At 40.6% G+C, this 234,143-nt stretch overlaps 15 protein-coding genes across 25 annotated transcripts; 8 read left to right on the forward strand and 7 right to left on the reverse strand.

The window, feature by feature from the left end:
• The first annotated feature begins 13,274 nt into the window (after positions 1 to 13,274).
• ppp1r12b (protein phosphatase 1, regulatory subunit 12B) lies at positions 13,275 to 26,659 on the forward strand. Of its 2 annotated transcripts, XM_071894633.2 has the most exons (8): positions 13,275 to 13,848; positions 18,183 to 18,199; positions 18,347 to 18,479; positions 21,208 to 21,312; positions 21,536 to 21,586; positions 21,915 to 21,965; positions 22,850 to 22,920; positions 25,769 to 26,659. In XM_071894633.2, the coding sequence occupies exons 1-7, from the start codon at positions 13,747 to 13,749 to the stop codon at positions 22,889 to 22,891; spliced, it is 501 nt and encodes a 166-aa protein (XP_071750734.1). In that variant the 5' UTR covers positions 13,275 to 13,746; the 3' UTR covers positions 22,892 to 22,920; positions 25,769 to 26,659. The 2 variants fall into 2 exon arrangements, with proteins under 2 accessions (XP_071750734.1, XP_071750733.1); XM_071894632.2 differs by lacking the exon at positions 22,850 to 22,920.
• Positions 26,660 to 33,974: 7,315 nt separating this feature from the next.
• LOC139908060 (synaptotagmin-2-like) lies at positions 33,975 to 42,230 on the reverse strand. Its single transcript, XM_071894638.1, has 8 exons — positions 42,032 to 42,230; positions 41,540 to 41,700; positions 37,780 to 37,917; positions 37,121 to 37,288; positions 35,872 to 36,039; positions 34,973 to 35,090; positions 34,332 to 34,465; positions 33,975 to 34,190 (listed from the first exon to the last, which is right to left on the reverse strand). Exons 1-8 carry the CDS (start codon positions 42,228 to 42,230, stop codon positions 33,975 to 33,977), a joined length of 1,302 nt encoding a protein of 433 aa, XP_071750739.1.
• A 41,970-nt stretch (positions 42,231 to 84,200) lies between these two features.
• oard1 (O-acyl-ADP-ribose deacylase 1) lies at positions 84,201 to 85,735 on the reverse strand. Of its 3 annotated transcripts, none has more exons than XM_071894628.2 (5): positions 85,631 to 85,735; positions 85,125 to 85,370; positions 84,894 to 84,952; positions 84,675 to 84,787; positions 84,201 to 84,498 (listed from the first exon to the last, which is right to left on the reverse strand). In XM_071894628.2, the coding sequence occupies exons 2-5, from the start codon at positions 85,324 to 85,326 to the stop codon at positions 84,351 to 84,353; spliced, it is 522 nt and encodes a 173-aa protein (XP_071750729.1). In that variant the 5' UTR covers positions 85,327 to 85,370; positions 85,631 to 85,735; the 3' UTR covers positions 84,201 to 84,350. The 3 variants fall into 3 exon arrangements, with proteins under 3 accessions (XP_071750729.1, XP_071750730.1, XP_078144498.1); XM_071894629.2 differs by having other exon boundaries at positions 85,548 to 85,711; XM_078288372.1 differs by having other exon boundaries at positions 85,648 to 85,701.
• A 1,165-nt stretch (positions 85,736 to 86,900) lies between these two features.
• Positions 86,901 to 88,461, reverse strand: guca1b (guanylate cyclase activator 1B). Its single transcript, XM_071894589.2, has 4 exons — positions 88,055 to 88,461; positions 87,597 to 87,746; positions 87,350 to 87,464; positions 86,901 to 87,077 (listed from the first exon to the last, which is right to left on the reverse strand). The coding sequence occupies exons 1-4, from the start codon at positions 88,256 to 88,258 to the stop codon at positions 86,953 to 86,955; spliced, it is 594 nt and encodes a 197-aa protein (XP_071750690.1). The 5' UTR covers positions 88,259 to 88,461; the 3' UTR covers positions 86,901 to 86,952.
• Positions 88,462 to 90,184: 1,723 nt separating this feature from the next.
• LOC139908030 (serine/threonine-protein phosphatase 4 regulatory subunit 2-A-like) lies at positions 90,185 to 97,339 on the reverse strand. 3 transcript variants are annotated; one of them, XM_071894601.2, is made up of 9 exons: positions 97,174 to 97,339; positions 96,359 to 96,440; positions 95,987 to 96,157; positions 94,049 to 94,142; positions 93,829 to 93,866; positions 93,583 to 93,657; positions 93,195 to 93,347; positions 92,626 to 92,891; positions 90,185 to 91,518 (listed from the first exon to the last, which is right to left on the reverse strand). In XM_071894601.2, exons 1-9 carry the CDS (start codon positions 97,205 to 97,207, stop codon positions 91,190 to 91,192), a joined length of 1,242 nt encoding a protein of 413 aa, XP_071750702.2. In that variant the 5' UTR covers positions 97,208 to 97,339; the 3' UTR covers positions 90,185 to 91,189. The 3 variants fall into 3 exon arrangements, with proteins under 3 accessions (XP_071750702.2, XP_071750701.2, XP_071750703.2); XM_071894600.2 differs by having other exon boundaries at positions 95,987 to 96,175; XM_071894602.2 differs by lacking the exon at positions 93,583 to 93,657 and having other exon boundaries at positions 95,987 to 96,175.
• A 245-nt stretch (positions 97,340 to 97,584) lies between these two features.
• Positions 97,585 to 103,003, forward strand: LOC139908032 (eukaryotic translation initiation factor 4E type 3-like). Its single transcript, XM_071894603.2, has 7 exons — positions 97,585 to 97,886; positions 98,822 to 98,894; positions 99,927 to 100,021; positions 100,114 to 100,174; positions 100,262 to 100,328; positions 100,522 to 100,677; positions 100,794 to 103,003. Exons 1-7 carry the CDS (start codon positions 97,717 to 97,719, stop codon positions 100,838 to 100,840), a joined length of 669 nt encoding a protein of 222 aa, XP_071750704.1. The 5' UTR covers positions 97,585 to 97,716; the 3' UTR covers positions 100,841 to 103,003.
• Positions 103,004 to 104,734: 1,731 nt separating this feature from the next.
• Positions 104,735 to 117,328, forward strand: LOC139908019 (forkhead box protein P1-B-like). 2 transcript variants are annotated; one of them, XM_071894587.2, is made up of 16 exons: positions 104,735 to 104,830; positions 108,193 to 108,333; positions 111,942 to 112,079; positions 112,183 to 112,272; positions 112,702 to 112,822; positions 113,120 to 113,225; positions 113,327 to 113,434; positions 113,857 to 113,944; positions 114,280 to 114,354; positions 114,456 to 114,651; positions 114,806 to 114,882; positions 115,026 to 115,127; positions 115,343 to 115,470; positions 115,695 to 115,758; positions 116,067 to 116,233; positions 116,595 to 117,328. In XM_071894587.2, the coding sequence occupies exons 2-16, from the start codon at positions 108,208 to 108,210 to the stop codon at positions 116,755 to 116,757; spliced, it is 1,749 nt and encodes a 582-aa protein (XP_071750688.1). In that variant the 5' UTR covers positions 104,735 to 104,830; positions 108,193 to 108,207; the 3' UTR covers positions 116,758 to 117,328. The 2 variants fall into 2 exon arrangements, with proteins under 2 accessions (XP_071750688.1, XP_078144609.1); XM_078288483.1 differs by lacking the exons at positions 104,735 to 104,830; positions 108,193 to 108,333 and adding an exon at positions 110,318 to 110,421.
• Positions 117,329 to 120,945: 3,617 nt separating this feature from the next.
• LOC139908061 (2-epi-5-epi-valiolone synthase-like) lies at positions 120,946 to 124,315 on the forward strand. Its single transcript, XM_071894639.2, has 5 exons — positions 120,946 to 121,067; positions 121,599 to 122,229; positions 123,011 to 123,250; positions 123,782 to 124,034; positions 124,230 to 124,315. Exons 1-5 carry the CDS (start codon positions 120,946 to 120,948, stop codon positions 124,313 to 124,315), a joined length of 1,332 nt encoding a protein of 443 aa, XP_071750740.2.
• Positions 124,316 to 128,152: 3,837 nt separating this feature from the next.
• On the reverse strand, positions 128,153 to 151,278 carry LOC139908066 (microphthalmia-associated transcription factor-like). 4 transcript variants are annotated; one of them, XM_071894646.1, is made up of 9 exons: positions 151,175 to 151,278; positions 140,705 to 140,945; positions 132,085 to 132,300; positions 131,792 to 131,893; positions 131,164 to 131,275; positions 130,489 to 130,545; positions 129,705 to 129,780; positions 129,376 to 129,523; positions 128,153 to 128,569 (listed from the first exon to the last, which is right to left on the reverse strand). In XM_071894646.1, exons 1-9 carry the CDS (start codon positions 151,276 to 151,278, stop codon positions 128,153 to 128,155), a joined length of 1,473 nt encoding a protein of 490 aa, XP_071750747.1. The 4 variants fall into 4 exon arrangements, with proteins under 4 accessions (XP_071750747.1, XP_071750749.1, XP_071750748.1 ...); XM_071894648.1 differs by lacking the exons at positions 140,705 to 140,945; positions 151,175 to 151,278 and adding exons at positions 130,649 to 130,741; positions 133,386 to 133,418; XM_071894647.1 differs by lacking the exon at positions 151,175 to 151,278 and having other exon boundaries at positions 131,792 to 131,895; positions 132,078 to 132,300; positions 140,705 to 140,893.
• Positions 151,279 to 157,306: 6,028 nt separating this feature from the next.
• Positions 157,307 to 179,182, forward strand: frmd4bb (FERM domain containing 4Bb). Its single transcript, XM_071894546.2, has 23 exons — positions 157,307 to 157,367; positions 165,484 to 165,549; positions 165,817 to 165,911; positions 166,014 to 166,106; positions 166,504 to 166,588; positions 166,970 to 167,026; positions 167,123 to 167,145; positions 168,043 to 168,126; positions 168,319 to 168,384; positions 168,756 to 168,813; positions 168,900 to 168,986; positions 170,906 to 170,982; positions 171,189 to 171,327; positions 171,425 to 171,566; positions 171,853 to 171,986; positions 172,178 to 172,294; positions 172,686 to 172,914; positions 173,028 to 173,081; positions 173,232 to 173,379; positions 173,608 to 173,775; positions 174,454 to 175,238; positions 176,970 to 177,108; positions 178,240 to 179,182. Exons 2-23 carry the CDS (start codon positions 165,484 to 165,486, stop codon positions 178,274 to 178,276), a joined length of 2,883 nt encoding a protein of 960 aa, XP_071750647.1. The 5' UTR covers positions 157,307 to 157,367; the 3' UTR covers positions 178,277 to 179,182.
• Positions 179,183 to 179,755: 573 nt separating this feature from the next.
• lmod3 (leiomodin 3 (fetal)) lies at positions 179,756 to 182,661 on the forward strand. The gene is made up of 3 exons (XM_071894621.2): positions 179,756 to 180,168; positions 180,360 to 182,015; positions 182,213 to 182,661. Exons 1-3 carry the CDS (start codon positions 179,881 to 179,883, stop codon positions 182,258 to 182,260), a joined length of 1,992 nt encoding a protein of 663 aa, XP_071750722.2. The 5' UTR covers positions 179,756 to 179,880; the 3' UTR covers positions 182,261 to 182,661.
• Positions 182,662 to 183,253: 592 nt separating this feature from the next.
• On the reverse strand, positions 183,254 to 187,630 carry LOC139908024 (PRA1 family protein 3-like). Its single transcript, XM_071894591.2, has 3 exons — positions 187,446 to 187,630; positions 186,487 to 186,704; positions 183,254 to 184,861 (listed from the first exon to the last, which is right to left on the reverse strand). The coding sequence occupies exons 1-3, from the start codon at positions 187,622 to 187,624 to the stop codon at positions 184,686 to 184,688; spliced, it is 573 nt and encodes a 190-aa protein (XP_071750692.2). The 5' UTR covers positions 187,625 to 187,630; the 3' UTR covers positions 183,254 to 184,685.
• A 239-nt stretch (positions 187,631 to 187,869) lies between these two features.
• On the forward strand, positions 187,870 to 193,310 carry LOC139908013 (NEDD8-activating enzyme E1 catalytic subunit-like). Of its 2 annotated transcripts, none has more exons than XM_071894572.2 (18): positions 187,870 to 187,907; positions 188,010 to 188,048; positions 188,788 to 188,911; positions 189,077 to 189,157; positions 189,320 to 189,402; positions 189,715 to 189,795; positions 189,921 to 189,964; positions 190,053 to 190,117; positions 190,268 to 190,423; positions 190,913 to 191,015; positions 191,185 to 191,295; positions 191,760 to 191,813; positions 191,975 to 192,011; positions 192,108 to 192,189; positions 192,366 to 192,466; positions 192,581 to 192,644; positions 192,734 to 192,788; positions 192,895 to 193,310. In XM_071894572.2, exons 1-18 carry the CDS (start codon positions 187,888 to 187,890, stop codon positions 192,981 to 192,983), a joined length of 1,389 nt encoding a protein of 462 aa, XP_071750673.1. In that variant the 5' UTR covers positions 187,870 to 187,887; the 3' UTR covers positions 192,984 to 193,310. The 2 variants fall into 2 exon arrangements, with proteins under 2 accessions (XP_071750673.1, XP_078144396.1); XM_078288270.1 differs by having other exon boundaries at positions 187,871 to 187,907; positions 188,010 to 188,071.
• A 2,490-nt stretch (positions 193,311 to 195,800) lies between these two features.
• On the forward strand, positions 195,801 to 197,447 carry LOC139908062 (chemokine-like protein TAFA-2). The gene is made up of 3 exons (XM_071894641.2): positions 195,801 to 195,918; positions 196,904 to 197,059; positions 197,296 to 197,447. The coding sequence occupies exons 1-3, from the start codon at positions 195,801 to 195,803 to the stop codon at positions 197,445 to 197,447; spliced, it is 426 nt and encodes a 141-aa protein (XP_071750742.1).
• A 9,506-nt stretch (positions 197,448 to 206,953) lies between these two features.
• LOC139908040 (chemokine-like protein TAFA-1) lies at positions 206,954 to 221,099 on the reverse strand. Its single transcript, XM_071894612.2, has 4 exons — positions 220,958 to 221,099; positions 208,550 to 208,690; positions 207,213 to 207,337; positions 206,954 to 207,022 (listed from the first exon to the last, which is right to left on the reverse strand). The coding sequence occupies exons 1-4, from the start codon at positions 221,097 to 221,099 to the stop codon at positions 206,990 to 206,992; spliced, it is 441 nt and encodes a 146-aa protein (XP_071750713.1). The 3' UTR covers positions 206,954 to 206,989.
• Positions 221,100 to 234,143: the final 13,044 nt, after the last annotated feature.

Below are 234,143 nucleotides of genomic sequence, written 5' to 3' on the forward strand. Positions count from 1 at the left end.
CCTTTTTGTGAAACCTCCTGGAGATCTGTCCTGTCTGTCTGAGGAGCCCAGACCTGGACCGAAGCCCCCAGTCTGAGCAGAGCAGAGTGCTGGGAGCTCCTGTTCTTGTCCAGCAGAACCTGATGGAGCAGGTAGGAAGAGGGACCAGAGCCCTGTAGGCTTTGAGGAACCGATTAATTCAACATTGATTTGTTAGGCTAGCTCTAGTCAGGATTTTCATAGTAATCCTCGGTTTTTTCAGTGTGACCATGACATCCCCCTCTGTGAAGTTCTCAAGACTATTCTTGATGAAACTACCTGCTTAAGCCTTCGTTTGACATTTAGTCAACTGAGACTTGCCTGTCTGTTTTATCTTGCATCTCAAACCAATGGATGGAAATCACAATCAAAACAAAACGTTTAATTCATGCATTGACTTACATGCTATGTAAAATCACTGATCTCCTGGTAAGTGAATGTCCACTGGCTGCAGCAAGATTCCTGTCCATGTGTGTGACTTCTAGCCTACTGCCTGGTGTACAAGCCAATCATGGGACATTTGGCATCTGTCAAATTCAGCTGAAACCACCTAGGTTTAGGCTAGTTGCTGTGGGTTGCTGAGTCTCGAAACATTTTGAAGCAGTTTACCTGATAGCTAGTTTGTTTACCTGGCCTCTGTCAAAAGTTAGCTAGTTTCAACTTTTTTAACAGACTGATATTTTGACGCACTGATCTCTATCAATCCATGCCATGCAGCAACGCACAGGTCTCACCGAAGTACATTCATAACTAGTAATTTTTATGTAGTACATATGTGAACGCCACCATATTGCGGCGTAAAGAGCGCGTACCGTAATTAGGCACCACAGTGCGCACTGGGGGACTGGGTACAAACAGCCCGGCTGCCTCTGTCTCTGAGTCCACTTGGATCCATGGAGCTAGTGGATTTTCTAATAAACCATCTTCCATATTAAACTCTTAACTATCTGTGCTATATGTGCTGCCTTGGAATGAGAGGATGTTAAAGTTTACTGTTACTTTAGTGTGCCACCTTTGGCTTAGGATCTTTTTAGAACTGCCTGGGGGATGAAACCTTTCTTAGCTTTTATGTGCGGACTGGGAGAAGAGCTTAATTTTTGTAGTAAAACACTGGAATCAGGTTACTGGTAATTAACACATTAAAGACTACATGACTTTTTGGGAGCCAATATATGAAAATCATCTCTGTGTCTCTGGTGCATAAATTTACCTTGTGCGCTTGCTAACGCTTTAGCATACAGTATGTTAGGACAACTCCAGCGTGATTTGAGTTTTTGCTAATTTTTGACATTTTACATAATTTTAATGTTGACTGTTTTTACATGCATGTGCCACAATTAAAGATATTTTAAAATCACAGACTCATTCACTCCCATTCAATTCCAAACGGCATAGAAAACAACTCCGGAGACTTAATTCAGTCAGTAAAGGTAATCCATCACTGTGAACGAGAGGCTGCCAATCGCGTTTTGCAAAATTGCTTCAGAACGATAATATCAGGCTATAAACTTTTACATTTTTAAAGAAGTTCCGTTCTCGGTTTCATATTAGTGTTCAGGAACACTGCAAGAGCTAACACAAGACACACTTACCACCGTTTTCTACTTGTAAACAAATATACCACTTCCGGGTCATTACATGTCCGATTTCTGCATTTTCCACTATAACAACTTAAATCAAGTCAGTCAATTTAAGTTTTGGTCGGTCGGTCAGTTGGTTGGTCGGTCGCATGCAACACAATACGTTCTTCAAACACAAAATATTTTATGCTTTAGTACAATAGCCTCTTACTGTAATGTCTGACAAGGTTGGAGAACACTTTGGGAGGGACCGTGCCTCCATGCAGAACATTTCAAGATCCTTGATATTCTTAGGTTTATGCTTGTGGACTGCCCCCTTCAATTCAGACCGCAGATTTTCAATAGGGTTCTGGAGACAAGATGGCCATTGCAAAACATTGATTTTGTGTTCCCGCAACCATTTCTGTGATAATTTTGATGTGTGTTTGGGGTCATTGTCTGGTTGAAAGGTCCTTCCATGGCCAAGTCTCTCCTGGCAGAGGCAACCAGGTTTTGGGCTAAAATATCCTGATACTTAGTGGAATTCATTATGCCATCGATCTTAACAAGATCTGGACCACTAGCAGTAAAACAGCCCCAAAGCATCAAAGATCCTCCACCATATTTCACCGTGGGCATCCAGTACTTTTCCTTGTATGCAGTCATCTTTTGTCACCAAACATGCCGATGGTGTGCATGGCCAAAAAGTTCCATTTTGGTCTCATCTGACCACAACACACAATTTCAATTGTAGTTCCAGGGATGCTTGGCAAAGTTCAGGCGCTTCAGTTTATGGGTTGCACTCAGTAAGGGCTTCTTTCCTGCAACCTTTCCAAAGAGCCTGTTGACATGGAGGAGGCGTCTAACTGTTGATTTTGACACTTGATAACCTCAGCATTCCACTCAACTGTGCAGTTGTGAAACTCTTTGCATCCCTCACCATCTTCCTCCCTGTTCATGGGGAAAATATGTGCATGCGTCCTCTTCCTGGTGATTTTGTAACTTCCAGATTTCTAAAACTTTTTGATTATTATAATAAAATTATTATGAAATCAAATGGATTTTACATGTGTGCAACCTCATATTTTGACCCCAATGAAACAGGAAATGATGAAAGCAATACAGTTTCTGGATTCTGAGATCAATAAAAAAAAAAAATAGAATTTGATTTATTATATACAATAAATTTTCCTCATTTTCATGAAGGGTGGCAACAATTCTGGAGTTGACTATATGTATCATGCAATTCCTGTATGATAATTTCTGAATTTTACAATACATCAGTTCACAGTAAATGGAAAAAAAAAAAAGACTGACATGGACGGATTGCAATGCAACACTGAATTTATTTTTTGCAGTGGGATTTCAGTCCCTCTCTGTTTCCTCTGACGGAAGAAGCGTCAGAGGAGGAACCACAGGGGCTTCAGTAGCGTGGCGCAGAGGAACCACAGGAGCTTCAGTAGGGAGGCTCATGGGAACCAGAGGAGCTTCAGTAGGGAGGCTCATGGGAACCAGAGGAGCTTCAGTAGGGAGGCTCATGGGAACCAGAGGAGCTTCAGTAGGGAGGCTCACAGGAACCAGAGGAGCTTCAGTAGGGAGGCTCACAGGAACCACAGGAGCTTCAGTAGGGAGGCTCAGAGGAACCACAGGAGCTTCAGAAGGGAGGCTCAGAGGAACCAGAGGAGCTTCAGTAGCGAGGCACAGAGGAACCACAGGAGCTTCAGTAGGGAGGCTCAGAGGAACCAGAGGAGCTTCAGTAGCGAGGCGCAGAGGAACCACAGGAGCTTCAGTAGGGAGGCTCAGAGGAACCAGAGGAACTTCAGTAGCGAGGCGCAGAGGAACCACAGGAGCTTTAGTAGGGAGGCTCACAGGAACCACAGGAGCTTCAGTAGGGAGGCTCACGGGAACCAGAGGAGCTTCAGTAGGGAGGCTCACGGGAACCAGAGGAGCTTCAGTAGGGAGGCTCACAGGAACCACAGGAGCTTCAGTAGGGAGGCTCAGAGGAACCACAGGAGCTTCAGTAGGGAGGATCAGAGGAACCACAGGAGCTTCAGTAGGGAGGGTCAGAGGAACCACAGGAGCTTCAGTAGGGAGGCTCAGAGGAACCACATGAGTTTCAGTAGGGAGGATCAGAGGAACCACAGGAGCATCAGTAGGGAGAGTCAGAGGAACCAGAGCAGCTGAACCAACAGCAGAGTCCATTTCTGGGCTTGGTGTTGTGTCCTCTCCCAGGCCGGGCTCTTCACTCAAATCTCCATCAAGGGTGGTGGAGTTCATGGCTCCATCCACTACAGCTGGCTGGGTGGAATCATCTAGTTCCACCTAAAGAGGGAGAAAAGCCATTTGAATTTTAGACACATTTTTTTTTTTCTTTTTTACTATACAGTATCTTATCCAGCTACTCGATCATAGATCTGCGCAGGTCTTCTTACCTCTTTGGTGGTCAGCACTTAAGACATTTCCATATGTTTCTGTGGCTCGAACATCACACAGATTTCCCCCACTGTGACGTCAACGATCCTAGCCAGCAGCTCTGGCCCAAAGCGCTTCAGCTTCTCCAGCAGGACGTCTGGAGTGTACTTCTCTCTGACCTTGTTCTGGATAGGAAGGACCTTCTCATCCCAGATGGAGCAGGAGAAGGTGTCCTGACAGTTCGTGGAGGTCAGAGAGGCGGAGAGCCTATCCTCAACGGCCTTCGTGAGTCCGACAGCCAGGTCGCTGAGCTGCAGCGGGTGTACAGACAAGACGATCGCCGGATTAATCCAGAAGCCCTGCAGCACTTTGGGCACAACCAGCATCACCACCTCCTGGGGGCCGAGGAGGAGCTGGGCTGCTGCTTCTCCATCAGGCTCCTGATGGCTTTGTCAGCCAGACGGATGATCCGAGGGTCTCTGTCGATGAGAGTCGCTCAAAATGAGTGGAAATACACATTTTCTGAAAAGACACAATTTCCCCACAAGTTTCATCTTATCTCATAAATGTGACTTACTGAAAACAAGGATTGTTGGCTTCAGGTGAGTTGAGCATGATTCGGGCTAAAAACTCAATAACCATCATTTTCATGCTGATGTTCACCTCCCACATCTGAAACAAGAAAGATTTGACATATTTACAGGATCAATCTAGTGTTATGTGATAATTTACTCCAAACTGAGTTTTTTCATAATCTCGGTCTTACCAGCGTGAGGAGAGGCTGGACACTTTTATCAAAACTCTCGAGATCAAACCTCCACAATCTTCAAATGGAAAGAAAACAGAAGGTTCATCTTAACTGTTGCTCTATTTTCTTCTCATTAGTAACAGACTAGCTTAAAGGAATAGTTCACCCAAAAATGAAAATTAATTATCTACTCACCCCCATGCCGGTAGAAAATCAGGTAAAGTTTGTTAGTCCATACAACAGATGGACAGACAGAGTTAAAAAATAACGGAAAATAACCATAAAATGCCTCCATGCAGCTCTTACAGCATAATCCAAGTCTCTCGAAGCCAAAAGATCCCAAAGTGACTTGAAAAGACCGACATTTACACCATTATTTAGCTGAAATCGCCACTCTAGCTGTTGATTTAAAAAAACGTCACGTTTACGCGCACCCTGGCCTCGATAGGTAAGACTAGCTTGAATTACCAGAAACAAGACTTATGGTTTGGCCGTTTAGCCTTCCAAATAAAAGCGCAAGATTTTAAAATAGAAATACTGTTTTAAAGCAATTACTTTGTATTTAATTGTCAAATTCAATAAGTGAGCACCCATATTAATGTTTGATGTCATAATAATAATGAAAAATGCCATAAAATGTGCCATTTTTAACTATAAACGCTTGCATGTATTACACTGTGCAGAATACATACAGAACAGAGACTAAAGTGGACATAAAACATTAAACCAATTTTCTACTGGCATGGTGGTGAGTAGATAATGACTGAATTTTCATTTTTGGGACTGTCTGTATGTGTCTCAGTAAGTCTCACCGCTCCCTGAGAGATTTCTTGCCCTGCTCCACCAGCCAGTCAGTCATGTCCTCAGCTGTCAGCTCAGATGGGACCTGCTTTTGTTGCTGACGCCTCAAAAACTGCACCATCATTTGTTTCTACAACACAATAGAAAACATCAGATGTTCTCATGTATAATCATAGGAGACACTTTACCAGAATTTGTCAGGTGTTTTATTTTGTGCGGGTCTGAAACAAAAGTGGTTCTTACTTGTACTTCATAGTACTTCCACTCCCAGCAGAGCTGTACAGTCTCTCTGTACACCGGTACATTAAACAGTACCTTTGAAGGAAATGAGATAATGTCACTCAAAAGCCTCTTATGCTACATACATACATCACCTCAAAAGCTTTACAATTTAACTGCAATAAACAATGCTCACATACCTTGATGGGTCTATAGATGACCCTTTCTCCTTCAATCCTGTCCATGGATGTTTTGTTACTGGATGACAAATCAGCAGTGCAGAAACAATGACACAATAAAACCAACTACCAAACTCACAACTACAGAATAGATGTAAAAACACTCAAACAGTTGATATGGGTGGCTGAAATGAACTGAGGGTGTTCAGGGAGAGATGACCAGGGAAAATAAATGTCTGGGCAAATATGATGATCAAGATCATCATATTCACACTTGAATAGATGTTAATCCTGTGTTTTGACTTGGTTAGTTGGTTGGTATTGGGAGTGTAGCCTACATTGCCCTAAAAAAACTGCCAGGTGTATCAGCACTTTTATATCCTTGATACGCACACTGTGTAACATTTTGGTCAACATTGCAGGATTATACAGCCCAAGTAGATGGATAAACACTCTCACATTGTCTACATGGCGACTTCTAATGCTTTGGTATTATGCTGCAAGTCTGACTTCAATTCCTGTTGACCGACATGTTGCCTTGTCATCTTCTCCAAAATGTTGTTGTAGAATTTTAGGCCTATTTTACCAATCCCCTAAACAAGCCTGGCAGGTTTACATGTGTGCCATTAAAATTAGCCAGCGTTAGAGCTGACACAGGTTCTCATTTCCTCACTTTTATGATAATGCTAGTCACCTATAATTACTTAACATACTGTATGCTAAAGCATTAGCATGTGCACCAGACAGAGCTATCTACCGGAGGCACAGACATGATTTTGGTGCTAATAGGCTACTCTCGTCATTTGCATGTTGCAAGGGCACCAACTCACCTGAGAACTGCTGGTCAGGGATTATGGCTGAAACTAGTGCCTCTAGATATACATAGACACTCAAATCATGCATGTGTTCCTGGTAGATTGGCACTTTAGCATACACTAGTGATAGAGTGATAGTAGGCTCCCATTAACAGTACCAAGGCCAAGCCACCGTCAATTAACTCCTGTTTCGAGTTTTAAAACTAAAATCTCTCAGCTTTCTAAATGTGTTGGTAGACTTTCAAAATCATGTAAGGAAATAGTGGTTATGCTTTACTTCCTTCAGTTGACAGGTAGTTTGCTAACCCTAACCCTATGAAAACAATAATTATGAAATATTTTTAATTTTTTTTTTTTTTTTAAATCAATCAATTATTAATTTATTTACTGATGATTATTATATATTTCTGTATTTATTTATGTAATTGTTTATTTTACTGACACATATTTATTTCATTATGACTAATATGGTCTTCCATACAGTGCTACCTAACTATCACATGAAAAAAAGGTACTATCCTTAAAATTCCAATTTGGCTCAATAGCTTATGGGTCCTGGCAAAGGCACTATGCAGGGAAAATGAAAATTTGTCACCAAACTACTGCAGCTTTTAGGTGGCAGCTTTTTACGCCAAATGTATGCTGGGACAGGCTTCAGCCCTCCTTGACTCTGACAGGGGAATAAGCGGGTAAAGACAATGAATGAACGAATGAATAATTGTGCTTTCTAAAGTTCTAAAAAAACACTGCTTTCTTCCCAGTTCCTTGGCAAGTCTACTACTTAGATACTTCATACTTCATATTCATTGGAATTTGGCCATGGTTATGTTCATTTATGGCTGTGGAGAAGGCAAATTGCACCACGTGATCATATCATTTATTATTTTGCTTCTGATGCAGCCAAATAAACCCTTGGTTCCTATTAGCTTTTAGCGGTAATGTGTTTGCTGCCTAAATGCTCCACTGAATGGAAGTGTGTAGAATTGCTTGCATCAGACGCTGGTAGACAGAATGCCTAAATTGACTGCGCGTGCATCAGCCAGATAGGAAGTCTCTCTCTCTCTCTCTCTCTCTCTCTCTCTCTCTCTCTCTCTCTCTCTCTCTCTCTCTGCACTCTACCCTCTTACAGAGTCATGTTATCCAGCCTCTCCCACTCATCACTGCTGCAGTCTCTCAGTGCCTCAGTCTCTGACCTTCCATAGGGACCATGCAAGCATTCTTTCCCAGGTAGGTTACAGGGCCCGAATCTCTCCGTGTATCTGTACTATTGTATTTTTTTAGTCTGCAAAGCCACTGTTTTGACTAAGTTCTAGGACCTCATGTTTGCCATCTTAAGGGTACCTATGTTCTACCCAGGTGCAGTGGGCCTTTTGAATTTTGAAGCGATGTAATGTGATCTTGGAAGTTGTCACTTTGGGGATTGAAGATTAGTTCCTTGCTTGATAAGGCCTTTTTTATGTAGCCTATGTCATGATATTCATTATGTTTCTTGACAGGATTAGCATTTCATATGCAGGGTAATTGTTATTGAACTGTAGACAGATAATGTTGAAAATGTGGATGTACAGTACCTCATTGTAATTGCTGCAGTTTTCTTTTATGGATCTGCCTGTATGGGTCTGCCGATTGGATGGCTGTTAGTTGTATTGTGCCAAGGCTTGCTTGATTACTTTGCTTTATCACTTCTGGTATCATCTGTGAAATTGTGCACAGTCATGGAGATCATATCATAAGCTTTTTAAATGATACAGTAGTGTGTGTTGCTGACTTTCTGTCGGGATTCAGGGTGACTTCATAAGAGAGGGATCAATACACAGTAAAAGCGTGGCAGAGGAGGGGAGGGCAGCTCTGGGTAAAACATGAGCCTCTCCACTGGATGCTTACTCAGCCCTCTCTGTGTGTCTGTGGAGCCACTGGCGGAAATCACGCTCGAGTCTTAAAGGCCATTGATTTCCTACTGTCCACACCCTTGGATATGACACATGGCTTTAAAAGCAGTTTCACGCAATTCTGCACCGTTCATTGAAATGACCTCTTTAAATGGCAACAGTTCAAGTAGAACCTCTACATTTTATACCATTTGTTTTCCCCAATATTTGTGCAGTCACAGCTGATGCATTTGTTGTTGTATGTCTAAAAGAATCAATAGTCATCACCTTGATAAATCATCAAGTGACAGTGAGAACCTGCAAGTCAAAAGACAAGACACAAAAAAGGTTTTTAAAAAGTAATCCTGGCTGTTTGACACACTTAAACCATTTTTATACAAATAAAACCAATATAATTTGCTGCTTTACACCTTTTGCTCCTTTTATCTGTTTTTAATGATAAAGTACATTTGAGGTAATAGATATATATTTCAGTCTGCTGTAGAGTAATTCCCCTGACACTGTTTCTGTGGACTTGGGCATTTCTGTGACTGTTCACCCCTCATAGCCTAATTACTTAAAATCTACATTTTACAGTTTTCTGTACATGCTTTTTAATGACCCAGGTTGTATCTGACTCCGGTCAGAGATGAAGAAGCGGAGTCTCAGAGAAAGGCCAAGTCTCGTCAAGCCAGACAGACCCGCAGATCAACGCAGGTAAAGAAAAAATGGCTGACTGAAGTTTAGGTTTTGGTTTCTATTTGACTGTAGCCAGATATCAATCTGACGGGCGTTCTGTATGTTTCCCCTGCAGGGTGTGACACTGACAGACCTGAAAGAGGCTCAGAAGACCTACAGCCTGTCTCCTCAAGACAGACAGACGGAGGATGGAGGCAGTCTGGCTGACAGGTCCTGTCAGAGGAGAGGCCTGACAGAGGACAGAGGAGTCAGCGTCAGCCTGGCAGAGTCCGTGGAACCAAAGGAGATTAGCCCAGCGTGGAGCAACATGGATGAGGTTAGCAGGAGAGAGTTTGTTCAGATCTATTTGGAATTACTGCTACAGAATTTTTTGTTTTGTTATAACTTAGGTGGTTGCTTGTGACTTATACCTATGTTTTTATTCTGAATGATTCTGTTATCCATGCACAGCAGGGGAACATTGAACCCAGTTTAGAAACCCATGCTGAGTCTGCAACAGCCGTCCTTTCATATCTCTCTGCTAGTGGATCCTGTATCCTGCCTTACCCCTCCAACACGAGCAACGCCTCCTTCAGAGGTCAGAAAAAGCACTGAGTTGTGTCTAGTTTGCCAGTGGAAATCAAAAAGCACATTGACTGTTTTGACATTGTTCAGTTTCAGCACAGAGCAATAGACGAATATAATGGAAATATCGAAATTACAGTACTTTATCTGTGCAGCTGGTGAGAGATGGTGGAGAGATGAAAATGAGAACCCTATTGAAGATGAAGCCCAGCTGACCGCTGCCACGAAACAACAGAGTCATCGCTGCTATGATGAAGAGGGTTCAGACTACAAGTCTACAGAGGTATGTAAAAACTATTTGTGTTGTTAGTTGATTGACAACAACAGAAAATGGTGATTTGAACTACTTGGCAAGTAGTAATGAGGACAATATTTCTCCTGTCATTTCCTTTAAGCGTCACTAGATGGAGCCAAGAGATTTTCCAATTTATGATTTCTCTATGCTTCGTTGGGCAAAGAGGACTACAGCATTTACTGGACATTTGCAGTTCACCTAATGCAAGCTGCTATCTTATCTATTCAAATGCCTTTGGATATTGAAAATAGATGTTCAGGTTTAAATGTGGTCATGAGGTACTTTGAGTATCATCAACAATTTAAAGTGATTTCTTTATGTGAAATAATTTGGATTCAAATAATTTGTGACAACTGATGCCCTTATTGCATATTTATTATTAATCTATATTCATTAGCGTCACAGTTTCATATTCACATCCTGGTGTTTGTCCTTCACCCAAAAGCTTTGTAAGTGTGCTTCAAAGGGAGCAAAGCTATGATGCAATATTTTCAGATGCACTGCAACCATTTACCGTAGATGTGAAGCATGTGGTTAAAGATTCTTTTAACTAGAGCTGCTGGCTGATATTTCATTGAAAGACAGTTCAGGAGGACCTAACCCCCGCTTTGTCTCCTTATTTCTCCTTCCACATCACATGGCTGAGGTGTCTCAACATTCCATACCATATTGGGCAAAACGGAGAGGCTCTCTGCTTAGTCTTAGCCTTGAATTCTAGGGGAGGCTTGATTTCCTTCTCCCGTGAACCCTTTTAACCTATACTGTGCTCCCTCCACCTGTGTGTTGGCCGTGCATGTGCAAAGCCTGTCCCTGACCCCAGCCCTCATCACAAATTCCTCCTGGCTACAAACTGGTCTGTGAACTGGAGGGCTCAACCCAAGCAATTTGCTTGAGCTTCAGTGAAAACATTTGCAAAGTTCTGTTCTATTCATTTCCGCTTATCAGAAGAAGATGAGCACAAATAGATGTCACAAAGAGGGGGCAGAGAGTGATAATAGGTAGGTGACGGGTGAGTGGAGCAGTAAATGTGTTGAAGCGTAGATTATAGCACTCCTATGGAGGGATACAGTAGATTGATGCTGCAGGCGGTGTGAATGGAAAGTGATTTCCCTTGCAGCTCACTGGTTCAGCTGTCCCCCATGGTGGAATCTGAAACACAGATCTGCAAGTAACATGAGAGTCTCTCAGCATTACTGAGGACTAAATCTGTCTGTGATAATCATACTGAGCAGCGTGGCTTCATCAGAAGGGTGACGGGCTGCACCGACCTCTGCATGACTCCATAATGATCTGAACAGACTCTCCACATTGCTTTTCAAGAACAGAGAGGGGGACAGGTGCAGAGAAACTTGGCTAAGAGATTTTGCTACTTTAAAAATGGATGATGATGATGATGATGATGATGATGATGGGAGAATAGACAGAAGAAGGGCAAGCGAGACTGCTTTTGCTGCCAGTATTTCTCCTTCCTTCCGAGATTAAGATATTAGAGAGTGCGCCCTGCTCCCTCTTCCTCATTTACTGAGAAACTCAAGACAGCTCTGGAAGCCACTGCTGTGCGCTCATTACCACTATCCAAGAAATGCATGAGAATAATATCCCATATGGTAAGTCATAAATGAGAGAGCTGGCTCACTCAAGCGAAGGCGAAGGATCAGTGTGGGGGAACTCCAGCTGGAATCCACCCTTTGTAAAGGTCTCTGTCTCCAACACCAGTGCCAGTGCAGCTCGCCGCCACACAGCCAGTGAACTTCCTGATAAGGTTTATGCAGCTCAGATTCTCTGCTGATGGTCTCTGAGGGTGAATATGCATTAGAAATATATACGCAGGCCGACTGCAACTGCCTATTTCAGTGTTTGAAACGTACGTGTGGCTTATTTTAAACCAGCCCGGACAGTGTATCGCTGATATTATATAGTACAAGTCAAAAGAGTTCAAGAAGTAAATCTATCAACATCGTGCACATTAATCTGAGCAAGAGATTGTGTGCAAGGTCTATTAGAAGAAGAATGTGGTCAATTGGGGGGAGTTTAGCAGCTCTAAATTACTATTTTCTTACTTCTTTTATGTTCTATGTTTTGATGAATAAAAAGTAATTTATAGACACTTTACATTTGTGGACAACTGTCCAATAGTAATACATTTTCTGGATAAAACTGAAAGCCTATTTTTTCTTCATCACGGCCATTTTGTTCAATAATTGGCTAGAGTAGCGATCACAGTTTCCTTTTTTAAGAGGGGGGACTAGAGAGCCAGACTTCTTTCTTTCTTTCTTTCTTTCTTTTTCTCTTCCTATTTTTTTCTGTGTGTCTGCCTATCTATCTTTCCTCTTTTCTCTCTCTCAGAAGATGAGCAGGGATAAGGGAGTTTAGGAACCGCTGCAGCGCTGCGAACCTCACTATAAAAGGAAGATAGCAATGAGCTGGCTTGTGCAGACTATGAGCAGACAGTAAGGGAGGGGGGGGGGGGGGGGGGCATGGTTGTGTAAGATGGTGACTTTGGAGAGAGAGATGAAAAAACAACTTAATATTTTTATAAAGCAGAGCCCCAGAAGGCCACGGATTGAGTCACTTACAACAAGCCATTTTGTCTGAGCCAACAGAACTGGACAGAACGGGACAAAATAACCACTGCTGTCTTATAATGAGCTGCTCCTCATTGTCAGTAGTCTGCAGGGTTAAAATGTGAAGTGGATGACACCGATTTTGTGAAGGAGAGAGATGTGGCACAGAAGCCCTGTGTTTACACCATGTTAACACTCACACTAAAAGCACTTCTTCCTGACAGGCCGTCGTTGTTGATGGCTCTTGGGGTGAAACTCCCGACCTTCCAGGACACAAGCTGCAGCCCCCCGACTCTGGCTTTGTGCTCCACCTCCTCTTATCCCCATCCACATCAGTGGACAATTTTAGCCCTCAGTGCCGAGCCCGTCCATAGCAGAGCCTCTGGCAGGCTGCCAGAGAAAGCTGCCAGAGCTGAAGAGAGCAGGGAAAGAGGAGGGAGAGGGGGAGGGGAGGGGGGGGGGGGGGTGAACTGGGAGGGTGACCAAGCAGTGAAAGGAGAGGGAGAGAGAGAGAGAGGGAGGGAGATGGAGAGTGTGTGTGTGTATATCTTGAGGAAACATAGGAAGAGAGAGCATAGGGAACAAACTTTTCTCTCTCGACTGCTTTCTTTGGACGTTAGCACTTTTTCACATTTCATCCAAAACCTCGGTGTTGACAGGGCGGAGACGAGGGCTAACAATTTGTTTGCGCGATCCACAAAGCTTGTTTTGTTTTGTTTTCATTTTTGATCTGATTACTGTTTCACTGTCTGAGCTCTGAAGAAGGCGTGAGCGCAAATCGGCAGTCCTTCCAAACTTAGCCGCAGTTCTCCCCGGCTCATGGGACTGTGAAGCCGGACTCGTACACGCAGACACCTGTTGTGTGAGGATTCCCCAGGAGCACGGTCATGGGCATCTGCGTCACTGTTGCTTGAGGGAATCTGTGGATCTGTGCAGCTGCTATCTGGTTGCTTCAGTGAATGTTACAGTAGAGGTTGACTTGCTTGTCCGGGGTAGACAAAGGAGATGTCATCCTACTACCCACGCACCAAGGATCTGGCTCGCACCAGGAAGTCACTGTCAGATTCCCCACCGTCCTCACCTTCCCCTACAGCCAAAAACTTCAGAGTAAGACCACAACTTTTTCTTTCAGTGTTCAAGCTCCACTTGAGCTGCACCCATTTGATTTCAATCTAATGATTAACCAGGTTTACCAGGATATATGACTGACTAACCCTGGTTGAGTATTTGTTCATGTCAATAGCAATAGGAAAGGAATGTGTTCAAGTTCACATCCAGGTATGGATAATTCATTTTCAAATTGAATCACTCAGATACTGCACTGTTTAGTGTGTTTTCTCACCACTATTAAGTGATTGCTCCCTCTGCAATGTGATAATCCAGTCTAACTCCTCGTTAAACCTAAACAAAGCATCTTATGTGGGTGTTAGTGATTGATTTATTAGCCAGATTAATTTGTGTGGGGATTTGTAATGTGCATTAAGACTAAAGCTTCCAAGGCTTCTAAACACATGACTGGACATGCACTGTGTTGCCATGTAAAGTTTGTTTGTTGTTTTGGAGATCGGCTGTTTTTAGTGTGTTCAGTTAAACGAGCAAGTTAATTAAGTAATGAATGAAAATGAACCAATAATTAGTGAATCACACATCACAAGACTTTTTGATGACCCTTGAAAGGAGAGTATTTGTTCTGAAGCACTAAGAGTCTGACCACACGTTTGGATTGAAACATTCCCTCTGTAATTTCCTGTTATTTTTTCTTTCTAAGTGGCTTATTCTCATGGGCGTTGTTGGACTGTTCTACTCTAACTTGTTTATGTCAGTGAATCAGACTGAGTTGGACTGGTGCAATGTGTGATAGTCACATTTAAAACAACTAAAGGGACTGAAAGAAAAGAACAAAATGACGCAACGTGATCCTGTCTATTTAGAGACACGCACACACAGGTGCTTACGTAATGTTATGTAATATTACAGTCTCATGATAGCACTGTTACTTGCAGTGAATGCTACCAGTGAACACTGTCATACTTCTGCCCTCTCCTCATGAACTGTCATTTTCTATTCTTACTGTACTGTACCCATGGTGGAAGTCAGGCATGAATTTTCCATGATGTCAGCCCCACTCTGAATTGGCAATGCTTTCCTGGGAGAGAAAATCCAGAGGAGGGGGGAAATGAAAGAGAATCAGGTTGATGCGATATTTTTAGCACTTGCCTCATTGTTTATGATGAGAATGTGGTCCACTTTGGCAAAAATAAGATGCGTGTTGCACAGCTGTGAGAAACAAGGCAAAACTATAAACAGAACCACATCTGCTTTCTGGGATGCCATACTTGGTAAGATGCCCTGGTTGTGCAGCATTTTTGCGATGTGGCCTGTCCATGCTCTTGCAATAGAAAAGGAAATAAGTCATTCTCAGTGGGCAGAAGAGGTCAGTCAGAAAGAGTTAACAGAGAGGGAGGAGGAGGAGAGGCGGGAGTGAGAGAAGGTGAGTGAATGTGGAAGAAACGTCTTTTATGGTTGTGTGTGCTGTGTCAATTCCAGGGGTGGGGGATGGAGGGGGTTGCTCAAATTTTCCTACAGTGGACCCAGTCAGCTCTGAAGGGGTGATGGTGCGAAAAAAAATAGGAGAAGAAGTTAAAGGGTGAGTAGGGGAATGAAGAGTCTCCTACTCCTGGAGACTTGATGGTTTCATTGGCTCTTGGAGGCTGCTGTTGCCAGTATTGTTTATCTACTGCAGCGCTGTGGGGCGGCCTGCATGTGTGCAGCCGACCCCCCGGTGTGTGTGGTGTCGGTCCTGGCAAGCTATAAAACTGGAGGCAGTATTGTTTACAGGCGGCCCGTGGTTGAAGCATGCACCCGTTCAGAGGCTGTTTCCATCAGTCTGGGGCCCACGTTCTTTTCTCCCCTGGTAGATCGTCTCTCCCTGCATCTGCTGCGCCTCACATACTTTACTGAGCCGCACATGCCAGTTTCGACTCGCTCTATTTTTCCTAACAAGGGAACACGGACCGGGGCATCTGCATAGCAGGTGCCGAAATATATATGGCTTTGTAAACTGACTACTGTGGCTTTTGTGTAGTTTATAGTTTACTTTGTAGTAGAAGTAAAATGTCATTGCAGTGATACAAGTATCATGTACAACGATTCAGGTTCTATTTCCATAGCAACCTTAACACAAGGGCTAGGCTGACATTGTGAGGCTTTGGTCAAATCTAACAAAAGGTTTCCTGATGAAGACATAAAAGCGTAAAAGTACGGATTCACCCTTTTTTCTCAAGATTCATATCTGGTCTAATTAATCCCCGCTACTCACTCACGATTTCCTTGAAATTAAGTGTTTAAGAAACTCATTTCACCAATTTACTAATCCTTTGGTGTGAAATAGGTCTCACATGTCTGCTTACAGGGACTAATAACCTAGAAAGAGTTTCATGAATAGGCAGAGTTTGATGCTTTCAGTGGGCCTGTTAAGTGCACGGTTACAGCTCCTATATCAAGAGGCAGACTTCATGAAGACTTATTCATAAAAACATCACATCTATCTTTTCAAACCAATCATCACTGAACAATGAATGGGCCCCGAACCTGATCAAGGGGATTACCTCAATATTGCATGAGGAGATCTTCAGTGAGAGCTCATCCTGGCTCCGTCCTCGGCCCTGCTTCATCTGAGGTCACGGGGTCTGTTTGTCCCTGGATAGAAGTTCTGCTAAAGCACATGACCACATAAGGACAGGCAGCGCTGGCTCAGTTGGGTAAACACTCGCTGAGGAATTGCTCTTTTGGTGCAGCGTGAAATATCCCCCTACCAGCCAAATGTGAACGTAGAAATAATTGTGCAGTCGGTTCCTTTTGACATAAATTGTTCTCCTAAAGCATATGCTATTAATGTGATCTACATCTGCTTCTTGTCTTACCAGTCTGTGCCACCGCACAAGAAGACTGGGGTGTAATTCAAAGTGTTTCTAAACAAAACCCAATCCCCCTGGCCCGGGAATAAGCTGTTAGCATGGAGTGTTTAAGTCTTCTTTCCTACACAAGAGAGCAGCTTCTAATCTTTGAATTTAGGGGTAAACAGTATAAGATCGGAGCAGATATTACAATTACAACCATCAGGCTGGCTTCAGACTGGCCTCATATCTTAAAATGTGTTTTTTTCTTGTTTTGTCTGTACTTTGCACTTTGTAATGTACTTTGCACTTTGTAATGAACCTGTTTTGTTCTTAAATGACTTGATTAGACAGCCTCTTTCTCTCTCGCTGTACTTATTAAAACAAGATGTACGGCAAGCTGTTAGATGGATGCGTCTGCTGTGCTCTCTCTCTCTCTCTCTCTCTCTCTCTCTCTCTCTCTCTCTCTCTCCCCCCTTCACTGACTGATAGTTAGCCCACACATCAAGGTATCATCCTCTTATGTGTCATGTTTATCAGCTGTTGGCAGTCGGTTATCTGTCTGCTCAGTACAGACAACAGGTCTGGCTGGCAGGTCTGGAGATAGATATAATAATTGTAATACTTTAGTTTTGGCAGTCACAATCGATCTACACAGTGTGTGGCATGTACGATACACAGCCAGGCAGTAGAGGCACATAAACTACGCCTGGCTGTTCTGTGAAAATTGCATAATGTAGGCAAATCCTAGTTGTCCTATACAACTCTACATGTAGCACAATACCTTGACTCCTTGGTGAAGTGAATACATTTGTTATCACAAATCATTGAGCAAATCATTGATTGTGAGCAGCCATATCAATCCCGAGAAGTAATAGAAAGCTGAATATGTACTGAATTTGTATGAAATTATGTCTAGACATGAGAATAAACTTGTGTAAATTGAACAACAAGCAGAAATCTGTCCACAGTCCCTCTGTCTGAATGGCAGTAAATATCTGATGTCAGCCATGCAGACTGGACTAGTCACAGCAAAATCCTGCCAAGGCGGTGTGCTATCAGCAATCTGTTCCCTGAGGTCATACCTTTGAACACTGTCGCGCAGAATACAGAGACTCATAGGAGAAACTCAGCTTCTCCGCGACATGAAGTCATCTTTATGCTGCAGCCATTTGCGTGGCAAACACCCACTAAAAGATTAACCGAGCTTACCGGAGAGGTTTGACCCAGGTGAACCCTGTCAATGCAGTGTTGGGGTGAATTATATCAGCTCACTTCCGCGAGCATGTCTTTCCTCTGGGACCTAAGGCATCTGAACACGCTGTGATAAGTCACTTGGAAGTTTTGCTTTGTTTTTGTTCTCTGCTGTCTCAATATGGAAAATATTTCACTGTCGAGCCTCTGTTTGATCCTATCAAACAAATAAATCTGGATCTAGCCAGAACAGAACGGTTTTTTTTTTACAAAATGTTGTTCCCATGCTCAAGCTGGTAGTGATTTATTTGTGATCTCACTCACTAACATGGCTTACTGTTTGTTTTTCAGCATGACAGAGTGGCAAGGTAAGTATTTGGCATTGTTTTTTCTCCTACTTTGCAGTACTGTTTTTCCCATAGCAGTCAAAAATAAACAGCCTAAATAGAGAACTAAACTGGCATTGTGGAATAAACAGGTTTGTACTGAATATGAGATGTGCTCCCTCCTCCCAGATTGGACTCCAGTGGAGGAGACAGCACAACAGACAAACCGTTAGGCCGCACCAGCTCCTACACCCGGAGGGAGACCAGACTGGCCGCACTCAATAAGCAGGAGGAAGACTCCGGTACCAAGGACTATAGGAAGGTAGTAACTCTCACCACACCTCAATTTATCTTAACTGCTGGTGAAGCAAGGAGCCTCGAGGGAAATCAGGAGGTAATTGTTATTTTTCACATGAAGAAAACTTTTGGTTTTTTTTCCAGTCCAGATTCAACCTTCTCTGCAAGAAAACAAACATTTTCAAGAATAGATTATATATTAATTTCCTCTGGAATGCTTCATTCGGTGCAGAAAGCTGAATTTCTGTATATGCCTGTCAGATCACCATGCAAATTAGCAGTTTCTTCATCTCTAATGTTCCAAAAAGGGCCAGTAGATAGAGATTTAATTTGACTTACAGAACAAACAGTATTGTGATCTGTGTGAGCCTATATACTTCTGAATTGGAGAAAGAAAAGAATTTACCGAAACTCAAAGCTGATGAGATTAATTTACTAGATTCTCACTCTACAGGAATTGTAAGAATGCTCTGAAGGAAATGAATCATGGGAAATCTCCAGGATGGGATGGGATCCCTCCTGAATTTTAGTTTTAGTTTTGGTCTGATCTTGGTCCAACATTATTAGAAATGATTAATACAGCCATCGAAGTGTAAACACTGCCATCATTTCACATAAAAAGGGGAAAGACCCTAAATTATGTTCAGGTCATAGATCCATATCCCTTATAACCACAGATGATAATCTGTATGCTACTCTGTTCTGCCCATATTGGTACATCCTGACCAAACAGGTTTTGCGAGACAGAGGTTATGATCTGATAATGTCTGTCGTCTCCTTTATATTATTATTCATGGAGCGTCCAGTTTTGCAACACCATGTGCCGAAATGCCAGCAGATGCTGAGAAAGCTTTTGACAGGCTGGAATGGCCTTACCTCTGGGGCACGATGCACAATATGGGCTTTGGTGATAAATTTATGAATATGTTTCAAAACATTATATCACAATCAAGCAGCAATGGAAACAGGAGACCAGTGGGTCTCTGTAGCATGTGGCACAATGCAAGGTTGTCCGACCTTGCTGTTATTGTTTGTGATTTCCCTGGAACCACTAACACAGAAGATTATAATATCTGAAGGAGTTAAGAAAATAACAATACACTTCATAAGATATCTTTATATGCTGATGATTAGTCACTGTATATTGATCACTGTATATTACATTGCTGCCAGTTGTTGATTTACTTGAGAAATTCAACTCAATATCTTGTTACAAGTCTTCATTATTACCTCTTAATAAAGTGATGATAGACCTACAATTTTAGATACTTGGGAATAGATATTTATCATTCATTAGATAAAACCATAATACAGAATTACAACAGAATGTAACAGAAGATACAGATAAGTGGGTCAACTTAACAATATCCTTAGCAGGTTGTAGTTTAATAGTGAAAATTTATATTTTACACAGAGTTAATTTCATTGCTACTACTCGTCCTCTACCTCCCCCATCTGGTTTTTGGGACAAGCTTCAAGGTCGAGTCTCAAAATACATTTGGAAGGGACAGTTCCCTAGAAATAGAACAGCCATATTACAGCATGACAAAAGGTCTGGGGGGTTAAATGTGCCTAATTTTGAAGTCTGTCGTTATGCTTTCATGATTTGCCCTTTTGAAAAACTGGTTTGATCGCTCAATGTGCCTTGGGTAGAGGTAGAAAGGCAAATAGTGTCATCTCTCTCCCTCAAAGATGTATTGTTTAATGCTTTGTCTGACCACTGCTGTTCTGAACATTTTGGACCAATTCCCTCTCATTACATATAGAAACAATTATTAATGAAAAATGATGTAAATAGGAGACAAATTGGCATCTTGATACTGGGGTGGGAAACCCCGATTCTTTTTTCCACAATGACAAAAATCAAGGGATTCATACTATATCACACATAATGAATGATGAAGGTTATGATCATTCCAAGATTTGAAACATGGTTTTATTTGCCTGGAACAGCTTTCTTTTTCTATTTACTGTACTGCTAAGCACACAAAATGACACAAAATGGCAAAAATGGAATGATGGAAACGACCACATGTTTTAAATCTAGATCAGTGGATGGCTCTGTCATGGTGTTGAGATAGTTTTAGAATCATCAATAGCACATGTAAAGGGTGCAAACAGGCAAATTGTAGAAGCACTTGCAGATGCAGCTGAATTAGTCAGTATGTTCAGGTTTTTGAGAGTGAGTTAGGTTTATTCTGGTATGTGCTACTGTACGATATGAATGACTATACAAACAGATTATCTTTGTATTACTATATTATTAAAAGATAGTAATAATATTGTGTTGAACTGATATAAAAAAAACAACACAATGCCATAAGGCCAAATGGTAACATATGAGATTTACAGTAATTTTTTTTTCAGACAATACATTATACGATATTCAATTATATAAACTATGTTCAATAGTTAAATTCATGTATTATGTAGTATATCCAATTAGACAGTGCTCTGATATAAATAGATAGCCATATAGTTAAGCAAAGGTAAAGAAGGGGGAGGGGCTGCCCTTGAAAAATAATATATGAGAGAGGGGGTGGGATAGTGATGGGGATAAGCAGCTGGGGTTGCATAGAGGTTGGATGAAAAATTTGAAATTGTTGTTTTATTTTATTTATTTATTTAGCTTCTATGTACCATTCTGTATTATGTAATTTCACGCTTGATTTTTTTTTAACTTACCAAAAAGCCATTCAAAGACCAAGGGTCCCTTGACTAAGGCGTCTGATTCTTCTTTATCTTTATTTCAGATGTATCAGGATGCCTTGCGTGAGAATGAGAAGCTCAAGTCCAGGTTGCAGGACAGCAAACAAGAGCTGGCCAGGATACGTTCACAGCTGGAGAAAGTCACTCAGGTACAGAAACAGAGCCAATGTGATCTTCATATTGCTGCATAACCAGTATCCTTCTTCCATCTTAAAAGCAGTATTAAACACAGGTTGGGGTCAACTGAAGGAAGATCACATTAGGGACGATCAACTAATTACAGACAGAAATAACTTTCAAAAATACACAAGCATATTTTTAAGTATTTTCTCCCAATACTTTTGCAATAACAGCACCATTTTTAACTTTTAGAAACAAGACAGAATATCTGAGAGATCCTCTGTACTTGAATCAGAGAAAAGGGTATGTATCTATCTTGACAGCTGTTCTTCATTATTGCAAGACAACTTCTCCATATTTTAGTTGATCAGGCTGTTCTACTGTATCAAGATGGATGAATGTCCATATCTTTTCTTGGTCTTTTTCTCTCTAATTTTCCTGTCTTGTTTCAAATCACTCTCTAATGGCCTTTCACTCTTAGAGCATGGAACTAATCATTTCAATAATATCAATAATATGAGAGCTGAGTCGACTAATCATGACTAATCATTTTAAATGTGAAAACTCAAATGAAATCTACATGTTTTTTTCTAACTGGAAAAATGTCAACATCTTTTTTCTTTATTCTCAGGAAAAACAGGCTCTTGAGAAAAGAGTGTCAGACATGGAGGACGAGTTAAAGGTCAGTCAAAAATAAATTGCACATAGTCAGCCTGGCTCTGCCGGTCTACAGCTCACCTAGGTCAAGATGGCATCTATTTTCTCTCAGATACTGAAGTTATGCTTCATTTATCTCGCTGGTGTTTTTTCTAACATAACACTAACAGTCACAAAAATACATTACATTACGTCATTTAGCAGACGTTTTTGTCCAAAGTGACTTACAGCATACACACCTCCTCGCAGCCAAGCCCCTCCCACCCATGTTAAATCAAGCACGCCTAAAGCCTTTTAGAGAGAAAACACGCGTAGAGTGCACTCCGGGGTTGTGGTTAGCCAGGTGGGTTGGGAGTCAAGGAGAGGGAAGGTCGATGCTAAAGGCTCATTACCTACAGTGTTCTGCCGGGACAGTTCCTGCCAGGCTGAGGAGGAGCCTGTTCCGCTGCTCCCCTGCTCCACTTATCCCACTGTTGGGGTGAACACTGTGACCTAGTTCCAGCTGAATACCAAACCCCGTCCAAGAGCAAAAGACCTGCTTTTGTGAGACATTCCTGCACTGATTGTGTGTATTCCGCTTCACAAAGAAACACGGGGCAGAGAAATTTCAGGCTTGAGTAAATGCGGGCTGTGCTGCAGTTTGTGCATTGCGACTTTTCCGACAGTTACAGAAGCATTCACCAGACACAGAGTGAGAATATAATGTGACGGCGGCGGCGGCAAATTCCAGTGAAATCATTCTATTCCTACTGAAAATTAAAGTCATGGCCCTGGTCTGAGGGAATGTAAGATGCAGACAGCGGTTACAGACAGTGACAAGGACATTTTAACTGACACAGGGCAGCAGTGTGATATACTAGCAGATGCCAGCAGTGAATGTTTGACCCCATGTTGTCGTGGTTCCCTCAGCAGGAAGCCCCAATGCGGTTCCGCTGTGGGTACCAGCCCTGAGAGCAGGCTGTCTCAGGGGAGGGGGGATGGTGAGTGGTTGATAACGATGCAGAGGAGTGATTGACACCTGCCTGTCACCTCACATTATCCTGTTCTTTCAGAGACTGGGGCATGCGTACACGTGTGGACGCACATACACACACACACATCACATTATACCCTCAAGCATACATACAATATGTACTGTAGACGCTGCAGGGGCACACAATCTTTTTTTCCCTTTCAAATGCTATATGTGTGTTCTTGTCCAATGTGTCAGATTCCCTTTAGCTCCCTATACTGTAGGTCTCTTTATCTAGGCTCCTACATTGGAATGGTAGAGTTGAATTATTCCTGGCAGCTACTGAAACTTGAGCAATAGCAACTGTGGGGGAATTATCTGCAGGATTTGAAGTGAAGTCAGATCTGGTTTAGTATCAAAGAGTTTGAGATTAATGACAGATAATTATGCGTTCTTCTGTCAGTCTCTCCCTTTCCTTCCCTCTGTCTTTGCACGGGCACATTTTCATGGCACCTCTTTAGAAACTGTACTGTTGTAGACTTCATATACATGGGCTGTTCAGTCATAAGCACAGGCTCCCATAAATGTGCTTTGGGGTTGTAAGAAGCAGCTGGATGTCCTTCTTACCTCGTCCTTGGCCATACTCTCCTCCACAAACTAGTCCTTGGTTAGCCTGGAACACAACGTGTGTGAGTGTGTGCACTGTGGTTTACCCTCAGGAATGGCGTCAAACCACAGACGTCTCGTAGATCCACACTGAGGTTTACCTCAAAGCCAGGCCAAGAAGAGGGGGGAATGAATCATTTCCATTCCTTTGACTTCTAACTTATTGAGCTCTTGTGCAAAGTCTGAAACTGTAGAACTGCAGGTTATATGAAGGTGTGTGAATGAATATTCCCTCTCCTTTGCTCCTCTTCCAAGCATAACTGAAAAGCTATGCATAATCACACCTCGGCACCCCGCCACTCTCCACAGCCCAGGTTTGATGAGCACAAACCCAAGAATAGCTGGCTTCATAATTTGCTTTGCTTTTCACAGCTTTTGCCGTTTCTTTTCAAATTTCCCGGTAGTAAAATGTTTCTTTGTACAGGTTTTGTTGATTAGCCCCTCAGGTGGTCCTCGTCTGTTTTTTCTCTATTTCTGTGAAGGTGTGTGGGTGGTTGCATGTGTACGTGCGTGCATGCCTGTGTGTTTGTATCTGTACTGTATACACTGTCTATATCTGTCTTTCTCTTTGCACATGGCCTGCCTCCCTGCATGCTCTCTCTCTGTCTTTCTCTCTCTATCTCTCTCCTCCTTTGTGCAGGCTTTCCCTGCTCTGGCTCAGATCCAGGCCCTGCGGCGGGGGAACGAGCGTCTCCTGGCTGAGAATAGAGCCATGCTGCGTGTCCTCGCCCGCCTCTCTGAGATGGCCTCCCTGCCTGAGACAGAGGACCTCTGATCCTCTGACATCATCTCTCCTGCTTTCCCTTCCTCTCCCCTTCCTCAGCCACATCACTTCTGCACTCCTCTGTCCTTCCGGTTCCTCTCCAGCTCCCTCCTCCTCTGCTGTAATCCTCTCAGGCAGGTCCTGCACCCACCCACTGCTCACTCGCCTACACCGCAATGCATCTCCCCCTGCCCTCCTCTAACCCATTCTCCCATGAGGCCATCGGAGGGCGACCCCGCTGACCCCTCCCCCCCTAAACTTCTCTCGCGAGCCTCCTTTTCAGTCTATTTTTAGCTACATTCATGCTGCATGGATGAAAAGCTTCACATGACTACACTGAACACTGCAGTAGGATGTTGTTGTTTTTTCTTTGGTGATCATCTAGGTAAATTAAACATTCTGGAGCATAGAACAGTTAGAACAGTTATTGATCTGTGCAGAGTCAAATACGTGCAGCTCCTTCGTAATGTGTTGTGCAATCAATGCAAAATTGTTTGCCGAGGAAACAGCCATTCCACTCAATCCTCCGAGGGAAGTGGAACGTGTGAGTTCATTAGCCTTTAAAATGAGCAGTAAATCCTGTGCCACTGGGTCAAACATGGGCACCGCTGTGTGCCTGATTGCGTGTCTGTGCATGTGTGTGTGTGTGTCTTTTTGTGTTCGTGCAGCCTGTCAGAGCAGGGACAAATGTATATAATCATGTTACTTTAATTGCATTAAGAGCAGGGCAGTGTATGGGCAGTACCATCATCATGGGATTTCTTTAATGGAATTTGGGATTGTTGTGCAGTATACCAGGGAGAGTGATGGGGAAAATGAGAGAAAAGGGCCGTGGATTTCATGTGATCTACTGCAGGTCATGAGCAGAACTCAACGCTCATTCATGTTGATGCCAGGTGCTTCTGCCCACTCATCAGTGGCGATAATAACAATGTTAATAGGAATGCCAAAGCTAGCAGAGGGTTATTGTTTGTGTAGTGTCTTATATTTTGACTAAGATTGTGGTTATTTTTAGTCATTACTCCTCTTGAGAGAGACATAACCTAGATTTGAGAAATTGACCCCCTCTCTGTTTCTCTTTTTCTTTCATATTCTTTCTTACTTTTCACAAGCAGAGCATTCTGCTAAATTCACTCCCCTCCTTGCATGATCCAGCACTGTGAAGCATGTCCTCATTACTTGACCTCTAATTTTATTGAAAGACAACTTTTGGTCCATTTATTATCAGCGGTGATGGAAGATATTTCAACATTGCAATGGTTAAGTAGGATGGTGCTGTTGATATTGGAATATTATGGTACAAATAATAGTAGTGTCCTTACACCACCTGAAGCTTTCATTTGCACATTTCACGCTATCTATCAACCACTTCAGTTTCACTGAGTGCACAACAGCGGTGTTTATAATACAATGTACTAATACAGTTTCTCTCCCTCTGCTGCCCTAGATCTTAACAGAGCTCAAGTCAGACAACCAGAGGCTAAAGGATGAGAATGGGGCTCTCATTCGCGTCATCAGCAAACTGTCCAAATGAAAGATGTCTGAGTCACAACCTGAAGCTCCTGTTGTGTGTCAATGGATGTTCCAACCCTGATATGACAGTGTAATTATCAGTGATGTCCTAACTTGTAACTACTTCCAGAGTAATGGTGATGAGGCACTTTGCCCACTCCAGAAACAGATCCTCTTAATCCCTGTTGGGACTTGTGAAGATCCAAAGAGAGGTGTTAAATTTTTTTGTCAAATTCCACCAAGGGTGTGATAGAGTTACAACTATATTGTTTGTACTTGATTAGTTATTTTCTAGATTTTTCACATGTACAGAATAGGGACCACAAGTGCTGTTTGAATGGGACTTCATTGCCCAGTTCATGCAGATCCAGGGTTTCACATTAAGATACTGTATCCAATATTGTAGCTACACATCACATCATGACATCACATGTATTTATTTGTTGCTACATTGAGCACTGCAGAAAAGCATCTTCCTATTGTCTTAATTATGGAGAAGAGAGGTGGAAATGATGTCAGTAAAATAGGTTATTTTTCAAACTACTGAAATAGTCATGCACTCAACAGAAATATTACTTTCAAAATGGACACATGACACATTTTGATAATTGCCAGATTGATTCTGTTCCTCTGCTTTTGGTGATGTGGCAGTGTGCTTATTTTTTGTTCAAGAGTGTCCTTCATAGAGTGTTTTCTTTACCCAGTAGCTCACCACCCTCTCCTTCCAAACCTTAGGATGGCTAAACAGAGGAGACAGTGTGTGTGTGAAAGAGAATGTCCAATGTTATGTTTTGTTATAGAAATATATTTTTTATTTATTTATGCATTTCGTAGTTTTAATCTCTACACTTTGTTTACTCAATTTTATTTTAAAGGAATACACCGGGGTTTTTTGGGGGGAAAGTGGCCTGTTGCTCAACTTACCTGTTAAGTGATGAGAACACAGACACCAAAATCATCCACTGCTCCGTAGATCGTTTGCTCCGGTGCTCAATGCTAACACTTTAGATACACTATGTTGACAGATTGCAGACGACTTGCATTATCCACAGTATGAAGGCTGACCTTTTAGTGATTAAATGTTGTTAGTGATTTTTGTTTTATTATATGGTCTGATTCATGAATTAAAAAAAAAAAAATGAAATATCATAAACTAAATATAACTGATATAGCCATAGATTATTTTTGGAACTACCTCAGGTGAGCAATCACGCATTCATCCTCTGTGCAGAGATTTTTAGCTGTGCAGTGTTTCCCATCGCCCAGCAACAAGGGACTGTTTCTTCCCTAAGAAACAGTCCCTGCAAAGATTTGCAAAGATTTGCAAATCTTGTAATTTGTTTTATGTTAGTGAATTAATTGTGTTGTAAAGATTATATCGATTGACTGTTATCTAAAAACGCGGCATAGTTAGCTGCTAGCTGTTGGCTATGTAGTGGCTAATGGATGACTAGCTTGCTGGACAGCTAAGTGTTTGTTAGTTAGCATAGTTCACATGATAAATAAAAATATAGCCTTGGAAGAGGTCGCTGCCTTCCAGTCGTTCCTCAGGGAACTAACTCCATATAAACAAAACAGGTCAGTCTAGCAGGAAGAGTGACCTTTCCACAGGGAAAGTAGTCCCTGGTATTTCAAAACAGAACATTATTTTTGTATCATATTCCATGCAAATGTTACCAATCTCCTACAAAAAACTGCCAGGTGCATATCATTTATGATACTTATCATTTAAGTTATTTTCTCACTTTTGAGATAATGCAAATCACCTCGGATCACTCAACATACTGTAGTGTATGCTGAAGCGTTTAATGATCCACTGAAGACACATGGGTGATTCTGGTGTCTATCCTGTCATCACTTAACGGGTTACATTGACCAATCTCCCAAAAACTCTGTGTATTCCTTTCACAATGCAATGGAGTCCAACCAGGGCTGCATGTTACGACACAGATGTAATCTTTTGATCACATCCAGTAAAACAGCTTTACTTGTTTTGATTGAATATAATACTAGGGCTCTGACTACAAATTGGATATGTGCCTTCCTAAAATACTATCTCTACATGTGCTGTAAATATATTGAAATATGCAGTATATTATATTGAAACAAGTTTGAATTATGTATTGAAGAACAGCTTGATGTACACACCACGGTTTAATCACTTTGCTTAATAAACTGTAAAGGGGTGAAAATGTGTGATTTAAATATAATGTGTAAGAGTGGCAGAGAGATTGTGAGTCAAGTCAGTTGAACACATTGCATAACAAACGAGTCATGGTAATTAAAAGGCCTTTATTTCCTATTTGTTTCTTACAGAACTGGTAACACATATGATAAATTTGTATTAAGTTATTTGGTTCCCTTGATAAGTTTATAAGGATCCCCAACGTTTGTCCACATAAGGGTCAAGAGGAGTTTGTGAGCAACGTTTGTGTCCAGTCAAGGGCTAAAGCATGCGATCCACAGTAGGCACAAGTACTGACATGAACACGCGCACCACGACACTAGACACGAAGAAACACAGCTAGAGGACACAACCTCATTGTCCTCTGATGCTTAAAAAGATGATGAAGAGAAAGAGGAGAAAAAGGAAAAGAGAAGAGTCTGTAGAATACAATTGCATGGAAGATGAGAGGTGGAGGACTAAGAGCTCAAGAGGGAAGTTTGGTACGGTCCTGCATGTTTGGCAGTATACAGTATGTCCATGTTGTAAACATGAAGGCCGGCATTCTTTACACTCAGGAAAAAAGCAGATTCAATGGAGAACTCAGTGAGCCTGCTTCCTATTCAGCATATTGATACTGATGGTACATAACTTGCACAGAAATGGGACAAAGACAGAAACAGAAAGTGAGTGTGAAAGGGTATAGCTCAGATATCTCTGCCATTGACTCTAATGCAGTCCTACATTCTATGTTAGAAGTATACAGCACAAAAAAAGGACTGAAGGAGTGATTACACATATGCACAAGAATACAAAGAAGAAGTACAGTGAGTAATAGAGGAGACAAGACAGCATGTTTCAAAGAGGTGTCCTTACCCGCTGAGAGGCTTTCAACACATTTAGACAGGATGGCGAATGATCTACTGAACTTTGGATGGTTTCCCTTTTTAAATCCCAGCATTAGTTAAAAAACTAAATACACAATAACTATACTTTGCTGTGTGAATGGTGCTCTAAAACTGTCTCTGCACAGCCGAAATAGTCTAGAGGTTCAGATACAGTTGTGCATAAAATACATCTACATAGCTATCAAAAAAAAAGTAATCCTATTACAGTATAGATATAATCCCCACTTTTTAAAAAGATAATTAAGATTGTTTGATTATTACACTCATACCCACATAGATGTACATTTAAGAATGTGTTAATGTGTCCCATGCATGCAGACCTGTACGGTACACTGTAGTTATATAATATGTTCTAGTGCTGTGTTCTTGCACCATGTCTGCTAAAGGGCCTACGCTTTTATCTATATAACACACAAACACACACACACACACACCTACACACACACACACACACACACATACACAAGCACACACAGTTCTCAGTCTCTGTCCCCCATAGAACTCAACTGTCCAGTGGTCATGTATGATTGTGGCGACCTGGGCAGTGAAAAAGCATTGAAAAATAAATAAATAAATTAAAAAATCAACCTCTTAAATGTGCTATAAATTTACTTGTAATTACATTTGTCTCATCATCGTATCTGTCCTGTTTGCCTCTGCATCAATTGTGTTATTTTGGCTTTTGTAGATTCAAACAGAATATTGATGATTACAGGCAATTGTAATTAAGCGTGGGTACTGGCAGTATTTTTGAAAACACACTGAAATCTTCAAGTAGAATTATTCTCAGTGCATCAGTTGGTCACAGTCAATAGGATTAATGGGACACTGAATAAGAGCGATTCAATTCTAATATTGCATCAGACAGGTTGCCTGTTGACTGGCACCAGACAACACATCAGTTCCCATTTGAATATTGTTGCCAGCAGTGACATGGCAGTTTACTTCAAAGAGAATTCCCCAGTGACTGAGGTAAACTTAATTTCATATCATGTGCAAAACATAATATGTAATTAATATAATATTCAACAATAACTGTGGCAGAAGTCAGTAATTGTTACTTTTGTCACAACTTTGTGAAAATCATAACTCTATGCATAGTTCTATGGGAGGGATTCAGGCCTGAAACTTGGGTAGCACTGTTAAGTTTCTCTAAGCTCCTATGATATTGTTAGAGCTCTAACAATATTGTTTTGTTGCTCGAGTTATTTCGCTAAAAACACAAGAACCAACAAAAGCCATCACTATAAGATGTAGATCACTAACAATATGTTATATGCTGATTGTATATGTAGTCACTAGTACATTCTACTGCTATAGCGGTACAAGAGAAACTTAAAGAGTGACCCAGTTTGGTTCATAAATTGCACTCAGCCCAAGAATAGAACACACTCTCATATAGTTTTAGTAGTAGTTTCGAGAACCTCTTGTGATATTATATCTATAATTCATACTATCAAAACAAGGCATATACAATACTAATCACAACACTGTAAAATCAGCTACCTCTATGAAACAAGGACATCAACAGCTTTGAAAGTAGAAAAAGACACATTCACTCTACTAAACTCACAACTGTTCTCAATGCTCACATATACAGTAGAATGCATTTTGCCCTCTTGATGAACGAAGACCTCTGAACGGAATGTAGAAGAGAAACACTGGCCGAGGAAAATGAAGACGTGTGTTGTTGTTGTTTTTTTTTTATATATCATAGATCAACTCTAGCTACTCAGCTGAGCTCTAAAGAGTTAGTGCTTGAGTTTTATGGCTTTAGTTTTATCTTATTCATCTATCTGTATACACATACACATATCGTATAATAAACACAGTAAAAGACACACAGCCGTGAAAAGGGTTTCAGGTCATTTAAATAGAACTCAGAATAAAAGTCCAAGTAAAGAAACGGGAGAAGAAGGGATTCCAAGCCATTTGTGTACAGTGGAATGGGATAATTCATATCTGGGCTGTTCTGCACCTATGGAAATGCGTTTCATATAAAGGTAAGGTCCAATAGTCTTCATACTGGGTCCCCATGTCAGTATTGGCACATACTACACCTACAATCCACCTATAGATCATAGAATTATTCAGTCATCTTCTGATGAGACATTTAAGAATAAAAGTATACCGAATTTGCTATTAGAAAGTTGTCATCTTATAGACTTGGAGACCCCCTCATCCCAAATATTGAAAATTTAAAAAAATACATTAAAAAAACAATAATAATAAAAGGCAGGTATTTGGAAAGAAGTCAAACATTGGCCTTCAGATAAATAATGAAACAAAATGTATAATAGATAAATGGTATTTACCAAATTAAATTTCGGATCACAAGGAGTTAGATAGCAAGCATGCGGCTACATTTTCATCCTACATGAACTCACACACAGTACTGGACGACACACTTGCTTAAGAATTTCAGGCGTGGAAAGGTTGTTATTAGTAATAGTACTCTAATATAGTATGACATTCTCTCCAATGACCCTCATGGAAAATAAATACACATTTGTTTCATTTAGAAAATATACAGTGCATCTTTTTTCCTTCGTTGTGTTATTAAAATGACAAATGACACCCATTTACGTACACAAGATATTTTTGCTTCGTCTCTAAAACATGCTCTTATGTACAGTATTTTGTATAAACATGCAGTATCAACATGTATGAACTATGTATATAGGCAAAACTACACACCAATGGGCTGCTTGATTGCTTGCATGTTGTCTTTTCTTTAGTGTTGCTTTATCAACAGAAGAAAATAGATTACGTGAGATGAAGAACACAAGTTTGAACATGACTTCTGTTGGACATAAAAAAAAATAAAGAAATCAAATTTCCAACAGAGAAAAGGATACATCAGCCAACATTCATTAAATTCCAAAAGCTTCCATATGTTGTGAAACTGTAAATGTTTGACTGCACTTTGATGTACGTTGACTTTGCACTTTCTTGCACACGATCAAGCAGTAGTGCTGTTGTTATTCTGTGACGCTGCACCATGATGCCTTTGGGACAAGTTGGCGCTCACAGGCGGTGCTAATTTGAATTACCAATTAATCGTCCTACATGAGCTGAAACATAACCAATTGATTCAAGGTCGATGAATTTGGCCGCAAGAGCAAACTCTAGTTGTGATTTAGTCATGAGACAAAGTTCATCCTCAAATTTGATCTCCAGCAGAATATTAATTCACAAACGTACTCTGAACCAATTACATTCTGTGAAGGAGCTGGGGAGCGGCATTAGATTGAAATGCGTCTCCTCTCCTATCAGAAGAGTCCATTATGAGGCGACTTGTCCGGCGTGCCGCATGTGCCACAAAAAATTCAATCTCACAACATTTCATCACAAAAACTACATAGATCAGAGAACCACAGACCACAGAACAGAATGATACCCAGTAGTGCAATTAAATTCAGCTGTTTGGTAATCTGTGTATAAAATACACATGGATCAGTGCCTTCTTCCAGACCATATCCTTGCAATCAAGTGAGAAACGTAATATCCAACCAATCAAAATACATACACAAAAACTCGAAGCTAAACAGATGAACAAAAAAAAAAAAAAAAAAATCAACAACAAAAATGCTTTCATATATAATGCACTCTCTTGCTCTTTTTTTTCACCAGCAATTATTCCTAAAATAAATAATTAAAGCTCTGGTTTCTGAGAGTAGTTAAACATAACAGTTGGATTTAAAGTGCTTGAGGAATAAAAGAGTTTGAAGCTAAATAAAATAAAATAAAGACAGAGAGAAAGAGAGAGAGAATTTTAAAGAAACAAAGAAAGAGGAAGAGAAATAAAGAAAGAAAGAAATGAAGAGAAGAGAACAACACCGCTAATTGGAAGGCGTCCCTGGTAGTTGAAAATTGCTTATTTTGTTACTTGGAAGGCTTGTCTCCTTTATGACTGTAAGACGGTTATAGGGATTCCTTTGAAGTAATACCCTTGTTGTGAGTCCATGACTAATGGCAGTAGCACTGAACAAGTGAGATATAGATTCAGAGGCATTGGAGGGGGAGGTGGTAGATTGCAGGCAGTACACGACACCTTGTAAATATCATGTCATTGGTGGCTGGAACCAGTCTCTATCGTACCCGCTGTGATATTACCTTGCTTTCTGTTAAGAGCATGGGCCATGATGACAGACACAGCCTTTTGCACGGTAAAAAATACAACTCCGTTCTCTGACAACACATCACCAATTCCTCCTGGTTTACCATTTCATGGATAAACTAATACTAGTCATGAGCCTTATGTCATTGAAAACAAGCGGTCGAGATTTCGAATCCAACATTTCTGGAGTATTTGAATAATAATAACAACCCGTTTAGAAAAAAAGGCATGGAGTTTCAGTTTTCTCTCAGTTTTCCTGAGATTATGGATGGAAGATTAACTAATTAAAAAGGCAGTGTGTTTGTGGGTAACTGGATATGTGCCTATCCCTACTTGCTACCCAACTCTAGGAATGTACTTCAAACTAACAGAATCATCTAGTATGATAATTGGCAGGTGTGGAACATGGTGCACAATACACCTAAGGAATGGACCTGCTTGTGTTATTCCTCTATCATATGGCAGTATAAAGCATTTTATTATTAAGCATTATTCTAAGCAAACTGTGTCACTAAAGGGAAGGGGTGAGAAGTACAATATGAGTGAATGTATGTTTTATCCCCTCTATCACCGGATGCCCACACAGCACTCCTAGTATTCGTCATAGTCTACTCTGTATTCTTATTAATGTAACCACAACCCCAATACAAAAATATATCTAAAGGAAATCAACGGAGTATCTGTCCATCCTGTAGCTTGTCTTCTTTTTTCAATGACATGATTTAATATAACATGATGCTTTTTTTTTTTTAAACACTATTTTCCATCATGTCAAATGGTATCTATGTATCTTTTGCATGGTGGTGGTGGGAGGAGGAGAAGGGGGGGTGGGAGGTGAGGGGGGGTTGATAGATCTGTTGGCGCGTTCTTTTGGAATATACACTGATATGTGGGACCCAGGGGGAATGAGGGGAAAATGCATGGGGGGGGAATGCGTGCTAGTGGAAGTTTACTTCTTGGCATTCAGGGCTGCCAGGGCGGCATCCACCTCCTCCTCCGGCTGCAGTGGATGCCACTGGGCGATGGGGCGACGGGGGTTGGCCAGCATGTCGGACCAATGCTTCAGCCCGGCCCCCGTGGACTTGCTTCCCACCCAGATCTTCCCGATGGCATCGTTCTTGCCGATCTTGTCGTAATCCAGCACTGTGATCACGGCTTGGATTTTCTAGGAGAATGAGAGAGAGAGAGAGAGAGAGAGAGAGAGAGAGAGAGAGAGAGAGAGAGAGCGTTTGCAACAAGGCTCAAACTCCCATGAAGATCATCGGCAGATCATAGCAGATTTGCATGAATTAGTCGATGTCTTTACCTGCATTTGCTCGAGAGGAATCTCAAAGCTGAACGACTCGTTGTAGTAAGGATTCAAAGTGTTCTTCTTCACTGTGGTCTTCTTCTTCTTCAGCCTCTTGCCGTTCTGCAGCAGGTTAATTTTCACGTAGGGATCTGAAAACAGAATCAAAGCAAAATCATTCAAGAGGGTGAAGCGTCGCGGCTCATCGTTTGCACATGCATGTTCATGTCGGTTGTAATGCCGCAGTACACCGACAGATGGGGCTGACGCTGAAGCCAGAGGGGGTGAAGCTGCTGCATGGTGAGTACTGCAGCGTCAGCACGTGAGCAGAGCAGGTCAGACCAAATGGCTGTGCTCACAGGCACGCTGCTTTATACACTGCAGCGTCCTTTTATGCATCCAAATCTCACGTTACCATCAGCAAAGTGATTAATCATTTTTTCCCCCCAAAAACTGAACACTGAAATAGTGCATAATTCCATACATACAATGAAAATAGCTTGACAGTTTTCCAGTGATTTTGCGCTATGAGTTGGTGCCACGTGAATCAATGCATAGGAATCCTTGTGGCAGCTGTGTCACATTCAGTTAGCTGATGCTGTCTGATGCTTCACTCAGTCAGTGTATATGCTGTGCTTCACTCAGTGTACAGTATATACCTGACAGTCCACCCACGTCCATTTTCTTCAGGTTCTTGGCCTCCAGAATACAGATGGTGAGTTTGCCAGCAGTGGGCACGTAACGCAGAGAGATGCAAATGTCACCCAGCTTCTCCGGCTGTGTGAGGGACGGCAGTGCAGAGAAAGTTAAAGCAGGTCTGAAGCAGAACTTGTGTCCTTTTTCTGATGTGTCCAAGACAAGGCCACGCAAACACAAGCTGTATCTTGTTGCATGAAATTATAAATACACCCTCAACATATACAACAGCAGAACATGTTTTCAAGTACATCTATTTTGTCTTTTCAGAATAAAAAAAAAAAGGTGAGACCAGGAGCTAAATAAACTGTAGAGTGTGTCTTAATTCTTAAGCTGGGTCTCCCATATACTGTAGGGACCAGGTTGTTTCATGGTTTAAAACCTGTTTTTCATGCTCTGGTACTGCATAATCCTGATAGCACTGTATTACAGGCTGCATGGCTAAAGAAAACGTCCTGCAATTGGCTAGAGGACAGGAGGTACGTCCGTTCGCCCTTTGAGTCTCATCAGTTAATAGCCACAGTCGTCACCTTGTACTTGTCTGATCTGGGTATTTTATCATTGCTCTATGTCATCAGCACACTATGTCATCTGAGTAAATTGTTGAAGTTGCTCTACATGGAAGAAGAGTATTTTTAATATACTTTGTCAGTTTGCTCTCTGATGAAAGGTATTTCAGTATTTTAAAACACAGAAATACTGTCTTCATTTTGTTACACATTACATTATGACTAATATTTGCAAAGGTAATTAATGTACTTCAAAATATAGAACACACATCCACAGCAGGTTTTGAGGAATCACCTCTGCAACATGGTAAAAACAGTATAATACACCATAAGATTCACTGTATGACTCTTACCTCTTCTTGATCTGCACTGTCCAGGTCTCGCCACTCCTCAATTGGCTTTGCCAGATCAAGGGTGTTCATGGGAAATTTAATCTCCCCGATGACATCATGTTTGGAGAAGCGATCAAAGTCATAGACTGACATTACCAGAGTCTTCCCACCCATCTCTTGGAAAGGAATCTGGAAAACAGCAACCAATCTCGATAACAACATTTGCTCTTAGCAAACAGTATTTTTAGCTTTTAGGTCAGACTCTGTTGAGGCTGTTCAAATTGTGACACGCTACACACTTAGGGCACACCTCAGACATTGTTTTTAATAGGTTATGGGAGTAAAATTAACTATACAGCAATATTGGTTGTGGCTTTGGCCTGCAGCTCAGAGGCATGAGTCTATCGCCTGCCTTAATAACATGCTGTTTCAGCAAAACTGTCCCTTTGAAATGGTAAAGCCGTTTGATTCCTTTCTCATAGAGCTGTGTCAGCAGGCAGGGTGGCCTTCTCCTTTGACTAGATTCCCTATCACTTTCTCCTTGGCGGACACCTTCAATGTGTCTGCCGCTTCTTATCATTGGTGGCCAGAAGTGTTATTATTGATTTTAGAAAAAAACATTTCAACAACTGTAACAATGCAAACACAGTTGTACTATAGTTGAAGAAAAACAGAAATTAAGACCTTAATCCATGAAAAGTTGTGCTCATAGAAAGGAAATAGTTGTGCAGGTTGTTGTGCATTACACCATATTTGAGGAGGTGGTAATAAAAAGCAAAGGAGTGATGAAATACAGTTGTAGGCAAGTAGATACAGGAGCAGTGAGAATTTTGAAATTCGCCCACAGTCCAGTACCTTGTCTTGCTAGATGCCAGTCAAGACGTTACTACCCCAAGTGCAGGGCAATGCATCAAAATCTCATAGTACATTTTTAGCAAGACAGAAAAAATATTTTGGGGTTTATCTTTGTATTTATAGTGTTCATTATTTGCTTTTCAGTTCATAATGCATTTAATGCATTAATACATGAGCATGCTATATACAGTATAAACCACACAATGTACATATTGCTGAGCTTTCACACTACCCACAAAAAATAAAAGACTGCAAGTGGTATTGGGTGGAGATAGAGCGAGTCTACCGAGTACTGGGGTACTTTCCATTATGCTGAGAGAGAGAGAGAGAGAGAGAGAGAGAGAGAGAGAGAGAGAGACATCTTGTTTTAATAAGTGCAGGGTGACTGTACTGACTATACAGAGTTCCAGTTTACCTTGAAGACAAAAGTCTCATTGAAGACAGGATTGAGCGTTTTCTTGTGAACCTTCGTGTCAAACTTCTTCTTCTTGTCAGGGAGAACGAAGACCTTGACGTAGGGGTCAGAGGTGCCGCCGCTGTCCATGGAGAGCAGGTCTGCTGCTTGCAGGATTCCCACAGTCAGCTAGGGAGGGCAAGAGGTTAAACACAAAGTCAGTCCGTGAGCAGCTCAGTACACCTTTTTTTCTTTTCACCATCTCACACCACAAAAAAAGAGAAGCCACTATTCCTGAGGTCATAATCGATAAAAAGTTTTGGTTATATAACACCTCAGCATTAGAGGAGGAAAACAGAGTAAAGGTGTTTGAAATCCTTCAGTGTGTCCCTGATTCGTGAGCAAAATGATGCTCAACAAAGCAAAACCAGGCCATTATGTGATGCTTATATAAGTGACAAAGTACTGAAAGTCTTTGCTTCAACTTTGATAGGATTTATTTTGAAAAAAAAAGTAACAGCAAGATGATGTCCTTGGCATTTGGCTCAACTAAAGTAATACAAGAAATGAGTATTCGCTCAAAGTTGAATTTGTTTTGGTGCAATTCGGGGCACAATCCTTTTAATCTGACAAAAAATAGGATTGGATAGGATTCAATGTTGGCTACACAACAAGCTTACCTTGTTTTCCTGGAAGTCGTAATCAATGGAGTACTGAAGCTTCCCAAGCTTTTCCTTCTCCTTCACTTCTTCCTCTTTCTCATCTCCAGTGAGCCCCATCTCAGCGTCATCTTCATCATCATCATCATCCTGTTGTTTCTGGAATGACAGAAGGGGGCGGGCAGCAGAAGAAGGAGTGAGAGGACGCTTCTGAGATGTGGGTGTGCTGCACACCAAGCCTCCGGTCATCAGCAGTCAGGTTAGTCACAGCACCTACCTGCCACTTACCCCCGCTTACCCAGGTGTTACTAGTGCAATCTGTTCATCGATGACCACTGTTGCAACCTGACTTGATTTCACTATTTCTTGGGTGACACCATTTGCTGTTTCCCATGAGCGTTATGTTAAATTCTGCTAACACCAGACAGGGAATTTCCCTCGGACTTCAATATGTTCTAGAAATGTCATTTCAATAAACCCCTTACATTTTTTAATGCAATGACTGGAGAGAGAGAAAGAGAAAGGAAAAACAGAACAGAATGAAAACAGTTAACAGAGTATTTTCAACACAAGTCAGCTCAAGAAGCAGTGCCCTTCATTCGCTAGAGCTCTTCTGCTAAGAGGACTGAGGGGACAGAGCTGTACGAAATACATGCTGATATGATCAGACCTCTGACACAGTGATTCCTGACACTTTCCTTGAATGGCTCTGAAACTTGCTAATACTCCGGGCCAGTATCCTCCGATAACACATGCTGTGCCAACTGATAATGTAAGCTTTGTGACAAGCTAGACAATATTACTGTTTGCTCTTTATCTCCTCCTGACAAGAATCATAATGTCAAATTCTCATTAATCTGTTTACACTGTTATCGTTGATAGGCTGTTGTTGTAACTAGCTGAATTACTGGAGGATTCCACAGTTCCCCAAGTCGTTGGATGAATTAACATTCCCTACCAAATACAATATCAAAAGGCTATTTTAATGTGGATTATTGTGACTCTTGATGCTACGCTAGAGCAAAATTCAGCCATTTGCTGAAACTATCTATGAGGTTGTTAGGACTTGATGAAGAAGATGAATCAAGTTCCATACCATAATCAGTCTTGCCTTGCCTTTACATCACACCCAATAACTTTTTCAGCCTTTCATCTCTTTAGAGACAGTCATGACTAATTGAGTGAGAGCAATTTGCTCAGATACGGATATCAAGTAAACTTTCAATCAGTTATGATGCTGGATAATATCTCAGTATGGCCTACTTTCCTATGGCTGTCTTCTTGAAATAACATTGATGTCTTCGTAAGATTGGAGCGGCCAGCTACTCACTGTTGAGCTGGAAGAGGAATAGGGCATACATACACACACAAATAATACACACGCAATCACACATTCACACACACACGCGTGCGCGCGCACACACTCCTGCCCACACACACGCGATTGCTTACATGCAGGCTCTCATGCATGCTTAAAAACCCACTCTCTCTCTCACACTAACATTCTCACACATTCGCAGCGCACACCATATCCTTATTTGTGGCATTCTCTATCTTTGTTGTGGTAAATGCTTTTCATTCAAGCATGCCAGGCCACACAATGCAGGATTCAAGAAAACACTTCTTTCTGATAGCAAAATGTGCATGAATTACCTTATAATTTCTGAAGATAGATAGTTATGCTTTGATGTTTCTAAAAAGTTGGCAACAAAATTTGGCTTTTTGTCAGGCCTAAAAAGACTGTACATGAAATGTGTGCTGTAAGTGAAATGTACACATCCATGAGAGATCATGCTATATTGGAAATTTCCAGTTTTCCTCAAACTTCCAGTGGGGTTCAAAGACAAAGACATGGTATGTCTGAATGTATGCCCTTTGGTCAACCCCATGGATCAATTTGTGAGCTCATGAGGTGTTACTAAATTAAATCTGTTGTAAAACAGCCAATTGGTTGTAACATAAAGTTTAGATTTACTGAAATTAGGCCTCTGAAGATCAACTGCAGTTGACTGCACCTGTGGGCAAACATTCTGGCCCACCATTTCTCTTCAGTGACACCCAAGTGCTTTAGGGAGAGAGGGAGTCATTGGCTATCACCTAAAATGTCAGCAGCATGGGTCATCCAGGAAAGTTACTCTCAAGTCAAGTTGTGGCCATTCAATGGTACCTACTGCAAGGGCATGTTGGTCTTTGTCAAGAGATACAAACAGCTTTATCTGTCATGGAACTCTGAGCATGTTTGCACAAGTGGAGCATAGCTTTAAGTGTGTGAATTTCAGACCAAAGTCAATGCATCTTTTGAGAGTAAATGTAATTGTCACTTACATTATGAATTTGACTTATATGAATTTGACTTTTTAATTGTGTTGCACGATTACTGTAAAGGCCTATTGTGGTGGAAACATGCTCAAAGCTCTCAATTAGGTAAAGTCTCACCTATTATTTGACAAATATCCAACCTCACCCCTTGCACATGCATGTTAGTGATCTCTAGTGAGTTGCTGAGTGCACTCGTCATTCAAAGGCTCAACCGTAGGATGAGTTTCATGTTCATTTCAAACCATAGACATTTGCACTTTTACAGGTCTTTGCTCTGTTGTTTGGCCAAAATTGCAACCTCTGGATACTCAAGACATGGCAGTTGGTGCGGCATATCAGTTCAGTGGATTTGCGAAGCAGCTTAATCGCTCCCATAGATCCTCAAGCACCCGCAGCACCTAAGCTTGCAAGACTAAGGAAGCCATAGCACTCATTGTCATCATTGCAATCCAATCCCTCCAAGCCCAGCCCACCCCCACCTCTCCCCCCTGCCCTGGTCTGCGCTTACACAGAGCGGCCAGAGAGGGGCGCCGCGTGCTATCAGACCTACCGTAGGCAGAGAAGTCCACCACAGTCAAGATACACGGAGCACACATAAGACACAAAGCAGGAAGGAGGAGAGCAGAGAGAAAGGAAGAGATTGAACTCACAGCAGACACCAAAGAAGGGTAATCACAGCAAATGCAGTCAGCTACACTGTAGGGCGCGGGGAAAATGACACATAGAAAATCCTCCTCATTAGCACAATCATATCTCGGTGCAAGAAGGGCGTTGTATTTTAATGAACTCCACTTTTAGAAACGTTATTGTGGGAAGTCAAATTGCCCCAGATGTACTTCATCAAATCATCAAATATGTATGTAAAGAGTAACCCCCCACTGTCATTACACTGTGAGGAATTATAGGCAAAAAACAAAGCCACTGTACAAATTACTAATTTTCATAATTACCCTTAATGACTGGATAAACAATAGTTGGTTTGAATAAATAAGAGTCATGTCATTTTCCACCCAATTCCCAAAGCACAAGAGAGAGAGAGAGCAACACTAACATTCATGACAAATACATTAAATAACAACAGAAAACATAGTGGGAACCCTTTGAAAATTCACTGACAGGGTTAGGTAGCCACTAATGATCTGTAATCTAACAAATTTCAAACAATGAGCTTTCTTTTCATCTTGTTTAGCAGTGTGATGCATTTCATATACTGAACTAGAATAAGTAAGTTGAGGACTACTGGTCCAAATTATCGTATGTGTTTCTCCTGATTCAGAATAATGTACCATTAGCATTAGCATTCTATCCAGTTTTGGTATACAAGTAGAAGGTTATAGGCATCGTTGCTGTTATATAATAAGGTTGAATTACAGATTAAACTTGACTCACTAAAGTTAATGTGTAAGGTCAAGTGTGAATCAGGTCCCTCGGCCATGACGCCGCCCCCCATGATGGAACATACCTCTCCCCCTTTCAGGTTCTTCATTCCCATGTCACCCTTCCCCTTCTTGCCCTTCTTGTTCTTCTTCTTCTTGCAGCAGCATTTCTTGATGATGCAGAAGCAGCATGTCAGAATGAGTAAAGCAGCTACCACAGCAATGGCAATGATGGCCCAGGACGGCACTGAGGAAAATATATAGATACATGTACACACTCAAAAGAACAAAGAGACAAATGGTTTGACATTTGACCAACCAATCATTTACCCTAGTGGATGTCATGTCCTGGGCCAAATATATTTAGTAAGAGGTGCTAGGTTAGCAATTAGATTGGATGAAAATTAGATTTCTCGGCCATTAGGAAGGGCAGCCCCTGATCAATACTGAATAAAGACATTATGAGGCTGTCAATGCCTGCAGGGAAAGAGAAGATCTAATTCCAAAATCATTGTTTAGAGTCACATCAATGAAACGTTGGTTGATCCGGACAGGTTTGGGTTCTGTCTGGTACTCACGTGGGATCTTGTCAATTTCGTTCAGGAACTTGTTTTTGATCTCATCGAAGGCATCGTTCTTGTTGACCGGTTCAGTGGAGTTGTCAGAAGAGATTGACGCAACAGGGGCTGGAGTCACAGTCAAGGCACTGGCCCCTGTTGGCTCTGGAGCTACCATGGCCTCTGGTTTCTTCTTGAACAAATTCCACTTCCCTGACATTTAGGCTGCACACAGTCCCTGAAAACACAACACAGTGTGGTTATCAAGACGGGATAGGTATCAGATAATGTCTCCACCCACCTGTGAGTATCAATCCATCAGTAACTTATTTTACAGTTGTACATTATATACTCCACAATGTCAAAATTCACAAATAGCAGAGATAGATAGACTCAATACAGGACTGACTCATTCAGTATTAGCCAATTTTCTTGTATTGAGAGGAATTTTGGGATAAAAATCATTACAGAGGATAAAAGTATGCCATCTGGTACAAATACCCGAAAACATTTTATAAACATTTTATAAGAAGTGCCCTGAAATAATTCAAACAAGGAGTGAATTATTGCAACTATTCAAAATGGCTGCGTAAGTGACAATTAATTAATGCCATAACACTAATAATACACTTGTGCCTTGGGATATCCTAAAACTAAAATATCCTTAATGTTGTATAAATATATATTTTGCAGAATAGGATGTCCACAAAAAAAATCTCATAAATGTCATAACATTAAAATGAAATGTATAAGTCAAGTTCCGAGGTCTGTACTAACTCACTTTACCCAAAACAATCAAAAAAGGGAGACACTTTTGGAGAATTTCCAAAAAGCCACCTGTTACGGTTTGTTAAACTTAATTACCCGAATGGATGGATAAGATTTGGTGCGTTGCATTTTAATAGAGCTACTCTAAGATTAGCACCCAAATCAAACAGGGAACACCGGCATTCAACCCCTGGTCATCTACAGTGAACATTAACTACACTCTCTAAACAATAATAAATGAGGAAATTGGGAATGCTGGCATAACATACAATTCAAGGGCTGTTGCCTTTCATATTGTAGTGGAAACAGATTATTAAGAATGTTTTATATGGATAAGAATCCATAAACAACCTGTGATTGAAGTATGGCACACCAGCTGAAACACTGTTGAATCACTGATTTTGTTGTCACTCTTTTTTATGCTCGCCAGAAGGCTAAGCATCTACATCTGCTGATGTCGCTAAAAGACTGTCATATTTTCAGGGGTCCTTGTCTGTGCTAGTAACCCAATTTTTTTCTGTTGCGATTTAAAGCAAAAAACACAGGAAATCACAGATCTGCAGCCAGATGGCCGTTTGGTTATGTTTACAAGAAAATCTAATATGTTTTCGCGGTATACAAATATAGTTAATTTAGACACTGGTTTGTCTTCAGTTCCACGGATTTAAACTAGAAAAGATGGTAAAAGTAATGACCGGAGTGACAGAGTGAGATTTGACTCACAGAAAGGCAGGCAGCAAACAAGTTAAAGTCTCTGGCAACAGATGATGTAAGTTCAATCTTAACGTTTCAACTAACCAAAATGTAGTCAGGACTTTTTCCTCTCAGAGTTGCCACTTTGATTCTATTGTGTTAAGTGATCTATCTGGACTCTATTGTCTCTCACAGTCAGCTGAGGTGAAGTCCTGGCTCTGTAGTAGAAGACATTCATCTTTAGTGATTGGTAATGATGTGGTCTAAATCATTTTTTAGTACCAACCTTATTAGACTAAGCATTATGTAAGCTATAGGACATTACTTTTGTTTTTACTTATAATGAGGTTCATTTTTTGTATCAACTCTGAAGTTTGACTTTATTTCTCATATTTGTTCATTGGTTTTCAGAGAGAATATTAGTTTGTCCCTCTGTGTATTATTGAAATACGGCTTGAAAAGCTGAAAAGAATGATATATTGGCATGAGTACTAGCAATGAATACTTAAGTAGATACTCCTTGATGACTGCAGTGTGGCGTTACACTGTAGAATGAAAATGACCAGCTTTTTGATTACAGGCAGCAGTGGAATTAATAATGGAATTAACTTTGCTAAGATATAATCATTCATATCTTTTGAATTATAAATGATAGAAACATGGGTTTGGATTGTTGTTTTTCAAATTAAATCCTCTATCATTAAAGTCACAATGATTGTGATTACCTCATGGTGTACCAGCAGGCCCACATTCAACCAACAATACCATCACATATTTTTGATCAACCCCGCCCCTCCACCCTTTCCATTAAATAAAATTGCCTTTCTCTCCCTAAAGGATATTTCATTGATTGACACTTTTGAATGATCCTTCCCGGTGTTTTGTCCCGCCCAATATCCTGCTTCAACAAGAAACACATCGAATTAAGGAAGCAAGATGCTCTGAAAATGTCATTTCATTTTAACTAAATGTGTTTTATTGACCCTTGAATGAAATAAGCGATATGTAGAAACATATTGTTTGTTGGAAATCCTCACTAAGCTTTGTTGAGAATATAACGTTACTGTAGTAGGCCTTGTTAGCAGTAACTTGTTAAGTTGTAGTAGTGAACTATTATCTGTGATTTGATTTGATTTATTTTTCATTGTTATATTTTCATTTGCCAAGATGTTCACAGCTGGCAAGCATGTGACTAGCGCTAAGCTAGTTTTTACTTGTTGGTATGAACTTGTGATATGAGGACTAAGAGTGTATATGAGTGTAACATGAGTTCACATATTTTAAGGTGGAAAAGGTTTGATTACATTTGTAATGCTTGTAAATCATGGAGTAAATCAGACCTGATGTGTTAACCAGGTTTCTTTCCATCCACAAGTCAAAATCCTCAAGAAAGTAGAAGACAGTTAGAGAGCGCAAATCCCCACCAATGCTTAACAGCTGTCCAACTTGCTATGACACCACCAAAATTGAATCATTTGTTCCTTGGCCCAAAGCCTATCTGTCCACCAAATTTCATGGACATCCGTTCATGAGTTTTTGAGATATCCTGCTGACAGACAGACAAATAAACTATAAATAAACTTACAGTGGCAAAAACATAACCCCTTAGGAATATACCAAAAGTGTAGACATGGTCAGATAAATTCCAGATTGTATTTTAAAAGCACATTCAAATCACTTAATTTAAACATATAATGAAGTTGTACTTTTGTGTTGGCAAATGCTTAAACATTATAAAAAGGTTTTCCTACCCTAGTGAAGGTTGCAGTGGTGTGCAGTAGTGCTAAACCTATGACCCATTTCTATGGGGGGAGGCAAAGTAACTTGATGCTTTAGTCCAATCACACTGTGGACAGAATGTTATATTACAGGGGTTTTGCTTGCTTGTCCCATTCTTAATGCTGACTGACAATGCAGGAAATGCATAAAAATGCAAAACAGCTTTGGAAACTCCAAATTAAAGCTCTTTTGTTATGACTCAGCTGAGGGATGAATCCTCTGCCTCCTAACATTCAACCCAATTCCACTGAGCAGGCGTTCAAGAATTTATTAGCAAAATGATTGATTTAGACGTCTACATCTGACTGAATCTGCCCTTTACAGTGATTCCAACACATTCCATATGTTTGAGAAGTAGTTTTGATGATTTTAAGATAAGTTAACTAACAATTTGTATGGGCAATAACCACCTATCACCATGTATCACAAGTTTTGTTGTGTTTGGAAACGGTCCTGTAGTTGAGCCAGCAGTGTCTGACCAGGATAAGAGTGTGCAACCATAGTAAAACAGAATGAAAGACCACTGCCATTCTCTAGTGGTGTTTCCACAGGCCAAACAATTGTTCAATCAGAGCTCTTATCGGTTCCAGAAATCACACTGTGACAACTGCAGCTGAGAGCAGCCTGGCGACGGAGTGATGAGTGATTGGGTGAGAGCTTGATTCGGAAAGCAGAGAAAGATGACAAACATAACAAGAGGAGACTTCTCTTGTTGATTGTATTAAAGCCATTGTGATATGGGCAAACAAAAAGAATTTCTCATTTCTCAAGTGCCAATTCGCAACGTCAGTGCCAGAGATCCTTGTCTCTATTTATTGCCACATATAAATTATTCAAATTGAGGCTGACAGCAGGAAGGATAAGCTTATATTATTCAGGGGCCAGGACCAGTTATGCCTCTCAGATAACTTGTGTTGCTGCTATGTAGGCCGACATCGCAAACGACCAGTTTCTTGCGATAATATACTCAGATGGTCATGGCATTGCATTGCTTTGTCTGTGTTATTGACGAAATGACATTGCATCACTTTCTTTTACCATCACACATTTACAGTGTGTTGCTCACCAAAACAGCAAATTGATGAAAACAGGCTCATGGCATAACTTTCTCTACTCTGTAGCTTCATTAATCATATATTACTGTAGATATTGGGACAACCTTCATCACAGAATATGAAGCACTCGGCAGTCACGACATCCTAGTTTTATAGGCATTTTCCCCTGTTTGTCCCTCACATCAGGCCAAGTCAGGCAAAATTAAATTAACATTCATGGATATGTGGTCGAGCATTTTATCTCTCGCGCTCCGAGGCGACAGCGAGGAGGGACTGAGAGGACAGGGAGTTACACTCTTGTTTTATGATAGCCATTAGTCCTGCTTCATAGCCAGCTCTTACCACTCACTCTTGGCAAATAAATTGTATAAGCTTTTTCCTTTGAAGGAGGCAGCCTTAAACCTTCAGAAATTGCCTCCTAAAATGTGTGTGTGTGTGTGTGTGTGTGTGTGTGTGTATAAATCTATGATGTGCTCATAGATAGATAGATAGATAGATAGATAGATAGATAGATAGATAGCACTTGCATAGAGCTCTTGTTCTGTATGCAATACATATAATACTCCATTACTGAGAACTAGTGGGAGTAATCAGTTTCAGTCTTTGAGCCCCGGCTCCCAGTGTGCATCTCATTTCATTAGTGTTTGAGTCATCAGTATAAGTTAAAACAAAATGGCTCTGCTCCATGGCCCGCAGCAGCCTGGCTATGGGCATGATCTGGCCCTTATCACTAAACACACTGCTCCGAGTTGGATGGGGATCAAGCACTTGCACAAACAAACTGGGTATAGCACCCCCACGTATTAACACTGCAGTCGCACTGAAATCAACTGTGGTAAATAAAGGTTAAATGTGTCACTTAAACTCTACCAGCTGAGGCCTGTGAAGATGAGGGCAGATGGCTTGCGGAGGAGTAGTGCTCCCTTTAGATTTTTAAACATATACACTGGAATAGTCGATTTGAGAAGAAAATGAATACAAACTAGGAGAGGTTGTATCTTCTGAAGGAATGTTGTGTGCTTATTTCATTTTGAAAGGTTTAAAGCTGAATTCACTACAAACATATTCAGCCTTTTCAAATATATTATACAGCTTTGCTTTTGTAGTGGGAATAAAGCTGAAACCAAATTCTGTGTTTACATTTTGTTGAGATATCTCAGAGCGCCATTCACTATTTTTAAAGTGCATAAAGAAATACACTGAATGTACAAAATATCAGGGTATCTTCCTGATTTTGTGTTGCAGCCCCCTTTTGCATTTTTGCAAGATATATTCTTGCATAAACAAGCACACCGATTGATTACTACGTCAGATGTTGTCTTCATCATGATTATCTACTCTAGAGACATATACCGGTCATTTAGAAATGCCCAAATATGCCTAGAGGCTAAGCAGTCTTAATTAATTACCCTGATCCTGTCAAACAGAAAAAAAAGAGTGCACTCTATCTGATCACTCTCTCTCAGATTAAACACACACATTGCGATATCACAGGCCATGTATGTGATGACCCACTGACCATATAGAGTGACATCCTCCCTGACGACGGGATAGCCCAGCCTGCAGGTAAGCAACTCCATATACAGGCTTTGCTGGGTTTAATAAGGGCTTATTAGCACCCAAGACAATTCCAACAGAAAACAACCTTAGGAGAGTGAGCTAAAGTCATGCAGCTGTTTCATTACACAACAACAAGTACCCCGAACAAGAATTAATTAACAAACTGCAGCCAGACGGCCAAGTCCTTTGTTTTCCCCTGGCCCTGACAACATGCCTCAGTACCAATTCACACAGCTGTCTGCCAGTGGCCAATCTATATTAGTGTGTGTTTATTTGTGCGTGTGTGCATGCATGTGTGTGTGTTTGAATATAAATGTACATGATTCATTCTGATTCATACGTAGAAATAAATCCATGGCCAAAACCCTAGAAAAACCTTACTACTCACTTTCAAAATGGCCACTTATATGAACAGAGAATTGGTCATGGGAGCATGTGGCTGTAGCTTGGGGCAATTGTCAGGAGCACTGGGGCGGCAAATTAAGTATTGAATATTAGGCATTGTGAAAAGGTTGCTGTATTCAAAGACATAGCAGGGTGAGCTATAGCAGTGGCTGCTTGGTTGTCGCAGGGTCTCTGACAACTAAACATTAACTAGGGTCCTGAGAGATGCACAATAACTGAATAATGTGACCCCAATGTAAGCATTCAACCCCCACTGAGGCCCTTTGCCATCTGTGACATTATGTTATGTGTTGTGGTTATGTGTGAGTGGGCGGTGTGCTTGGCCTCCAGCTGAACTAGCGTGCATCCTGCGCAGCTCCGTTTCCTCTAAATCTCACTAATGTGATTGCTACAGTGAGCTGTGTTGGATTATTTCAAAAAAGTACCCAATTTAAGAAGTTAGTTAGTAGCAAGGATCTTCTTACAAGACAGAATATCATTTGAGATTTAGGCCACTGCAACCTTTATGCAAAATGGCATTCTTTCACAGCAGGGTGGATTTTCTTTCTGTGAAAACGGTGTGTATTTGCTCTGATTTTTGTATTTGTATTTGTACTTTCGTGCTGAGCAACTGTATTCATCCAAATTGTGCTGAGCTATTTTAGGTATGAGTCAAGTCGCATAAGCTATCGAGGATATTAATTAAAGGCTAATGGTTCAAAGATAGGACACTGCACTTACATTTATGATAAATGCACTTGAAGGGATTGTTCACAGAAACAGAAATAGAATTTTGGCTCAACTAGCATTGAGTCACAGCTGACCAGTGACCTTTCTGGAGTCCATTTCAGCTCAAAATGTGTATTTAAACATTAAGAGACAACAAGGGGCAGTGTTTGTTTATTAGACACCGATTGAAGGCAGCGCATTAGATAGGTTTGATCATGTTTATTGGTGCTTGACTCGTGCTGAGATTACAGTATGAGCAGGTTCAGTCCCTCCCTGCTCTTTTAAAGTCAGTCTTATACAGCATGGGATAATTTGTAATGATGTGTTATTGAATTATAATGGGTAACTTGAGTCTCCATGTGTTCTGTACTCAGACAGCTGAGCTGAGATGGTGGTGTTGTTTCAATTAGAGATAATGGGCAGCTTTGTTCCTGAACTCTTGGTACTCTATGGTAATTCACTCCTGCTGAAATGGACTTGGGGCTCCCACAGTCATAACGGTCTCATTTTGGCCATGTTTTAATAGGATTACAGTGGGGATACTGTGATGGGTGCATTGCTCGTTATTTACCACCGAAGGATGATACTGTGTGGAGCTTGACCTGAGCTGAATCTAAGAGGGATTTAGATGTGAAGGCTGTAATATGTATTATAATACTAGTTAGAATTGCAGCAATTGTCATTTCCCCTATCATTTATTAAATGATCTCATGATCGATAAAGCCTTTGGAAAATGCTCTAAATTCCCAACCTCAACCTGAATAGTTGCAAAGGTCTATTTACTGAGTTTGTGAGAGTGATTTGGAAAAACATGAGGTGGCTTTGACTCTACAGCATTAATCCTTTAACATTTTCAACAGTTCATTTAGTTGCATCTTTCTTCTTTCCTTCTATTTTAGCTTTGAACCTAGTAGCATAAAGATACACTGTGAAGCCCTTTATCTCTCCTTTATCACTTGTACGCATAAAGTCTACGTAAAACCCTGAAGTTCAATTGATTTAAACTGGAATCGACAAAAAGAGAAGTGCTGAGTGTGTGATAGAGACACATTTCTACAAGGTAGCCCGTAGTTGCAAAACAGACCCAGTTTTGTCATTTCATGATAGAGAGCCAAGAGACTGGAAAAAGCTCTGGCAAATCCATTTAAACACAGCACAGAGCAATACTGGGAGGCAAACAGTGTGACAGAGCCAGATTCTGAAACTACTCCTGACCAAGAGCCTTCTAGTCTTTTGCCGCACAACAAACATGGAAAGATGCCAAGGATTTCAGTCAGGGTGCTGTAATTTGCCTTACACTAATTAAAGATTTAAATTCAACTAATAAGGCACTGAATTTCTGCATTCAGAAAATTCTGTTCAACCCTCTCTACTTTTCACCTATTCAAAACGCAGATAAGTCCCCTTACTTAAGTCAGGCTGGGAGTTAAACCCCCAAGTAGCTGCAGTTAATGGCAGCATCACTGTTCGATAACATATTAATAAAGCCAACAATGTTAAATGCTTATTTGACTGATGCCCATCTTACATTTTGTCCCCAAAACAAATCTTCATGCCTTTTTGCTTATGTGAACTGACAAAATCATTTATCATTTTTCGCAGTTAGGTGTACACCTTTTCCTGCATAGTGATTTCCAGGTCAACATACAACATGGTGGATGACATTTACACATTCACTCAGCGACTGATCTTCAACGCTGTCAGCAGAACTGATTAAGCAGCCCTCCAGGACAGGACATTTACTGAGGAGTCAAACCCTTGAGTACAGCCTCCGAATGCTCAAAATGCAAACACACACACACACACACGCACACACACACACACACACACACACACACACACCCCCACACACACACACACACACGACAAGCATCCACAAGAGAAGACTATGACCAGTAAACACATCACTCAGAGATGTCAGCAGAGCAATAATTCCCATATGTCAAAAAAATGCGAGAGCATCAGGAAATCAGAAAAGTGCAAGTATGACTGTGGAGCTGAGGGCGCGGACCGAGATAAGGATGTCAAAAGGAGGGCTTCACAGATTATCTCATTGAAGAGAATTAGAGAAAAGCCTCTCGACCATACATCCCATTGTGCGCTGACCCAAAGGGCCGTCCCAAGAGGCTCATTTACAAACCTGCGTGTGTAGATAAAACAATGGTTATTTTCACCTGCAGCTGAATGTGACTCAGCTATTATCTGGAGGGATCCTTGAAAAGGAGGTGGGAGGTGCTACTGTTTGAATGCTGAGCGAGGAGCTGCAGGGATCATTTACAGCCAGTTGCTATACATCCTCCCTCTCCCCCTCAGCACAACCCCTTTCCCTGTCCCCTGATAGGTCGATTAATCATTCTGTCACAGAGATAGTGACCCAATCTGCATGTAAGCCTGTGGAAAAAAATGTGAAAGAGGAGAGGGCGTCTGCGGCAATGCAGATAGGCCACATATACTGAGATGCTATAGCCTCTTGTTTTAAAATGGAAAACTGACAAAAATATGTAGCTGCTATGTAGGGACTGTGAGACGGAGATTGTAAAAGAATACAAAATCTGATCTCAAGTTAGGAAATTATCTGTTTTGATTGCCTCAGTCTAACTGGATATGTGTAACTTTCTGCAAGTCAAATCTTAGAGTACAACCACACAAAATGAAAAGACTGTCATGTAACATTGTAACTGTTACACACAACATCTGCAGTATGATGAAACAAACTGAAAATCCTTTCGCAGACTCTCAACAGCAGTCCTTCCCTGCTGCACATTTTGCTCTCTCTGACCATCCCCAAATCCTCTCCTCCAAGATGAGACTGAGGGAAGGAAAAAAAAAGCAGCCAGTAGCAAGGCTCACAACAAAAACTGGCATGTTTTTTCTCCCTCCTCTAAAGATTAAAGAGTGGTGAAAATGCCCCGTCAGCACAGCAGGAAGCCGTGACTGGTGACAGCGTCTACTCGTTTAACACTGCCACTCTCTGCCACTGTCTGCCAACAACACACCAACACATGGGCTGGGGCCAGGACTGGGCAGGCTCCGCTCTCTCACCTGGAGTGAGAAGCTGACAGCAGCTGAGCAATCACAATGTTAGCGCGTTGTGCTAATGTGTCAAGAGGGAAAGACTCATTCTCAGAGGCCAACATAGCTGGTTTCGTGATCTTTACAATGATTTCACCCATGGAACACTTTCAAATATAAGCGGAGATAAAAACTCGAAATACCTCAGCATGAGAGACACAAAATTTCTGACTATGAAAGAGCGCTCCAGTGGCTCATCAGGAAGTAGGAACAGATGGGTGATGTGGGTGCAAGGGGCACACCCACTCAAGCAATACACTGTAGTGGATATTCTAGGACAGGATACAGGCTGTACAGTTAGAATGAGCCTCTTTTCTTTCTCTTTTTCTTTGAACAGTTCCAGCATTCGGTCACCAGCTGCCGTCTTGGGGAGGGAGCTGACGGAAAAAATAAGATTGGTGAACTTCAAAGCATCCTCTCATTTCTCTGGTTCTGTGTGAGAGACTGAGAGAATATTTCTCTGTGTGAGAGCCACTGGGAGCGGCAGCCTGAGGTATGGACTTAATGAGCCTGCCCGAATGTTTTAGAGCCTGCCGATAAAGAACCTTTGGAGCGTTCTCAGTATCAAATAGTATTCTGCACTGCATATATGTGAAGTAAACATGGAGAATCTCACCAGGAAGCAAATGAATGAAAGTGGTATGTGCTGTTGGCACACTCTGTAATCACATGAAATATACAATCTAGCTGTATGCATCAACCGTAAACATCCAGCTGTACTATATGATTCCTTACATCCTCCACACTGTATTTGTTTATATTGTAGCCTAGTCTGAAACCGGAACAGTCATGTGACCGCTCCAAATACACGCCAGTGACTGTCTCTGATAATTACAACACCAGAGACTGTCTCTGGGGACAGAATAAACCTGGTTTATATTTCAGGATGTCACTTCAGGACACAGAGTCCTATGAAGGAAGTCAGAGGAATAAATGATTCTCCTCGGGCATAATGGGAAAATCGCATTATATTGGGATTTGTTTTGAAATAGTATGAGGGTCCAAACAGGGGCCAAAAACTTTAGGCTCTCAATAACATCTCAAAGATTATTACCTAGATTGGCTGATAGGAATATTCCTCTACTGAGTTGGGTGGTGTAAAGAATTTGAAATTTGATTGCTTCTTTGATCTAGTGAAAAATGATGTTATCCTATTCTAAGTCTCTGTTAGTGCAGAGCCCAGAGAGTCAGCACTAAGAGGTACAAGCAGCCCAAGATAGGTTTTGTCCTTGGTACTGCCCCCTCACAGTGCTGCCTGTGCTATATGTCCCATGGGAGACAGCATAAAAAAGAGCATCCTGCAGCACTTTATAAAATCCCCACCCCTATCTATACTCCTCAGCATAACTGTCAGCCCCTTTTTATGTCTGCCTACTCTGTCTCAGAAGATAAGGTGCGCCGTGGCTTGTGTCTCTTCGCCTACATTCCGGATGATACAGTAGACCTGGGGTATTTTGGTGTATAGTGTGCTGTTTTCCTGGCTCCACTTTGGTTGTTTCTCAGTGTTCAGGGAGGTTGTGAGAGACGCCAGCGTAGCTACAGGGGAAAGCAGAGCAGCTGTCAGCAGGGCAGCCTCCTGGACACTCTCCAGGAAAGAGGTACTACACCCACCAGGCAGAGCTAAATGAGGCATGATCAATGAGAATAATCGAGATCCAGAGCTACGCCACCTTACAAAGCCCCATGCAACAATCCCTGATGTGGAATCATTACATAGACCGCATGCAAACTGTGTTAAGACAAGGCCCTAGGACAGATCCCGAGGCAGATCAGGACCTGGCACAAGACATTCTCTCTGCACTTCAGCTTAAGCTTTAGCTTTCAGAAAAGTTTGGACCACATGCACCAGGAAGTAAAATGCACGACTGACCAACAAAAAAAACCCAACAAAACAGACAACCCAAGTCAGAATGCAGCCCATAAAAATCTTCACCTAAATGTGCAATAATGCCCAGTCTTGCTGTAACTTCAACACAAGACAGCATCATTTGCCCCTCCAGCCCTACAGTATTCCACATTCCTCCCATGAAGTGTTCAAGCAATGCTGAGAAGAGAGTTGGAATACACCCTTACCAGTACTACAGTCTTTCCTTAATCCTATTCTCCACGACAGGCTAGCCCATTCACCAAAGAGGCACTTAGGGTTAATGTTACAATGCCTTAATAGCGTCCCTCGACCGCTCTCCCATCAGCACCAGAAACTGCAGTCCTCCTCGCGCTGTTTCCACTGCAGCACTACTCGCTCTCCCGTACACACACATACACACACATACACACTCACTCACTCTCTCTGTGACTACCCCCACCTCTCTTTCTCTCAATCCCCTCCTCCTCTCCCTCTTTCTACTCTCTGTCTCCGTCACTCCCCCCGCTGAATGGATCCCCCTCCCCATTCCCTGCTCCCTTTCCCCTTGCTCTTTCTCTATCTTCTTCCCCCACCCACTCTCCCTCCACTCCAGTGCTCACTACTCAGCCCACTGATTTGTGATACTGCTCACAAGGTGCTGTATGCAGCACTCTGTGCCCCAGTCCAACACGTAAGGGCAATCCAAAAGAATCCATATACTATCCTGTCCAACCAACACCCAGACCGCCGGGGACTCCACAGAGCACAGCCAGCCCTAAATATGGCCCAGAGCATACAAGGCAGGCACTGCATGAAAAGACAGTAGATGAAAATAAGACTGCTGCCGAGTCTCTCTCTCTCTCTCTCTCTCTCTCTCTCTCTCACTCTCTCTCTCTCTCTCCCTCTCTCTCTCGCCATCTCTATATCCATTTATCTGAATTATGTCTTTGGACTTTGAGTTACACCACTCCCGTTGTCATCGAGGAAGATTTTAACCTTATGACAATGGCAGGACAGTGTTCAGTGTTATTATCTGGGTATATATCAAAGTAGAATATGTCAGCGTGGTTATAAGGGTTGTTGGTATGGTTCAAAAACCTTTTGGTGACCAACTAATCTTTTTCCAACGCTGTTTTATAAAGTAAAAATGAAGCTTCTGAAGCTTGGTAAAGATGGTCATCAGTACGGTCCAGTGATATGAAATCACGCAAAAGGCTATAAAAAATTGCAATAATATAAAAATTCACAATAGAAATACTAAATGCAAATACTATGCAATGGTCTGATGATTACAGTGACGTCTCAGATCCCTTAGCTCATTTTAGTAGACTTCTTTTCTTGCTTTGCTATTTTTGTCCAATATTGCTTTTTTTTCCCAGACAGTAGGCATATTACTGTTTAAATCTTCTTGTTCAATGACTAGGTGAGACACACTTTGTCTCTTAACACCAATGCTGAACCAGACAATTTGGAGCCCTTTGGGCATTATTGTGTGTCACAGAGAATTATCATCTTCCCTTAAGTGAATCAGCCTCCTTATTGGCCAGCAATGAGCACTCAAAACGGAAATCAATAAGGTCTCAATCACTGAAAATGGAAGGGAGAGAGATGGCTTTTTGCAATTTCAAAACACGAATGGAGAGAGGGGAATGTAATTTGTTCACTGTTTCTGGCAATACCATTTCTTAGCATTGGTTCCAAGTAGTAATAAATGATTCCTGGCTTTGGATTAGAGATGATCTAGTATTTATAGGAGTTGATCCAGTGAAGCTATCCCAATAATCCTCGTACAAAGAAAAATAGAAAAAGCTCAGCTCTACACATGCAGGGAATGGTGTTATCTTCACCTAGCATCTGTTTCATCATAAAGAAGTCCTCATAACTCTTTCTCCCGTCTCAAGTTATTTTGTGCCACACTGCAAACTTTTCACTAAAAACTCTGCTGGTCACAAAGCAGCCACTTAAAGCCCTCCAACTGTACCGGTCTACCAAGCAGAGGGAACTTGAAGATTACAGAAGCAGACCCACACCTGGAAAGCTGCTTCAACTCATCCGGCAGAAGCACACAGTCTTCCTGCAGCTCTCAGTCTTCATATTAGTGTGTGTTGTTGCGTGGACTGACAGTGAAATGGCAGCCTTCCACTGTAAATTGGACCAAATAAAGCTCTGTGTTTTCTATTCTATTCATATCAAGAATGTAGCATGGTGTCTACACAAGAGGTTTTTGCCATTACAACTGTAAAAGCTAGTCAACCCTGTATTCCTTTGTGCACCCTTTTACGCATTGTAAGTGATATCTTACAGCCCAGTGCCTTGAAACCTATATGCAGGTCTGATTCAGTGTCTCTGTAGGAACAAAGTATTGATCCAGACAAGATTCATAGCACACTGGGTAAACCCATGGTGAGTAAAACTGGCACCTGGCCTAAGAGACATGAAACAGAGGAAAAGGATAATGATTTGTAATGAGAGATGGCCATTATGAACACTCTCACCATAGTTTCATTCAATGCATTTCTATACTGCTGACTATCACTGCCACTGCAAACACCAGATACACTAGTAATCAGTCATAATTTCATTCAGTAAGATGTAAAAAAAAAAAAAAAAATAGAAATCTCCATCAGACTGAACCTTACTTTCAACTAAACAGGCCAAGTCTCCAGAGAGATTCAGAACAACTTAGGATGCATATTTAATAAGGCATGTGTGTTGTGGAGACTAACTGCATGGAGTGAGCTTACAGCAATGTATTAAAGCCGTGCCGTCAATGACTGTGGGAAGCCATTAAAATGCATTATGCTCACCAGCCTTTTCTACAAAATCACATGTATTGCCATGTGTTTTGCCGTGCAATGATCAAAGTCACATGGCTATGTTTTAACAAAGTGACTGCATTTCTGAAAGGCGTAGTGTCACACACAGCAGAGCTATTCAACAGAGCTTTGAAAATAGGAGAAGACAGAAAACACTGTCAAAAGAAAAGAAAAAAAACAATCCTTTTAGCTCTATGCAGGTGACAAATGAATAAAGAAATGCAGCATGTGCATCAAATCATTTACAATGAAACACATGAAGATACAGCTGATATATACTGCATATACGGCACACATGAGCACACACACACACACACAGACAAAGACAGCATCCAGCATGCCCATTTATCAAGTGAATCTCACAGGATCCATGTCTATGATGGTTCTAAACACATCGCTGAAGCATTGTTGCACCTCCCCAATCTCCACCAAATCTTTTTAGGGAATGCCTCCTACATGTAAATGTGGAAAATGTGCAACGCTGGGGCTGGCAGTAGGGGATTAGATCTGGGTGTACGTCTGTGCTGGGATGTGGAGGTGGCAGAAGTGAGGAGACGCCACGAGGCAGTGACTTGAGAGTCTATTTCTCTGCATATCCCGCTGCCAAAGCACAATACCTTTCATTTGTGTTTGGCCCACTTTAGATCTGGCAGGGTGAGAAGGAAATCTTTCTGCTAGAGCCATGTTTCTCTAATCTGTCTGCACACTGCTGTTCGATCTATCTGAATTTAATAGGTACAACATCACTGTTGTCACTGAATTCCCCTAAGACTGAACCTTGAGATAAGGCTGAATTTATGAGTTGCCCTGGAAAAAATATCATCAAGAGAGAAAAAACTGCCTAAGACATGTCTGACCCCCAGAATAACAATGTCAAAATTCATGCTAATAATATAGACTACGGTATATCAACTGTGCAGAATGCCAAATGACAGAGAACTGTGTTTCTCTTCAGATCATGTTTCTTATACTAATGGCATTGCATGTTCAAAGAACAAACTCTGCACCAACAGTGCCCCAGGGAATAAATTCTCATTCAATAGATGTTGTGCTGATCAATGTTAATATTGATGAGGCTGCACACACGGCTGTGTTGCCTGAATAATGGCAGATGGCTGTAGCAATAGTTCCAGTATAAAAGCAGTGGCCAATATCTGTCTTCCCAGGCGCGGCTGTTGTCCGCTGGGGGTTATTCGCTCGCTCCAGCCCCTAAGGCTCTCCAGCTTCCATCACTCAAGGAAATGACTCTGATTAATCAGCTGAGTGTTGAAGAGTGCAGGGCACGCTGGAGACTAGCGCATAAAGGCCCTATCCTACAGTAAATCATGCTTGTTCACAGTGGGCTGCACCTTCATCCTCACCACGCCTGTCCTCCCTATTACACTGCAGTGGGCTCCCTGCTCCCTGGCAGACACAGACCTTTTCTCAGAGCAGATGGAAGAGCGGGGAAAACCCACCGCTCAGGGTTTCATGCTGACATCTAGTGGAGTCCAAAACATGTGATTATGCAAGGTTCAAATCCACGTACACACACAGTAATCTACTGTACAGTTAATTTTTTGGATTGAATGTGTAAACAAAACTATTCCTCTAAAATAAATAGTCATTTAGTTTGAAACGATGTGAGCAACGTAATAATTAAAACTAATCATGCTAGACAAAGAATTAATTTCTAGTCTACCAAACAATTAATGAATCAACAGAATTTCGTCATTCAGGTCAATTAAGTGCCTCTCTCCAGGGCTCATCAGAGTGATATATTGCTGGACAGTTTCGGAGAGCATCCAGCCATAGACAGTTCACCATCTGGGCCATGCCTGCAGTGGACAGTAGGGGCACGGCGGCAAATGGCTTTCTGAAACGACTAGGAATGGATGATATTTCTGAGAGGGAAGCTGCAGAGGATGGCAGCATGTAACAATGTGCAGTGAGCTGTCTCCAGTTAAAGAGGCCAGGGCCAATCACAGCAATGACACTGGCTGCTCTTATGATGTGGAGAATCCCCTCCCCCCCTTTCCCCATCACTTCGGTCTCTCTCTCTCCCTATCTCCCTCTCTCTCTCCCTCTCTCCCTCTCTCAAAGTTCACATAGTATTGGCCCAGAGCGCGAGTCATATTTACTCATGCACAAAATATCTTCGCTGGTGGGATACTTACAGCCAAATCTTGAATCTTGATAGGTGTCTGGAGATAATCACAGTGAGAATGTTGTCAGTCAGAAACAGGAAAACCTGAAAGAGAAACAAAGATGTTGTGAATTGAGAGGCGCATAGCTCGAAACTGTGAATCAGACAAGCATCTGTACAAAACCAATTGTCTATTTCAGCTCTGGAAAGCTTTGTTTGTTATCATGTGGTAATGGGAAAAATGAGCTCATCCATGTACAGTTAATTAATGATTTAAATAGGTTATCTGAGTTGAAATCTCTGAAAGAAATTTGTAAGACTGTTTAGGGAAATACAGGTAATATGCAGTTCATTCCAGACTTTTGAGGCTGCTCAAGCTCAATCTCCTCTGGTCCTGTAAAAGTATATAAGTGTGTGACTGATAAGGAGGCAGGTCAGCTGGTGTGTCTATCAGTTCAAGATGATCCATGGCCTTAAGTCAGAGGGTTATCGTCACTCACACCGTGCTCCGATGAACCAGTATGGTTAGCAACCCAAACGGAACTAATTTAAAGCTAAAAACAAATGAAACTTTCCATTTGCACACTATTTTTACAGAGCAGTGGTATAATAAAAACCAATTTGAACCAAGGGAAGAAGCATGTACCAAGAGGTTCTGACAGCTGTCTCCCTCTCGCATAAACAAGCTGATATGTGCCTGAAGCCAAAACTTTTGGTTCACAAAGCTGGAGGACTAATGAATCGTAACTGTAAGCCATCCCTTGCACGGATTATGGCTCACCACATTTATTGAATTTTATTCATTGCCATTATCCTAGCGCCACCCTAATGACTGTCTAACTGGCAAAAGGCTAAGAATCTGTATGCTACCTAAGTCATCTTCCCCATTCCCAAACCTACACACAGTTCAAACCTGAGCCAATAGAGAGCCACTGGTCTCTCACTTTGCACCTCCTTATTAGACAAATGTTTCCACACTTACGTTCTCAGGGTTTACTTGTATAATTTAATTCATCAGTCCTGTATAAATATTTTAGCATATTGAGCTGCTTTATTGACAGCTACAACATGAAAGTGTCGACAAATGAAAACCCCCATACTAACGACATTGGAAAGAGGTAAATCAGAATCTGACCCAAGCAACAAGCTTCCTCTTTCTAGATTACAGAGTTTTAGGTGAACCAAATGACCCGACTAAAGGTTTCTTCAAGACCCCCTCCATAGCAAGATGTTGTACTCGATATTCTCCATTGACTAACTTCAATTAGAAAACGAATCATGCTGCACCCCAGTATTCCCCACACAGACAACATTTATCTTGACTAACGGCAACGATGGAACACTGAGCATGAGACTGTTTTTTTTCTAGGAAAATAAAGTCAAACCTGTCACACATGGAAATGGAAAGCGCTTCTATCATCCATGGTAAACCTTCTCCAAATAACAATCAGAATCCATGTCACTTTTCATGAGGCTATAACATGGCCAAGGACTATCTACTGCATCTACTTTTTGAATGGCTGCAAATCACAATGCACTGACATGAGAAATAGTAAAGACTGAGAGAACTTTTACAATCAGTCAAATTCTGTCAGTGCTCTTCAGCAGACCTCTGAGGATATTCTATTTGTGGCCCAATTTCCTCCCCCTATTTTGGCAAAACAATCAATTTCATGATTCACTGGACTTAATTGCTTTATTGTAAGTGTATCATGAAAGACATCCACAGGGACAGATAACCAACTCCAATTTGTGCACTTCAGTGAAGGAAAACAGTTCACACAAGAGCAAGAAGCTGGCATTTCCTCTTTTGTGAATCTGCCTATCACCAGAACGGCATTTTTTTTTCTGTGAGTCGTGCGCACATGGCATTTGCTTTTCTACACAGTCAAACCAGTTGATTTTCCCCATAGAAATGTCCATAAGAAAATAATATCCTTGAGATCGATTGAAATAATCCAGTTTTCTGATACCTTTTGATGCTGTAAAATCTAAACTGACAACAAATACTGGTAAAATACTGAAAGGTAACATTTTTTAATACCTAGTGTTAGTCATCGGTTAATTCTAATGCGCCCACTCAAAACATTTCTACACAAAAATGAAGAAAAATCAGCACTAGAATGAAGGAGCAATTTCACAGTACTTGGAGGAGGATATAGTCTCCATCTGACAGTCGTCACGGACTCCAGACTCTTTAGGTTCCAGCACAGTGAAATAAGAACCGCAATCCTGCTGCAGTCCTCATAGAGACACTATGAAACTGTCAAGCCGAGTTGTTTGCAGCTGGCTGAGGGGACGCGGTGACAGGGAGGAGAAAAGCAATGCCCACCACTGCTTCGCAGCCCAGCCCTCCTCTGGTACAAGAGACACGCTCTTTATTTCAGATAAAAAGCTGACCTGCAGGAAAACAATTCAAACACTGAGGACTGCTGAATCTTCTTTCACATAAATACAAACTCACAAATGCAAATAAAAAGTCACACAAGGCCAAACCTAATTTATATCCTTACATTCTTCATCCTTAAATCTCAGTGTAAGAGTTATCTTGTCTGTTATAATCATACAATAGGAAGAACATAAATTATATACCATCTGGATTCGGGACATATAAAATTCCACTTGGCTAGTTGGTTCAGTCAGTTGTAGGGTAGACAGATCCTAATGTACAGATTCTGAGATACAATCACTTTAAAAGGGAATTGCCTCTTGGTGAAGATAATTGGATCTTTCCCCTACCTATTTGTTTCCCCAAGAGACCGAAATAAGCAGCAGAAAAATGAAGCAGAATCGGTTAAAGAGTCTCTCTGTCGGTGTCCATTACAAATTCACATTTCATTGGTTCTTGCTGCCAATCCACTGAAGTTTCCAAATGAAATGAACATATATAAGCCAATTTAGTAAAGGTGGTTTGGTCCAGTTACATAAAAAATGTGGGTCAATAAATAGTTGCATGCAATGTCTGAATTCTCCTTTGTTTTACAGCAGGAAAGGACAATGAGGTCCTCTGTCCTTTTACAGTATTTTCTACACTTATTATGAAATATATTGGATAATTTCACTGTGTATCGAACAGTTTCTAAATTATGTCGCCTCCTATTCCCCAAATCAACCCTGGCTGATGAAGAGGACCATGTAGTCCCAACAACTGGAAAAGTCACTTGGCACTAAACTACACAGCCTTTCTATTCTTTAACAAGATTACTGTGCAGCTAGTGAGGCAGCACTTGAATTGCCGAGCCCCTGAGGATCCCGTGTTTTCTCTTTCTCTCTCTCTGTTTCTCTTTCTTTCCGTGTCTGTGTCTCCTGTCTCTGTCTCCAAGACACGTGGCTCTCCATGATTGCTGCTCCCACACAGACAGGGGAGGGGAATTCATGTGGGGCAAGGGGAGCTTACAGAAGACTTTTGGGGCTCTCTGCTGCCCCACGCTCTCTGGAGCGTAGCGTATGAACATTGGAAGATGCGCATGTGTGAGTGTGGAGCTTTCCACGCAGGGGGGATCTGGCCCAAATTTAATCCCTCTATTGTGAGGATGGAGGGTTGGAGAAAAAAAGGGCTGTGCCTCGTGAAATCCCACTGGCAGTGCTGCAATGCAGGGGTTTAACATAGAGCCAGAAGGCAAATGAACACATTAGAAGAAACTTGGCCTTCTGATAACACACAAAATATACATTTTCACACAAACAGATGTGAGTACACATTTATGGATAGATGCGTGCATGCACAGAGAGGCGCACACACACACACACACACACTCTCTCTCTCTCTCTCTGCTTGTAGGAAGTCCATTTCATCTGAGATCCATGTATATACAACCAATGTGAGAGCGTTTGACAGGCTTTACATTCACAGAGTGATTTCAACGTCATACCCTGATGTAAAGCCTACAGAGTTGTATAAAGCAGTCTTTTCTAAAATAGCCATGTGTAACATCTCAGTGTAAAAGCCCAGGCAGACCGGGGAATTGAAGCTGTGTGCAGCAGTGTGAAGGAGAGTCAACCCCACTTAGATGCCAACTGACAAAAGAGTGAAGAGAAACATAAGGGTGAGGAAGAGCTGAGTAAATATAAATCTTATCACATATGGCAGCTGGGTCAAAAACTTTCACATTGCACTCTACCTGGAAATGGAATTGGTGTCAATTAATTTGCATAGTTTGGCAGGTTATTCAAATCATTTTTGTATAGGTAGCTTTAGGCACTGTGTCTGAATATATATAGAGGTGGAGGTTGCCCTGGGCTATACTGTTAATCCATGGAGCGTGAGGGAGAAGGGCATGATGGGTGGTTGTCTATATGACAGATTGCTGACTGTGGGTGTCTTACACAGTCAGCAGAAACAAGCCATCGCAATGACACTTTGGCTTCTTTACGCTGCTGATACAGCCAGTACTGAGGGAGGAGAGAGAGCACAGTATTGTCCATCAAAACTAATCCTTACTTCTTTTGAATTTGAATTGTGCCTCCTTTGATGGTAAAAGTGTGACTAAAAACAGGGTTCCCGCATTCACTTGGACACCAAATTCAAGGACTTTTCAATGACTTTGGTCTTAGTTCCCTGAAATTCAGGGTCTCTAAATTGTCATGTTTTGGGGCAGACATGATGTTGGTCAAAATTAGACATCATAGAGGCCTGATATTTTACTCCTGATCTTGTAGAGTCAAGAAATACTGGTGAAATCATCCATTTTAAAACTGCTGCTATATTAATGCAAATCTGCAGGTTTTTCCTTAGGATGTGAAGTATTGATGCTAAGGCAGGGAGAGGTCCAGAGAGAAAACCAAAAAACCTTTAAGGCCTTTTTTTATTTTTCTCAAATTCACAAACATTCAAGGATTTTAAGGCTCATGGGAACCCTGTGAAAATCACCATCAGTGTATGTGGAGTTAGGGAGTACACTCAGTAATATTTTGTGAATGGGCACGAAGACACCATGGTGTTGTTGTTGCTGTTATTGTAGAGTATTTTGCCTCTGAATTGGTCATGGCTGACACTGTTCATTCTTGTTTATGATGCTTCATAAAAAGCGACCCTCCTGAGAAGAATCACTTCAGCCTTGGGCAAAGCCTCTGCTCTCCGCTGCCCTGATACACTGTGCATGCTGCTGGTTTATCTATAAGCCCAGCGAGATCACACTGTCATTATGTTGACCCGCGAAAAAAATGTAAGTGATTGAAAATGGCTTCCATAACAAGAGGCTGTGATATAAAACGCCCTTTAGCAGAGATCTTCTTCAATCAGCGGTGCAGGTTACAAACAACTGTGTTGGGCTACAGACCAATCTCAGCTAAATTTGAAATGGCTGCATCAAATCAATTTCAATGTCCTGCCCGGCGGCAATTAAAAGGTAATTGCACCACCAGTTTCATGACACAGCGTGCAAAGACCAACAAGAGAGATTCGGTTTTGTGCCGCTTTTGTCAGTGTTCAAAGCCTTTAGGAAAACGATGATCCTAGTTCACTTCTGTGAACCAAGTGCTATTTCTCACAAAAGCTGCTGTTCATAAATCCTGGTGGAGGGCGCCCACTTCCCTCCAGCTACCTGTTTCACTGCGAGACAAGACCTGTGTTTATGTGCAGAAATAAGGCTATCCGTCATCCAGTCCCAGAGAAATGGTCAACAACTGGGACAAAACGGCACACAACTTTAGATTAATTGCTCCTCTCCTTGGTTGCCCAGTGAATGTGACGTTACACTGAAAAGCCACACTGGATAGACAAAAGTAAATTTGTGAAGGAAATAAGAAAATGTCTGTTTACCTTTTGATATTGTGCATTGTTGCATAAATTCTAATGCTGATGAATCTAATTGTTCTGAATCTAATTGTGTTGAGATTGCATTCTTTATCATAATGGAAATAATTGGTTGACTATAATGGGAAAGAAGACAAACTGTGCAAAGACAAAAGAAAAGGGAAAAACACTCATCTGAAAAGCCCCCAGACTTCATGCTTCCTGAGAGCACTATAGTGCTAGAAAAACAACAAACTCCCCAGGGGAACTATAAACCCTTATAAATGTCAAGTAAGTTTTAGTAATGTTGTGCTCTGCAAGCAGCTATTTCGTTTAGACAGTGCCTCTCAACATTAAAAACCACATTACCTACCGAGGTCTATCTGTAGCTAGAGGAGGGTGGGGCTCACTGAAGACCCTGGTTAACCTTGAAATTCAGGCGACAGACCTTTGATTTTCAACTCTGTTTTTATATCATTTGGTGTGTGCTACACATCTGTACTAAACCAATACTAGAGTACCTCTTAAAACAATACTCTCTTTCTTTTCTAACAGTATGCTATGATTTGGAGGTCAGAAATGGGCGAGAATGAAAACTGCCCGGCCTCTTCATGGACTGCAGAAGTGAGAAACTATTCAGCAGAGGCTGGATGTTTTTGTACTTGTGATGCGGTCAAAGGTATTGTAGGACAAATGATAGACAAGCCGCAAGTGGCGAACAGAGTGGCTGCTCATGGGGATCATTCACCTTCAAATCGTCAGTGAACTCCATTACAAGCAGGCCCAAATCTTGGAAACCACTGCGCCATTAGTCAAACACAGACTGAGTCTGACAGCTAACCTCTCATGACGATCCACTTGCACCACATAAAAACTGACTTTCATTACCGCATAATCACGCTGCATCATGGAAATCACAGTCTCGCTGCACAGTTATAGGTAGACCTAGCACAAAACAGAGACACTCTTTTTTTGTTATCACATTGTCTTTTTTATATGTGATAACAAGCTTTTTGACAAATCTGTGAAATAGAATAACTTGAAGAAACCGTAAAATATAAGAGAATGTGGCTTGAAGTTAGAGTAACGAAGGAATTTTAAAGCAATGTGATGAAGGTAAGAAAATGCTGAATTCATAATGACATTTGAAATGGCTAATAAGGCTCAACCTTCTGCTTTTCTATTTTCTAAATGTTTGATGCTGTTATATGGCACCGAATAATACAACTAATGTGCATATTATTGACAATTTCATGTCTGTCTTGCGAGACTGATTCTTATTGTCACTGAGGAACTGGCCTTATATTGCTGTGCATAGAATCTGTACTGATGCATACAGCTGAGCCACAACATTATGAATTGAACAATGCAGTGTACAAATACCTGGGCTTTCACAGGCTTCCTTTGGGTTGTTGATTCCCACCATAATAATGATCTCTCATTTAAAGCCTGTACTGTTGACATCTAACACCTTTGTGGGTGAAAATTGCTGGAGTGTCAACAGGACAATATGTTCTTCCCCTATTCTGAGGACTCATTCAAATGTATTGTATATAAAAGAGTGGTGAAGTCACTTTTTGAAAATGATGCTATTCATTTTCAACACATCTCTCCTGTGTCTTCCTGGAGTCAATGTCTCTAGCCGAGCGATGCAGAGATTTGACCTAAGCACATTGTAATAATTAACTATGAGATCAATTGTAAAGTAGAGGAAGAGTCTTTTTCAATTAAGCATTCATTAAAAACTAAATTAAGTGCTGACCTTCGAAACATACTAGCACAGGGAAGACTACAGAAAGGCAAAGACATGTGCTTTAACACATCTCTTTCTAATTAAAATGAGTGTTATCTTTCAAGGGTTTCTCCTACCATTACGCCTCCATACAACATCACCAGTCTGAATTCCAAAAACATTATCTGTAGTATCAATACTTTCTCAGAGACAAATTTGATTGGCACCACCTGTATATATCAAAATATCTAAACAATGTGAATTTGTCGAATTTGTATTTGTCAGGTACAGAGAGCAAATGTTATAGCAGAGAGATTGCATAGATGTCTTATGTGGTCTATAAACCTAAAAGGTAAGTTAACCCATGTCATGGATGAATACCCTGAATCGTCCTGAGGCATGTGGCTCCTCTGTGTTGAGGTCCAACAATAAGTCCCATCATTGAAATTCTCTATGCAATGTGTAGAATAGAAATAAATTATTCAAAACCATCATAACGGAATACCTCACAGTGATCAACTCCACAGTAGGTCATATTTATTTATGCGAAAAGATGTGCCAACAAAATAATGTTTGACTTTCACTCATACGGACACAATGTGAGAGACGAGAGGACGCACGCAGCCAGACGCTGAAGTATTATCACCTGCCCTCACATAGCCTTGTAATCTGAGAGCTGCATCAACAATCAATGGAGGGAGGGGAAGAGAAGACAAGACCAATCGATGCCCGTTAGGAACACTACGGTAATTGTGCACTTATCAGTTTCCAGCAGCAAACAGCTATGAACTTTAAGGTGCCTAAATTGGATGACTATCCAAAGATAGCATTAAAGTTCATGTTCAAAATAACCATTATGAGATTTCACATTTCTGTAGAGTCAAAGTGAGTGCTTTGTCCCTTTTTGCTCATCTATTTTATATTCTGCTGGTATTGATGCTAAACCTGCTTTATTTTCAGGCTGACAGTGACATTCAGTATCATCATCATGATCAACGGCCATTTTTCATTACACTTACTGTAATAATATCCATTTAATCTTCTTGTGTACAACAAGGTGTAGCCTTTAGTGTAATATGAGCAGTCAATGGAATACGACCATTAATTGCAAGAGTCACTTGAATCAATATCAACACAAATCCATATAAAGACAGTTAACCTCTTACCCAGTCCCACTGTACACCCACATGTGGACACTAAATTCAGCTAATCACAGCAGTGCTAGTTGTATCACCAGGTGCAGGTGATGAGAACGTAGCACCTGCATAGAAATGTGTCAGTTCAATCTGGCGCTCCCTTTAAAAAGATAGAGCACTTTGTTTCCAGTGGAACAGATAAAAGATCTGATATTTTGTTTTTAAAAAACAGATACCTGCCTGCAGCCTATGTACTGTACCACACTGGAGCCACCAGACTTTGTTGGCAGCCAATGTCAGTTGGCTAGAAAGCACAAACAGTTTAGGGGCTTGGCTAGTAAATATTCCAACACCTTGCAGCATGTGACTTCTCAGCCAAAGTGCATTGTGAATTCTCCAGAAGAGTGACACTCACTAGAGGTCCAATTTATGAGCCCATCCACTCACCCCAGCAGGACGGTGCACGAGTAACATGGGAGGCAAAGTTCTTTGGGAAGGGCATAATAAACATCACGGACATGGCCATAAAGTGTCCCGATTTGTTGCTTTTCTGTTTAAGTCATTAAATCACAGTTTTGGAACTTTGCTCAACTGCAGCCCCACATGATGTAATTACTCCAGCCAGAGGGGCTCAGGAGACAAGACCTAAACATTATAAATCACTGTTCCACTGTTTCTCTGCCTCTTGAAGTCAAAATTGCAACACCTTTATTTGCCTTGCTGACAATAGCAAGCCATGGTTTTAAGACCATGTTAACCATTATGTAATGTAGTGTAATGAATGCAAGTAATTCATAAAACATCCAATTCTCTCCAAAACAATCATTGCTACTAAATTCCTGTCTTTGTCCATCCCCTGGTTTATAACTATGACCATAACATTACTACATTACTTTAAATCTGTTTTCATCATCAAAGTAACCGTAATTTCTACCTCATACTGCATCATAACAGATGTGAGCTAATGCACAATTAAAAATCAGAATGCCATGAAGAAAACACAAAATATACGGCAAATCTTTCCACTCCATTGACAATATGTGGAATACTATACACACAACTGACAGTATTCTATTAATTATTCAGGAGGAGAAAGGCTTGCAAAAAATACTGCACCCCCGGCTATGCAGCAGTAAATCAGTGTACAGCACACCATCTGCTGCTTGTCAAAGCCAACGGTTGCTGTGTGCACAGGAGTACAGAGAAACACTGATCCTAAAGCTTGGCTCGATTTCCACTGTGAATCATAGATTAGAAAGTGTAGGTAAAGTGATGTGCGGGTCAGAATGAAGAAAATGAAGAAAACACATGGTATCTAAAGATATTTATATTGGCCCTGTTACATTCTGTCTCTCACGTCGGCCACAGTGGTGCTACAGAGAAAACATTGCTCTGGATGCTACTCTGAAAAAGACAGTATAAAAAAGCATCATTAAATATTGAGCCTCCACATGAAGGGAGGAAAGGGTGATTTTGCTTCTGGTCTATGGGTCCTTCTCCCTGGTTGGTGTTTATAAGCTTAGCCTACAGCTCCTGCAGAAACTAAATGTCCTGTATTTAGACTTTAATACTCGCCTTGGCTCTGAGGGCTAAAGGCTCATTTCGCTGACATCTGACTAATCGCTGACAAAGCCTTGGATTCAGTTTGCACACGCACTTTGTGCTGACTCTTTCTGTGCTATTTTGAAATAAGCAACGGCATTCACTTGCAATAATTCACTCATTACACGCAACATTAATTAAAACAACCGGCATGCATTTTAAAACAGTAGATGTGAATATAAATAAGGACTCGACGTTAAGTACAAATTGAACCTTCCAAAATGAACTTGGCTTTTCTGGGGTCTTGTACTTTGTGATAGCTTTGATTAATTCACTGTCTTCATAGCACATTCGATATAATTAATATTACTTCCCTTTGGTATCTGTCAAAGGAGTAATGGCTTCATCCAATATTAACTCAGCCGTTCCAAGAACTCATCGAGCTATTTAAGGAGTGTGTTGGACCAGCGCAAAACACAACAGCCACTGTACGGTGCTGAGGAGACTGCATTATGTCCCAAAATGGCTGATATGTCACAAGAACCAAGTCACTGTGGGTTCTCATTATGTTGTTGATGATCAGTTATTCTGCATGTCAAACTCCATATCGTGTCTTGTCGTTCACTCTGTCGAAGAATGACCGCTCTAATTATTTGCTATGTTGACAACGTGGAAACTTGTGTTGCATTTCATCCCCTCTCTCTCTCTCTCTCTCTCTCTCTCTCCAGGCATTACAGTCATTGCTGTCTCTTCCTGGTGTGAAATGTCCAATAAAGCAGACAGATATTAAGATAGATATTAGATATTTTAACAAGTTTTGAAACTGAGAGGTTTGTCAGAGTGCTCAGTTTAGTAGTTTAGTAGTTTTTCAAAGTGCTTAATCCATTGGTTTAACAAAATATGTTGTCCCTGATTCAGTTTGATTGTCCTTGTCTGGTCAAATAAATTGATTCTTTACTCTTCAGTTGCTCAAGCCAATAGCCCAGTTTCCATCTTATTCACTAAGAACGTTTTTGCAAATCATTGTGCTGTAAATGTTCCTCAAGAGTCCTCTGCACCCAAACAGCACCACTTCATCATTAGTTGCAGGCACATTCTGCACACTGCATCTTTAAGACTAGCACCCTAGGGGCTGGTAGGGTTTAATGTCACTCAACATTTCCATTAAATAAATATTGACATATCTCCAAATGATTTCAGTTTCAGAAAGTTGGAAGAGAAATAATCCTGGGTGGTATACCATCGCTCATGCTTGCCCGCCTGACTTGTGTGAGATGATGCCTGTGTATGGAAGCAATGATGGCAGCCATTTTAAAAAGCTCAATTGCAAAAGATGTTATTTGTGCTACTTCAGGGTGCCGTGTGCAAAAAAACATGTTTTACATCTGCATGACTAGCATAGGCAAAATGTGGCTGTATTTGTCTGCTAGTGCTACTAGGCATGCTCTTCACTCATTGCACATTCCGACTGAATAGCATTGCATTCTGATTTTGTCATTTTGGAGATTATGCAAACTCTACACAAAGTGCAAATGCTTCATGAATCTGGGGCTGTGTGGAGCATCTACTAAATGCTCCAATATTATGTTGTGTTTTCAGTGACAGCTCAGCTGCCAGCACAAGCTGCATTTCCAAATATTTATGTTTAATAGTGTACAAATAGATAATGCACAGCTACTGTAACTTCCACAGTGAGTTGCTGTTTAGCTTTTCCATTTTGGGTTCATTTCCTTCCATTTTGTAATATGAAAATGGAGAGGCTGCAAAATGAAAAGAATGTTTAAGAGATTCTTAAACATTCCAGCAGTGTGCTGGGAAACTAGATAAGGAGGAAATGTCAATTTCAATGTGTGTAAGTTAAGTACTATACTCTATAATGGCACTGTGCAGTTTAGAGTCTTACCGTGCATTCAGACTGTGAATGAAAAACTAGCCAAAAGTCTATTTATTTCCTATAGAGCTGAGCGACCAGGAACCCGGCCAATGTGAGGTCGGTCAACAAGCTTGTTGGCCCCAGCTGAACTTTTTACGGTCATCAGATTTCCGCGCTTCCTTGTTTCTCTAGTGATGTGATTTCATTCTCTGAACAATAGTTCTGCCTGGCAAGTGCAAAATGGGCAAGAAGTCGATTCCAGCCATGCAAAGCTTCCCAGTTCTCAACAACTTTCATTTGAAAGACTACAGGAATAAATATCTCTAAAACGATGCTTGGAGCATGGTTGTATCCATCATTGGGGTCGATGGTAAGCTTGAAAGAAATTTTATTGACTTTTTTCCTGGTTATTTTTTTATTAAAGCTGCCTAATTAGCGTTTGCCCGCTAGCAATGTTAACACGTTAAAACAATGTAGCATTATGACAGGCAGTACCAGAGCAACAAAAAATACATGATCTGCATGTTCAAAAGTACATAGATGCAATCAGAGACTCTTGCACCGCCCACAGTCAGAATAGAGCGACCCATCAACAACGTTGCTCGTAGTGTGACTGTTATTCCTAACGGGTTTCACATATTTGAGTTCACCAGGTCAATATCTGCGGAGAGCGGCACAGTGTTTACAAATGAATATGTAAGCCTACACGTCCGTGAAGATGGAAGGTGGTATCACCGTATCACTATCTGCAGCACAGAACATTTCTGTTTCTGAGACATACTAAGTGGATTTTAACAACGAAACTGAACATTTGAGTGTCTGTTTTTCACTTACATCTGTTTTGTATACTGTATGCTCACAGAGGAAGCCATTAGAAAGAAAAGTGATGATGCTAATTAGTGTTTTGGTGTTCCATTTTAACTTCTACATTCTCATGAATTGCAACGCATTCTAGTTCTTTTAAATCATGATCTGTGTTGGTCTGCCATTTCAAGAAATTCTCAATTATCGTGGGAAGAAGATAACTTGAACAAATTGTTAAATGTATTCCCTGTGTTCACTCGCATAGATTTTAAGGAAAATTCATAGACTCTACTTGCCATGCCCACTGTTAAAAACTGTCCACTGATGTCCACTGCCACATTGTTGCATCATATACTCAAAATGATCTCATTGGTCAATCCTTATGAGATTCATACTCCAAACTAATGCATGCACAGTGATCAAAGGACATGACAAATCAACAGAGATGAAAGGCTTGATGTAAGAAAGGCATGATATCAGTAAGAACGGGGGAAGTTTCAGCACACTACTTTATAGTCGGCCTTCAGGCAAATGTCATTAGGACCACGGTGCTTCCCTCAGAGTCACATCTCTCTCAGCACATACACACACAAATCAAACATGATGGCATGTAGGAAATAACAACTATCAACATCATCGACATGCATAATGTGCACTTATCATACTACTAATGTTAATAGACAAAAACATGTATTTCTGAGAGTGGAATGGCCAAATTAATTATTCAGATTTCTTTCTTAAATAATGTCCACTAAGCCAAGGAGGATTTCCTCAAAAACAAAAAGACTAAGAGAGAAAAAAAAACAAAAGATCAAACTCAAATTCAAAGGCCCCTTGAAGCATTTTCAAGAAGGGGGCATGAAACCCAGCCATGTCCTGGACAAATGGCGGCCCACACAGCCATTGGAAGACCATTTCAGGCAGTCAGGATTGCATAATTAGCAACCAGGAAACAATAGATGGGGGTGCATATCACTTTCATGGCCCCATATAAGGGTTTCAATCCAAAATGCGACCAAAATGCTAAATCCATCAGTATATATTTCAGAAAACACAGATGATTTTCTCCTCCAAAACACAGGTCTCAAGATGACTCATAATGTTATTAGTAACTCATAACATGCTTTAACGTGCCGGCAATGATTTTGTAAGAGTAGGCGTCAATTTGTTTTGTTTTGGTTTATTTTTGTTGTTTTTCTTAAATGGTAGATATCTCATTTTGGAATATGGCTCTCCATATATTCATCCAAATGCTACTCTATGTAGACTGTGAAACTGTGTGGAGACTAACCGGTCTAGAGCAAAGCTTTAAACACTGACACAAAAATACTGTTGAGGAATACCTTTGATAGAGTTTCTAATTATACAATCATGTAGTAATTAATTTCTGAATTGCACTGTCCCTTAGTTTTCCTCTCCAGGAAGGGATCAGGTAAGATACAGACTTGAATCATTTGGACAAGGCAATGCATGGGAGAAAATGCAAAGAGTTCCTGCTTTTATGATTCACTAAACCAAGTGTGGAGAAAGATGTGGTTATGCAAGACTAATGATTCACTAATGCCTCAAATTGGTGCATGGTTCCCTCCAGCATAGAATATGATACAAGGGCACTAGAGAGGCATCTTGATTTTTGTCCCCTCTTGTTTATCTATTTTTGCCTCCTGAGCTGTCAGACATTATACAACTGCTCTCAGTTGCAAGCTCTTGACAATTTAAACAGCCACACTGCAATAAACAAAGCGCTCTTCTTTAACCATACAACAATTTGGCACACAGTAGGTAAAACCAAGAAATGATATCCAGCTTAAATCAAAGTGGAAAATGGACACGCTTCAAGATATTCAGGATGAAGATTATAAAAATGTATTCAGGAAGGCGAGTCAGCAAATGCTTGGGAAGGCTCTCCAGATGAACATGCTCTGAGAGGGTTTATAGAACATGACAATGGGATGGGAGCGATTATTTTGATCAATATAGTAGAATGAATATCGTGTCCCTCTTGCAAGGCCCAACTATTACCAGCTCTAGCATGGGAGGAAATAGATTCCCCCCTCCATGCTCTTGGAGACCAAGACCCTGACCAATTTGTCGTCAGGTCGATACAAGTGTTAATCTGTCTGGGAGAGATCGAATTTGCAAGATTTCTCCAAGTTGGCCGGAGTAAAACGCAGGCACACACACGTCCAAAAAGAACGAACTGACAAAAGCATAAGACGTATTCAAACATCATACTGTGCGCTTTTTAAAATCCAAGAGAAGTTAGATTATTAGATCATTATTTCTGGTTGTAACAAAGTACTCTTAACACACTACAGCCTGAAACAAAATACTTTTGCTGGGTACAAATGAACACCAGGAATCTATTATTCTAGGACTGGCAGTAGCACAATGACCAGAGACAGAGTGAATGGAGAAGATAGCTCAACACTCAGTGAAGCACCTTCAGCTTCACAAAACACCATAAGTGACCTGTCACTCACACAAGTTGAGTTGTTCATTTAAGACACCAAACTCCTGTCCCGCATTGGAGGTCAAACCCTTCTGCGAAGAATGCACCCTCCAGGGAACCGTGCTATTAACCTTGTGTATGCTGCATTACATCTTTAGTACTGATGAGTCAATTTGGTGTTTCTTTTGCCATTTCTCCATACAGTATACCGCACAATCTTACCCTGATCTCTTTGACATCACAAGCCCAAACAACATGTTCCACAACAAGTAAAATATGTCTTGAGGAAATGCGCCCATACCTCACAGTGCAATACAATTCATTCCTGCATGAGTGAAATATTTTATCTTTACCATCTTATGTTTTTTTTTTCATTCTACCTTTGATATCTCTCAGTTCTACCACAGGCAATGTGACAGCGGTCTTGTTGGCGCCCCCAGGATTTTCTCTGTATGCTACGTCCTTCGCCTGCTCGCTAACCTCCAAAACTGAGGTAAATGAAGCAACCTTCAAGTTTAGCACCTACTCACAGTTCTTAGAAGAGCTATTCTCTTTCCTCTCCCCTCCTCGCACCCCTCTCCTTCTTTCTCTCTCGGGCAAAAATTGCATTACACAGTGTTCCTTTTGTCCATTCCTTACCAATGTGTTTCTCTGATAAAACATGAGTCCCTGAATACTTCTGATTTATATAACAGAGTCACACGTTGCACAAGTTCTCAAGTTGCATGAAACAACCAGATTCTGAATTCCTCACAACTGCAGCACATGAGAGCAGACTGCAGTGGAACTAATTTCCGGATATTTCATAATATGACACCTACTCAAAAAAATTTCAAAGCCTGAGTTTATTTTAAAGGAGAAAAAAAAACATTTGTCAAGATTTTCTGTTGATGTTAGCACCGCTCCTAGCATTCTGAATGTCAGATGGGCGGATCCTCACTTGGCAATGCTGAGAAATGGCAACTCTGTTCACATACTGCAAAGCCCCTTGGGAATGGAGAGGGAAAAAAAATGTCTCTTCATTTCTTAGATTTCAGGGGACAGAAAAAATACATTTAATGAGCATCTGTGTTGTTTTGTGAGCATAGAAACTTTGGATTAAAAATGTACTGTCAGATGCCTTTTAGTGTAGGCTAGGCAGAAGGAAAAATATAGAGGAAAAATAGATATAAAACCCTTGAACTACATTTAAAATACATTGAGACCCTGCAGGCATATTTTGTCAGACAACAGGCATTATTGGCTGGCTGCCATGAACTCCACCATCATGGTTCAGACAGATGAAATCACAGCATCCCCACAAGCTTTATACTGCAGATACGATACACCTTGCACCTTCCTGAGCACTCCACCTGTGAGGTTCAATTGTATCAGGATTTACTTGTACTTGATAATGTTGGGGTTGTAATTTAAGTCTGATTTCGTGGCTCTCGGGAGACTGGAATGCAACTGCCTTCATTACCAGCTTCCCAGCTGTGCGCGGGGAGGCTCGGCGCAGACACAGGGCGCATTTCAAATGCCTCTGTGCCGTCCCTCAGCCCCTCTGAAACACACAGAGCCCCACCAGTAGAGGTTGGCAGACACATCTCAAAGACGACTGGAAGCGTTTCATGTAAGATGTAGTATTGCCTTGAGTTAAAAAAAAACCCAAAACAGATTGATGTAAAACATATCATTTTTCAATCAATTCCTGGTTTTGTTTGAAGTGAAAATGTATGGAGGATACTGTGACACACTGAGAGATATTGCTTACTTGTGGTTTCATTTTACACACATCTAAAACCACAGATTTTAAAGCAGTGAAGACATGAGTGCTGGGCATTCTGCATCAGAATAGATGAGATGGGAACAGCTACTGTGATGGTGGGGTTAGGTGACGGGGGTGCAAGCGGAGCATTATGATATGGATGTGGTCACTGGTGATGTCATCCTCAGCTCTGACAGGGCCGGAGAATAACTCAGATACACCGTAGCAGCAGCCTGACCGCACTAACCAAACCCCTCAGTAAAGGCACGTATGCATGAACACACACCTATTCACATACGAGTGATCATCACAGACCCCGACTCCATCTTTGTCAAACACGTACACATTTGTATGCATGTGCACGCCTAAACACACATGCACATTGCTTGCATGTGGAAGTGCCAGGCTGAATAAATGGTTGAACGGGCAGACATCTGTAACGCAGGGAAGCGGTGTTTAAAAATAAAACATGAGGAGAAAAGAGGAGAGAAGACCAAAGATCGTCTCGGCTGTGTGAAAGACAAAAGAGCCTAAAAACAGTATCTCTCATGTATGAAGGCATCTCCTCTTAGAAAGTACCTCGCACAGTCTCACCGTGTAGACAGCACTGAACAACAACCCAGAATCTGCAAAGAGGCTGACTAAATATAACGCAGGTCCACAGATTAAAGCCACTCCTCCTTTCCCATGGCCCAATTCAGATAGACCGGATCAGAGTTACACCAGATGTGTCATATAGGAAGGCATTTTGCTACAAATTGGATGATTAACAGAGTCAGAGAAGCCAGCATTGAGGCAGTTGGCTGTGGTGCGCAGCTCAGTGGAGAGTGATTGGCTTTGAGGGCCGAGGGAGCAGATGGGACAGGGACACGGAGCTGGACCAAACAGCTGAGTGTGCTTCCTTTGAATATTCATCCTACATTACCCCCCTCTGCCTCTTCAAGTCCTCTTCCATTCTCTGTGATTTAACATGTCGCATTAGCGCCGGGCTCGGTTTCGCTTGTTTTTGCATCAAAATATCACAGTCACTGTTACATACGGTTCTGTGCTCAGCATGCTTTCTCAAGAGTCATTTCATACAAAAATAGGCTGGCTCTGTTCCAGCAGTATTGCAGCGGCTTGCTCTTCATAGCAACTTATCCCCGCCTTTGGCTCCGCCCCCTCAACATTAATTATGCAGCTCAATGCAGCACTCCGAATCCCCACTGCAGCTCACCCACACTACAATACTCTACCTCTTTCTCCCACTCTCTCCCTCTCGATCTGTCACAAACACACACACACGCGTGCACACACACCACATAGTGTTTCTCTGACTATATTCCCACAAATCCACACTCAAGCACAGCATATTTTTCCCAGCATAACCATGTGACTAGAGAGCTATTGCATGGACTGATGCCGTGACTATAACAATTCTCTTACTGTTTCTCTTTCAAGAGACTTGCAAGGTAAAATGTTCCCACAAAATGTCCTTTTTTTTATTTTTTTACAAAAGATAAAATGCTTGCAATAGCTGAGATATTGCTTGGAATGGTACCCATCAGACAATAATCACTAGAGATGTGAAACAGAGGATAAAGAGAATAATAAATCTATTTCCAAACCATTTCCTGTTTTCAGTGTACTCTATATAAGAAGCCATACTCCAGACATCAAAGGACTTTATCAGATTCATATGTATACATATATAAATATATATATGTATATATGTATATATATGGATGCATTTGCTATGATCATGAGTTGGGTTAATATTTTTTGTTGCAGATTGCCTCACTACCAGTGGATATTCCTCCCTTATCATTATCAAAGCCTACTGCTGATTTCAATGCAAATCAGAGGCAAACACTAAGATGAAAATGAGGAGCTTAGTCTCGTGTGGTGGGGTAAACACACTTAACAGCTCAAACTCCTGTCTGACAAGGTGTAATTGACTCGACTACTCCTAAAAACACAGCGAGAGACACAACATCAGACCATGTCACAGGGAGTAGTAGAGTCTACGCACCACACAATCTGAATCAGCTACATCAGCAAAGCAGAGGGAAACCAGAGAACATACAACTAGGGAACCTCTCACGCTTCAACCGTTACCCCCCGGGCAGGCAGTGGGACGGAAACGCAGCAACTGTTTATGGAAGCAGAAACGTCCTCCTCCTTCATTTCCTAGAGCCTTCACATGATTAAGACTCATTTCAAATCTGCACGCGTGTGTTTGTGTGGTTGCCTGCATGTGCATGTGTGTGTGAGAGAGAACTTGCTTGGCCAAAGCAGGATTACTATAATGATTTATATTATTATATAATTAATCCGACTGAATTTAAGTGTGAGGCTATGAATAATGCATGTATATATATATCGCCTGCCTGTAAACTGAACAATTATAGTGTTTGTTTTTTTCTCACTTGGACCCACAACGGGTGACCGTGTTCACAGTTATCCATGTGATCAGTGTCATTATATCTTATAGGCCACAGAGCATCATCCACAATGGGTCAAACCAAAAGCACACAAACACCGGCTTTTTCAGGACACACGCTGTTTGCCCCTCTATTGTGGCCATTTCAGTAAGTTCAATAAAGTGTCTGTCTGTGTTTGCAAAGACGCTGCCTCTGGAACAAAAGCAAACAACGGGGCAGATGTTCCTAATGAGGAAAACATGGACAGGGAAGGTGGGACCATTCAGCCAGTATCGGCTGAGGTGAATGTGCTGTACGCTTACATAATCCAGGAGGAGGGTGAATTGACTACGCGCTCCCTCTCCACATGACAATGCCCCGGGTTGTCTCTTTTTGTCAAGAATACCATGTGTTTTCCGTCATTCCTTAAAACCGGCGCGTCATCGGGCGCGCAGAACGCCTCGGTGGCGGGTCAAAAGCTCTTTATTGGGTTGCTGTTCATCAGCAGGCAGCCCTCTGTGCCGTGCGGCTCGGCTGCTGCAGGGGTCTTTTCAGTGCATGGAACCGGATGGTGAGCAGAGAACACAGCGGGGGCTGGGCACTGCAATGTACTGCAGTGCTCGCAGCTCGGCTACACACACCCACTCTCTTCCATCCTCGCTCTCTCCCTCCGACAATCTCTCTCTCTCTCTCTCTCTCCCTCTCCCGTCCATACTTGCATCATTTGTCTTGCCTTCCACTCTTCACTTTTTTCTCATTTCTTTTGTCCTTCCCTGTGATTTCCATGTCCATTTTTCTCCACCCTCTTAAAGCCGACTTATTCCTCGCTGCCCACTGAGTCTCTTACACTGTCTCTTGCATTCTTCATTTCAACCCTCTCTCCTCTGTCACTCACATGCACTAAGACATGCACACTTACAAACACACTGACACAATCACGCACATAAATACATACAGTAACCTTTCCCCAGAGAGTGTGATGAAGTGCCCTCTTCCTGGTTATGAGGAAGGCACACCTGCGCTGTCCTTCCTGCACACCAGTGTATTTGTCAAGGTGTCATGCTGTTGCACCCAGGAGGCTATGTTCACCTTACACATCGGCAATGTCCTCTATTTCTTCTGTGCAACCGATACAACACAGATCCGTTTTCTGTCTGTCCACAGCCATCCAGAAGTAACATTATTTGCATTTGTTGGGCGAGTTATTCACAGTATCTCTCCTTTGTCTGACATAGAGAGTTTTGGGATTGTTGCTAACTGTAATATGCCACAGTGACAGCCGTTGCGGCTCCGCTATGTTGCCTACACCATCATTTACAGGGGCACACTAAACGCCCTGTGTCGCACAGTCTGGGACAGGGGGTGTCATATTCAGAGGATGAGCAATGACAAGCCTCACATCTGCTCTCCTCCTCCAACAGCCCAAACACTGAGAGAGAGTTACATAATGCACCTGCATAGGTGCAGAGGAACAGACGACACCAAGATAAACCTTGAAAAGCAACTTGACAGTGAACTTCTCTCACCAGTATTCTCTCTCCCAGCATTTATTAAAACAAACTATTTCACACGGACACAAGTGTTTATGTTGATTTTGAAAACTCAGACTCAAGTAGCTATTAGAACACTGAATTAGATTCAAGATTATGCAAATCACAAGATAGGCCTATCTATTTAAACCTGCCGTTCTCTCTAATGAGAAGCAGTTAAACCTCCTCTGTGTCTCTCTCTCTCTCGCTCTGCGTTTCCATCTTAAGGAGGATATTGGCTAATTCTGGGGAACAGCGAGGAGCCTCATTTCCGCTTGCCATTAAGAACTGAGGTTTCTGATCATCACTATCTGAATGAGTTTCTCAGTATGCCGGCTGCGTCCTGCTGTGACACTTTCCTCCTCATTCTCAACCATGACACGAAACAATGCTTTGTGACACAGCAGGTGTCGATACTGTATGGCTCTAGTCATAACATATTTTACATGTTCTTTTGACTGATTTTATGGTCTCCTCCTCCTCACTTGTTTTATGATTAATTTGTGGGAAATGTTGCTAGTTACTACTAGCAGACATGACATCTAAATTCTGCACATTTACGAATATCACCCTTGTGATTTTGTGTCATCACACAAATAGCTCTCTGCAACAAATCCATGTCAAACCTAAGTGATTTTGCTGCTGCAGTCAATTTTATCCCACGGTTTGATATGTTATTTCATGCACCGTGGTGAAAAGGAAGGTAGAATAAAACCATGGAGCTGACTGTCTCACAAGGTGCAGACAGTGATGATAAAGATAGAGGAGGACAGGACAGGATATTTCAAAATAAAACAGATAGGAGCAGATGATTCAGTGAGTCTCTTTGAAACACAGTTCTCTTTAAGATGTTCTAGAAAAGGCAGGCTGCATGAATAATGAAAATTGTTTCCTCCATGTCTTCAACTGATATAGTGAAAGAATAGATACGAACAGCCAGCTGCAATATCAAATCGGGACTCAGAAATGTCAATAGAAAGTCACTTTACTAGATCAGTTAACTAAACATAGTGGGAACAATCGGGTTTGCCCTAAACTGTCCTAATCAACAAGAGACTTGGTGCTGTGTGCTCTGTCCATGGTGTTGAATTTGGTTACACTTCCTTCCCAACCTTATCCCTATCCCTGAATATAGCTCATACTCCATTTCTGGATACATTATTTAAAAGCAACGGCTCAGATCAGTGATTTTGTTCAGTTTTGTATGTATTCTGCTTATATCTAGTATCTGAGGGTGAAACCTCTTACTATTATTTATGAGCAACGTAAAAACACTATTTATCCCTTCTAAGGACAAACACTTATTGACCTGCCCACACAAAATATACTAAGTCCATCCGTTATTTCCTCCCGTTCTGCAGCAGGCCAGTGTTTCCAGACATTTGCTCTGAGAGCTTCAACAGAGAAAACAGACAGTGCCCACTGCTGGCCGGTATCAAATCTTCAATCACAAATTATGAAGGTCAGACTTACAAGAAAAAGACAGTGTGATGCATCAACTGTGAATGTGCTTAAAGAAAGCTGATGAAAATTGCATACATAAAAAACACCAGGTGTTAAAAGCATGAATCACCAAAGGCTTCGCTCTCCTTTGCTGCCTGAGCTAATCTTAGGATGGTACATACACCATCTCTCCAATGTACAAATACACTAATGAAGGTACAACAGACAATTTTTTTTTTTTCCGTTTCATAGAGTGCGTCCTAGTCAGTAAGCCCAGTTCACCCAAACAGAGGTTACTTTTGCTACAGGCACAGACTGAGGGAAGTCCCAGAACACCAGATAAACAAAACAAAACTCATCATTAGGCTCGGCCCCTTTCAGACCCAATTCACTCTGTTATCTAAGCAACGCCAACTAAGCAACCCCAACTGATACACAGAACACACTATGAGAGTGTGCACAACAGAACTAAAAAATGGGCTGCAGTCTCCACACTGAGCTTGTCAGTGTGCACTGTATTTACAGCATGAGGATGGGGGGGGGACTTCAGTCCTATCCTAGCCAGGGTTAGGAAAGTAACCCTAATAATAATGACCATCATTTTGGACTAGCTGGTATGTCAGGTTCTGAACCACTGTAGTAGGTTGTAGTCCCTCTGCCCGGCACTGGCTGGATGCTGAGGCAGCTCCGCTCAGGGATGTAATGGGATACTGCAGCACTAGAGAACCGTGTGCACAGAAACTTGCCTAGAAGCATCAGGGAGTCCCGCACTAACCTTCCCCCTCCCTCCCCCTCCCTTCCTCTCCCTCTCTCCTTTCCCGTCAAGTCTTGATAATGTAAAAGAAAAAAAAAAAAAAAGTGCAATTAATGAAAATATAAATCCCTATGTAGCTATCATATATGGAATTACATATGGGAAACTGAGGAGGTGGGGGGGATAACCCACCGCAAAGACACTGACAAAGGGGGGAAAAAAAGAACTTCAAAAGTGTAAAAAGCCACCGTGCCTATAATAGTAGGAGGAGAATGTAGCTGCTTACCTTGAGTGCAGGTTGCTCTCCCCTGGACACCGGGCTCTTCCCCTTCTCCACAGGCTCCGAGACACTTTGAGATAGAGAGAAAAATAATCAATCTCCTCTTACTTTCTCTTATTTCCAGTTTTAGCATGAACAAGTCAGGACTCTTAACACAGCCCTCTAGACACACCTTTACTCTGCCTTCCTGTAAACCTTGCCACGTACACACACACAGACACACATTCAAATGCACCCCAACACTGGAGTACCCAAATTGATAAAGATCTGCTCAGGGGAGGGATAAAAACTACACACACTCACACACTGCAGTTTTTTTTTTCCCTTCTTCTTCTTGCCCACTCGCTCTGCTGCTTTTTTCCTGCTGTCTTTGCCTGCACTGCCTTCTCATTGGCTAAGCTGCTCTTCAATAACATAAGCTCTCTGCTTTAATTGGAAGGGGGGCAGTTATGTGGTGCATCAGAACCCCTCCCGCCCAGCTCATCTTTTTTTTTTTCCTTTTTTTCAAATTTTTCCCTAAGTGCCTGTGGAGAAGAATGCTGAGCTCTGCAATTTCATACGCAGCGAGCAAAAAAAAGGAATGGAGGACAGAGGGAGGGGGAGCATGTAGGAGAAAAGAGGAAGAGAGAGTGAGAATGGGGGAGAGCCTTAGGAGGCAAATCAGTGGACTGCAGCAGGACAAGCAGAAACTGCACGGGAACAAAGAGGGGGACTGCATGGTGGAACAAAGGTGGGGCGAGGGCAGATTTGAACCACGGTGCAGCGACTGCAGGACGGACCGATGCAGCACGGAGAGGTGTGACAGCAGGTCAGATAAAAGGGAGATTTCCCTGCGCTCACTGCAGAGCAGCTAGGTGGCTCTGCTGCAGTGTGGAGTCTAATTGCCAAGCAGGAAGGGGGATGGGAAGAGAGGAGGAGGAGGAGGAGGAGGAGGAGGAAGAGGAGGCGGGGGGTTGGTTGCAGTGATGCCGAAGTACAGTCTTCCAGGCAGCCAGGAATACGGAGGGAAATGGGCAGGCAGCCGCAGTGTACACAGCAGCTAATGCCTTCTCCTCATGAATTATTGAAGGTGCCCCAAAGGGAAGGCATGGGTAGTGGGCGGGCCAGAGGCGGCAGACTACTGAGCTCGCTGTTCAGACCGTCTCCCTGCTTCCTAGGTTTATGATAATTACTAACATCTGAAGTACATGATTGAATTGTAATTCCTTTCCTTGGTTTGTTCAAGTACACTCATTTATAAGGATGCATTGAATGAAATACAATAAAGATTGTGTACATGTGGCTCTCTGTGATCGACTCCAGTTTCATATTGACTTATGTGTTAAAAGGCTTTCCCATCCTGGAGAAAATGAATTTGTGGGTTTGACTTTGTGGTGTCAGGTTCCCCGCCCCTCTTACATCTGGTACCTCCATTGTCTCTCAGCTGCATTAAAGTACAATACGCTGGGAGATCAATAATAGATCATACAATACCACAGCCATCTGCAGCGGTTACAATGGGTACTCCAGAAGTTATATGATGCCCATATAGAAATGCAAATATACTGTTTGCACAACCAACATCATAATTGCCTGGTGGATGAATAGGCAAACAAAGAGACACCCGATATTTCAAGTACATTTTCCAGTGTAAAATACATTAAGCCATGTTAAACAGTAAGAACTGTATGTCAGACAGGTGAACAAATCTCAGAAACATTTGAAGAGATACTGAGGTCATTAAACCAGATTAGCATGTTTAGGAAACAATAATTAGGCAGCAATATTCATCAGTAATGAGTCAATTACCCAACCCCCACTCTGACTAATAATAGAAAACTAGTAATGTCAGGGGTGACCTGCTGCAGATACAAATAATAGATGGCCAGTAGAATTAGGTTATATTTCCTCATCTACTTTCACAAGAGTACAAAAGTCCAGGTGACTGATGTGCAAAATGTATTTATTTCAATTTAATCCATAACATAACATTGTTTGTATAACAAAACCATAAAGTCTGGGATCATACAGTAGGAATACAGAGGAAAGATGGATAACAACTTATCCTTGCATAGTGAATATTAATCAACGTAGTGAACATCTCTATCATCTGCGCAGGTGCTCCTTCATCACTGTGGTCTCCTCTTTCTCAGGAAGGCTATAGACTGTGATGGAGATATCAGTGCGTCTGAAAACCTCTTCCAGTATCTCAGACACTGTCTCCCACTTTAGTCCATCAAGGCCGCAGCCAATGCTGTCAGATTAGAGAGACAAAAACATACTGTTGAATTACAACACCAATATATCCCATTATTTAATTATATAGATATGTTAAATTAATTTCCTTGAGCCAATGAGCAGTGAGTTTTGAGGTTCTCTCATGAACCAGGTTTGACAAACTACCTCTTAATCATTTTAAATTACACATACCGAGGCATTGATATCCTCCTTACTCCATTCATCACACAGTGTGACTTCATGTCCTCCAAGCTCTGTTCAAGGCTTTCATAAGTGGGTCTTTGGCTGGCCTTTTTCTTTGTGATCTGCAATAAAGTAGGAATGCAACAATAATGACCACAACAATAGCTTCTAAAATAATTTGCTTAATTTTCCTAGGGGTCTTGTCCTGTGTTGATTGTATATCTTTACCAGATAGTACACAAAACGTCTGTCTCTCTTCAGTACAGCACACTGTCCCACCATCTTTTCTGTTTGGATACAAAAAAAAAACAATATCCACATATCTCAGTCCAAGCTACGAGTATTGTGATTCTTAATAGGCTTCTTCTAAAAACATAACCACTTGAATGATCCCCCAGGAGTCAACCCAAAAAAAGACATCTTCACTCCTGATGAATGTTTTATGAAGGGCTGACTCACTCTGCTCCTTCAACTCCTCCACTCCCCTGAACGTCTTCTTGAACATCACTGCGATGCCTGCCCCCATGCGGCAGTCCTCACTGATACAGTGGGCCAAAGCCTCATCCTGAGGGCAGGAGAACAGGTCCCCGCTGACATACTGCACGCTCCAGCTGTCTTCTGCACACTGGCCAGGAGGGGGCAGCATTACGCCGTGTGACATAACAAGGAAAATAGTATCCTTTACATGCGCTGTTTCCGCTAGTGCTAAACGAAGATAAAATTAAAAGAAAGTAGGGCACAAAAGGGTCTTGTTAGTGTTAAATGTACGCTTTACCTCGGCTGTATCACAGCTGAGTGGCTTTTCAAGTTCAGCTGACATTAACATTGGTGGCACAGAGCACTTGTACAGTCAGTAGATGCGGCGGGAAGAGTCGTGCACACCTTAAAACAGTATGGGTTTATCTGTATTCAGCCGTCGCAGCAACACCATATTAACTACTTTATCATGAAAGAATATAACTTACTGGCTGTTACAACTTACAAACAGCTGACTGTCACTGGAGGTGGCGAATTAAGTTTAGTTTCGCCTGACACGCTAGTCATCAGTCGGAAAGACAGTACACGCCCACCAAAACGTCTTCTTCGTCTTCTCCTTCTTCTTCTTCGTCTCTTGGTTAGTGGCGGACCGCAGCCAACAGAGGTGCATGCCGCCACCTACTGTACCGGAGTGTGTAGGATCATGACTATACCTACTTCTATTTATTGACCTATATTCTATCCCCATACCCCATAGAAAGTCAAAAAGCCCCCTACTCCATTCCCATACCTTGTCGCCCTTTCCTAGACCCCAGTGCAAATTCCATTCCCGTCCAATCTCTTATCTAGTCATAGAATGTTTCTCTATCTACGTCATATTTCCTAAATTTCAATGCTTTACATCTTCTGGAGCATTACATTTGTTAAAAATATGATGTAATTTGTATCAAGATTCTTTTGGAAGTAGTGTCTTTGTATTCCATAATTCTATAATTACATATGCCTACCAGAATAGATCAGATTCCCATTAAATAAAATACACACTATTAAATTAAATTGGACACGCTGTCATGACAAGTCACAGACAAGCTCATGGATCACATGACACCCCCCCCCACACACACACACACACACACACACACACACACCCCCACATACACACACACACACACACACACACACACACACACACAAATACGTACACACCCACACACACACCCATCCCCCACACGGAGACATTGAAATAAACTCAAAAGAGCACAAATGTTCCATAAATCTTATTTTTAATAAAGGCTAGATACAATCTTACCAAATGGGATCCATGGTCCAAGCATCCAAGTAAATCCAATCCATTTAGGCGTATCCAATTCTTTGGTGTTTACTTATGGGAGCATTTTAATACATTTATTTTGATGCTCATTGCTCAAAAACACAAAACAAGAAAGAAATGTGCCTTATGCAGCATCTACAAAATGTAGAACAGACCTATAAGGCCATAGGCAGTCACAGTGCAGCCAGTGTAAGAACGCCCAAACTAAATGTTACTGTAGCTCCATCGTCTATTTGCAAATGCAATACATTAATGTGGGACTTGAAACAAAATGAATGAATAGATAGCCTCATTGCAAGCATAAAATAATAGAAAAAAGCAAACTTTCCTGTTGTCACATATTGTAATCTTATACAACAGCAATACAATGCCAAAAATGATGACTGCATTCTTTTTATAAACTGCAAGGGGTACAAAATCAAGACATCAGTCACACACAGGACGTGTGTACGTGACAGAACGACAGTCCATGCTCCAGCCTTAGAAGTCACCGCCGCGTCTTCGATCGCCCATCCAGTCCCCAGGATTGACATCCATCTGCAACATCTTCATCACCCACTTGTCCCTCCGTGCCCCGTCAATGAACTCATCCAGCGAGAGCTCGCCTAGGAGGGGAGGGAGAGCCAGAGTCATTCTCTCAACAGCCGCCTTTTACATGCCTTTTCTCCACAATTCTGATATAAGACCATAATACAGTTAATACCCACCTACTCATCCAACTACATCCACACAGGCAGGCACATATACACAAGCATGAACGTACACACACCTGCACGTGCATCAACACCCCACACAGCCATAACAGCATCCTTACACAGGCCTTTTAAATCACCCAAGCAGCATTTTAAGCTGTCACATTACTGGTACAAACACTCACCATCTCCATTTTCGTCCACCAGTTCAAATATCCGGTCAACCACTTGGTCTGGAGTCAGCAGATTGCATTCTTCATCCAGCTCTCCATGGCAGGCTTTCTTCAGCCGATAAATAGACTGAGTGACAGGAAAGGACATTTCATTTTACGTCATTATCGTCCGTTGATCTATCCTGGAAATGTTTTATAAGAAAGATTTAAAAAGTTATACAGATCAAGAATTCTATTATTGTAAAATAGTAAATATTACCTCCACAATTTCAAGAAGCTCTGTTTTGTCAATGCATCCACTTCCGTCTTTGTCATACATTTTGAATGTCCATTTGAGTTTATGTTCCAATTTTCCCCTCAAGACCAAGTTCAAGGCTGCCACGTACTCCAGAAAATCAATTGTGTTGTCCTGTGTGCATGTAGAAAATAAATATGAAGTTTCATTTTGAGAGTCATTTTGAAACAGTTAATAAACACAGTTTCTACATTTGGTAAATTTATCAAAATGTCTTGTATTGTAATGTAGATACAAACAAAATAGAACAATAAATAGTATATCCCCACATTATGGATAGTAAGCCCACTTATCACAAAACACTTCTAATTAACTACTTTCCTATTATTGTAGCAAGTTTAGCAGTGTCAATACTAAAATGAGGCAAATTGCTATGACTAAGGCATAGTTATACTTCCATACATACAGAAGTTTGTACTTACTCCATTCTTGTCGAAGGCTCGAAACATGTTTTCAATGTAATCTGCAGCCTCCTTGTTATCAGTGACGCCAAAAAAGCTCTTGAACTCGTGCATGAAGAGAGTTCCACTTGGGCATTCCACCACAAATTTTTTGTACCATTCCTGCAGCTCTGCGACATCGATTTCCTTGTCTGGGTCACTATCCTCGCTCAGACGCTGACCCATTCTGGAAATATTCCCGCCAAAACTGTTTGGTTGCGATTGAAATTGTCTCTCACATTACACAAAGCTGTAACTCTCTGTTTCTCTTGGTCTTTTTTTTTTTTTTTTCTTAAGCTGCCCTCTATACTGGACAATCCATTCATGCGTTACTTCTCTGTTACCTATTACTGGAACTAAATTGATACAAATCAATCTCCAATCCCCAAAATAATAACAAAGCCAATACAAGGTGAATTGATATTAGGCTCTCTAGTGTGGTAGTTCCCTACTAAAAGCGAGGATAAGACAAAGGCTGTTATGGATCACATGATTTAGGGATTAGAAATAGACTTGTCTAAATCAATTAGTTCAGAGAGATCATGAGAGGATTTTCCTCTTCCCATGCCTCCTACCCATCCTAAACAAAGTTCAAATTCTGCAAAGCACATCTGTTAGCTTTGTAGAAACACACTCAATACTGGGTTTTGAGCAGCTGTATGGTATGACGGCCCTTTGATTTGTTAACACTGTAATTACAATGTTATATGAATATATATTTGCATAAGATGACACAAAGCATTATTGCCTTTGTGTGAAGGTAAAGCATGTCAAACTGAACGTAACATATACCATAGTGAAGTCAAATGTGAAATGTGCACCAGCGATTTATGCATTGTAATTGAGAAATAGAACACAAACTTGAGCTTTTTAAGTGCAATCTGTCTGGTGAAAAGGAAAAGATTAACCAGACATGAGGTTCAGGTCATGCACACTATTACTTATGCTAACATCAAGCTTTACTAACTCAAATTGCAGGTAATATACCACACCTGCTCCACTAACCTAGTGAAATATAAACACATTCATGTCAACAACAGGGTCAGTTAAGCAATCCTCCCCAGCATGGGAAGCTCCTGATCAACCTGATGAATCACACAGGCCAAGCATTTAGTAATCCTGTAGGTGCCATGTTATTTATAGAACCTTTACTGCTAGCCTTTGTAAACATTATGTTCCTGCTCCAGTCATGTTGAGGCATACTGCAGATGTGTCGCTTTAAAAATCACTAATGGAGTACATTAAATTACTTCTTATTCAGGTATTGGGCAATCGAGTTGATTAAGGCAGTTTGTTTTGCAAAGTTACTGTACACTTTTTCTTGAAGAAAAAAATGTAATAAAATAAAAAATAAAATTGAGTGTCTTGTTAGACACTGGCAGTCAGTGTTTACAGGTGAAAGCCTGGCCTGGCCCAGAAGCTTCCTGGTCCACGATATCTGCTGACAACAGGGATACGGATAAGTAATCTTAGGCTTTAAGTGTCAAGGCCATCAGATGACTCACTAAATGTTATCCTCACACGATTAAAATGATTCACACCTTCTGTTCTTATAAGAGATGTTGTGACTGAGACAGATAGTTTTCCTTTCTAAATTCCAATTTAAGTTATTTTCCATGCTTTGCTTACTTGGAGCAAAGTGTGGTGGAGTTTCTCTCTTGCATCCAGTGATGGTTAAGACTTGTGTCTCTGGACCGGCAGGTGCCCCTGCTCCACAGGAGATGGGGTTCAATTCCCACCAGAACCTTCTCTTGTGCCTCCACTACTCTGTATCCCTGTCATTTTCCCTACTGCAATTTGTGATAAGCTGCGAGCAGCTTGGTGCTTGGGGAAGCCAGTGTGCATGAAGAATACGGTCATGCTAAATGGACTCACTCAAGATTAGGACCCAGGATCTCTGGCATGGCAAACTTACGCTTCACCAACCGAGCTAAACTCCAATCAGCCAATCAACTGACAGAGTGACTTATACGAGCTGCTAGAAAAAAAAAATCTTCTCCTGACTCAGCTGCTGTCATTATACTCCAAGTGTGTGAAGCATAAATGGATTTGTAACTAAAAGTTACAACTTTCTTGACATAAATTATGCATACAACGCTTCAAAATGTTAGCATTTATTGCTTTTCATGAATACTATGATGCAAGCTCAAGCATTCAATTTCCAGCGATTATCTGTTTACAAAGGCAGTGGACATGTATTACAATTCTACAAAAACTACTTTACAGATATGTACTGTAAAAATCCTAGCTATCAAAAAGGGACAGTTGCGCAACTAAGGTATGGCATACAGAAAATGAAAAATGAAAGTACCATGTGTTCTTTTGACACACTTTGATGCACTCATGGCTTTGCTTTTAAACTGAAAAGAATGTTCAATCCATCTAAGTTACATTTTTGTGTAACTGCTTCTGAGTAGGCCTGATTCTGGAAAAACTTAAGTAGCTCTAGCAATAAATGAAACTGAACTTGAGTGACCCAAATCAGTTACTACAGGCAAAATTCTGTATTGTTTAACTGGTTTCATACAGTTACAAAGTAAAACTGTGACATATTTTCCACATTTTTCCAGGGGTCAATGCTAACAAGTGCAAGGTAATGCTACCAAATAAAATACATTTTACGGTATGTGCTTCATAGAAAAAGCAAACAGACAAATAAAAGTGTTGCTTTGCATTCTTGATGGTAGGTGTCCTCAGGTCACAGATGATCAGAACAACTATGCCCAAGCCAAAACACAACACAAGCTGTCCAATTTATAATTTTTAGAAATACATGCCAAATAACAGACAACTGCTTGCTGTCAAATTATTGAATACATCAGTTATCAAGGTTAAATGATCACGCTCAAATATAAAAATCAGGGGAAAAGATTAGAAAAACTTCAAGAAAAGTCAAAAGGTATTTTAGTCAACGGTGAAAAAAAAGTCTCCATGATCTCGTTTAAATCACTTCCTTCCAGTTGAAAGACCAAGTGATGTGTGGTCTTCTTTGAGGAACGTGAAGCTCCACATCTCTCCTGGTCCTGGAGTCTAGAGGTCCACAGTGCTACAGAAATACCCTTGGTGTGGTATCATACAGTGTAAAAAAAAAAGTCAGTTGGCCAGCTGGGCCTCATATTAGTCATGTTCCCCAGGCTCATTTGCAGTTTCTGTGCTGTCTGAATTATCAGCAGTGCCCTCTGTTGACAAGTCAGCTGTACTACTAGGAGAGGTGGGGGCAGGCTTGTCGCTGGGTGGGCCCTCCCCGTCACTGCTGCTGCTGCTGCTGCTGCTGACTCGGCTGCTGCTCTCCTCATTGTCCTGCGCCTCTGAGCTCGTACTCGTCTCTGACAGAGCTGGCTGCTCTGGTTGGTCCATAGTGCTGTCACTCTTTAGGCTGAGAGCGGCCCCTCTCTCCGATGTCTCTTCTTCCCTTTCAGAAGTCTCTGTCTGTGTGCTGCTGGGCTCTGAGGGGCAGAGAGGACAACATTTCACAGTTACATTCTAAGTACCAAAGAATATAAATTTGTTAATAAATTAGCCCAAGGAATTCCTTATTGGACGGGCCTTTGTAATACATATAAAGTCAGATTCAGATGGCTTCAAAACTGAATTGGAACATTTCAGTATCATCACTAAATAATGAAGAAACTTTTCTTGATCCCTGAGAGGAAACTGGGTACATGGACTTTAAAAACTCCACCTGTTAACAACAAAGTGCTGTGATAGCACAGTGTTGTTGGAACTATGGGAATCGCTGAACAAAACATTTAATTCATGTGTTGAGGTAGCCACTACCATTCAAATTACTGAGCTACTTCCTGGTATGTGGATGTACAGCGCACCAGCCTCCAGTTGGTTGATGCTCGTTTGAGTTCTACCATATTGTCTGATCACACTGTATTTCCCTCATGCAGGGCTCTTAGGGCTCTGTGATGCCTAAAGGCTGATTTAAGGTTCTGCATCGAAGTGTTGCCATTTCTATGGTGGTGCTATGGCAGTGTGAGCATTTATACATCTGCATTGGTGATTCTGTGCAAAGACCACCGAAACACTAGATGGCAGCGTTGTGGTTTGGTAGCACAGCAGTAATAACAGAAGAAGTAGTAGTGTTTACATTCTCCGAAATCCATGTTCTAAGCCATTTCTCATCACGAATTCAGTGACATCTGGTAATCTTTATTCTTTGGGGATGAGGTGTCATACAAATGAACATATTTGCGAACCACCTCAGCCGGTCTCTCTGCGATCTGCTCATTGTTGTCTTCACTATCGACGTTAACGGGATACAGGTAGGAAGAAATACGAAGCGGGCCAACCACAGTTCTTGCGGTCTTGCATTGCCTTACGCGCAGTTACATTTTTGGGGAGGTGCACGTATGCTACACCGCAAAGATCCTACGACGTAGCTAAGGTGGCACTCAGACGCATGAGTGTAAATTGGCCTTAAACAGTGCATACTGTAATTCCCCTATACAGTGTGCATGGCAAAAAACACTGAATGAACGTACAAGCAAACAGACAAATGCACACACAGAGCCTGGCTCTCATAGAGGTGATGAGTTAACACCTACCATGATCCTCTGAGGTGGTAGGTGTGTCAAAAGACGTGCCACTTTTGTCCTCTTCACAGGCATCTTTTGAAGATTGTGGTGTTTCTGGTAAGCTTTCTGACCCTTTAGAACAAGGTGGCTCCTTCTCCTCACTTTCCTCTTCCTTCTCACCAAACTTGAGCCTCTTGACCTCGTGCTTGTCCGCCTCAGTATCGTCCTCCTCCTCGTGATGTTTGTTCTTTATCCCGCTGCTTGGTGTACTTTCACCTTCTGATAGTGAGGAATCGCTGAAATAAAAAACGGAGGGCGTCAGTTCAATCATGTACCTGCTCCGGATCAATTTATTGTATAGCCCACATGCATTTCTTTCAAAGATGAGGGCCTTTAGAGGATCTACTTGAGTGAAAAGGCTCTGCTCCTATCATCACTGGCTATCTATACTATCTTCCTTTCCGTTTCCCTACTGTTTGTCTCAATACTGCGTGGACTGTGTGGACTGCCCACTCTCCTTTAAAAAAAAAAAAGTGTCCCTTCTGACTCAATTGTTGTTGTGGAACAGATCTACACCACCATATACTTCTTACAATTACCTGACATGATGCTCCCCCTCCTCCTCCTCTGTGGTCGGCTCTGGCTCTTTGCTGATTGTAGAGTCAGGGAGGCCATTAGTAGAGAGTGAAGTGGTCAGTGATAGCTTTGGTCTGTTGAGAGGCTTTGGTGTGCCTGGTCCATTCACATTTCGACTACAACAGAAGGAAAGAACCATTGCTTATCCAAGTCAAATCACTAAGTGCCTGAGCAGCAAAACTACCAAGACACAAACTAATAGGCAAGATAGAACGCCACTTATTATTCCCTGGTGGTTTTTTTGGGCATTTGGCTCTTGATGAAAAGACTTAATTTGACCTTCCAGTCGCTGATTTCTGAGGCAATTTTAGGTTTGTGGAAGTCAACCATTGACAAGTATGTAGCTCCCACCTGTCTGAATATACAGAGGAGTTGCCAGGGAACATCACTCCATTCATTCTGTTTACACTGGTTGCCCCATTTTTCCTTCAAAAGAAGTAGAGAGGCACAAAAAATAACTGGCTGTTAATTGCACCTTTGTTAAGTGTGGCTCTGAAGGAGCTAGTTCAAGGGAGCTGTCAATGTGTATTTGAAGCAATTCAGTAGAAACACTGTGGTCAACAAGGGGAGCAACAGCTTAACAGGTGATGTACTTACTCCGATGTAGGGTAAACACAGCTGACCACCATTACATTCTGAAATACATAAACAGCAATCCACATCAGTATTCAATGTAAGTCCATGCAAACTGAATTTCAAACAATGAGGACAAACATGTATAACTACAATCTTTGGTCTTGGCTGCCTGTATATATCCTTAAGAAAATCTTTGATGATATGATAATAAATAAACAAAGCAGTGCAGAGTAGTGCTTACCTTCTCCACACCCCGGAGGAACTTGTCCGTTCCTGTATAGTTTCTCTTAGGGTCCGTAACCAGTTCACATAGACGCTGGATAGTGAACGGGATGCTGGAAAAGTTATCAAGAGATGTATTTATCTCTAGGCTAAAATATTGAAGAACAAGTTATATACTCGCTTGACTCCGTGACAGCGCCTTACGCCTTGTCTCCACTCGCCAAAGTTTAGCCACATAATAGCCTGTCTGGCTCACAGCCTGCATCACCACTGTCTTTGAAACCTCGCCAAACCTGGCAGCACCGCAGCTGAACAAGCAAAAACGTATCAACCTGGCTAGACCTGGTCATAGCCGGCCATAAGCTACTGCATAAAAGATTAACCGTTATTCTTAATGGAATGTTTCCTATATGCTGGGGAACATTTTCACGCCACTTTAATAGATGGAGGTACTAAATTGAGATCTGTCTCACAAGTGACTGGGAGAAACATAATAATGAAAAGTTGTTCCTGAATTGCTTTGTCAATAATGTATGTAACTCAAATCCATCCTGCCATAAATTTTGATCTGGCCCACATATGAATCTGGGTTGTCAGTTCATTCTGGCCCAGTCCAAAAGTTGTGGTTAGTGGGAATACAAGTCCCAGACGACCTTTTTAGCTTAAAATGGCAAAAAAAAAAACTCAGTCTTGATAATGAAGGCACATAGTTTCAAAAGAAGTGGGAGACTTTTTTAGTGGGTGTATAGAAAAGTCTATGTCTCATTTGCCATGAGGAAAAGCACTGCACAGATTCTACAAGATGTATGAAGAAATTGCTGAGCTTGAGGATGAAACGTGATTATGCGACTAGGTTTTTGGGAGAGCCAAATGCAAGAGAGCAACTTGGCTCACTTTCTGACTTGTCTGTCAGTGGCAAACACGCCGACTGCCATTACTGAGAGAGGAATATGTGCAAAAACTGAAGCCATTCAAAGCAGAATATACTGTAGCAAGACATTTTCTGACACTAAAAAACTTTTTTTACAAATCCAACTCTCCAAATTTCAACTGATGTGAAGAGAACACCAGAATACTGGCAGATAGTACTGAATGAATGACAGTGCATACAGGCAAAGTTTGATTTCCTTGGGGCAAGGGAGTTTTCCCCTTTAATCCCCGACACAATGCCAGAGCTCTGTATTCATGTCGTCCAAGGGCTGAGTATGCGCCATAGCACCTTTCTGTGTGAACAAATTCTCTCCACGTTGGTCGAGGATCATTAGCTGTGCTTAATTAAAAGATAATTAGGAATAAATATACAGCCTTCGGCTTGATTCTAATTTCTCAATGTGGTCATCACTGAGATTGAGTTTGACATCCCTGTGTTAACGGCTTTGTTCTCACATATGTCAATGTGAAATTTTTATGAAACTATAGGGAAAATTGCTTCTGTGGATTTTCCAGAATTTTGACCCTGACTCTTCTTCACACATGATCCCTAAATGGAAAAGTTCCATAACATTTATGGAAGTATTTGTGTGTGTGAAAAGTGTTTTTAGCTGCCAAAACATGGCATATAACAAGTCAAGTAACAGCACCTATTTGAATAATTTTTGGCTCATCAAAAACAAAACAACAACAAAACAAGCCAGATCAGTACCCCTATTGATTGAAGACCAGCTTGCCATCTTTTATATAATTACATCTGTCTTTATTGGGAGTTTTTGTTTTCATTCATTTGATAATGTGTGAGAAGAAGAAGAACACTGACAGATGTTGCTGAATAAAGAATGAATTGCAGGGCATTATGTATTTTTTTACAGATGCGGAGTGAGAGAGCAATGTTCGCATTTTGCATCATATAACTATAGAACCAGCCAAGAGTGTATGTGTGACTCCTGCAATGATTTGCTGTGGGCAAAATAGCTCCCTTCTAAAAATGTGTGAATTCAGTTCATTTAACAGCTTTACTCACCCATTGTACCCATCCACTATTTTTAAGATCCTCTTCTTCATCTCGTCAAAGGGAATATACTCTACATTGGGATTATGTGGTCCTCTCTGTTCTGGTGTTGAGGCGTGGAAATCATCCATGACTTGTTCCAGCTTAAACAGGAAGTATGTTTTGAACTGTGACCATGGGATCCTGAAAGACATTGGAAATCTGCATATCACCCACACAGAATGATTAAGTCCTGGGCCCCAACTTACAAAGCATCTTGACAAGAGTGACAAAATAAGTTCACTGAGCAGATATGGTTGGAGGAAAAATGTATCCTATCAGTATTCTCTGTGACAATATGAATGGGTCTTGTTCTATATGGTAGTCGTTGTCATTGCCACTCACATAGTCTCCCCCGTCTTAGCGACATGACACAGGAATTGCTCTAGAACAGAGCAGGTGTCTTTCTTCCCTTTCTTCTCAAAATCTGTAAATAACCACATGAAAGCAGGAAAACAATTTAATTTATCGCACACAAGATACACATTACTCAAACCTATCCAAAAGCACTTTTTGTGCCAGAGTAACCTTAACCTGAAGGTAAAAAAAAAATCAAGATAACCTAGAAGCATATGACCAATTAGAGTAAAATGATTCTAGAACTATCATTCTAGAACTATGACAGACAAATTTAATTTATGGAAAAAGGCTGAATCCTGTTTATGGCTAACTAATTAATTGCACGGTAGGCTAGAGTAATTGTCAGTTGACTAGGAGGAAACATGTTGTGATATGTAACGATGTAATGTCAAACACATTAGCGTTACTTTTTAACATACATGAAAACTAACTTGTATCAGAAAATCGTCTAACGTTAACTTGCACCAATTTCGATTAACTGAATGTTAATGGCCATGCTACCAAGTTGTTGTGGAACTTATTAAGTTACCAGGCTAGCTGACTGAATGTTCACTAGCTACCAATGTGGGGATAAACAGGCCAAAATGTCAAACAAAACGAACATCTTTCCTGTCATGGATAACATTATAACTAGCTAGGCCAGGCAGAGTATGTCTATATGCTTCTTCTAACCGCTAGTCGTTGGCAAGCTACGCTAACCTAGTTAGCAAATATTAGCAGTTGTCGCTAAGGGCATCAAAACAAATTATCAATCTCTCTATCTAATATTAAGTCAGTCATTTAGATAATTGTCAAAGTACCTTTGAAAGCTTCCAACACCGCGTCGATGTCCATAGTTGTGTCCAGTCAGTGGCAGGAAATACTTGCTAGCTAATAGTAGCAGTAGCAACTCAACAAAGCTGGTGGCGGCTACGACTGCGCATGCGCACCATGTCCCTTCTTGCGGAAGATGCGTTCCAGTTAATCAGAGTAGCGACTGAATGCTCCTGCAGCAATGGAATAAGTAGCACCAAATTAACTAACTTAATTGTTTGATTTACTACGCACTTAACTGCATTTTTCCATCAAAGTATTTGTAGGCTGCTGGCACAGAGATTGGCTTAGCTCCCATGTGTTGACAAGTCGACATCGCTCTCTCGCGCTGTACCGCAGACAGTCGGCGGGCGTCATCATTTTTCTGTTGTTGTGACGGCGCAAACCGGTGAAGCAACCAATGAGTCAGCAGCTGATCGGGGTCAATTTTACCTAAATACCTAGATAACGTTAACAGCTCTAACGAGGACGTTTGCCCAGAGATTTGCTTGATTTCAGAGAACCAGTTATCTTGGGTTTCAGTCGTAACAATGGCAGTCCCAGCTGCCACCACATTGCAACTGAGCACATCAAGCCCAAGTCTGCTAAAGCCTCAAGAGCACAACATTCACATTGATGAACGAGATTTGGGAAACATTGCAAGTAGCAATGAAAACGACACCCTGCCTTTACATTCTCCATGGACTTTCTGGCTTGATAGGTAAGGCATTGGTTAGTTATATTTCATCAAGCTATATTATTGATGTTGGTAGCCATTGTCAAGTAGGTTAAGTCTTGGTAGCTGAGCTTTGAATAGAAACAAAGAAAGAAGACGACGAATTTAGCAGGCCGTGTGATCATTGCACCTAGCTCATGTTAGCTGTGTTTAACAATAACAGTACAATAGTCTATATGTCTTAACGACTGAAAAGTACAATAACAACAAACAAAATGTTTGTTAATGATGTTGATACAGCTTTGACTGAAGCTGCTGCCAACGTGTTTTCTCTCTGACCTACATACCCAAGTCCTCCACTTGGTAGTATGTCAAAACAAACAAACAAAACAAAAAATAGCACATTCAGATGATAGCTGAATCCTTTGACAAAACCAAATCATTGTGCCTGATTTTAAAAGGATGGTGCTCAGGATCTACTGAAATTGAACTTGTCTTTTGTGATGAGCACAGGTGGTATTGTTTAAAGCTTGGTGAGTCACCATGTGTCAGTTGCCATTGTTTGGTAAAGCACTTTTTTCTTTTACATTAACAGTTATCTGTTTCAAAACTGTCATTGTCATATGCAAAACCCACATTTGATGTTCAGCCTACAAGGTGATTACACGATTAATAAGTAGTAATCACAACTGAGTATTCTAGTGAACACAACTGCAACAGCAAGTTATACAAGTCTAATCATCCTCCACGGTGTGTGCAAGTCAGAGGGTGGTGTGGTTAAATGGGGTCAGTGCTGTTTACTGTTTACTGGGTTATTTGTCATCTGATCCCCTACTCCAACCTGTCCCCTCTGAGGACAGCTTTTCTCAAACATTTCTTTGCACTGAACAAAATGCATTTCAGAACTTGTAATTTCTAATAAGGAAGAAAAAGTTATCTAAATATAACTGAATTAAATGTCTATATCTGGATTTGTCTAGATCTCTGCCAGGAACAACAGCAGCTGAATGTGAGTCAAACTTGAAGAAAATCTACACCGTGGAGACCGTCCAGGTAAGATGCTTCACAGTCTTGATTCAAGAGCACAGTTCTCGACACACTTACGATAACTCGGTGCTTACAGGAAGCAGCAGCCATTGCCTTCATTTTCCGCTATGTGGCCACTGTCTTTTAGAGACATGGACTCGACTGATGACATTTTTCAATAGTATTATCTGGCAAGTTTCCCTATTTACATTCAGAACAAGAATGTGTGGTGTTTCTATTGGTCGTATTTACCTCCGTTCTGCGAGTGAAGTGGTTCCTCAAGCGTACTGAAACTACAACCAAACTCTCATACCAGTGAGAGTGTTTATTTAAATGACTCTATCAGGAGATACGGTCTGTTTGTTCTCTAATGTTTATATACTTGAAACCAAACGGGCAGGGTTTAGTGCTAACACCACAGTAATAGGCCTACATGCAGCCTTTACTAACAGGTCAAGGCACACTCTATACTGTGATCAGACTGAGGTCAAATAGTTTGCTATTTAAAATCCTCTCCAGTTGTTCTGAGTGTTTTAGAGTCTTGTGAACACAATAACTCAAGAACAATACGCGATAGAAACGTCATACACCACAGGTTCCTATAGACTAGATGATCTGATTAGATTTTCGAGCACCTTGCTGCATACATTTACATATTAATGAGGGAAAACTGATTTTCTTGAAAGTACTATAACTCCTTAATGCTTTAAGATACAGAGTTCATATTAATGCCACCCATGTGCTATGTGAAGACAATATTTACTAATTAATGTAGTAATTACCTTAATGAATGACCTCTTAAGTATAACTGGGTATGTTCAATATATCATGGTGATTATGGCAGGACATCAGGCAGCTCAAGTGCCTCTTGTTTAGATTTTTCCAGTGTAAATTGTGTCGCATAACGATTTCAAAAAGCAGCCTACTCTTGTTATGTGGAAAAGGATTATGATCCCCATCATGTTTTTCTGACAGGCCCTTTGCTTTTAAGAGGACCAACTGTCTGAATTTATTCATGAAATTGATGTCAGTCCTCTATTTACTTTTGCATTTGAGTAGAACTTTTGGAGGGTTTACAACAACATACCCGGTGTGTCCAGCTTGCCACTGAGATGTAGCTATCATCTAATGAGAGGAGAACGGAGACCACTCTGGTGAGCTGAACTTGGAGACAAGTGTGCATGCTTATTACTTGAAATTTGATGAAAAATAGTCTAATTCTAGTTTGTTGCTGGTTTGCATACAGGGAAGAAGAAAGCAATGCCAAGGGTGGTGTTTGGAAAATGAAAGTACCAAAAGAGTGCACTGTAAGTGATACAGTGGCCTATATTTATTACGTATCTATTCTGTGCTACTTTCATGCCAATTTAACAAGCTTGTCTTCATGTTCACAGTCTGCTGTGTGGAAGGAGTTGCTATTGGCTACTATTGGAGAACAATTCAGTGATTACTGTGCTTCAGGTATTAAAAGTCAAAACTTAAAAGAAAGAATCATATTTTACAGTAATCTTATTGAGTTAAATGTCAAAAATATGGCTTTGGTTCTGGGAAATTCATATTCTGTTCAGTGTTTTCTACTGAAATTGCATTACTGTAGTATCTACAACATGGATCTGAAATGTGTCATTCTCATTCTCTGGTGCTCTTCTTGCAGAAGATGAAGTGGTCGGGGTTAGCGTCAGTGTCAGAGACAGAGAAGATGTCGTTCAGGTCTGGAATGGAAATGCGTCTTGTGCTAATGAGGCAAACATCTTAGGAAGGATCTATGAGCTCCTTCCACAAATATCTTTTAAAGCAGTGTTTTACAAGCGTGAGTATTATCTTTGTACTTTAACAATGATATAATCGTTTTTTTTAAGATGGATGGACCATAATGCCATAAAATGTCAGTAAAGTGTTTGATTGTTCTGTTTATTTATATTTCAGCACACGAGGAGCACCATGCCTTCGAAGGAGGCCGCTCAAGACATTAGCACATTTTGCACATCAGACACTTTTTTGCTTATCAACGTGTGTAGGACCATAATATTTGGGCAAATTTTGAAGCAGTGGAGTTCAAATTCCTAGTTGGCTTGATGGATCATCTACATTACTTCAAAATGTTTCCCATGTATTGTGATCTTCAATCGATGGAATTTCCCCATCCTCTGAGCACTACTGTCATTCATAAATATGATATCCAAAATACTTTTATTTGGGCAGAAAGCAAAAAGCATTTTGGTTTCATTTTTTAGCTATGGCTGTGTTTGTATGTTTTTTATACTACAACATTTTGCAAATCCTTAACCAAAATACAGTAGATCATGTACAGTCAGATTTTTTTTAGATATATAATAGCATATTTTGGGCAGTTTCCTGAGCACAGACAAAGCTAGGTCTTTGAATTCCATCTCATTTTTGGATCTAAGAATAGGCCTAGTTCCAGAAAGCAAACCTTTATCTTGACAATGCAATATAAGGCTTTTCTACCCGTTCTTTTCTCTGTTTTGTATGTTAGAGCCTACGTATTGCTGTCTATACTGGAGAAAATTAATATTTAGTATGTCGTTATGCTAGTAACATTTGAACAGAAAATTGCACATTCTCGTTTTTGATTTTATTCTTTAGGATGTGAGTGGATTGTGAAAGAAATATGTTCTTGTTATAATAAAACGAATTCAGTACACAAAAGATCACATATAGTTGCTGAGAAATATATGCAATCGTTTCCATTCAGTGGATTTTTTTTGGGACAAATTTGCAGTGTTATGGTTTTTATTTCATTTATGCTTTTGTCCTAAATCAAGCACTTTGTTCCTTATGTATAAGGCATCAGACAGTCCCTCCAGGATGACATGGAGTTTATTTGTGATTACTGAGACCAAACAGTGGCTTTTCTCATCAAGTGAAAGACTTTTTTTGTTTGTTTTTTACAACTTGTGAGTGACAGGAAAAAGTTGAGATGATGCTCTTTGACAAATATTGATTGGACAATTGTGGTGAAATTGTATGAATTTGTGAAATCCAGCATTTTTAAAGCACATGAGGATTTTTTTCTTAGTAAAAGTGTGATGAATAAAAAATACAAGCTCTTGCAGTATTTGCAGCAATCTGCCGGGGTGGAAAAAAAAAAAAGAAAAATCTTGCAATCGCAAAATCTCATTCCTGGAGGGACTGATCTGGGCCTATTTTAGTGTATTTGCATAAATTACTAGAGTTTAATAAACTGATCCATTCACTGTAACAGGGTCAAAACTGTATGAAACATATCCCTTAATCATCTAAATTGTATCTGTGAAAAGAGGAGAGAAAGAGAAGAGAGATTGCATGCCACTTCAATACAAAAACACATTGTCACTGCAATCTCTCTAATCCATAGTTTGAAAGCTTTGCTTTTTTGTATGTTCTTATATTTAATAGGCTGTTTGTATTGTTCGAATTAAAATCAAATTAAGAAAATACTGAAATTTAGGATTGGAACTGGAAACTGGATTATGGTGTGCTTCACATCTCACCAAAGGCGCCTTTCCTGTGTGTGTACGTGTGTTTGTGTGTGTGAGAGTGTGTATGAGTGAGTGGAACAAAGACTTCTCCAGGCTGCATACAGTAGTGCAGATTTCCATACTTATAGGTTAGTGCCATAATAATAATACTAGACATCTGAGGTCATTTCTACAGAGGTGTACAGTATGCATTGAACATCACAGAAAGACCATATGATTTAGTAATGACTGTAAAAACCAAGTTGAATGTTTTAAAATGTTAAAGTATTTGCAATGCTGGTGGCCTGGAGTGTTCTCTGTGCCAAAGCAAAAAAAAAAAAATGTGCACAGGAGGGAAGTAATAAGTTTAAGTGCATGAACTTTGCCATACTTGTTAACATTGCTTTGTTATTGAAGTCCCTATCCTGCTCTGTTGTTCATGTAATAATGTTAAAGCACATACTGTAGGATAAGAAATTAACCGTACCCTTGCACATGCAGCTGAACTCTCAGCTAGGAGTTCAGACCTTGTAATTGATTGTTTATCTTGGAATGGTGCCTTGTGTTTACCAGCAGTTTAGAATGTTACGTTCATGTGTTCAACCTGTTGGAATTGTATCCAATTATGTTTCTCTATTAGGTTTACACACATGTTGGAAAAAAACAATAAAGTACTTCCACCTACGCTGCTGGTTTAATGTCCACATGCAATAAGAATGTCAATAGTTTATTGAATAAATCCCAGCATATTATTTTAAACCATAGATCAAAACAAAAAAAACAGAATTCCCATTTACATCTTAACGTTTTTGAGGATATCACCTTTTTAACTTTTTTTTTTCTAGAAAAGATGGTCAAATCATTTTCAGACCCTGATAATTAGCTGAATATTCTCTGAGGTTTTTTGCAGTATTTCAAGATAAAGTTGTTTACATGTGTTTGACCATTTTCCATTAGCACATATCACAAATTGTATCAGTGAATCAATATAAATTAATCAATACAATATAATTAGTAATGTATTTGTCATGCAATTCAATGATGGCCCTGGATTTTGAACTGAACCAAAAATTAAAACGTTCACTGAAAGACTGCAAAGTGGGGGGCGGCCCAAAAAAAACACTGGCACCTTCCCTGTTGTATCATTTCATATTACAGAGTGGCTCGTGTCGCCCTCTGGTGGGTGCTTCAAAGCTCAGAGACACAGGCAAGACTTCAGGTAATTTCATCAAAACCCTTTTTCATTGTTTTATTGAGTGAATCTCATACTTTTTTAAAAAAAATCTTAGCCTATTAAAAATCGAATGTTCTGGTAAATGTCCATGCAGTTAAGTGCTCATGAGAAATTATTTTGTTTTTGTCAATGAGAAAATTAATGGTGATTTTCACGGGAATTAGGGCGAGAGTTGTCACCCACACCCATGGTAACTCTCTATAAAAAGTATCTTTAATGGACACGTTTCACATTTGTTTAGTTACATTTCCGGATATTCGTGCACATATGATCTAGATTATCATGTAGGCCTACATTTTTTTCCTACACATTTGCACAGTTGTCCTGCTTGCACAATCTGATCTGCATCTTTGCACCAGATCTGCTCATAGTACTGAGCAGGCCACCGTGGATCTACTTAAGTCTGTGTATGGTCTGTGATACAGGGAGAGAAGATTTGCTCACCCTGGCCTGCACATAAGCCCTTGCATTGGACTATATAGCCTCCCTTCATGTGTGAATCGGGTAACCGCAATCCTTGTAGGCCTATCTGTAAAGAAAATATTGGCAGCAAATATCTTTACCTATCCTTATCTTTACCTTACCTTGATTCACTGTATTATTAATTCTATCATTATCATTAAAGCTTCAATAACAAGTTACAGCGATGACACTAGGCTACTTTTCCCGCTGTAACAAGCAATGTAGCGGATTATTATTTAAATACTAATATCATTACTAATTCTTACCAGTAAGAAAAAGTCGTTATACTTTTGTCACGAAGTCCCACCCCCTCCCCCAATTCATTTTTATTATCCTGTCACACTAAAGCTTAGATGTGAAAGGGCAGAAATTGCAGCCTACTTTCTCTGGGTGAGAGTGGTCCCAGATGAAAAGATGACATTGGACATCAATGGATCCCTGATCAGTTCATAGAAGAGGTAACTGAACGTTGAGGGTAACGGAGAAGTAATATAACGAGTAGTGTAAGGAATTGCTGCTCCAAGGGAATAATTAATAAAGCAATTACACTACTTTTGAAATACGTGACGAGTAAAGAGTAATGCATTACTTTTTGCGAGCTCTAGTTTCCCCGGAGTTGCGTCAAGATTCAAGACGATCTGAAACCGTCCCACATGTGAGCATGACGTCACCATTGTTTACTTTTACCTAAGCCCCGCCTTCTTCTGTTAGCAACTTGTGGCTAGCTGGCTACCTAACAAGGCTCTGCTCCGAGGTTTACTCTCCAGACACCACCCCGACCCAAAGATTGTCCACATTTTTTATCGGTAAGTAAATGTTAATTCAATAGTGCGCCGAAAGTCGTTAGAGTGAATTTCTAATTTCGCTTCACTGTTATATCGCCGGGTGGTGAAGCAACGGGAAGAGAGAAACGTTTGCTGTAAGCTAGCGTTTAGGTGAGGCTGCTAGCTTTTGTTGTACTGATAACGTAAACGTTACCAGCAAGGTTTGGTCGAAAACTGTTTTCCAGTCTAGCTAACAGAGGTTAACAAGGACAGCGCATATATAAATGAGCTGTACAGTTGGCGTGCTAGTCGTCACTACATCTTTTATTCCGTTACAATATAACTCTGGTTTTCTCGCATCTCTACCTCAAGTTGAGGCTCAAGTCCTACCAACGCAAATTTTAATTAGCTCAGACCAGATGGCAAATGTAACTGGATAACGACTCCACTCGTGTTATAACGTCAACTTCAGGATAAGTTGCATGGCTTTACCCACCAGCACTACATCAGATGTTTTTTAAATGAGTATAACGTTATATGTCTTGGCCCAGTGGATCGTGAACTGGTCAGATGTGCACAGTGCTTAGGTGGTCGGTGTAACATTATTGATTTTGAACCCACCTTCCTATATGTCACTTATTAATAGGACTGATAGGTAGATGTACTTGCAAGTACTCCACCAGACAAGTGAGTGTTTCTTAATCTGACATGTCGCACCCAGTTGTACACGTTCACAGTGAGATAGCGTTACTGAGAGTGGACTTTCGTTGTCTCTCAAGGAAACATAAATTACCCCTTAAATCTGATTAAAGTGTCCTCTCTTCATTCTTCCTCCTACATTTTTCCTCATTGCGAAACTTGCCATTTCTGGTAGTTTTCAGTTATGCAAAATTAGAGGCCGTTGTTCAAACTGAATTTAGCAGAGATTAGATCTTCCTGTAATCTAAAATCTTGATTTACATGGGTTGAGTCAGTCCATTGCTTCTGAATGATAGCACTGGTGATCATCATCAGGCCACCGAGAAGAAAGCTATGTTAGACCTCCAAACCACCTAATAATTTGCAAAATTGGCTGTGGGCATGTCAAAACAATTATAGACATTTAAGGGCTTGGATCTAGGCAAGGAGAAAGTTAACAGGCCATAAATATTGGGCAAGCACTGGCTGGATGTTGGGAAACAACATGTCGGCAACAACATGGTGTACATGGTGATATTTCTTGATACCATTTAATAATTAAATAATGAGTCAATAGCAGTGGTCCAGTCCAGTTTTTCCACACTGAAAAACGTGGTATTGGTAAAGGTCATGAATGCTCAGTCAGTACTAGTAGAATGTTTTTGATTATGCTGACATTATGTTTAATTCCACTGCAAAAAAGAATTGTGTTTTTTATTTTATTACATTACAGATATCATTGTCAAAATCTGTTGTTGTGAGTCTTAAAATTGGTTCTCGGTATCGTGTTAGTACTTGGTCAGCAAATGTTAACATAGAGACCTCAAGTTCATTTTGATAAATTGTGGATAATTTAATGAATTTGGTATATCCGCTTTTTCAGTATTTAAGCATCATTTATTCAAGAGTGTGACTTGGTATTATTGAAGGGGATTTCATGATTTATGCTATTCTTCTAAGTAACCTTAGCCATTTTGATGGTACATTTTACTTTCAGTAGCTGTGAGATAGACCTGCATAACACTAGTTTTTTAAAAAATATATATATATCTCTGAAGTCTACCTGGAGAGAGGAGGTGGATGTTGTTTGCTCTGCCATAAGGAAAGGCCTCTTGGCAGTGTTTCCTTTACATTCATTGAACAGCGGTGGCCCCCACAGCGATAAAAATGGAAATACAATGGAAAATTCATCATATGGGTTTATTTCTCAGCCTGCCGAAAAAAATAACAGTTGCATTGCAGTGCAGCTGTCCATTTATCATGATGGTAGTATCAAAATAATAACCTTTTTTAAAAAAGTATAACATATCCTGGAACTGATCTGGAATGGGCCCAGGAGTGAACGTGGGTCTTGCAACCGAAATTATCCCCAACACGGACAAAAAGTTATACAGGAAACACTGCTCTTTGTCTATATAGACATCATCCTGAAACCAAAAGTAAACAGAATGCTAGCCTCAACACTGATGGCCTTTGACAGGATAGGTTTGGGTTTGAATCAGCAAGATATAGGATCATTTTAACAGTCTACATAAAAAGTGTCTCAATGAGAATGTTATAGAGCTCTCAGTCAATCAGTTGTTAGACCTAATCTACTATTTAACATCTCTAACAAAGTAAAATTCCTTTCATCATGAGATATTCAGATAGTTATTTTTCTAGAGACTAACAGTTATTAGATAACATGGGTAGCCTAAGGATTATTTTAGTTTTTTAACTAAACCATTTATTTCTTTTTTCACATAGTGCATAGAATACCCTTAGGCTAAACGGCCATCTGTCAATCACTGTGAACAACAGGAAATATCCATGAAACTGTTTTTCTCCTGTTTGTAGCTAAATGTTTGTACAATTTTAAGAGAGATTTCAAGAAGTTGAGTTGTCCTTTTAGTCTGAATCAGTTTCTCTGAAACTGATATGATATTCTTGATCCTTACTGAGCTATTTGTCAAATTTAGGCTAACTTTTTATGCTGGCTTTTAAGGATGTCTTACACTCATTGGTTGATTTTTATATTATGGTAATGATGGTAGGCTATACTTAAAACGTATAACATTATCCTTGAGGCAAAGTGGTCTGTTCATATCGGTGCAGGATCACCCACCAACAGTTTCTGCCTGTAGATTTCCATCAGCTCACATTAATTGTTTGCCTTCTTTATTTACTTTTGTTTATGCTGCTTAGCTTTTGACTCAAACACTCCCAAGCTGTATACATAAAAGCCTACTTTTGCATTGTACTACCTGCCAGAGCCGTTTATCGCACCACCTGGTTAATGGTAAATTGTTCCAGAAGGAAGATGTGTTTGCACATAAACACGGACCCAGGGCCCCTGTGTTTACAGTAGTCATGGCAGCAATCGGTTATTCAACAAATAGACCTAGCGTGTTCTTCTCTCACTTGTAGAGGAGAATGTTTATCTTTGTGGGGAGAACTGTTCAAATGTAGAGCTTAACTTTTAGTGCTGTAAACACTGTCATATAACAGTAAAGTTTTTTTTCCACATGTGGATGACTACATTATAGGCCCATTCCAGAGATAATATTGGATAAGGCTGTTTAATTGTGCGTGGGGAATGGACCTATCTTATGAAACTGTGTTGTAGTACTAGCCTTGTAAGAAAACATCCAGAAGGTGGAAGATGTTAGGTTCGTCTGCTTTCTATATTTCATTACATTGTACAGATTTTTCCAGTTGTATTAATTTGCACTCATTTCCTTTCCCAGGTCAGTGAAGTCCAGATGCATGAGTCTGGGTCAGATCAGACAAGCCACACCAGCCCAGCTATTCAGACAGAGAACGGGAGTAATACTGAGAATGAAAATCGACTGAGCAACAGCCAGACTCCTCCTCCAGAGGCACCCAGGGTCAGTCATTCCCAGCTGCACCAGTTCAACACTATTTCACTGGTTTATCCTGCATCAAATTAGCATTGGTTTCAAAAATGTCATTTTTACAACTATAGTATGTAGGACTGGCTATTGGTAAGAAGTGTAAGTGTTTAAAGAACTGCTGGCTTAGCCTTGTTTTAACATTAGTTTGGTACTAAAACTTAGAGCCTGCATAAACAGCCTAGGTTTTTTGAAAAAGTACTTGGTTGGCCTAGTGTTAACATTATTTGGTAGTAATGCTCACACACTTACCCTGAAGGTTAGAGCAGGTAGCTGGTGAATGTTGCTGCCTGTCTAATGGTCCTGTAGACTGATGTTTGTTATAGTCCTCATTTGCATGGTAGTATATCATTCTGTTCAGCTCTGAATCAGGCCTCTATATGAATGCTCACCTTGGATTATGGCACAGGGGGTAGTAACCTCATCCTGTGTACTGGTAAATGTAAGAATATTATAGGTTTAGTAATAATGCTGTGCATATCCAGTGGTTTTGAGAATATTACTATTCTCAATGTAGTGGGATTTGTTTTATTGCTGATTTTACAAATCAGAAACAGAAAAATGATTCATCTTCTGAAAAACAGTTAGTCAAGATAAGCATGATTGGATTTTTTTAAACTTTGGTGAAATTGAAAACCATAAAAAAAAAAAAAAAATGGTTTTGTTATGATCTTGGACCGCTCGGTCTTGATTTCTGAAGATGGACGAGTTTCAACCCCGACACAAGCGAGCCAAGACTTTCTTGATGATGCCATTAAGAAACAAATCCTGGAGCATTGGCAGTGAATGGAAGGCAAAATTTTGTGGGCACTATTATGGTACCCAAGATGGTTTTATGGCTCATGCCTCTAAGTGCTTTAGTGACAGGAAGCTTATTTTTATGTACATTTTTATTTTTATGTGTTTTTAAGCTCAAGTAGACATTCGATGAGTCCATAAATTCTGTAATTTATTGTTAAGCTGCAAGTAGTGTCTCAAATTAAAGCTTCAAGCTTAAGAAAGAAGTTGTTTTTAAAAATATTGATTGAACTATATCGATCTAAAATCATAAGCATAACACTATATATTACATTTATTTTTAGATTAGATTTTTGCATAACATTACATTTCTAGATATACTGGTAGAGTTTTGGACTGCTTTATTTTTCAGTTTTAGCTGTTAGGAAAAGTGCTAAAACAAATACAAAAAACACTTTTAGAATCATAATGGGGAATGCACAATTTAACTATTCAGATACATCAGAATTTTCTTTTTTAAATGCACCAAAAAAGAAAAATCAAAGATAGAGTCCTATGGTTACAGTCGCCCCTCTTGTTAGCTTGCTCATTGGGTTGCAAAATAGCATGAAAATACTGAAACAAATTATGTTGTATGCAGAAAAACATATCTTTCTGTTGGTGAGCACAAATCTGTAAGTTTGTAACATTTATACCAGCCTTACAGCTGCATAGGGGCTTGTGTAAATCAGTGTAAATACTTGTTCTTAAGGTTACTAATTTATGTGGTGCAACTGCTCTATTTTAGTAATGTGTGACTCAGAATTTATTAAGTACTTGTGTTTATAATTGTGCTACAATTTGAATTTATGTGCAGCCGGTATAACCAGACCCTAGTCTCATATCCAAACATCATATCTAGTGTTCATGCAGATTCCAGGTTGATAATGATCTGGACTCTGGACCCATAGCTTACTTTCATTTGAGAATTTAGGGCACTCTTGAGACGGCTTTGTTTTGTTGTCATATAAAAAAATAACTACCTCTGGACCTCTCAACTCGTCTGTCTCATCTTCTCCAAACTGCGGTGTTTGTATGCCTATTCATATTTATGCTGTAGAAGAAGGATGTGGGGCGGGGGGTTAGGTTAAGCTCTGTTGAAGGGGGAGGGAGAGCAGAACTCCTGCTGGGCGGGTGGATCAGTGTTATTTGTTAGTTTTGTTTATGCTCACATCAAGTAGGTTAGCGAGGCTCTGTCGGACTGCCAGGCAGCACACTCTTGCTGAGCAGCACTTGTTCTCGTCCCAGCATTGGTCCCCAGACATACTTTTAAATGGAAATTATCAGGTTTGTCCAATTCTGTCTTTATTATTATTGTGAGGTTATGCTAGCAGGCTATTTTTAATCAGGATTTAATGATCTGCTTTGTTGAAAGGCATATATGTGTGTCTGTTAAGCAATGTAATCACGTGTCTCTGTGCTTGTGTATGTATTCTAGTCATTTTATCTCATTCTATTAAGTCATAGGTTGAGTGCATTACCAAGCATGTGTATTTTTATGCATGATTTACCACTCTTTTCTAGGCTACACTAATCAGGACTTATTAGTCTGTATTGTATCTCATCAGGGTAGGGAAGGCACATTATATTTGTTTTTCAGCAAGCCTTGTCAGCCTTTTCTTTTCACTGTCAGTCATCTCAGAGTTCACAAGACCAGTCTTGCGAGAACAGATCCGTGTTTACACTCTGTTGCTCACTAGTATGACTTTCGACAATAACAACAACAGAAGATGTTTGGACTTGCTGGCTGCCATGGCAACAGGGATTAGGCAAAGGCTGTTGTTGTGTTGATGGTGTCCACAGAAAAATAGAGGGGCCAACTGGCTCTGTCTGTGGGATAGGCCTATTTTCATTGCTTTGGTGGCCACCTCTGCAGCATTGAATTTCATAAGAAAGGACAAACTCGGAAGCAATCATCTGTTATTGTTAGCCCAGAGCCTCTGTGAAATTCGCTGTCAGTTTGTTTACCCGATCCAAAACAGACTCGGCCTTGGAGAGAAATGTTTGTTTGTGGTTCAGACCTTAATTAAAATACGAGTCTCAAGTTCTGTTTTCGTAAACATGCTCTGTATGCTTTTTTATTCATTATTTATATCTCTATGCAACTTTGATTACGCTGTTTATGTTTACTGTAAACATCCCTCGAGCTGTGAGCGCTTGACAGTCAGGGGGAGGGTGTGGTAATTGCTAGATGCCTAGCAGAGGTTGTTGTTGTTGTGGCAGTGGCTGTTGTTGTTTTGATGGAGCTCTAATTCCCCCAAGACACCCAGTGTTGTTGTTTTTCTGTTTGCTTTATTTTTAGTTTAAACCACAGCAGTGCCCAGTTTAGCTAAACTGACCAGTCTACTGTGTGGGGATAAAGAATACATATATATATATTTTTGAGTTTGACCAAGAGGTGCTAGTATTTTTGATTCCTGGTTTAGTTAAGTACATGCCTCAGTTCAATGAATGTTTTGGCTGTGTGTATGCTTCTTCAACATCTTTCCAACATTTTCAATCTCAATGGTAGCAACACACACACACACACACACACACACACACACACACACACAGAGAGAGAGCGAGAGAAAACCCTACATATCTTGTGACTGTGATTTGTTGTTTTTCTTGTTTGTAATTGGAATGTTTGTGTCCTTTTTATTTGCTCTATAAAGCGCTCTGTCACAGACTTGTTTTGAGAAAAGCACTTGGTAAATTTATTTCATTTGACTTGATTTTTGCCTTTGGCTACCAGAGAGTGGGTTGTTTTTTTCCGTGGAATGGATTTTGACTTCCCCGTCTGTATTGGTGTGTGGGTGATGCAGGTCCCAGCGTCACTATCCATGATGACCCCTCCAGCAGAGGCTCCACAGCAGCTGCAGCCGACACCACAGCAGCAGATCCTCAATCCTCAGCAGCTCCAAGTCCTGCTCCAGCAGCAGAAAGCACTCATGCTACACCAGGTAAATATGTGTGTTTGGTCAAGTTACGTGTTTGCCTGTACAAATCCACATTTAACACAGTGTTTTTATATCTCTTAACTGAATTTTATTGTCATGTCTGCAGCAACAAATTCAAGAAGTCTTCAAGAATCAGCAAGAGCAGCTCAATATACAGCTGCTACAACAGAAGAACACTGGGATTGTTAGTCAAGAGGTAAAGCTTCATTATTATGGCAATATTTATTGTGCAACAAGTGTGATCAATTGCAGCATTATAGACGAGTCTAATTCAATTCAGATAGTTCTCAAAGTTAAAAGAAAATGTTGTAACAGGCAGTGAATGCATTCTTAATTATTTTGTCATATAATTAATGACAAGTCTAATTCAATTCAGATAGTTCTCAAAGTTAAAGGAAAATGCAGTAACATAGGCAGTGAATGCATTCTCAGTTGTTTCATCATCTGATTAATGACAAAAATTATTTCGTCATTTTCGTATTTCATCATTTTGAATCAAAACTACAATACTATTGACTCCAACCCAGGACAAATTGTATCTTCTGTGGGGAACGGGGAAGTCGTTTATTGGCTAATGTGTGTGTGTGTGTGTGTGTGTGTGTGTCCTGTCGTCCCGCTGTCACAGCTGACAGCCCAGCAGATGGCCATCCAGCAGCAGCTCCTTCAGGTGCAGCAGCAACATCTCCTCAACCTGCAGAGGCAAGGCCTGCTCTCTGTCCTTCCCACCAGCCCCGCCGCAGCCCCGGGTATGCTGCGCTCCTTCATCCATTTCTCCAAAGAGTTTATTGTTGAGGAAGTTCAGCCCTTAAGTGAAATCATTTAGTTTAATAGTCGTGTCTAGTAGTGCTTGACGACATTTTCATGGCACACTTAGGCAAGGCACAATATAAATTGTGAAACTTTCTAGGTGTGGTTTGGTATATGCTGGACAAAAAGACAAAAATGTGTTAACCTGGAGAAAACATGCACGATATCATGCTAATTTGGTTGACCTTAATAAACCATAGCTAACTCAGTATATATATGTGCGTGTGTAATTTCAGGCTGTGAGAATGGTATCAGTCTGTCCTCTGGTGGAGAGACGAGAGAGTCTTCCTGTCAACAATCCAGCACCAATGGGCATCATGCGGTCCTGAAGAAGAAAGAAAGGTGCTTTACCCTCTACCCTCTGGCTAAACTTTAATCTCTATTTTTGTTTGTGCTAGAGCAGCACTGCCATGTCATTAATGGTGCCATTGTACTCTTTGCAGTGGGTCACTGGATGATCACACACAGAATAGCCATCCTCTGTATGGAAACGGCATGTGCAAATGGCCCGGCTGTGAGATGGTCTTTGGAGACTTCCAGGCATTTCTCAAGTGAGTGGTGAAGTCTTGCATGCCCGTAACCTGGCTTGATGTTTATTCACATGTCTATCAGGATGTGCAGTGGCATGGATATACAGTATTATGGACTCAAGAATGAAATTTGCATATTCTATCACTCTCATTTGCATGTACACACAGAAGCTAAGCAACTATCACAGTTAAGTTTTCTACCTTTTGTGGTGCAGACCTTCAATTTTAGTTTAAACCACACAAAAAATGAAAACAAGGTCTTCCTAATTACAATGAAATTATTCCTGAGGTGATTTGACATTATGATAGTGTTTCTGCAAATTTTATTGAATTAATTACATATATTACATACATATTAATTACATATATCATTATTATACATGTTGTTATATGAATTACATTAGAGCATATAATGATTTTGACTTTAACGTGTTTCTCTGCAGACATCTGAACAGCGAACATACACTCGATGACAAGAGTACAGCACAGTGCCGTGTGCAGATGCAAGTGGTCCAACAGTTGGAATTGCAGGTACATCTTTGGTTTATTAACAGTAGTCTACTGTTGTGAAGATAGTTTACCCGTTGTTTGGTAGTGTGGGGTACCTAACATTTCCATTTTTAAAACTCTACATTGAAAAGGAAAAGCCTATGAAAAACTCTGCAAGTGAATGCCTAGCAAAAGCTTGGGGTGGTGTATGTTCACACCCGGCCTAGAAGCATAAGTGACAACTTTGGATAATTACACTTCTTCACAGGATGCCAGGAACCAAGCAGTTCTCACACTTATTCTTATTATATTTTGTCATTTAACACAAAACATGAACTACCTCTCAACTTCCATTTTGGTCTTCTCCCCTAACATAGTTGAAAAAGGACAAAGAGCGACTGCAAGCTATGATGGCTCATCTCAAGTCGTCTGAACCCAAACCAGCACAGCCTGTAAGTATAGTTGTTTCCTCCAATGAAACAAATGTTGTTTTGTCTGTGGTTATATTAGAAGTTTTCCTGATGTGACTATCTTTATTATCTTTATTTTTCAGGTGAATCTGGCATCTAACATATCCTTCTCCCAGGCAACATTGGGTAAAGGCCCTCCTCCTATGAGCCTGTCCCAGAGTGCCACAGCACCCTCCACCCCCCTGACACCGCTGTCTGAGTCCCCTTCAGTCCTCACACCTAATAGCATGTTCACTGGAACCCCTGTCCGGAGGCGATACAGCAGGTCTATGAGCCAAGGTATTAATGGGATCATGAACTGTTACCAGTCAGTTATTCACATGGCCTTGATACTTTACTGCTTCCAGGTGCTGGTCTGACTGAAAGCACTGGGACACGGTGCAACGTGGTGATGTTATATTTATAAATCATGTTTGTCATTGTCTTTAAACAGATATCATTGACAATAAGGAGTTCTACTTGAGCACAGAAGTTAGGCCTCCATTTACATATGCATCACTCATAAGACAGGTAAAGTGTCATTTTACACTTTCAATGCCATAGAAATATTGAAATACTGTAGATTTGCATCATGACAGTTTCAGTTTTTCGAATCGGACTGTTGCTGTTGTCTTTTTGTCCCCAGTAATTCTTGTATATTCTATCTCTTTTAGGCAATATTTGAATCACCTCGCAGGCAACTGACTTTAAATGAAATCTACAACTGGTTCACAAGAACCTTCGCATATTTCAGGCGCAATGCAGCTACTTGGAAGGTATTAACTCTACAGCTTTGAAGAATATTAATGTCAGTGAATTTTAGGAATATCATATGGATGCATTTAGCTGACATTTACATTTAGTGTTAGCATTTTACATGTGATACATACAAGTGATAAATATTGCAAGATAAATTTGAATGTGGCTTTTGCTCGTCCCGAAGCTCTGTTGACGACGGGTCCTTATTTTGTTCTTTCCCATAATCCTCTAGAATGCTGTGAGACATAATCTCAGCCTCCATAAATGCTTTGTCCGTTTGGAAAATGTGAAGGGAGCTGTGTGGACAGTGGATGAGATTGAGTTCCACAGAAGAAGGCCCCAGAAAACCACTGGCAATGGGTAGGTGTAACATGGACGTAAAGCCAGCACCCTCAAGAGTGTTTCTAGGTATTACCAGAAGTCAGATACATGACATTAAAGTTATTTGACCTTGTAGCTCCACCTCCTAACCACACAGAATATTTACCCCAAATAAGTCTTAAGAATACGATGCTTATCTCTGGCCCGACTGGTGTTAACACTAAATAAAGTATAACTTGTTTCATTGTGCACTGTACCAACAGATCCCCTATGCTGAAGAACCCTCAGAACCGTCATGGTCAGAGCTTAGTCACGTCTGCTCCCCAGGTAAGAGAAGTGCAATATTTCAAACTCTGTGGTAGCATAGTTTGAAGTAAGATAATGTATAATTTAAGCTGTAACAGTGGAGGGGGGAAATGTGCATAGAGAGAGCAGCAGAGACAGCTGTGCATTGTTTTTAAATGTAAAAAAATAAAATGTCAGTAGCATGTCTAACTGCAGTATGTCTCCTAATATTGCAGTAGCATGGAAATTGTTCAGTAAACACCGATTCCTTTCTATAGGAAATATGTGTCCCTTTTTTTTTTTTATCTTGTTGCAGTGGTATAAATCCTAATAATGTTGCTTTTTTTCAGAGTGGTGGTCCAGACTGCAACATCCCTCTATACAATCCAGCCTGTATGGGCAGCATCCCCATGCACTCCCTGCCCCATGTTCTCCAGGAGCAGGTGAACGGAGCCCTCGCTTATGGATGCGGATACCAAAGTGACAGCAGTGCAACACAGTCCCCTCCGCAAGCTTTGTAAGTGTCACGTCCGGCATCAAGTCCGCCCACCCACCATATTCACTTGCCTGTTAACAGATATTTGGCCTCTTATATCAGAATCAGAATCAGAATAATTTTATTGGCCAAGTGTATTTGCACATACAAGGAACACAGACAGAAAAGAGTAAAAGAACATATAAACCAATAAAAACAACATTAAAAAAAACCCCAAATAGAAACAGTAGAAGAAAAAGAAAGAAAAAGTAAACAATATTTTAGTGCATTTGGCTCAGTGGTAATGTAATGTGATGATGATATGATATGATACGTGATTTGTGTCATATGATAATGACACAAATCTTAATTCTATATTTTTTCTGCATGTTTATCAAACCAGCATTAAAGAAGAGCAGGAGGATGAGGAGATTTGTGAGAATTTTCCCTACGAGTCTCCGGAGAGCACAGATGAGCACAGTCACAGCCCAGAGATGAACCAAGATGAAGACAACGGCAGCCCACAGAGGCCCAACCTTCAGCTTGACCGTGTGCCTTCTCTCTGACTGTGAGGTCCCGCTTCTCCACTGCAAGGCGCCCCGCTCACAGCCTATGCGACTTTCTATTACCAAAAGACTCAAAAACAACTGCTTCATCTACATAACCAAACGTGTTACTTCTGGGGGGGGGGGGGGAGTACATATTTTTTTGTATTTATCAGCATTTCTTAGGTTATTTTGTGTTCTTAATCTAGCTCTGAATTCTTATCCGTACAGTAGAGTGAGACCACAAAAAGGCCTATGTGAAACTGTCTGTTGTTCAAAACATAGTCTCATGATGTATCTTATTTTATATCTGTACACGGAAGGACCATGATGACCAGAGAAGCCAAAGGAAAGGGAATATTTATGGTTAGCACTTGACAATGAAAGATTTTCCCTCTATACGTATGGCTGCTTCATGCTACGTTGGGGCCACACAACCTGATTTTGTTTTCATTTTCACAATATTATATGAAATTCTGTTTGTAGAGAAAGTTGAAATGTTGCTTTAAAAATGTAAATGTACACTGCCAACATGATCTGGTATATTTGTACTTAACATATAATCAATTGATAAAAAAAAAGATTAAGTATCTTCTTTATATTTGTCTGTCTTTTTCACCCCAACCATGAACATTGCTGAATTTGCTCTAATTGAGCTTGTAATAGTAGATGTTATAGTCTTACCATGATTGTAAACCAATACATCTCTATGAGTAATAAATTCCTCATGTAAAATGTGTGTATATCTCTTCGATCTGGCTTGATGTAGCGCTAGGCATTCATCATGGTTTTATATGGCGGTGTAAGTTATGACTTGATGCTGTGTTTTAACCGTGTGATAATAGCCCCACTTCTCCCGGTCAATGGTAATGACCACTTAATGGACGGGGATGGAAGACACATGGTTTGGGAGGGAAAGTTTCCAATGTATTGTGGTCTGTCCACTTTTGCTTCTCTGTAGATAAACCAGTCTGCTGCCTACAGATGTGGGATAAAAAATGGTTTACAAAACCATTGTGGTATGAAGAGCACTCATTGAGGCAGGATAATAAAACAAGTGGTAAGATAATTCTATGTAAGTCTTGTCTGTCATTAATTACTTAATCCAGATGTCTGATGAGGAATGAGTGCTCTTGACTAGCCTGTAGCTTGACAAGGCTTTTCTATTGACCTAATGGCATAATTGAGTGGATCTTATATGTGTTATGCCATCATAGATTTGTAGATTTGTGCTTCCCGATTGGCCAGTATCGATCGATGTGGAGTCTGCACACACTGTGGGTGTGTGCATGATGATGTGAGGTGCATGAGCTCAGACTCAGAGAGCTTCAGCTGCAGATGCTACAGTTTCCACTGCTGGATTGTTGTGTTGCCAGTGCAGACAGGTACTTTTTTAAAGCAAATTATTGGGCAGAATTCACTAAGGACTCATTGCTTTTTGTTTATCTCCAGCTATCTTAGTTCTGTTGTCTCATCATACAGTCACCTTGTTGGGTAAACTTATTTTTTCTTGCATGCTTCAGGCAGTTCTAGCACTTGGAGGAAAACAGCATGTTGCAGTGATAGTCTGTTATTATTGTCTGTGTAAGATGACAACTCTATCAGGTTGCTGTGCTTATCTAGTTGAGGTTTGCATGAAATGAGCTGTCATGGTTTGGATGTTGTAATGCCATTGTGCAAGCACTGCATTGCATTTCTATTCCATTCACTCTACTCTGCATAAGATGACAACTCCTTCAAGGAATCCTGCAAACGATGGTGATTGTTTCAAGCTTGAAAACTCAGGGAGTCCTGTGTCTGAGGGTATGTTTTTCCATTCACTCCATTGTCTCCATGTTTGATTAGGCCAAGTAACTATTGCATTGTTACTAACTGCTATCCTGAAAGTAGGGAAGTTGGAACTGCAGAATGTTTGCTTATGGACTTACACTGATCACTGATTGATAGATGTTGATCATGCCAAGTAGTCTAGAATAGCCATGAGAGAGAGTACATTTTCACACAGTACATTTTTTTTCCTCTGGCCCCATTCAAGCCGGGAAACTAGATCCAAATAAAAGCTTGCAAATCAATAACCTCTCCTCATTGAATTTATATGGAGCAAGCTTCCTCTATTGTGCACTTTACAAGTCTCACCTCCCTGACGTATTCCATGTTAATGGTGCGTTGAATAATTAAAAATCTGCCTTGGAGAGGGTTTGATTGAGTAACTTGTCATATGGAGGCTGGACTGGGTGTTGAGACAACATCGAATTCTTCTAACATCAATAAGATGTAAAATCCAATTAAATGAATGGCTATAACAAAACTCCATCCACATGACACACTTTTCCATGACTGCAATATGGTCTAGATATCAACGAAAGCTATAAAGTGATATGGAAATATGAGAAAATGTACTTTGGATTTACTTTTTAACATATCTTTTCTGTATTGCTTGTATTGTCCTTTTAAAGGATCCATCCCTAACCCTGTTGGCCATCCATCTAGAGTGATGGGCAAGTCGGTGGTGGTCAGCGTGCGCAGGCTGAGCACCATTTCAGAGCAGGAACCAGACAAGCTGGATACTGATCTCAGTTCCCAGGATCCCCTGGGTGGCAGTGAATGGGGTGGATCCAGTTTCTCCTTGTGTTCTGACAGCAAGTATAAGAACAGTAGCAGTCGCTTTTCCTCTGATGCTTCGTATCAGCCCGACTCTGGAGGTATTGTCTGACTGAAAACAGTTAATGCTATAAGGGTTACATAAAATTGTTTGATTAAATTGGGAAGCCCTGACACTGCAGCATTAATATTGAAACCAAATTTACGAATGTTGTAGTGCTGAAGTTGATTTAATTTGTGGTCAAAGGTGCAGTAGATGACATTTTTAGATGTCCTGCTGCTATTTCATTAAATGCAATTTGTGTCTTTGGCTAAACATTTCCATTGATTTCCATTTCTTTCCTCTTTTTGATTTCCTTTGTCACTATCACCAGATGACTGTGCAGCTATTCTGCTTGCCTGTCTGCATTGTCGTTTCCATGACTTAATAGTCATGCTGCCAGACACATGTGAAAGGGCAGTGAGCCGCTGCTTCCCTTCATACAAATACGTCAAGGCATCCAGTGAGAAGGACCAGCAGGGAAGGGGCTGCTGCAGCTGCAACCTGGAACTGGACTGTGGCTGCTGCAGCTCCTGCCAGGACACAGCAGAACTCCTGGAGCTGGCCATGGAGATATCAGAGATCTGCTATCGCTGAGGAGTTCCCTCCGTCTTCGTCTCTGACCCTGCTGTAAAATCCAAAGGCCTGTCGTGTCCCAAACATCACAATTCTCAAAAAAAGACTGCATGATACTCAATAAACAACTTAACTCAACTCTCACTTCATTGCTCTCTTATGCTGTAAAGTCAATCGCAAATATGTTATTAATAAATCGCACGCACTACAAAGGGTTTCTTTATATCAGCCTTTTGGTGATTGCCACATGTTCTGTAGGTCTTATGACAGGCAACACCTACCACAGTTTGAAGCAGTGGTAGAGTTGCTTGTTATTCTAAAAGAAAAAAAGCCCACAGAATATTCCAGAAATGGACCAGGTGCAGAGAGATGGCAGCCTCCTAGTTTGTTGTTATGGACACACTGGTCCCACAATGCAAAGTACCCAAATGTCCACATGCAGTCCTGCCAGGATGGAAGAGAGGACAGAAGGAGCAGAGAGAAGGCAGAGGATGATAGAAGAGGATGTGCTGGAAGAACTAGATGACTTCAATCCAGTAGTCCACATACAGAACATATAGGCTACTATGTGGCAGCTGATTAGTTTGATGTCATTACTTTTTGTATACCAGTCCCACAGTGTGTAAAAATGTAAAGCAAAAATATAAACAATTTTTCTGTCAGACATCAATTCATCATCTCCGGCTTGTTCACAATGCAACAGTGAGGCTTTTAAGAGAATTTGGATCATCTTTGAGTATTTATTATTGATAATATTGAGAAGGCTACTGTATTTGGCTAATTGGAATACATTTAACTCTTAATTTTAAATTAATAGTAATCCGTATCTCTGAAAGCTGTTGACTACACTCTCCCATTTCAACTCGATCACGTTGCACCTGTTGAGCCGTGGTCACAGTCAAGTTCACTGACAGTTTTTTTGGCTTCACTCCATAAAGAATGAGAGAGTGAGAGAGTAGGCTGAAAATATGGGAGACAAATGTTCTGAAAGCATGCTTTCTAACAACTCAAGCCAGCAACAAACAGAGTTCAATCTGGTCCAAGTGAACAGAACATGGATTCGACAAAGTCAGCACTGCCAGCAGGCAGAGGGAAGGTCATCAGCTGCTAAAATGTAAGTAGGACAACACATGGAGAGAGACTAACAGTTACAAGCTTTGCATATAACTATGCATAAAAAAAAATGTATTTTGTAATTCAGTTTGAGAGATTATTCTACAATATGTAATATTAAGTCATACAACTTGGCAACACAAATGGGTTTATATGTTCAGTGGCAATATAATGTATTTAACCTGTTACACAAATTAGATCACATATTCAATGATCGAACGTCATGCCTATAATTTGCCCTCTTTATTAAAACATGTTTTCATTTGTAATTTGTTGACGTGAATGGGTTATAAGTTCACTAGAATGCTCCTTAGACAGGGAGAGCTGAAATACCTTTCTATTTTAGACACTGAGGTCATTCCAGTGTGAACATGCTGTTGCTTACACTGAGTTACAGTATGTGATGGCATGTTAGCAGTTGTTTCTGTCTGTCCCTCTCTAACCATACACTGCATCCAACTTTAAGATGGGGTATATACAGTATATTAATTGTATGTTTTCTTTCTATTGCTTTATTGTGAATTATCCTCAGCTATGAGAGCAAGTCAGACCATGGACTCTCCTGGACAGTGGTCAGCCCCATCGTATTCACCTATAGAGTTATTCAGTGCAAAAACATACTGGATGCCAGAAATGACACACTGCTATGGGGTCATTTAGGAGATCAAGAACTCAAAGCCACGATAAGTAACTCCAAACCTGTTAAGCGTTTTGTTGTCATCGATGAGACTGTCAATCAGCTGTATGGCTCCCAAGTTACTCAGTACTTTGAGGCCAGAAAGGTTGTGCACAAGATCCTCCCTCTGCCCACCACTGAAGAGAACAAGTGTATGGCGCTAGTGACCAAGATCCTGCAGGAGGTTCATAGCTTTGGTATTGACAGGCGCTCTGAGCCTATCATAGCCATCGGTGGAGGGGTCTGTCTGGATGTGGTGGGCTTGGCGGCATCTCTCTATCGCCGGAGGACTCCTTACATTCGGGTGCCAACCACTCTGCTGTCTTACATTGATGCCAGTGTGGGGGCAAAAACGGGGGTCAACTTTGCCGGGGGCAAAAACAAGCTGGGAAGTTACGTCCCACCAGTGGCAACGTTCTTAGACCGCTCATTCGTCCAAACGCTCCCGCAGCGCCAGATCTCTAACGGGATGGCAGAGATGTTGAAGGTGCTCATCACTGCATGAACATAGAGGGCTTTTATTGTACGCCACCTCTGGCAGCCATGTTGGAGGTCCTCAGTTCCTGGCAACAAAGACTGAACACAGCTGATTGCATTTCTAAACTTATGACTCGGCCCTCTAAACAGTATTGAATAGTTTGTGCTCTTTTTGACTGGAACTGATAACTTCATCACTGATCGATTTTGTGTTTGGATATAACTAGTTAGCCTAATTTAATTTGCACAATAGCTAATATATCAAGTAGATGTTAGTGTTAGTAGTTGTATGTTCACATTTACATCAGTTGCTTTGCAAAATTAGGCTGCTGGCTAGTTAGCTAGCTAACAAAGCCAAAAACCAACAGTTTGCTCAGGCTAACTGAGCTATAACTCAGAGTGTTCTGGAGTACCTCTTCAGACAATTGGATTACTTGGAACATCACTGAATGGACATACTGTATATCTCTGTTCTAACCAGGTCATATATTTATACATTATTTTGTGCACAGCCAATCCTTCTTTGGTCCTCCATGATGGTGCAAGCTGTGGCTGATCGAGCTGTGACCTAACTGCAAAGCCTCTATTGGTTTCTACTAGCCAACTACCCCAAACTAGGGGCAGATTGTGATGCATGTACAGAAAGCCTCCTGCACCCATAACACCACAGAACCTCTTATGCATGTGAGTGTGATTATCACATCCCAGTCCTATGGGTAGGGACATTCTAATTCACTTTCCTTAGCATTTTGTCTCCAGCTAACCGTGTCGATCATCCCCCTGTACCTCAGATGGCTCTGATGAAGCACCGCGGTCTGTTTGAGCTGCTGGAGGCTGAGGGCAGGACGCTGCTCCAGTCCAAGCTGCAGTCCTGTGAGAGCAGCGAGCGCTCTGAACAAGAGGACAGCGCCACAGCATCCACCCGCATTGCCATAGAAACCATGCTGGAGGAGCTGGCTCCCAACCTGTGGGAGGATGATCTGGACAGGCTGGTGGATTTTGGTCACCTGATCAGCCCTGAATTAGAAATGGTCAAGAAGCAGCTTACATTTTTATTTATATATATATTAGAAGAATTGAGATACCAGGCCATGGAAAGTCTCTAAACGAGCCTATAAAGTCTGTAAACTAAAAATTAGCTCAAAACTAAATTGAACTATTATGTAAAACCTTTTAAACTAGTTATAATGTAGTTTTAAAACTTTTTTTTTAACTCTATCTATCTATCTATCTATCTATCTATCTATCTATCTATCTATCTATCTATCTGTCTGTCTGTCTGTTTATCTAATCTAAAGCATTAGTATAAACTTTTTAAACTATTTAAAAATAGTTAAAAACTAGTTTAGATCTAGTTTATCAAGATATTTTTTAGATAATAGATAGCCATTTATAATCAAGTTATAATGCTCTATAAGGTAAACTAATTAATTCATATCTAGCATTAATTGTGGATACAAACAGTTAAAATTTATTGATGAATTTTTGAGAGTTTCCCTTCCCACAGAAATCCATAATCTGTATATATTCCTAACCCGTCTATCTTCTTCACACACTCACAGAGCGTGTTGCCAGCGCTGCTACACGGGGAGGCGGTGAACATCGACATGTCCCTCATGGTGTATGTGGCCCAGCAGAGGGGGCTGCTGACAGCAGAGGAGAAGGCCCGCATCATCCAGTGCATGCTGGGCCTGCAGCTGCCTGTGTGGCACCAGGACTGCACCCTGGCCCTGGTGCAGAAGGCTCTGAGCGAGCGTCTGAAGCACTCTGCTGGTTCTCTGAGGATGCCTCTCCCCACAGGACTGGGATCTGCAGGTATGAGAACGGATCATAAAACCTGTGTTTGTTTTCAGCCTGTTTATCCTTTACTCACACTTACAAGTCTTAAAGAGTGACGACTTTCACATGACAATCTTTTGTTTTGAGCTTAGTAAATACAAGCAAATCACATTTTGTCTGTCATGTAATATGCTCTGACTTATTATTTATCTTTTGTCATTGATTTTATAGAAATCTTCCATGACATGAGTGAGGATATCCTCTGCAAAGCTTACTGTAAATGGACTGATGAGCTTTCTTCTTCTGGAAATAAATGAAAACATCAACCATGACATGTGCCACTTTAATTTTATTTATCTATGAATATATGAACCAAGAACAATGGCTTCAGATTCCAACCTTTTGTAGCCTGTAATTTATTATTTTTAGAAGTTGTTGTTCATAGTTGAACAGAAAATTGCTGCAATATTCAGTTACTCTTTACAATTTTGTTATTCCAGTGTATTAACTTGTGAATTGACCCATGGAAAAGTATTGTAATTACGCAGTAATACTCATCAGAAGTATTATAAGTACTGAATGATAACTTCTCTGATACATAATGTACCAATGAGGAGGTAACATCAGGGTAGAAGTGTGCAAACAAAATGTACTAAAATTACACAGTTGCAGCACCTGACATAAGTCTTGCTAAGCAATGTGTTGATTCTCACTGTTTTCTTTGCTGAAATTATGTCTCATTGAGCAAAGGCGCTAGGCTATAATATATGAGGTGATACATTACACAAGCTCAAAATAATTTAGACCAAATGTTTCCATACTTTTTTTTTTTTTACCAAGGTTGTTACTGAAGTTGTATTCATTCATTTTTTGTCCAGTAGCAAACTGGTTACCCATAATTAAGAATGATTCATGAGAACTGAAACTCTTTCTGCTTTTAGTACATTTTAGCACTCATTTGTAGAGTTGGTACTTACATTGTGTTGTTACAACGTTGTGTACTTGCATTACGTACTTTCAGAGAGAAGAACAGAGAGAACAGAGAGAAGAACAGAGAGAGAGAAGAACAGAGCAAACTATATGAACATTCAAATAAAACTTTTAATATTTCTCACAAGATAGTTTCCACATTGAGTACCAATGAGTTTGAGTTCACCAATCTGAAACCAGTGCATAACTATTGCTACATTCATCTCTCATATAAATTGTAATTATACGAACGGTAGCAACATCAGCAGAGAAAGTGTCTATATGAACCATAGGAATGAGAATGAGTAGAATAGATGTAAATTGAACCAACATGGTTCTGTATTAGTGGTTTACCCATAATGTGCCATATTTAACAGCTGGAAGATTCAGCATGACCAATCAACAATATATGATAGCTTTAAATTAAGTGCCACCACCACATTTAATGGTGATGTCCATTCTAACCACTCACATTTCAGGGTCTAGGAGATTAATCCATCAGAAAATAAGCTGATTTGGGTTCAGTTAAAGGGCAGCGGCCTGGGATCAGTGAGACCGGATGGGTCGTTCTGCAGTCCACCGAGGCTGGACTTGACCAGTTTGTGCTTTACTTGTGGCCTGATTGCCATTATTCTTAAGTTATTGCTTTATGACTGAGGCGGAAAAACACCAGTTAACAGGTGCATCAGCTAAACTGTTCATAACATTGCTACTTGCGTCTTTGCGTAATCTAAACTTCAACTTCATTTTGGCAGTCAACACTGTGAATTACATTCAGGCAAAAAAAAATTGGTCTCAAAAAAAAGCTGAACATTCAGTAAAACATTGGGATTGTTGCCTTCGATGTAGAATTTTGACCTTTATGAAACATGAAAAACAACCTACACGAAATGCATGGCTGAGACGGAGCCTTTCTTACAGTCCAGTGTTAAATCCCACATGGGTCTGAGAGGCCCATTGTGTTACTGTCAAAAGGCCCTTTCCTACTGCTTCCCTTAGGGACCCTGCAGCTCTACAGTCACTCCACAAAGCACCAAACACCAGGAAAAACATCAACAACTTACTGTATCAGTGTCTACGACTCCTCTAACATCACCATGGTAACAGAAACGACTGTAAGGCACTTCAATCAATGAACAGAAAATCACTTGGCTAGATCAGACTAATCACTACGACATTGTAAGGAGATCACCAGCTAAAATTGTCAACTGTCCCGTGAGAAAGACATGATACTGCTCTACAGGCACAACTGTAACCATTGCATAGTTCCACAGAATGGAGGCTGAGTTGTAGCAGGGCTCTCAATGTATGGCAGGTAGTTATTAACAAAGGCATATTTACACAATGTGCTACAACTGTTAGAACTGTCCAAATATACAACCACCGTACATCTTAAAGAAACTACAATCAATCATACAATAGTCTGTATGCATTTGAAAACCCAAATACAATAGTTAGTATATGCTTAGATAAAAAAAAAGGTGAACAAACCACTTTTCAATTTACGGACATCATTCCAGTGTTTTGACAATGTCATGCATTTCATACAAAATCCCATAGCAGTCTCCTTATATTCCTTGGCAATATAAATGTTCACATAATGGAAAAAGAAAACAAAAAAAAACAACATCCTGAATGCAAAATGGATTGACAGTCATGTGACACAAAGGTGTAACAAAATACAATAATTTAGGAAATGGATGGACAATATTAAAAACAAGTATTTCACTGCAACACATTTCTGAAGTATTACAATATACCGTATGTGCTGAAGCAGTAGCAGTTCTACCGGTATTACCAGTCTGACAAAACATGCTTTGCACTGCGTTCTCCTTTAACCAAAAGAGGCAACTGAGACTGAAACTAAATAGACTACAGACAAGAAAACACTGAATCCATTCAACCTGCGTGCATTAATCACATAAAGACTTATAGAATCATATAATAATTATCAACTTTCACAGATTGAGTTTGGCATCAGGTTCTTTATGTATGTGTGTGTGTCATAGCCTTTACAATTACTATTTTAAGTTTCAGATGTGATTCTAATAGTTTTTAGACTTCTGTGCTTCATAAATGTTTCTTTTTAGTTTGTATTTATTTAATTATTTGAGTTTTTCAGTGGTCGTGGCAGTGAGGAATGTATTAGTATCTGTCTGGAGCACACACTGCTAGATAAATTGGCTTTGGATGGGGTTTGTATCAATGTAGTGATAGTTGACTTTGCTCATCCATTCTCAGAGGATTGTTGTGCTACTTCTCTCTCATTATAGCACAGATCAAAAGACTAAAACTAGACATTATTGTTGGTTTTGTATTTCATTGTTTCTTATTTTATTTGAATAATTTGGAAACTTAGCTTCAGTTTAGATTTTTTTTTTTTCACGCACTTCATGTTTGTTTTCTTTTTAATGCCTAGTTTTAATTTTGATTTTAGTTTTGGTCATCTTTAATAAACTTGGCAAGGGGAATGTGAACATAAAGTCATGTCTACATGGATACGTAAATAAGATCAAATCTACAAAAATGATCAATATTTGTCGATGGAGAAATTTCAACCGGAAATTGACTGACTGACAGAGACTCAGCTAACAGCCAAAATATGTGCATGGCAAATACAACAGCGATGCATACACATCTTAATAAGGCATTGGCACATTCAAGTTCAATCTAAGACACAAGGAGTGTAAAGCACTATAGTAATAAATAGATTTATTATCTCTTCTATTATTGCTAGTGATTTAAAAAGCAGTGTTTATCGCACCACAAAATATCTATTTCTGACCATGATTTCTAACTTCCCTAGATTCTTTGGAATCAAAAGAAATAAACACAATCTAGCCTCTATCCCAAGATAAATGCATATTTTAAAATATAAAAACGTCTATTTTTTTAACTCATTGTCATCAAAATATTGATTAAACCAAAAAATTTACTTTAAAATCAGTCCTTGAAATTAAGGTTCAGGGCTTGAAAAGATATCACAAAAAAACACATGAATGGAAAAGATTAAATATATGTAAACACAGGGGGGAAAAAACAAAACAAAAACACAACAAACCGACAAATAACATGAAGAAGAGAAAGGACATCCCAGCAGCTGAGGATGTGTTAGCTACTGACAGGGATACTTGCAGCAGGGTGGAGGGAGGAAGATGCAGGCGGGGGTTTTCCAGTAGGGGATGCTAACAGCCCGGCTCGTTCTCATCCATGCTTATGCTGCTCTTGCGGCTGCTGTCCTTTGAGGCGTCCGGGGAGACAGACGAGAGCAAAGGGTCTCCCCCTCTCACCGGTGACAAGGTGTCCTCCATTAGGACGTCGTTGAGTTTGGATGCGACCTTGCCGTGAGCGGCGTAGTGACCCGGGTTGCCCTGGCCCTCGGGGAAATTCGAGTGGCCTTCGCTGAGCTCCAGGCCGGCGGGCTGAGCCGGGTCTGCGGGGCAGGCGGGGTGGTGCTGGTGCTGCGAGTGCAGGGGGTACAGGTCCCGGTGACAGTCGCCCAGAGCCGACTCCTGCTTGATGGACCGGGCCGCAAGCTCGGCGGAGCACAGCGCTGAAGATGCAATGGCCAGGCCGTGAGCACGGGCCTGCATCTCCAACTCCTGCAGCACACAGACAGGGACACAGAGAACAAATTAGAACAAATTAACAAAACTCCATTTACCCATTTCCTTGGCATTTTGACAAAGCTCCATCAGAATTATTAAAGTTGTGGATTTTTCAGTAGTTTTTATTTTTATGTAGTTTAAAAAAAAAAAATCCAGTTTAGTTTTAGTATTTTTGGTAGGGGTGCGACATGAAATGCCCGAGCTCTAATCGCTGGGGGGACGGATCACCATCTTGCTACACTGGCTCTATGGCTATTGTCATGGATCACTATCTTGCTATGCTGGCACCAGGATGAAGAGCTTCACAGATCACAATCTTGCTTCACTATCTTGCTATACTGGCCCTATGGCTACCGTCATGGATCACTATCTTGCTACGCTGCAACAGCATCGATTACACATCAAAGCCGCAGGACAGGTATTTTGTATATGTTTGCAACAGGTACTGTTTCATACAAACAATAAATCCTAAATTCTTAAAAAAAAAAAATATTTACATACATTTTTCAATACATCCTGAACTAAATTAAAGTTGGGACCACTTCAAAATTCACTCTCTTTTTTACCCTGCACATAAACAAAAAGACGAAAACTAAAAACATTAGTTTTACAAGTAGACAAGATTTTCTTTTGTTAAGTTTTTTTTTTCCCACAATCTTGTGTTTACTTTTATTTCAGGTTATGACAATGTTTTTGAACACCTTAGTTTTCGTCGTTTCCTTTTAGTTTACAATAATAACCTTGAACTCCATATTCGAAACTCTGCTTTCCAGTTCCTAGGCTTAATGACAGTTTGTTACCTGTATCCTCAACATCAAATGTCGATTGGCATGCTCGAGCTTCTTCTGGCGGTTCTCCAGCTCCTTGGCCCTCTGTTGTTCCCGCTGCAGCTTCCTGATGTAGTCCACTGACGCCTTGAGGATGGTGCCTTTGTTCCAGCGCATGTCCCTGAACGCCACACAGGAGCCGTTAGCCTCAGATCCTAAACTGCTGCTGTTACATCAGACAACTGTCTCAACTCAGCAAATATATGAAGGGTTTACATTGCTTGACAGCAAACTGACTGTTTATGGTAGTTATTAAATATGGCACATCTTGGAGTTTAATCAAGTAAATGTTTATAACTTACGGGTCATTTGACTTTGGAATTAAGGTTCCCAATTCCTTGATTCGATCATTGATGTTAAACCGTCTTCGTCTCTCAACTACGGAAGAAAAATAAGAGAAAAATAAGAAACAATTGTGCAAAAATCACAATCATGCATAGTCTACACTATGTGCAATGTTCAAAATCATTCGTAACTAATGCAACTGCATGGAGTATCTTAAGTTCAGTATTCAGCTCTCCCTGGAGGAAATCTGTTTCAAATCAAGACAAATGTCTGTAAAACATAAACTACTAAATATTGAGGAAGTGAATACATTAAAACAAAAATGTAAACTGTAATATAAATAATAACTCAATATAACTCAAATATGACATATCTACAAGTATACCCAGAAGTTTGTTATTTATCATCTGAAATTAAAGGAGTTGCATTGTTTTATATCAATATCATTCACAAAGTTAAGTCACCAATTAATGTTTCATGTTTTAAAATGATATTTTCTTCACTGCAGCACAAAGCCCTTCCAAATTAAGTGAATGACAAAGTTGTAGAGTAGAGCTGCATGAAAGTTATTTTCTCAATCATCCCAGGCTAGAAAAAAACACTAGAAATTAACTTAAGGCCATCTCAAGAAATTAGCTGACTTAACTCCATTTGATAGTTTGTTTTGATTCTATTTTATAGTGTAATACAAATATATACAAATATATGAGATGACACTTTGGTGACCATAACACCCAAATATTTTCAAACATACCCATTTCAGGCATTATCGTATCATATAAATGTGCAATTAAAACTCACTCAAGTTGTGGTTATCCTTCTTCTGCCTTTCCTTTGCCATGGCTCTGACTTCAGACTCTGAAAAAAGACACTTTGAATTATCAATATGCAGCTTAACAATACAGTGTAAGTATGAAAATGTGTAACAACTAATATTTTGAAGCTAAATAACCAGACATACCTACAGGAAACCCTTCAGGCCTTTGATAGTTGTCAAATTTGCCACAGGATCCAGACTTGTCCAGCATGTGCATGATGGCCGGGGATTGCGAAACTATGTGATAAATAATGTTTTCAATATAAAAATGTACAGAATAGATACAAATATATGAAAAAATAATCATTTGTCATGTTATGATCATCAAACTATTCAGTTAATCCTCTCATGCTGGCTGTGGCCAACTAGAGAGGTTTATACAGGATTACAAAAACTGGACTAATTATAAAATGCTACAGTCTAGGCTACACAAAGGCCTGGAGAGTAGAATTTTATAGCTAATGTTTGAACCTGGATGTTTTCCATGCAACATGGCAAACTGAATGGACATGGCATTTATTCTTCTCAGGTCACAGGTCAGTGAACTTTTGCCACATTATGTGTTGACAAGAGCAACCAGGTTTCCTTGAGAGTTTGTGTGTCTCTTGTTGTGGCAGATTACAGCTGGTGTGTGGTGGACGATGTGCTGTGCTGCTCACCAGAGAATTCCCTTTTGATGTTGGGTAGGTTGGCAGGACAGGAGTTGCTGATGGCCAGACTTTGTGGGGGTAAACCCTGATTACCATACATGTCCATGAGGTTTGCAGGAATCTGAGGGGACGCACCAAACACATTAACCAAGGACAGCACTACTTTACATGATGGCTTATCAGCATTACAGTAGATGCAGACAAGACGCAATTTCAGGAGGCAAACAGTTCACCTCCATTCACCTTGTCATGAGAAGCAAATAACCGTGTGTGCACGGCATGATGAGATAAAAAAGCTGGTGATTGTTGGTTGGTGTGTAATGTCACCTGAGGTAACCTAAAATCTGTTAACTTCCCATCATCACAGTCAAATAGCTGTAGCCACGTAGTGAGCTAACTCACTATTGTAAAGCATAATATTAAGATTACATTTTCCATAAGTATGCTTTTGGATTGTATTTCAGCAAAATGACATTAAGAAAATAATACAATACATAGTATAGGTCTCCACAAACAAACAATGTTAAACAAATAAAACACACCCAATGAAACGGCCACAAGCGATGACTTAAACCAAGTCGTTGACGCTTGGTCTGCATGTACAGTTAGTGCTGAGGATAAAGTGACATAAACACACACATACCGTACTGGCCATCTGAAGCCCTGGGTCCATCAGGCCAAGGATATCATCACTGTAACTTGACTCCAAACTAATAATGTCATCAATGACATCGTCCATCTAAAGCAAGACGACACAACAAAAAGGAAAATAACGCATGAATAACTACATCGTAGATCAGACGAGCAAAGATAACTGCCAGTGTCGCTGTGAGAAAAGTCTGTGTGATGAGGTCAAACACAAACAATCTCGAGCTACAGTACTACAGATGCCTGCTGGGTGAGCTACATTCTGGAGGAGAGGCCTCTCACCTCTTTCTCGCAGTTAGAGTTGAGGGTCAGTAAGGCCATAGGGCTGTTGGGGGCGCTGTTGCCCGGCCCGGGCGGCATGCCCCCGTGGTCAGAGGACTGGTTGGGGCAGGGCAAGCTCACCACCTGAGAGCCGAGCTTCCCCAGGTACCGCTTCACCTGCTGCTGCTGGGACTGCTGGATGTGGTACTTGGTCGGGTTCTCCAGGTGAGTCTGGACCTGTTGGACAGGAGTGGAGGGGAGAAGGAAGGGAGCAGGGTAGGAAGACAGACATGTGTAGGAGAAAAGGGACAAAAAACAGAAAGATTTGAAGATATGTATTAGTGGGAGGAACAACATCTGGGTTGAAAAAAGGTCGGTGGGTGCATTGGTGATTATGGGTGGCCTCCGATCCGAGGAACGTTGTTCACTTAAGCCAGAAATCTAAGTATATGTTATAAGAAGTCATATTGGCAAACAAAATGTCATTGAGCTGAGGAAGTTAATAATTACACCTTAAACTGACCAATATGTCATGCTTATAGTCGCTGTTTGTTTATTTAGTTATTTGCTGTGCAGTAAAACAGCCATCCTGCTGCAGAATAGTCTTTTGTTAGAATGAAATGATAGCGAATACATTTAAAACTCTTTTTTGTTCTTAGTTACAGTATTGATTATAATACGAAAATAAACTGGACACAGTTCTCAAATCCAAAGATACATTATGTATCTTTCGTTTGAGATGTTAAGTATCGTTATCACAATATGAGTCTCACTACTAGTCCCAAACTATTCTATAAATATTGCTCTTAAATTAACGCTAATGTCTGCTTTTCTATATTCAGAAAAACAAAAATGTTATATAAAAGATAATACGCACATTTGTATCTCTTTTCCCGCATAGCATTAATGATGCACAAAAAATACTGCAGGCAGATTAACAACAGTGTTTGTCTGCCTGAAATATATTTTGTATGGAGCAGTAATGCCGTTTGGGCCTAAGTTTGAAAATCTATATTTAAACATTCCCATCTTTTGCCTGAGTTTTTGATGCCATGATCGACTGATGGACTGATTTTGCAGTTCGTAAAAAAAGACAATACGTCACTGGATGGAAATACATAAATACATATACATACATAAACATTACTGTAGTTAATAGTAGATTTTTAAGATGTTTTTTCCAGTGATAAATTAGGTAGAATGCAAGTCTGATACTATTTCATGTCATTATTCATGCAAAGTCTTATAAGTTGCTTTGAGTGTCTCCCCTGCAGGGAAAAAAAAATCCATAAAAGACACAGTAAGATTAATTTAAAACATACCTGATGAGGATAATATCCAAGCATCTCAAGCATATTTTCAACTTCTTTGGTCCAATTTAAGAACTGTTTGCTTTAACTTCTGACTTTATGTTTAACAAGGCTATGAAGGACTGTAACCTGGGACAGTAGCTGGTTCTCTCTTGGTTTCACCACAGGAATAAGCCTCATAGTATGAGGACAGACACATCCAGTTCATCTTATAAATGGCAAGAAAAGTAATTAGATATGCATGTTAGGAAATCTCAGTAAAATACAATGAGCCTTTTCAAATTTGTGTTGTTTTATGTAAAATCTGAATTTATGCCTTTATGGCTCATCTCCTGACGTCAGGATGTGGCGCTAACAGTTAGTTTCTTTCTTTTGCAAGGTCACCTCGTTTACTGAAACATGCCTTGGGCCTTTTAAGTTGCCCCATCCACTTCAACCCTCTGGCTGGTTGGTGTGTGTTCCCAACATAACTCATCACAAAGTAAAGAGTCCATTACATCCTCATTTGTCTGCAGGGTATGTTTTCCTGTGCCTCTAAATGAATTTTGTGATTGTTAAGGAAGTGCATACTTTGCCTCAAAACCAGCCAACATACACAATGATGAATAAAAGTCTAGGCTACTTCATTTTTTAAATTGATGCATTTGTTCTGCTAAAGCCCAAGGGATTTGGGTTCATTAACGGAGCTGCAGAGGTCACAGGCTCCAGACGAACTCTTAGTTCCCTCTGATATTTCCTCTGCCGCCGGCTCATTCTGTGAAAAATCCTTGAGCCTGCACACTCCGCTCAAGAGTTGAAATGAACTGATGTAAAAATCAACTGATAATGACGACAAATATTTCAGGACACATGGAGCCTAAGGAAATTTCACAGTTGGTTTGTGCTATTGCTAGGCATGGATATTCAATATCTGTGGAAATTGACTGCTAGCAAAGCACAGCGACACTCTAGAGAGTAGTCTGCCTTACCACAGGCCCACATGTTTGTAACCATGTAATATTCTGTTGATAAATGCCCACAAAGTTTGCTTTTCAAGCCACGCAGAGTTAAGTCTTGTAGTCAGATTTTCTGTATACCAACCGGATACAGTAGGCTATTTCAGTCTGCATTTTAGATTTGCTGAGTTAAACACGTAACACATGGCATATCAAATAATGCAGATATTTGGTGAGGCATATGGTTGAACTCTCAAACAAGCCCACTTCAATGTGGATATGAGCAAGAACTAAATACAACTACACTAAAATCAACTAGTTGATCCAATCAACTAGCACAACAGATAACAGCAGGGAACAACAGACAGGGACAGAAGCCTCCTTTAGTATTCAAAGCTTATTTTTATGTTATTTGTGTTTTCTTTCAGGGAGCAGACTGTAAACTGGTGCACTTTGTTACCACTTATACCTGTCATCCGTTTGGTGGTAAAAAAATAATCTATTGATATGTCAGTCAGTCTGTCTGTCTTTTCCGAGCCTCTTTTCTCTCTATGTCTATGTCTTTCTATTCACACAGATGCATGTGAATTGATTGAGTCTGTCCTGCAGGTCTGATTGAAATGATCTTGGGATGTAACTGGTCATTACAGGGCTGTAAAGCTGTCTCCACTGAGGGGGCCACATTTACAACGTCAGTGACCGATTAAGAATACAATACCACCCTCTGGGCAAGTGTCAAAAACAATGGGATTTAGCAGAGGTGGTCACTAATAGAATGCTTACTAGGTTTCTAGTTTCTTCTGATCATGGTATTTACATTTTTATGATAAGATTATTGATAATAACAACATTTCCACTGTTAGCATGCATCCTTTCATATGAGATCATGAACAGTCAATCAGCTCTTCTGTGGATCCACAGTCATCACGCTATTCAGGCTTTTTTTCTCACCCAGCATTCCCTTGCTCTATTAAAAACCTTGGCTAAAACTGATATGCTTAACACACTTGCAAACTACAGCAATGCTGATCCTGATAATAGGAATGATCCTATGTATAGGGTAGCAGTTTATAGAGAAACCTAATCCGGATATACTTGCGCCATAAATGAGCAACCCTATTACTTACAGTCTCGTATATTCATGGCATGTAAACAAACCAAGACTACTAGCTACTTATGCCATTTATCAACACACTTCTGACTACACACAAAGATAGTATAGTATAGTAAGATTGTATATTAGTGTTTGATCTTAGACTAGTTTTTAGCTTTCAAAATGAAAATGCCTTGAATAATGTTTTCATGTCAGATATTAAAATGCAAGGCTTGTTCTTCTGGAAATGTGTGCAAATCCAGACAAATCCAGCCATCAGTATTTCAATGTTTGCTTTTATGTTGCTCCCAGTCTGTGAGAGGAGGGAATCTGTGTAACATGTAATGTAACCGAGTGCATAAATAATCCACTATAATGTGCATACAAGCACTTAATAAATCCAATACATGTGCCGCCACATGTCTGTATGCAAGATGTCTATTGTACACATGCACACAGGCTCGCTCTCTCTCTCTCTCTTTCTGTCTCTCTCTCTCTTTGTCTCTCACTCTTGAATATTCACACATATCCACAGAACTGTAGTTGTCCCTTTCCTGTCTAAAAATAGAAACAAAGATACAAAGGATTACTGTCCCCATTACAGCCCCATAAAACTGTCACACACACACACACACACACACACACACACACACTGCATGTAATTATCTGTTCCCTGCCTAAAAATAGAAACAATAGAAACAAAAGGGTCATTAAGGGCATTCTCCACACAAGACAAAGTAAAATGTGCTCTCTTAATACTAAGAAAGTGTTGAATATATACTATATACTATATACTGTACTAGTATGACTACATGAACAGATGCAACAATTGAATTTCTGTCTTTCAAAGTCCTGAATCCTTGTTGCCCTCACCACAGACTTATGTGCTTTCCAAACTCAATCTCAAAGATTATCCCATAATAATTTCCTGACTTGATGAAATTCTGTTACTTTTGCCTTTACAGTAGTCAAGATTGGCGGTTCTCAAGCTTGCTTTTTCCCCTCAGGTCTCTGCTTAACTGTCATAGATAATTAGATGGATGTCCCTCCCCTGAGTTCATTAAAAGCCTCCTGGGGGCCACAGACCTGAGGCCACATCCAATACGTTTTCGTTTTAAAACGGCGTTTTAAAATGAAAATGATCTCCGTCCACACGAGACCATCACATGACCATTCACGTACACTGGGCATGCGTGTGCCGGTGTAAACAGGAAGCAGATTGTCTACTCTGCAGTTGGTTGCTTAGTTGCAGAAAATACTACGGAGGAAGAACAGCAATGGCGAAAAGTACGACCAGAGATTTCTTTGCTTGGACCGACGACGAGGTGGAACTGTTACTGAAAGTAACACACGAGTATAAGGCGGTCAAGGCGGACGTCGTGACTGATAAGACCCATCAGGAAGCGAACGTGGGTGTCTGCGTCATCGTTTTCAAAAGTCTCAGTTTCCGCCCGACCAGACTAAAACGCAATCCCGGAGTTTTCGAACTAAAACGGGGTCAGCAGCGTTTTCAAAAGTCTCTGTTTTAGGGGTCCGAAAACGCCGGAGTAGTGTGGACGCTAGGCATAAACGTAGCAAAAGTTATGCATTTTAAAACGAAAATGTATTAGTGTGGATGTGGCCTGAGGCTGGAACCCACTGGCCCAGTAAATAAGTTGGTAAATACGTAGCTTTGGTTATGATGAATCTGTCTGAGGGAAGAGACGTATCTATTTTGAAGGCCTAGACATGGGACAGCAAACAAATGCTCTTTATATGGTATATGTACAAAATAGATGCTTCTTCAATCTATGGACTTTTACTGGGTTTGTGTCAGAGCATATAAAGCACATATAAGGAGACTCTACACATGGTGTCTGTGTAAAAGCATGGGTCTGGGATGTAGAAGAGTCTTAGATACACTGCAATACATCTCTAACACTTTAATTAATTTAGTCAGCGTGTATAAAAGCTGTATTAAGGACGATGGGCTGCGATGAATTGCTGAGTCTCTAGTGTCAACAGGACTTGAACTTTGCCTTTGATCAACTTCAGTTAATGTGCTCATTCCAAAATACACTGGTGGAAACATGAAATCAATTGTTGACTCACAGCATCTGCAAAAGCAGCAAACAAGACAGTTTGTTGTTTATCGGCTCATTTTTAGCCGCCAACAGTCCGGAGGGCATTAGCAACATAACCCCCCAAAAGTGAAGACGGTTCTGAAAACAGCACAAAGCCCATTACTGTACTGGCTCATCAGCGAGAGGACGCAGGGTGAGAGCAGAGTGACAAACGGCGATCTGTCTTTTTTTTGACTTGTGTGCTTTTGGGCATTCCATGATGCTCCTACCAGGATACATTAACAGGAATGTCCCATTTGCTATGCAGGCTTGAAGAATAGGGCACATTGTCTCACAGTTAAGCTGCTAACGTGGCCTCTGGAACTCGCAAACACAACTGTGATGCTAATGTGAACAACTAAATCTCTCGCAATATGGATAGAGCAAGGCTTTGGCAAACTATGATCCCCTCTACCTCTGACAGACATGTATATAGTGTGATGCTACTATGCAAAATCCTGTCAGATTAGAAATGAAATATTGTATGTGTCTTTAAAAGTTTAACATTTATGTTAAAAATAGCATAAATCCTCAGAAAATAGTTTTTGAAAGTGTGGTTGCAGCTTCATCCAATCAGTAAGCCTGATAATGCTGCTGTGATCGTGATATACAGCATTTCCCTAAGTGCAGCATAGTCTACTATTCTTAAATATTCTTATTTTATTATAATGATTTATAATTAGCTTTCTAATTAATTATAACTGTAAGATATACAGTATATATGTACTTTTGCAGCACAGTCTAGGCTCAATCATTTTTACGGTGAATGCTACCAGTTTCTAAAAAATGTTGTGTAATCTAGAATAAAGACTGCAAAATATGCATTTCTCTTCAATGCACTGTTGCATTAATTGACAAAGTAATTTAGCCACCTGTGTGACATCCATGTATACTTTCTGATGCACAGTGGTCACAAGCTACAGTAACGGTGTAATCCAAAAGAAATGTACATTTTGTACAGAGCCTTGTCAAGTACTTTGTTCTTTTCATGGTACCATGAATCCTTTGAAAAAGAGAAATCATTTTTTTTTAACCCTTTTAGGAAGTGATCCTACATAAATTTCAAAGCAGTGTTTTTTTTCCTCTTAAATATGCCATGGAATGAAAGCAGTGGGGGCTAATTACGAGCATTCTTCACTGAATTAGCGTTCGGTGTGTGGTAAGGCCGTGCTTGCCTTTGTCTTGATCCCCAAACTGATCCCTTACTTATTCCCCAGAAGGTCAGAGGTCACTTGGTTAATTAAGGGTCCAATCAGTCTTTAGATAAACTCATCTAAGCTTAATGTTTGCACTTTTGAGGTCCAGCAGCTCTGCCTGGTACCCTGGAGCTTTGTGTGGACTGTTAATCTATGCACAGACAGGGGAGCAGGTTAACCCTGCTCAACAGCGCCAGGCTGGAACGGCCTTTTCTTTTCGGGACTTCAGTCAATGAAGAATGTCTGTAAGCTCTCGCCAAACCAGAGAAATTACACAAACTTGTCGTATTGTACAGGGGGTGAGAGTTTTTTTTTGTTGGGGGGGGGGGGGGGTCCTAAACCTCTCAAAGAGCTGCAGATTATTGAGAGTAAGTAATGTTTATGCTGCATGAGGAGGGCAATGGTTTCAATGAATATATTTGTCTTTCACTGCTGGCCCATGCCACACACGTCCAGGGTGATGAAAGAGTGGCTGAGCAAGCTAGCCATGAAATCTCTGGATATCCCCCGATGTGTTGTGCCTGGTATTTGGTTAAATAAGAATTATCCACTCATTCATGATGCATTGATACTATGTACTAATACTACATGTGAGGATACACAATTAATACTTTGATGTATAAACTATTCACAGCCAGTCTTTTCCATCGAGGGGCCTAAAAGGCTGCCCACAGTATACAGTCTGTACAGCCTGTACAGTAGGTATGTTTTCTTTGTAAATGCATAGTTTTGGGATAATAACAATCTCCAAGTTGACCTAAGCACATTTTTCTTTCACATATTTCACATATTCTTTCACATTGGATTTTTTGGCACCAAAGAATTTCCACTTTTTTGTAGATTTTCTGATTAAAGTCTTGAAAAGTCAAATGCTCAGATGTAAATATACTTTTGTACAAAGATTCCCTGAAGTGTTGCATTTTTTTGAAAAACCTATGATCGTACAGCCTTTCAGGACTCAATGTATTGAAAAAAACAAATGGAAATGACAAACCCAGTGACAAAACTAAAAGATTGTTTTAGCGTCTCTCGCAGAAATGCAAAGTCTACAACACACGAAAATTTAGATAGATAAGCAAACACCACACAGGCATACATGAATTTGCATGGGTCGGTGTGACACACTTCAGACACACTTACATCACCTTTAGTGATGCAAAAGCACGATTTTCTCAAGTAAAGTTTGAACGCAAATTTGAAATTGGAGCGGTTCACTAAAAAGTTTTGTGAGGAACAAGAAAATATAATCCTAACATATTTTTATCATGAAAATGTTTCCAATCAAACAGGGGAGATCTTTAGACCCTTTTTATACTTTATAAAGTTAAGTAAAAAAAATGAATCGATGTGACCACAAAATAGCAACAATACCTAAACTTAATCACAGACACACATGCTCACTTACACACTTGTACACACTACAAGCGACAATATGTTTCTATATATATTTCTTTAAGGTTACGTACTTTTCCAAAAAGACATGCAATAACAAATAGGGAAACTTACCAAACTGCCTTGTTTAAATGTATTCTCATGAAGTTTAAAGTTGCGCTGTGGCAAACACAACAGTCTCTCTCTCTACTAGTACAGAAAATCTTAACGGTCTCTCGTCCCTCGGACTGCCAAGGAATCAAAGCTATGAAAAGATGTGAATGTAGCTGAGCAAATAGGATTAAAGATGGCTAAATCCAAATGGCTGGAAGCACAGCATGCATTAAAGAGGAATTCTCTCAGGAAAGATAATCCCCATATACGCGTTTTAACACACTTCACTCACTCCTGTGTTTTTTTTACACCCTCTCATAGTAAAACCACAACTGCCTGACTGTGCACCAGAGCGGCAATCAATATGAATCTATAAACACAGAGTTGCCTGTAGCATTCACACACATGCAACTCCTACTTCCAGAGGTGGCAACTTCATAATTCCCAAGTATAACAGCTTTAACAGGCAGCCGCCCGCTCTCCTGCCCCGCCATCAGAAACAAGGAGCACGGATGCTTACCTTTAGCACCTCCACTGGCACCTGGGCAGCGGGGGGTAAACTGGGCGGGACGCTGACATTGATGGCGGGGGTCTGGGCCGTTGCGGTCTGGGGGAACTGGGAGGCCTGCTGTCTCTGCTGCTCCCGGCGCTCCTGCTCCTGGAGCTGCTCGCGCATCAGCTGTTGTCGCAGCAGGATGCGTGATGTCATGGCCGAGGAGCTCAGCGGCGGCTTGGAGGAGCCGTGCTGGTCCGACGGGCTGCTGGGAGGAGAAACGGACGGCAGAGGGATGAGGAGAGACGCGGGGTCAGAGGTACATGGAGAGAGGGAAGAGAGCAGGGGAGATGTAGAGAGGAAAAGAAAGTGACAACCGAGAAAGGGGTGGAAAGAGGTTAGACGAGGAGGGGGAGGTCAAGCAAAAGAGACAAGAGAGGAGGAAGATTAGCAGGAGCGGAGAGTAGAAAAGGTAGCAAGACATGGAGGGCAGGAGAGACGGAATAAAAGGTTAACATGGTGAAAGAGATTGTCAGAGGGGATGACAGAGAGGGCAGAGAGATCGAAAGGAAAATCTCACTGACAATTATATTTCTTAAAAACAGATAAATATTAAAACAGCTTCAAGATCAAGGCAGCCTGTCTTAATGACATCAGTTCAATAGTAATTTCAAAAAGATGAACCATCTGATCATGATGACCCAGGAGAAACAGCTGCACTCACAGAGGCTTTGGGGATTAATGGCATGAAACACTGAACAATACGAAGAGAAAGAGGAACAATTTTCATAAAAGGTTGTTTCAGTTTTCCCAGTCTCTTAAATTTAGACGGCTACTCCCCAGACAGAGTCCTGCAGTCCTAAAATAGAGAGGCTCTGCTGAAGCAGAAGTTGTCGGGATGAAGCCTTCATCGAGTGAGTGATCCTTTTGATAAAACTCGGTAAAATGTCTAGCCAATCCAGCTGTGCAGTAATCGCACTAATTAGCCAGTGGAGTCAAACACAGCTTCGGTCTACAGCGTATTCACTGGGTGTTGAGCCCTCCACATACCATAATTCCCCCCTTACTGCATATAATCTCATTGTCTAACACCACACCCACTAAACCCTGTACAAGAAAAACAAAAAAGTACTTTTATATAAAATGAAAACCACATTTCAGAGATAATAGCCAGGATTCTTTGGAGAATAAGCAACTTTATATTCATTTTCAGAAATTGTCTGATTCATTTCTGAAGACAATCCTGATGCTGAAACCAAAGTGGAATTATAAGCCCAGAACAATCATTTCTGAGCTCTAGAAGTTGGCAGAAGTGCAGGTACAGTCTGTACTTATTCACTCTTTTCTGAAAACTGATTTGCTCGGGTGTCTGGAGAAAGTGAATCAACTCTTTTGGCTGGTAGACTTGATGACTGACTTACATAAGACCAAAAAACTTCTAATGGATTTAAAATCACCACAGCAGTTAGCTTCTCTCAAGCCATTATCAAGTTCCTTTATGTTTCTCCTTATAAGTAGCTTTGGGGTTAGTTTTTTTCTCTTTCATCCCAGCAATTTCAAACCAAAGAAAGTACATCTATAATGTTAAATGCTCCTTTTTTCCCTCTCTTTCAAAATTGTATTTATTAAAATTGTTTTATTCAATTGATTTTGTTATTTTGTTTATTATTTTCAGTTGTTTCCTTTTCATTTCTACAATTCCAATTACCAAAACAGTGATATTTGAACTATTTTATTTAGGACTACAGCTGAAATAACCACAAATCAAAATGTTATTATTTTTCAAAGTAGATAATGATGGCATTTGTCAGTTGGGGTGGGATTAAATCACAATTATTCTGGGTATTCTTTATGGGTAACATTTTACCATACTACTACCATACTAATCTTTGCAGTGTCTACTAAAACTTAATCATTTTAAGAATGATGATGTTGTAAAAATGTTTTCCAAATCAACCATTTTCAAATGTATTCTGGAAAAATATACCACTCAACAGACACTATATGACATAGTAAGAGTATTCAGACAGCCATTGTGTATACATTGTATGCATGCAGTATGTTACTATACTGTACCAAACACACAATTATTGAACATTTCCACTTCCACCAGGGGGAAACCCTTTCACTATTTACTGTTTACAGCAATAAGGGAACGAAGTAACTAAGTCTTTTGATGCTACTCTAACAAGCACACTCACATATATTATAGATACGGTAAACTAGTAGCAACTGCTGACTTCTCTCCCCAGCCTTGACCTATCCTGTGTTTGTACCGCAAGATGCTCCAAACAATTCCTCATGGGGGTGGAGCAACAGCAGCAGGTAGATAAAAGTCTCTCTTTCTCTTTCACTCTCTCTCTTCCACACACACACACACACAAACTCCCGTCCTCTCTTTCTTCCACTCTCTATGCCTATCAATTAGGTATTTTAAATGTTCAATGTTGACCCTGAGTGAAAGAGTCAAGCCAGAAAAAAAAATCTTGATATTCTTTTTGTTTAATTTTTTTCAGTTACAGTAATTGTTGGCTAGTTTGATCACACAAGATCATGTGTACAACTTAAACATGAAATTCACTGACAAATCTCAACAAGCTTTACAGCTAAATCAGGAGGTGGAGCTATAGGTACAAAACTTTTGTAATATAGGGCACAAATGATGCCAGTGCATAAATTATTCCAACAGACAGGATGACATTTTTACCTGTACTGTACTTATATTGTGATTGCTTCCATCAACATCTTCCATCATCAGTGACTTGATGAACTATTCAACTTGAGTGCATGAACTCAGAGTCCCTCTATATTTTTACCTCTCAACAGCTTTGTGTCTGTTGGCCCAAAGTTGAAACACAAAGCTCTTGCAGACAACAACATTAGAACTTTTTCACAGCCTTCCAGGCAATTTGAGCAAGAAAACAGTTTCCATCACCACAAATACAACAACAGCCTGGAGGGGAGGATACACCAGATTCTGAGCAGAAAACAGAAAACAGACACATGCACTCCTGCAGCTCAGCACAGCCAGTCTGCAGCTCCACTGGGAACAGCAGAGGATAAACTGTGCTGCTCAAAGACACTCAAAGACACCGTGACTGAAGGATCTGAACCAGCACCTTCCCAGTAACCCAGTAACAAGCAGTCTTCTTTAACAATCAGCGCCATTCCAAACATGGTGGCAAATATTAGAGAATGACATATAAAATGTATGGAACCACTGGTACCACCATGTTGGGACTCTAATACCCCATATATTCCTGATCATTCAGGTAAATACATGTGTGTGCATGTGTGCGTGTGTGTGTGTGTGTGTGTGTGTTTGTGTGTACCTGCATGACCAGAAGCTCTCCTATGAAAAGCTCAAGTGCTCTCCCTCCATTTCTCCCTTCTGACTGTAAGGTGGCTTTTTGCCAAACAGACCACTGAAACACATAAAAAGCTCTTTTGTCCTGCTTAACTTTCCACTGTTTGTGTGTGCGTACACCTCCTCTTGTGTTTGTGTGTGTGTATCAGGAAAAAAAACAATGGCTGTACAGTCTCGGAGAGCCACCCGCCCCCCCCCCCCCCCCCCTTCCGCCCCCCACCCGGCTCATGATTCTTCTGATTCTGCACACTACGCCACTCCTTCATGCTCCAGCATTAGTCTTGCAATCTCAGCTATCTCCAAGACGCAGACTTTAATGAGTGGCGGGCGGCAGCATCAATCAAACATGAAAAGGAAGTGGCTCTGAATCCGTATAGAATTGAGGGAAACTGATTGAAGCTACAGAGATCTTCTGCCCAGAGCCAAAACACTGAGCAAAGGGGAATAATCCTTGTTTTGTCATATAAGTGGAACAGAGACAACTGTCTGCACCATGAGAACATTTTTTTATTAGCTACTCGGTATTCAACTGGAGGTGGTAGAAGGAAAGAAGCCGCCTCCTTATTAACATACTGTAACTTAATGACCCTTTTCTGACCAAAGAATAGCTCGGCCTAATGGACAATAATGGTATAACAACAACCCCATCTAAAAACAAATGGCATTACATTACAACCATAAGTATAAGAAAACATTTTATTCTGACTTTACATTAACTTCCCATCTATTTCAAATAACCTGTTTCAAACTGTTTTGTTAATAACTATTGAATCAAAAAGTGTTACGTCTTCTGTCAAAGTGGCTGTGTTTACTCGTACAATATTCTCATGTCAAGACATTCAAAGTTTATAAGTGCTCACTTACTATATATGAATTATTATTGTCAACTGCAATTAACAAGAGGACAGTATATCCATCCAAATTCCAAATTGTTATTAGCCAGTGAAAACCTAAACCACTCAGCAACAAAACACAACCTATGATAATATAACTGCACAAGGAGAAAGATATTAATAGCTTTGCATGTATAGCCTATACTTTCAACACAGCTCTGCACACACTGCCCTTCATTTGTGCATCCAGTACATTGTTGTACACACTCACACACACTCGAGACTCACATTTGCCAAAGTCATGCCTTAATGCATGTCCACAATGCCACAGATGCGGAGGTGCCATACTCACAGACAGTAAAATGAGCAGGGTGTGTACACTTGCACTCCTACGGCCTCCATGTTTGTTTGTTTTTTCCTGAAGGTGCACCTCCCGCCCTTGGAGAGCAGTGAAAGTCATGCTGGTAGCGCAGCGCTGAAAGTGTGTCACGAGGGGGAGGCTCCGGGGCCCGGCCAGGAATCTCCAATCGCCACACAGAGTCGCAGACAGAGGACCGGCCCCGTCCCAGCAACCTCAGGCCAAGAGCAGAGGGGATGGAAACACACACTCCCATCCACAGTGCTTTAAAACCAGAGATAGTGTCTCACTAAGACACACATGCACACACAGAGTAATACTAAGTCATACAGTACCCAGTATAAGTATACATGCACTTCAGAGCAAAGCAGAACACAAACACACTGTATACGCACTGTTACTGATTCAAAGATATATACTGCAGACGGGATGAATTCATGAATGTAAGAAAAAAATTGCACCTTTCAAGAAACAACCCCTGAAATCCTATTAAAATACAAGCAATGACATACAGTAAGTATAGAAAATGAATGTCATTGACGTCCTTAGGCTTTTTCCCACCAGAGGGTGCACTTTAATCTCTTCGCTTACTGTACTCTTTCTGACCTATATCCTACTGGAACTGCAGGTTGAGAGGAAAAAGTAGCAGTGCACAATGACATATCAATATCATACAACTATACTGGGAGTACAGGGCATGCACAGTGAGGAAGGACAACCACAGGTGAGAAACTACACTGTAAAAAATAATGTATCCTGAGAACCAGCTGCTAGTGATGATGATACTGTCGCCTTCTGCTTCGTTCTGGCAGACTGCAGGTGCCTTGTTCACAGAGTAGATCGGGACGTCCTGGCAGGCTACACAGCCTCTCTGCTGGAATACATCTCTGTGATAATCACCCTACATGACAGTACATTGATCTACTCAGACTCCCTGCTGATCACAACACCACTGCTTGCTGCAGCTGGCACCTGATTATTAGCAAGCACATCGCTGCTAATGGTAAGTATCTGTATGCAAGTGTTTAGTCTAGACCAGTAGCCTAATTCGAAAAAAGTAAAGAAAAAATGTCAAATTGATAGAGATTGCTGCAGGTGTAAGACATCTTTCCAAGCAACTTAACACTGTGTATGCATATCTATTAAGATACTGCAAGGGAGATGCATGGCTTCTAATGCCACAGGAAAACAAAGTGGGGTAATCCATGCAGAGAGATAATCGGGTTCTTTGCTTTAAGTATTTTCAGGAAGCCAAAACTTGGTTGGGATAATTTGAACTTGCCGGGTCTTATTTCTGTAATTAGGTTTTGTGCCCTTCATAAGTCTCTTCACTTGTTTACAGTAGGACGGCCTGCTCCTGCTCGCTCTCTTCCCCCTGTGCTTTGACTAGGATGAGAGTACAGAGCATCCAAGGACAGACAGCAGGCCAGACTCAGATAGTTCCCCCAGAATGAGCAGAATGAGTCCATAAGGTTTTCATGTTCAAGTATCCAAATGAAAAAGATTGGTCTGAATGTTGCAGGGACACAGCCAAACAATTCAGCTTTTCTCATGGTTCTTAAGACAGATTTGTTTAATGATCCCTGACACCGTAAAGCTGACTAGACATCTGTGGCCACCAACACATTCTGACATTGTACGGGAATAATGGTAATGATTCATGGTCTGTGTTGATAAATAGATAGCTGAAGAATATGACTCAATCTTCATTTTTTACACAGAATAACCATGAACTTGAACTAATGACTTTGCCAGGTGCTGAGATTTATGGCTTTCAAAAACTCACTTTCCAGCAATACCTCCCCACACATTGGAATTTCACACACACACACACACACATATTCAATTTTCATTTTTCAACTGCTCAACAGGAGGAGGATGAGCAAGAAGCGACTGGCATTGTAAGATATTTCAGCTCGCAAGACTAAAAAACTTTGTTTTCAAGCTACAAAGGCAAATGGCAAAGCAGTATTATTATTACAGTATTTTGCATGGTGATATATCACCTCTTCAATAGACATTTCTGTTGGATCTCTGCTCTAATTCTATAGCTTACATGTCTCTATTGTGGCAATGTGACTTATTGTTTGTGTCAATTACAGGCCACTGTAAAGATTTGTGTAGGAAGAGATAAGTTCAGTGTAGATAAGACCAATGTTGGTGCAATTCCTACTGATCGCCAATAGAGGTCAATAAATATTATAGATTACTTAAAGAGTAACTAAACACCAAACCCAAATCTGTGTAAACCTAACATCTAATGGTAAAAAGCATGAGACTGAAAGTGCCATCTGCCATTGACTAATCTTTGGTGCCAAGTGATGTCACCCCCTGTTGTACTCTATATACGGTGACATCACCTTTTGGTGTTTATACTCTTTAATGCCCCTTTAACAACATCAAAACTCCAGTGTCTACGGTTGTTCCAAGGTAGAGATGCATTGCATGCTTGGACTTTAAAAGCCACAGAGAGGTACAGATGTGGCGGAGTGATGATGACTGCACAGTTACTAGGTGTGGCAGCCTCTTACTCCAGCCACACCTGTCTGTGTCGCTCAGCCTGTGTCCTCTTGGCTCCCTCTGGGATCAGGGTGAAACACCCCGGCCTCTCTGGCATCTCGTCCTGGGACACCCCAAGGGAACAAGCTGCTCCCAAGACTAAGCATTCATGGCCCTCAGCCTCTTACTCAGCTCTCTTTCAGAGGCTGTTTGCTCTCCCTTCTTTTGACACGTTGAGCACTTATCCTAAAATGTAAATACATACTGTGCAAAATGTGTTAAATCCATGTGTCCGTTTAAGTTAATTGACATGCTTAAATTGAATCATGTGCAAAAGAGTCTGCTGCACATGGAGAATCTGTCATAAACCTACAATACCATATGTATAAGCAAATAATTATTTTAATTATCGATTAATCTATAGATTATTTTGTTAATAATCAAAAACTAATGACAAATGCGCATCACAAGTTACCAGAGCTCAAAGTGATGTCTATTAATTTTATAATGATATGAAACGGAGAAAAGCAAGCAAATCTGTAACCAGCAAATGTTTGGTATTTTGACTTGACTAAAATGATTAACGATTGTCAAAATTATACTTCTTCTTTCTGTCAACAGACTAATTGATTAATTGACTAATGGTTTCAGCATTAGATTCTATTCTATTGTATTCCTAGTTATCATAAACAAAGGAAGCTTTACATTTGACACAATCTGCTAAATATTGATGCTCTGAAGGTAGTAGGCCACAACAGTAAACATGTAATTAATATGTAATGTAGCAGACTGTATCTCAATCGTTTGCTTGCCAAATATCACTGCAATTTAAAAATGATCCCCAACTCCCAGCTTCAGAGATAACACATCCACTGCTAAATTTACACAGCTGATTCACACTGCATAGAAGACTAGTTTCACCGCTGGTCTCACATCTATATTAGGCTCAAAAAGTCTGGCACACCGTCTGTTGCAGTTTGAGCGCTCTGTCAAGATGATTCGGAGAAAGCAAGAAAACAAATGTATCTATAAAAGCTAAGATGGCATATTCTCATGCAGAGGATTTCAAATATAGAAACACTGAGGGCGGCCACGACAAGACATCAGACAAGCCAATAATCAATCAAACTAATTATATCCATTTTGGACAAAAATGTCTCATAACACAGTCATCGTGACTATTATTATGCTGGGTCATCCTCATGTGATGGGAAACTGAAAGGGGAAGTAGAATACCTTCAATCGAAACAACTTTTCAGACAGGTTCACATAAACCAATGGAAATGACATTACATCAGATTGTCTGTGATTCACCATCTAGTTCTGGTAGCTCAGTGATACTGGGAATGCTACTCCTGCAATCGTGGCCATGACACAAAACTGCTGGGCGCACAAAAATACGATTCAGCTCGTGTAACTATGTGTAACAATGTAATGACATTTCACTAATGAAGAAATTAGTTTAAAAATCCAGAATTAGGTTAAAGGCTAGGGCAGCACAAGATGACAGTTTCTCCCTTAGTGTTCTGGCTGAGTTTAGAGAAAAGGGGATAAACTACAGAGCGCTAAGGGCAACAAAATGCCAAGTGAGGAAAAAATAGCTTGAGCCTACCAAAGGTCTGCAATAAGACCTCTGTCTGAACACAGAGGCACACTGTCCTGTCCCTCTCTCTCTCTCTCTCTCTCTCTCTTTCTCTCTCTCTCTCTTTCTCTCTCTCTCTCTCTGTCTGTCCCTCCCTGTCTCTCTCTCTCTCTCCTTGACAATGAGGCCATATGTTACTACCGCCTCCAAACAAAATAATGGAGAGAAGTGTAGACACAGAACACAGATAATCAGACAGCGTCCTTTAAATAGATGTGTCATCATCACCTTCGTCTTCTTCATCACCACAGATGTTCAGTGCTAAGTCTCACTACATACAGCGCCTTCCAGTTGTGTCACAACTCTCACCCTTAATTAAGATCGCCTAAAGAAGGGAGTCACATTCTATCGTCACAAGCTGAGAATAAAATTGAGCATATTCTAGTATTTCATTGCACTTTAGAAACAAAAAGATGTTGTAACTTATATATATTTGTAACTTATTGTGCAACTTAACTCGCAAAGCATCACGGCCAATAAAGGTCCTGTGATGTTTGTAACTGGTAAGATGGAAGGATGTTCCTGTTATTTTGGAGAGCAGTGCATGAGCTCATACTTGGTTCCTCAAAAATACCAAAACTCCCTAAACAAGTAATTAGTAATTTGATTGCACTAATGGCATGTGAATATGACATTATGCAACCATATATTCACAAGAGGAACAGACATAACATCAGAAAGTACAACCACTCAGTAGCAGCCGACTCCCAGCAAAAGGGTGAAAGGTCAAATCAGACTATGGACCTGACTCAGCTCAATGGCGATTGTTTGGAGAGGCCTCAACATGCCACGGCTGGAAATAGCTTTTAATAAGTCAGTAGTAAACTACAGTTGAATGTGGGTTTGTGGTTTTGTTGATGTGCTGAGAAGCCACAGGAACTCTTAATTTGCTCTATGTGTGAAAAATCTGTTTCACCAAGCTGTGGAGAGCGTTTTCTCCAAAGATTACATGCAGAACCTAGCTTCAGTTTGGCAACTGTAAAAGCTGCCTGGGCCGAAGCTGGATTTAAAACCAGCTTCTGTCTGTTTACACTACCCAAATAACAACTGGACTACACCTCTCTTCAAGTCCTGAACTGAAAAAACATTTTCCACCCCAGTGAATAGGACCAGTGAATTTGTATTGTATTCTTTTTTGCAATGCATTTCAGAAATCCTACATTATGAGGAACATCTATTATCATTTTCACTATAAATTAATATTGAGTAGCCTATTTGAGTAAAACTTAATTGAGTAGAAGATAGAACATTATTTGACACACCAAACCACTGTCATTGATTTTACTGTTGCCCTTACAGACTGCCCAGTAGTGACACTTTGGCACAATTATTTTTCCATGCACACTGACTTGCATATAAACCTAGTCTAAATATTTCTTTGGAGACAGACTGCAGAATGCAAATAAAAGCCAACTTTGTGATAAGTCCTTAAGTAATAGTCAACAAGCAACACAAGTTAAGTAGGCTAAAGCAGCACCTCGTCAAACTCTTGACCTCTCTGTTTAGTTAAAACACCTCAATAAACAACATTTCCTCCACAGGCTAATATTTGAAGTTGATGTTGACAAGACAACACCCAAGTGTTGCATAACTTCAGGCCAACAGAATAACCATAAGGAATGAGAGACAAGCTGGATCCTTCTCCAGAGCTCAGCCGGACCAGCTCCAGTAACATCACCGGAGACGCGTTGTATTAAAGGATTATGGACAATATTCAAAAAGTCCGCAGCCTAATTAACACCTAAATACCAAAACCGCTTTGCCATGGGAAATAACTGTCCACAGGCAAAGAACTGACCTGTTTTTCAAGGGCTGACTCTTCAATTCGTAGTACGTTTTAGGTTCCTCTTGAAAATCCTCTCCAACCTCGAAGTCGGGAACTATTCCCGATTCGGCTTGCATGCTTGCAGATGTTAACTTTTGGAAAGGTTAAACTAAAAAAAAATAGACGAACGATATTTGTGCCGCCGTAGTTTGCTCCAACACGCTCAGTACCAGCCGCTGTAAACGCAAGCCGCCTGTCTCCAGACCCACAGCTCTGTAGTTCTCCACAGCAGCAAGGACAGCACGGCTAACGGGCTGCACGCGACAGAGAACTACAACTCCCATGATGCCACTCAACTGTCAATGTCAGCACGCTTTTCATTGGCTACAACACCCGGTGGGATGCTCGCCTTATTTACTTTATACAAGTTTCATTCAGTTTCGCTTCCTTTTAGATTAAAATGATTAATTCGGGTGGAAAATAAGCAGTTAGCGTTGCAAATTACCCTAAAGATGTGTATACAAACAGTGATTCAGTGGTAAAGAAAAACAAAACAAACCCTAACTTTATGGGTTATTATGGGCTATATGAAGACACAGTATCTTCATACAGCCTAAACTACATGAGACTGAGTTTTAAAGGTAAGTTTAAAAAAAAAAAAAAAAAAAGCTAGCTGAGGTCTAAAAAGGTGAATAAACTGATTTTAGGTGAGTTTATCCTCCATTTCATCCCTGTGCAGTTCCACCAACAACGAATAGACAATTACATCCAACCTCAAGTGACTCAGATAAAAACTGTTATCAGTTCTGGGAAAGCACAAGCAAAAATAAGTCAGTATTTCACAGCAAGACAAGATGCCATGAAGGTCAATAGTTGGACCCTCTGAACATAATACAGTAGGATGACCTTGAGTGGAAGAACCGCTACACGATACGCCTGACCAGCTGCTGACCATGTAGGCTACAACCTGTTAACTTTAAACACACAAATGAATCTCTGTGTGCAGGATAAGCAAGAAGATTTTGTTCAATTGTTTACTGACTTCCTAAATGTGAAAATGAATTGTATTTTTACACGCTGTGACGTTCCTTCTACCTTCTACTGAATGATCCAAAAAACGGTCCCCTATCCAAAACAGCAAAATACAATCCATCACCAAATCATACTTGTACAGCACACATTGCATTGTTAATGATTTCTTGAGCAGTTTAAATGCATTCCTGTCGTCCCCTCACCATCTCAGCAGTTCAATCTGCAATTTGTGAAGTCATGCAGTTATTGCAACCTAATTATAACAAACCTGGAGACATTTGTTTTGACCCTCATTCCCCTGCTTCCAGTGCCAGCAGTTTTAGCTGACTTGCTTGTCGCCTCCTCAGCTCACACTGTTCTCTGACTCTGCTCTCTTCAATGGACCCTTAACCGTCACTAGGGGTCAGTATATGGCTAGGAAAACGATCTGTTGTGAGTAGGCTACATGGAAGGCACTTGCTATGACAGAATGGAAATGCAAGTTCAATATTTGCATTTGCCTCATCCTGCTGAACTGGTTCAATTCTGTGTTGTACCATGCAAACATAATGCAAACGCACATTTACTGGAAAGCACAGCCTTAAAAACTAAACAAATAATTCAGCATAGTCTTTTTATATATATAACCCTAATTAAAACCAAAAAACGGTATAACAGAATTAGGAAGAGAAACAGAATCAGAATGACTTTATTTGCCAGATCACCAATATTTATACAAGGCTTGCCTTGGTGACATTGGTGCAGAGATATATGAAAAGCAAATTTAGTTACATAAGAACAGAATGGAACACATGGTACAGGGAAAACAGGGCTTCACATCCAGTGCAAGGGGGGCAGTGCAAGACACAATAGACTACATATTACTCTACATATATAAACCCAGGATTCTGTCATTGGGCGGTGTACCATGAGATGATTAATCACATGAAAGAAGTCCTGAGCATTACAGCACATGGACATAATAACCAAGTGTCATAGTGTGGAAAGTCTTGTGCAGATGTAATGAGAAGTAATGAGTAGTGCAAGATTGTGCAAACATTGCTGGCTAATAATAAAAATGATGAACTAAAAAGTAAGAATAGTAGCATCCGCTCCATCTAGGGAGGTAAAGGGGTGGTGGAGGGTCTTGGTCTTGATCTTGGTTTTCACACTGGCATCATACAGCTCCTTTATGGAGGGCAGCTGACAGCCAATCATCATCATTCACTCAGGACAGTTTGCCATAGAGCAGTTCCAATACGATGGAGCCAAAAGTAAAAAAACAAGATCCTGGAATAGAAGCCAAGGGGGTCCAGGTGTTCCGGGACACAACTGAAGGGTCACTTTGACTGCATCATCCACTGAGCAGTTTGTCCTGTAAACTGCAAGCGGTCAAGGAGAAGGCCTCTGACACACTTGAGCTGGGACAGTGTCAGGCAGACAAAAGGCTTTATTATGTCTGAGGTCAGTGCCACTGGCCTGTAATCATGATGAATTCATAGTCGTAATAGCATATTCCTTGTATGAATGTTGCCCTATGCTGTACTTAAATTGACTAGCCTACTGTAAGGAGTTGCAATCTTGCTTCTTAAATATGTTTTTCTTGGGTCACAGTGGTATGTATGCGGGTAGAATAGAATTTCAACATCCCAAATCACATATTCAAAATTCTCTGTGTAGCCTAAATTGATGTCATATCCTTATGTCTTGTTAAAGAGGAAACTAGTGTTAAACCATAAAGTTATTTCTATGATATTGCACAGCTCAATATTAGTATACTATTAAACATGATAACCCTCTTCTAATGCTTTTTTTGTCAATGGAGCAGCTCCAAGTGGAGCTTGATGACATCACACATTAGACTTTTGGACTTTCAGTCAGTTTTACACCACTCTGATGGGCACCAGTGCCCAAAAGTGTCTCAGTATTGTTTCTATTATCACCTTTGAACATCTTGTCATCAGGAAAAGCTAGAATTGAGTTTTGATCCTGTGTCACACTGTTTCCTATTGTCAATCTACATTGCCCAAAAATTGTCTAGTGCATTGCTGCTCTTATTTCTCCCTTGAAGAGAGATTTGTCCATGTACAGAAAAATGTCCAAGGTCATAGGAATAACATTCTTTTTCACTTTTAATATTGCATTTCTGTACCAAATGTTTACACCAGCCTTACTGATAGTACATTTCTATAGGGACGACCACAGAGCAAGGCTGTATGTTTTTTCTGTCACTGTATTTTGTTGTTCATGATTTCAGACCTTTCAGTTTGGGGGTTGAATCTGTTGACTTTTGCATAAATCCTCTGCGATGTGTAGGCCTACTGTGGTTTCATTTGCATAAATGATCTGCCCACAAACATTTGACTATGCTTAAAAGTGATTGCAGTGGTGGGGAAGTGTGCAAATCATTCCTCAGAGAGTAATGAATGAAACAAATTGTGACAGGTCTGTCAGTCAGAAAGATGTGATGTGAAGTCTACTTTCAACCAAGCCTCATGCAAGATCGTTTGGTTTTTGAGGCTGACGCTCACCCATTAAAGACTTGGGAACAGTTTATCCAAAGGCTTCACAATCAATTAAGCACAATATAAACATACAGTACATCACACATGGCAGAATTATCTCACATGCAGTATACATGCAGTACATACTGTGTTTTTAATTGTGCATTGAATTAAATTTAATGACTGCTTTCTGTGAAATAATTTTTGATAATAACTTTCTTCTCCAAGAGCTTTAGATTTATCAGTTCACAGTACAGTGACATTTTTAGAACAATTTTATACCACAGAATTCATAAATACAACATTTTGCACAATGTCATAATGATGCAAAGGAGTTAACCACATAACATTTAAGTACCTTTTTTTTTTTTTTTAGATTGTGCATTCTATTGTAAAATTACTGTTAACAACACATTCCAGTACTATCTGGTTGGGCAAGAGTCTTACATGCAAGTTATTACAAAACAGCACTGTCTGTACCCCAGTTTCCTAACTGTATCCAAAATACAGCTTGTCATTGACTATAGTGTAATATTCCTAATGAGGCTAATGAGGGAATCCTATTCTTTTGTTTACGTGAGCATTTTCCTGTAAGGAGGAGCCTCACTGGACAGATGGTTTTGGGGGCGCTTAATGAGATACTTATTCATGTCTGATGACAGAAATCCAAGAGCAAGGGGGTGGGGAAGCCTTCCTGTCCCCAGTGTGAAACATTTACTGTAGACTGGGAGGATACAGTAGCAGGCCAGTTCCTTAGTTCATCAATCATCTTCTTGACAAATAGTTGCAAGAATTATGAAAGAGTATGACATACGATAGCATCAATTTGATTCCAGCTAAACTTTATGCAGTGACAGATTTATTTTTGATAAGATTTCAAAAATGATTGAGAATTCAGTTTGTCAGTTTATACATTCTAAGCTCCCTCAATCTTTATTGGTAAAGCAGGATACACTTTTGTTTTGGAACTTTAACAAGGGTGCTGTTCTGTTTCTTTGGAAACAGTAAGAGTTAAGAGAGTAATTAATATTTCAGGAGCACCATCACTCCTGATCAGGAATAAATATTACATGTGAAACACACACCAATAATCTGGTTCAACAGTCTTGTGTCTTTTGTATTCTAAATGTCACAGAAGGTAAATAATGTGGAATGTAAAATTAACTAATTTGGGGATTTGGCAGCATAGCAACAGCCACTAGGTAACTAGACAGATAACTGTTAAAACTTGCTCAACATATTTGTTCTGCACAACATAAGAGGCCAACTGGAAAACTGCTGATTGATTGAATTTCTCTTTTATAGAGCAGTCTGCACTGACTAGAGCTCACAGTTGATCAAAATGAAATGAATGATTTTTCTCTACTGTATGTGGTTTACACTGACTTCATATGTAGCCTATCTCCATGAAACTTGGTACACGTGTTCTAGGATATATTAGTCTGTAAAGTCACTTTCAAATTGACCAATGGGAGCAACCTCAACCTCCAGATCATATCAATCAAATATTGAAATTTGGTACCATGTTCTTGGTGTCATCACTCATGAGTGAATAAAGTTTGGTTGCAAGTGGTGCTGATGGCTGTCATACCACACATGATAAATAAAGAATCAAAGATGTTTGAGCTGTTAAAGTTAAAAGGTTTGTTAGGTTGCCATTTCTCTGTTGTTGCCATTTATTTTAGTATTATACATGCCAGATTAGGCTGCATCCTCTGCAACTGCTAATCTTTTACATCTCTAGACCAGGTCCCTGTCTAAGTTTGTACAACAAAAAAGCATTGGCTTTAATCTACTTTAGTCACATTTACTTTAGGTTATGCCCTTAAAAAACAGTAATCCTATAATACACACACTATATATATATATATATGTAGCTCTAGCTCTCCATCACAAGCAAGGGAAGGAAACTGAGGGGAAAAATAACACTGCATTGTGGGCTATATACACATACACATTCAAACTATATATAAAATATACTGTAGGAATATAAGGATGTATAGGCCTATAACATACAGAATACACAATAGGAATAGTATAGTGATACAATAGGAGATAAGGTCTCTAGCCCCTATAGGAATATTGTAGGAATGTTATATGAATATTATAGTGATGATATAAAAAATACCATAAAGTATGATAAGGCCACTATAAACTCACTATTGATTACAGTAGAAACACTATAAATCCCCATTGGACTATTATAGGAAACATATAAAGCTTTATTGCAAACTGTGGGCTGATAGTAGTATTTAGACCTATGCATGTGATGAGACAAATGAAAAAAGATAATGATATTCAAATGCTGACTCTAAGCTGGGCACCAACCAAACATCTTGAATGAAAGTGACGCATATACTGTATGTAACGCATAAATATAATACTCGCCTTTTCATTTTCAGCCCACTTCATTATTAGCTATTTATTGTAACCGTGCGAGGCAAGCCGGCAGCTGCTGGATGGGCGGGTGGGGTGCGGGGCTTGTTCACATAATAGCCGGCGGGTGAAGGCGTGGTGAGTGTGGCTGAGCACAAGGCAAGTGTGCGCTATAGTAGTACAGGAGAATGAACATGGACAGCGACAGCGGCGCGGCTCCCCTCCCCGGCAAAAACACCCCGCGAGCAGACTGAGGAAAGCTGAATGGGTGATCAATATGCAGGGGAAGCTCTGCCTTATCAACACCTAAGTGGGATATAAGCAGCGGTGGAAAGGTAAGACGATTTTTTTTTATGATAGAGCAGATGGAAGGAGACAAAAGTAGACATACACGCATGTGAACGGCAGAGGATCAATGAGCCACTGACTGTATCTCCCAGGCAGCGCCATGGGTTTGGCTCTCACCATGCCGTTGTCATTGACCGGTGTGTTTCCTCAGTAAAACAGGGAGGAGGCTCATTTTATTTGCCACATCTGCCGTTGCCTCACTTGCCGTGGGGCTCAGGTTGTAACCACCCATGTTACAGTAGCCCACAGTGGCATATTCATTGTTCTCTGTGGTCAGTGGCAACTGGCCCTGTGATAGTCTTATTATAGGCTACCAGGCGATACATAGCTCATTTTAATAGTAAAACAACTATAAAATGGTATTGCTAGATCTGTGTGCAAGTTGAAAAGTAGTTTATTATGGGAGAATAAATACATTTTACGGTTTCATAGAAACTACATATAGGTGTAGTCTATCTACTGTAGCTTAGTGATATGCTATAGTGAATTAACACTATGCTATAGTGAATCTAACAGAGATAAGCAGGCACAGTAATGATTAAACAATGATTGATTTTGGAAATGTCACTTGCTCAATATTGAACATGAATCATCAATTTATCATTTCCAAAGGATTCACTTTACACCACTGTGGATCACGCCTATGTCAAAAGCAATAGCCATTGGACAGTTTTTATCTGCCACCATGATGCTTTGTGTGTATAATTTGCATCTTCTATTATAAATTGTATGTGGTTCATGAGTGATTTATACTGTGCAGCCCAGCAGCCCCTGTCCACTCATCAGTGGTGTTTACCAGGATATTACACCTCTTGGTAGTAGCCTAGTCATTATGGTTTTAGTACAGGTCATACAAGGTAGTCACCTGGCAAGTGCTGCAATATTGTAGTTTTTTGGGACCATTTTGATTATTTTATTGTTCTGGCTCGTTCTGGTCCTCAATTTGTTAGCTTTGTATTAGAAAAAACAAGGATGAACACTGACAACTCAGTTGGAGGTTGTCATTGCCCTTTTCATATTTTGTCAGTTTCAGCCTGGATGTTATTTAAAGCACCAGGCATTGTAAACAGGAATTGTTAGTTTGATGGTTGCTCTCTATGACACTGGTCTCCAATGTGAAACTTTATTGCCCTTCCTAGCCGCTGGACAGGACATCCTGCTGAGGACAGTCTGTGTCACTTTGCACTACGACAGACTATTGTTTCTCTTCTGTCCACCTCTTGGAAAGGATGAAAGGGTCACCGCAGGCGTGTTTTGGGGTTAAAATAGCTCCTTCAATACGTCAAATAGAATCAATCAGATCTTGACACGCAGCCCACAATCCAGTCACAGTATTATTTTCCCCTCAGTTTCCTTCCCTTGCTTGTCAACATGAGAGCCAGACAAGTTCGAGATGCTGCCATACCTGTTCGATGCTGCTGAGCAATGTCCTAGCACTCAGCTAGCAACCTTGCTTTTAGGAACCACAGTTTCCCGAGAGACTGTCTCTCCTTAGAAATGTGCTAAAGAGAGAGCGAGGGATCTATTTTTGGAAAGGCAAGTTATATCCTATATTCATACATTTCCCACAGAGGGAAATGTTGCAATATCTGTTGAAAACCTATAGCAGAGCGCAGCAACACTTAAATGAAACAGTCTGGCAGGTGAGAGTTTGAGGTGGAGCTTTATGTTGCTCATGTACACTAATGTCCAATACTGATGGATTGATGAAACCAATTTAACGAAATCAGCTTATCACAATTATATGGAGTCAACAAAGGTGAAGACACTGAATACTTATTGATTACAATGCAGCCAATATCAGTAGTATTATGGTTGCGTACTGTCATGAGATGTTTTTCACAGGGCTTTAGACAGATAGTCACCTAGTCCAGGTCAAGTAAAGTGCTACTACTCCCTTTTCTCCTCCCATTCACATCCCTGTCTCAGCACCTCTCCCTCGGGCTCTGCAGAAAGTCACTGCAGTTCTTGGTAATGAAACTCTGCAGTCCCCTATAGTAGGACTGTCAAAATAGACTGCCAAGAATGGTGTCAACCGGTGGCAAAGCTCTCAGAATTGCAAGTGTTTATGGACCAGTCAGTGTGTCTTGAAGCAGAACTTGGTGTAGTTTCAAGACACATAAATTCTGAACTGAGATGCTGCACTGAGACGGTTTAGGGCCTTGAAACATCTGACCAATAAAACTGGAGACTTTTTAATATTTACCTCTAGTTTTAGTGTGTGGACAACCCAGCAGTTTGGCCTCACTGATGCGTCAATTTTCTAATGTTGATTACAAAGCTGTCTTGACTATGAAATGAACTCACAAACTCTCAACTGATAATCACAATTTCATGCCGCTTATATACTTGATAAGCATCGATCAGCAAAAAAGCATCTGTATCTGGATGTAAATAAAAACAGAAAACAATTTTAATTCAGTTTAATTAAAGTTTTTCTTCCATGTAGATATCAGCCTCCTCCAGCGTTTGGTTCAGTTTGTAGACAGTACAGTGAAGATAGGAAAGAGTGGAAAGACATGTAATGGTATAACTTGACTTAGATTCAAACTCATGCAACTGCGGTGCACTGAAGGTACCTTGTGTGCCTTTCAATAATAGAAATTCTGATTAAATTTAAAAAACAAAAATCAAATAAGAGTGATTGACAAATTTGATTTTATGGAGGACTTCTAAACAAACTTTGTTTTGGTATTTAGCTGGTGTCCGGAAATTTTCACACCTCTCTTTGCAAACACCAGGCTTGTTTGATATTTCACAGACACTGAACGGTGTTTTAAGTCACATTTAGCTTCTCAGCACAACTGGAAATGCAAACATTGGCTCTTGTTTTTGATGATATTGCTTTTCTTGATTTCTGAACACAATCAAGGACACTCAAGGACGCTTCAACATTAAAGTGTCTCTAACTACAGCAGCTGACGCTCCATCAGTACAAACTATTTAGATACTCTGGAGTGGACATGAAGCGATGGCAACTTTAACTGGTACTATTACTATTTTAATATCACCAGGAGGACTAGTTTGAATACTGATATTACTATGATTTATACTGCTAGTACTACCGTGCTTTAGAAGCTGATAAGACCACTGTTAGAGCTACTATCACTATAGCTACTAGAGTGCTGCTTCTTCCTTTATAACCTTCATTATGTGTCACGTTGCAGCAACTCACACTTCTAGGACAGCCACCACAAAATTTACCACAAACTAACACTGCTCAAATATGTGTCCTTTTCAGAGTGGGGATGAGGATGTTACCTATACTGCATAATGACATCATTCATATCAATCATTCACATCATTCACATGAATCACTTCCCTATGATGAGCCTGTTGTATGAAAGCAGATATTATGAAAACAAAATTAATATTTCCCCCGTGTTCTGATTTTCGTAATATCCTGCGCCTCATTGTGTTTATGAGTTTCCCGGATATCACAAACGGTCCGAATGGTTCTCTTTGGGAGATGAAGGTTGATATTTAGCATTTGACCGCTGACAACATTAGTCATGATGAGATATCGGATCAGGGAGAATGTCCTGCACCGTACCCTTCACCTCGTCGTCTCTGCAGCCAGAGGAACCGGGCCGTCTTACAGGCTCAGTACTCTCCGTAGTTTTACCGTTGGTGTTTTCTTCATATAGGCTTATTATTTTTTAACACAGGTACTAACAAGCATCCTGTCCAGCAGAACTACAACCACATAGTCTCTGTGCCCTGATATCACCTGCATGGTACTAGTAAAAATAACCTATTTGAATTTAATCAAATGGAGCTGAAGTCACCGTTGACCCTGCAGGTCTCAATGTCATCAGCACTCAGATGTCAAAGGTCAGCTTACATAGCAGTGACAGTAACAGGAGGCGATTCGCTTGTTGTGCATGCAGTTGTGTCATAACTGTACTGCAAGTCTACTCTATTACACCAAATTTAGGTTGTTTTGCTTTTTCTATCACAATGCATTGGAAATGGCATCTTGTTGGATGGCCTGTTTACAGCCACTTAGGTTCACAGGAAGATGTCACTTTGGTTTCTTGGGCTTCTTGTCTTTGTCTCTGTGGGAGAATCCAATGACCAGATACTGTCTTGTTGAGTTCATCTTGTGAAAATACTTCTCCAATTACTCTTAACAATCATTAGCTTGCAAAGGTTTTCTTTGAATTTTGTTTCAAAAAGTAATATCTGTAAAATAGGCCCAAGCTAGTTGCTCCCGGGTTTGTGTGATAGCAGCGGGTGTGTTCAGAAGAACATGTAAGCATAGAGAGCAGACATTGGCTTCATGGCTTGTGTGTGAGACCAGCGTTCATCAATAATGCATGAAAACGGGAAACTGAGATAAGATAGGTTGCAGTCAGGACATGACATTTAACCAATGTGACGTGTTAAACACTGATAGCCAACGTACATAGAGGACAATGAAATTCTTCCATTAGCTTACTGTAGAACTTTCAGTCTTAATATGGCTCTTACTTTTCATTGTTTATGTAAAATTGAACAGTATTTATTTTTCATTCTCTATGGTTGACAACTTCTACTCATCGTCAAAAGGCTGTGGACTCTGTAAATATGATTCTATATTGAAATGAATGAGTTCATCCTCATCCTGTATTTTTCAACAGCCACCTTCTCCTGTTATGTCTCATATTAACAAGTCCAGGGGCTAAACAAGGCTGATACATGCATGGTTATTCTTTCTAAACAGTGTTAGCACCATACAAGAAGGTCACATCTGCACCGCCTACAAATCTATACTGGGATATTTCAGTGTAGCACACTATAACAAGCTGTCTATACCAGCCAACCTCAGGCTCCAGACTAGACCCATACCCACACCCTGCGGCGCACTACTCGAAAAGCGCCTGTCCAGTCTCTAGAGAGACAAACACAAAGACTGACATTTCTTTCATCTTTCCCCGCCGCTTCTTTTCCATCAAGGTTTAATGCCTGTCTTAACCCCATGGGCCCAAGGCGGGTCTTTTATTGAGGGTGAATAGGCTGCGTTTGGTTGACTAAGCAGCACTGTCTGTTGTGCTGTGACGATAACCACAAACTCATACAACTGACTCATACAAATACGACATGAGGAGTCAAGTGAAGGCTTAAGTAAATCCCCAGTTGTTAGTAACTATGCCATCATTTGTCATATGAGTGTACATTTGTAATTATTGTGCACTTGCGGATTATAGCCTACTTTCTTTTACGGTCACATGTAAATACTAAAATTGAAGTTGGGTTTGATAAAGTCTCTCTTCTATGTGTCGCAAATGAGAAACTGCAAGGTTAGATATCTTTGCTGGACTGCTGGTTCCAGTGAGATATAAATAGCAGTTCTTGTGCAGATTACAGCACCCAGATGATAAATGGTGTAGATTCTGAAAATCATGCCTCATCCTCCCACTCACTTCATCTATATTGTATAAATACCAGTCGTCCAAGCTGAGTTTGATTCTCATCTGCTGAGTTAATGACCGCTTACAGAAATTTCTCAGTAGTGCATGTTTGTTTGAGAGGCCATTTTCTCCCTATGAATTTCTGCTTCACACAGGAATATAATATTTTCTGCACCATCTAGTGGTCAGCACATTTACCCGCCTCTGGCAGCGTGCTCTGCTCATGCCAAACAAACTATAATGGAATGCTTATTACACAGACAAATTGTATGACCCCGTCATAACTGTATCAAACTCAAATCAATATAACAATACTCTTGGTGAATGTCACAAGCAGCCGCACTCAAAATTAATTGGATTTATTGAATGTGCACTTTTCATTTAGATCATGAAAGACGATTTATAGCTGTGGCGATAAAAAAAAGAGACGTTATTCAGTGGCTGTAATTGACAAAGTGGTCATTAAAACAATACACATCGAATAATTTACAGGAGTGGGTGTGTCCACCTTTCAGGAAGCGGGACAATTTGTTTAATCATTTTTTCTTTGCAGTGTGGGAAAGGAATGGATGGAAAGTATAGTATATGTGTGTATAGTAAAGCCCATTTGAGATGTTTGAGGCACTTTCTTGGAGTGAATCTACCTTCCTTTTGTAATCAAATAGTTTTTCACATTGTACAGTGAAGATGGACAGGAAGAGGAGGTAAGAGAAACCTGATATCCAGATCCAAACCCACTCAGCCACAGTACAGTATATGGATGAAATAAAACTCTAAGCTCTAGAAATAAAGACAAGCTCTAAAATTCCTGAGCAATTAAAAATCTATATTAGCAGACAATGCTTCAACTAGAAGTTGAATGTTCGTGCTATTATTGCTTGTTTGTGTGGCTTGTTCGTGAGTCGGATCCGGATCCGCTCCAAAATTTAATGGGTTCTTCCTTGGCCCATGCTACACCCTTCCATGAAGTTTCATGAAAATCGGGCCAGTAGTTTTTCCGTAATCCTGCTGACAAACAGACAAACAAACAAACAAACGGCACCGAATACATAACCTCCTTGGCGGAGGTAATTATTCAGATGGTGTGACGTTTATATTAGCCACCTACACTAGCACTCAAAGTTTGGACACATCTGATTGAATGTTCTATGTTTTTCATTATCTTAAAGCCATTTTGATCTAAAGGCTTATGCTTAAATGATTGAAATTTGTGTTTTAGACAAATATAAATAGTGAAGTTGATGCCTATGTGTGAATATCTTTCCAAAGCCTTTGCCTTTCCATCAAGCGAAAGGGTGGCTACTTTAAAGAATCTAAAATATAAGATATTTTTGATTTGTTTAACACTTTTTTGGTCACTGCATAATTCCATTTGTGTTATTTCAGAGTTTTTATGTCTTTCCTATTATTCTAAAATGTGAAAAATAGTAAAAAATAAAGAAAAATGCGTGTGTCCAAACTTTTGACTGGTAGTGTTTGTTTCTTGGCTGACCCATGTTCACTGAGGCTTAGTAGTAAACCCTAAACTGAAAGGCTGTAGTCAGGAGCCTGACCCAGACTGCACCTCATTAGGTCAGATCTGACGTCACACAAACCTGCCAGGGTGCAAGGCGTCACCGGACCCGGCTAGCACCCGGCCAGCCGTCCAGAGTTAGTCAGCAGCCTGGATGGAACAAGTTGCTGGTTACAGTTTTATGGTCCGGATCCAAGACGAGACTGTCAGAGGATGAGGTCTGGCCAGGGATGCATCCACACCTGCACTCTCCCTGGAGAGCTTTACCAGGTACAACAAACTGCTGGGTTCACTCCAGGTGTTACAAGTCGCCATCAGCCTCATTCTGTCAGATAAAGGGGCTGTTGGATCTTCAGGATGTATCTTTCAGTTTGCGAGCGGGTTTTTTGTAGTAAAACTGGTTAACCTGAATCTGTCATTTCCAGTGGCTATTCGATTTATCAGATCTAGTGTGCTTCCAGTGTGTCCTGCTAGGTCAACCTTCTTCTATCGCAGGCAGGATTGTTCGAAGGGCATAGTGGTGTTGATGAATATCTTGTGTAAGCATATAGTGATGTTTCCCTTCCTATACTGTAGGTATATGAGACCGAGAATACTGGATTTCATGCATGCAGAGTTTTGCCAGAATCTGATATGGGGTTGTGGTTTACTTCCCTGTCTGGACGGCTGCATGTTGATTGGAAGTTGCTGCATGAATGTTTCACTCTATAGGGAGACAAAGGTGACTTTTTGTGGAACAATGCAGACATTTGTTTACTCAAACACTGAAGAGGCTCAGGGGCTGAAAGAGTGAAAGTTAAATGTAAAAGACAGAAAATTTAAGAGCCTCAAATCCTTGGTTTGGTTACCATGGCGATAAATCCTTGAGACAATGGTTTTCTTGTCATTAACAACGTCAATGTTTCTATTTCTTCTAAAAGGATCATTGTATGTACCAGCCAGGCTGTGGCTCAGTATGGATCCTTTTTGATAGTAAATAGCTGTGTAGGAAGAAATACACCTTACAGATGTTTGATGCCTTTGTCTTACCTTTCTTCATTTTGCATTGACTAGTTATAGTAGCATTACAGAAAAGAATTGGGCTTTATGTATACTGTACTGCCATAGTGGTGAAACTTTACCAGTACACAGGGCCTGATGTCACTGTCCCTTATGGTGATGAATAGCAGGTAACTGCCTCTCTTCCTCTCCCTTTAGATGACAGAAGGCAGACTGTGCCAAGTGCAGCTGCTGGATGACAGGAAGCTCGAGCTGCTGGTTCAGGTATGATAGCTCCTGACACAAAAACAATGATGTGACAACAACATTTCTGTGATGTGATGACGTGTTTTGCATGTATTCAGTGGGAATTTATTTAGAAATGTACAAAGAGGGATGGTGGGGAGGTATTTTTGGGCATCCTGTGACACATCAATAAGGAAATTCTTTGAACTGTTTTCACTTACATGGGGGTTGGTTTTATCTATTGTTATGGGTTACAGTAGGTTTATACTAAAATATGTGATACTGAATCTAAATCCTATTCCACAGCCTAAGCTGCTGTCTCGTGAACTCCTCGACTTGGTGTCCTCCCATTTCAACCTCAAAGAGAAGGAATTCTTTGGACTAACGTTTGCTGATGACAAGTATGTAAACTGTTAAGTTTGTGTTTGCAACACTATGTATATTTAGAGATGTGTGTTCACCAAAAGCAGTATTCTGACGCTCCAGTGTGTTTGCTGTTGCAGTGGTCAGTGTAAGTGGTTGCAGATGGACCGCAGAGTTCTTGAACATGACTTTTCGAAGAAGACCGGGCCCATCGCCCTCAACTTCCTGGTCAGGTAAAGCTTCTCCTCCTCATGCTAAGCACATGCCCTCCAGCAGGGAGCAGTCCTGTGTTGGCGTGGAGTCAGGAGTGTGAAACCTTCCAGCTGTTAATCAATGTTCATGGCAATTTTATGATGACACACATCCATCCTGGTCATAATCTTGATAATACATCACATGATGTTTCTCTGGATTTCTCTGCACATCGACGCTTACTGTCACCAACTAGCAGCTGAAAAACCTTTGACTGAATAGTGTTATTTTTCAAAATTGCATAGTAGGCAAAAGGTCAAACTGAGGGTATCATGACCCTTTAAGTAGCACCTGGTTTTACATTATCTCACATCTTATGTATGTCATATATTTTAACAATAACAGAGTTTCATGTACATTTGCTTTTATCATTTCTAGGTTTTACATAGAAAACATAACACAGCTGAAAGACATCATAACGGTGGAGTTATTCTTCCTGAACGCAAAATCTGCCGTCTACAATGTAAGTGTTTGGGTCTCATTATTCTGCTTTTGGAACAATGAAGAATGAAGAATTACTCTGCTAATCTTGGTTTCTCAGAAGGACAGCGAGTCCCTGATGATTCACTGTCTCTGGCCCCTTCACGCAATCTCTCAGCAGCTCAGCCAGACAGTGGCTGCAGGGCAATGTTTTCTCTCTGCTGGCTGGAATGTCATGCAGGCACACAGTCAAGGAAGCTAGACTTGCACAAGAGTTCATTTCGAAGATATACAATGGTTATTGTGGGTTAGTCATCAAAACAGAGCAGATACTGTCTTTTGATCTAGAAAGCCTTCCCCATAGTGCATTTGACCGCATTCTATTTATGTTTTTTTTTTTCTGTTGAACCTTTATGTCTCTCAGGGGATTATAGAGGTGGAAAGTGAAAACGTCTTCAAATTAGCAGCAAATGCTTTGCAGGTTAGTGCTTTTAATTGCCTGGCATGAGTACATTAATTGCTGCAACTATAAAAGCATATAAAAGCATCTCATCTAATAACATGTTTTTGTCTCTAGGAGGCTAAGGGAGACTACACAAGGTAAGAGCATATTATCATCTTGGTAAGAGGTATTTAACAGCGACAGGACAAGTTAATAATGAGCTTTTAGCAAAGACATTCAATAGTTCATTTGTTTCTCCAGAGATCCAGACTACAAAAATCAATAGCAGTGTTGTGTGAGGCTTACCACAGAGTGCTGAGAAGCTTGCACCAGTCAACTAATGAATCTCATAGTGCTGATAGAAGCCAAGTATGGCAGACTAGAGGTGACTTTTCACTGCAGAGAGCTGCTGTAAATCTAACTGTGTTTAACAGAGCTGCCTTTGGAAGTCATTCTTCCAGGGTTCAGTGGGAAAACCACAGACCTTTGTGCATGTTGCCACCTGGCTTTTTCCAGCTGAAGGAGTAAGGTGGTTTGAGACTATAGCCATCTTTGTTCATTTCAGTAAATTCCTTATCAAGGGACTTTTTAAACTTGGGATGAAGCATCTGTGGCTCCTTTGCACCTGGCCAAGCTCAAGAAGTGATTATTTACATATCATCACTGTCCTGTGAAAAGCTTGTACCTCCAGAAAGTCAACTTTTTGGGAACTAAGAAAAACAGCGCTTTTAGCAGTTTCGTTGTTGTTTTTTTTAGCAATTTTTAGCCTGACCACCATGCAATTTTGAGTTTATCCAATGGGTTTTGAAAAGCTTTCATAAGAACCTAGGGTTGTAGAATTCCTTCAACCCATAGAGGAACATGTAATCCTTCAATTTAAGTTGAAAAATGAAAAGCAAAGCAAATTGAAGTTATGAGGTTTTCACATGACAGCAGTGATATATTTTTAAAGGTGAACTGCTTGACCTTAAGAGCTCAAGAACGAAATCATTGCATGTTATGTCCCTGGATGGTTAGCTCAAATCAATTTTAAAAACTGTTTTTTTCTGTTTCAGTGATGAAAACACTAGAGCGGACCTAAAGAAGCTTCCAACTCTTCCCACCAAAGTGCTCAAGGAACATCCATCACTTGCATACTGGTATGTTTATTGGAAATGTTGGATACACTATGTCTTGTAAGTCAAGCAGGCATATAGACGTAATCTCTTGGAAAGGTCATACATGCAGCACTATGCATATACCATGCAAAATATGAATTACAGCATTATTCTATAGTGATGATGCACAGCTGTTTTGGAGTGAAAAGGTGTCTTCTTAATGTGACGTTACAGTGAGGATCGAGTGATCGAACACTACAAACAGCTGAAAGGAGTCTCCCGAGGACAGGCCATTGTGCAGTGAGTATTGGAAAAACAATAAGTGTACTTCACAGCGGCTTGTTTACCACAATTCATCAGACAAGGGACATTATTTTGCCTCAACTTCATAAATCTTTCTCTCACTTCCGCCAGCACCACCTCTCTCTCTCTCTCTCTCTCTCGCTCCCTCTATCTCTGGCACTCCTTTTTTCATCATCTGATAGAAATCAATAGCCCCCCTCGGGTTGCTGCTGCCCAGTGAATCATTGTGATTCACTGTAGTGTATAGGCATCTTTAACAGATCACATGCCCATTCCCAGTACCAGCTCTTGTTTCCAAGATAAACCACATGCAGATGCTTTTAAAAAAAAACAGCTGGTGGGTTTAATAAAAATTGTTTTCATTTTAGGTATTTGACGTTGGTGGAATCGTTGCCTACGTATGGTGTTCATTATTATGAAGTCAAGGTAAGCCTTCTGTATTGATTCATGGGAAATAACAGCTGTTGCACCTGAATTTGAGTCAGCCACCTAACTGCGCTCTTGCTTCACAGGACAAACAAGGGATCCCGTGGTGGCTTGGAATCAGCTATAAAGGAATCGGCCAATATGATCTGCAGGACAAACTGAAACCAAGAAAGGTAAATGTTTCATTTCTAATGCGGCCCCCTCTCTAAAATGGCCACTGCTGCCGTTCTGCTTCACTAGTCGACTGCAGGAGCATGGACATGATTGAACAGGGCATGGATAAGGATTTCTCTTGTTGCGCACAGCATAGTGATTCACCAGCTCTGATACATGCATCATCTGTTCCACTCCAACAAGGGTTGGGCCTCCAGCTCAGCTGCTGCAGACGAGGCCAGACTTGACAAATCGGGGCAAATGTCAGGCTACAGCACTCTAATGTTACTGTGATGAACATGATTCTTGGAGAGTACGAATGCTTCATGTATGTTGCCAGAAAATCTTTCCATGTAAACCATGGATTGTGGGTAAAAACATATCTACCTGAGACAAGAAGTGTGGTTTTGTATAAAGGACTTGAGAATCTTATATGATGTGTGAACCTGCTTTTCTTGTTCCATTGGTTGTTGTTTTAGCTTGTGAGTTGATAGGAGAAACACCCATGTGAGTGATCCTTCAGCTATGTTGTTAAGATTATGACTTACAGTATGTGACTGTGGAGCCGAGTGACACTTCAGTGCAGTGTTGTGATCAGAGAGGTGGAAAGTTCAGAACAGGTCAGATAGACATGAATTGTCAGAATACAATTTACTGGCATCGTCTTCCTGGTCAAAACTGCACAGCTTTATCCATCTGTAATTGCAATGTTCCAAAATTGTGTAAGGGACTTGTGGCGAACAGCAGCTTGTTGTGGAGAGGAGCAGAGGGAGTGAGTTGGTGATGTCAAAGGCAAAGGGGCCGGATCTGGGCGTTATCCTGCGTGTTCTGAGAATACCTGAGGAGACAAGTTAGGAGCTGACAGGAGGCAGTGCAAAGTATGTGTTTGTGTTCAGAGCAACTATCCAGGAAGGATTAAAAACAGCAACTTAAGAAACAAGACTTGTGAACTTCTACTGGTAAGGCTGGATGCTGCGGCTCTCATTGTTCTGTTCTACCTTGAAAGTAATATTGCAAGAAGACTTTGTTGTGGTTCTATAGAATTTCAAAAATAACAACATTGTTTACTAATGTTCTATGTCGGGTTAAAGGGGTTAAAATGTTGAATTTTAAACCATCATCATCATCGATTAGATTTTTATAATAAAACTGTGCGGATGTTAGCCCATCCACACTCGATACTTGATACTGAATGTTCAGCATTGTGATACAAAACAATACATGAGCAAAATACATGAGCATTGTAATACGGAAAATTCCCTAATGCGTCCACATGCAATATCATAACAGCGTAAAACCATTATTTTCTCTGTGCTGTCTGTACAACCACAAATGTGCTGCTCATGGGTTCGTCTCGCGTCTCGCTCTGACCATTTCCAGACATACAAGTGAGTCACTGACCAAAATAGATTCTTCATATCTGGCTGCAGCACCTGGTGATATAGGGAGGGATGTGATGAGCCATGGAGAAGGCTGTATATTGCGATGAGTCTTTGTGTAATGTCCCCTTGTGGCATTATTCTCTCCTCTACCACCTGCATTATTGCAGACTTGGCATGACAGGCGGCCCAGACTGTAATGACAGTTCACGTTACAGTCTGGATTTTGTAATGACTGTGGTTTAGGTATGCCGGCCAAAAACACCTGCGCTGTTGAATTTTTTTTTTTATCATAGTTTATTTGATGTCAGTCATGATACTCATGATGCAGAATCACAGATTATTGTAGAAATTATACAAGAATATTCAAAAGTATTCATGGGAATATTCACAGAAGGATTTTGACTTTGTAGCCAGCATCTCTGGAACTGCACCAGCTCACTGGCACCATTTCAATATTTCACTTTCATTCCACCTTTCTATATTTCAGGTTATGGAATACAGAGCCCAATTTCCATTTGTCTAATCAGTTATTGTTATTTCTCCATTTTTGCTCTCAGCTATACCAGTGGAAGCAGCTGGAAAACCTGTACTTTAGGGAGAAAAAATTTGCCGTAGAGGTTAACGATCCTCACAGGTGAGAGCGATTCTTCATTTGAGGCACATTTTATAATCCTGACTTTGGCTGTTTGTACAAACTGATAATTTTGTTGTTTTCATTCGCTTCATTTAGCATTCATCTAAAATAATCATTCATATCTCTGTACCTTTAATTTGAATAGTGTTTAAAATTGTAAGTCAACCTACGAAACAATTTGTTTTCTGGTACGTTCCTGGCAACAGGAGGGCAGTGACCAAGCGCACATTTGGGCAGACAGGCCTTCTCATCCACACATGGTATGCCAGTCATTCTCTGATCAAAACCATTTGGGTCATGGCTATTAGTCAGCATCAGTTCTACTTGGACAGAAAGCAAAGCAAAGTAAGTATCACAATGATATTACCTGTTGCTTCTCAAACTAACTGCATTGTGCACCTACTAAGTTTAGTTCCCATTATCTGTTTCTTCATCCCTTTAGGCAAAATTAGGCACAGCGAGAAGTTTGGAAGAAATCGCTATGGATCTCACAGAGCAGGGAGGGTCGAAAATAACCAGACTGGGAGACACTGGGTTGAAGAACAACCTCATAACGGCCAGCAACGGGAGCCTGGTATCTACAGGTCAGTCAGCATTATTTCACTTCATGTAGCAAGTGTCATTATATCAGATAATGTTTATTTAGTTCAAGTGTCATGTCCTCACAAGCTCCTCTCACTAAGTTCTGAAGTATAAACACTGAGCTGTTTATGAATTCAAAAATAAAGGCAGCAACCTGAAGAGTGAGTTCACCATCTTCTCTGGTGACGTGATATGATAATCCAACACCAACATGCTTGAATAGATATGTATTGTACACTATACAACCATGCATCAATGGACAAAATAGTGAGAATATCCTTTTCACAGGTTCTGCAGATTCTGAAGTGAGTGAAGAGCAGAAGAAAGAGAAGATCTCTGAGCTGAGGAAGAAAGAACAGGAGATCCAGGATATTTTGTCCAAGAAAACAAAAGAGCTGAAGAAGATTTGCCTGAGAGAGGCGGTGAGAAATCACTTTTTGTTGCTCTAGGTCCGGACTGGCATATATTATTACAACATGAAGCTTTTTCAGCCAGATTCATTCAGCTGAACCCCTTCTGTTAAACTGTGTTGCTGTGCGGCCATCAGAACATTGGTTTCTCCGGTTATTTTCAGTTCAGTTAAACGTGTGGGGGTTTCGTTTTGTGTTTTCAGGAGCTTACGGGCAAGCTGCCAAAAGAGTATCCCCTGTCTGCAGGTGAAAGACCCCCCCATGTCAGGCGACGAGTTGGCACCGCTTTCAAGTTAGATGACCTTTTCCCCTACAATGAGGTCTGTATTTAACTGGTGCAGTTTAATGGAATGCAGCAGCAGTTCATGTCTTGTCTTCTTCTGTTTAGAACTGTGTGTGAGATTATCTGTTTGTACCATGTATTTTGCAGTATGAGAATGCATTACTCTTTTTGAATGTTAGTACACTGACCTTCTACTTTGTAGTATAAAACAGACATCAGTCACATCAGTGGCTTTACAGTATTCCAAATATTTGGGAATTATATTAATAAGGTCTAGTTGACATAAAGTTGACTGCAATCAATTCTGCAACTAACTTCAAATAAATAATGAAATCAGTTAACAGGTATTATCTGGTTTAATACTGTGTAGGTATGTACTTGTTCTTTAATATAATCTCTGGGGATGTGCTGCTTGTGCTGCTGTGCAGGACCCCTACCTAAGGAACCTGGAGAGCAGGTTTGCCCTGCAGCAGAAGATTGTGGAGGCAGCCAAGAAGCTCGCAAATGAGGCAGAGCTGTGTAAAACGGTCAAGAAGAAGAGGAGAAGGAACTGTTTGGACGCCATGCACAGACTGCAGCAGATAGAGGACGAAATGAACCAGTACAGGATCAAGAAGGGAAAAAAGCCTACTCAGCGAGCCTCGGTGATCATTGCAGGTACGATGCAAGTTGGCAGTCACAATATTGATAAGACCTGTGTCACTGGATGAACAGACTAGGTATATTCACAGTGAAGATGCAGTTATTTGGAATTTCACCTCTTTCTCCAGATGAACTTGTCCGCTCAGACTGCAGTTCCCTGTCTAGTCTTCCGCTGGACGATGGTGAGTCACACAACACTCACTCTGGTGGGCTGAAATATGATCTGACTTGTTATTATTTGTTCTATGTGCAAGAAAATGAATGTCACCTTTTGTTATGACTATCTATAAAGCCAGTGTCAGTATTCTTAGTCAGTGTTTTTCTGTGTCCAGACGACTCGGACGGTGTCAGTCAGAGGCCGCGGTCCCGGTCGGTCCAAGGCTCGCCTCAGCTCAGTCCGCTGCGTTCCCTGGGGACAGAGTATGATGTGGACAGACAGGGATCACCAAGGGAAAATCACCATCACAAGAACCTCAGCAGGTGGGAAAACACATCACCCGCCCTGTTCTATTGAGTAACTGCCATAAGGCGTAGTTTGAAGCCTAACTTGTTTCACAGCTTTTTTTTTTATTATTGAAAAGCAATGATGTTATATTTTGGCAGTGCCCACAGTGTTTGCAGCATCGTGTTTGCAGCCTCATTCCTGTCCTCACCTGTCACACTTTCTTTTTTTTTTTCAATCCTCTCCCTATTACCACACCCTTTCAGATTAGCTTTTGAAGGCCAGGAGCCTTCCCACTACTACCAGAACCCAAGAGAGGTCTCCTCCACCCACAGTAGCCCCTATAAAACCCTTCCCAGACCTCCCAGAGATCCACGCAGCATGCCTCCCACCCCGGTTATGACCCGCAATGCCTACAGCAGCAGCCAGCTCAGGTGTGATCACTGCTCCCCAGCATCGCTAACCCAGTGTCTTCCCTTCTCACCTACAGTAACCCTCACCCCAACCAATCCCTGCTTCTCTCCAACCCCCACCCTCAACCTACCCAACCCCCACCCTCAACCTACCCAACCCCCACCCTCAACCTAATCCCCCCCCCAAAACCCTGACAATTAGGGATGGGACGATATGCTTTTCTCACGATACGTTTCAATACGCGATATGCAGTTTACGATTCAATACAACCGCGATACGATGTAATAAATAAAAGTTCAATGACAACAAAGTCTGACTTTGCAGAATTATGTTTATTTCTGAGCCACAAATCTTTCTGGCAATGGTATTGACTTGTTAGAATGTAAACAACAATAACATTTAAAAAATGTATGGCAAAGTGCAAATAATTTAAATTCAATGGAGAGCTTGTGAAATTATGACGGCAAGCTGTCTCATTTGTGCTTACTACAGCAGGATAAAATGTAGATGATATTGAAATAAATTTTTCTGTCCCACGATACGTATTGTCCCATTTTTATATTGCGATATGTTGAATTTCTATATATCGTCCCATCCCTACTGACAGTTATTTTAACTAATCATGTCAGAACTATTCCATAATATCTTTAATTCTTCTGATAGAGAGTCTAACATGACGAGTCGTCTCCCCTCCCCAGGTCAGAGGGGTCCTCTCACTGCTTCAGGCATCGCAGCGGCAGTCTGGAGTCTCAGCCTCAGCTAAGAAAAGACACAGACTCAGAGAAGCCGGTGTTTATCTTGTCACCAGCCCACCGCAGCAACAGCACAGAGGCCCTGGAGGATTGCTCCTCCTACACCAGTCAGTCTAGTCTGGACTACTGCAGCGCGGCCAACTCCCACTGCAGTACACTGGACTCCCGAACGGCAAACATGCATCGTCTCCACAGGAGGGTGGAAGTGTATGGGAATACCGGGAGCATGCCCAACTTGGTCCAGCACCATTCTGGCTGTAGTTATGTATACGAGACCCCAGCACACTATGCACCCAGTGCCTACTACGTAGCCGGCTACCCCTGTCCGGACATGGAGCCTTACGCTAACGGTGCCTATGTGTATGAGAACGAGGTCGAGGGCCACTACAACGTCAACCCCTCCTACCAAATGAATGGGTATCACGGACATGACAGATACAGGACCTACAGCAGCGACCGGACAGACGCTCTTTCCCAGAACCCCTACGCCACAATGAGGCCGCCGCGGAGCAGGCAGGGGCCCAGGAACGAGCTGCTGGCCAAGAGCATGCAGAAGGCCTTGGTGGCGGAGCATCTGAGGGGCTGGTACCACCGCTCCGGGGGGCAGAGGGAGGGAGGGAGAGGGGTGCTGGCTGGCTACGACTACGACAGCGGCTCGCAGCTCAGCCTGGGCTACCAGACCATGCCCGCTCCCTTCAGCCACTCCAGTCGTACCACCTCCTATTCCTCAGGTAAGGCACTGTCCTTGAGCACAAGCCAAGTTTATTTGTATAGCCTTTAAATGCAGTTGCAGTCTCAAAGGGCTTGACAATGCCCACGTTATGAAACAGTAAATGAAGCCGACACCCCCTCAACTTTAAACCCTCAATGAGAACAAGGAAAAACTCCCACGAAAACCTCAAGAAAAAAACTGGAGGAAACCTTGGGAGGGCTATTCAGACTCAATATTTCATTGTGCAATTTTATTTAGTCTCTTTAGAATTTTTCAACAAAGCAATATTTAATAAAATCTGCACTGCAAAAACTGACAAACTTGTTAAGTCATTTTATCTTGTATCCAGACTTATAAACCTTATTTTAGGATTTTTTTAAATTGCATTCATCTTACTGCACTGGCAGATTTTCAACAAATTTGGTAATATTACTTGTTTCAGGACATTTACTTGGTAAAAGTGAAATTTTCTTGGAGGAAGTTTCTTGTTTCAAGATTTTCTTCTTTGTTTTATGATGATTTCTTGAAAGAAGTCATATTGGCATGTATTGAGTAAAATTTTTTGAATCCAGCAAGAATATCTGCCAGTGCAGTGAGATAATTTGACTAAAAATATCACAAAATAAACTTGATAGGTCTGGAAACCAGTTAAAATCACTGGACAGATTGTCATTTTTTGCAGTGTGATTTTGTTGTAGTGTAATGTAGGGTTACACATATATATCGGGCTGATGTTGGTCTTTTATTAAACATAGGTTATCAGCCATGATAGTGTCATGTTGTTCGCTGCCGATATGCTGGAGGTTCCTCCCTGAACGCAGCTACATTATTTTCTCTGCACATTTTATTTATTAATTGAATTGCTCAATTATGGTATTCCCCAACCATTGATTAGGTGTGGTGGGTCACCCTGCCTGAAGGAGCTGCTAAACCACTGAAGAGAATTTAATTAATATGGATTTCAATGGAGAGTTTTAGTGGCACATGATGGTCTAAATGCTGTTTCAGAGGTGTTTCCACAATGACAAGAATTAAATTCTAGGGGAAAAACAGAATACTTGTAATTTTTTGCCATGGAAATGGTAGAATTTAAAGGTAGTTTTGATCAGAAGAGGAACGCTGCATGGGCTTCAGACATGTTCATGTTCACTGGAGGTGCTCATTGGACATGTGGGGAGTCCATATGTAAAGGAAAAAAAGAGAAGAAAAAACCCAAGGCACTCTCCTCTGTATAAAGTTAAATCAGTTAAATCAGCCTCCAATTGCCTTGTCTGCCTGTCTAAACTACAGGGTCTCACTTAATGCCTGCCTATATTTTAGACAGGCAGACAATAGGAGGCTGATGGGAGAAGCAGTCTGTCTCTGTCTAATTATCTACACCTTCCTTTACAGAATTTAAAGGCAGTTGAATAATATACAAAATATTGGCTATTGACGACTTCAGTCTAAAAATATTGGTATTGCTATCGGCCTTCAAAAACCCATATCAGTCAACCTCTAGTGCAAATTTATAATTATGTGATGAAAATGTAAATTCTGCATGTAAAGTTGTGCAAATATCAGTATTGTAATAACATATTGCCATAATAATGCCGTTCTGTGAAGTGTAATTGTTTGTTTTGCAGTAGTGAACCAAGGGGTTGACGTTAAGGTGGACTAAAGAGTGTTTCCAATAACAACACTTATAGAATTACTACCGAGTTACACTCTGATATTAGCTGAGTGTTTTTTGCTCTTTCCTTGTTTGCAGTGTCCTCAGTGGCGAGCACAGGGAACTGGCGCAACCAGCTGGCAGTGGGCCTGTCGGAGTACGAAACGCCCGACACACCTCAGCACTCTCCCCACGGAGCTCCTGGTGCTCCGTACAGCCGCAGTCCCACACACAACAGGTGAGGACTTTGTCATTGGCCGGAGTTCACAAAACCTCCAAAATGAAGCTGTGGACGCAATGGGAAGGGAGTGAGAGTTTAGAACGATCACAGATGATCAGGGAGTCAAATAGCTCGCTGAATTTAATGATTAGTGGGATTTCAGATAGAATGCTGGTTGCTGTCTTACAGATATAGGTAGATACTAATGTTTTCTCCCTCCCGTGCTCAATGGCAGGTACACACAGGAATGCTATCCCTATTCCTTTTCATGCATGCCTGTGGCAGCAGTAATACGACTTGTTTGTGTCCTACTCTTCCTCTGAATGGTTTCTGCTAGAAAGGGATTTATCCTCATGTCGGCATGTTTTATTTTACTCTTGTGTGACCTGAAACGAATGCTAAACTCCTAATAAATGGGGATGTGAGGATCTCCTTCCTTCCTTTCTTCCTTCCTTCCCTCCCTCCTAACTTGCTGTTAATGTGTGCAGATTTTCTCCAGAAAGCAAAGTGTCGAGGTCTGACACATTGCCTAACAAATCAGAGTCAGTTGAGGTGGTTGATGCTGTGGCCACTAGTACAGATGAACCATCAGACAACCATGCTAGCACTTAAGGGTGAGATGAAACGCAGCGGGCTGCTTTGTGTCGTACTGCCAATCATCTTTATTTTGAGATCCCATCTTTATTAGTGTGTCACCTCTGTAGCACTCATCGTTTAATCAGATCTACCTTATGTTTTTTTTGTTTCAAATCCACAGTTTCATATTGTGATCTGCTGGTTTCATACTGCTTTGCCATCAATGAAATGAAATTATTTTCCAGGCGTGTCTTTTTTTTTTGTGTTTGCTCAAAATCTTTTCAGTCCTCACCTTGATGATCTGTTTAGCATCTGAAGTACCGCAAGACAAAGACATATTTGAGTGTATCTGTCACATGATTAGAAAGTAGAAAAAAGCAAGTTCCCATTTATCATTTGAAGCCCAAGTCACATGCTATGCTTCACAATATGTGTGTTCATTTGTGTATCGCATTTCCATATTCATGCTTAAATCAAAAGCCGCTCCAGCATAAGATTCAATCATGTGTTGCCTTATTCTTATACAGCTGAACTACCTCTGACTGAAATATTCTTGTGTCACTACCTGAACAGATTCCACCTGGACGGAAGCTACATGAGCATCCGCTGAAGAGGACCAAACCAAACATTGGCAGAAATAACGCCATAGCCAGTTAGCACATGAAGGGGATGGTGAAGTTGAAACAGAGGCCGTTGTACACTAATTTCTTGCTGCCATAACTCCAAGTCTCGGAAGACGCTCTGCCTGTTAAGTCGGGGCAGAGATGCAGACCTCATGTGGAAGTAACCTCTGAACACAACGATGACACTCTTGAATGACTTTCCCATGTGCCTTGGATTGGATGGATTGTACAGGCAGATGAGAATGCGGAAAAAGTCACAAAATATAAAGTGTTGCGCAGCCGTTCTGGATTCAGACCCTATTGTGTATTAAGAAGGAAAAGAAGCAACACTCCACACATTTGTACTGTAGTTGGTGAATCCAGCTAACTGTATTTTAAGAACTAGCTATTGCCTTATACAAAATGCTAGGTGATAGGATAAAAATGATTTTCACTACCCTCATCTCAGTAAAGTATGATAAAAAAAAAAAAAAATGTTTTGAACATAACATCCAAAGTTGAATACAAAGGTTGAAAATGTTCACAAATGACATGATAAAAAATGAATCTATCATTCATTGCAGCAGACTGTGTATTCGACGAATTTAGATTTCTTCCTTTCTCTAACCTTTGAATCAGATTGTATGTATTTGTCAATATTGTTTATAGAACCATTTGTCTTTGTTAGTGCCGTAATGTGTTTTAAAATGCATGTTGAGAATATCAATTTTTGATAAGAACTTCAGCCTTTTTATATTAATGTAAGACCACCACTGCCCTGAAACCATATTCATTTTGTCATTTGTTTTCTCACATATTTGTACAGTCAGTGTGTAGTTATATGTTGTTAGGCGTTGTCATAAAATATTTTCCATTCGGAACAAGGACATGAATAAATACTTGTGTGACACACACACATGCATGTTGTGTAATTCATTTAGGGGTCATGTGTCGTTGGTAATCAACAAGTTCAAATTTAGTTTTAGTATACTTGAATATAAACATGAGTTTTTATAAATATGTTTTCTTTTACAGTATACAACTAAAAGCGTACTTTCAATGTGCCAATTGAAAAATATTTCCAAGAACTATGTATCAGACTGCTTTGCATTATGATCTACAAAAGTCATATGGAAAAAAAAACTCCTTTCCCGTTCCCCTCAAGGCAGATCACTCCTTCTGGCTTTGTCTCAACTGTTTGTTGTTGTGCAGCACTTCAGAGACTAGAGTCTTCCAGGGAACTCTGGGAGATTGGGTGGAGCTCTGTGTGAAGTGGAGGCTTCACCCCTTCCCAGCCAGGCCCGTGAAAGCAGTGCACCTGCTGCTGTCAATCCCACACTTTTCCTTTGCCCAAAGCAACTGTCATCCAGAAAGATCATGATGGCCGGGCCAGCTGAGAGAAGTGGCTGAAAAAAGAATGTTAGCATGTCTTGCCCCTGCTTGTGCCTTAAATATCTTCCATGCAATTCTGAGGGTTTAATTTTAGACCGTACATGAGGCAGGAACAAGCCGCTTACTAGCTGAGAGTCAAAGTCAGAAGCTGTCCACTCAGCCACAGAAATATTGTTTTCCTTTTGATATCAACAGAAGCAAGAAGCTACACAGCGCAAATATGTCAAACGGTAGAGACACAGAGGATATCAATGAAGAAGACATTGATGAAGATGAACTGCTTGCTATGCTTTCGCCTGAGGAGCTCATGGAGCTCCAGAGCGAGATGGATGTTATTATTGCCCCAGATGAGAGAGTACCGGTGGGACAGAGACAAAAGGACCAGACAGAGAAGCCTCCTACGGGGACGTTCGACCACCGGTCCCTGGTCGATTACCTCTACTGGGAGAAAGAGTCCAAACGTATGCTTGAGGAGGAGAGGGTGCCTGCTACTCTGCTGCCCAGTGAGGTAAGAAGACACTCAAACCTCTATGTCCAGATCAATCTAGAATATTGAATAGATACTTTTAAAATTCTAAAATTTGTAATTATGAAATGTCACACCGAAAATATGTTGTCTTCGATCAACAGCCTTCCATTTTAAAATGTTTGTAATAGCAGAACGTTAACCTTGATGTTATTCTGATTTGTCTTCATCAGAAAACTTTGAGAGATGAAGCTGAGAAGAAAGAAAAAGAAGAAAATGCTGAAGATGTGGAATATGTGTATGAAGTGATAGAAGAAGTCATTGAGGAGGAAGCTGTGGATGGTGTTGAAGGAGAGGAAATTATAGAGGAGATAATTGAGGAGATAATTGAAGAGGTTGAGGAGGAGGAGGAAGAGGAGGAGGAAGAGGAGAAAGGGAAGGGAGTAGATGTGGAAGATAAGAAAGAGGTAAAACTACCTGTGAACATAGATAAACATGAAAATCTAGAAGAAAATCTAGATCCTTCAAATAACAACACAGAAGAAGTACCAAGTAACACAACCAACAACAGTCAGCCCACTTCAGATGTAAAGGAGATGAAAGAGATTGAGAGCTTAGCCCCAGAACACAACACATCACACATTCAAGAGAAAGAGGAAGTTAAGACTACAGACTCTTCCCTTCTCAGCGGATCAAACCCTGCTCTCGAGGAGCCTAAGGTAGATGAAACCATTGAAAAGCTCCCAGAAAAAGAAGAGAGGAAAATAAACAAATTGAAAATACCAAAGCTGGCATTCGGTGGCCTTAAAATGACATCGAGACCCTCGGGAAATGAGACAAACCTGGATTCGACGCTTGACAAGATCCGCAAAAACCACCCCTCCATCACCGAGGTGAATCTCAACAACATAGAAAACATTCCCAAAGAGATGCTCTTGGACTACGTCAATGCCTTGAAGAAGAACAAGCATGTGAAAACCTTCAGCATAGCCAACACTGGCGTAGATGAAAACATAGCTTTCAACCTGGCCAACATGCTACGAGAGAATCGCAGCATTACTACTCTGAACATTGAGTCCAACTTTGTAACAGGGAAGGGCATTGTTGCCATCATACGCTGCCTCCAGTTCAACGAGACTCTCACGGAGCTGCGCTTCCATAACCAGAGGCACATGCTGGGTCACCATGCGGAGATGGAGATCTCACGCCTGCTCAAGGCCAACAACACCCTCTTGAAGATGGGCTACCACTTTGAGCAGCCGGGGCCCAGGATGGTGGTGACCAACCTCCTGACCAGGAACCTCGACCGCCAGAGACAGCTGAGGAAGGAGGAGCAGAAGCAGCAGCAACTGAAGGAGCAGAAGGAGGTGATGCAGATGTATGAGAACAGTCTAAACCTGCCTCCCGGTTTGCTGGAGATGCTGGGGTACATACCCCCCTTAGAACTCTTGCAGAAGCACGGTCTCGTCCCGCCCTCCGCAGACCTGAGCTCTCTACCTCAAGAACACCAGCAGACAGAAACCCCGCAGCCTCAAAAGCAGCTCAAACGCACTTTGAACAACAGCATTCCAAAGCCGCCGAGCGCTGAACCAGCAAACTCATTAAAGGAGGTCCAGCTGAAGAGGACTCCCAAGAAACGGGACCCTTTCCTGGACCTGGACCCGAGGGAAGACAGGAGACCAGAGCGGGCCAGTTTCCAGCTGAGGAAGACTCCCAGAGTGAAGGACACAGGCAGTGAAGAGATGGAAGATGAGAGAGCCAACCTGAAGGATATGATTAAGACTTTGAAGCCTGTCCCTCGCAGACGAGAGCCAGCAAAGGTTGACCTCACACCCCGCGATCATCTCCTGAACGAGATCAAACTGAGCAACGTGGCCTATCTCAAATCTGTAAGTATTTTAGAATCTCAAAACAGTCAAAATGTTACTGTTGACCATGTTAACAGCTTTGAAAACTGAACAACTCAAGACCTTTTAATTGCCTTACTGCCTATGACGTGTTTCTAGGCTTTCTTAAATGATTTTATATGATGTATACTTGAATCCAAGCCATCTGATTTATTCGTTGCCTTTGTTACTGCTTGTAGGTGCCGCTCCCTAAAGTACTGGAATCAAGTGAAACCAGTCTCTTCTGAGAAAGAAGTCTACAACTCCAGCTGTGTTTGTTCATCATAATTTCCTCATCAGACTTGTATATTTTCCTGCTTGTCAGTATTTCTTTCTGACCAGGCAGTTTGTGTGGTTTGAAATGTTTGGAAATTGGCACTCCGATACTACTGTAATTAATTGCACAAAATAAGAGTGAATTAGTTTGTCATTAAGTATTGACTGATTCTTGTTGTAATATTATCTTACTAACTGCTGTTTTCTTTGGTAAGTAACAATAATAAAGGCTAACAAGTGTTCACTGCTAAAACACCATATATCCATTTTTAAATTAAAAATAATTAGCCTACCTGTAGTTCATCATTTAATATATCTAAAATATAGAGGATCTGTTTGTTAGAAATTTTGTCATTTTTTCCACAAACGACTTAAATTACCTAGTATCCTCCAAAAAGTATCAAAATTTGTTTCAATTTTGTTCTATCAATTGTTTTGTAAGAGTAGGATCACTCTTTTTTAATTGGTGGATATTTCATTTTAGGGCAGGACTGTTCCATATGTTTGCATTTTGCTATAAAAGTCTTCCACTCTTTGCCTGGGAATTCTTGTTAAAATGGTATAGCCCTCTATAGTGCTGCTGTCAGTTTCAAACTAGAAAATGCATCCCCACAAAATCATCCTGGCAAGTCTCAGTCACTTTGCCATTTTTCTAATTGATTCTCAGTGGAGCTGTGCAGATATGGAGTGAGAAACTTACTCACTTGTTTTTGGCAAAAGGAGACATTTTCATATGTTCAGTAATATAAACTAAGCTTTGGTTGGGCATTGGCATCACATATTAGAATCCTGAAAAATTAAAATGTCGGATAATTAGAATTCTGGATGGATTTTACATGAATAGCCTACATGATTCACAGAATAATATAAGCTAAGCAAGTCAGACCAGCTCATACATTTTGGGATAAAAGAGTCCACAGTACATCTGTGTTCACACTGACACTTGATTGGAACAAGACTTTGCTTCATAAACCAGGTTAACTTTATTATCATAGTGGACAGCAGTGTTTCGCTTCCAGTTCTGTGGTTTCATCATCACTACTCAAAAATGAAAAAACAAGTCACATAAAAACATAGATAATATGGCATCCATATAGATTCTATATTATATATTCTCTCCAAACCGCCATTTGTGAAATTAGCATGCACAAATTGCAGTTAATGTGCATGTGTTAGAAGCAAGAGGAAACAACTGCACTTACTATCAGGAATAGCAATACAAAATGTACACTGATAACATTACAGATTACCTTTTGCTTTTTTAGAAGGGAACGGAGGATTAGATGCCAATAGAAAATAATAAAATATCATGGGGAAATTATAGTTCAGTATTTACTAGTGAAAGGGGTTAGAAAAATGTATTCATCAAATTCTGTTGATAAATAAATTTGTCTTAGTGCCAAATTATGTGCTGTGAAAATTGCAGCCATTTATAGTTTCTGCATGCTCTATTATGAAAATAAGACACATCAAAAAATAAAAATAAAAAACAAAACAAAAACAAGACGTGTACACACCATGACATAATATTCAAACAATAAAGCTGCACTTGCCATTCATTTTTCAATATTGCATAGCTGTGATCAGAGGGTATTTACTCAGGCCAACCTGCATGGTCAGGAACCATCTGCATAAACCTTAAGAAGGACAGGAGTACCCAGAATCTAGGACTATCACTCAGGCCACATATCGACTCCAGAGGCAAACTGGTCTCAGTTCAGAAGGGACAAGATGGGAGTTATTGCTGTTTCATAAGCAATTAATGGTTTAATTAAGAATCTGGCTCTACTTGGTGAGAAGGAAATAATATGTGTTTGTTTTGAGGTAGCAAACTGAACAGATCTGATTTTTTATTTTTAGTACAAACACATTCGTAATCTTTTCAAGCTGCGGTGCACTTATATCTAATTGCATCATGGTGCAATAAATGTTGCATTCTGACATGCAGCTTTATTTTGCTGAAATAAACAGTTTCTGGAAGTCATCATAAAGAACAAAGTACACTGTCAGCAATTGAGAGAAATGCAGCTCAACAATGGAAATATGTATTGGGTTTGGTTTAGCAACATTTTTTGGACAGAGTACACAGGAATGCTCGAACCTTTGGTAACTGTGCCCAGTGCCTCGCAACATCCAATCCACACAGTGATTGTGCAAATCTTGTTATAATCTTGTTGTTGTAAACCACTCTATATACTTTAGATAGGGTGAATTAACACAAATGTACAAGAGAACAAAGTAAAATAAAAAAGCGAAATCGGGTCTGGGTGATAAGTACGGGAATGAAAACATCAATAATTTTATAGGAGTGATAAGAACTTGACACTTGGGATGGTGCTACAGAAATATCAATCCATACTGTATGAGGCTGACATCCCCTGGCACACACTCGGACCCTTACTCCTTAAGTTTGCTCTCAATGAAATCCTGAATCTTGTTCATTTTCTCCTCCTGTTGGTCCAGGAGGTCCAGTATGATGCCCATGGGGGACCTCTTCAGCCCCACACCCTCGATCTTGTTCTCCAGTCTGTTCTTCATGTTGCGCAGTCTCAGAGAGGCATGGACCAGGATCACTACAGGAACAATAACACAAGGTTGTTTATTGTTAGATTTAAAAAAAAACATAAAATGTAAGTGAAAACAACATCATAAGTTTGAGTGTCTGCCACTTACATAATTATTATCTAGGCAAAATACAGTATATCTTAGACAATTTGAAAATAAAATGTTCCACTGCATCTCAGATGTTAAAGCGGGGGTTAAGGGGAGGCGTATCTCTGATTCCCCCGTCAGACAGATACTGAATGCATGACATCAGCCAGTAAATGTAGTTCTGTCCAAATCAACAATCCATAGCAACCCGTCAACACAAGCAGCAGTGGGCAGGCCTCCTGGGAATGGCTCCGACTGCCTCGACTGCCTTGCCTTTCCAAACACAATGTTACAGCTGCTGCATTTGCTCTAAGAATCAAACCCATCAATTATCTAAACCACTTTGTTGAGCACAATGCACAGTCTACCTCTAAATGTATTCAGAGAGTCGTTTCAATTGTAAATGTCTGTAGCTTGCCCTGTAGTGCCTCTTTTTTTTAAAGAGGGAAACCTTTGAAATTCTTTGTCATAAAGGTATTTGGCAAGTCAGTAACACATGGTGTTCGATCTATAAAGTGAGTCAGGATGAGACAGTGGTTGGAAAAATTGTGTTTGCCCGTAGAACAACCTCAATTATGCATCACTCTGTGACTCACCATCCGCCTTAACAGTTTTCATCATATAACATTAGCCAACAAGCATGAATGTCGAAAAACACACCTTGAAATTCTTTGAAGCTAGGCTAGGCTTATTTCTTGAAATCTATAAAGATGCCAAGTTTAGAGTCAGACAGCTTTGGCTAAAGAGAAAACCCTCATGTGTCAGGAACAAGACCCAAGGGCCTGCTGTACATTTTCAGATGGCCCACAGACTAATATCCGCAATCAATTCCTTTCAGCCCGCTGTCTTTCTCTTAAATGGCCTATAATAATCGGTAAGCCCCCTCATCCACTGTGAACCACCTGATGCAAACGCCACACTTGCATCTTCAAGAGAGCACTCCAATCTGCAAGTGACCTTCCCTGGTGGTATTGAGACAGTATATAATTCTCTCTAAATGTCTCTCTCACATCTATGTTTCGTTATCTGATGCCAAGCAATGTTACACTGCGCACCAACTGATTAGACTGTGTTTTATTACTCATCTGATGCCGCAAAGTTGCATTTCAGTCAAAATGATGGTCTGACAGAAGATGCAGAGGAGGGTGTGTGTGCATGTGTCTGCTCTTCCACATTACTGAATCCATTTTTTTTTTACAAGAGCTATGCCTGCAACCTACATGTGGGAGTGTAATTAATTGGCACCTCGAGGGAATTATCAAAAATCTGTGAAAACAGATACCTCCATGTTCTGATTAAGCCTATATCTTGTAGTTATTTATTTACTTACAGAACAGGTCAAGCACCTCAACAGAGTTTTAGGGGAAAGTAAACATAGCTTGATAAGTTTATGCAGAAATAAAAAAAAAAGTGATCACTGTACAGTATATTTCCTAGACTTATACAGGCCCAACCTGTGACTTCATTGGGATGATCCGTCATGGTAAAAGGTACTTGTAACTTAACTAGACATGCCATAAACCTGGTGGAATAAATTGAGACTCACACAACAAAGGGAAGGTGATTCCAAAGATGAAGACCATCACTCCATCACACAGCGACAGCAGGAAGTAGCTGGTGCCCATGACCCCGATGACAAACAGAGTGGGGTTCTTCCTTTTGAAGTTCTTGATCATGGTCTTGTTCTCTCCGGCCCACACCGAACCCATGAAGACCAGAGACACCACCGTTCCTCCCAGAAACATGCCAAATGGGTTCAGAAACCTGATTATGGGAACATTTAAAAGCAAAAAAAAAACAAACACATGAAATGTATTCCATTGGGTGTCAACATTTTGAAAGAATAGCACAACCTGCTGGTGGTGATAGCAACGACTGACATCCTGGCCAATTTGGTCTGAACCATATGAGAGTCTAGATTCCTGCAGTAAGGCCTACACATAATTTCCACTACATCATCCTCTATTTAAAGAGGCCTGTCAAACTATCTCGATACAAAATAACTACTAGCAACAATGTTATGTGACCAAGGTCTCATATAAGTTGTAGCATCTGTGGGTATTACTGCCAAGCATTCTCAAAAACAATGAATAACAAGAAATTTTTAAATACAGAGGATAATGCTATTTATTATCTGATTAGTCATCTCAATTGCTAACGTGGGGATACCGTGACAGTACAGGGCGGGTCTGAAGCACTTTGATAACACACAAATGAAGCTACTTCTAATGTTATTGTTGCTGTTACTTATATTGAAGATGAAGTGATGAGCGGCTGATGATTAGCATCTTTTTAGAAAATGTTTACAGGCCAAACAAAACCTTTGAGAGGGACATGTGCAGAAGGCACACGGTCGGGCGCAGCTACAGCACATGCTGGCACAGTAATGCCAGGCACCACAAATAGCCTGTGTGGTCATGATGGGTGTGGGTCTGAATGCAGGCCAATTAACCAGGCGAGCAGGGCTGCTAGCCAGCGTTAGCTAAGCATGCTCGCAGGACTTACCCTACAATGATGAATACCACAATGGCCACGGCGAAATAATTTGTCTGGTAGTACAGCAAATTGCTGATCACTCTGTTGTTCCATTTCGTTAAATCTCCGAAGTCCGGTTTGGCAAAGCGGTCTGCTCCAGGGAAGAAGTCATCCCATGGTCTGAGTGGTGCAAGCTCCATCCTTGCCATCGCTAAGTGTGTACACACTGCGTAATATTTTGACAGATCAGCTGATCACCGAGCAAGGATGAAGGGATCCGTGCTCTCGCCGTGCTTCTCGCGAGATTCGGACGCTGCTCCGGAGTCTGTGGAGATCAGACGTGTGTAATGCTTCTGGAATTGCGCAGCTGCGCAGCAGAGCTACTTAGCGGCAGCGGGACTTTCTGTTTGGAGCGCAGTACTGACGCACGTGAACACAGCAGTCAGCATCGAGGACATGGGACCGTGAAAGTATGGCGGATGCTGAGGAGCCGTAAGTATCAATGGATGAAAAATATCAAGTTAGCGTATCAAAACTCTCACAGTTTGTCGTAAACCCGGCATGCTTGAACCGTCTGTCACTCTGTTCTTCCAGGGAGAAGAAAAGAAGGCGAATAGAGGACCTGACTGAGAAGTTAGTGACGAATGCTAATAGAGGTCTCTGTCTGGCAGCAGGTTTGCGTTGCACACTGAGCAGCGACTGCTGGGCCAGGAAATATGAATATTAGCATTTTGCACAATTGTCTGACTGACAACTATTACCTAGTTAGCTAGTTTGTTGTTACAAGTAGTCCAGTCATAGTGTCAAACATTACGCATAAAACAAAGGCAGACAAAACTTGTATAGACGATGTACTGCAGCCTCCTTGCAGACTCATTGTAAGGAAAAGCAGGAGGTTACAGTGATCAACTCACTGCGGTGCTGTAACTAGTTTAACAAGAAACCAGTTTGCTTGGTTGCTAGGAGTCAGTGTTAAGTAACAATATAATAGCATGGTTATTACATGTGTCTTTATATTTGCACAACAAATGAAATGCAGAATGATAGCCTAGCTAGTTGTAGTTTGCACAGTAGCCTATTTCATCTGTATTTATCTATTCACTAATTCTGTTAAGTCTGCTAACTCTGTTAGTTGTACCAAGTCTACATTGATTTCTTGCAGTGGTTAAGATGTTTAGACTGGCAACAACTCTTAGGAGATTTTGTCAAAACATAAGTAATGCATCTGTCAGTCTAAACTAGAAAACATTTTTTACACGAGGCTAACTACTTAATAGGAAGAGATGCACTAATTTTAGATGTAGTATATGTTAAGTGATTCATGGTTGATTGATGGGCAGCAGAGCATCTTTGTTGTGTTGTGTTTGTGCAGAATGGCCGTAGATGGTGCACACAGGGACGGTGCTTGTGACTGGGATGGCCGGTGGAACCATGTGAAGAAGTTTTTGGAGAGACCGGGTCCGTTCACCCATCCTGACTTTGAGCCGAGCACTGAGGTGACACACAGATGAGCATTTCTGGAAAGGGAAAGAAATATATTAAACTGCATCAGTCCAGTGTGCTAAGAGGCTATGGCTTCGTACTGTGAAGTTATGCTGACATGTCACATTAAAATACATGTCAGCTCTTCAAACATTACATTGCTGTTCCTTTCACTTCAGTCCCTACAGTTCTTGTTGGAGACATGCAAGATTCTGGTCATTGGAGCCGGAGGACTTGGATGTGAACTGCTCAAAAATCTGGTAGGAAATTGATTAAATCTGTAATATTGTATTGGCATACTTCAATAGTTCAACTTTCAATAATGTAGGCCCATGCATTTATCACACACACAAACACAAACTGTCTTTGCTATTTTTGTCTGTAGACAAGTAAAGTCCTTATGTGGTCTTGCCTTGTTTTAGGCCCTGTCTGGGTTTCGCCTTATTCACGTGGTTGACATGGACACTATTGACGTGTCCAACCTCAATAGGCAGTTCCTTTTCAGGTATGTTCCTCCTTTATTTTGTCCTCATCATAGCTTTCATGCAGGTTTAGTGTAATGAAAAATATGTGAGGAAAAATAAGTACAGATTCTGTAGAGTCCCATGGCGCATTTGTGGTGATGATGTATACCTCTTTGAGAAGAGGATTGTGGGAGTTGTGTGAAAATTTTCTGCTAAGATGTGAAGCTTCATTGTTTTTCTGACTGACCTGAATTTGCCTCTTGATGACTGTAGCTCCATATCAATAGCATCATGGTAAAATCAATATACAAGCAATAAGCTGCTGATAAGAGCTTTTATGTGCATCCATTAAGGCCCAAAGACGTTGGACGGCCAAAGGCAGAAGTGGCTGCTGACTTCATCAACAATCGCATCCCTGGATGTAAAGTTGTCCCGTATCCTTTGCAGCTACAGTTTTCACATGGGGTTGCTGGAGAATATTATTGAATGCAAGTGTACAGTCTACATTTTGTAAATGACCTTGATCAACATTTTTATTCCTTCTTAATGACATGCACAGTCACTTTAACAAGATCCAAGACTTTGATGAGTCTTTCTACAGACGTAAGTTTATTGTTCTTGCGTTAGCCCAGTTTACCATAAAACAATGGAGAGATTGTAATGATTTTAAACACTGTGCTTCTCTTTGTAGAGTTCCACATCATCGTCTGTGGACTGGACTCCATCATTGCCAGACGCTGGATGAATGGAATGCTGGTACGGATTTGTGAACTTTGTTTTATTGTAGCGTATCTCGGTGTCTTATATCTGTACATGCATGAATGCAAAGGTGTATTAGAAGTGTATGAGCACACATTTGGTTAAATTACATCTGTGGTAAATTATGATTGATGTCGCCTGCTCTAGATATCCCTCCTGAGCTACGAAGATGGGGTTCTGGATCCCAGCTCCATCATCCCCCTCATAGACGGAGGGACGGAGGGCTTCAAAGGCAACGCTCGTGTCATCCTGCCCGGCATGACCGCATGCATCGACTGCACACTTGAGCTGTACCCGCCACAGGTACTGCACACCTTTACTGAGCACTTTTCTTCTAGTTTAGGTTTAAAGTAATAATCCACAATAGTTTCATATAAATAAATGTGCATTTTGCTATTCTCTAACGCCAATTGATGTAAAACAGTCGTGATTCAAAGTATATCCAGTTCATGAAAACTTTCACATTTGCAGTTTGAGCAGACAAAGAAAAGAGCGCCACCTACAGAAACTCAAACTTTATCAACAGAAAATCCAAGGAAAAGACGTCACAGTACTTCACACACTGTTTCATTGCCAAGTGATTTCTGGGAAGTGCAGTGCAGAAACACCACAAAAACACCTTTTAGCACCAAAGATGTTGCCAAAGAAAAAAACAAGTGTCTTGATGATTACCACTTTAATTTGTTTACCAATGGCTTCAAGCACTGATTTTGTAGTTCTTGCATTTAATCTTAGTCTTTGGCCATTTTCAGTGCACAGAACTCCTTGGTGATCTTAATTTTTTATCCACAGATTAATTTCCCCATGTGCACCATCGCATCAATGCCAAGGCTACCAGAACATTGCATCGAATATGCCAGAATGCTGCAGTGGCCCAAAGAAAAGCCATTTGGAGGTATGTTCATCTACAAAATAATATAACTTTTTTCAAATATAACACATCTGAAACTTTTCACGTGTTGCCCTTGTGCATTATCACAATAATTAGCAACACGTGAGGTGCGTTTGTCACACCAGTTTGTAGCGGGTGATAACAACTCGGCTCTTCCCACCCTCTCACCTAGAAAACGCCTTGGACGGTGACAACCCAGAGCACATCCAGTGGGTGTTTGAGCAGGCCCAAGAAAGAGCCGCAGAGTTTAACATCACAGGAGTGACTTACAGACTCACACAAGGTGAGAAACAACCTGTGATGTAAAGATCAGGATTTATTCAGCGTTACAACGTTGCATCCATCACTTTTATTTTGGTGGAACATTTCCATTTCTCATCGGGAATTTCCATATTCACATATATACACTGAACAAAAATATAAATGCAACATGCAACAATTTTCAAGAGTTTACTTGCTTAGAGTTCATATGAGAAAATCATTTGAGAGAAATTCCGGGCAAAGTAGAAATGCTCAGTAACAGGGATGTAAACAAAGTTGTACAAAAGATTTGAGAAAAATAATCTTTTCATGGATAATTAATGGGATATTTTAACTCATGAAACATGGGACCAAAACATTACATGTTGCATTCATATTTTTGTTCAGTAGATTTAAATTAGATTTAATTGACAGTAGTCTTGCTTACAACTACCGATGACAGTATGCTGGAACAAAACTCATTTTATTCCTATTTTTGTGCCACAGGAGTTGTGAAGCGGATCATCCCTGCTGTGGCATCAACTAATGCTGTTATTGCTGGTATGAATCTCTGAAGTAGTTGAGGCAGTAACTGTTATCGGGTGATGTTAAAAAGAAAGGATACATTATGATACATTTGAGACTAACAGGTGCACCACTAAAATGTTTGGTGATGATTCATAAGATTCAAGTAACTGGATTTATTTTTTCTTTCTCCGTAGCTGCCTGTGCCACTGAAGTTTTTAAAATTGCTTCAAGGTTGGTAGCAGAAACACATTCTCAAATAACCTCTTCTCCCAATTACCTGCTGATTACTCAGATGAACAGTACTTAACATCGGATTTTATCTTGCAGTGCATATATTCCTTTAAATAATTACCTGGTCTTTAATGATGTGGATGGATTGTACACCTACACCTTTGAAGCAGAGCGAAAGGTTTGTTGTGCCGTAAATAGAATCAGTAACTCTCTTTGATGATATTTATACAGTTTTGTATGGAGAACTGCACTGAGTACCGACCGACTCGTACTGAATTTCTTGTATACATATAGGTCATTCATAACTAGTTTGCTCTGCATCATCTTGTCATCTCGCCTGTGTTTGATTGGCAGGACAATTGCTCAGCCTGCAGCCAGGTGCCTCAGGATCTACAGTTCCCTCCCTCCGCCAAGTTACAGGAGGTTTTAGAGTACCTGACAGAAAACTCCTCTCTGTGAGTACTAAATAGGATAGAGTTACTGACTCTTTCCACAAACTAAGCATTGTTTTGTACTCCTAACATGGGAAAATATCAGATATACAAAAGATTGTGAAAAATGTTTTCCAGACAAATGAAATCCCCAGCTATCACCACCACCCTGGAAGGGAAGAATAAGACGCTGTATTTGCAGGTAATACACTCATCTTTGAGAATGTTGGATGTTATTCATCTGCATCTTGTTGTAAAACTAAACTGCTATTACGATTTTTTTTATTCCAGTCTGTTAAATCAATTGAAGAACGGACTAGGCCAAACCTCTGCAAAACTTTGAAAGGTAATTAGATGCGACTACTCAGTTGTTGCCGGTCCAAAGTGACCAAAGTCTGTACCTGTCGACATGCGTGGTGTAATATTTGGAATGTGTTTTTGTTCTGATGCAGAGCTGGGCTTGTCAGATGGACAGGAGCTAGCCGTGGCGGACGTCACCACACCCCAGACGGTTCTCTTCAAACTCAATTTCACTACCTGAACCTTCATCACAGCGCAACACCGATGCCAGATTCACCACATCTGTAGCAAACCGGATCTCGCGTCACAAAGTTGCTGTGATGTTACATGAATATACAGTATTTGACAAGATGATGTAAATAAGATCACTTCAGTCTCACTTTTCTCCTCATGTTCAGTGAGACTTGCAGGATAGGAACCGTTGCAACGTCAAGGTGGAATGGATTGAACAATAGAACAACATTTTTTGTATCAATAACATTGTTTACTCTTTTTGTCATTGTCTTGTGTTGTTCTACACAGTTGCTATTTTCCCTGTCAGAGAAACAAGAATAATGATGTGCACTACGCTGTAATAAAGTTTTATGTAAAATATGACTGGTGTGTCCCAGCCTAGTTTGCATCACATCTTCATTGTTGTCATTTTTGCTCACCATGTGGCAGGGCAGCAACATACACCTGGATTAGGCTACACCCACACAACACAGAAAAGGTTTTGAAAAATGCTGAATCACATGATTTGTAAGGGAGTCTGCTCTTCAGACTAAAATATGAAATTATGTTTTATGTAGGGATTCACTCAAAATGAAACAATACAGATTTATGTTATTAATTTCTAGATGCGTTTATATGCAGTGGTTTGATGCTAGTTGAATTAGAGCAGTGCTTCTCAGCCTTTTTCATATCAAGGACCCCTAATTTAGTCCACATTAGGGCTACGGACCCCCCATTTGATGAGATTTTTTCTCTCTGACCCAAATCTGATCTATGATCAAAACAGTCATTCTTCTACATTATCTAATTGTGTTGACTTATGAAATAATGGCAAAGTTCAATAATTCATCAGTTTGCTGGGGACTCCCTGGAACCCCCTCAAGGACTCTTGGTGGCCGCCGGACCCCACGTTGAGAATCACTGAATTAGAGGATTGCAAATTCCCCAAAAATCCCCCAAAAACTGTGGATTGTAGAAACTAACTTCACATTTGCAGCTTGGCGAAAATGGCGAGCATCCATAGAACGGCACGTTTTCCAGGAATCATAGCTAAAATGATGACAGTGACAGTGATGATGACAAAACTACTGATGACAGTAGTATACATTTTTTTTTTTTGACAGCGGTGAAAATCAAACTCATAACAAAACGGGGGATTTGGCCATCTTGAGAGCTCGTGCCCCCTCTGTTCACAGTGTGACAGGGTGGATGACAGACGCCGCTGTGCTCAATACGCACCTAAGCTTCTTAAGTGGTAATGAAAGTGGCCGCACAGTCCGGGGAAACAGATGGTTTCTCTCTTGATTAAGTTTTCGTTTTAATGACAGGAAAGCTGACTGGCTTGGCGAGTCAGAGGGATCTCACTGTTTTTCACAGACCAACACATCCTTCACGTTCCGCTTAAAAGTTTACAGCAGAGGAAAGGAGGCGATGCGGAAAAACTGCAGGCTCTCACTGGAAGCTTGACATCTCATATCGAGTTGAAGTGTTGACTGATGTTTATCACTTTCGGCGTTATATTTCTCAGCAGAGGCGGCTTACAGAGGACTTTTTTTTTTTTTTTTTTTTACCTCTCCATTTTGTTAGAAAACTTCGGGAACTGGAGACTCAACAAACTCTGCAAACTTTCGCATCCTTAACTTAGACAATAACAGCTGGAGCGCAGCAACATGACCTGCATGAAGATGACCTAAACACTGATGGACGCTTCGACAGTGGCTTTCTAATCAGTTATAACAATGATGTGACCAGAGGAGGTAGGCTATGTGGCTGAATGTTTAATATTAAATTCAACTTGTGTCAAAATAACACGGTCTGATTTCCACGGCGAGACTGTTTCTCTTCCATTCTATCAGTGGAAATGTTTGCCAAATTATTTCCAATAAGCGCTGCCTTCAGCCCAGGATGTTGATCCAAATGTAGGCATGTATCTTCTTTCATTCATTTGATTTATACTCACTTTGTTTGATTTGTTATTACATTTTCTCATCTGTGGCGTGGTCATTATTACCTCTTGTCAGATGCAGGTTAAAATGTTTTTATTTGCCAGTCAGAGGCCAATAAAACCGCAGCCCTGTGTAATTGTTGTCTAGCCCCGGGTGTTGGGTCATTCATCAAGCAGAGTCTCACTTGGATTTATATAGCGGGACAAGTATAATAATATCACTGTACAGCTGCGGGCCATGGCGCAATCTCCATGTATAGTAGGCCTATATAGTATACTGTAATAGTGTGCTGGCCCGATGAAAAAGTTACATGCTGGCCACATGGATAATTAGCTGTTGCTTTAATGAAGAATGACGCCTGTACCACCAAGAAATACCTATTAATGTATAACTTTACAGAGGAAGAATAAGCCTCAGGTAAAATATTAAATAGCCTACAGCAGTAATGTTTCACTTCATGACATCTTTGGCCTGCATTAGTCATTCTGTAATTTGACATAGAAGTTCATGTCCCAGATTTTCTGTGACTCATTTGGATTACAACTTGTTTGTGAGGGAGTGTTTGGGTTTGAAGAGAAAGTTTGCTGATGGCTGAAGGGACAATATGACTCAGACTTCCGTTCATGGACCTACTCTCATCATGCCAAGCTGAGCTGAACTGTTTGGCCCTGAAAGTTTCCTCTGATCAGGCTTTCATTTGTATTTTTTAATTTATCTCCACTTACTTTGGTGATATGAGAGTCATAAAAGTAATTGCGGGGACCTTATGGGCGGATAACAAGATATCAGTAGCATAGAGATTGACACATTATCTTATTGTGTGGTTACCTGCTATAGGGAAAAAAATTGCCCTAATTCTGTAATAATTAATAAATCAACCTGTTTACTCTGCAGGCAAGATGAAACTGAACAGTGGATTGGCTCGGCCATTACACTGGGGCCTCCTCCTCCTCTGTATAGTAAGTTTCTGCAGCCAGCCAGTGTCCACTGGCAACCAAAGCTCCCGAGGACAGACAGGTAGGTCTAAGACCCAGCCAGACCAGCCACACGTCCCGAGGGACTCATTATGGCTGCCGGTCACCACAATGTTCTGGTCCCATAAGAAAATCGATATGTGTTGCTCTAATAATATGACTGTCTGGTAAAGTGTGTTGTTTAAGCAACAGGATCATGAAACACTCCCTGCTCCTCATGAACATCAGGCTGGAGAATGTGGTCTTTATTTTTCATGTGACAGAGTCCTTTTGTTTAATAGATAATGTTCACTCAAGAATATTCATGTCAAGAAGTCTTAAGAGGGATTTGATTTGCCATGCACTCTGACTGTTGACAGTCAATTGATTGAATGCAAACAATGCTGCATAATGCTACATGACATGCTGTATACATTCCACTCCTGCACCACCACATAAGAGACAGATGGGGCACTTTGTTTCCTGACAGTGCCACTGCAGCAATCTCTCACGGATGACTTGAATATAAAACCTGAAATCTGCCGAGCGCTCATTACAGCAAAAATGCTTTTTCTTTGTTGTGAATAATTACATGTTTCATTTTTTGAGTCCTGTTTTGGTTGTAGTCTGACTGGAAACATCACTTTAATTATGAATTAACCTTTCAGTCCAGCAGATGTTGTAGCAAATTACGGTAATGCTTAAGTGACAGTGGTATGCATGAGTTTTTCTCTTCATCTATTTACTTCTACTCTGGTGCACCTCTTCAATTGGACGCTCAGTTTAAGTGTATCAGCATTTTATCCACTTGGTGGTGCTGTAGCTCCAGAAACATAAGAATTAGCTCTGGCTTGGCTTACTTGGTCTTCTAAAGCAGCGTAATGGACAGGACTATTCTATTTATCTAACTTTAACACCCGGTAAAGTCAGACAAAAGCTGCAATGTCACACTATCATCGGCAGATATCAGACTTAAGCTGCCCGATCTGCCTCTATCTCCCTGTTAAAGTCAGTATGAAAACTTCTTATCCCCCCCTCCTCTCTGTCAGGGTCATCGCAGGAGAGGACAGGGACCTGCGAAGTGGTTGCTGCTCATCGCTGCTGCAATAAGAACAAGATTGAAGAACGCTCTCAAACAGTCAAGTGTTCCTGCTTCCCAGGACAGGTGGCAGGGACAACAAGGGCTCTGCCCTCTTGTGTTGAAGGTAATGATACTGAAATAGTCTTCCATCTATTTGAACTGGAAATATCCTGACATGAATATATTATTTGTCAAAGTAGAGATGTGAAAGGTCAGGGGAGTCAATTTCATGAGAGCCCACGGATACAGGAGGCTGTCAAGGACGGAGAGGATGACATGTGATTGAAATGTTTTCCCAAACAACTCCTTTTGAAGTCCTTCCGTCTGAAGTGACCTTCCGCTGTGGTGTGTTTGCTGCAGCATCCATTGTGCGTCAAAAGTGGTGGTGTAAAATGGAGCCGTGTCTGGAGGGGGAGGAGTGCCGAGTTCTCCCTGACCTCACCGGCTGGTCCTGCATCTCCGGGAACAAAGTCAAGACCACTAAGGTGAGGACAGGCTCTGTGCTAGGCTGAGTTACAGCGGTACCAAACGTCTATGAAGGCAATGTAACACAACATGACCAGGCCGTAGTTTAAGACATATATGTAAAAGATATTTAAATACAGCCATATGTTAAATCTCTTCCCTTTTCATTGCATTCCTCATATGTGAAGAGGGAATGACAGACTTGTGCGCGCTCATCGTAAAGCTTTATTTTAGTAAGCCCTGCTTTGATGTTGAAAGATTCCACAATCAGGCATAATCACCACTCCCATTGGCCATATCAACACTATTGCTCTCCACCAAGCACAGTGGGCTCAGCAAGCCTAATTCCATAATCTGGTGAATGATGGGGCCAAGAGGACAAACATGAAATAAACTGTAAACTATCTAATACTGAGCACTAAAACCCATGTAATTAAATCTGACGGCCAATGGATGAACCACTGCATTTAGAAATGTTGACAATCTGCACTTTCTCATAAGTTGCCTTTTGTTGGAATGAAACAAAACTATTCTGTATGTGAGATTCCTGGGAGAATCGTTTCACAGTGAATGGAGGAGCAAGTGAACACTGGCAGCATGCAGCTGCTCGTCACAAAAATATTGAAATTTCACAGTAGTCAACAGTAATTAGTTGTGTGGCCCACCAGATTACACAGTAGAACAACAGAATAAAACAGCAGAGAATACAGTTGATAAGACAATAGAATTAAGCATTTTCAGTAGCTATAAAGTGTCATACAAACCTTAGTTTTAACTTGTGTAAACTACATTGAAATCAGTGGTATGGCTTCCTGATAAATGTATGATAGAAACGAACGAAACCATGCACTGCTGTGGAATTGTGTAGATTCACTGTTGTTGTTTTTAGGTGGCGCGGTAGCGAGAGACACACTCAGTCTGCTCCTAATCACTACAAGCCTGCCCCGGCCTGCAGCAGTCACCTTAACTAACACTGGACTCTGAGGACAGTGAACGCCCCGCCAGCCCTTTCGCATGGAACAAAGAACAATGTCGATTCGATTGGATATCTCCTCTCTGCTCAGTAAACCCAAGGAACGCGTACCTGGCCACCACTATTTTTTATTTCCTTTGCATACTATTTTCTAAGGGTTTTAATTACATGAAGTGGAATGTCTATTAGCAATTGACTTCGAGCTAAAACGACACAACAACAACTGGTACTTGAGGCTGAGGGGCAGATCCAAACATGCAGCCCCTGTAGTCTGTGCCACAGCGATAGATATGCTGGGCACGTTGAGATGCACTCAATCAAAGTTTGGACGGGCATACTGGCAGACACTTAAAAAGAGATTTTGTGGATTTTCAGGACGTAGAATGTGAATCCAGCCAGTGGCTTGTGACTTTCTCCACAGATCAGAGCAGAAGACCACAAATGCTGAGAAATTTATGTTATGTAGCATTTGAAGACAGCGCTGTCCTGTGGAGTTTTTTTAAAGAGGTCAGATCCCCTCGGACTAGTCCTTACCACAAAGAGGCACACGCGCACGCACACACACACCACACACGTACACACACACACACAGAGAGTGCTTTTCGGCTCCGTTGGTTGGACAGGCCACCACCTGCAAGGCTGCGATGGCATGCACACAAACATGAAACTCTGATGCAAAACAAGGACTGTTTGAAATGCTAATCACGGGGAGAAAGGGGAGAGAAAAGAGAAGAGGAGCTTCTTCACTGCCGAGAGTATTTACATCATGCTTTTGTTTGTCTCTCTAAACTGAGTGCTCCTGTGGAGAGGACTCCGGTTATAGTAATGATGGGAAACATTGGAGATTCTCTGCCTCGAAGCAAATCGTAGCCGCTAACAGAACAGGATGTTTACCGTTATTACCACTTCATCAGTTGTCCTCTTTTTATGAATAATATTCTCTCTAGACCCACCCTGATTGCTACTCTTTTATCTCTTGAGTTCAGCCAGACATTTTGCATTTTACCTTTGCAATGAAGAGGCGTTTTATAATAACACAAATACAGTGGCTGCAAATCATCCCATCTGAAGCATCACACTTGTATGAGTGCCACATACTGTGTTAGTTGAAAGCAGTTGAATTCTAAGCAGTTTGCTCAACATTTATTTATTTATCGCAATTATTCATAGGATTGTTTTGGTGGTGACAACACCATTCACCGAGCTGTCATGCAGTTTGTGGCAAGTTATTCAAGGCCATGTGTTTATGTAAACATAATTCAGAGTTATTATTTAATGTTAACAACGCTGTGAATGTAGTCAAAAGGTAAAACCACTTGATTTTACGGTTCACATGATGATATTCTAATGTTTTGCTCAATACTTAAATAACCAATCCCCTAATCAGTGACGTCATCAAAGTCTGCAGAATAGAGTTCCATACCATTGTTAAAGAATGGTAGAGCCCTTTTGTGGATTCATCGAATGCTTATTATACAACATATTGTTCCAGTAAACAATGTGATTCTGTTCAAGCACTTTGTAAGTAGCAGCATCTCCGTCATTCTTATATTAGTAGTGTAAAAACCCAACCTCAAAGGCAGTTGACCACAGTATTATTAAAAAAAACCTTCATCTGAGAAGAGTGTGTAGTATGGTTTGTTAGCAACACTGTTTACAAAAGGCCTAATGTGTGTTTAATATGATGAGCCCACTTTAAAATATAGTAAATAAATAGTTTGAAATATAAAGTTGTGTCACACTATTGTGTGACACTGTTCATAAACCACTTGTATTCAGTATTTATTTCCAAACTTGGGACCAAATGCACCATTGCAAATTCACATTTTTATTCAGATGATTCCATCTTTTGCTATTCCACAGTTATACTTAGTAAAGCTCTTGAGAACTTGTAGCTTTTGATATTGAACAGTCTCAACTGAAGCTTGTTTTGAATGCAGCCAAAATAATGTTAATGATGCTTACCAACTCTGGGAAGAAGTCATCAAATATTTTAGACATCTTAGCTTCTTAAAGCAAGTGGATTTAGATACTTGGGGACTTTTTGATTATTGACTGTTTATCTTTTCAGACTCGAATGAAGAAAATGTTGTTTTTTTTTAAAGTTTGAATTGAAGTTAGATCTCACATATCATCAAAAGTTATATTGATAGTGATATAGATTGTCCATCTCTGTCCAAATGATAGTCTCGGCCCCTGGTGCACATGTTCATTGGACCATTCTGAAAAGCTTCTCTATCTTCTATTCATGTTCTCATATTATACAGAAATGCAAAGCTTGTTACAGTTGAAGGTCTCAAGATTCCCAGACTTCCTAAAATGTGGGTAGAGGTGGACAAGAAAGCCTTGGAAAGATCAGAAACTCAAGGAGCTGCATTTCCTCATTGAATTATAAATTGCTGTTAGAGCTACAGAAAATTAATCCATTGGGAATTATCAATACATTGAACAATGAGATTTGAGATTTTTTAAATTGCTATTTCAAATAAATATGTATATACAGTATGTATACTATATTGTACTGTAATGGTCTTCTATTGTCTGTAACCTAAAGTGCTGCTACCTTCTTGGCCATATTTCACTAGAAATAAGAGATTTTTTGTGTTTCTACAGGACTAACCTGAATAAAGGTTAAATTAAATATAACAAAATCCTTTATACCTCAGTAAGATTTATGTCATACTTACAGCACTCAACCACACATTTGTGCCCATATCCCTAAAATTACCATCAGCGCTCGCACAGCTTCTTTTCCTAGTTGATTTTCAAAGGAGCTGGTGTGACATTACGGATTAGGTGACTTTCAGTTGTGTCTTAAAAGATTCATATGTACTGAGGCAGGTTGTTTCAAAGCCTAGAGACCTTAAGCACAGATGCTTGATCACCTTTAGTCTTTAATACAAACTTCAGAACAGTCAAATGAGCTTTATCTGTTGAAGACTGAGATAAAAACTGTATTCTGTAACTCTACTATGAACCTGGGAAAATATGAAAACAAATAATAATATGCTATATTCAAAATTAAACCAGCCCATATAAAGTAGCTAAGATAGGAGTTGTAAGATCTCTCCTCTTAGTTGTTGGATTCTGAACTTACAAGAAAGAGATTTACAGCTGAGGTACGAAAACAGGGAATTGCAACAGTTAATACAAGATGGAGTAAAGGCATGAATGTATCCAAAGCAGAAATAGAATCAGTTACCTCATGTTAGACATATTTTTTTTCAAAGGGTATGAACAAGGTTTGAACAGTTCTTTGGACTTGATTCTCTAATTCAAAGCAGAATCAAAAATGACTTCCAAATTTCTGGTTGTAGGTGGCAGGGCAAACGTCTTTTGTCTTTTAACGGACTATGGGGGACAGTAGTTCATGTTCCCTAATAGAAAATAAACTATCCAGGGGCACATGAAAACATAATTGAAATTCAGTTTTACTCCCCTTTAACAACTTTTAGAGATGACACTTGTAATAAAAAAAATGCAAACATACTGAACACAATTTTCTCTCTCTCTCTATTTCTCTCTCTTGTGTGTGTGTGTGTGTGTGTTTGTGCTTGTGTCCGTGCGTGTGTGTGTGTTTGTGTGTGTGTGTGTGTGTGTGAACTAAATTAGCCTTCTTTTACTGCAGGCAACTATATAGGCTACTCAGAGCAATAGACTGAATGCAATTTGGTCATGGCTCAAAGGTTTGATATATTTGCCTTGTCATTATGCCTACTATCTGGAATAGAGATTACATTTTGCGTAATTAAAACAGAGAGCGGAACAATTACAGTTTAATGAACAAACATTAATTGGACAATATTAATGTTATCAGGTCTGTATGATGTATTCATATGCATTCATACTGTAGTTCCATGCCTCATGGCTGTGTGTAAAAGTAATGAAATTGACAGTATTATGCGTATGAGTTATATTGTCAATACTGATGCATTGAGAATTACTGCAAGCATGTCTGTTTTACCAAATGTATTAATTTTCTATTCATCATTTAATCTTTTTTTTCTCTAAAACAAGTAAAAAAAACACGATGCGTGACCCTGGAAGATCCCTCTTTGTCAATGCTTTCCTCACCCAAGGGATAAAGAAATGCTAATGTAGTGAGATAATTTCACTCATTTCATTTTTTTTTCTTGAAACAGATGGCATTATCTTGAAAAAAAAAAAGTGCAATGACTGAATACAGTAGAGATACAGTGGAGTGATTTGCCTTATTCTGCCTTGTTTCATATTGAGACTTTACAGAAAATTCCTGAACCAACTGAAACTGCATTGGAAACAAGTGGGATTATCTCACCTAATTGGCAGAACTTTTCACTTGTCATTTTCAGGCAGAAATGAAACCAAATGGCTTGTTAAGATGGACATTTTTGCATTCCCTTGCTGAAAAATCAACAGCAGCAATGTTTTCATTTCATTTGTTTCAGATAGATAAAATCATTACGGTTCAACAGCTAGGCCGTCACACCACTAAGGCTTAATTTTAGTATCTCATCTCAAGGAGAGTTTGGAGAAGAGACTTACTCATTAAGGTTTTTTTCATGCATAGAGATTATATTCAAAATCAAATTTGAAAGTTAACTTTTCCAAGAATGCATCTCTGCATAAATCTGCATTTTGATCAGAAACCTGTTTTTTTCGTCTTAAAATGACAATAAAAACTGAAACTCATCCTTCCCTTTGCAGAATTTCCCCCTTGTTTTAGGGAAAAAAAGAAGAAAAACAAAATTGTAAACTCAAGACTAGAACACTATGTCTCTTGGACTCTCAGAGTATGTGCCCTTACAAAACGCTGTTCAGCACGGGCCATGTACCCAACCTTCAGATTAGGGCAGCCTAATTTCCTAAACTATTTTTAAAGTGTCTTGTATGGGTAATTGTGATTTACTGTCAGACTCCATTAAAGTCAAGCGGAGTGGTGCGGCCAGAGTGGCGAGGAGAAAATAACCTACAGCAAGACGCCACAGTCAGGGAGAAGGATTGGACAAGACTCAGGCACTGCTCATTTCACGTCCTCCGCTTCAACAGATGACACTCACATTCTGTCATAGTCTCTCCTATGAAAACAAGATGCAGAACTATGGTGCTTGAGTAATAACCACACTATCATCCATATCTAAATACATGTTAAAGAACTGGATGTAGAAGTCTTTTCAGTCCCTCCAAAAAACATTTGACTGTTGAGAGTATTGCAGCCCAACTTGCAGTCAAACTTGTTAGCATTTGTTAGCAACATTAGTGCAGGTTTCTCAGAGACTTTGGTTTTCAGCCCCATCGACAGCCTGAACAAATTGTTTCAAACGTCTGCTTCCAATATATCAATAACAGGAACACAATATCCAAGTGCTTTTTGTTGGGACAGGAAGCACTTCTGTTCAGCTTCTCAAATAAAAAAAAACTACTGTGCCAACCCTATTATTGCATGCCTGTGGTTATTGTGTACAATACACAATAGCGGGACAAAAGGCAGGAAAAGCTTATCTTTAAGGAAGTGCGGTCTCACAAAGAGATAAATCCTCTCTCCATTAAAAAAAACAAAACTCAAGTATCCATCTCTCTCTATACAACAATTATTTAGTCTGCCTGTATCTTCTGCAATTTCAGGGAAGGATTCAATCTTATATGTTTCCTTTAGGCATTTAGCTGCTGCTCTTATCCAGAGTGACAATGTTTCATCCAAGAATCAGTGAATTACTCACTCGTCGACTTCCGCAAGGTCAGTGAGCCAGCCCACAACATATGGCTAACACACACTTGCCACGTTCATTTTCAAGCAATCATATCAGGTTCACAGCAGGTCACACCTTATTCAATTAACACGCCTGGAAATTAAACTTTTGTAGTATTTTGTCTTTATGATGAACGATGATTCTATTACAAAAACCATTTATAGCCTCCTAATTTAATTTACTCTCTCAAATTTGCCAGCATGAAAATGTCTAAAATTTCCCCACAAAACACAAACGTCAGTTGAGTGCCACAATATTGCTCTGACATAACTTGATATAAGCCAATGCAACAGACACTGTGCTGATGTCATTGTAAATCTGTCTATGTTTGCTTTGTGTGATCAAGTTATTATTCCTTTGTGAGGTCCTAATGGCATGAAAGGCCTGGTGTTCTCTGCATGAATCATTTAGATGAAAGCCTGAGGAGGAGGGGGGAAGGAGCATGAGGCACCTGATGTCAACTTTAATTAGAATCCAGTTTGGGCTGTGTTACCTTGACTTTGAAATCCCAGAATCCCGCAGGGGCAGTGGAGACAGTTCTTGGTTAGAGGATGTGATTAGACTTGGTAATCTTGGCGATTGCTTGATGCAATAGAAAAGAATGGCAAACACGCGCTAATCACTTTTACCTAGCTTTGTGGTTGGTGTGTGCTGTGTGTCTGCACAGTTTACCATTTGTTGTGTACTACTTGTATCCTGTGTAGACGCAGTGTTCACTGTCCACACCAGTTACGCAATTCATTTTATACACTGCTACTAAAATGGAAACTGAAGTACTGATCTTCAGTCAAGCAGATAATAATCAGTGTGTGGGGATTTTCTCATGATAGGAGTTATTTCACACCCAACACCCCCTATCATCATATTCTGTTCCTTCACGAGTTGCACCTTGAAATTCATAGAAACGGGGCAGCGGCTTCCAAGTGTGGAGCATGGAGCATGACTAGACTGTCTGAGTGTTTTGAATGAAATGTGTCTTTAGAACAGACCCGTGGGAGCCTCAATTCCCATGACGTCCCCGGTGCGTCATAAAAAGAAGTCAGGGCACATCACCATCACTTGTGTCTTATTTCTCACTGTTCTGTAGTCTGATGTGAGACATCAGAGCCTGCAGGAGCAGCCCAGAGAGCCACTCTGAAGACTGACAGAATATGAGATGCTGCCGCTGCCATCTTGCACACATTACTGGCATTTAGCAATCCCATGTTGGACAGGAAACATTATTTCAAATACATGTTCAGATTGTGATAGCCCGGAGCAAATAAACCAAGGCTTATACAGTGCATGCATTTTCATATCATTTGGTGGTCCTTTCACACAGCCTGCTACTGCTGTCTGGGACAAGCTGTTGTAATTTCAAAACCATGGACATTGGATGGTGCGATGTAATTTGGCATCTGTGTTTGTGCTGCATGATGCCCAACGCTGATAGAGACAACAGACAACACAGGAGGGAAACACTCAAAACATGCCATTGAAGGGGTCTGCTGATTAAAAACACATTCTGCACTATTGATTTAGATAGGTTATTGATCCCTACTACCACATCTGCATTTACAATAAGATGTACCTAATTTGACACCTAGTCCAAGGCGTAACATCTCTATAAAATCACAAACAACATATTCAAAGGTCATTTTTTCTTTTGAGATTAATTATGATTAAAGCCGCAGTTTGTGTACTACACCATTAAGCTACATTGGGATTCATGATTATTATCATAGAGCACTGGGAACGGAAACTGTGAGGGCAGTGGAAAAGATACACTTAATTACAGGAACAATGACTTTAATGAGATTTAAGCACATATCAATGGATGGCTTCTTATATACAATATTGTTTGAATGATTTGACACAAATAAGGCATTTCAAGGAATAAAAACAACCTACTGGTATCACATTTTTGGCGAATCAACTGTTTTCAGGGTAGCTGACACGTTACCAAATTTGATTGGTAAAGCCATTTAAGAGGTGAGCAAAGGCATACAAATACCATACAAACAAATGGCAAAATGTACAGTATCAAGACACACAAGTTGTATTAGCAAAATGTCTCCCTCCAACGGTCAGAATGCATCCTTGTGGAGTAGATCTACATCTTCTATTTAATATATATCCTCGAACTAATCAAACTTTGGCTGTGTTGGGTTATGTGGATAAGAACAGGGAAGATCAATACTGCATCCAGGGACTTGAATGATCATATTTCACCACCATCATAAACAAAGTTCTTGTACACATGAAAGGACAAACAATTTATGTACAATATTTTTTTTCATACAATATTTGAAAAAAACCTGAGGGCTGTCAACTGCTGTACTTGCTCAACCCAATCCTTTAATGCATTTGTCTGCTGTTCCGTGCTTCATGGTAGACATCTGTCTATTGATGTCTGATGGGGGACGTCAGATGCTCTCCAGATATGAATCCAAATGCACCGACATTCATGTTCCACCTCAAAGTAAAAAAAAAAATGATGAAAATATATTCATCACAAGGTTATGATGATGTTCCCCGCAGGCAGCTCGGAGCGTCAGTATTTTCAATAGCCTTGAGCAGGATGTGCTTCATGTATTGTACATCTTTTCACACTTTAATCTGAGAAGTATTCACACTTCTAAAAGCAACATAAGTTCAATGTCTTTGTTAGAATTGGTCCTGTGACTGTGCTGAAATGAGAAATAAGAGACATTCTTAGAAGGGATGGATAGTGCACACAACAGAAATAAATAATAGTTGAATATTATGTTACACATTACCGAGCTTGACAATTAAGACAATCGAGAGAAATAAATCAGCATAGCAGTGTCCCAGTTTAAATGATGAGGCTGACCTGCGAATTAACTCTTATGCCAGAGCGATTCCCCTGCTTCCAGTCCTTAAAGTGTTAATATGTTGATGTTGTGTATGGCTGAGTGTTCTGACAAGACAAAGGAGAAAATTGAGGGGTTAGAACATGTTGTTGTTAACAAGTCAATTCTCTGTGACATTCAATCCATATAACTGAGCTGTTTTGCTGCTGCTACAGTGAGCGTCACAGGACTGTACACTTCTCTCCCACTGTTCTGCAATGAGGTCTTGTTTCCCGCGGTCAAGAGAGGTTATCTTACCCTAGTGGTTTTGATCTTGTTCCCGGCATAGCACATCCAGCCTGAGTTGTCAGGGAGCGTCTTGCATTCCTCCCCCTCCAGGCAAGGCTCCATCTCACACCACCACTTCCCAATTACTATGGATGCTACAGGCAACAAAGACAAGAGAAACGGTGATCCAGGTACCTTTCACCCCAACAAAGAGCAAAATCCGATAGCAGAGCCTGACAGCTTAGGGATGGATATCCATTAGGTGTGAAGTGTTTCTTAATTATCTGAATGTTTTCATATTAATGGTGGCAGTGAATAACATGGATATATGTGTGTTGTTTGCTTCAAAACACTTGTTTCTGTGCAAAAATGTATTGAAATGCAGTATCTTTAATAGAACTATGATATGGTTATATGAGCATACATTGAGAGACTGAAACCGAGACATTTCAATGAGTGGGTTGGTAGGTGCGGCTGTGACTTGACTTTAATGCAGGCCATATTTCTTCCATCAGGAGAGAAAATTGCCTTAAATACAGGGTAAGTAGACAGTAAATGGGTTGTAATGTGTGACAGACGAAAAGAATCTGTCAGAGCTGACGCAAAGAGACCTCCAGTTCCCTCACTCAGCTAAGAGATTGTGGCAATATTTGCAAAAGGATTTAAGCTAAAAGCCATGCAGGTGAGAGGTTTCCCTGAAGCCAAATACACATTTTAGTAGCGTTAGACCTAAGCACTAAATCCATTCCCTACAAGAAACTGTAACCCTTGTAGCACACATTTGTCAAAGATGTATGTATAAAACTATCATGGAATATCTAGAAGGTATCTGTGTAATCAATAATGTTATCTCTGCACTTTTTCGGCTTGCTGTACATGCTGTTCTTTATTTCTTTACTCTTCCCTGAGGTGCGCTACATACAGCAATCGTCTTGACTGTCTGCTGTTGGGTGCATACTAAAGCTTAGCCCTGCAGATCGCTTCTGCTGTCTGTCAGCAGTAGAATTTGGATGTGACATTATCCCAGATAATGTTATCTTATCTGGGACAAGGCATTGCTTGGATGACTTTGCATAGGCTTTAATATGAACTGATTTCTATACCTTTACAAAAACATAACAATTCAGTCTGTGTAATGCCTAGTAAGATTTTACTTTGCATATAAATCCAGTACTTGTTACATTGAACTAAGTATAACTGTGAACTGTTCTTTTCCTCAGTGCACATAAACCTTGTTGCAATGCAAATACATTCAAAACACAAAGTAGTCCATGCATCATGCTCATGCATCCTTATGACAGCATTTTGTAATAAACCATAATAGTATTTTTTTTATCTATGTCTGCTTCGCCAACTATCATACTCACCATCAACACATGAAGGTCTGTTTCTGGTGGTTCCAGCCACCTTGCCTGGCAGGCAAGAACACTTGACTGTCTGTGACCGCTCCTCAATACGATTCTTATTACAGCATCTGTGAGCAGCAATTACTTCACATGTGCCCCCCTCTGATAAGAAAAACAGACAACAAACTACATTAAGTCAGCATCTCAGGTTTGATCAAACAGAGCAATGGTTTGCCTCTGGGTTTCTGTGGATTTCTGAGGTCTACATTGCAAGTGTATGCTGATTGCTCAAATACTTTGAAAATATATTTTAAAAAAGGTGCCATGAATATATGGATCTTGTGGCACCATCAATGGATCCTTTTCATGTCACTAATCGCAGGTTTATTACATAGGATAGCTATGAAAGCGTCACATGTTTACCCGAAAGAAGAATAATTGGTCCTGTGCTTTATACGCTTTCAGGAAGCGAGGCCCCTGAGGGCTGTTGAAGGTAAAGAGATGAGAGCGAGATGTGAGAGAGCGGGCAGAAAAAGACAGATCTATTAGCGGGAAGACAGGCCTGCTTGAAGGGTTATCATGAATATGAACATTGGCTCCACCACGCAATTATCACCAAACTACTGACAGTGGCCTAAAGGATGAGAGGACTGGACCAAGCGGACCCTTGACCCACCTCACCCCGCCTCAGCCGCCGGCCCCTCCCACCCACTGCGCTCACACTCTCCACATGTCAGATGTGCACAGCAAAGGACCATCTGACAATTACACCCATCAGCATAAGGCAGGGTCAAGGAGGTTGTTTCAGAGTCGATCGGTGGAAAGTAAAGTGAAAGAGAGAGAGAGAATATCCCACTAGCAAGCCAACTGTCAAAGTGATCTGGGTGATCATGTTTGACAATGAGCTACTGATCTGTGAAATGTGTCATAGCTATTTTTGCATATATTGGTTTGTTAGATTCGAGCCTTTGGGTTTATGACACCCTGTAGTTCTGATGCAGAGCTGTGTCTTAGTAAAAACACCACGCATATAAACAGTAAGCCCACTGTAGCTGCAGCAGTGATTAGTCGACTAATTATAATTGGTTTGGCCTCTTTGATTAGTTAAGGAATTATTTGATGTTTTTTTCAGGTTGAATAAGGTGTTTTTTGAAAAACTGTAACCACATCTTTAGCAAGAAAAACTCACAAGCTTGCATTTATCTTTAAACCGCAGATCTTAAAGGGTCATTTGGCATGAAAAATAATATGGTCAATATTGTGGGGAAAGTAGTTTTCGGATTTGCTAATAAACGATTTGACAACTGAGAATTTCATGTGGAAACCACCGCTTTATGTAGGATTTTTCTTCAGGGAGACTGAATTTTACATGGTGAATGTCTGAAACCACATTTTCTCAGCCAAACCAAAGTCAAGCTAAGCAGTAAAGTAGCTTAAATTCAGAAAGGAGAGAGTTGTGTGTCAGTTTCAAGATATAATTGAGCCATCATGTGAGCTCCTGAGGGGATTAGCCAACATAGCCCCTCTTGACCCCCTGGATAGAGGTACATCACTGGGCTTGCTCTCACACTCTACTCTCTCATCTCTACCACATTTCATTAGCACAAGTGATCATAGACAGGTTTTTACCTGTGCTACGCATCTCCTTTCACATTCTACCTCAACAGAACTCAACATTCCCATGTAATGCAGACTTGGTGATGTGCTGCACTAAATTCAGGGTGAGATTCTTCCAAGTTGATGTATACCTGCTTTTAAATATGCTTGAGCCTAGGTAAACAAGAACTATCATGAAACAGCACCGGCGCCAAGTTGGAGACGGCTCAAGGTGTTAATCGGTGTAGGTATTTTTAAGTGATTAGACACAACGTTAATTACCTTAGTTTAATTCAAGGGGAGGAAAGAATTAAGAAACCTTGTCTTTTCCCTGTTTCTTGCCAAGTCTGTTAAGTTTCTTGGGGTTATCATGACTCCTGGCGTTGCGTTTCAGAAAACATCAACAGCCTTTGGTTTAACTGAAAATATCCAGATCCTGTAGCCAGTCTGGGAGAATGTTGCTTGCTGTCTGATGCACTCAACAAAAGGGCATGTCTGCACAACGTTAATCATGATGTACCAGTGGAAGCAGTGGGGCATCATTTGAAAACAACAGCCCACAGGGGTTTGTTCTTCTTAATGCATCTCCTTAATTGCATAAGACAGCCCCAGATTTCCTCTTTGATCTATTAAAAACACACTACTCAACAGAATTAACTCTCATTTCTTGTTGCAAGCAAACAGAACAACGAATCGGGATACTCTATATTTGGAAATCATCACCTCTGAAGAATACATTAAAATCAAATAAAAATGCAAATCAGCTTGGTATTTCCAGCTGGCAGGTGTACTGGGTACCTTTAAACAAAAGTAATGCAATACTGATGAGCGCTCTTCAAGTTCACCCATGGTTTCAGCCTGCGAGTACAACACGCTGCATGCTCCGAGACCCCATCTTTGCATTATAAATATTTCAGAGGGAGCTGGAGAATAACATGGCTTGAGATGAATACTCTCATCAGGTAAGGGCTGGAGCCATGCAAGGGTATAATTGTTTTCTCTATTTCCATTTCCCCCCATTATCAATGACTGTGAACAAAGTCAGTCTCCCAAATGACAAACGGCTTCAGCAAATCTCAGTGTGTATGTGTGTGTACCTGGTTTTTGTGTGTGTGTGTGTGTGTGTGTGTGTGTGTGTGAGAGAGAGAGAGAGTGTGCAAAAGATATATAGAGAGACAAAGACACGGAGAGAATGACAGAGTGAGTATGTGTATTATCCTATTGTGTGTGTGCGTGTGTGTGTGTGTGTGTGTGTGTGTGTGTGTGTGTGTGTGCGTTGTCTCTCCAGCAACATTTTGATTGACAGGGAACAAGGGTCACACAGAGATTGTCATTCTAAGGGGTCAGAGGTGAGACAGAAGCAGAGGGTCTCAACTGGAACTGCCCGGTTTTTGCTGCTATGCTCTATGCTCCTGCCTCTTCATTACTTCGAGCTGCAGGGGCTGTCAGGTAGGGAGGTGATCACCTAGAACCTGCGCCCAACAGGTCATAGCTCATTTTGGGGTCTGAAAGAACTAAAAAAAATCATTTTAAACTCTATTAGGACATTATTATTATAATGATTATGAACTCTACCTGTTATTAAGAGACTAGCGATTTGTTAAATTTCTCAAGATGTTATCTTAAAAATTTAACAGTGAGAGTAACTCGGCTTTTCTGAAGTCGAACTAACTCTCTGGCAGAATACACAGCATCTCACAGAAGGATCTGCTTTGTTCGGTTTACCAAGTAGAATTTGTCAGAGCACTTAATTGTAATACTATTATCTATACAAGTTACAACACCTGGCATCACCAGTGTCTCAGTTTCTGGCTGGAGAGTGAATACAGATGAGTCGACCGACTCCGGCGCAGTGACTCACGCTGACAGCCAACAACATTGCATCGAAATCCGATGAGTTATGGACAGCAAGCCCAGATGAAGGCGAGTACTGTCAAATCATGCATGACATAGACACAGAACACAGATTCAAAACTCCGTGGATCTGGGGTTCTGCCTGCTTAATGAATGTGAGCAGAGTTCATATGGGACCAATAAACGGCTCTTCACAAGTGATGAAACAGCTATTGCACAGAGGAAAATGGTCAGTCTATCTCAATAGAAATGTCACTATGCAATAAGTATGCAATGACTTGCTGTCTACTGTAATGAGCCCAGACTGTGAGGTTGTCTCTGGAGGGGCTGATACCAAGTATACTGTTTGAATGGCAACACTCTTCTGCCATCTGTTCCAGGCATTTGGTATAGTAAGTGTGTAGAAATATATGTGTATAGATTCTAAATGCTATCTACCATTTGGATACAGCTTACTTAATTACCAAAGTGAAATACGTGGATTTTCCTCTAAATCTCGGCATATGACCGAATGGATAACATTGAGAGTGGTGACTGTTGCACTCCATATACCATCCAAATGGAAAGCCTAAGGGACTCAATTTAGCAGGTAACCTGTCTCTCTCCTGGGGCTTTGGATGCACATGATTGGCAGCCAGTAGCACTGTGTGTACACCCCTCACTGGATGCGCGCGCTCATGTGTAGACGCACACACGCACACACACTGAAGTGCTGTGCGACTATGTATCTAGATAAGTGCGTGACATTTGAATAACCGCATATCAGCTCAGAGTCAACGTTACATGTAGTTGATTATTTTGTACCCTAAAAGGTTCCTCTCCATCTCTGCCGCTGTAGCAATTCATTTAGAAGAAACAGCAGGTCCTGATCTCCAAACCACAGCAGCCCATGTTCCAGAGCAGCATGCCTGTCACCTTTAAATGGGAAATGCATCCAAGGTGACCCATAATAGGCTCCACTTTCTCTGTTCATACTCTCTGCAGACATCCAGCCAGCAGGCTACAGCGGTTCTGTCACTGACGGGTAATGGGACCGCCAGATTAGAGAATGTCAAATTAATGCAGATGGAAGACAGTGAGAGGCATAAAACATGTGACTGCATGGTGTCAAATTGAGTAACTGTTTTTTTCCTTCCTTCTGTTAAAACATCTGAAGTCCCTGTAGTCTGTTGTTATTCTAGACCTAAATGCTGGGGGGAAAGTAAGTGACAAGGAAGCAAATATTGCTTGATAAATTGTATGCTTTTCATGACAAATTTGGTTCCTAGCAGAAAAAAGAAACACACAGAGGATGTGTGTAACAATCAAAATTTTGGCAGATAAGGCGACGCAGAAAGGAGTGTACTGGTGTAAATTGTATGAAAAAAATGGTGAGAAATTTTAGAATTTATAATGCATGTTTGGAAAATTAACAGTGGTTTGGAACTGCTTCAAATATTAAAAGGTACCAACACTTAGAATGCAGACTTTTCTTAATAAATATATATTAGACATCAAACGATGATGAGCTATTCTTGTTTGAAATTTTATTTTGTTAATGCTTGTGTGTGTGTGTATGTGTGTTTACCTGAACTCTGCCAGAGAAAAAAAACAGCAGAATTCACTGCCAAAGAAAAATACCAATAGCTACTTTGAAAAAAGCACTGTCCATGACAAATAAAAGCATAGAAATTCATGAAATATGTCTGGCAGTTTTGACAGTGTGTGTAACACAAGGAGGCCAACAGATTGGTCCTGTGCAGCGGGCCACTCAAGATGTGTGGTACTTTATTGAAATGCAAAATGACTACTCAGGCAACTGAGCTGGTATTGTTTTAAGATGCATGAAAACTGCATGGAACAGAGGAAGCAGAGAGAGAAGGGGAATGGGTTTTTCATTTGCATGTGAGCCTCAAAGCCTGTCTCCTCCGTTGTCACACACAGCACAGGCCCAGGACACTGCAAGACTGGTACTGATCAAGGGCATGAAATGATATTCTGACTCTCGAGGAGCAGGATCCATATATGAAAAACACTCATGGTTATTTGGTTTTTATGGCAGAGATATGTGGCTTGTTGAGCGTGACAGCAAAGCACTGTACAATAGCAATCATACAAGAGCTTCCACGTCCATAAAACAAAGAAAAAAAAAAGAATCTATACTATCTACACCATCTCAGCGTAGCATAAGTTGCCCGGTGTTTTTTGTGAAAACAGGCAAACAGAAAGATTCAGAAGTAGAATTACATCTTCTTTCACTGCATTGTCATTCACTCTTAAATGTCAAGCTGTGTCTGTCCTTCTATCTAGCCCTTTTCCTAACTGACAAATGTCCAGAACTGGTATTTCAAATTTGTAGATCGTCTGCCCTGATGAAAGAGTTACATTCAGCGTGAAGAAAAGGAAACGCAGATAGACTCCAGTCAAAGAGCCGTCAGAGAGCAGCTGCTCGGCTCTGATGTGACTGCGGGCCCTCTCTGGGCCGGGACAGACAGTCTATGCAGGATACTAATGCACCTGCAACATGCCAACTGTGTAATAATGCATAATACAATGCCTAAATGACCTTTCATTCAGTATGACATGTAGTCTCATGGGTCGGGAGCAATGATTATGTAAGACTTGCAAGTTGACAATGCTAGAAATTGGAGTAGAAGGAAATGGTTCTTTACTAATTCAGTGTGACACAACAATGATGTGTGCAATTGTGTCGTATATGATCAACATTTTGATCACATCTTATAGTTCAGATAACGTTGGTATTAAGGTATAGCAAGATATTTTCAGAACCTACATTACAAAATGTTTTGAATTAGACGTTGGAGATCTGTTTGACGTGCCTATAGATACATTTTCTTTTCACTGCACTGCCGCTTACTGTCTCATAAAGCTTTGTTGAATGATAGGACTCAGTATCAGATCATAATAGCAAATGATAAGAAAGTAAGAAAGTATGAAAGTATGAAGTATGAGTATTTTTCCATGTGAGACAGGTCCTGAAATGACTCAATCGGTCTTGCTGTCATGTGATAACCACATATTGTTCATATCCGGCAAAGTTTTTCTTTTTCTCATTTTTTTCCAGTTACACTATTTTGCATTCATGCATATTCCAATGTCTTTAGGTGAGGTAATTGGATCAGTAGTTTAAATATGCAAGAAGACTTATGGCACACCAAGGAGATATTAGAGGCAAAAAGAAAAAAAAAAAAAACTTCAAATCTGCAATGGAGCCTGATAAACCCAATATTAATTACCTTGCTTATTTCTCATACTACCCTCCCCCTTGGAACCAATTAGGAAGTTGAGATGCTTCTTTTCAATTTAATGAGGTCTAAGTAATGATTATGAATTTCATAATCCTGCCAAGCATTTAAAATAGGCTAGTGGAACCACAAAGGCAATGCCATATAAAATGATCTTTCAAGCATAATTCCCATTCCGCAAGAAGAAATATTCCTTTCATTCAGAAAATCGAAAAATGAGGAAATGAGGTCCCATTTTCACCATTATAAACACAGAGGATGGATTAATACAAGTAATTTTTTGTTCCCCACGCTGATAAAGTTTTGTGGTGGGTGGAGAAGATCGGTCTTCATTTGTAGGACATTAGTCACATGCAATATCTCAGAATCTACTGACCCAGTTTTGACCACATTTTAATGAATGATGCGTCTCACAATTGGGTCACAAAATGAACAAAATCTAAATTCCCTAAATAGCCAACAGCAGTGAAAAAAGTGACAAAATCCCATTCATTGTCTAAGGAGCAGGGAGCAGCTATCCAAAAAGCCAGTCAGAGAGGGAGTGAACGCCCTGTGACATGAAAAGTTACCTTGCTATCGTTTTTTTTTTTTTTAGTTCAGTTGTGTGGCAGAGCATCTCTCCACCCCTTTCCCAGTGGGCTAGATGGCGAGCGAGGCGTTAGGTTCGCTCTTTAGCTTGGCAGGGAGCAAATTTGCAAATGTTAGCTGGAACAATCCGCAGCGCACACGAGACAATACAGTCCGCTATTTTCATATTGGGAATTCACTGGAGGGTTTTGGCCTTCTGTATTCCATGATATAATATTTGCAAACAATGTGGGCACAAGCTATTATTAATTCAGTTTTTTTGTTTCATGGGGAAAATGTTAAATTGAAAAGGAACAATGGTCACACACTGTAACCCACACAGGCTTGTGCAACCACTGTATTTAACACTGAAATCAACAATTACTCTCAAGTGAAGTGATGATGGGATCCATTCTCTAAAGCCTGTTCCAGCACAACGGGATGGTTTGATTTTCTAGCAAGGGAAAAAAAAAAGAAGAAAAAAAAAGGCTTTTATTAATTAACAGACATTTTAAGTGCTGTCACTGTGTAGGGCTGTAACTCAACGGGAGGGTTTGTCTCACAGTGATGTAACACATGCTAAAAATGTACAGTATGCACTCACGGTATTGTAAGGTGCTTTAGATAAAAGTAGCACTGCATGCTGCTAAAGTCCCCTCTCCTTGTTTTACCCAGACACAATTCATAGTAATGAATGTTTAATACTAATTACAGCTAACATCATCATTAGAAATTAATTAATATGAAAAATGAATGTCATCCATAAAGTACTTATTCATTTTCAAGTGTCTAGAAACTACAGATAGTTCACAAGGCTCAGTTGGCACATTAACTTACCAGAGCATTGCCTAATGTTGCCAATGTATTGATTTAGTTTGGATTTTGCACAGAGCGTTTATAACGAGACAGTGCCAATTTCATCCCTTTTCACTAAAGGAAGAATGGTATGTAAGAGCAGAACCATTTCTGATTTAAAGCAAAATGAAAGCGTTTTATCAGGAGTCAAGGATCCAGATTCAACTAACCTTCAGCTGTAACAGTAACAACATATTTTCGCAAATTGCTGCTGACTAGTGTATGAAAAACACTGAAACTACAGTATATACTGAAGCCAAATTTGTTGCACTACTCTCAGCATTTATTTCACAGTGGTAAATGCAAGACAGCCTCCTTTATGTTGATGATTTCTTGGAGAAACACTTGGCTAAAGGCCACAGTGCATGGTAGTAGTACCCTAACATGCTTATTAATGCATGGGGATTGTGATGAGTGGCTAAGGCAAAGAACAGCTGGCACAGTCACGAGAGAGAGAAAACTGGCTAATTAATTAAGCTGTGGGCCACAGAAATTCATTTTGTATATAAGCGTTGTGACCACAAACCATAGCCCCTGCACAGAACTGGTTGAACAACTTCAATTAAACACGCTGTTTAAACAAATATCCGCAAGCTGAGAAGAGCTCTCTATTATGAATAATTCATAGACTGAAAGAGGAAATAAATGGGAAACACTGTGAAATCTGTAAAGCCTATTTGTACCTCTGAGCATACAGTAATAATTAGGGCGCCGTTTGTCCATAGTTTCATTTACTTACATTTTTTTCTGTTAGGGCTAGCCAAGGAAATGTCACAAATTGTTTATTATTGGAAAAATATAAGATACAACACCAGCTGAGCAAGCTTTGCCCCTCCTTAAGACAGAGCCGTAACAGCAGAGGAAATCCACTGTGGATTACAGATAAAGGGAAGTTTTTATGTGTTGTGCAGAATGGTCAGTGGTCTCAGGTTCCAGGTCTCCAAAGCCAGTGTCGGTCCTTAGGGGTCACTGTGGCGTGTGCAGCAGCATTGAGACAAAGTGGGTTTGGCGAGCTCCAGATGTGGAGGGGCCTGGGGCTGAGGCTGCACGCCACTTCCCATTGGCACTGCAGCGGAGCAGGGATGAAACTAGTGAGAGCATGGTTGAGAGGAGGACTAGGGGAGGGGTGGAGGGAGATGTATGTCAAAATAATGTGCCTCCAGGATGCATTATATAAGGCTATTAAACTGTCAGTGTCTAAAACCGTGCATGGAGGGATACAACCTTTGTTTGTGACAGCCGAAAATCCATTTTTCATGTTTGTTTCATTGTGAGCTACCAGCAAGTGGTTTCCTTTGTTGGAGAGCGTAGAAAAAAAAATCCTGATCCTCTACTCCTCACTCCAGCTCATGAAAGGGATACACGTGGGATTTAAATGGGATTTTCACCCCGGAAATAAATGAAACGAGGCGTATTCCATATACTACAGAAAAACTGTATGTTACCGTTGCTTAACATGTTTAAAAGATCCATCTCCGAGAGGCGCTGACAACGCTGAGAAAGGAGGATAACTGGATGGAAGACTCTCATAGCAGGTGACAGCGTGAGGAAAGAGGAGACCAGTGCAACGGATGTAACACAGAGTGATGAATTTCCGGGTAAAGTCAGAAAAAATTAGAATATAGAGTGGATACTTAGTGGTTAATTCAAGCCCATTACTGCTGGTCACATGCCCAGTGTTGCTGCTATGTGTCATATCTCTATATGAACCTTTAGTTATAGCTGCACATTTACAGCAACAAAGAGGAAAGTGATCTGTGACCGCATTGTGTTGGGAATTGATGACCTTTCACTGGTGAATGGTTTGACCGTGCCAGGCCGACTGTAGGTGGGAGTAAGTTCATGAGAGTGAGGCCACCTCAGGCTGTCACTATCTACTCTTTGTCTTACTCCCTGCTAACACCTCCACATGGTGCAGAGCGTCACCAATGGCACTATTTCTTCTACTGGAAACACACTGCCAGGCTTTTTTTATTCACATTCAAAACACCTTCATGCCTTTTGCAGTGGAGCATACATTACAGCCTCTACCAAATACCATACAGCATTTCAGATGTGTTTCCTCCTTTGTTTAGGGCAATACGTCAAAAAGGTGCAATTTGTGAAATATGTGTGATACAAAGCTTGTTTTTATGCCTTGAACAGACTGACAACAAGGCCAGTGATACTCAGTTGTTAGTGGAGGGGTCCTTCTTTTTTTTTTGAAAAACAAAACAATTTTTTTTGACATGGAAAATATTCTTTTGGAGGTATCCTAGGGACATGTTTGGGGGTGGGGAAAATGCATGACCCTAAAAACAAAATCTCTGCCCAGCACTTTATGGATACACGACAAACACAATCTGTTCTCTTTTGTGCACCGTTCACGCTCTTTGCACCGAATAAATACAGCACCTTATGAATCATACCGCAGAGAGCAACACTGCCTGTACCAGAAAAGCAGAGAACAGCCCTAAGCATATCTGAGAGAGTGGCAGGCAGCAATCTGTAAGTACAGCTGTAGGGTGGAAAGCAGGCCACCTTGTCCGAATCACTGAGCATACACAAGCAGCTACTCAAGGGTCATCCAACTAATGGACTTTTGGACACACGTTCTTGGCAATAAGGCGGCCAATATGTCAGTGCACCGGTGGAACAGTTGCTTATACCCTGTCAAAAGAAATTATTATTGTGACCACACTTGGAGTCAACAATGCATTGCTGTTGATACATTTGTAATCTGCCTGTCTCATACTACAGGTCTTTATGCCTTTTCATACTACAGGCTTTTTTTATTGACAGCTAATGATTTATCTGTTTTTTGTGACATAATGTTAATATCAGGTCACCATTTTGCCGCTCCAAAAGTATTTGTCAGTATGTGTGATTGACTTGGTTTTATAAACACTATCTCCCCATAGACCTAAGTTTCTATTGGCAAGGACACAAGTGATCTCTAGCCCTCTGTAATCTCAATTTCCTCTGGTAATACCAGTCACCGTGAACTTGTGGCATTTCACTGGCTTTAATGATTGGCCCAATGGTCTACAACCAATGGCCTTCTTGCCACCAATTCATGACCTGTCAACCCCAATCCTCCCACCAATCCAACAGGCACACAGCACACAGCACAGAACAAATGTCCCAGTGTCAGAATCAATCCAGACAGGCATCCCATCCTCCTCTCATAAAACTGGCATCTCATTTATCCGGAGTGAGGACAAGCCATACTATGGTAAATGGAATGACAGGGCATTTACACTTTTAGTAGCAGAGGATCCAGAGGGATCTGAATTGTAAGCTTTGAACTCTTTTTCCCCCAAAGAGAGAGCTGAATGCACATTTGAAATATTAATTCCATTTCCCTTTTGTTGACATGAGACCACTTTCTACAAAATATCCTATTTGTGCGTATCTGTTTTTTTGTACCATTTGTTCACCTCCAGTACCCATGTGCAGACATGAGTAATGAAATGAAGGTGTTGGAACATGAAGTCTTCTGACTCACAATATTGTAGTTCGTTGACTAGACCCCTCGCTGATAGGCTCGAGGTGCACCGGTGCATAGAGGAAATAACAGGCACCGAGGACCTGCACACTCATGCAGCTACCACTCCCTTTGAAGTTCTGACTGCATTCAGCTTCCTCTCTTCTGCTGAAGCCTGAGACCATCTTTCTTTTTTTTTTTTTTTTACGATATCTGTAACTCATATCTGCCTGCAGAAAACAAAAGTTCCACTGAAATTTTTCGATCAGATTCTATTCAGTTCAATTTCACAGAGAACCGAATCACACAAATCAAAACGAGGGAAAGTACTGTAGCATGAATATCAACTGTAATAGCTCAGGAGGGAAAGTGCAATGGCACTGTCTATCTTTGTGATCTTCAGTACATAAACTGTCGTGTTATCAAGGGAAAATCTTAATGAAAAACAGCCACTGTGTGATCTGCTTGCTAAGTAACTGTTTATGAATCCAACCTTAACCACTAATGTATTAATGAATTTAATGACTTCATCAAATCCTGATGAAAATATAAGTATAGCACCCCCATTTCAGAGCAAGATAAATTGTGTGTTTTTTCCTCCAAGCTTGTAACAGTCTAATTCAACACATACAGTAAGCAACCAAACCCAACATGCCACAACAACAGTACTGCACTCAAGGGGCAATGGCCATTTCTCCTAACACACACCTATCAAACCATCAATCTACTGTCAGTAATAGCAGCTGCAATAACCCGAGCTTTTCTGCTTATTTTGATGCTGGGGCTTTTGTGAAGTTGCATTAACCAGATGGTGCAGACCAGGAGTGAAAGCGTTGGAAAACTCACCAATCATGTGAATGGTGGTTCGTCCTGGCCTTGTCCCATGATGCTGTTGGATGGTGTCATAGAAAGTGGCCTGACACAGCTGAATGGCAGTCACACTGACCCAGAGGCACAGGCAGAGCAGCCAGGACATGACAGGACACATCTGCTAAGGACCAGGAGAGGTGGAGTCAAAACAAACTACATCATGTTCTCAACCTATGACCCCACCCCCAACACACACACACACACACAAACGCAGAAACAAACATATACACACACACTGTCTCTCTCTCTCTTTCCCAACACACATACTCTTCCAGAAACAACATTAAAAAAATATTTTTTTGCACTTGAACACTGGTCTATAATTGCCCTTAACGCCCCTCAGTGGGATTTTTTAGTCATCAGCATTTATCATTAGCATGATTATATAAGTATGAGCTCTTCGCTACTCCTAGTCTGCCCTGTCTTGTCCCTGAGCCACAGCGCAGAAAATGTGGAGTGATCCCTGGGGAGTTTTTCCATGCAGCAGAGATTTCCCCTGACAGGCTGACTCCCTTCAACTCCTGAGCTGTGCTCCTGCCTTAAAACTAAAATCAAACTTAAAAAAAAAGATAAGATTTCGCAAGCAGCTGGCTGCCAAGGCTTTTCTGTGTCTGTCACTATCAGAATAATGTGACAGTGACACAGCAGTAATAGGAATCAAAAGCCTTGTAATGTTTCACCATGCTGTTTAGATAAGAAAAAAAATAGAGCAACAGCGAGGCAGGCTCCCGGTTATAGCACAAGGTTTGGCTGTGGAGGCATTGTATGAAGGAAATAATACAACACATAAAAATGTATTCCAGCCCTCAGATATTTGAATCATTCCATGTCCACTTGATCACAAACAACTTATGCTTGTGCTGTCAATTGGTATTAGATTATCTCTCATATCTTTAAATGTATTAATTTATGTCATAATCAGATAAGATTCTTTAAGATGCATTTAGATATAATTTCTTTAAGATATTATTTCAATATATTATTGCACTCTTACTCTCCGACAGCAACAAACTTTTATCAATCCTCTCTAATGTAAAAATGTGCATTTGTAACAATTAAAGCCATCAAGGTCCATGCACTGGCATAAATGCAGTAGATGCTCCCAGACCATGACATTTAGACTGCAAAATACTTTTGATTCCTTTCAAATTGTATCCATTGTGCTTCTATGCATCTAAAGTGGCAATACACCAAGATAAGTTAAATAGCTCATGAAAAGCTTAAAGGAGATTGTAATTCCCAGCATATTCAGTATTTTAACATATTATGGACAGGATGTCAGAAAAATACATAAATGTACCGCACATCAACTGAGACAATATGGCATAGCTCATTATGATTCATTGTGTGTTTATGCAAATTGCATTTTAAATGCTACAATGTGCAGAGTCCACAGAGTTGTTTTTTTCTGATGAAATACAGATTTATCTATTTCATGCAGAAAGCTAAATCCCTTAACAAAGACATGAATGAAGTCTTTTTTCCCAGAGCAGAAATGAGGAAAAAAGTCTTACCTGAGCAACCCAAGCAAGAGTATATAAATATCTCAACAGAATGACTTAAATCCATCCATGATGCTGCTCATGCTGATCCCCTCCAACAACTCTGTGAATCTGGCTCGAGGAGGGAACTCCACTGACTCTGCCTCCCCGCTCCACACTTTGATAGCAACAGTCCAGTGATTCAGAAATGACAGTCAAGCCGGAGTCAAGGAATAGATTTACAGCTCTTTCAATTCCACCTTTGAAATATCACCGCTGTCCCTTGAGGAGCTGCTGCCACTGACACAGAATTCATTTGCCCCTTTGCATTTATAGGCACGTGCGGAGTGCTCCTTAATTAACTGTAGTGGAATCTCTTCTTTCACCGTCTGCATCCTTCCAGTGAGAGGCAGCCTCTGAGCATCCGATCTAGCTGTGTCCCCCTCAGCGAGCACTAAGTAACGAATGTTCCTCTACAGCCCGGCTGAGTGTAAAGACTGTATCACATGTCTTAAAGCCAGACTGCCTCTGGATTGCACAGCATGGTGGGATTCCACCTGATCATTAGCTTCTGTCAAATGCAAATCAGTTAGACTGGCACCACTCACATAGCTGTGACCACCTGATTAACAATTATTTACATTTAGAATGGATTTTCTTTATCTCTTGAGGCAAGATTTCCTTTTATTGGGTTCCCTTTTTTAATGTCATTTTCTACTCTGCAAGTAACTGCCTTACACAAATTGGAATAATAAAATGCTTAACTTTTTTTTTTTCCAAGAAGGAATCCAAGGCATTATTTTTTTGGGACAATAATTTGAGGGGGGGGAAAAACAAACCGTAGTGTGTTGTTGGTGACAGGTGCATAAGAGAAGATTAGGAAGTAACACATCTTCACATGGAAATTGGAAGCCCACTGTGTTGAGTCTTTCCTTAACGATCATGCCCATTCGGCTGTAGGTAATATTCACGTACAGTGGAGGGATTCATCAGTCTATGATGGAGATTTAATGGCGACCTTAGGAAAGAAGGGGAGGTGAGTGCTGTTACTCAGAATAAATCAGCCCTGATCAGTATGTGTGAGAAATTGTTCTGTCCCCTCCGTCCGCTACCTTCACTACATGGTAAGCTCTGCCGTTGCATTGTGTCTGGATTTTTTTTTTAATCGCTGGCATGCAGAACATGCCCAAGGCCTGCAGCTCACACTGCCATCACAATGACATAAAGACTTCACATTTTATTTTGATGCTTGCTTAGGAAAGACAGGGTGCATTCCCAATTCAGGAAGGGGTGAAGAATACCCAGGGTGAGGAGAACAGCGACAAACTAACTGCTTGAGATGTAGACACACTACAACACTCCATAAAGGTCCACAGTCTGAGGCTTTGGCATGGTCAAACTCCCTCTGATGGGGGTTTGGGACATAAAAAAGGGGAAAGAACACAGCTTCTGAAGATGAGGCAATCATTTGTCGCAGATAGAGAATGTGTCCATGTTGAAACAGCGCTGCACTTAACTTTATTCAGCACATCTGTTTCACAGGGGAGGCTGGTCAGGACATGGGAAGCCTGATATCTCAGACTGAGGTTGTGGGAGAAATCTCTATTTGTTGGTTAAAAAACAACAATTCAGGGACAATTCAGTCCACACGACCATCAGAAAATTAACAACAGAAAAAGAGAACCTTATATAAAATCCAAGGGGCGGAATTAGCAACCCCACAGGTGATAACAATAAAGATAATTACAAGTAGACCAATATCTGTATAGGAAATATTACTGAAGGAGGTGAAAAAAATTCTACTAGTCTAGTGTAATTACCTGTATTGTAATGTGGGGTTGCTACTCCCACCCCTTGGACTGTATAGAATGTTCTCTTTTTCTGTTAATTGTCTGATGAAGGTTGTGCAGACTGGCGCGTCATGTGACTAATGAATTGAGATTTATTTTATTTTGTTGAGAGAGTGTCGCGCCTTCTTTAGCTTGGTATACATTTCTACATTTAAGCACCTCTTCTCTTGTTGCTCGAGCGCGGATTCACAAACTGAGGACCCAGTAGAAAGGCTGATGATGAACTTATTAATAATGTTGATCTTCAGCTTTGTGGAAAGGAAAATTTTGACTTAAAATGACATTAAACTTGACTCCATAAAGGTTCTTCAATATCTTTAACACCATCAGGAACACTTGGAAAAAAGTTTATACAATCAAACTTGCCATAAACTTCTGAAACAAACTTTAAACTTTATGAATGACCTAGATCTCTAATTTCTGGGAATACTGTACATATTATAGGTATGTGATAAACCTAGAGTTTACTACAGGAAAATAGACACTGAAAACACACACACACACTGGACAGAGGTTGCAGCCCAAAGAAGTGATAGCCCAAGATCCGTATGTGATTACAGTATCTAGATATGAATTTTTTATTCACAAACATGTTTTTGGAGATAATGCGTGTTGTGGTCATACTGTGGCCAAACCATCTCCGAATTGACAAGGTTTAGAGTTTATTGAATTATGGGTATTATTTCCATCTTAAAATAATGATTTCAGAAGTCATGGGAACCTTCAAAGGTACTTCAAAGGTAAGATGACCAAACTTATATGTAAGAGGTAAGTAGATCAATATCACGCACCTCACTCGCTGGTTTGCTTGCTTTGTTTGATGCTTTGTATGAGCTACAGCTTTTCTATTGTGATACATGATACCATTCTTTACAGGAATAGCAGGTAAGGTAAACATTACAAAATTGACCTTGCCCTTCCTAATACACATTTGCATTGACTTATGCAAGGTATAGTACATTACATTACATTAATGGAATCCTTGGTGTATCTGCTTTCTTTCAAAATCCCTCTTGTCTCTAACAATTTGGTCTTCAATAACAATTTTGGAATTTTTTCCCACAAAGACATTTTATGATGAGTTGAAACTTTCATATGCTTTGAATATACAGTATGTTTCAATGAGCACACATCAAATTAAATCCCTCTCAGTTCATAAATTCATGTATACAGCAGCTGTAGCCGTCTATTCTTTCTCAAACGTAAAAACTAACAAGGCAACACAAAAGTAACACAAAGCTTGTGTCTCTCGATCGACTGATTGACAGATCATTCTTGGTATTTTCTGACAACTGAAGAGAACAGAAGTGAAAAGTTTCAGATAACTCATCTCTCATCACTCACTCTGAGGGTTATTTATCACCTGTAAATGAAAACATGAAAAAACACATGAAAAACTGTTATCATTTCACTCATTGCAAACTTTTTACTTGTTTTTTTCATAGTCCACAGTGAATTTATTGTGAAATTACACTGATTCAAAACAATGTAAATGCCACTGAATCTATAACATCCATCGTCTTTGTAATTGCGACGCCATGCATACATCCAATCACGATGATTTCCTGAGCTGCAGACCACCGGTTTCTGTCTAAAGGAGGTTCATGCACTGCTGATTCAACGGGTTCCTCCCTGAACGCTTCTGACGGCTGCTCTCCGAAAAACTAACCCTGAAAAAAACAAGAGATGTTTGTAAGAGTGTTCGGAGGAGTTGGCTCCCAAATCTAAAATGGTCAGTACAGATATGGCCACGAGGCAGGCTGCCCACTCCATTAGCCCCCACAGGCTTTTTGGTCAGGGTGTTGCATGCCTCCACTGATGGGGCTTTCAGGGAGATGTCCGAGGTAGAGCGTTTCCTCCTCTCTTTAAACATAAAGAAGACGCAAAATCTCGTCTTTTACAAATGACTAATGGCAGCAATATGTGTGTAACCTTAATGCATGCCGTGTCAGATTTTCTTTCCAAATGGCATGCCTACGAGATAAGGCGCTGGTATTTTGTGCTGAAGGTTGGTAAGCAGGGAAGAAATGTCAATAAATCATTGTGTTTCGCAGGAAGCCGAGGGAGTGAGAGCTTGTTTCTGTGAGAAGTCTCAGGAACAACTATGAAACATTTTGCTCTTTAGCCTCCCCTTTAGCTATGCCTCCGCTTGTCATAGCAGGAATCACAAAAGGTTTTGGTGCCCTGAAAAATGCATGACATTTTAAGATGATATTACTGCTGATTACAATGACATCATGCCCAGGAGGCTGGTTTTTTTTTTGTTTTTTTTTATCAGACACAGAGAACATGTCATGCTGTAGATCATGTCACGCATCACAACACAGTGCTTTTTTTGAACAGTAAGGGAGGGGGGAGATCCTTGTAGATAAAAGTCATATATTTCTACAGGCATCCAGGCTGCAATTTCACAAAAATCCTCATAATCACCATTCACAAGAACTATTTTGTTGTGTTGCTGTGACACACAAAAGAGAAGAGGTGTGAAAACAGCCCTAAAGATTCAATAAAAGATGGAGATATCATCTTGTTGTTGACATAAAAATCCAAATATCTTTTCTCTGAGGTTGATAAATCACTGCCAATAAATTACTTTCCAAGAAGGTGGAGTGAAATAGTGAGGGATGCCTTTCAAGTCATTCATTTGCATTTTCATTGAGTGTTTTTGTTTTCTGCAGCATTCTCAGCTCCTTTCCCGAAAGGTCAATGGGAAACGGTCGGTGTCTACTTTATCTGCATGAGCCACTTCTCAAGTTCAGCCAAGTAAGAAATAAGATTATCTTTATAGAAGGCAAACTGAGAAACTGGCCTTTGAATCTTATTCAGTAGAGTATTAATATCTTAGTGGGGAGAATCAGCTCAAACTGCTATTAAAATAACTGAAGTCTTGAGCTGGATGTTTTTCAATTTACTGAGCCCCTCATGTTTAATGGAAATTGACTGTCTCACCTTTTACATCAGTTGATCTTAACATTTAATAGATTCTTTTAAGGATATTAATCTTTTCCATTTTATCTTTGTCAGGGATAAGAGTGAGGCATATTTCTCTCAGCAGAAACAACTCATTAACTTCCCAGACACAAACCCTCCTGCTCCCAAGGTGTGGTATGAGAAACTCAGGTGAAAAGCAGTACAAAATACTTACAATTTTCCCTACAGAAAATACCCAGGTTTGTTATTTCTTCAAAAAAAAAAAACCTATACTCTAAAGCTGGAAATGCAAATCTGTTTTCTCCCATTATTTCCAAAGTCCTATTGACATTTACTGAGTGCTACACTATTTGATTCCACCATTAAGTCAAATGTCATTGCATGCACATGATGCAATTTTCAAATTAACAAAGAGATCTTACAGTATTGCAATCCCAGGCAGAAAAATAGAGCCAGCGCATAGACATTTCAACATAAGTAGCCATTCTTTTAGCCCAAACTGCTGATGACAGTCTCCAGAGAGAGCAGATGCTGTTGCCTTCTGGCTCTGAGCTTCACCGTTCCATTCCAGTAACTGCCTCTGTTCCTCCAGAGATTTGCCACTGTAAAAACTCTGCACTCTCATAGCATCCAGGTGAAGAAAAACACTGATGTAATGGGTGGCTTTTTTTCGGCTTTTAAAAATGCCATCACCAGTCAGCAGTTGTCTGGGTTAAGTGCACAGGGTTGTATTAATCATTGAGATTTAATGCAGATGCCAAGTGTGATGCGCATTTCTTGCATTTGCTGTCTATAAAATTGTAGAATCAGACGAGAAAACATTAAGCGGTGAATTTACAGTTTTTTGAATTGGTTCTGAAGGCTTTCCAAAGGGAGGAAATCTGGAGAAAAGACATTTTCTTCTTAAAGCCATACAATCAATCATATTCATAGCCTTCATTGTGTCCTTTTGGCCCTGTTCATGTGGTTGACATGGCCCATTCAATTCATGTTGGCTCCCTCCCGTCACATGACAACCCCAAAAATGGTGGTTGTTCAGGTAATTGAACTTGCCGGCCCTTTTCTGATGCATGTGTTCGTCTCCTGAGATGAAATCACATTTGCCCTTCAAATGTTCAGATTACCATCTGCAGTGGGTAAACATTATCATTTGCTCATGTTCAAGTAACATCTATATGTACCGCTGTATACCTTTGCCTCAGTTGAATGTAGATGGTTGAATGTATATATGCCTCTTCTTGGCCATTATGCTATTGCTAAATGTCAATATTAGTCTGAGACCTAGGATAATACAAAACCCCATCCTTCAAACCAGACTCTCCAGCAAGGGCAGTTATATATAAATGAATGGCTGTTATAACAGGGTAAAGGTGCATATTGTGGGAAGAAATCAGTGAGAGACGGTCACTGCAGTGTGTCAAAGCTCAGATGGTCTCTTTTCCAGTCTGATAGGGATTCTAAGGAAATCTCGATCTAACCCCTCTGACAAGGTCAGGCTATCTCATGCAACCTTTTGTGGAAAGCACTCAGCACAACAAATGGACCCTAAACTGTTTGCACTCTAAAGGCAGCTCTGCAGAGCTGATTACGCAGACCCAACCTGGCACACTCCAACCCAAAGTATTCGTTCTGGGCCAACGCTGAGTGAATATGACTCGAGCAGCTGGAGGAAGTTCACCAGGAGGGGCAGAGGTCGACTAAAGACGTTCTGAGTGATGACACAATTTCTTTTTACTTGGAGTTAGGTCATCTTGTCAAAAATGGTTGGATGATCGATGATGAAAAGAGACGGTATTAAGAGCGCTCTGCCCAAGACAAGAAGGACATTCTGTCTTATTCTCAGGGAGAAAACTATATCACAGTGGTAAGCTCTGCTCTCTTGCCCAAGATGAGCAAATGATAACCTGTCTTTAAAACAGTTTTAAAAAAATACATTTTATGGTAATACATCAAAACATCAGACTGCACTAGGCTACACAACAGGATTCGGAGATGGCTGAACTGGAAGAATTATTGGAAATCTTTTCTGAATATTTTTCTGAGCTGTTTAAGTGAACTTCATTTCAGTGTTACTGTGCTCACTTTTTCTTCCCACCTCCACAGGCATAATAGGAAAATAGCTAATATAAAACTCGAAATTGTATTCTTTCCTCTGTAAAGAGAGATGATTGCATATCAAGTTGGCTGGTTGAAGTACCTCCTGTGTATGACTCCTGTGTGGTGGGAGAGGAAGCATTTTTCTTCCAACCAATGGAAGAGTGAGTCAGGTTTATGACTATGGGGAGCAGAGGGTGGCCTTTATTTCCCTGAGAAGAGTCATTATTATTGCCCTGCAAATTTATGGCTTGCTTCTGGAGAGAACCTACGAGCAGAGTGCCTGTCATTTCTCTTACTATCTTATGCATTATTGATAAGTCTATGGTCCTATCATCTATTGTGTGCTATTGCCATAAATCACCAGCAGAAAACAACATATAGATGTTTGGAGTCTCTCTCTTTTCTTCTCTCTGCTGTATTTTACATGTCTATTTCATTTCATTTCAATTATTACACTGTAGTTGTGACAACACAGTATAATAAAAACAACTTTAACGATCTTGTAAAAATCACATTTTCAGTAATATTTTTTAAGAATTCAAAATAAGAAACATTTTCCAGAGGAACAATTTGTTTTATACACATATTTTAAAGAATGATTCCCCCGTAGAATTCTCATTTGCAAAAAATAATTGGCTAATCAAATTAAACTCAATGTCATGAACCAGTTTACGCGTGTTTGATGCTTGAGTTCATGTGGGGGTTGATGAGACAAAGACAATTGCTTAAGACAGAATGGACGCGGGCTCTAATGAGCATGCTAATCCATGGCAAGAAGAGCTGGATCCGGCACAAGGGACGAGAGTGGTTCCTCATTTTCATAATGCAGGTGAACCAGGCTGGAAAACTGAAATAGGTCTATTTTTTCACCGTATTGTCTGTCTGTGCGTTACTTGTCACTGCCTACTTTCTCTCGTTGCTTTTTATTTGTGTGATGCGTCGTATGTTTTTATACCTGCCTGCAAATAAATTCCCCTCTTGGCATAAAATAAAGAAAAATAAAGAATTGAACTTAAATATGAACAATAGAAGAAAGATATTTGAATCTGATAGCCACTGAAGGGCTGTAATAAATTCTAATCCCCCCACTGATCCACTAATATATGGTTACAAATGTTGCAGAAGTAAACAGTTACATTATTGATTGTGTAAGAGAAGATCTCGGCCCCAGTGCTTTACATGAGAAATAGTACCAGAACAATTTAATAATTGTGTGAGTCTGCCTCAGTTAATATCTCCACCTATTAACTGATAAATGGCTGCTATTAGTTCCATACTAGGCAATTACATGGGGAGATAATTAGATTGTCACGCTGTTAAAGGCTAATAAGGATGAGCCTATCCTTGCAACAAAAGGTGACCTCCTTTGACTGGCAATGTTTCTCTGGCGTCCTTTCACCTGGCCATGGGCATTGTTGCTGTTATAAAAGAGACCCAGGCTTCAAAGAAAACATACTATGTCATTCATTTTCCTTTATCGAAAATGCTGCAAATAGTTGCATTCTTAGACACGTACACACACACACACACACACACACACAAACCCCAGAATCACTGTACACTGGACCAAACAAGTTAATCAGAGATGTTCTATTGGCACCTCCCACGTGTGCTCTCTCTCTCTCTCTCTCTCTCTCTCTCTCTCTCTCTCCCTCTTTCCTTTTCGGTGCCCCGCTCACTGAAGGACCCTTCAGACCAGCAGCAATCATCCTATTTAGACAGCTGAGAGGACTGCATGAAACATGGTACTTTGGTATTGTATAATGCTGCCTGTGCTTGCAATCATGCTCTTCACTCTGCAATGATGAGGTTAATTTTGGTCTTTTGTGTATATTTTGCTTATTTGCTTGTTTGTATAAGCTGTTTATTTACCTGCAATACAAGCTGGTTTTAATTTAAAAAAATCAGTGGTCAACACTGCTTATGAAATGATTGATCATGAAACTATGAATCACTGCCCATTTCAGGGATTCAGGTACTGTTTCAGTATTTAAGTCCAGACTCTATCAATTTAGCATTTGGCCTAAAATTTACCATAACTCCCTCCATACCAACTATTATCCCATCTTCCCCTGCCCGAGGGGTCTGAGGGCCTGCACACCTGCCCTGCCATTGCCCTGGAGCTCTTTTATATGCACACATCTATTTGCATGCACACACACACACACACACATACACACACACACACACACATACACACATACACCTCATCTCATTTCTTAAAATTAAAATTGTAAATTGTTCATTTTAGTCTTGTTTTTAATCAAAATTACCTGTCCTTTTGTTGTTCTTTTAAAGCACTTTGCAACAGACATACACTCTTAAAACACTTAATAAAACACTTAAATAAATTTGGCTTGATTGATTTGACTGTAAATCATGTCTGAATAGCAAATTTAAGCTGTACATACTTTAGTAATAGATCATGGACTCAAAAGAGTTCAGTATTTCAATGGACAGCAAAGGAAGAGAAAGACTTAACAAATTTGTTTATTAGCTTCCCAGATAAAAAACATTTTCTGAGGCAGGGCCAATCCTCCACTACTGACCTACCTTATGAATACATTACAATACATTAAAGTTGATTGGCTGCGCAGGAGGCAACTTGTGAGTTATGTGGTTTGTATTCAGTGCTAGTTTGTCAGCTCCCTCAGGTGATTATGCATACTATTCTCCGTTAATGAAAAAAGTTAGCCAGACTTCAGTGCAACTGTTTTCTAGAAAATCTCTATGAAAATCTCTATCAAAATAATTCTTACAGGCTTAATTTATCTATATAAATGGGAAATGTTAAGAAAAGCATTTGTAATTCTTACGTCAAGCTTCATTGGAGCCTACACACATATTGCACTACAAACAAATACTTGATAATCAAATGCTCTAGTAAGCAATTTAAGGTTTATCTGGAATTGATCTGTCTTCCCTGGCAAACTGGAATGACAGCATTGATTTCAGAGGGGGGAAATAACAAAATTATGACTTGTGAAGTGATGTGGAATCAGTGTCTGGTTTAAAGACATGAGCTGACATTAGGAACCAATATATTTGCAACACATGCAATAAGCTACACATCCTGTTTTCTTTAAAGATCACATGAATAAACCAAAGCACTTCCTTGTAGATGTTGAAGAAGACTAAAACAGCAACTGTAAATATAAATTGTTTAGAAACCCTAACCGTGGATGCAACTGAGCAGCCACTGAATGCGGAGAGTTACAATTCTTATATTGCCGGTACTTAAATAACACTGTCCCAAAAACACTCTATAGTGAGTGTTCTGAGACATATAAATGGTGCATTTGGGCTCATGATATAAAATATTTTGAGCACCATTCAATTGAGTGCTTTGACATACCTGTTAGTGGTTTAGAGCTCCTTTTAAACCATTTAAAGGTCTTTCATTGCATTTATTGATTTAGATAATCTTATTTATTTAGATAATCTAAAGTGAAGAGGAGTAACATAAAACATTGGAGAGAGAGAGAGAGGATAACCAGTGTGAGAATTCAAACCTGTGACATTATGAGCATGTAATATGCTTCCTATACTACTCAGCCACTGGGATCTCTGCAGGTTTGAACTTAAAAATATATATATACAGTATATATATACTTTTCCTTCTAAAATAAACTTACTGTCTACTAATGTCAAAGTCTTCATACCTAGTTAATGTGCACTTTTCCGATGATGATAGTGTGATAGTATGTGTCAAAACATAATGGTGTTATGGTGTTTTAAGTCATGCTCGCCACACTTCATAGCTAATGACCTCGAGCCACACCTCAACCCTCAGCACTGCCTGGGTCCAGTGAATACAGTTGGAGATAATGGCTTCTGTTAAGAAAGGAGAATGTTTCAATCAATGTGCACATAGGAGGTAGGTTTAAAGTATGTGATCTGTCAAAAACCCAGTAACTGGTGGTCATGATGCTGGTGCCACAGATGGTGAATCTGGAAACTCAAAGATAAATTCTGGCTGTTATCTCAGAAAAGGTTTTCAGATTATTTTCATGTGAATCAGTGCCCCCTATAAGCTGCTTTAAACATGATGGGTAGCATGGAAAAAACCTAATGGACAAGTGTGCTGTGGTATTATAAATTTAATCTATCTGATGATAAATTGAGAACATCAGTTTGAGCAATGGAAAGACAGGATTTCTCGTGGATCTGTTTTAGGACTGTGCTTCTGTTTCTTGACTGTCATCTTGTTTTTGTCTGTCACTTATTATGAAACGTCTTTATTGTTCTCCAGTTTTAACTAAACAGACTGCTGCCGTCTTGGCAAGGTTTGCCTTGAAAAAGAGATTCTTGTTTTCAGCAGGACTAACCTGGATAAATAAAGGTTAAATTAAATGAAATATTCAAAACATACCAGCGTTTGGAAATCTCTTCTATTTTTCAAAGACCTCATATGGGTTTTATTTTGGGAGACCTTGAAACAGCATTTCTAAATTACAAAATAATACTTCTATTGCCTCAAGCCATGGGATTTTGAAGCACTTTCTTCTGCCTGTGTATTCTTACAACTGCTTCTCAATTGTTACAGTATGTGATATAAAAAAAACAACAACATTGTGTTACATACAGTAGACTGTTACACAAAGACACAATGTATACCTCCTGAGAGCATCCGGTTAGTATTACCGAGTCTTTGTGAGAAAGCCTATAGTGTCCACACATTCAAGACTTTTTTATTGACTTGACCATATGGTTTATGGGTTTCTAAATAGCTTCACCTCTCTTTAGGAAAAGAATGGGAACTTAATCACACACCTTTGGCGGGCTTAGAGAGGCAGCTGTCAC

The sequence above is a fragment of the Centroberyx gerrardi genome, chromosome 14 (genome assembly GCF_048128805.1).
Source record: "Centroberyx gerrardi isolate f3 chromosome 14, fCenGer3.hap1.cur.20231027, whole genome shotgun sequence".
In the NCBI taxonomy this organism is placed as follows: domain Eukaryota; kingdom Metazoa; phylum Chordata; class Actinopteri; order Beryciformes; family Berycidae; genus Centroberyx; species Centroberyx gerrardi.

Excerpts from the sequence above, each read along its gene's own strand:
- LOC139908060 (XM_071894638.1), bottom strand. The coding sequence starts at position 42,230 with ATGTCAGGGAAGTGGAATTTGTTCAAGAAGAAACCAGAGGCCATGGTA. Across the intron at positions 41,701-42,031 it reads CGAAATTGACAAGATCCCAC|TGCCGTCCTGGGCCATCATT; the intron begins GTGAGTACCAGA and ends TATTTTCCTCAG. Across the intron at positions 37,289-37,779 it reads ACGACTTCCAGGAAAACAAG|CTGACTGTGGGAATCCTGCA; the intron begins GTAAGCTTGTTG and ends TGCCCTCCCTAG.
- LOC139908019 (XM_071894587.2), top strand. The coding sequence starts at position 108,208 with ATGCATGAGTCTGGGTCAGATCAGACAAGCCACACCAGCCCAGCTATT. Across the intron at positions 112,080-112,182 it reads AAGCACTCATGCTACACCAG|CAACAAATTCAAGAAGTCTT; the intron begins GTAAATATGTGT and ends TCATGTCTGCAG. Across the intron at positions 112,823-113,119 it reads CAGCCCCGCCGCAGCCCCGG|GCTGTGAGAATGGTATCAGT; the intron begins GTATGCTGCGCT and ends GTGTAATTTCAG.
- lmod3 (XM_071894621.2), top strand. The coding sequence starts at position 179,881 with ATGTCAAACGGTAGAGACACAGAGGATATCAATGAAGAAGACATTGAT. Across the intron at positions 180,169-180,359 it reads CTACTCTGCTGCCCAGTGAG|AAAACTTTGAGAGATGAAGC; the intron begins GTAAGAAGACAC and ends TGTCTTCATCAG. Across the intron at positions 182,016-182,212 it reads ACGTGGCCTATCTCAAATCT|GTGCCGCTCCCTAAAGTACT; the intron begins GTAAGTATTTTA and ends TACTGCTTGTAG.
- LOC139908030 (XM_071894600.2), bottom strand. The coding sequence starts at position 97,207 with ATGGACATCGACGCGGTGTTGGAAGCTTTCAAAG. Across the intron at positions 93,348-93,582 it reads TCCTCTGTATATTCAGACAG|TCGAAATGTGAATGGACCAG; the intron begins GTGGGAGCTACA and ends CTTCTGTTGTAG. Across the intron at positions 92,892-93,194 it reads GAGGGGGAGCATCATGTCAG|CGATTCCTCACTATCAGAAG; the intron begins GTAATTGTAAGA and ends TTTTTATTTCAG.
- guca1b (XM_071894589.2), bottom strand. The coding sequence starts at position 88,258 with ATGGGTCAGCGTCTGAGCGAGGATAGTGACCCAGACAAGGAAATCGAT. Across the intron at positions 87,465-87,596 it reads AGCTTCTTGAAATTGTGGAG|TCTATTTATCGGCTGAAGAA; the intron begins GTAATATTTACT and ends CCTGTCACTCAG. Across the intron at positions 87,078-87,349 it reads GGTGGACGAAAATGGAGATG|GCGAGCTCTCGCTGGATGAG; the intron begins GTGAGTGTTTGT and ends CTCCCCTCCTAG.
- ppp1r12b (XM_071894632.2), top strand. The coding sequence starts at position 13,747 with ATGTCATCCTACTACCCACGCACCAAGGATCTGGCTCGCACCAGGAAG. Across the intron at positions 18,480-21,207 it reads GTACCAAGGACTATAGGAAG|ATGTATCAGGATGCCTTGCG; the intron begins GTAGTAACTCTC and ends TCTTTATTTCAG. Across the intron at positions 21,966-25,768 it reads ACATGGAGGACGAGTTAAAG|ATCTTAACAGAGCTCAAGTC; the intron begins GTCAGTCAAAAA and ends CTGCTGCCCTAG.
- LOC139908040 (XM_071894612.2), bottom strand. The coding sequence starts at position 221,099 with ATGTGTCCTGTCATGTCCTGGCTGCTCTGCCTGTGCCTCTGGGTCAGT. Across the intron at positions 208,691-220,957 it reads AACCACCATTCACATGATTG|AGGGGGGCACATGTGAAGTA; the intron begins GTGAGTTTTCCA and ends TTTTCTTATCAG. Across the intron at positions 207,338-208,549 it reads CAGACCTTCATGTGTTGATG|CATCCATAGTAATTGGGAAG; the intron begins GTGAGTATGATA and ends TGTTGCCTGTAG.
- LOC139908066 (XM_071894646.1), bottom strand. The coding sequence starts at position 151,278 with ATGCAAGCCGAATCGGGAATAGTTCCCGACTTCGAGGTTGGAGAGGAT. Across the intron at positions 131,276-131,791 it reads AGATGGCCAGTACGGTATGT|ATTCCTGCAAACCTCATGGA; the intron begins GTGTGTTTATGT and ends GCGTCCCCTCAG. Across the intron at positions 129,781-130,488 it reads GAAGGATAACCACAACTTGA|TTGAGAGACGAAGACGGTTT; the intron begins GTGAGTTTTAAT and ends TTTCTTCCGTAG.
- LOC139908024 (XM_071894591.2), bottom strand. The coding sequence starts at position 187,624 with ATGGCAAGGATGGAGCTTGCACCACTCAGACCATGGGATGACTTCTTC. Across the intron at positions 186,705-187,445 it reads GTGGTATTCATCATTGTAGG|GTTTCTGAACCCATTTGGCA; the intron begins GTAAGTCCTGCG and ends TCCCATAATCAG. Across the intron at positions 184,862-186,486 it reads AATCACCTTCCCTTTGTTGT|TGATCCTGGTCCATGCCTCT; the intron begins GTGAGTCTCAAT and ends TTGTTCCTGTAG.
- LOC139908032 (XM_071894603.2), top strand. The coding sequence starts at position 97,717 with ATGGCAGTCCCAGCTGCCACCACATTGCAACTGAGCACATCAAGCCCA. Across the intron at positions 97,887-98,821 it reads TGGACTTTCTGGCTTGATAG|ATCTCTGCCAGGAACAACAG; the intron begins GTAAGGCATTGG and ends GGATTTGTCTAG. Across the intron at positions 100,678-100,793 it reads TAAAGCAGTGTTTTACAAGC|CACACGAGGAGCACCATGCC; the intron begins GTGAGTATTATC and ends TTTATATTTCAG.
- LOC139908062 (XM_071894641.2), top strand. The coding sequence starts at position 195,801 with ATGAAACTGAACAGTGGATTGGCTCGGCCATTACACTGGGGCCTCCTC. Across the intron at positions 195,919-196,903 it reads AAGCTCCCGAGGACAGACAG|GGTCATCGCAGGAGAGGACA; the intron begins GTAGGTCTAAGA and ends CCTCTCTGTCAG. Across the intron at positions 197,060-197,295 it reads TCTGCCCTCTTGTGTTGAAG|CATCCATTGTGCGTCAAAAG; the intron begins GTAATGATACTG and ends TGTTTGCTGCAG.
- LOC139908013 (XM_071894572.2), top strand. The coding sequence starts at position 187,888 with ATGGCGGATGCTGAGGAGCC. Across the intron at positions 189,158-189,319 it reads GTGAACTGCTCAAAAATCTG|GCCCTGTCTGGGTTTCGCCT; the intron begins GTAGGAAATTGA and ends GCCTTGTTTTAG. Across the intron at positions 192,012-192,107 it reads GTTTTTAAAATTGCTTCAAG|TGCATATATTCCTTTAAATA; the intron begins GTTGGTAGCAGA and ends TTTATCTTGCAG.
- LOC139908061 (XM_071894639.2), top strand. The coding sequence starts at position 120,946 with ATGCTTTCTAACAACTCAAGCCAGCAACAAACAGAGTTCAATCTGGTC. Across the intron at positions 123,251-123,781 it reads TCAGCCCTGAATTAGAAATG|AGCGTGTTGCCAGCGCTGCT; the intron begins GTCAAGAAGCAG and ends ACACACTCACAG. Across the intron at positions 124,035-124,229 it reads CACAGGACTGGGATCTGCAG|AAATCTTCCATGACATGAGT; the intron begins GTATGAGAACGG and ends TTGATTTTATAG.
- frmd4bb (XM_071894546.2), top strand. The coding sequence starts at position 165,484 with ATGACAGAAGGCAGACTGTGCCAAGTGCAGCTGCTGGATGACAGGAAG. Across the intron at positions 165,550-165,816 it reads AGCTCGAGCTGCTGGTTCAG|CCTAAGCTGCTGTCTCGTGA; the intron begins GTATGATAGCTC and ends CCTATTCCACAG. Across the intron at positions 168,385-168,755 it reads CGAGGACAGGCCATTGTGCA|GTATTTGACGTTGGTGGAAT; the intron begins GTGAGTATTGGA and ends TTTTCATTTTAG.
- oard1 (XM_071894628.2), bottom strand. The coding sequence starts at position 85,326 with ATGTCACACGGCGTAATGCTGCCCCCTCCTGGCCAGTGTGCAGAAGAC. Across the intron at positions 84,953-85,124 it reads GGAGGAGTTGAAGGAGCAGA|AAAAGATGGTGGGACAGTGT; the intron begins GTGAGTCAGCCC and ends GTATCCAAACAG. Across the intron at positions 84,788-84,893 it reads GACGTTTTGTGTACTATCTG|ATCACAAAGAAAAAGGCCAG; the intron begins GTAAAGATATAC and ends ACTTTATTGCAG.